The following is a 288,358-nucleotide window of genomic DNA, read 5'->3' as shown; positions in this document are numbered from 1 at the left end:
TCTTACTTGATTTAATAGTTTGTCTCTAAAAATAAACAGAATACCTAAGTGATTGCCTTTGAAAACAGATTATTAAGGTGCCTGATGTGCATTCGTTGGTACACAATCAGTTTATCATCATTTTACAGTCCACACATTTGCATCTAAGCCTGAGTCAGCCTTAGATCACTAGGGACACCTTTTACTGTCACAAAAGTCCTTTGTATTTGGTAGAATAATGGTGCTTGTATGTCAGTACGAGTGAGCTAGTGCTGGAGCTTGTAAGTGAGAAGGAACATTTTGGATGTGTATGGGAGACCTGCTGCAGATTCTCAGAGAAAAGAAGAACACATCTCGTTTGGAGAGACAACAGTGGAAAGGGCAGTTTATGGAAATGGGTCATGCTCTGCAACAAAATGTAGTGCCTGAGGGAGTATCCAAGAAGCCTCTAAGAGCTGGAAATGTAGTGACATGGTTATGGATGAAGCAGCTCTGCTCATCCATTGGAGCAGAAAGCAAATACATCACTTTTCCAGAGCGAGTGAAGGCAGGTGCGACGAGAACTGAAGGCAATTACAAGTTACGCACTGTCTAAGGCTCTCTCTTCTGTGCTAAGACTTCAGCGTTCAGTCCATTTCCCAAAATATATATTGAGTGGATTTTTTTGGTAAAATCTTATGGGTCTGAATTATATTTTCAGTTAATCTGATGCAAATTTAGCCTCATCCTGTTTAGTTTGGTAGAGTTACTTGGAATTTTTAATAAGGCAACTGAAGCAAAGTCTGGTCTCAGTGGATTTTATACATTTGAATTCAGGAGAGAGCAGTGATGTGAAATGATGCTCTTGTTAGAGCCTGAGAACAAGGATGTTAACAGGAAAGAAGATTGTCCTTCTAAGTTTATAAAATTTCTTTAGATTGTGTTTTCTAACATTTTGGCCTTTAAACCAAGCAAAGACTAGCACAGGACTGAATTTTACAAGCAACCCATCTGAAAATAGGCTGAGATGACTGTGTAGAGAATAATCTTACTGGATTTTGACATAAATTAGATCACATTGATGTTACTGTTTCTACAGGAGGCTAGAGATGGAAACATTAGAAAAGTCTGGGCAACAACTAAGTTGCCAAGCATTTAGGTGGTATGGATCTAGTAGCCAAAGAAAAACAAAAACAAAGAGGGAAGCAACACCTGAGGTAGAGCATTTTTAGACAAAATTAAATATTTTACTGCTCTATTTGCACATCTAGGCGAGAGAAGGAGGGAAAATATGAGTAGTTAATTTTATTTATTAATCCTACATGTATAAAAAGTAATTTTGGGCTTTTGTGATGCTTTGTCACTTGTCAAAATCTTTAGATGAGCCCTGCTTGTTCTCCTTGTCCTCATGGTTGATTTATTACAGCAACTGCAGCTGAAGGTGGGTGATACAAGAAATATTGGCTTTGAAAAATCACAGAATCACAGAATACAAAGGCAACACCATCTTTGGTGTTTTGGCTCCCCCAGCCTCCTTCTGTAGTCCAGCAAAAGACTGGAGATAGCATCAACTTTTACAGGCTCTCAGATTTCTCCATTCTCATAATGTCTGCTAAGTTATGACAGTCATATGCCTGGTGAAGCATCTGGTTAATCTTTAATTCTGCAGTGAATAAATTCTCCTGCCTTTAGCACTGATGTGAAATAATGGATCTGACCTTTAATTTCAGACCCTGGTCTTGTGGGATAAAGTGAAGCATAAAGCTTTTTTTCACAGCTCCAGGAGGTTCCTGGTTTAATATTGGCAATGTACAGTAGGATCTCATGTCTCCTTATCACTGGCCAGTTTTAGGGATTTTAGTAGAGGTATTTAAAACAATAACAAAAGATGCCCTTTGCAGAAATCTGTGTGTAAAATCCTGATGAAACTTTTCAACAGGGGCTTCTTATAAGGTGTCTGAAGGCCTGTTATTAGGGAGGTATCTGTCTGAAGTCTGGTAACTGCACCACCTTTTCCTCACTGTATCATGCGTAGAAGTCCAAAAGTCCAAAGAACCCCTCTTGTTGGCCATCTGTTTCTGGTTTTTTTTTTTTTTTTTTTTTTTTTTTTTTTTTTTTTTGTTGTTTTTGTTTTTTTTTTTTTTTTTTTTTTTGGTTTTTTGGTTTTGGGTTGGTTGGTTTGGTATTTTTGCTTTTTCTGTTTGTGTTTTTATTTTTTTTGTGTGTGTGTGTGTTGTTTTTGTTTGTTTGTTGGTTTGTTTTTTTTTGTTGATGTTGTTTTTTGGGGGCTTTTTTTGTGTTTGGTTTGGGTTTTTTGATTGTTTTTTTCACCATGGTCCAATGTTTTTCACCATAGTCAAATCATTAATAAGGTTTTTCAGATTCACCTTGAATCAGAAGTAAAAAAGAAGCTAAGATGAAATGTAAATTTACAGACATAATTCAGTGCTCCAAGTTCTCAGACCTCTTATTATGAAGATAAAATTCCCCCAGTGCAGAATGAGGGAGTATTATATTAGGAATAACTTCACTTGAAGAGTATGAAAAAAACGCTCAAAGGAAGTACCATTTTACTAGGATAGTAAGAGAGTAAGAAACATGGCCTATAAACTTGCTTTTGAACCTGTAATTATCCTTACAAGCTTCAAAAATGTGAGCCATTAAGAAATTTTTTCCAAAATTTCAAACTGCAGAGAATTTAAATATAAAGTTGCTGTATCTCCATTGTACTGTCAGGCAAGAAATCTTTGAGTTCTACTAATCTGTATAGATAGAATATTTTTTAAATTTTCTCTTCACAGTGATTCACGTTTTCACATTTCCAGTTTCACATTTTTACTGTTGTGTAGCTTATTACCTGTTAAAAATGCAGTTATTTTCAGTGATGCTGATACTGGTAATGTGAATCTCACGTGTAACCTAATGTACTGATAAAATATCTTCACCTCTACATGTCTGCTGCTGAGAATTGTCACACTGCAATTATGACTGTACCTGTAGTGTTTGTGGAGGTTTCTTTTGTTTTCTGAAATACACTATTAGGCATCAAATGAAAGAAGATCTGACAGTGCCCAGCCCTGATGGCTGTGTTCTCTTCACTCCAAACACAGTAGTTATGGGAAAAAGACCACTTCCTTTCATTTGTGTTTTTTAGAGATAGCTTATTTCATGTCACAAAAGATAGTCTTCAATTAATTTTACTTGGGTTTTTTATTTTAGTTTGTGAGCTATATAAAAAGAGAACTACTTTCTGTTTTAATTGGCTGTTAAATATAATTTTCAGTTTCAACTTTAAGAAAAGGTGGGAGAAGTGGAAATCAGCGAAGAAAATAAAACCAGTTTTAGTATGTGTAATCCATGAACACGGATAGGGGTGCATGGTCCTCTTTCATAATCCCCCAAATGTCCATTATGAATGGGAGTTTAAAGACCACAGCTATAATAATTTAGCAAAAAACATTGATATTTCTCGTTAATTTGAATGTAATTTCAAAAGAGTTTCATTCTTTGGCTTTGAGAATGGATTAATTTGTTTTCAATTACACTTCTCATTTATGGACGCTCTCATTCATTTCACTGCTGAAACTGTGGGAGATACAGTTTTTAAAATGCCTTGAAGTCTATAATATATCTGTCCTTTTTAGAAGCCTAAATGAGATTTCTTATTAGTTCCAATAGGAATCAGGTTGATGCAAAAGTTAGTTTGCTTTAAGGATAATTTCTACTTTCTTTTAAGTAGCACATATCACAAGCTGTACATTTTTTTCCTACTTCTCTCTCATTAAAAACCTCACCTTTTTTGGAGAGAGAAGCTCTAATGATTGTGTGGCTGGAAGACAGGAATTCTGCTTTTCAGCTCTTAGTAAGAAAAAAATTCTGTCTGAAGAGACTCATTTGTCACCTATGATGACACTTCAACTTTGTCGCATTCAACAGTTTCAGTTAATATTGTTCATTCTATTGAATTTGTACTTTTTTCAAGAAAGGAAGGATAACTATGGGATGCATAAAATTATGAGCTAGAAAGCAAAAATCAAGAAAAGAGCTGTAGAGTGTTAGAGGAGGACTGAGGTGGACATTTAGAATTTTGGATCCTTTTGAAAACATATAAACAGATTTCTGACTTTATAGTTTCTGAAAAACGATTGTTCTCTACAGGAGTCTGCTTGCTTTAATCTAATTTGCACATGGGTTTAGGGTCGCAACACTCAAGTTTCAAATGAATACATAAATTGAAGTAAAATCATATCTTGTCTTTCAAACAATGAAAATATAAATCACATTCACTCTGCCTTGGAGAGAAGGGAAAAGTCCATGAAATGTGGGTGGTCAAAAGTCTGTGTGACAGACAAGAGCTCTAATTTATACAGGGATCATGATTTTAAGGAATAAATGTTTATAGTCCCAGATGGGAAAAGGTTTTAGAAAATAATTTCACAGTCATGGGATTGCCACTCAGAGAAGAATTACTTTCTTATGGACATATCTTCAGTTATAATTCAGTTAAATATGTGTATGTACACTAGTAATAATTTAACAAGTTCCTTCTGGTGTGTCTCACTACGATGAAGAAAGGCTTTAATTCACCGGTGAACTCTCTGTCTGTTTTCCCACCTCCACTGGTTCTTCCAGATGTCTGCTATAGATGCCCTAAAATGATAAAAGGATTAAGGTTTTAAGCCATCTGTTGATGTAGGTCTTGCTAGAATTAGAAGTTCTAATTACACATGACAGTGTAGCACACATTTTCAAGCTTCCCTTTATGCCATTAACAATGTCTTCCTTGCAGAATCTTTTAAGAAATAGTTTTACTCTTTTAGCCATCTGAGAGATCAAGCAAAATTGGTTATTTGGCAGCCAAATACATAGTATTTTCACTGATATATCCTTACAAATAGTGGAATATTTCTCCTATCCTTTTAATTTTAGTTGTGAAGCATATTAATTTATTTCATATTTTAGATCCATTAACAGCATTTTAGGTTATCTGCCTTTTTACTAAAGCATCTAAGGTTCTGAATTTTTAACTGCACTCCTTTGAGGATCTCAGCATGATTCACTGCAAGGTCTGTAGAGCTTGTGCAATATGGTGTGATGGAAATGAAATGAGAGTTAAGCTTCTTACACTGCACTTTGTACAGTTGCTTTAATAAGCCAAATTCTCTCAGTGTAACTGAGTCATGCAGCTCACAAGTGGCTGAGAATTGTAATTGTAAAATTATCCAGTCCTTCAACGTGGGTCTTCATTGCAACAGCTTCTGAAAGAAAAAGTGCCTGTGGATGGACTCTGGAGAGTTTGTGAAGGTGTACCAGCTTCCTATGGCTCACTGTCGACACCCAGGCACAGCTCACACCTCATTTGCAGGATGGTAAAATATCTCCTGGGTTGTGGTGGTGCAGAAAGACATTGCAGGCACAGGAAATATCTAAACATGAAATGCTCTAAGTTATTCAAGGCCATGTTTTAGGTTTTTTTACTCCAGGTAATTAATTTAAATAAGTAGGAATAGAAAGGCAATATTGGCCAGAATCTGCTATTTTGGCAGAGGACTATTGCCCTAAAATACCTCTTCATAATAGAAATGGGATTGACCTGCATGAAATTCAACTGCAACTGGAATTTCTAGTTAAAAACGATGTTGTAGGTAAAAACCAGATACAGAGGAGTTTCTGGAGGACCTTTACAAAAGAAATAGCTGATAGGTTTTCCTTGCTTCACCACAGTGTATGTGCTTCACCACATTATATGCCAGTGTGCCATATAATGTCAGCGGCTATATTCTGTGACTTGGATCCATCTGACTTTATCTGGCTTTTTCTGAAAACTGATAAAGTCCTAACCTGAAGCACCTGAAGTCAATCAACAGTGAAGTTTCATCCCTTCTTTTAAAATTTAGATGACACCATTATCCTGTTAGACATATGAAATTCTTTGCACCTTTATTAAAGGACTTCAGCCAAGTTTTTGTTTTTGGAAGGCTGACTTTTTCTTACCTAAGTTGTTCTTGTCTGTTCAGTATCTTTTTTACCCTTAAAATTTTAAATGGGAGCCTCTATTGTTGTTTTTGGCTTTAAAATATCATTAATCACAAAAGACACAGGATATGCCATCGCTGTAATTAGAAAAACAGGGTTTGGTCTGGGATTTACATGCAGCCCTAGGTGACTCTCAAAAGAAATCCATAGCTTTTGGAATCTCTTTCCTTTGGGAAAGAAAAAAAGGTTTACAGCACTCCTGCTCAACTCTTCAAGAGCAAGTCACTTTAGGAGTTTCTCTATATTTAACACACAAAAAGGAGGGCATAGACCTGCATAGGATCTGTTCAATATAACTCTGAAATATCAGAGGACATGTTTTAGAGAACCATGTTGGAAATATGAATCACGTTTTAATCTTTGCAGTTTCTAGCTTAGCTGATTCCGTGTTTTATGCTGTTTGTTTCTTGTGCTCCCTTTTATGGGTAGAGAATTTGTGTGCATTCATTAGCAGTAAACTGGGATCAGGCTTGGTGTCTGTTTTCTTGGCCTCAAGTTTGCTTTTCATTTGAATAACTGCTTTTTATGCATTTGCATGATCTATCTCTGGATCTGATCCATTTCAGTAAATTGCAAGATCACTAGCAAGGGCAGTGGCCGCATCCTCTGTCTCCTAATAAATCTGGAGGTTAACAAACTCTAAGCAGCCTTTCTCTTCAAAATGTGTCTTCTTTTTTCTGTGCTCAGGCTGTCCTGATTTTGCCCAAGAATAACAGAAGAGCTGCTGCTGTGATCAGGGCAAGGGTCCTGCCAGCCCAGTTTCCTTTCTTCAGGAAAGATCAGTACCTTACGGAGAAACAGAAAAGATGTGACATTGAAAAGAATCTTTAGAATAGATTCTTTTTGAATTTATTCTAGCCACTGATCCAACCAATATAATTCTCCCTTAGCAAATAGTACTCATATATGAAATAGACTTTTTCATGGTTTTAGCAGCCTTACACAGTCAATAGCTGTTTCATGTTCAAGTGTAATAGGTACTTACTAATTTTCTCCTCAGACTTATTTGCATTTCTGTATGACATAGAAAATTTTGATAAAAATGCAAATATAGCACCTACACACTCCTCTGTTCTTAGTTTTTAATTTATTAGGCCTGTGTACAATAAATCTTAATCTACTCTGTGTGCTACATACAGAAAATATTCTCTAGCTGTTGAAAACAAGTGTAAATAATGTCAGAGAAAGCAGAAACTGACATGGATTAAATGACCTTTCTAATAAAAGGAGCAATAATTGTAAATTAAAGTTTCAATTACCCAACATACCTATGGATCAATATTTACAGATGTGTCTTATGTTGAGGCAATAAATACTGAGGGAAAGGACCTGTATAGCAAAAGAGTTTCTTTTTAAGTCTCTTCCTTCAGTCCTTCAGCCTCTGGGTTGTGGCTGGTTTTTTTGTTGTTGTTGTTCTTGTTTGTGGATTTATTTTTTGGGGGGTAGGGTGTTTGGTTTGTATGGTTTTTTTAAACTGTAGTTTCTTTTATAAAATTGTTTTTCTATCCCCCAAACTGGAACTTCTTTTCCTTATTTTCATTTCCATGGATGTGCCCTTGGAAAAAACCTTTCTGGTTTTTATCCCTCCTACTGCCTTTCCCACTGCTCACTTTCTTTTTCTCTAGCAAAACTAATGCCATCCATTTATATGCTGCTCTCTGATGCTGTTTGCATTTCTGATTATCTCACCTTCTATTTCCTTAGCAGGCTCTTCATATTCAATAATTTATTTTTGGTTTTGTTTTTTGGGTTTTTTTCAGTCTGAACTTTGATCTCTTATTTACACTTGGAAGATTTTCCCGATTCAGTGGGGAAAGCAGCTCTCTTCCTGCATACCCTTTTCTGAGAATTCATCTCCTATGTGTGATTGATACTGATAGGTCATACAAATGATTTTAGGTCTTCTTAAAATGATTTACAGCTTAAGATAAAGTTGTCTTCTGCTCTGCAAATGTCTTATGTGTCTGTCTTGTGTGTGATTATAGTTGCCTTGGGGCAGGATTCCTGTCTTCTTTCTTTTGCATGCAGCTCTGAGCATGTTCCTGTCACTAAACGAGTCATGTTAGTATTTACTAATAGATGGGGTGTTTCACTTCTCTGTTCTTTTAATCTGAACCTTTATGAAACATGATTCCCCTTTTTTAACCATTTAAAACCTACCTTACGGCTACTTTTATTCTCAGCCCAATGGAAACAAACAGGGTATTTTCTCAGCAGAAGCATCTTAGTAAAATGTACTGTTGGCACAACTCCTAAATCTTGATTTAGAGGATTTTAGAACAGACATTTTGAATGATTTATAAATGATTTGCAGGGACTGATGTGTTGTAGTTGCTTCAGAAATTGACTGACATGTAATTTAAAATTTCTTCACAGTTGTATAGTTACTACTTTTGACTTTAATGGGAAATTCAAGTCTCCACTACCAACTTGATTAATGGGGTAATACAACTTGTGATATTAAAAAAAGTTAAACGTTGATAAAGATAGGAGTTTCCTAGGAAGTTGAAAATATATTCCAGTTGTTGCTGGAGAGTTATGAAGTCTGGTCACTTGAAAATGTTAGCATGACTTTTAATGTTAGAACTTTAAATAATACTTGTCATCTGACTATTTGTGCCGTTCTCTATTCCTTAAGACTTTTTGCTGAAATCTTAACGTCTGCAAGGATGAAAAGCTTTGTTACATAAACTAACTGGTTTTGAAAAAAGGAAAAGAGCATCATAAACTGACAAATGAATAAGCAGAAATGCCATATTTTGAAATCCACTAAGTAGAAAAATTCTCAAAAAATTACAACTGCAATAAAACCACGCAAAAAAAGCGTGTTGGCCTTTTTAATATTTAATTTTTTATGTAATATTTCAATATGTAACATTCTGATTATTTTTGACAAGTGTAGTAATACAAAATATTGTTCATTTTTAATCAAGCACACCATTTTCTGTACAGGTGAAGTAATAAAATGCATTTATAGAAGGAGAGAGTAGTGCCTTATGTAATTAATTTCTCAGCACTATAATCTGAGAAAAAACAGGTTTTTTAGCTGTTAAAACAATGTTGATTCCCATGTGCCAAGTCAGTGGGAATATTTCTTGGTATACATTGACACGAAGTGCCTTGTGGAGACAGAGTCCTCTTTGCCAGAGTCTGTGCAGGTATGATGAGTGTGTGCGTCTGTGCAACTCTGATTTTGTATTCTCATTGGGTCAAGAGGAGTTTTGTTTGGGCAAAAAAGCAAAATTTGATCCCCATTTACAGCCGAAAAGCTGGAGAATGGAGAGATTAGAGACTACAGAACTATGGTCTAGGGACAGAACTAGGACCTGCTGAACCCAGAACTTTCCTCCATAACAGGAGTGTTGTTGCTGTCGTTCTTCCAGCTCTCCGCTTGCAGAAGAGTAATCTTGCCCATGAGACACACCACAGGGTTATTAAGATTCATATCACAAAATACTTCGGCTTTTAGGAAACACTGTTGTTCTGCCATCTTGCCTCCCATCTCTTCAAGAACTTGATTAATCTAAGCCTATCTTTAGGACCGGTATTCCTTACAGATTTTGTGGTTTTAATTACCGTTGGTTTAGGGAAGATTGGCTTGTTGTTTCAGTAATCATGTAAATTCTTAATGGAAAATAAGGTTCCTCAAATGGCATAGAGGGTGTTTTATCATCCATTTTCATCAAATAAATTGACAGATTCAGACACTTAAATACTTACAGCCCTACTCTCAGTTAAGACTGTAAACAGGCCCAGAGGAATTGATGACTATTTTTGAATAATAAGACATTGCACAGAATGAATGAAAACAGCAAATGTAAGCCCTGTACTGTTATTAAAATGTTGATGCACCAGAGACATACAAAATTGTGGCTAAAAAGGGGCTTTGAGAGAAAAGGAGAATAGGGACAACTGTGAATGAAGCTTTAAAAGAAGAAAAAACATGACCTGAGAAGAAAGTAGATTTAACATATATTTTGCAGAATGAAAATTTCATCCCTCCCCTTCTCCCCATTGGTATTTTGCTCACATGTGTTTGGAAATAAGCAGTGACAAGTTACCACTTTACACTAATTAACATTTTCTTTATAGAAGACTTTAAAGTTTCTGCATTCTTGAAGAAATCGAAATTGTATGGTAAAATATTAAAATGGTGTTTTTAAAATTCTGTCATCGTCTTCTGGTTGTGACAAATGAGAACTCATTTGCTTCTGTATTTTCACTCACTGGCTGTCAGTTCCCAGGCCTGGTAAACCTAGAGGGCTTTCATGTGATATTTTGAATTTGGACTAGTCATATTAGGCCCTAAATCCATAATATTTTCCAAGGCTGAACCAAAGATGTTGCATTAATTTAATTGATGTATTTTTCTTCTGTCTGTACAATCACAATTCACTGTCCCATGAGGCGGATTCCCATCTTCTTGGTCCTGTATAAGAATTTCTCTGAGACAACTGAGTCTGGTATCTGTCCCCAGACTAAATCCATTCTTCAGAGAGGCTGCCAGTGAACTGACTGATGTCCTGTGTATGTTCATTTCCACATGCTCCACGTACTTGCGCCCTTGAAATACAAAAGTTTTCTTCATTATATAGATAAAATCAGGAGCAGAGATATGTGGAAATATATTGCTTTCTTGGTATATATTATTCTAGTATAATGAATCTTTATTTTTTAGTTCACTGTACTAGCAGCTAGTGATAAAAAAGCAAAAAATAAAGTTGAGCACAAGTATGTTTTAACATATCAGCAAATCAGGTTTTGCCACTGTATCTTTGTATCTAAATGATTTCTTCTTCCTATTTCTATTCTTGATGTTCTGCATTTTAATATCCAGATGAACCAGTTTTATGGTTGAGAGGTTATTTTCTAAAGCCAATGATGAATGTAGCCTTACACAAGGATTTTAATGCAACAGATGCATTCACTTATGGAATAACATCAAAGCCTCTTTGACAACAAATGAAAATATATTAGTTTGTCATTAAAGGAATTTTGAATTTCTTACTAACTTAGATAAATGTAACAAAATACATTTTTGACATCTCATTAGTTAAGTTGATGCCAATGGAGTCATACATTGTTAAAGATGATAAAACAAAGCATTAAGACTGTTGACTGAAAATACCATATGGAACAAACTGGAATTGATTTAGGTTATGGGTTTTTTAGGTTTAGGTTATGGGTTTTTTCCTGCACCTTCATTTTACCTATGGTCCCCAAGACCCAGGGAATTTGAGTGTTGATTTTAAAGAGATGGTCTGTTAACAAGAATGGTAGTACCAAATCTTTGTCTATCAGAGAAGAAATAATAAGATGAGCAGATAGAGTACTTGTAGCAGGAAGAAAAGACCAGTGGGAATGACTCGCTTGTCCCAGAACCCCATTTATTCACATACTGTATTTTTGAACTTAGTAATTGACTGACTTTATTTTACTTTTACCTATTCCTGTGTTCTTGAAACAGTTTTACATCTCTGCAGATGATTTCGACTTGCACCCTTCCATAACTGTCTCCAGTCAGTCCCCTGTCTACCCAGTAGTTTCATCAGAAAGGTCAAAGAAGAGTTAGATCTTCTTGGGGTCTCCTTGCAAAAGATGTGCAGGGTTTAATCTGAGAGTGGTACATTCAAATATTTCATGCCAATTTCCCGTTTGTAAATATAGAGGGTGACAGTTTGAAATGTTTATATATATATGAACACATTGACAATATGTGGCTATTAATATTTTATATTTTAGCCTTTTGCCAGGCAAAGGTAAACTGAGAATAGGTCCAGCTCCAGAAAACACTGCGTGAACACTTTAAAATATTCTGTTGTTCATCTGATGATGAGATATTCCTAGGTTTTTTTTTTGTTTTAAATCACAAGACATCCAATACCTGTTCCTTAATAATTGCTGGTAATGTTGTCCCTCAAACATCTTTTCCTTTATTCATAAAAACTGGTTTGGGAAGAGGTTGGTACATTCTCTTTCCTAGTTTGCCCATCCCACTGCGGATGAACATACATATTGCTTGAATAAACATACATATTGCTTGAATATACAGTTTCCTGAAGAGCTGGCAGTCTGGTGGGTGATGGATGTTGTCTCCTGGGAGCTGTCTTTCTTCAGGGGCAGCTCAGGGCAATCTGAGTTTAGTACTTCAGGAACACATTGCACAAATGCACCAATACTTCTTGCTTTTGGAGAAGGGGGTCACTGCAGGACATGATGAGTGGACATGATAACTAATTTTGAACTGTTGGATCAAAGATGGATTAGAAACTCCACCTCAATCCTGATCATGCTGACTGGAAGAACCCCTTGTGTGTGCCCCAAATCCCTGACCTGGGGCCTTTGACAGGGCTGCTTCTTGCCTTTTATAAGCCCTCCCTTTGTGATGCATGAGCTATATGTCATGAAGCTGATACTTAACCCAGGTCCTTTGTGAGTGTTCCTGCATGCATTCCCATGCTCCCATTTCTAGGAGGATTTTCATTCACTCACTGTCATGATGCTGTGCCTATTGTAATGTAATGCAAACACCTGAGCCAAGCTGGCTTCCTACAGACAGGTGCATTTATTACAGGAGCAAGTCAAACCTCCCACAGTGTCTGATTATTTGGGGCCTTGCCCTTCTGGGGAGTGTCCAGTCCCCTGCTTTGCCTTTGATGATAACAGACTCATTGAACAGATCTACTATCATGATAGACTAGGACTCTTTCAGAGGTGGTAAAAGCAATTACTGATGCTGGCATTTTTTTTCCCATATTTTCAATTAAAACCTTGAGAGAGGTGGAACATGGCTAAGGAGGAATTTTGTGTGTGTATATACATTTTTCTTTCATCAAGAATATATGGAGGACAAATTACAAAAGGTGGTGTTGAAATGTTTGACAGGATTTAGTCTTTTCAATACACACACGAGTGAATGCTGCACCAAGTAAATTGTTCAGTCTTCCCAAGATGACATAATGTTCAACTAGTCTTACTCACTATGTATCAAATCAGAAAATGTGAGAATTACTGAAATGTCCATTGCTGAAACAAAGAGTGTAATTCCAGGGCATGAGTAAAATGCAGATCAGTCCAAACTTTGTAGAAGTACTAATTTTTTTTTTTTTTATTCCTATACAGTTTACACTCAGTATAGTTGACAGTGTGTGCAGGAGCATGGATGCAATTCCCTATAATCCAGTTCAATGATTGTATAGCTGATGTTATCCATATCTATATGTCTATATCTGTATATATCTATATCTATATATATATGACTGTTTCTAGAAGCAAGAAAAATGAAGAAATATAAAATGGCTCAGTCAACAAATTGGCCAAAAGAAAGAAATCAAGCAAAGTAGAGATACATAAGGATGCAGAAAGAGAGCCACTGTATGGAGACCACTATAGCATGACAAGTTTATGGCAAGAGAAATAATGATTAGGATGAAATGAGGCAGCTAAATGGTAAGGTGGGGAAAAGTAGATGTGAAAAGACTGATGCAAAAAAAAGTATGCTGTTTGGCAAGAGAGGAATTGCATGATGGTCTATGAAATTAGAGAGTAAAGAAAGATAAGATGGAGTGAAATTGGATTTAATGAGGTAGAAGAAAGGTGATTAGAGACAGAAAAAAAATAGAATTTAGTGATGAGAAAATCCTGTTAAATTATCCAATAAATCTTCTTTCCACTCAAACATTTCCCTTTCTCCTCCTTCTCTCCGAGATAATTTCCAGGATGGTTGTATCAGTGTCTCACCATAGAGTAAATGCCCTTTTAACCATCTCCCCATAGAACCAGGAAAATGATATACGTGTGCTCCTGGCATGTAATCATAGTCTCCGGGCTTGCAGTCTAAATAGTGTGTGAGCTCTTTTCCAACACCAAGGTTAAGAAACTGATGTCACTTTTTCAAGGGCTCCTTTGTTTAGGACGGTTTTTAATGGGCATTAAATCCATTCATTATATGAGATACTGTGTATGATATAACCTTCCCCTTTTTTTTTCATAATCTCTAGTGCACTAGTTAATTTGTGCCATTTGCTTCTCTTTAATATTGTTTAGTTTCCTATTGCAGTTTATTTCAATCCAAGTGTAGCAGATAGGAGCAGCAACACACGGTGCTCGTGTGTCATGGTTTAACCCAGGCAGCAGCCAAGTACTGCACTGCTGATTCCTTACAGCTTCCCCCTTCCCCTCCCATGAAAGGATGGGCAGGAGAATCAGGTAGAAAACCAAACAAGTCAAACCTGTGGTTTGAGATAAGAATAGCTTTACAGTTGAAATAAAATCTAATAATGATAATTATAATGAAAAGCGGGACAACAAAAAGAGAGAGCGAGAAGTAAATCCCACAGAGAACAAGTACTGCACACTGCAGTTGCTCACCATCTGCTGCCGACTGCCCAGCGAGTCCCTCGACAGCGCCTGGCACCTCCCAGCCAACTCCCTGTTTATTTCCTGACCATGTGTGGAATACCCCTTTGGGCCGCACCGGTTGGGTGTCTGACTGTGCTCCCTGCTGGCTCCTGGTGCAGCCCCTCACTGGCAGACCTGAAGAGTCCTTGATGTAGGGTGAGCCCTGCTGAGCAGCAGCCAAAACATCAGAGTGTTATCAACATTATTCTCATCCTAAATGCAAAACACAGTGCTGTGCCAGCTTCTAAGGAGAAAATTAACACCACCCCAGCCAAAACTAGGACATTACAGCAGATAGCTTTCAATTAATTTAACTGAATTATATTCAGAAGGTAAAGGTTACAGATTTTGTGCAGTTTCTTGTTTTCCTTTTTTTTTTTTTTTTTAATTGATAAAGAGGAAAATGAGGAAAATTCAACACTTTATGCCTCATATGTTCCTCATACTTCATACAACAGTCCATCAAAACAACAATTGCCACTATTGCATTCTTAATGCGTCACCTTTCTGCCTTGATGTCATGACACTGGGACCTTGTTTGGTTAGAATTTGCCTGTAGGTTAAAATTGGATCTGTTTGGACAGTAGGATGGAAATTACAGTAAAATTACTTATTTACCAGATAAAATGGTTTAACAAAACAACCCCAGACAACTCACAGTTTGCTGTTCTGAAAAAGGGCTCTTTTCAAGTCAGTGAACTAGTAGAGATGGAAGACTGTTCTGAAAAAGCAGAACAACTAAACTGCAAAGTTTAGTTGCAAAAAATACTTTAACTTGCATATAGAAATCTTTCCTGTGCAATTATGGTAGGTCTGATGCACCAATTAAGCTTCAATCTTTAAATGGTGTGTTACAGAGTGGAAGGCAGCTAAATTGAGCAGGAGTTTTGGAGATCTGATATTTTAGTGATGACTAGTCACTTGTTCTTAAGTTTTTTGCTTTTTCTTAAGTTTTTGCTTTTTTCTATTTTAGGAAAAGAAGGAGAAATTCACTAAACTAAAGTAAATGTAGTTGTCATTAAAAAAGCCCAAAATGGGTTTAGTCAAATCATAAAGCTACAGGAAGTGTACCGTTCTGCTTTTCCTGCAAACTGGGAATGCTGAGTGGAAGTAAGTGTGTACTAACCAAGTCTTCCACCTCTATGTCCTTCATGGGAAAACATTCTGAATGCTGCAGTTTCACAAGTCTATTTGTTCAGCTTGAGGTACATTTTAAAACTGTTCTGGTCAATTAGATAAGCCTGATGGTTGCTCAGCAAAGTTCTTAATTTTTAGTGCTGTAAAGTTGCAAGGAAGTTCCCTTAAGTGGTAGTCCCCTTGACATGGAAGGTGCTGAAATCCAATCTGAGCAAGCTGCTTTCCTTTCCTGTAGTCTCTGGCTGATCACCCTTGTCTCAATGAATTTGTGTTACTTACCCATTGTCAGCTGAAGCCACAACTGGCAATATTTTAGTGAAATAGAATTGTTAACCTCTTTTGAGAAGAGAAGTAATATCCAAACAAAGATTTGTTTGTACCAAGATTTTGAAAATCTCTGCGAATATGAAAGTAAGAGCATTCCTAATGACTATGAAAAAGAGAAAAATGCTGAAGTAGTCACAAAATTTAACGAGTTAAATAAGTGTGCTTTAGCTCTGTGCTTTATTTCTTTCTTAAATACTTGTTATTTACAGTAAGGAACTGTGCACATTAATCCTAAAATCTCTTTTCTGGGTGGATGATGCACACAGCTGTTTCCAGCCGTATGAGTACAGTCTGTGTTCTAGTGATGGACCAAAGTGCCATTCTTTTACTGGTGATTCTTGCATCAGGCTCTGAGCAGGTTCCTGCTGTGTGCACCAGAGTCAAATTGTTTGTGAAGTGAAATTTGAAAGGAAGACAGCATGAAAGAATTTCATAAGGAATATAAAATAAAACAAGATAGTTGTTGAAAGCTACAGGAAGCTTGAACTGGCAAGAAGAGAGGAAGTATTCTAAATTTATAATGAAAATTAATTATGCATTCATTGCATTTGAGGAGGTCAGACATGATGAATTTAAATAGTACATGAGAATGAAGGCCATCTTTTATATTAAAGGCAGTACAACAGGGTGATGTGAGGAGAGGCAAAGAAATATAGGAAGCAAATGGGGAAAATTGCAAGACTGAGGCAGTAAGGAACGAGAACATTTAATGAAACAGATCTCCTTTGGGACTAAATTGATTCATGATTTTCAGGCAATTCAAAACAATGATAATTTATTAGCCATAAAATTATACTGAAAAAAATGCTTAAAGCTGTTGAAAAAGGTAATAAAATAAGAAATTTCTTAAAGTGAATTCTCTCCAGCTTGCAACAACCTTTAAAATTTAAACAGAGTGGAGTAATTTTTTCTTAAAATTTTATTCCTTTCTTACATATAGTTGCTATGTATGCTTCTTGTTCTTATGGGGGGAATGCTAATTTTTTTTCTGCTTTTTGCTATCTGCTATCACATCTCTTGTGTTTCTGCTACTCCATTTGATTTGTGAATGTAGTATCCAAGCAAAGGGATTCTGCACAAGCCTGAGTAAATGCCGTATGGGAGGACTGGCTGTAGGCTAAAGCAGAGTATGTTGCTCCACTTTCTGGGTTACTGGAGCAGAGAGTTATTCTTAGCAGGGGTAGACTCTACTGAATAACAGAGGCAGAAATTCAGCAGAACCTTTCTGCTTAACGCTGTTTAATACATGTATTCTGGGATCTGTGAAGATACCATATCACTCGGCCACCTTTCTGTTGGAAAGTCTGGTACTTTGGAGCTGGGGCCCATATAATTTTCATACGAATTTGGACAATGTTTATACTGATAGCTGAACGCTGCTGCCAGACCCAATGGTTTTGTTTGAGCACGGTATTGCTATGGAGCTTGACCGTGCATAAATAATTTGTATTGTGGAGTGTGACTGGGAAGTCAGAAACCTGCTCTGGTTCTCCTGGACAAGGCATACCTTTAATCAAGAAAATTCCAGGTGAAATGAGTCCTTCAAGAGTTTAATTTCTATGGCCCTGAGCTAAGCATCATTAATGGTAAATGAAATCAGACAGGCTTGGTGGCTAAGAAGGGTGTAAAAAAGTTGGAACAGAAAATAGTAAATTGCCATCTGAGGCTTTTACGTAACAACACATTAGAGAAGTAAAGATTTTTTTTCCCAGAAGGTGGTTTCATGTACCTTGTTGTCCATGGGTGCCAGGTTACCAGAGCAGGAAAGTGTGCTGCATATTTGCATTATGGCAGTTGCTATGATTCACTGGTTTTAATAGTATCCCCAGCTTTACTTGAGGGAATTCTCCAGGCAAGCTCCTAAAGTACTGCATGGAACCTAAGAGCTTTATTGTTTTTATTTTTTTATCACAGACATATTCTTCATTTATTTATCATCTGCGCTGAAAATGGCACCTCTAGCCACAATTAGATAACCACAGTTAGGTTTAATCAATACTTATTCTTCTGAAGAATATTATACTGACATTGTGGAGTATATCTCTCTGTCCTGACAAATACAATTACCACTGAAACAACAGCCTAAAGTCCCCCTAATTAATGTAATTGGTTATTTCCAATTAAATATTTAACACATGTGTGCTGTCCTTATAATTTAGAATCCCAGAAGTTCAGTGTGATTATCTATTAATGACTAGTTATTGCACTGTGTTTAGTGATAATCCTAACAATGTTGGTGGTGGACTTTTAGTGCATAGGATTTTTGAAACTTTTTAAGGTGTATTGGGTTTTCATTTGTATTTCCTTTTCCCTGGTGTTTTCTTTATTCTTTCCCCTAGAAATGAGTGTAGTTCTATGATGGTTTTATGATATTTCTTCTTACCCTCACCAAAGCGCCTGGCGTTGCCCCATGAACAGAGTCTGGGGCTGTGAGTCACCAAATGGAGATGATTCTCTCTCTTTGCCATGAAGCTCACAAGTATTAGATAGTTCTGGGAAAAGCTTGTAGATGTCCATGAGAAAGACACACTAACAGGAGTATGTGGGCTGTCAGCACACCTGATCAAGCAGAAGTTTGTTTCTTAGAAGAGCAAGAGGAGAAATAGGACAATCATCCCCTGTTTTCAAATTACCGTTTTAATGATCTACAAGGGCTTAATTCAATTTCCGTCATGACTTAAATTTTGCTTTAAATTTGAAATTAAAATTTTATACTTTTAAAACCTCTTTGGAGTATCAAACAGTTTCAACACAATTTCTCTCATTTCAATACCTCTGTCCTGAACCAAAAGTAGATTTTTTTCTTTTAAAAAAGGCACAGCGGGGGAAAATCCTTCCCTGCTAGGATCCAGTCAAATTTTCCTCATCAGTTAGGTTGACAGCAGGTTTAGCACATTTAATAATTATGATTGCAATTTGTTAGAACAAACAAGATTCCATCCTTTAGGAGGCCTACCTAGATTATAAATAAATAAAAACCTTTGAAAAGTTCTTCAGGGTAAAAGCCAAGCAAAGAAAAAGAAGGGATTCTACTTTGACACAATTAAGTGGAGTTAAGTTAAGTGGAGAGTACCTTCTTTTGAAAAATTATTCCAGATAAGTTAGCAATATGTTAATGGTCTACAAGTGTGTGTATATAGATATATAAATTTATTTTTTTTTTCTGCTTGCTGGAGGTTCATCAAAACAAAATGTGTCATGAACTTGTATATGAAAGTGAAAATCTGGTGAAAATCTGTCTTCAGGACTGGCAGTTGTTCTGTCCTCTTTCTTGTATGTCTGGTTGTATTTCCGGCTTTGGGGCACCTTGTTTTTATCTACTACTCCGCAGATAAAATTCTGCAACAACAGTGATTACTGTGCATTGTGGGTTGGCACATGTTCCTCTTCTTTTTCAAGAGAATGGATGCTTGCCAGGTCCTTAAAGGGATCTCTGGAGGTCATCAATCTAGTCAAACTCTCTTCTCTCAAGAAATGCAACTACCTTCTTCAGAATCACCATCCAAGGAAATTAACCAAAAGAGAAGGTTAATTTTCAGACATCATTTTCCATGTGGCATTTGTTACCTAGCAGACTTCTTGAGCAGAACCCAAGCACTAATCCTGGGGGCACAGTTGTTGCAAATTACTACAAGAGCTGCTCTTTGTGTGCCAACAGATGCAGGAGATTTAGATGATTATCAGCTGTCATGGTCAACTACTGTACTTAGGAAGTCGAAACTGTTTTTGTGTTAGAGGTAGGCAGTGTGGCAATTTAGTTGGGTAGCACTAAGATTATTGATTTCAGATTTTGAGAGGCTTGTTAAATATATTGTGAAGGCCAGTATTCATTCATTTTTTTTATGAATGGCTATCAACACCAACACTGAAACCTTGAAAGTTGAGTGTACAGTAGTGACAATGAATAAACCTCATGTCAATGTCTTCAAGAGAAGTAAATAGTTGTTCACAACAAGCAAAGTCATATTTCCTGTGCTGACCTGGCTCGTGTCTCTCTATTTACCAACACTTATGATATTAATGATTTCCAGTTTTCTATACCTCATCCTGTGAACAGGGCTCTAGCCTCTCCATTTCTTGATACAAAGCCAGTTTGAGCAGTTGTGTCTTGTCTCAATGTCTTGGGATCAGTATTTCTGAATTTTCTTCTATGGCAGGGATTTGCATCCAATAGTCACCATGCCTCTATCCATTGTTGTACATTTGTCCAAGAGAAGCAGAAAAAAATACAATGCAAGCAAATAATCTGGTCATTGCTAGCACTAGAACTTTAGAAATTAAAATGTTTTCCGTAACTAACCTGGATGACACTTTTTCAAGGAAGTGTAAGGGCTCCTGTGCTGTGAACCTGGACTCACCTCTTTGTTACACTGATCATAAAAAGGGTTCTTTGGTTGCATTTCTGGGGCAGTTCCAGTGAAAATCAGGAATCTAGTCCAGCTAAACGTACTGTAAAACAGAGCTGAATTTGAGTCATTAATGTGTTTTTCTTCAGATGTAGGATTTGGTTTCACCAATGTGCTGCTGTAGTGGGTTGCTTTTGTAACTACATTCGTCTTTTGAAGTTGCAAATATGACAAAGGCATGCTGTCAAGGTAGGTCAGACCCACAGAACTGTATGAGATAGTCAGGAGAAGGACACTGTGGGCTGTGAGAGTGTCTGTGACCCAGAAAGTAGCACAGAAGTACATTTACTCTGTGTGCTGATGACATACTCACTTTGTTTTTTCAAGAATTCAGTTGCTCATTTTCCCACTCTATTATGTTTATTGGACAAGTGCCACATAGTTCATGATCAGTGAAAACTGAGGTCACACCATTAACATTTTTTGGAATTCATAGCTAGACATTTTTCCCCTTTTAGCAGAACACAACTTTGAAATAAATAAATTTAAAAGCCTGAAAGCTAATTGTAGTACCTTGTAGGTCAACCAGTTGGTTTTCAAAAAAATGGCGCTGCCTGACAACACCTGTTGGCAGCTTTTCAGTCATTCTGAAAATCAAGGCATTTGCTGAGGAGCATCAGTGTAAATGCCACTGCCTGACTTAAGTGTTCTGTGTTACTTGGCTGGATTTTTTTTCCCACAATTTTTAAGTGGCTTATAGTGTATTTTCCTTGACAAAGTAGTTAAGAGCCAAAGAAAGCAGAATTGAAAGAGGCTCAGATTGTGGACAGTTAATATTTGAGCTGTACATCTTTGTACATCTGGGAAGTTGCTGCTTTGATCCGCAGGTCTGTGGGATCAGTCGAAAGGCTGATACTTAGGTCACTGTTTTAAAGCCCTAAATGCTTTGTGCAGCCACTCCTGATTTTTCAGGAAGATGTATTCTCTTTATGAATGCTTCTATCAGAATTCCAGAAGGACCAGATGGTACTGGATTCGCTTCATTATTGACTTTCAGGTTGAGCCTGGTCTTTATAATTTGGTATTTCAATTCTGGTTTAGCTGTGAGCATGTATGGCTTTATCCCACTCCCAGTTTCTCCCTCTCTGGCCTCTTCTTGCTGTCCCAGTGACTTGTACTGACTTGACACGGGAAAGAGACTGTTCCACAGTTGGGTGATTGCAGCTTTTATTTTGGGTGTGCAGGCCAGGTGTGACCCTTTCCAGCTCTAAATGATTGCTCCCTTCTGTCACCGACCCCACACATGGGCTGTGCTTCAGGATGTGCCGCAGTCTGTACAGGAGCTGCTCGCTTTCATTACCTTTTCTCTCGTTATGCCTCACAGCAGAAAAGCATAATTTCAGCTGCTGTCTGCTGCTGGGCTTCAGACAGTACAGCACCTAGGAAGGGTTCACCAGAGTCGTCTGTGGACAGCCGTATTTAATGAAGATCTCCTGAGAATTTTTGAACAACATTGCATTAAAAATTACCAAACCTCAGTCTTTACAATTGCTTTTGTGAACATTTTGTAGCCATACCCAAACTGTTTTCCATGTTTTGTGCAGACAAGGAGAAATTATTTCAAAGGAAATATTGTATGCCATTCTGGATGACATCCTGCTGCTTCCAACCGTTTTTTTGTTTGCCTTTTTTTTTTTTCCTCTCTGCCCCATCATATATTAATTCCGTCTCTTACTCCTTCAGAGACAGATGGTGAGCTGGTGGTACTAATGAGCTCCCTGCTGCCCAGGGAAGGCGGATTGAAATGCTTTGTGTTCTGAGAACTAACAGGCTGAGCACCCTCACTGAGGATGTAACACATGTGATGAAAGGTTTGATGCACAAATACTGTAGCAGACTTTTTTTTGCCAGCACCTATGAACCGTGTTTCCCCAAGAGAGCAACTTCCCAAAACAGCCATCCTAGTAGTCCAGTCCTCACTGTGTTTATTGGAGTATTGCTCTGAATGGTACAATAATCTCTCTCTTTATGGAGATGGAGAGAGCATTAGGTTGTGGACACATGGCAATTGAATGCCCTGCTTCTCTGGCATGAGCACACTGAGAAATAAAAACAAAGAGCACCTGCTGTTCCTTGGAATGAGTCTTTGAACATTTTAAAAACTTTCTTGGCAGAAAGCCATTCTCTTCTAGGCTGACTTTAAAAGGAATGCAATTAATTATAGGAGCCACAGACCTCTAAGGTAACAAAATGTAATTATCCAGGGAGTCATGATGGATTCTGTTATGTCTTGTTTAAAATGTAACAGGATTGTCAAAAGTGACTTGTACTAAGGATGCAATTAAAGAGAGATTCAGTTGGCTGGGAAGTCTAATGGCTGTAGTCCTGTGACCAATTCAAGGCTGCCTACAAATTTTGGAATGGTAGTTATGTGGATTCAGCATGATCATGAAGAATCTTTTGAAACCTAATGAATTAAGATTCTGTGAATTTTTGTAATAGATTCATTAATTGTACTCCCTCCAGCAGAGACCAAAAAGATGGATCCCTTTCCCCATACTCAGCAGAAAAACTTCAGTGAGACAGGATTTCTAATTCAGTAAATGTGAAACATTTGGGTTTCTGTGTTTAAAACCAAATAGATACTAATATCAGAGTATCTGTCTTTTTATATGAGATGTTTCCTTAAGGGATACCATTTTGTAACTAAAATGGAGAACATTAAAAAATCAAGGCTTTCTTTAAATTACTACATAGAGATTGATCACATATGTTTAGGGAATGGATAGTAAATCTAGCTCTAACCTGAGCAACTATTATAGCTGATAAAGAAGTGTGTGACTCTTATCAAAGCAGGTGCTTTGATATCTGTTGATTCAGGATAGTACTCAGTCCACATTTAAGTTAATTACTGTATACTAGCAAGTAACAGATGTGTTACAGATGGCTAGGGTGATTAAAATAAAAAAGCTCATAAATAAAGATTTTACAGGTTTGGAAGCTAACAATATATACACAAGGTAAAAAGGACTATATTAAACCTCAAGCATTTTAGTAATTGAACTAAAACTGTATTTATTTATTTCTTATCTGTCAGTTGCTGTGGATAGGATTTAAACAGAATATTGAGTTACACACGAATTCCCATTTGTCTTAACTTCTAGTCTGCCAACAGCCACTCTAGGATGAAGTGTGTGTTCTGTCTTCCTGGTTCTGTGCTTTCACCAGCTTTCAGTAAGAGCATGAGGTCAGTCTGAAGGTGGCTGGTGATCTTTACACTTATGGAAATAAAGCTTTTTACAGACCTGTACTGGTTTCACCAAGAATCCTTTAACCAGCATTTCTGGTTTATGGCTGGAAATTCTATGGCAAAGGGAGAGGAAGCCACACACAGACAAACAAACACCCATCTCAGAAAAAGCAACGTGGTCCTGTCAGCAGTGCAGGGTCAAGAAGTTGAACCAAGGGTTCCCCCAGAACCAGTGGATATATTGACAAAAGACTTCCGTTTTGTTGTTCTTTTACCCTTAATTTCATCCTAAGTCAAACCAATTGCATTATGGAATCTCAAAAATTTTATATGACAAGAAAATGGTTTCCTGCCCAGCTGTGAAGGGCATCACTGTAAGGTGAGAAAGATTGTGAGATGTTAGTAGAGGAAATTATACAATCTCAGTAATATAAGTGTGTATGAATAGGCATACCCAAATTCCAAATTAATAATAGAAATGTATACCACCACATACATATTTATGTGTGTGTAGATACATGTATATGATATATTATTTTCCAAAAGATGTTGATCTGAGCATTGTTGTGTCATGTGAGAAGATTAGCACAAGACGCACTGCAGTAATATTTCCTTCTCTCATGTAATAAATTTGCTTCATATTAATGCTTTCTATTAGTTTGTATTTTTGGATATGGTAGAATATTGTCAAATATAATGCAATAGTGTTCAGAATGTTTTAAGTTTGCTTTGTCACAGACACACCCTTTAAAAATCAGACAGTAAGAAATAATGTTGTCTTTACCTGGATTTGCATTATGAGGCACCTTCTTAAAAATCACTTTTAAATTTCTGTCCTGTCATATGAAAAAGTCTTTTCTTTCTATTTAATTGTGAGACAAATACCCCACCCCTCACTCAGATGTACAGGAGATGTGAGCTGAAGAAGTATTTAGAATTGATTAAACTTTCTCATTTCAGCATATGCTGCTGGCTCTGGGGAAACCTGGGAAATTCTCTCCCAGTAAAGATAAATTGAGAGGAAATGCCTTTTCAGTGCTGAATAAACCACCTGTGCATTAAGTAGGGAGAAGCTTGGTTGTTTTGCATCCAATGAACATGTTGATTTTGGAGGCTGTTTACTTTTGCTAAACAGTTGTCACGCTATACTGGCTGTCATTGTTAAATTTGCTGTGTGCAAATCTTCTGCAACTGATTGTTTCCCAAGCTGTATGGATTCAGCTCTTCAGGTCTGTCTTCATATCGGGATTATTCTGTTGAGTTTTAGGTTAAACTATACCTGGTCTCTTTTTTTTTTCCAAATGTTTTGGTATTTCGTCTTTTGCCCATCCTACATATATTAATATAGACAAATTATTGTGGGTAATTCTTTTGAATATAGTCAGCACAAAAAAGTGATGTATTTGGATTGTGAGCAGTGAGCAGTGGACAAAGCACAAGTAGATACTCTACTGCACTCAGATCATGTTCAAAAATGACTTCTGAATGTCCAACAGTACAATTGTTTTGGTCAGGGACACAAGGCTGTCATGCACATGGATCTGGATTTCTCTGCAGTCCCAAGTCTGAAATCTTTTGACTTTGCACTGTAAGGGATTATACTTGTTACAAAAGACAACTCCATAATCCACTACCAGATTTCGCCACCAAACATAGTTCTAGTCACAAGGCCTACTCAAGTTAGTGTCTAAAATCAATATGTTTTCCTCTGTTCCTTGTAGTTTTTAATTTTTCTTTTTGTGCGTAGCATACAAAGGACTACAATAAATTATTTCCTTTGCTGTTGTATACCACATCTCACTTTTAAGTACAGTGCCAGAGTTATGATGTGAATTGTTAGTATTCCAATGCTGAGCACTGAAGCTGGTGGAAATCTGACATGTAGGATGATGGGATTATCAGTGTGAGTTCAGTAAAAGGCATGTACATTTTATTGCTTTAATTGGTCGGTTTCCATAAAGCAATTTATGAGTATCCAGTTCTTTATTTTTGGGCCAAAGATTTTGATGGTGTCATGAAAAACAAACCACTATCTAGGGGTGAATAATGGAATGAAGCTGTTACAGAGAATGTGGAGAGCTAATGTAAAGACTTCCTCACAGTCAGCTTCACTGCAAAAACAGAAGAGTGAGATGAAGGGGATTCTCCAGACAACTCTGTGTTTGGAGTCAATCAATTTTTATTACTGATCTGGTTGATGGACTAGACAGTGTATATATTAAATTTGTACATCTTGGAATCCGAAAGGTTTCTAATTGTTGTTGGAAGACAAAGCTGCAGTTCAATGTGATGTTGGCAAACTGAGGAAATGATGGGAAAACCAGAGGAGATTAAAATTAATAGGTCTAAGGGCAAACTTTTGCACTTTAGCAGGAATTGACCTGTGACAAAGACCAAAAGAACGTGGGGGGTTTATTTTAGAGAATAATAGTCAGTGGGCAATGTGTTAATCAAATATAATAGAAAATACCAGCAAAGAAGATGCAGACTAAAAGGATAATGCTAGAGGGTAAATAGCAGGCTTACATGTCAGCAAAGAAAACACAAGTTAGAAAATAGGGAAAACTTTATAGTGATATACTATTTAGATTATTTGCCTGAGAAAGTGTTAAAATCTTCATTACTGGTGGTTAATAAATATACAAACAAACATCTGTTAGGGATAAAGTATAATTTACCTGCCTTGGCAGCGATGGAAATGAAGTAGACATCTTTTGAAGAAACTTGCAGCCCTCATGTCTGGATTTCTCTGTGGGTTTGTTTGTTTGTTTGCTTTGATTCTAATGGAAAATGGATATTATCAGAAAAGAAATTCTGTGCTTTAGGACCACTTACTGCTTTGTGTACTTAATGCCTGAAAAATTTCACACCTACAGGTAATATTACTTAAATTTACATGGTAAGAGTTTCTTAAGTTAGGCAGATCAATACTGTAATGTTGATCGATAACTACTTAATGTACCTATGGTAGGGTAAAATCAGATGTTCTTATCCTTTCAGTATGTGGTAAATTGTGTCTTCCTTCTGAAAATCTTCTATTATGACCATGCCTAAAATAAGCACTTTTATCTGCTCAGATGTCTTGGTGGTAAATGAAACATATTGTTAGCATTTTGGCTTTTTAAAAAAGTGTCAGAGTTATTCTGATAACTCTTGTGACCTTCTGACAGTGCTGATGTGGAAAGCACATTAAGAAAGCTGATAGACTCCACTGGTACATTGCCCTCTGCGGGTTTGTCACCAACTTCCATAGCAGTGGTGCAATAGAGCAAAATTTGCCTCCCTGCCTTTGGTCTTATTGTTGCTCCGTGCTGTTCTACATGGCATGACTCTGTTGTGTAAAGTGGCATAAACACAGGTTGAAAGGCGTGTGACATCTTTATGACAGAGAGGAACAGCCTACAGCAGGAGCTGATGGGATTTGAGAGGGGCAAAGGATTCAGTCTCTTGTATCCCTGTCACTGCCTTTGCCAGGGTGCGGATGGGCGTGGCAGAGCAGGCGGGGTGCCCTGGGCTGTTTGAGGTGGACTGGACACCTGAAGGAGTCATATCTTAGAGGTGAATGGTTCACCCGTAATCCAACAGTCAGCAGCTGTTCTGTCTGCCCCCGGGATGTTTTGTTTTTCATAGAGAAAACTTGTTTTTAATCCTGAGACGTGCTTCTGTCAGCGGGGATTACAGGTATGCTGGAAATGCGTGTTTAGGCCCACTGTTCAGTAATGGAGGGATTGAGGACTGAAACACTTTTGCTGAGTAGAAAGGTATTTTTACAGTACTTGTATACAAAGAATTAATATTGTATACAAATTTTTAATATTTTTAGGCACTGTGACAAGAAATTGGAATTTGACTGCTAATTATGAATTATACTGGAATCAAGAATGTTCCTTTAGCTTTTTTATGCTTCGCATACATTTTTGCCCTAATGCGTTTTCAATTCTCTTTGTTATCTGAAATGTCTTCCAGATCTGGAAGAAGGAACAATTTCTACCAGGCTTGTTTTTTCTGAGTTGCAGCATTACCTCATGGGTTTATGCTGTCAAATACAGAAAACAGTTAGCTCTGTCAGCTCTCCTGGATTCTCATGAAAAGTTCACAGAATCAGAATGGCTTGGCTTGGAAGGGACCTTAAAAATCATCTTGTTCCCAACCCTGTGCCATGGGCCAAGTTGTAAATGAATTTGATATTGTACACAGATGTCATCTCCATAATAAAGGCAGAATGCTGGAATCAGATCCTGTTATTGCTGGATTCAACAACCATTTTTTAAAAAGAAAATCCATTGATGTTTTGCTGTTAGGAGTAGCCCACTGTCATTGCTGGAGGATGTGAGCACTGTCCATAGCAGTGCCTGCAGGGCCTTAGCTGGAGGTTGGTTTATATGTTACATGGAATAGCCTTTTCCATACATTTTCAGACAAATATGAACACCCACCAAATGTAGGTGAAGAAGAGGATCTAAGAACTGTTTGTGGTACTGACTGATGGCATTTCTAATTTTCCATAGCAAAATCAAATCTTTATGAAAGCTGAAGTATTCCAAAACATATTAACCAAGTAATTCCAATGTTAATATTGAAAATGGGATGTTTTCTAGTGGCAAAACGCTGCCAAAAAGGCAGAAGTGCAGACCAGCTAAAGAAGCACTTGTTCTGTGAATAGGTTTCTTGGGACAGGTATGGTGATGGATATGGCATTTCCAGAACAGAAATCACTTTTGTTTTACAGTTTTATTCAGTCAAATTTCCTTTTATACTTTTGTCCAGCCACTGTTAGTTCCAAAGAGAGGAGTGCTTAGGCAAGAAAGCATTATTGAAGGCATATGCAGTACACAAAGAATAATTGAGAGACTTGTTCAAGGGTACAAAGTTCTGTTACAAGTGCTTCATGAAGTGAGCTAAAAAACTCCTTGAACTGCTCCCCTTGCACAGTCTGTTGAGATGGACTGAAGTTGGGGAGGAGAAACAGGGATTTTTGATTATGGAAATAACTTTTGCTTTGGATGGGAACATGTCCTCAATTGAAATTATTTTTAACCACTTGGAATAAGCAGATTTCAAGATGAAAGTGTGTATTTATGAATGTTTTTCTGTAGTGAATGGCAGCAGGAAATTAACAATTACATTATGAAGGACTCTTTAGAGAATGAATTGTTAAGTTAGAAAGTGTTGTTGTTTTTCATCGGTAGGGATAGTGGTAGAGAAATGAAAGGATAATGCTGGAATATTTACTTGTCTCTGGATGAACAACTGGGTTTCCTCTTGAGCACAAGGTGACCAGGAGCTCTGGCTCCTGTGAAAAACCTCTATGACTGAGAAGGGCAGCTCTCATTAGATCTTATCTTCTGGAAGTTCTGCCAGGCTCCTGGGTGTGTTTGGGAGTCTCAGTGTAGGATATAAACAGAATCAGCCCTGGTAGGAATTGTTACCATGTACTTCATGGCATCTAGACCCAATTCCATTTTTCATATCACTCTTTCTCTAAACTGACTGTTGTTCTCTAGGAGCAGACTGGACCCAGTGTAGGTCTTCTGCTTCTGTCGGCAGGTGTTCATTCAGAGGTTAGGAGCTGGCATTGTTTTTGTTCTGTGGATGCAATTCGATGGACAGTATGGTAACATTACTCCCACAGTGAGGGTTAAATGACAAGCCAATACCACCATGGAATCAGTGAAGATGCAACTCAGAGGATGATTATGGCAGAAGTCTTCTCTGTGTTTGAGATGGCAGTTGAGTTTGGTTTCAAACAGGAAGCATGTGGCAGCAGGCTGGGGAGCCAAGTCTTCTGCTGGGACACAGGACATCAAAGAAGCCACGTGCCTACCTGAATCTCTTGTTCTGCTTGAGTCAAGCAACAGAATATTGTTTTCTGTGAATATTAGCTCATTTTTGAGAATTAATTTATTTCAGTCCTGTCTAGACATGTCTTTTGTTCATCTTCTACAAATAGACTTCAGCAAATGGCAAAAGGATTTTACAAATCAATATATTTTACCTATGCATCGCAGAACTCTTGAGGATGGCAGTCAGAATTTATAATCACAAATGCTAAGGGCAGAACTCTGATTCTCCAAGTCACAAGTTGATCAGGCAAAACTAAACTGACCTGAGCTCTGACAGAGCATAACGAAACAATTCATTTTATACTGAACAAGATACAGGTCAAGAATTGCTTTAAAAATATTCTGAAGTAACTATCATTGGTACTTTGCAAACAGTAATTTGTCTAAATAGCATAATACAGTGTTCTGTGATATACTGGTGTATTGAGATGATTTTAGTGTTCATATACATAGAAATCACAGAGCTTGATTCCAAGTGATTTACTTTGGTAGGCGCCTTTTTAAAGAGGGTCTTAAAGGATGAACTGTTTTCTGTCTCTTAGCATCTCTTCCCCTCCTGTATATGTCTTTGCAGAGCATTTGCCCTTTTCAGGACGTACAAATTGTCTCACCATTCTCAGTTTCCCCTTTTCTCAATTATAAGGGAAATTAGGATGGTGGGAGTGGCAAGTGAGGCCTGCAATATCTTGGGCCAGTGCTTCGCAGCTGAGCTGTGGAACTGCATTGCAGGTGTGTTGTTTTCAATTGCCAGAGTGTCGTGATATTTGAAATATTCTGACAGAGATCCCCTTATTTAACATTTTTGGAACCAGTTGCCTGCAGACAGCATACCTGATATTTAAGGAATTTGTCTTCTCCTTTCTGAGACAGGTCAGTAAATTGACACCGAGTGTTCTTATGCTACAAGAGAAGATAATAGAAAATTCAAAAGCAAATGCAAATAGGCCTTCTCGACTGTGTCCATGCCTAACATTACTTTCAGTACTGTTCGTGAGGCTGTACTGGCAGTTTAGATTAAATCTGTGCCTAGCACGTCCAGTTTTCAAAGTAAGGACTGATGCATTTCTCTCTCCTTGCTCTGCTGCACACTGGGTGTTGTGTAATCACTACCGAAAGATAAGAATGAAATGGGAAGAAAAAGTAGCAAAAAACAATGCTGTTGTCATGGGGAAGGCAAAGAGAAGACAGGTAAAAAAGATTGTATGTGTAATTAGTGCTGTGATAATAATTGGAAATGCAGTTACTAAAGCCATCTCCAAAGGCAAATTTTGCTTTCCTGCTCGTAGACTTTGAAGTGGGGGAGAAGTTTGAGGGATAGGGTGGGCAGCAGAACACAATAGGTCATGGTTACTTCTGCAGGACCTTAGGACTTCTAATGATGAAGCCACATACATCTCTAGTAATTGTATGCCTTGCAGTATTGCTTGTTCACTACAAGGCATGGGAGATGCCTCTCTTTTCCTACCTTTTTTATAATCTGCCTTTGTGTATCTGCTGCTCAAGGGATTGAGGAACAGCAGAACTTATTCCCTCCCACATTCTTCTCTGCCTTTTGACACATTTACTAAAAAAGACAAGGTATTCCCCCCACCCCAAATCTGCACCTAAAGATTTGAAGAGACAACTGCAAAGCATAAAGCTAAACCTACTATATGCATAACCCAAGGTGTATTTTCTTTAAGAAATTTCATTGAAAATATAACATAAATGTTCTTTTTTTCTTTCCTTTTGTACTTGACAGAGTGAGTGTGAAGATGTGAGAGCCTGAATGTGGTGTTACTTATTGTTGTTATTTAGTAAAGCTCCAGAGCTGAAATGATAAGTAATCCAAACCTCATAATAATAAGTAGGCATGACTCATGGATTACTCCTAACGTATTTGTTCCATTAATCCAACTCTACTGTGTGGTTTGAAAGTAATTACATTTTAAATATCAGTGTGAATAACTTAAAGGTTTGGAATCACTTGATGTTTCTTATCAATCATCAGCTAATAGCCCTTACTTAAAATTTGCATTCTTAACAGAACTAGTGACTCAAAGCTACTTCTTATTTTAGTTCTATTTATAATTATTTGCAACTTCCTTTGCTTGTATGGTAATATCCTTTACGTTGACATCCTTTAGTGTCTTAGGGGTAACAAGTATCAAGTTTATTCAATTTTAATGCTTTATTGAGACAAATCCAGAAGTTTCTCTCACCTTTTGTAATATTTGAGGCAATATGAAGCATCTGATTCACCATTGTGTTGAATTCATGTTTATTTATGTATGCAAAATATGAGGACAATCTGAGACAGATCCAAAAACTATAACAAAAAAATTTATCAACTTTAAGTGCTAATCAAAATGCTATCCACACATAGCTGCTGAATAGTCCATATGTGGCCAATGCAAATAGGGATGTGATGTGACTGTTCCTTGTTATGGTAGATTAGTCAGTTCCTGAAGACACAGTACTGATACAGAGGACAATATCTGTGGGATTTGATGGGTCATCTGATTATCATATTTCATATTGCTCTCACTAATCTCAGAAGAGATGGATTTCTGAGCAGGTAAATAAAGAAAGTACGACTGTACTCACACCCAGAATAATCTGACTTGGAAGGGAGCCAAAAGGATCATCGAGTTCAACTCTTAAGTGAGTGGCCCATACAGGGGTCAAAGCCACAACCTTGGCATCATTAGCACTCTGCTCTAAATAGGAACAAAAGATCACTTTTCTTTCTGAGACAGTTATACAGCAATGCTAATATTTAGGAAACACAAAAGAAAATTACTGCCATATGTAATTTTTTAATGTAATAATGCTAATGAAGGAAGGAAAGTATTACCACTGGAAAATATTTCCATCCTGCATCATACTCCTTAAGTCTGGCTGTCTCAGTTTTGTGACTCCGAAGTGCAGGAATGCTGGCTCCATGTTAGTGACAGAGGAAAAATTCAGTTCTATACACTGTATATCATGATGAAAGAGCAAACCATCTTTGAGGCTTCTTCTCAAACTTGTCAAGAGCTTCCTCAGTAAGAGACAAGAAAGAGTTTTTTAGATTCTGTAACTGTATCTGGAAAGTGTTTTGCATCTGTCTTCGTCTCATATAATGTGGCTGATCTTGGTCTCAAAAAATAATGTTCTTCCTCAGTCCAAAAAACCCGAAACAAACAAAAAACAAAACAATGTGCCAAAAAAACCCCCACCCCAAAACTGCCAACGAACAATAAAGAAACACAGAAACACAGCATAGTTTAATAATGGTTTTACTTGTCTCTAACTATAAAGTGGAAGAACGAAATTTGTCTCTCTTTCTTAAAGTACATTACAGATGACCTACTGTCCAAACTCATTTACTATTATTAGATCTTTCCAAACTTGAGATGTGCTGACATCCTGTCTTTAATGCTCTTGTAAATTCTGAAGTAAACAGATTTCAAAGACACTTGACTGTTAGTGTGAAGACAAGGTCAAAGAGTTGAATGGCACATCCTCCTCGTACAATAAGACTACCTATCAATCAGTTTTACTATCAAATTCTTAATAAAGAAAAGAGATCAGAACGTGACAAAAGTGTATCTTGGAAAATATATGTGCAAGATGTTCATCTTGGTATCCTTGGAAGAGTAGCTGATGATGAACAACCACTACATATGACCTGGAAATATGCTTGTTTCCTGTAGGAGAACATCTTCTGCAGTTTATTACTTCTGAAAATTAGAAACAGGAAGAAATCTATTATGTTAAACTGGTCTGAATTTTTAAACTAAACTTAAATTTGTACTGGACACATTAAAGTAACTAAAATAAGCAAGATGGTTAAATTTAATGTAAGAATTATCATGTTTTAGTGTTCTTAATTCAAGGATGGGAATTTACAGACATTAGAAAAAATTAATTATAGCATTCACTGACAGTGCATTTAGCAACTACACACTCAGAAGTTAGGTCATTTTTTTTTCAATATGCTGAAATATTTTGGCATTTTTTAGCATGCCCTGTGGTGCAACTATCTTTCATTTCCCTAAATTTTCTGCAGCACTTTTTCTACAGGGTTAGAGATGGGTTAATAAATGGTAATGTTAAATACAGCCAGTCTCCCACTTTAATAGTAGGACACAGTCTAAAGTTAGATAGCTCTGGAAGGAATTCCCTTTACCTACTCAGTAAATATATGGAAACAAGAAAGTTGTGACTTGAGTATCTTATTGTTATTAGCAAGGATACTAAAAAACAGAGAAAATATAAAATACCTGTGTGATAAAGCACTTCAGGTGCATTCAACATCAAGGAATTACATGTCTTTAAGATATTTAGTGAAGGTTTTTCATTGAGTCATTGTCTCATGATTATAATGAGAGTTTGTCTCAGTAAAAACAGTTCATACCTGGAGATCCAATCTGATTCAGTCTACACACAAGATACATTTACATGTAAATTTATACATATTTATATTGCATTTAAATTTATACCTATTTATATATGTAAATGCATCTCGTGTGGTGAATTTGGCAGTGCTGGGTTAATGGTTCATTGGTTGGTCATCTTAGAGCTCTTTTCCAACCTAGGTGGTTTTATGAGAAGGAGAGCAGATGGCACTCTGTGGTTTTCCATGGGATTTTCCACAAATGTAGGGCAGTAGGCATTGAATGACTCCTTTTGACCACCTAACTGTAGTTTTCCCCAGTGATAGCTGGAATCTGGATTTCTTTGAAAAAACTGCCCTGGAGTGGATATAATTTGGAAATAAAAACAGCAAATGTATCTTGGTCTTTCCCCAAATGCTGGCATGTTGGGTTTTAATGTACTGGTGTAAGATCAAGCTGATTTCCAAGTCATGTGTAAAAGGTATTTAATAGAACATGTCTGATAGGACTAGTGGCTAGAATTTGGCACTTGTGCATTTATTTGTAGAGTAGTTATATCATGCTGAACTTTTCCTGTGAACTAGAGGCTTGACCACATAAAGGTTTGCCAAAGCTTTCATAGGTTAAATTCCCCAAAGTGGGGGTTTAGAGTGGAATTGACAGCAGCAGAAAAAGAAAAAAGAAAGCTTTCCTTGGGCAAATCCTTTTTTTTTTTTCTTTTCATTTAAGCTTGGCTACTTTGGGCAGTTGAATAAGACTGAGCTATATGACTGCAAAATGACATTTAGATAAAATGCTTTTGAGCCACTTTTCAGACTTCAAATGTAGAGTTTGGGATGCAACTGTAATTTCAGAGTTCACATCCAAAGATTGTGCAGGCTCTGTGTTGTAAGCACTTTTCTTATCAGTAAATGTGAAGGTTTCTTTTGTTGGCTTAACCAACAGTGCTGCCAGTTAGGAACTTCTTTGGAACAAGCGCACTCCAAGCAGAGTTCAGTTCTGCTGATCTTAAAGCAAAATAACACAGCTTTTGGTTTTAATTTTTGAAGTTGTGGATTCCCTAGCAAATATGCAGTGAAGTTCTTTCTATGTGATCCTTTAACTGTGTTAGTTGTCTACAGAAAATTACTTTTGAGCACAGTATGTTCAACAAAGTAAAATTATGTAACTTTCAGTAGCTGTTGAATCACAAGTTGAGTGATGTTGGAAAGGACCTCTTTGACATGATTGAATCCAGCCCATTTGACCAAAGCATGGTGATCTAGATATTGTCCAGTTGAATTTCGAGTATCTTGAAAGATGGACATGCCACAGGTTCCTTGGGCAGCCTGTTCCACTGCTCAGCCACCCTCATGGAAAATAATAATAATAAAAAAATTTTAATGTTTAAATGGAGTTTAATGTATTTCAGTTTGTGTCCATTGTCTCTTGGCTGTCACTGAGCACTGCCAAGAAGAGTCTGGCTCCACCTTTACACACATCAATTATTTATGTACATTGATAAAGTTCTCCCCTGAGCCTTCTCCAGACTGACCAGCCCCAGCTCTCTCAGCCTTGCCCTTTGACAGGTGCTCCAGTCTCTAATCGTCCTTGTGGCTCTTTGCTGGGTGTACTCAGTATGTCCATGCCTCTCATTCTGAAGGGCCACATTACTGCAGCTGTATCTCAGCAGTGCTGAGTGGGAAGGGTTCACCTCCCTCAGCCTGCTGGAAATGCTCGTCCTGATTCAGCTTGAGACACTGTCAGCTGCCACTGCCTTTGCTGCAATGGCCCTTTGTTGGCTTAGGTTTGATTTGATGCCCACCAGGACCTCCAGGGCTTTTTCTGCCAAGCTGTCTTCCAGCCTGTTGTATGTACTGGTGCATGGGGTCATTTCTTCCTGGGTGTAGTACTTTCTACCTCACTTTGCTGAGCTTTGTGAGATTCCCGTTTGCCTGTTATCTCCACAATATAAGTAACTGATAGATCAGCCACTCCTCACAGTTTTGTGTCATCTATAAACTTGCTGCCATCATCCCATGGATCTCTTTCCCACCTTTTTGGACACTGTGAAATTTGCTCGCCTCTGTCTGCAGCTGTTCTCTTGGTGGCCTTCAGGCACCATAAGTCTCATGCAAGGAAGGAGCCCATGTCCTGCTGTCCCAGCCTCAGAGAGAGAGCTCAGACACCCCAAGGGCCTCAGAGCTGTATCCACTGCTGGCACCTCCATCTGAGCTTGAGTAGTACATGATAGGCGAAGAAGAACAGGTAATAACCTTCCTTCCTACAAAAGTATTCCTTTTTAGACACTGGGTCACTTTTTTAGACACTTTTTTCTCTTCCTAGTCTCCTTTAATGTCAGACAAGAACGTGATTGAAGTTTTCAGTTCCTTCAGTGCTCTGGATTATTTTGAATGCTGAGAACTATTCTTATTCTGTAGGCTTGTTTTAGCTTGCATTTGAAATTACATGCCAATAATGTATAGTGGTCCAGGCTTCTATTAGGGGCAGTTAGTCATCACCAAATGAATGGATGTATTAACATGTCACCCTGGTATATATCAACCTCCTCTCCCATAAAACACAGTGGCAGCTGTGAATACACTCTTTAGTGCAGCTTTTTTAAAAGAAAATAGATTCAGCAAGGCATGTATTCAGAAGATCCCTTCTACTAAGGATCGTTGCTTTGCTGCTTTATTTTTGGAATGTTCATTAACGTGGTGTGGAAACACCATAGATCCATGTGGAGGTGTTAACGGCCATAAAATTGGCTGCTTCCTGTACTTGTTGCTATGAAGTGTGATCCTAGTTTGGAAACTCCTGTGTAAATGCGTGTATTTGTGTTAGGATTCTGTTTCCTAGCAAACTGTGACACAGTGCAGAATTTGCTGCATTTGCTGTGGCTGGCCCTCTTAACCTGTCAGCATAATTTATGGGAACACTTCCCAACACCTTCTGCTGCTAATGGTCTCTCAAAGTCCTGCAGAAAAGACTAGCTCTGCCTCCTCATTTTGAGCCATGATGGTGGCACTATTTGTCTCTTTTCTGGATCTATTTTGGATTTATGTCTGGCCAAGGGTTTAAAAGAGCTGCTATTAAAGCAGAAACATCTGCTGGGGCTTTATGTGCTGCTGGCTTGCCAAGTTCAGCAGCGGCCAGACTATGGCTGATGGGCTCAGCCCTCCACAGGTGTCACTGCAGTTACAGGAGGATGACTGTGAGGGAAATTGGGCTGCTGAAAGCTCTAAGCAAAATAAATAAATATTTCAGTAAAACCCCTTCAGCAGCGGTAGAAGGCTGCTAGGAGATTATGGCAGGGGTCATTAGCAAATAACAGAAACAAATCCTGCTGAAGTGGCTGTGAGGATCTGAATTCCCTGGAGTCCCTGGTTGCTGCAGTACCCTGAGATGTGCCTCCTCCCATTCCTACCTTCAGGCTTCCCATCATGTTCTCCACACTGCCAGCTCAGGCAGCTCAGACACACAGTGATTGTAGGAAAACCTGATTTTGTTTATCATCTGAATATTTTCATGATTCAGACACATCATGGCAATCTCGTTTGTGGGCAGACATGAAACAGATGATAGTTTTGACATGGACTGTTTTTGAAGGAGAGAAATTCAAAACAATGCTTTAAAATTCCTTATAAAGCTTTGTTTTTGTTTTTGGTTTGTGGTGGGTTTTTTTTTGTTTTTTGTTTTTTTTCTGATGCAATTGTAATAACTTGAAAAAATCACTCTTTTGACACTGGAGACATGGGAACTGGCACTTTGGATGAACTTGAGCTGCATCTGAGCACTGCCCAGTCTCCATCCCGGATGTGTACTTGCAGTTTCAGAGAAGTGTGCCAGAAAACTCACAACACGCAGCAGTGGGTCTCTGATACATTTCCAGAGTCTATTTGTCTGTATTTACTTATTGTTTGGGATTTTTATTCTCTCTTTAAATGTCCGGTTACTCCCTTAGTTTTGCCAAGCATTTGTCTTCAGGTGCAGAATACCACAGTCAAATTACTGACAAAACATTGACTTCATTTACCTTTTTATAAAGGGCTACATTTGGCCATATAATTAATTTTCCCTCTCACCTCCCCCACAGCAATCATAAAATGGAGGTCAATACTTCAGCAGCAAAAGCTGAAACTGCTGCAACTGGAGTTAAAGAAGAGTTCTGCTTACTGAAGAGTGAGCAGAAGACTTAGAGTTGGCAGAGCCCATTGCTACAGGAATAGATAATTGCATGTGAATGTGCATATGCAATTTATTAAATTATTATCAGGTTGGGGTTTTTTTTTTAAATTTTGAAAATGTTCCTATTCCAAGCAGTTCTATTCAGTGATTACAAGAAAATTTGCTGTTCTGGTCAGAAAGCACAAGGCCAAATTCTCTCATATATCCCAACATGTTTCTTGCCTTCCAAGAAGCTGCCTGACTGAGAATAAAGTTGTTTTAGAAATATTTCAGCTGTGTTTAGTGGTTTAAATAAAAAGCCTGGGCTATGGGAAATGCCTAGCATTTTTCCATGGTGGAAAATTTTAATGTTCTTTGCAAACCTCAAAAAAATATTCTTGAACCGTCTCCTTTCCCCAAAGAACACAAGTATGTGAGATAAGAAATAATTCCTTTGTAATTACTCATTTCCCCTCACAACACTCATGAACGACAAATCATACTGGCAGTGACATATAGATGTTTCCATTCCTGGCAATATAGTTAGTAAGCATAACTTTGGAAAATTGCATTTTAGCAACAAAGACTTCTTTTTCCTAAACAAAACAAAACAAAACCCCAAAAACAAACAAAAAAACCCCCAAACCAACCAACCAACCAACCAACCAAAAAAACCCAAAAACCCCAAAACAAACCACTAACCCTGCCCCCAAAAAACCTCTGAAAAAACCCAAAGAAAGAAAGAAACAAAAAGTATCCCACCAAAACTAAACTTTTTTTTTCACCCAACTTTTTTTCCAAAGATGATTGTCTAAATAGGTGAAAGGAAGTTTGTATTACATAGGAAGTATTAATTTGTTTTGTAGGTAGTAATTGAATAGTTTATTGAATAGTTAATTAAATAGTTAAGTCTCTCAATAGCAAACCTCCCAAATTCTCCATGATACACTCTATTCCTTTCTAAGGCCTACTAATGCAGTCCTGGACTTGCAGTTGCTGAAACTGAATCTACACAGGGCTGTTTCTTGGGGCAAATTCTTGTGTATGAACTGTTAGTTACACAATATTGAATTCAGTGAAGAAAGTGTGGTAAGAAATTAATCCTTCCCTATTTCCCTCAATTCGTTCTTGTTTTCTCCTCCCTCACGTAGGTCACTGGAACTGTTTGTGGGAAGGGATTGTAAACAGCATTGCTGAAATGATCCAAAGGCAAGACTTCAAAACCGTTAATTTAATTGGGAATTATTTCAGTGAGTTTGTTTTTAACAGGAACAAATGACTGGGGTTGAATGATTGTGGGGGAATTTTTAATTTGCCCCCGAGCCTCTGAATGTACCACTGTGCCCCTTGAGGGCAGCATGGTCCAGCACATGCCCCAGCTCTTCCATGGCTGCAAAGCTAAGGAAGAAATAACCCAGGGCTTTTACTTTATGCAAAAGTAAGACATAACCGTGTCTTGCTGGTGGTGTCTTGTCTGCTTTGTCACTGTGACACTGCTTGTTTCATGGCTGAGTGGATTCATCACAAGTATCTGTGTACTGCAAGCGTGGCTGCAGGCTGTACCTTCCAAGACGTACTGTCAGCAAATGCTGTGTGTTGCTGGTGGAATTAATGCACCAAGGCAGTAGTTTCAGAATAGGTGTCTGACCTAAATTAACACTTTCTGAGAGGAAAGGAGATGGCTGCGCCTAATAGAAGCTAATGTGGTGTTTTGTCAGCTTGTGGAATATAAAAGCTAATTGTTGGAGCTGTGCAGCAAAGTAATGAGGAGCTTGAAAATGTAACTGATAAGCAGAGTGATTATAGACTAATGAGCAGGATGTTTGTGGTATATTGAAGGACTAATGAAGGGCTGCAAAAGATAACTGCAATGGTATACAGTGAGATATGCAGAGCAGGGATGTTTAAATACAGCACAGAAAGGTTATGAAGTAGATACTAAAGACACGGTGCTCCTAACTGTTGGATTTTGAGCTTGTGTGTGTATGCATTGTGCAGATGAAGCAATTAACCAAAACCAGTACCTGATAAATGCATGACAGAAGATACTAGTAAGGGAACAAATAATACAGCAGGTAAATACATATGGTATAATTCACGTATCTCCATCAAGTAACACCCCCATCTGTACAAAGGGCTCTGTCTATCACTGTCCATATTCTCTCATAAGAAAATGTGAATGGTTGCTGTACTTGTGCAAAGCATTGGGTCCAGACAGCTCTGAGACAGGATGGTTCCAAGAAAAAGTGGACTTGAAAACACCTTCATCAAGGGTAATTGCAAGATGAGGGTAGCAACTGTAGCCTGGCATGCCAGTCTGGGCCCAGTCAGGCTTGGTACTGTGTGGGGTCAGAGGACCTGGCCGTGTGTGTTGCAAAATAAGGTCATGTCTTGTTTGTTCCAGTGACATTAGCAGCCAGAGTTCCTGAGGAAAGATCTGACTCCCTGAAGTCACCTGTCATGGTAATCCTGGCTTTTATTGCTGGCTACAGAGGACTGGTTTTCCCTCCACTGTGGCCAGTTGAATTGGATATGTTTAATGCTTTGAGTAAAAGCCTAGTTCTAGAATATGTGATGTTTATGATCCTCCTTGAGTCTTCACTTGATGAAAATGCAGTCTTTTGGGTTCTTTTTTTCTTTTTTTTTTTTCCTTTGGAATTTTTTAGGTCAGCAATTTACAATCACATGTATATGGACATTAATACCTGTAATTATTGGAAGGAGTCTCCATAACTGTATAAACGCGAAGTTGCACCATGTCCTGTACACAGCAGAGAATTACAGAAAGGTCACTTCAACTAAAAAGGCAGTTGGGATTACCAGCTCTTAAAAATACCTGTTATCAGATATGTCATCAATATATGATATCAATAATTGATAAGTGAAAACGGGACATGTTCATCTCTAGTGTTTTCGGGAAAAGAAGGTAAACCCTCTACTGCCTAAATAAGAAGTTGCTAAAATATTTTTATGTTACCTCTTGCCTACACCATTGATTCTTTAGTGTAAAACTGGATTAAGGAAGAAGCATTTCTATATTTTTGGTTTTGGAAGGAAAAATGAGTGATTTCCAAAAGTCTCAATTTTCTGGAAAGTAGAGAGGTATTTCCAAAAAGTACTCTAGCAAAGCTGATAGCTGATTAATAATCTATTAATTGGATGGCTGGGTGTTAATTGGATTGCTAGGAGTCCTACTCTTCTACAGTCTTTGAAGAAACTTTCAGCTACATGAATTCCTCAGTATATGAGATGAGTGTTGGAATCCAGTGTTCAATGTGTTCGTACTCTGAAGAAAGGCTTTGGGGTTTTGGAGGTTTTTGGTTCTGTCTGAAAGGATTTTATGAGGCTAACCAAAGTCTCTGCAATTCCCACACTGGATGTGTAAAAGCCCTTGAAGGCTTCTGTGCTGTTTAAGTGAAGATGATGTGTTAGTTTTCCACTTGGTTAATGATCCTCTGGTTCCTTCCCTTTCAGTAGGTTTGTCCTGGTATTTGTTTTTGGAACCTCTTGTGTATCTGTTTTAGATACTCCATCAGCCAGTTCCTGATTACTCTGCTGTAGTTACCTATTGTCCTTGCAGACATTTGAGGGATAGCTGACTGTGTTGTCTCTATTATTCAGGTGAGGGACCAGAGCACAAAGGAAATCCTACTCTTAGATGTAAGTCTGACAGAGCAAGAGCTCAAAAATAATTTCTCCTGCATTTTAAAGTTCAAGCTGTAAATCTTGGATTGTTCTGCTGGCTGAAAGGAGGGGAAGGTGGGAAGACAACATCTGCAATAGAGTCTGGAAATAATTAAGTGGGAAGCAGTTGAGCGAGTTTTATCTACAGATCCACTCTTCCTTGATTCTCTAATGTGCATCTTAATTGAATCTCTTTTTTTTTTTGACAATTTGCCAATTATCTAAACCTGCAGATCTTTTGTATTCTTTTCTTTCAAAGACTTTTTTTTTTGTTTCACCAGTTAAGTAATCCATGAGTCATTTGAAATCTCTTCATTGTTGTCTTCCAGGATTTAAGTAAACGAAACTTGAAAAATATGACTCATTTAACTTTCTAGTCAAATGGATCTTGAGTTAGTTTTCAAGAAGAAAAACTAGAGGAAATCTGATGAACATGTGTGGTTTATGTTCCAACCATTCTCTTTCTAGTGTGTCTCTTCAATTAATTAAAAAAAAAAGGAGGAAAGCATTTTTTTTGCAGTTGATGTGTTCTTTGAGTATTAAATTTGATTTGGGAATGCAATTTTCATCTCTATGAATCTTCATTTACATCTTACTATATTAATTTTATTTTTTCTTACATATTTGTAAATATCTACTTGTAAATATAACCTGGAAAGACAACTAACAATGAGCAGTGTTGAATCATAGGTGTGAGTCACCAGGGGAGAGGTGTATAATGATAGTGAAGTTCAGAAAACCAAACATTTGTTTCATGTCTCTTTTGGTATCTGCTAAATTTCTTCTTCTTTCTCAATATTTCTGTTGGAAAATATCCAGATCCAATGTTTAGGTACATTTCCAAATTATGTTAGACATTTATTTTAGCTCAAATCTAAAAAAGTTACATTTTTGAGGATGAGACCCAAATTTACACAGAGCTTAGGGGCTTTGGGAGTTTTATTTCATCAGGGTGCATTTCTCTACCACTTGGAAGTTTTCCTAACTATTTTTTTGTGATCACAATATTAAGCTAAAAAGACCTAATTATCTCTCTGCTATAATATCATTGTATGATTTTGAGCACTCTTGTCTGAACATACTGTTCTTACAATGAGAACTGATTTTTTTTTTTTTTTGGTTAAAAAAAAAAGAAAACTAGCACAGTTTTCAGCAGAAATATGTACATTTCTTCCAAAGAAGCTCCTACCCAGCCACAAGCTGTCAGGCTCAGGCTGTGTGATGTCTGCATCTGTGTGTGAGTAATCATGTTGTCCCACCATCCAATGGTTCCATCACCTGAGAACTGGAAGGTGTGTTTCCTGTGAATCCTCCACTGAGTTTTGCTCAATGAAGAAACATCCTTGTCTTCTGTAGCCTGGAGTGCACAGGTGGCTACACAGCAGCAGGAAGCAGCCTGTGTATAGATTTCTGTTTCCTCTCACATAAAGCCAGAATTCTCATTAACTGTGTCCAGATCACTCAGAACTGCAGCTCAGACCCTTCTTTACAAAGGCAGTCTGTACACTTCTTGCTCTGATCTATGGAGTTCTGCTGTTGTGCTGCCACTTCAGATAAACCTTGGTATGGGAAGAAGTTCTACTCATCAGGTACATGTGCATCCTCTTTCCACTATAACTTGAAATATCTTTTCATGATTTTTAGGGAGGAAAGAGATTATGTTTATCTTGATAAAAACAGATGACTCATGTGGGTTTTTTCCATCTCCTGAACACTCTTGACACTGCATGAGTTCGGTTTCTAACAGAAAAAAAAAATCTCACTAAGACTGAAAAACTGTAAAAAAAACCCCTCCTCTCCTTAATTTTGTACTATGTACATTTTGAAACATATATTGAAATAGGCCCTCACTAGGATCATAGAATTCATCTTTCCCAAACCTGTCTGTAGCTCAGTGGTGCAATTAAAGCATATTCTGTTCTAGCTGCATGCTACAAAGTGTTAGTTCTTTATTTATGCAGAGTCAGGAACTTGGATGTCATATCTTAAGTGAAAAAGTCGAGGTGACCTGTTTTCTCTGGACTGTAGTAGATTTGGAAAACCAATTATTTTGCACAGTACCTCCCTTGAATGATGTCCTTGAACTGTGTCCTCTTGTGCACGAATGTCTCAAAGAATAGCTGACACTCTTGGCCTCTCTCAAATCTGGGCTATAGTAAAAAGGATTTGGAAGTTACAATGTATTTCTCCATAGATCCACAGATCTTCTTCCAGTCATGGTTTTCCTGCTTAGACAAGATGTACTTCTTAGGATATACAGTTGCCTATTTTCTCAGGCTGGGACTGGATTTTTTTTCCCCCTTGAGATTGCTTATTTTACCTGAAAAAAAAAAATAAAAGAAAAAGATTTTTGACTGTGTAGTTTTATTTTCAGATATTTGTCTGAAAGTACTGCAGTTATCTTAGTGCCGTCTTCTTGTTAAAACCTCGTTCTTTTTTTGCAGTACTTTCTATAAGTCATGAGAATTAGAAGGAAAAGTTTTGAAGTGGAACTTTTTATCTTGGAACTTACTTATCTTTTTGGGCTTCCTGCCTGTACTCTTTTCACACATTGACACGGTTGCTGTGGTGTCCATTGCTCAGTGTCACTCTCCAGTGGTCCCGTTGTAATAATCCTAGAACTGCCTCTGCAAAGTAAATTGAATCATCTTTAAGGTTCAGAGAATTATTTCAGGATGTTATTACTGGGCTAGCCACCGACCTGATGTTCTTCCCTCAAAGAGAATAGTCTAGGTTATATTTCCATACATACTTGTTCTGTGTGGTTTCATTACATCTGTCTGAAGTTGGTATTTTAAGTCTTTGCTTTAATTTCTTTCTGTCAAATGCCACTGGCAAATTAGGTTTAGCACTGTCCATCCTATTCCCCTTAGAATTTTAATTAGTTCTGTGCTGAACACCCAATTGTACACTGCAGTTTATGTGTTTGATATCTACCTATTTATTTGTCAAAACGGAATTGCTATGATTCAGTTAATTCTCTAATGCATTGCTGTATATCTGCAAAGAAAGCAACACTGTGAGGGGAAAACCCCCAGATCAATTCTATTCAGATAACGCTATAAGATGGTTAAACTGACAGCTTTAGGCTGTGAAGATGGTCTATCAGAGTTTTATGACCAGTTGGGTTTTTTAGCTGGTGGAGAGGGGAGAAAAACAAGGCAAACATAACCTTTCTTGGTATTCCTTAGGAGCCACTCCAGGCATATCACTGTCTGCCCACTATGCTGGGGGATGCCAAAGACATAGAAAGCTGCTCCATGACAGCAGCTGTATCTGGAGGAAAGCTCCTGTATCTGGAGGAAAGCTGGATTGGTGAAAGCACAGGAGGTGCCTCTGGCTTCATACAACATACTACCTCAGTGGCATTCTGGGTGACACTGGGACATAGGGGCATGCTCAGGGCAGCCTCCTGTGGGCACTAGCCCTTCAGGGAATAACCCACCTCACATGGCCTGGAGGAGACCTCAGGCAGTGGGCTACTTCTCAATGTGTACACACTCAGCCAGGGATTTGGGTTTTCTCTCTTGTACTCAGTCATGCGCCTGCAAACTTGAGCAGTGACTGCCCTGGGTGAAAGCACGAGGCAGCAGAGCCTGCTGGGGAGCAATGAACGTGGCAGAAAGGGGCTGTGGGGCAGGAAGCACTGCACAAGCAGTGCAGTGTCACACTGGGAGGGACAGTCTTGGCTTGGTTCTCTTGGACATGAGAGCTTTTGAATGTTGCCAGTTGTTTGAATGATGAAGAGTTCCTGGGCAGGATACCTTCAGCCCTGTCTGTTGTTCCAGGGAGAGAAAAGGGTGTATAGAATTGAAGTCCTCACACCAACTGTCTGTCCTAGGGAGTGCTTTTGGTGAAGAAGGGACAAGTGCCCTAAATGTGTCCAAATGCAAAATGAATAAGTGTAAATATGGAGAGGACGTATAGTGCAATTTGATCAAACAGAACAAACAAGGTTTCATCCAAAGTGATTTAAATTTGGATGTGACTTGCTTTGAATTTCACTAGTTTTTCCTTTTACCAACATTTTACTTGTCTGATCTTTTTGACATTGGCAAATACATGACATTTGACATAATTGACATTGGCAATACAATTGCAGAGTATGGATACCATTTTTCACTGCCAGCTTTTCAGGAACATGGAACAAATTCTGCAGAGTGCCCACAATTGAAATGCTCATGGAGATGTATCTGTGACATATTGATGGTCAAATACTGAATTTCATTTTTGTAATTCAAAATTTAGTGATCCTCTGAAAAAGAGCTGGAGGAGTGGATGGAATGCCTTTATCCAGTACTAATTCTGCTAGAGGTCTAATGTGAGTCTTCCAGGTCTTGGGCCAAATTCTTCTCTTATGCAACAGCAAGCTCTGAAGTCAACTCTTCTTTTTCTGCATAGCTGAGGAGGTGCTGTGCCAATGAGCCTGTGCTCTTCAAAACTCTTTTTTTCCACCTTGTGGGTGGTGATGGAAGGTGTGCATGTCAGGCTGCTGTCACTGCTCAGAAAAAAATAAAGTAGCACTGCAGAGAACTTCAAAGCATGGACAAAACTAGCCAGTTTTTTTTTTTTTCAAACCTACAATCTAGTTTTCTTAATAGTAGCAGGTTTCTTTTGGTAGCTAATGAGCACTGAAAAGAGCAAAAGGATGGCAGAGAAGCATTAAAAATGGACAGTTGGTGCACAGAGGGGTTTTCTTTGCAGTTTCAGTGCTGAAGCCTTTAGAAGAGAGCACTTACAGATGTTTGATTTCTTTCAGGTCTTCAGATTTTGGGACATTGTACACAAAGCTGAATCTACAGCCTGGGATTGCCACTGTTATTGACAATTTCTACATTTGCTCCACCAACAAAAAGAAGGTATGTGGCAAAAAACCATTTTTGTAGCGCAGGTGAGATTCTGCAACTATGTGAAGTGTCTTTTACAGGTTTTTAAAATATAGGAAACTGATTTTCATGGTGGTGCAGATCACCTTTGCATTTGGAATGTACAGAAGTGGGATATTTATTGTTCTTGAATAGTACAGACAGAAAAAAAGTAATTCGATGGACACGGAAATGACCTTATGAAGTCATATGACTCCTGGAAATCAAGCTTTCTTAGTGTTTTCCATGCAAATGAAAAAGGAAATTCTGTAGGTTTTCATACATCCCAATGGATTCTGGGACTGACATTCAAATTCTTCATCCTTTTTGCACAAGGTTCTTTGCATGTTCCGTACTATAAAGTATAGGAATTGAGCAGGCTGTCGTTTATTATGATATTTATCCTGTGTCAAACCTTAATTAAATAAATTTTAAAAACTCCTCTCCTTGAAGCTTTCTTAAGAAATGACCCTGCATCATTACTAAAAACCAAAATGCTTTTCTTGGAACCTAGGAAGGTTAAATGGACTTTACAATTGACAGTGAAATTGACCCAGTGTATTTGCAGTGCATGTTATATTAGAAGCAACAGGAAGAATGATTATGAGAGAAAAAAACCACATTAACAGCCCTTCTATGTCTTCAAAGTGCCCATGATTTAAATGGCAAGAATTTTGAAGTACAATGTGAAACACAAGCACGGTAGGTCTTTCATGAAATAAGAATTTTCTCTTTATAAGAGACCTTTAAATCCAGTGTAATACAGAAATACCTATTTCAGGTGGAGGCCACTGATTGGAAGAACAAGGTTTTTTGTGTTTGTCTGTTTTGCTTAGTCAAAAGTAAGTGGAACTCAGCGATGATGCCTCGATGATTAACTACATGTTATATTTCTCTTAAAATTGTCACTGGAATTTTGTGCCCAAGTTGTGCTATGTCTGAGCTTGGTACTATATTTTTAATCTACTGCAAAGCCAGAAATTATTTTTTTGTTTCTTGAAGTGGAACCGCCAACAAGCATGAAGTTTCTTTGGATTGTGTATCTCAGATATATGATCTACTGAGGGTTTCAAGTCCAAAAGAGTAAAACCAAAAATCTTTCGCCATTTCAGTTTCTGGAATAAAAGCTAGAAGGATGAGATGGATGAAACCCCTGTGGAAGATCTTTCCCAGCTCAGTCAGCTGCAGTATCAAAGCCTGCCCAAGCAGAAGGGTTCAGTGACAAAAAGGTTGTGCCACTTGTGTGAAAAAATAAACAGCAGTAAGATCACTGCTAAATTTCAAGCCTGAATGATGCATCAGTGTTCACAAGAACCCTCATGTCTAAGAAAAATCTATATTCTACTAAATTTCACAAGTTGAAGTTCTTAGAGATACAAACCCTACTTAATAAACTGTTATGATATGGAAATCTACCTGATAGAGAAAGTCCCTTTGAGTCAATATAAATATGCTATTTTTATGTGGATATTTGCTTCTACGAGAATGTTGTTTATTAGTATACAAACAAGAAAAACAGCAGAGCAGAAAGGATTTCTAGCACCTTTAAATGATACCAGAGGGAGATATAGTAATACATGCAAATATAAATACATGCCTATGTGGTACAAAATTGATGCAAGCAGTGGGGTTGCATGCTTTAGCTTTGGACTGTTCTTGGGGTTTGGCAGTCACATGTGGAAGGTAAGAGGGAAGTCATCACGTAAAAAGTCATCAGCTTTGTCTGTTGTGATGGAAAATTTTAGGTTCTGGGCCTTTGATTAGGGCACTAAGACTAAGTTGATCTCACACAAGTTATTTGGGATGATGGAGGAACGTGTCTCCCTGTCTATTTGAGCACATTTGCACTGTGGTGGAATAGAATATTTAGAACTCCGACTCCCTTTACTAAGCCGAGCAGAAGTCTCAGGGTTTCGCTTGTTCTTGATGTTACTTCAGATCATTACATTGTGGGTTTTCTTCAGCCAGTTCACATTTATTAAAATGTGCTGAAAATAGAAACTGGAGTGCTGACTCTGTATACTGGAACTGAACATGCACTTTAAATTTAAAGCATAAGTAGTCCCATGCTACTACTTAGCATTTAGTGACTGGGAAAATACATGAAAGCAAAGATAAAAGACATTTATAGGGATTTTTAATACTTAGCATATTAAAAAGTGTTCTATGATTTCATTTAATTTAGCCGTTTTTGTCCTCATCTGTGGAAGAACAGATACTGCACATTTAAATCTCATCATTCCCACCTCAGTGTCATCAGAGCATTAACCACACCTGCTTTAAGTTCTGTAGAATTAGGTATCTGGTCAAGCTCTCTCCCTCTACAATTAAAAAAAAAACCAATCAAGGGAGAAATATGGGTATCTCCAGGCAGTTCATACTGTTAAAATCATAGTTCTTCATGATAATTCTATGACAATAAAGTTGAATTATCTTGTGGAGGTCTCTGTAACTGACTTGGTGACTATTGTGGGTCTGAACAGAATCAAACTGTGGCTTCCTACAAAGACATCCAAAGAGATGGGTCATGGTTTAACCCCAGCTGGCCCTGAAGTACCAGACTGCTGTTGGCTCACTTCATCTGCCAGTTCCCCCAGGGCCTGTGGATTCCTCTCATCAAGTCCCATGGCCTTGTGCACCTTCAGGTTCCTTAGATGGTCTCCCACCTGTTCTCCTCCTACCATGGCAAGTTCTTCAATCTTCCAGTCCCAGCCTTTGCCTTCTATAATTTGGGCGGTGTGACTAGAGCTCTTGTGGGTCAAAAAACAAACATGAAGTAGGAGATTATTTGTTTGTTTGTTGTGAGATGCAATTCAATGAAATATCTGCTAGAAGGCTCCAGTTCTTGGGCTGATATCGTTTTTAGAGTTCATAGCTTCCAGTATACCAGCTCCTGGAGTGGCTTAGACTTTCACTCAACTTGCCTCCACTGTGTGAGCTGCAATTATACCAGACACACCAATGGACTTCTAAGTGGGCTTTATACAGTAAATGTGAAATTATACTGGAAATTTTCTGTGAATTACTCTAATTCTAATTTTCTTAAGATGTATTGAAAATAGTTCAGCTGATGAAGAACTATTAGCAGACAGTAGAACAGCATCTATTTCACACAGTACTTTATTGAAAAGGGATTGTATAAAACCCCCCACAAGGTTATAAGGTAAAATATAAGGTAAAGTATAGGAATATCGGGGAGTGGTTAAGCTGGAGGAACTATGGAAATCATCTATAAACCCCACTACACTCATTCAAGAAGTGGCACATTCCATTTCTCTCGTAGTGTTACGTGAAAAAGTTGTGATGAGTACTGTTATAGGCCTGAGCTAGGAATCAGGAAGAAGTTGTATCAAGGTCATGTCTACACAGTCTTTTGACAATTGAGGTAAATTCATTCACTTTTTCTGGCTGAAGGCAGCAGAACTCAAATGCAGAAATTGCGTTGCTGTAGTTACCAGCGGAGTCAAGCTATGAAACCCAGTTTTGACAAGAAATTACGGCAAATCTCTGAGGGTAGAGCTTTAGAGGGCTTTGTTTGCTGCTCTGAGTGGACCTTTCTGATGAAATAATGGTATGGAGGTGTGAACTGTGACTGGACTGTTTGTGAGTCAGAGTTGAATTGTGGCCAGCTACCCGCACAAGTAGAAAACATTTTCACCTACCTGCAAATGACCAAGTAGGATCATAGATCATTACCCTAAGTGCTATGAAACAGCAGAGTAGTAGGCAAGGTCACACTCTAATTAAGAGTTCACATTTCCTAAGGATACATTAATATTTGCTTTGCATTCTCTCTGGTTTTAGTGTAGTAGAAACCAACGGCTAAAGACACTGTTACGGTTTTGCAAAGCTGTAGAGTAGTGGAGTCTTGCTATGTAAGCTCTCTGATGCTAACTTTTTGATTTGAAGCACTTCTTCACTGATCTATGTCATAAAATAGCCTTTCCCTATGCAGCCTTAAAGTGTTCTGCAGTGATAAAGAGATGTCCCTGCACTTTAAACAACAGAATTTATGTAATTATCTCCTTTTCAGTAATTACCACATGCTAATAATGTCAAATGGTGCAGGAAACTCATCATGTACTATGGACAGGAAATAATTTGCTTTGTGTTCTCTGTTTTCCAAACCAATATTTTAAGTTTGACTTGGAAGAGTAATGTACCTGGTTTATAGAGTATGAGATTGAGGCTTCCATAGTGTCAATCTGGAATCAGGTGAACAAAGTAAAGTCTTTCTAAAGAAGAAAAAAGTTAGCAGAATTTAGTTTCACTGAGCTAAATTATCAATAAAATATTTAACATTTTGGGGGGCATATATGCTGTTGGATGTAGAAATTATGTGTTTGATTTTATGGAGTGTTTCTGGGGAGGAATTGAATGAACACACTGTGATTTTTTTCCCTCACATTCAGTGCATATTTTAATTTTAATTCATGCTAATGCAATTGGTGCATCCATCCTTCCGTCTATACGCTTTTGGAAAACAGGCAGCTGAGCAGTTTATATTCAGGCTTTTGATATTAAGAGAAAATAAATGTTGATTGTACATACACTAACTTATTAGTTAAATGGGTTGGACACTTATATTTCCCAGCTGTCACAATAACCAATAGCTGCATGTTTTTCCAAACTGAAAGGCAAGATGACAAACATGTATTCTTGCTTGCCAAACAAGGCAGAATACTTAAGATAGTAATAAGGATGTAGGCTATATGCACTATTTAAATTCCTGATAATTTAAATAGTATGAATTACACTATGCAAAAGAGTATTTGCCAGAGCTATGAAAGCATTTTCCAAGATGCAGTTGTCTTGAGCAGTGTTTGTAAGTGCTTATAGGTAAATGCAGTCCTACATCATTTTGACATTTGTCTTTCAGAGCAGAACAATTGATTGTGGAATTTGTCAAAATGCAGTAGGACTACATTTACTTGTAAGGAATTATTCTGCTCAAGTATCAGTTTCCTTAGAGACCATGCCAGAACATCTGCAAATATAGAGAGCAGAATTATCTTACACTTTTACTAGTAGTCAGCTAAGGAATATTCCTTTCAATAAGGTGAATAGTTACTTCAGGAACATTTCCCTGTGAAATTACGGAATATGAGTCTGTATGTTGAGATCTCTATTATGATGTGTTCTTGCCTTATAAGCAGTGTCACCATTCAGTTTTATTCCAGTGATGCACCATCAGAGCACTAATGTGACCTGACTGCATCATTTTGCTTAAGGCTTAAGCCCATAACTGTTCAGTTTGTCTTCAGATATTCCAGATACTACCAGAAATATGCCCAATAATTGACTCTTTTTTTTTTTTTTTCCCTCACTCACACTTTGCTGGTTGGTAAAGTGCTGTGAGAAGCAGTCCTGGGCAGAAATCCCAGATTTTATTCACACACAATTGATGAGCAGTTGCTTCATTGACAGCCAGGAAGCTGCTAAATTCAAGTGGAACTCAGTCAGAGTTTCATTGAGCTGTTAGCTGGAGTCACCGTCCACAGCAGAGGTTCATCCAGCACCACCAAACCCATGACAAACATGGGGAGGATGTGATGGATGCTGTTTGATGGGGTGTGACTATGTATATGTGGAAAAAAACAGGATAAAGCTTTGAGAAACAGAGTGGAACTGTTGAAAATTAAAGCTGTGGATGAAACAATGGCTTGGGATCTGGCTATTAAAGAAGTATTCACGTTATTTACTGGCTAAATGGAGGGTAGAAGGCATGGCTTTCCAGCTGGACTGATTTCTGCTATGGTGAGAAAACAGAGCTTTTTCACACTTTGTATGTAAACAGGGCTGCATAAAAAATGTGGAAATCTTATGTCATTGTCGTATTCTAACTCCTGGTAACCCTTTCAATAAGTGGAAGGCAGGAGCAGCATTACTGTTCTATTTGAGAGTATCCTCTCTCCTAACCAGTAGATTATGAATGCCTTTTCCTACATAGTGTGACAGAGAAGGCTTTAATTTAGTTTTGTTTCCATCAAAACTCTTCCAGTGCATTTCTCCATCCTGTTCTTGTATGTGCAGAGCTAGAAGGGATCCCCAGCTCCTGTTGATCATGACAGGTTTCTCTTGGAAGACCTTTTTGAATGCATGTCTACTAAAACATTGAACCATGCGAGGCGAAGCTGCCTCTGAAATTTTTGTGTCAATTCTACTCTCTTGGAACCAATAAATATTCTACAGTCCAGCACCAGAAGTACACTGTAATTAAAAGCTGCACTTGATATTAAAAAAAAAAAAAAAAAGAAAAGAAGCCACAAAAACCAGCCAAGCCAACAAACCTGACTAACAATACAAATGAACAGTAGAATGCCATGACCAGCATGTAGGTTTCCCACAGTATGTAGGATAATTGTTCACCACGGTAGAAGGTGTGTGAGCTAAATGGCTGCATGCTTGAACAGACATTCTGTGTTATTATTCTATCCTAGAATTCATTTGATGCTTAGAGATCTCAATTGAAGTTTTTGAGACTGACCTTCCACTGTGATTTTGTAGCCTAATGTGCAACTTTTGCATTCTTTTCTGCTCAGGCATACAATTATTCTGAGGAAAAATAGGCCTGTCTTTATGGTATGCTCACTATAGATGCTTTTGTTCTGTTTTTATGAATGCCCTGTCTTAAACTCATTAGTCTTCAAAGCAGACCAACAACTACCAAAAAGACGTAATGTTAAATTAAGTTTACTGTAGTGAAGCCAAAAATAAAATGACTAGTTGGTGGGAGTACAACATAAAAAAGATTTATGTGAAAATGCAAAAGACCTCCAAGCAACTGTTAAGAGACCATTGTGCATATGATTCTGCACTTGAGAGACATCTATTTCCCTCCCAGTAATTCTGGAAAGAGAAGGATTCCAAGCATCGTATTTTCAGCAAGGTTTTATTTGCTATTATGATGAGCAGGGGTCATTGCTCAGAGAAATAGGAACAGTCAATCAAGATCATGCAGCAGAAAGCAGGTCTGAAGCTGCCCTGAGCACCTGGGGGAGGGTGTGCTGCTGAGGGGGTGGCTGGTCAGAGGGAATGGGAATGCACAGTATTCCATGCCAGCGGTGTTTAAGATCTGGGATTTTGATTTGCTATGTTTAAAAATAAGGATGATTTTGTGAAATTTAGACCAGGTTGTTATTTCAAAGCTCATTATCTTAAAATGTAGATTCTTAGGTCCGATTCCAAATTTGAGCCGTATGTCAGTGAAAAATATAGAGGGGGTGGGCGTGTGTGGATTTGTTGTGCAGGACACCAGATGAGTTGTGTGCTTCCATTGTCCAGCCTTCCCATGTGCTCATTGACCTGAAAGTACTTCTGAAATCCTTCTCTGCTTAAGATAATAACTAAGGGAAAAAGGAAACTCAAATAATCAACCATAAATGTCTGCAGTAGATCTCTAGACCTGAGCGAGACCTGAATGAGGCTTTTCTCCAGCATGGCAGAGATTTCTTGTGTCCTGGCAAAAGCTACAACAGTCTTCTATTCAATGTTATGAGGATCATGCACATCTTTTTTCCAAGGCTATACATTTCCAGGTGAATATCACCCTGAAGATCTTCTGATGCAATATGGAACTTGGAGAATTAAATATAACAAGGAGGCAAATCATAATATATGGGATAGTGTCCAAAGGAGAAGGTGTCCATATGAAGAGTGAATAGAGAGTTACTCAATCTGCATGAATTCTGTCACAGGTAAAACAAGAAAGAAAGATGTGCTGCATTAGTGGTGCTGAATCTTAGCAAGAGGAGACAGGAGAAAAGAGAGAAAAAATAACTGAAAAGAGGAAACGGTAAAGCATTGGTAACAAACTTCTTACTGTACTCAGTAAGAATTTAGTTGGTCACCAAATCTACTTGGATGAAATGGATACAGGTAAGTCTATAGAACAGAGTCAGGTTTCTGTTGAATAGGTGAGATGAGGGTTTTCTGTGACTAATTTAGATTATTTGTATCAAATGCAATTATCCTGTATGTTGAGATTACTTTTGGCTAATTATTTACTGAACTTCACAGCATGCCAAGAGGCTCTATTGTGTTGCAGAAGGGAAGAAATTTGTAACTCTGATCTTAACTCAGTCTCACAGCAGGAACCAGTAGGTCCATGTTAAGGAGATTTTATGAACATTGCTAAACTGTATTTGACAAGAGATGAGTCCCATTCAGGACACTGTCTGCAAGGGCAGTGCACAGTAGGTGTATTCCCCAGACAGCCCCAAGAAAAGAATGGTGTATTGTGTTTGAAACATATTCATCATGCTTGCTGATGGATCAGCTGCTTCTCCTGGAGACTTGTGTGTTTCCTTCTCATTTCCCCCGTGATGGAGCAGCAGTGAGTCCCAGCTTCCATGCTTCACGCCATGCTAGCCTTGCCCAGTCTCCTGGTGTGTCAAATCCTGCTTCTCTTCACTGCTGTTCAGCCTCCCGTATGCTGACCACACAGGCTTCTCTGGTTCTCTCAGCAGCAGAGATGCAGCAGGAGTTTTTTCCCTAGAGCTGGGATGGAAGCACTGTGGAAATGAGCAGGGTTTAAATGGTGGCCATGGCCATTTTGCAGGGCTAGCAGTGTGCTCACCCCCCTGAGAATCCCTGAGGCTGCTGCCCCCTGATCTGCCAGGAGTAAAACTGATGTTAAACCAGTCAACTTCTGCAATCTGCCTGTCATGGCACAAGCAGGACTAAACTATTGTGGAAATTAATTATTCCAGTGACTTTGTTTATTCTACGCTTTGTGGCATTTACTAGAAGGGATGAATGTAACTGTTTGCTTACCTGTTTCTGATTCTGAAATGAGCCCTGACTCCCAGTAGCCCAACCAGCAGCAAATGTCTACTGAAAAAGCAGGACCTGTGTGGCAAATGTGTTCTAAAGCAGCCTATACCCATGTGTTAGAGCACAGTCAACAAAATTTCATGCAAAGATAAAATGAGATTTTCATTTTGGGTTTGTTTTTTTTTTTTTCACATAATGTGTTTCTGTCAGAGAAAAATTCTTCCTCCTGGAAACTGGAATATCACATTCAGCTAAGCCACCTCTAAAGCCTTCTTGATGTGGTCTCTTTGAGGTTTGTGCTAGAGACAGATATTTTCCATCTAATGCACGAGTAATGCACGAGGTTGCTGCCATTCCTTCATAGCAGAAGATTGCTATGAAATGAATGGTGGATTTCCCTTAATATTGCCTGTGTGGGGAGGAGGGATCCTCTGCAAGCTTGTTTAAGTGTGTGACTAGCAGGTGTCTCTCTCTTCACCAATTTTTGGTGGGGTTTTTTTTTTGTAATCTTTCATTTGTAATCTTTCTGCTTTTCTATTTCTTAATCTCTTTCCAAAACTCTTTCTATTTTACTTTCTCCCATTTCTGAGCATTACTTCTTCCTACACCTCACACATAGATTGTAGACCAAAGCTTTGCTTTTTTTTTCATGGTTACAATTACTAAAGAAAAATATTGTTTAGAAGAATGTAGCTAATGGTCTATATTTCTATTCAAAAATCACAATACTCTTGGGATAATAATAATAATAATAAGTCATCTGCTGACACATCCATAACTATCATTCATAAAATTAATCTCTCCAACAATGGTGGTGGGATGATTGAGTCAGAGAGCTGTTGGCCAGGAGACCTGAGATCAGTTTCTATGACCTTGAGCAAGCCTGAGCCTCCCTGAAGCCTGACTTCCTATTGCCTCATACCAATGGCATTTGCCTGGTGCAAAACCACTGTGACGTGACACGATTTGACAGCCTACCTTGAGATCAGGTTGCAAGGCAAGGTTTTGCAAAAAAGTACAGAATTAGTCTGGCTTAGTTTCCTTGTTTATAAACTTAAGACCATAATACTGAAGTCTCTAGATCGCCTATGATCCCTAAATAAGTGCCAAGTATTTTTATGAACCCATTTCAAGACAAATGCACATTTATCAGGTATTTTTTGTGTCAGACTCCTGCAGTATTCAACAGCATTTTAAGATTTGCAGCATGCTGAAAATATTTGTTATAAATATGTTCCTATATTTTTAATGTTGTTTAGCATTTATCAGTTATGGCTGGTTCAGTACATAGATAATAATTTGAATATGATGGTAGTAATTTGAATATGATGGTAATACTTTTATTCTCACTGAAATGAGGAATGTCAGCATTTTGCCCCAAATAGAACAGGATTAATTTTTGTTGCAATTTCTGGATCTACAATTTACAGATATATTATTTTAATTGCAGTCCTCTAAACAAAATTGGCAGTCTGAAATGGCTTTCAGGTTGGACTAAGATGCTCTCATTCTTTTCTAGGATGCACAGGTCTGTGCAGGGAGGGTCTGGGATGGAAGTGTGTCAGGTAGCACTGAGGGATTGCGGGTGTTTATCTTGTAAAACTCAGTGCCAAAAATGGACAACTGCAAGTTGCATAAAAGCTGTGCTTTCAGTGTAACTATGACTACAGGAATCGGCCCGGGATCCATGGGAATAATCTAGCATAGCAATTGAAGATATTAAATGCACTGGAGTAGTTTTTAGTGCTAATGTATGTCCTTTTTTTCCATTCAGCCATACCCATGAACTAATTTTTTTACAGATTGCATCCCTCTATGTTTAAATACTTTTGCAGTTTGCTTGGGATGCAGTTCTGGCAGGCATGAATTAGTGGGGTTTGGCTAAAGGTTCCAGCCTATCCATAGGAATAATAGTGTCTCGCACTCTGTTCTTTCTGTGGGCTCCAGCAAAGGCAATGGTTCTCTTACCTGCTGCTGTGAGGATTTCAGAAATGCTTCTCTGCTCTGCAAAGTGCTGTAGCACAGGAACAGGAGGTCTGGGTCTGGGTCTGTATTATTGTTTTTACATATTTGCTAAGTAACTCTCAGGGATGCAGGGTTTGGGATTGCAAAGCAAAGGCTCCTCGGAAACTCTCACATGCCGTATATTATTGTGAGGTCCAACTGTAACTTTTCCCTTGACTTAGGCTGACAAGGTCTATAAAAGTGTCCGTTCTGGACTAAAATTCCATTCAGGAAGTACTAATGTATTGCTTGGTATATTGCAAGACCATATTAAAACCACTCATGTGCTGTATTCTGCCATAAGATCTCAGGATTTTATGTGCATGTGGATGACTTGGCATCTCCTGTTAATCACTTTGGGAATTCTGGGGAGGCTATAAGATTTCCCTTTTACAGATGTGGAAATGGAAAGATGTAAATTACTTGCATGGGAAAGAAATTAGAGAAACTTAATAATATGCCACGCATCTAAGTCAGCTTGAAGACTAGTCTTGAAAACTAGTCTTTGCCATCACAACAGAATATTAGATTAATCAAATAATATGCATTATTACCAGTTTACAGAGAAGTTTGGGCTTGTGGTCTATCAATACCATAAATATCAGTAGTCAAGTATATGAAAGTATATTTTGATGACCCAAAAAAAAATTCAGAGGAGTTATTATTTCTAAAATCAAAGACTGAAATTTAGGAGTTGTTTTCAATGGTAAGATCATAATTGGCTTTAAAAGGGATCAATTAGATTTTTACACTTTGTGATTTTTTTTTTTTTAAGATTAAATAGGTGAATACACATAATTTGATAAAATATTAATCTATCTATTATCTAAGATAAAATATCTCCAATACTAAAGATCTGACTTCTGAGCCAAATTTCCTAACTTTGTACGATGCTATTTTTGAAAATAATGAAAGTTTTAAAGTTTTTCTAAAGTGATTGAACCAATTCGAATAATATCTTAAAAAAGTTATACTCAGAAGTGGAGCAGAGAGTTGAATTCACACCTAGGACCTTAATCCTAGATACTTGGTTGGAAAACATTGCCCCTGTGTTTCTGCACAGTTCACAGCATTCAATTTTTATTAACAATTATCTTCTATAAACCATTTACCATGTAAAGTACCATTAGCACATGGCTGTATTAGGATAAGATCAGAAATTTTTACCAATACTCTGAAAATTTCTGAAAAAAAATTATATATCTTGACTTCCACATTAAAGTAAACTGCTTGGAAAAGTGTTGATGGAGCTAAGATAAGGAAAACCAGTGAGATAGGTGGAATATTTTGTTTAAGTTGTTACCCTTTTAAATGTAGTGCTTTAAAATTATGTCAAGGTTTACTTATAAAAATAATAAATTCTCCCAATTAAAATTAGCATTTGGCTTGGGAGACTAGTCGGAATTAAAGCATGCATTGTAAACATTGCCTTTGCCACTTCAGCATTTTCTGGCCAAAATTTATTTTTCTAAAAGTGCCCTGACATTTTAATAGCCTGATAAGTGCCAGAACCTTACACATTTTTTACTCTGATAGCTGGTAAATTTTTGACTTACATAATATTTATAACTCTGAGGTTACCTCCAAGCCGTAAGGGATACTGCTTTACTTATGTATTTTTCAATTTTTTTTTTTTTTTAAAATTCATCAGTAAGAGCATTATCCTCTTCCCCCCCATTTTTAAACTAAGATCTCAAGAGGCAAATTTGTTAGGCTGATGCTTGCATTCTACAGGTGATACTGCTCTGGTTTTCCAGCTTGTGTTTGGTAGTCCGTGATTTAGGCAATTGCCAGTTATTTATCTCTTTTGAACATTTTGATAGCACACTGTGTTTTGTTTGTGGTGGTTTTTTAGCATCTCTCTTGTCTGATCTCTTGACTAAAGAACCTACTTGTCAGTATTTGAGGTTGGACACTTTGCTGTTCCTTAACACTACTCTGTCACCTGCCACGGCATTTAAGCCATGTTCAGAAGTGTAAGGTAAAAAAAGAGGCAAACACTTGAAGTGTTCATGATAGCAAAAAAGTTTATTTAAAAATCAGCAAATGATGTAGTAACAGAGTGCCAGAGTCCCCCTTTCTGCCTTCCTGCAGCTACAGCTAACAAAATTACCCCAGAGAACATTATAGCTGTAAACTGGCAGTAACATCTACTGTGGCTTTTACCAGAAATCTCCAAAAAAAGTCTGTTCTCAAGGCTGTAGGCATTTTTAGTAGATCTTAGGAAAATTAAGAATAATGTAAGAATGCACAGTAAATTTTCAGGTTACTTTTTAATCCAGTAAATATATGTTGATTGTTGCACAGTAAGATGCTATTGTATTTCCCCCTTGAAGCTTCCAGCTTATTTTCATTTCTTAAGGAATTGTAAACACCAGGAGGAAACCTTCAATTTAGGTTTGCCCAGCTCTGTTGTAGTACCTTATATGGTAATCAGAGGTACTCCAGATTGATGACCTTTCATCTAGGGTTGTTGTTTAGCAGTGCACAGTGCTTCAATCTGGCCTTTCATGTGTTTTGAGTATTGATTTTTCACATAGCAAGAACTGGAAGAGTAACCCAGGAAGGCCTGGCATCACCGTGACCTGATTTTCTTTCACTCCTTGTAACTTTAGCCAGCTTCTGGGAGCAGTGGGCTGATGGAAATGGCATGTCTCTCCCCACTTTGCTCTTGCAAAAGCTCCAAAAATGTGTTCCCCTAGTGTCTGTCCCTCTCTCTTTCCATTCCAGTTTATTTCCATTCCAATTCTCTTTTGGTCCTCCCACCCTTCTGCTTGCAGATCGACCTGGAGGGGGCTTTTCCTGGCACCTTCACCCCGGGAGGAGCAGCAGCATTGAGCTCAGCCTGTATGGCTGGGCAGCCTTGCACGGACACTGCTAATGAATGCACTGAAAGCTGAGGGAGTTGTACCTCAGATGAAAAATTCCACATCAGTTTTGGTCAGTTTTGGTGCAGTTTTGGTCAAGAATCACCTCCAACTGGTGCTCTGCTTTCAGAGCATCTTACCTCTTTCCTTTGGACAAAGAAATGTCCTGGCATTATTTTGTTCAAATCTCCATTTAAACTTCTTCACTTTCTAAAGCTCCAGGGTACGAATCCCCAGTTCACACTGGGGTACCATGAAATCACAGAATTATTTATACTGGAAAGGACCTTTGATATTATCAAGACCAACTGGAAGCCTAATGCTGCCAGTGCCACCACTAACCCGTGTCCCTGAGTGCCAGGGACATGACTCCCATGAAGGGATCATGAGGGCAGGACCTGGCACTTTGTCCTTGTTGAACCTCATAGAGCTGACCTTGGCCCATCAATCCAGACTGTCCAGATCCCGCTGCAGAGGCTTCCTGCCCTCCAGCAGATCAACATTCCTGCCCAACTTGGTGTTAGCTGTGAATTTACTGCAAGTGCACTCTTCTGCCAGGACTGATGGGACCAGATGAGTCTAGAGGTCCCTTCCAACCTGGTGTTCTGTGATCCCCCCATCCAGCTCGCTGATAAAGATGTTAATGATCTGGATGAGGGGATTGAGTGCACCATGGTGATGGGTGGCTTCCAAATAAATAACTGTGAGGATGGTTGCTGTGAGACTGGTTCTGTGTGAAGAGCCCGTAATCTGGATGAAAGGCTCTTCTTTCCTAGGGAATGAGAGTGTGAGCAGTAGTGCCACAAGGGGTTGAGCTGGTGACTGATGTCAGTACTCCAGGCTTCTAAAACGATGTCAGCAGACGTCTTTGTAATCTTGGATATATTTCCTTAATCTAAAAATCTCTTCCTAAACGGAGTTCTCTCGTGGGAATGAGGTTACTTACTGACCATTTCAGAATACAGTAGATTGTCAATGTTTGTTCATCACATTTAATGGTGGGTATGAAATATTTATAGTCTTTCCATAAGGATTGCTGTTGGGAATAGCAGAGTCACAACTGATTACCTCAGCTGCTGCTTACAGAAGCCAGCTGAATTATCATACCTTGGTTGGAATAATCTAGCCCCCTGTTAGAAGTACATTACCCAGTAAACACAATGGAGTTGATGCCTGTTTGCAGAGACCTCACTCATTTCAAAAGTCTCTGGAGACAAAATAATTTATTTCTGTGGCTGAATCACTGAACAAAAGAGAAGCTGTTTGTTATCTGAAGTAACAGGACAGCATATGTTTCACTGCAGTGCGGCTGGCAGCCTAGAGCCTTGAAAAATATGTTCTTGTCTTCAAGGGATCATAGACATCAACTTTGTGCGTCTCAAGAGGTGTTAAAACAACATCTGATGAGTCAAGTTGCAATCAAATGAGCCTTTCCAGTGTAGAGCAAGCAACGTAGTCAAGGTTTTGGCAACTTCCATTTTACCTTTGCCTTTCATAATCAGACAAAATCTACTGTGACTTCTTAAAAATTTTTTGAGCTTTACAATGAAGAAGGATGTCCTGATATACTGTCTCTGTCACACAACTGAAATTGAAATTTTAAGCTCAGAAGTGAAAACAAAAGGAAAAAGTACAGTTTGTATTTTAGCTTCTATTCCCTTACTTATTAAAAATTACTGCATTTGTCATCTAAGACTTCCTGAGTTAGTCACCTGTGGAAACTGTCTTTATTCTGGAAAAATAAATTGCAAATTTTCACTTTTTGTAATTATTGAAAACACTTTGGCTGCCAAATAATTTTCTTGAAATGTCAGTTCTGCAGCTTTGTGTATTCCTACATTTGTTATGTTTGTGTTCAGCTATGCCGTTCCATCTGTCTTCATGATTACAAGATAGGCAGCCATTTGGGTACTTCAAAGTTTGTATTTTCTGGTAGAAGACATCAATGATGCCCACATTTTTAGCACCCTCACACTAGTAAACAAGGAAAAGGTGGTAATCATTAAAGGCTTTTTTGCTCCCAACAGCTTGCAAAGCCTTTGAAAAATAGTCCTTGTACAAGATAAAGATGGAAGGTTTTCAAAGTCATTGTGTTTCTAGGAGGTCAGGCAGTTTCATCACCTGTCCTAGGCAAAGAGGAGGGACTTCATTTGCTGCTGATGAAAACAGCCCCATCAAAAGGGCTAACAGTCATGTCTGTGGAGGAGTTACATGCTTTGGTTGGATCTGTAATTCCGTTATTCCTGAGTAAAAGGAGTTTCACAGAAGAGCCTGAAGCACTGATTCTTCTCTGAAAGAACAGGGAAAGAGTAACCACGTTCTGCCCAGATTTGTCTGGCTGAAGTTGGAAGCACAGGGTGGTTCCATAACCTCGAACTGTGGATGATTCACTCAAAGAGTCTCAGCAAGGACCTTGATACATAAATTAACAGAAAAGTCCATGGTCACATCAAAGGCTCAGACTGTTGGTCTTCTGGAGTAATTAGCAGCTTCATCACTTCACCTTGTCCACCTTGTACAATTGCACACTGACCAAGCCTTACCAGGGTGCCATGCAGTACTCTTGCACATCCACTTAGGAGCAAGTGCAGGAAAAGGGTGGATAACTTGGAGACCTGATCTCTACGTTTTGCTTGTTCTCAGTCAAAACTGTTGTGCTGGTTTCCTACCTTATCCATTGCATTAATTTAGAATTACTGGTTCTGTTTGCTGAAGAGGCTGTAGGCAAATAGGGAGATGTGCCTTGGGTGTAAGGTCTCTCATTTCTGTTCATTTTATGCCTCAGAATTTTTGTTTTCTCACAGAAGTCGTATTTATAATGGAAATTAGAAAGGATCTAAGGAAATCCTTTCATCTTCTCTCTGCTTGCCATGTTGAGGAATTATCACCAAAAGTAGAAACACTGACCTTCTCCTTATTCAGAAATAATAGACAAAATGAATTCAGCCAGATTATTTCAGTATATGTAGGACAAAACTACTTGGTTGTGCTATATCTATTACATCCTAGGGAAATTGTCACATCGGGATGGCTAATAATTGCCTTGCCTGAATGATCATCTATTTTTTGGCAAACCTCATGCTGTTGCATGTTTATAGCATGTTTATTGTGAATGAGCAGAGAGGTTAATTCACATGACATTGAATTCTTTTGCCATCTTTATAGTAATACCTGATCATGTTCTCAGGAGCAGTAGTTTGGCTGCTTCGTGGGTGACAGTGATTAGTAGGTAAAACAGCATAAACAAATCTTTTGAATATTTTTTACTTCTTTATTTTTTTTGATTTCTCCATGGCTGTGAGCAACATGGAAGAACATCACAGGCAGTGTACTGCTCCCAGTACTGCTACAGAATCCAACCTAAGTTTAATAAGATGTAAATCAGCTGAGTTTAGTCTTGAGGATGTAAGTGAAGGGGCATTTATCAAAATATTGTACAAAACTTCTGCTATGCTTGCTTGTGCCACTTCATTTGTCAACAACCTTCTTGAAGCATCAACCTTTAGTCTGGCATTAGAACTGGAGTGTTGAAAATAGTTTCTTAATTGTTCTATGCACTACGAGTTTCTTTATTACCAGATTATATTCTTACAACAGATTATAGTTGGAGGTACATGATATACAATATAAATATGATAAGAAGTGTCACTACAGCTCATCCTTGATTAAGATTTTATTTTACTCTCCTCTTAACTAGGATTGACTGGATCACAGGCCATTTCATTTAAGTGGCTGTATGTGAGAGCTTTGTTGATTTTTAATTTTCTTCCATTGATTTTCAGCATCCAGAGAGCACTTGTTCTCTAATGGCTCTCTGTGTTGGTGTTTGCTTGCAAATTGAAATAAAAGATAAATGGCTTTCAGGGTAATACCTCTCCAAGGGCTTCCACTTGAGGGCTGGTGGCTGTTAGCAGAGCTGCATTATGTTTAGAAAAGTTCTGTGCTCACACAAAAGCATTCTTGAGCCTTTTAAGTGTGGCAAAATTGTTTTTAGGTCTGGTGTGACAACAGTCTCTACCTGATCTATAAATCTTTGCATGGAATAGCCCATTTGTCCACTTTTTTATAAAAATAAAATTCTCTGCACTTTTATTTTCCTTAGGAATTTAAATGTGTTCCTTGCTTGTATTTTTTCCACAGCAAACGATTGATTTTTCAGTTAAAAAAAGGACTAAGAGTTGCTGGTATTCAGTTAGTTTTGACAAGTACTTGTCCTAAAATGCAATGCTAAGTTGAAAGTTTTGGTCTGCGTACTGGAAAACAATATTTTTGAAATTGCTATAAATTAAATTTTCAAAATCTTTGCTTCCTTAGGAGTATTAACCTCATCCATAGCATAAGTTATTTTATATTTGTATATTTCAAGCCTCCTTGTACACTGTTGCTGTGATATATCATTGCACTGAGTAATAATGTTCTGTCTTACAACCACTGCTAGTGAAAGGGTCCTACTTCACCCCTTGCCCATTGCCTCCTAGGACCAGGCTTTATCCTTCAGAAAAGACAAATCTTTATTCTAGACTTGAGTTAGAAAGCCATGGAGAAAGAAGCATGAGGCTCTAGGAGCTCCAGGCAGATGATCCAATGGGAGCATTTCTTCCCATCATCTTCACTAGAAACGATTGCTGTTCATTGCCTCAGAAAGCCCAGTTTGGTGTCGGGTAGCTTTGTACAGTTTGTACACAGAGACTGCAGTATGTGTTGTCATGCAAACCTTAATTCAAGCAGCTTCAGCCAAGATCTAAAGTGACATTGGTATTCAAATGTCTTGATCAGGACTGGAACAGCTTAACAAATTACCCCATTAGTACAGGGGGCTGAGAAATTAAGGACTCTGTCTGAAACAAAGAGGAGCTACAAATCCTGGGCGCCTTTCCCTGCTCTGCTGCTGTGTTATTTCATATCTCCAAAATGAGCACTGGAACAACCTCAACAGTCCCCTTGCCCTGCAGAGCACTGGTCACAGTTTCATCAAATCTGAAGAATTAAACCCTGGATTTTAGATTGGTTTCCATGTTCTGCTGCAGCTGGAATTTAAACTGGTCATGTTAGGCACTAAGCAAGTGGGTGATGCTGTGGGCTTCAGTGCAGTGCTTAAGGTTAAGCATTTGCACAATTGCATTTGGGAACTGGGGAATAAGATGGAATGTGCGATAATTAGTCTTTAACAGAGGAGTGAGACAGGAATCTCTCTATATCTTAATTTATAAATAAAAAGAGTAGCTTCCCCCCCCCCCCCCCCCCCCGCAAATCAAGTCTCTGTTTTGCAGAAAAAGGCAATTTTTCTGAAGCCTTCTCTTAGCTCTTTTAAAAAGTTATAGATTCCTGATGGCTGTGTGTGTCACAGAGCACACAGAAATCTTTTGCAGGAGGCTTTGTTTCAAGCTTGTGGGGCTTTTCCTTCTCAGTCGTCAGGCACATTACATCAGATGTGCTTTTGTTTTGTTTCTTCAATGCAGCTTTTCAGGGTGACCTCTGCTGAGATAAGAGGACTAAAAACACCATGGTTTTTCTTGAAGAAACATCTTTAGCAGAAATGGGCAGTTCATTGCCCTGACAGCAATTGCACATTTCAAAAAAAGAAGCCAAACAAGACCAAGAGCAGGTCTGGCAGAGCCACTGCCTTTTTATTCCCTTCTTTATTGCTTGTGAATCAGAGCAATGTTAAGTCTTGAAATACCATAGTATATGTAATGACCATAGTAATGATAGAGGAAAAGCACTGTCTTTTCTTTTTTTTTTTTCTTGAGGGGTTAAAGGAGTATCATAATGTTGCTACATTCCTGGTTGGCTCTTCGTTGGAGGATCTTCTGGAAGAGCTTGAAATTTGGGTTATATCCTCACTGCATGGTTCAGTGCTGTTTGTACTCAGGCAAATGTAGTGTGAAGGGGTTTGAAATTCTGCCAATAGTGAGAGTTGGATTTAAGCTACTGTTATGGAAAGCAGCGCCAGAACAGGGAAGATGTCCAGGTTTAGACCACACAGAGGTGACACAGCAGCTGGTCTGTATTGGAGGGATATGTATGTGCTGGGGATCTGTCCCAGAGCCTCGTTTCCCAGTGAGAGAGTTTTAACATGATTTTAGGCCAGCATGGATCTCCAGAGAAGGATCTTCTTCCTCTCCCTCCCTCCTAAAAAGGGAGTGCAGCAGGTTGGCCTTGAAGGAGCTCTTACAAAGACAAAGATATAAGCCTCAAATGATTGAAAGGGAAGGACAACCACGGGATTTAAGCGAAATGAATCCTGATGCTTTTTCTGTTTGTCTTTGAAATAGAGTCTGATGCAGCAGCCTTCCTGCAGGAGAGGCTTGTCACCCAGGGGTCTGCGGAGGAGGCTGGCTGCTCTGCACACACTCCAGGAGCTGCTGCACTGTAGGGATGCAGCAGTTTGTGGGGAGAGTGTAGGGTTGGGTGTGTTTACCTTTGTGGAGCTGTGAATGGCTAATTTGAAAGGGAGTAGAGAAATGAAACCTCCATCTCTTGTGGAAGTGGCAAATAATAATCTCTGTTGTGACTCGGTTTACTCTCATTGCAGTAGAAAGCAGGAGATTTTGTAAATGATATTAGAGCATATCGCAATCCATAAATCAATCCATGTTCTCGGAAATGGAGTGTGGGATGTGGGGTGTGTGTATGTGTGTGTTTATCAGCAATGGACCCCTAGAGCATTTCATGGGAAACAGCTAAGAGTGATATCAGAGAGCAGTCCTGGAATAAGACTCAAATGAATAAAATTGTGAATATTTTTCATGATACTTGTTTTTAATCAGATGCCTAGCAAGGGAGCTGAAGGAGGGCACTGGAGTGGTTTGAAGCTGAAAATCAAGCATTTTTATGGAAATAGACTCATTAAAACTGCCTGTTATAGAAGGGCAACTGTTTTTGTCTGAACATGGTATTTGTTCAATAATTGAAATATGTTTCTAAAAAAGAACTATACTTTTTTTTTTTTTTTTTTTTTTTTTTTTAATGTGATTCATGTATCTCATTTATAAGTAGACTAGATACCTTGCCTCAGATTACCTTGAAGGTATCTACCTGCTTTTTACTGATCTGGTAATGTAACCAACCCAACCTGCAAAATAAAGGTTTATTTCACTACCTGTAGATAAATTACTAATTTGGATCAGGAGGTAGAGATGTGGTTCTACATCACAGCATCCATTGTCTTGATGGAGTTGACTGAGTAAACTCAAATAGCTTGAAATTATTTCCATTATATAAATACTTTATATGATCTAGTATGTTTTTTTTACAATATCTTAAAAAATATTTTTAAAGCAGTTCTTTCACTTTGAACCTTGTCTTAGACCTGAAACATTTTTACTGTATTTGCATACACGTTTGGGGAGCTATTTGATTATTTATTATGGATATACTGTCATCTTTTTAACCTCCAATTAATTCTTAAATTCTAGAGTGCTATTTAGTTTTTATTTTCACCACACAGAGTGACAGCCTTGGCTTAAAGAAGTCTATTCAATTTATTCCAGCTTCAATATTTGATGTCAGAGGGTGCAAGGTGGGGCAGCTGCTCCCTGTGGGATGGGGAGCTGAGAGCCAAGGGGAATCCTGTGGCCAGTCAGGCAGAGATTGCCAGGCACATGATGGTGATGAGGCTGCAGCTGGGGAGAGGGGGATCGGCCTTGACTGTGGCTTCCCCACAGGGTATCTGTGAGCCTCTTCTTCCTTCCCACCCTAAAATTTTTCACAAGTATTTGCAGTCCAAGTTAGCTGTTGTACTAACCTCATAATTCAGCCCCCAGGCTGGTTAGCTTGGGGGTCTGCTGGGTTTCTGGGGTGACTGAGTGCCCCACACATTCAGAATTCAGTTTCATGGGTCTCCCAGTCAGAGAGCATCATTTACTTAATGTGCTTTTATTTTTAAGTTGTTTAACTTAAATTCAGAACTACATACGACTCTTCTTCATATAAGATAAGCGATGTGAGTCAACCCATTTATGTTTATAATCTGGTTTTTTATTGCAGCGTCAAAGACACCATGAGAAAGGAAAATGCTCTGTGGCCTGCAGTACAAATCCTTAAAATAGATCCTCTGAGTCTTGAAGTCACCAGCTTCACATGGCCCATTGTACAAAAATGTGTTGGTTCAGTCCTCTAGTTGGCCAGAATACCCATTTTAAACATGTATTTATAATTTCCTTGACATCCTTTCCCTTTTGTAAGTATCTGAACTAGACCTTTCAAGGTTGTAGCATTTCTTCCCCCCTGCTTCTCTCATGGGACAAAAAGATTGCTCCTGTCATGACCCTGGAGCCCAAGTGAGACAGGAATTAGTGCCTTGTTGGGCTGAGAGCATCCCAATTTCTCCAGGGATGGAAAGCCATGCTGTTGTAAGCAAGATGACCCAAGTTCACTTGGTTTGGTTGCATTATGTATATTGATATTGGTTCTTTTTGTCACTTGGCTGACTTTGTACTTACCAACCCTTCTATTTTGTAGTGTAGCAGCATGCTGGAGACCAGCTGAACCTGAGAGGCACTGGTGATCTAGTGTGTGGGAGTTCTAAGGCTGTCTGAAGTTGTGGTTTGCAGTTCATTAAATGCTCATCAGTTCTTGTGGCAGATGCCATTAGTTATGGTTTTCCTTTAGGCAAGAGGTTTTCCAGCCTCTCTTGTAGCAAGTTCACTGGTAAAAGAGAAGGATACAGTGTGCACATGGAGTATTCACCCCACTCTTCTGCAGATTTTTTTTCTTTTTCGCTTTCGTTCTCCCCATTGCATTATTTTCTGTTTATTGATGGGGTTTTTCTTTTCACCTTTTCAATCTAATTTTGTTTACAGTATGCCTGTGTATGTAAACTGGTTTATACCTTTCACTTTAGGTGAAGTTAGACAAAATTTGTGTGACTCACGGCAGAATTGCAGGTGAGGTGCTGGAATGCCATTTTTTGTGGAAAAAGATACAGAGAAAGACACCATTGAGGTGGGTCACACTTGATGTGTGACAGCATCAGGGATTGCTTGCAGAGTGCTGCTTGCAAGCCAATTAACTGACAGTGTTCTCAGTGCCTGGCTTCCTGGGCGTGTATCCTTGCTTGTTAGTGCATGAGCTGCTGGCTGTGCAGGGTATCAATATTAGAATTTTACAGAACTTTTTTTTGCAAAGTCTTTTTAAAGCAGACAAGCTGTGAGAATCTGCACCATACCTATAGACAAAGAATGTTCTGTACAGAACACCTGGTGACCCCTTTCAGCTCTCTCATGAACTGTAGAGCACCTACTGGTGGCCTTTGTGTTGGCATTTTCATCAGGTTTTTGAAGAGGCATCATTGCTGGCTTGATCAGTACGACTCAGTGAGATCTATTGATTACATAATTCTCTTTTCCCAAGACAAACAGCAAGTTTGTAATTGCTCAGAGTACTTTATTTTCTAGCAGCTATATCCAACCCCACCTGTCAGTTTGCATGTGTCACAGGAAAGGATTCAGATCCCTTCAGATCTCTTTTGTTTCCCCCAGTGTTGTGAGCTGGTGGACTTTCTCCCGCAGAAAAGGAGAAACATGGTTTTTAGGATCTGAGCCTGTCACTGCAGGCTTCAGAGCAGTGACCATAATGTAAAACAAATGTTTTGAGATTTTCAGAGGGCACATTCTTAAAGCTGAGTGTACTACTTTAAAAAAGACAAAGACTGTCTCAACGTAGCATACTAAACCTACAAATCAATAACAAACAAAATTATTACAGTGTGTCTAACTGACCTACTAACACTGATTTTAGGGTTTTTTCTGAATACAAACGTATTTTTTGTTGTTTCCAAGACTATGCTTGGAACTGGGAATTCCATTATGTGTTACTACCTCTATAACTGCGTACCTGCTCTTTTCTTGTACATTGACAGATGCGTCAGTCTGAAGTTTTGAGAGTCTTAAGTCTCTAGTGCACGTTAAAACTCCAGGCTCAGTGTGAGTGTTGGGCCTCTTGAGCAAACTATATGCCAGTCAAGAAAAAGCAGTAGTTAATCAAGTCTGTCTGGATACCTGCAAACCTCTGTGCTCCATGTTAATGGGCACGTCTCTCAAAATGCCTTTTTCTCCCTGGGTTTGGTAAAACAGTTATTTTCTCTGAAAATGCAGGTCTTCTACTACTTGGAAAATACGTGCTAAATAACACAAAATAGTTAGATGAGACCTACCATTTGTATAATCACATTTTCCCCAGGATTGCCCTTGCTTTTTAGTAATCTATTTACTGCTGTAAGAATGCTGCAATTACTGGACCCAGGCATACTTACTGAAGGACTTTCTAAGTAGCTCTGTTAGAGATATGTTATTCTTCAATTTGGCTTCCTGCTAAGGAATTAAAGCCATTCCCTCTATGCATTTTTTCTTCTGGTACACAGATTCTCTACTGACATGAACAGACAAAGTTTAATTGATAACAACACTTGATTTTGAGCCCTTTTTTTCTCTCCCGTACTTTAAGTGATATTTCTTCAAGAAACTCTTCTCATCAGCTTACATTATTTGTTTTGGTAAATGAAGTGGTTTGACCATCCCTCTTGCTGGGGGGGGCAAGCCTGATATTCATAGAAATCTATGAAAAAAGAGGGGAAGGATTCAGTGAGGCTGAACACATGGAATTGACTTCTCTTGTATATATATTTTTTTTCCTAAAGAATTTTCATACTCAGGGTCTTGAGTGTCTATTGTCCTGAAACCCAGTTACTGACTTCTAAAACTGTGGGGAGCAGCTGCAAGCACCCTACTGTGGCAATGCAGTATGGAGGAAAAACAGGGCTGGTTTTACACAGCAAGCAGAAAGGATTTGAGGAACCCAATACAAGGGTTAATAAATGCTTCTGAGGGTAGGAGCAGCCTGAGTTTCCTAATGAGTATGTTATTGTATTTCAGGCAACAGTTTCGCCAAAATTATCATCTTTGTTGTTTTTGAAACCAGACTGACCTGCAGCTGAACTGTGCTGAGAGTTTTAACAGAATTATACCAGCTGTTAATTGTTCGAAAAACCCTGTGCTAGACTCACAGCTGGTATAAACTGGTGCAATTACATTGTGTTCAGGGGACCTCTGCTCGTCACATCAACCTGAGGGTCTGGTGTTCGGGGGTTTTCTGAGGCTGATGGGCAGCATGTGACTGCTGCCTTCCCTACATGCTGTGCTTACTGCATGTGCTTACTGCATGTGCTTACTGCTTTCCCTACATGTTTTGTTTACTGTGAGGTGGGGACAATATCTAGGTTTAGTCTTAGAGATTCCTTGCTCAGGCTTTGAAGAGACCTTTTACCACCTCTAATGCTTCCCAGCTCTCGAAGAGTGCAGCATGCCGAGGTTTTCCTAGCTGGGATCAGCCATCACTGTTATGGAACCTCTCTAATGTAGGCAGAAATACATGTGAGACTGCATTTCACAGCATAGTGCAAAAGTGGTTAAAGGAGGTCCAATTTTCAAGGAGAAACTGTGTTGTTGGAGGTATTCCCATGTGAGCAGTATCTGCATTGCAGTCTGAGCCACTGGTTTGCAAAGAGGTGGAAGAAAGGGGATGAAAATGGTGGGCTCATCTTTTCCTGCTTGTCTGCTCCTTAGGAAAATTCTAACTAAGGACAACTATAACTAAAGCTTTGTCCTTTATGCAGATTCATCTCTTCTGGAAGTTGGTTGGTTGGTTTTCAATATCAGATAAAAGTTTTAATTAATAGCTTAATCTCTTAATCTCTTTCAGTAGTTCTCTTTTACTGCTCTTAAATTACAAAATTCCTAGGAGATGAGTGCTATTTAAGTCCACAGGAACTTGAAAGAATGCTAAGCTGGTTTTGTCCAGAGATGCATAATCTGGTAATTGTCTACAGTAATGCAATGTCTGTGATAAGATGAGGTTTTTCCCCTGTAATTTTGACACCATGACATAATAGCTGTATGATATAGGTGCTGTTTATTAGCTCTTGCTTGCTCCTAAGTCTTCAAAACAAGTAAAGGTAAATAAATATATGGTGAAGACATTTTGAATATTTGCTTTTTTTGATATTTAAACTAAGACTTTTTTCCAGATGATTACTGCTTGCCATTTTCCAAAGCAAGGGATTGTCTCCAAGTGAATGTGCTGGAGTGAGATATCAAATCCGCTGTGTCTTTGCTCCCTAGGTAGCCTGTTACAGCTAGAGGGAAGGGCAGCCAAATGTTAAATTATATGTCTCAGGCCATAGATACTAATTTCAGAGACAGCATTAAAATAGTGAAAACAATTAGCACCCTTCCTTGGGCTGATAGCTTTTAATGGGGCAAACTAACCACCCCTCAAGAATCCCCCACGATCCTCTCCCACTGTAATGCTTCTATTTTTTTTTTCTTGTACCTCCTTTAAATTCACAGTGGCCTATGTTAATTCTCTCTCCTTCTATAAAGTATTCCTTATGACCAAAGGGCGATATTCCTTATGTGTGAGATGTGGCTATGAATTTCTAGTCTATTTTAATATGGTTTAGCAGGTGGAAGAGGGAGCAGAATTTCTTTCAGGTGGCCAGGTAGTCCTTGGTGTAGCGGCAGCAGGTGAACTGCTGGCCCCTAGTGGTAAATGGGAAGTAATTGGAACAGTCTCAGTATCCCTTGCGCAAAGATGATGTTTTCTGATGTCATGTCATGTAAATTACACCAAGATTTCATATATAACTGAGATCGTGTCTGTGGTTTAGTTTCAGCTACATGAATTATTTAGTATGATTCAGATAATCTTGAAATTAAATACTCTTCATTTTAACTAAATGAAAGAAAGCTCAAGCTGTGTGTGAGTGCTGGAACAATAAGGTTTGTGTATTAAAGGCCAAGGGTAGTGTCATTTTAAGGGAACAAGCAGTCAGTATTTTATAATTTCTTTAAGGAGGAAAAGCTTCTGTCAGGCTGGTTGTTACAGACAAATAGATGTCATTGTAAAACATAATCATCTGAAGGTACTTATTTTATTTCTTTTCCAAGTGAATCCATAGAGGTACAGCTCTCCCTGGGATATATGGGCAGTTAATGAGGAAAATTATAGAAAGGTCAGTTGGCGGCCTACAGGTAAGTGCTGTAAGGGCTGATCTCTGCTCACCTGGGACAGCAGGAGCCGCAGAGAAAAGATGCAACATTCTCATTTTTAGTACATCACTGAACTGTGCTCCAGTCCAGCAAGTGTTGCAGCGGTGCTCATGTGATGAAATTTAGTAGTTGTCACATGAAAAGTGTAGCCAAAACATGCTGAATCTATCCAGAAGTCTCCAGGAGAAATGTTCATTATAGCAATACCTTAGAAGGATTCAAAGAAGGGAGGAAAATGCAAAGCTTTCAGGACAGTTGAGAGGAGAAAAGCCTCCTTTATCAACCCAAGAAACAATTACTGTGAGAAGTGAGACATTTACTCTTACTAATTTGTGTGTTGCCAGATGCTTTTTTACATTGCTTTATTTTCTTTGATTAATGTGTCTGAATTAAAACTTACCCATTGCTCAACTTGTATTTATACTAGACATAGTTACTCTCAGCTTAGAGCAGTCTTTTTTAAAAAGACCATAAATAATGGTCCTGAGTCCTAATGACAGAAACTGGTGTAATTCAGAGGTTGAAGCAAAAGATCTTTGCCAAGATAAAACGAGAATGGAATTTGATTTCCTTGCTTTGAATGGGGAGAGGCTTTGGCATCGAGATTGAGCTACTGTTTTCTGGTTAGCCCAGACTAATGCCATTCCTGCACAGATATTCCCTTCTGTAAGACCTCCTTCATCCTCACCCCTTTTTCCTCTGAAGTGACAGAAAGGATCTGCTTACGCTTATGTGCACCTCAATAACAGTATTTCCCAAACGTTCCCTGGCAGGACATTTTGTAGTGACTAATAGTTTCCCTTTGTGTATCTTATTTGCTCCCTTTCCCCCTGGCCTGGCCCCCCTTCCCTCCCCAAGACCAAGGCTATAGAGCCCAGCTTCTTGCCTGCCTGCCTGCAGGCTGCCTGGTGGTCTTGGGGTTCTTAGGGCCTCAATAATAAAAGTGGCAAAAGGAAATTTAAAAATCCGTAAGTTGTAAGAAGCAGAACAGCCAGGTGTTGTTTGCTCAGCACAGCCTCCATGAAGTTTTTGGTACTGTAGAGATTTTCATGTTTAAGATTTGTCTCTGAAAGTGGCAATATTTCAGTGGTCCAGAGTCTTTTGGAGGTTTTCTCTGGGTGTCTCCACCTTGGAAGAATATACTGCTTTACTGTAACTGCTGGAAGTCAGGCTTTGTGTTTGGTTCTTAGAGCTGTTCCCCTCATTCACAGGGAGCAGTGGCTTGGAAGAAAAGACTGATGCCCCTTCTGGCATTCATAATAGGATTTCCTTCCATTTACAGGGCCTTAACATTACTTACTCAGCTGTGCAGGGGTTGATGTCAGTGAATAGCTGCCTGAGTAATTTTTGAGTTATTTAACATGTTGAAAATAAGCCTGAAGCTGTCAGACAAGTAACATCTACATAGGCTTTTTTCCTAGCTGCAGCCCTTCTCAATTTCTGTTCTATATTAGAGCTAAGCTAATAATAGTACTTTGGGTGATACTTTGATGGGAAGCTTTGTTAATGCTCTTGTGAGGGCTAAAGAGACCAGTTAATTCAGTGCTAGAAGTGTGAGAGAGCCAATGAAGCTAAACTGGAGATTGAGGGAATAGATGGAGCAGCTAGTTGTTTTGCTAAAGCAGACCAAATATGTGTGTAGGTCTTCACAGCACATTAACTAGAGAGTAGGTACAATAGCTACATTGTCATAGAGCTTCTTTTCTTCTTTAAGAAGAAATTGTTTGTTAAAATGGAGGCTGATTTTATAAATATGAGTGCAGGTATTCAGTTCCTTGTTACATGTTAGTTGTCATTCCCACACTGACTCTTTTTTTCTGCACTAGCCTATAATTTAGCCCAAGTTAATTAAGAAGAAGGTGAGTGGTGCATCTTTTTTGAGCTGTCAGCAGATGATGTACAGAAGGAACCCAGCAGCAAAGTGGGGCCATCTGCAAGATGATTTGGTGACTTGAAGGCCCAGAGAAGAGTGGTGGCAGTGAGAGCTGCATCTGAGGAGAGCAGGGGATGCTGGTGAGGATGCTGCTGTGGCACAGTGACAGATGTGTCTGTGCCTGGTGGGCCACACCCCTGTTCGGTAGCATTGATGGAGGCAGAGGAATTTGCTGACTTGCTGCCTTTGAGATTTTTGTCTCAAGTGACACTTCTGTGGGCTTAGAGGTGTGGATTAGCTGACATCTGCCACTGTCTAATCTAAGTAAGATATCCTTGTTAGGAAAATAATAATAATAATAATAATAATAATAATAATAATAATATAAAAATAATAATAATAATGAAAATAAACACAGTAGTCACTGCAAGACTGAAACCCTGTAGAAATCATAGATTTTTTTTTCTATTTAAATTAAGTTCAGAAAAAAACTTACGCTTTCTTAAAATTAATGGTTTTATAATTGTATCAATAAGGTGGTAAAAAATGATTGTATAATATATGTTTACTTCAGTGACTGTGTGTTTCCTTCTGTGTGGGAGGAGTTGTAGGATGAGATCTAAGCATATCCTGCCAGAGTTATTTTGTTTACTTTCTTGGTTGCCTTACCCTTTTTTCTCTCCCTGTGGAGTAACTGTAATGTATTAGATAAATTCTTTTCATTCTATGAAATTGTATAAATAAGCTTGAAAGCTATACTAAAAAAGACTAAATTCTGTGGGTTAGGTTTTATTTCCTTTGTTCACATTGAATAAGGCTCTAGAGGAAGAATTACATGGTATATGGTATTGTTTGGTGTTAGTAATAGTTGCAGAAGACAGCTTTATAATTTGAGTAAAATTTCCTTACCTAAGTCTGTGAAAGCATCAAGGGCAGCACAAAGGAACAGGACAGGGTAAGGGTAGGAAACATGCTGAAAAAGGTGGTGAAACATGAAAATACATTAAATAATGTACATAAATAGATTAAGTGAAAATACAGAAAGGCTGTCCTTTAAGGGCTAAGCCAGCGCGTGAAGTCCTGTGGCAGGAAAACCACTGCACACGTACTTGTGGCTGATTGCCACTGTCAGCTTGTCTTTGTTACTCCCCAGCAGAGAATCTGGGTACCATTTTCAAACATTATGTAGAGAAGCTGCCAGGCAGCCAGGTTAGCAGGCTTGTCTGGGGCTGTCCAGGGATGAGGGTGGTTGCAGCAGCCTGTGGGAGGCTTTCTCCTGTCTTCCCCTGCACAGCTCAGTGTGGCAGCTTTGTGGTGGGAGCCACAGCACATTTGACTTTCGGTCGCATGTGTTCTTTTGATTGCGGAAAACTGGTCAGTGCAGGGTCACAAAAATTCCTGTAAATTACCTCCATGGAGAGTTGTGGAGGCCATCAGTGCATGTTACACTGTGGGAGATGTTTTCTGTAATCTATATACAATATACAAATGGAGCAGAGCCAGATCTTCCCACCTAGGAGTGGCAGTTTTCTGTCCAGATTGAATCCTGCTTTGGATGTGAGGAAGATGATGGGGTCAATGCTTCATATTCCATGTATCCCCCTTTACTTCAAGTGCTCAGTTTGCTCACGGCATATGTAAGCAGACATGCTCCTCTCTGGTATTCCCTTTGTGATTTCCTGGCATGCTTTGCTTTTTGCCCTCCTCTTCAATACATGGACCAAACGGTAAAGCTTGAAAGAAAACGTGCAAGAATAAACAGATTGTCCACGCTCTGTATCCCTTACAGACAATGCAGACTTTGAAATGCTTTTTGTTTCACTAGAAATGTCAAAATAATCAGATGCTGGAAAGCTACTGCTTTGCATAAAGGAAAAATGTTGACACCATTTTCACTTGCATCAAGGCCCTTAATGAGCGACTGGTGAGGAAGAGAGGACTAACACAAGTAATTGTATTTCTCTTTGGGATTACCCTGTCAGCTACAGTTCTCTTTTTCAGAAGAGCAGAATAGTATTTTATGCTAATTAGAAATGTAGTATATATTGAGGACCGAGACTCTCTTTTTGCTCCTGGAATATGAAGCTTCCAATCATCCTGCCAAATTGAATAACCATTTCTACCACAGTGTGTTGAGAGCACCCTTGCAGATGTGATGTGTGGCTGTTAAAGAGTCAATGGTAGATCATTGTCCTAACCTCGTCCTGGCTTTGAGTCATTTATAAAGCGTGAATATCTTTGGATAGTGTAATTGAATAGGATGCCTCTTCTTGGGATTTTTAAAACTCACTTGAACTCTTGCCTGGTACAGATATGCTTGCAGGGGCGATGGAACAGGGACATTTTTAGCAGATAAAGCGTGGAGAAATGGAAACTAGGGGAAGTAGTCCTGCTTTGTGGGATTTAAGCATGCAAAGACTATTAATACCAATGGTGCTAATGCTTTTAAATTCTGCTAGTATTCAAATGTAAAAAAAGATGCAATTTCATGTAAAATATGCATCTTTTTTAGCCAGGATTGTCTGAAAACTGACATATTGCTGTTCTAGATTTTCCTGAAATTGCTTTTGCTTTTATGAAGAAATAGAGCAATCACAGCCTTTATTAAATGGATGTCATCACTCGCTGGTTTCTGTACTGTGTAGCTGTGATGCTTTGTGCTTTCTCTGGTGATTCCACTGTCACCATTTCAGGTACAAAGGCTGTTCATGTGGGATCTGTACAAAAAGTGAAGTATTTTTTTAATACACAGACCTTTATAAGATAGTTCTGTGAAAGAATTGGTTTAATACTGGGCCAAAGTCAAAAGAGAATGCTGAAGTCCAAATTCAGGTTCCTAAAGACTGCAAAATTTGTTGGAACTAGATCAAAGATCTCTTTCTTTCCCTGATAACAAAAAAACCCCACCAAAAAAACCAACAAAACAAAACAAAACAAAACAAAACAGGTATCTTAGGTATTTAGAAGCAATATTGTTGTTATGATGTGTTTTTTTTGTTATTGTTAGTATAGAAGCAGATTTTTGTGTTCAACCAGTGCTGATATAAATACACAAATAAACACAACAAAGTTTCAAGGGGCTGGATTAAAAAAATCAAATATTGCTTTGTCTGTATTCTCTCATTACTCATCATCTGCTTCCTAAGTGATACTTCCTAATTACATAATGATTTTAAAGAACTTTCAACTTGTCAAAATGTGAAAAATTTATTTGCTTATTTGTATCTGGAATATTTACTTATTTTTTGTTAAAGATTTTGAATTTATTTTGCTTTGTGATTATATTATTGATGAGGGCCCAATTTTAACAGCTATCATTTAGACTGGGTTTATATTTTCATTGGAGCCTCACCTCTAAAAATGAGATTTAAACCTCATATTAGATTTAAACCTCGTATCAATAATAAGGACTGGCTTGTTTGCTCCTGGACGCTTTGATTTCATGTCCTCATCTCTAGAAGGTCACAAGTCTGGCTGTCCCTCCATTTTCAAACAAAATGAGATCCTTTAGATGCATTTTGTGTTGCAGCCTAACAAATAATATTTAGTTATGTACTGAATGAAAAAGATTGCTGGTGGATGCTCTTGTGCTACTTTTAGTTGTTATCTGTGCTCATTGATCCATGACAGCAGTTTAATTACATGAAAAATGAATGTCGATGGATGTAGAAAGAAATAAATCTTTTAAATCTGTGCAGCATAGTTCACTGAAATTACTGGGTGTACTGCACTTCCTCAGACTACCCTTAGAAAGGTTGGATTGGAGCTATAATGTGCTCTGTGTGCGCATCCTTCAGCAGTGTGTTTAACCTGTCTCTCACTGCTTTTAAAATGAGGGCCTGGAACAATAAGCTGATTTATGGAGGAGAGCTTGTAGACTTCAGGTGATCTGTATTTATGTGATGTTTCATGTTTATATTGGGTTGATTTGCTGTGGATTTATTTTAGCCACACTTGGGATGACAAGAATTAACTATGAAAGAGTAGGAAGCAGGCTTAACTCTTACCTAGATAACATATCAAAAAGAGTTATTGACTGAGCTTAGCTTTGTCTCTTGGCTGGCAAAGTGGCAACATTTTGGTTGAGTGGAAAATACAGACTTCATTCTGTTTTGCAGCAAGGAGATTTTTTTTGAATATAACATATTTTTGAGCCATCACGAGCTGTGTTTTCCATATTGTGGGATTCAAGACATTCATATGTCTGTGAGGCAGAAGAGTAATTGGTCTTTAGGTCAGTATCTTTTAATGCTCTTTGAAAATAACAGAAGTTGTGTGAAATGGTTGTTGCTGATCTCTGTTCCCAGTCTAAAAATTGTTAAAGATTTTTGGCTGCATTTTCTGGCAGTCTGCTGAATTGCTGGGTGAAAAATACAGTAATTTGGAACAATTCACATTTCTTTAACTCTGTTTCGTAAGTGAATTTCCCAAACAGTTTGATAAAGCCTTTAATTACAGAGTAGCTATGGAATAAATACCCATAGGACAATGCAGGTAGCATTTAAAGCCCAGCTACACCACCTCTATGGCAATCATGCTTAAAGTCAACTAGCAAGCGTGGAGCTCACGAGAGAGTAGATATTGGCAGGATAACACACACCTTGCTGCAACTACAAAAGGTCATTGGATTTTTAAGCGTTCAGTTAGCAAACAGCTACTTAAGAGGGCAGGAACCCAGACTGATATTTCAGCCGTGGTCACAATAAAGTCACTTAAATACATAAGTAGAAGCAGGGAAAATCTGACAGCTTCCACCTCCAGGGCAGTAGGGAGAAAGCAGACCTGACCTTGGTGGCTCTTACCTGCCTTCCCTGCATTGAGGGCAAGGCAAGCACTGCTCCAAGTGGTTCATGTTTGTCCCCCACCTGTGCACTCATCGACTTCAGTCATTAAATCACAGATTCACCCATCCCTTCATTTCAAACAAAACCCCAAACCTTTCTGTTAAGCAGTCATCAAACCATTTTAGAGACCTTTTTTTTTTTTTTTTTTTTTTTTTTTTTTTTGCCTGGCTCTCTCTTAATATTATGGTGCACACTTTTGAAACTGAGACTGGCTGAAATGATTTCCCTGAAATCAGACAGAGGCTAGGATGTGGAAAAAGAAATTGTAATTTGGGTCTCCTGGCACTGGTTTGATCTTTTGTCCCTTGGGATATGCATTTTATATGACTGGTGTGTGGCCAGTGTTTCCAGCTTGCTCCTGTGTTTGATTTTCTAGTCACAGTAATGATTGTGGCTCATCTTGGTTCCTGCTAGACCATTTATTGTATTAAAATCTGTGTGCTGAGTTATCCTCAAGTTGAACTCAAGGGTTGGTTTATAACAATCCACTGTTTATGACTTATTTAATATTGCAGATTTAAACAGTTTTTCATACTTCTTTTCCTTTATTCAGAATTGCTGCTAGGACTGAGTGGTCCTAACTGAGCACGTGTATTGCACAGAGAAGTAGCTTGCAAAATATAAAAAGAAAAAAAGAAAAAGGAAAAGCTGTTTGTTAAACTGTACCTCTAGTTCCTCATGATTTAGGAAAAGGAGAAATTCTTCAACTGTATACAATTTCTTTTTTAAAGAATGGCATTTTCCCCCTCGTAATTCTTCAGTCCTGTGACTCGTAAAAAGAAAATATTAAAGTACTGCTGCTGTAGTTCTTGGTGTAGTCTTGTACAGTGTTGGTCAGATCCAGAAATGATGCAAATGTTGGTAATAATTACTAGTAATCTATTAGGGAGGAGGGTCTTGCTTCCTTTCACTATGGCAATCTAAAATTTTAGGCATTTAATATATTTTTGTTTTCAAATTTATAAAAAGCCAATGACATCTCACCATGAGAAGTCACAGAATTGGAGTGAGAGGTGAATTGTATCATTGATATGGCTATGACCAGATTTGTTTAGAGACTGAGGAAATCTACACTGAAAGGCAGATTTTTAGAGACAGCCAGTGAAGATTATTTTGAATTTGGCTTTTCATTGTCATTATTTACTTGCTCTTTATGTTTGTTTGCTGTTAAAACCTTCAGCATCTAATCCTGTGTTAAGTTTGAATTTTTAAATCAATACTAGAAAAGGAAACTTTTGTTTGCAGGGTTTTCCATCTCTGACACCACAAATGAAAACTGTTAATGAGGAATTTCTATTTTCTAATTTCTGTCTGCATTTCTACAATGCATTATAAAGTGACTTGAAACTGTAGATAGATTTTATTGGTTGCTCAGTTGTTCATGTCTTCTGGTATGAATTGCTGTTATTATTACTTTTAAGAAGATGTTAGATGGGTGACTGGGGTCCATTGCTGTTCATACCTCTCTTTGCACCAAGGGGATTGTTGAGCACCTCCCAAAGCAATAAAATGTGACTTCTGAAGCTGTGGAATTGTGATGCAGAGTGTGAGTTGGTGTAATGACAGTGCAGCAGTGCATAAATATAGGTGAACTAGAGGGGTCCTTTCTGCAAAATCACGGGATGGCTGGAGATGAACATAGTGAGTCTTTTCTAACTTTGAGTTTGTTAATAGCTGACCTCTGTACAATCCAGGTCTTTTATGTTCTTTCTCAATTGTGTGTGCACTGTTAACCTTCAGGAAGAAATTAAATTCAGAATAATACACACACATGACAGATTTGAGCTCCATGTCTGCTGAAGTGTCTTTTCACTCCTACTAATAGTAACTTGGTTGAGGTTATTTTGGAAAATGTAATAGAAAATACACAACTAGGTATGTGATACTGTTTTGAATAGTCTTCAATGTCTGTGGCCACTTCCTATTGGTTACTTGGACATAAATTGTTTGCTGTGTGTTGCCTCAGATGAGCTCTACTGAAGTACAGTAGGTGTCTTTTTCAAGACAACTGCTGTATTAATATTAGGCAGGTTTTCCTGCAGACATGAGAAATAGAGGACAATACTGAGATATTAATTTTAAAGAATTAAGGACTTTAGTTAAACTAGACATTGCTGACGTAGACTTCCCTTTTACTAACTAGACATTGTTGAGGTAAACTTCCCTTTTTTTTAACATAAGCCGGATTTAAGGAACCGATAAATCAGGAGACCTGTCAACTTAATCAATAGACACCAAGAACACAATGTGATCATAAATCAGATAGTCTTGAGAAAACAGGATCCAGGTGTCACCAACACTAAAAGGTTAAAAAGGCAAAGCGAGGAAGACGCATCTTACTTCATCATTTTGAGACCCCACCTCATAAAAAGGACCACCGACCCATTTCAAAGAACAAACTACGCATGCTTAATTGCTTTTTGGCTAATTACCATACGAAGCAGGGAATGGGATGGACCAGAGTCATCAATATGCATTTGTGTTTTGGGTATTCAACACTTTTGTACATAAAGAGACCCTGTGATCATCTGTAAATTGCGCGTGTGTATTTGGGAGCTATCCCACACGCTGCCCGGCGTCGTAATAAACATACACTTTCTAACTTCAAACTGTTAGAGTCTTTGTCCGTCATAGTTGGATATTGGTATTAGATCAATATCCATATTTTTTTAACAAATCAGTACAGTTTTGTGTTTAATGTTACTCAAATGGAGATGCTAAAAATGAATAGCAGGGTGTCTCCAGTAAAGGTACCTGTATCTGTAGATCAAAATCACCTGCAGGTCATATTGAGCTACGTAACAATCTGTGATGGGCATTGTTTTAGTAGGGTATAATGAGAAAGGTGGTAGCTCTGACAGGAAACTAGGATCAATAAGGTATGACTGAAGTAACTAAAGTCCTTTAGAATTAGCCCTGGATAAGTCTGAGTGTGATTTGTAAAGAAAGGAGGTCTTTATAAAGTTATGTGTTAATACTATTAATGCATAGGATGTACTGAAAATTACAGATGTATTTGTAGAACTTAAGCATCTTTCTCAGTTGCATGCCAATACATGCTTTCTGAAATGTATAATTAGTGAACTATTTCAGTGTGGTACCAGTCAGATTTGGCTGCAGGTGTGGATATCATTGCCCTTCTTGAGCAAGTTGTCATTTGTTTAATTTAACACAGGTATTTTCTGCTGAAGGGGAAATATCAGTGTGCTTCCTGCTTGATGAGGATATTTAGATTCCACGGCTGTTTTAGTCAAGGTGGATTTTTTTTTTTAATTCATTGAGAATGTGACCTGATGAAATCTGTAATTGTTAAGCATGTTCTTAACTGTCAGCTGTCACTCTGTTGAAGAAGCTTCATTGGCCCTTTATGTGACATAGAAGCCTTCTGGGGTGAGCAGAACTGCTGTGTTAAAGTATTGCTAATAAGAATGTAAATAGCAAAAGACACATTTTCCAGGGAAATTCACATCTGCAGAATGTGCAGATCTACATGGTGAACCTTTGTGAGGAGCAGCAGCAATAGAAATTTGGGTATCAAGACAAGCAACGTTGGCTTTTGACTCTTCAAAGTGTCACAGATGGCAGGGAAGCAAATTAACAATTCTTTGAGAAAACATTTGTGTGTGTTACCAGGCTTCTGACAGATGTGTTTCTGCAGTAAGGCCTGCAAGCTGTAGTTTCCACTGCTGCTGTTGACTTAGGAATTCAGGGGAGTTAGCATTGGATCAATAGGGATTTTTGGAACCTTCAAGGCTTGTACTGGGGGGTGAATGATTTCCTTGGATGTTCAAGGGGTTACTTGGTGAAGTCAAGGCAAAGATATGAATTTCTGCAACAGTGATATGAAAGAATGAACTTTTTAACATGAATGATATTAATTTTTCTCACTTCAAGAAATATGCACATGGCTGAAATTCAAGTTGGTGAAGTTTGGTAACTGGATCAGCAGTTTCTGTGGTAGAACCTGACCACTGGACATGCTGATTGTGAAAGTATGGTTCTGTTACTCCTCCTGAGAGCCTCAAACAAAATCCCTGTGTTGCAGTTTGGTGGCTGAGCCTATCAGTGATGGCCCTCTGGATCTGTGGGAGCAGCATCTCATGGATCCGCCCTGTATCCATTCTGTGACACAAATTTTGAACCACCTGAGCTCCTCGAGTGGGGAAGGAGTAAAGGCCTTAAGAAGACACAAATTGCCATTGACTAGTTACAAAAGAAATCAGAAGGGATCTAAATTTAAATATTTGATAAAAACTAGAGAGTCAGACCAAGGCAGGGTTGTTGCTGTATGCATGGATGCAAACCTTCTCATCTTACAGGGAGAGAAGTGTATCCTGATATTGTAATGTCTTAAGCTTCTTTTCTCAGTTGTTTTCAAGTATATTCTAAAGGAAAATAAAGGGCTGGATTAAACTGACTTCAGATCTGCTACACAAAGTCATATTTAACACAGGAAAGGTAGGTCTTTAAGAGAATTAAGAGTGTTTATCTGGATGATTGTAGAAATTGTCATTTTCGATAGGAGCCAACGTACAGAAATGAAGAATTAGGAAGCAAGGAAAAGGTCTAGTGTAAATAGAGGGTGGCTGGGCACTGGAACCAGCTTCTCAGAGCAGTGGTCACAGCACCAAGGCTGACAGAGTTCAAGAAGTGTTTGGACAATACTTTTGGGCATACTGAGTGACTCTTGGGAATGGTGCTCTGCAGGGGCAGGAGCTGGGCTCAATGATCTTTGTGGGTCTCTTCCAACTCAGGATATTCTATAAGAAAAAAGCACTAGGATTTATTGGCGTCAGAGAGTTCAGTAGAAGGCATGTGTCGCTTCAGGAGGCATGGAGAGGATTCTATGGTGGGGTATTTGGTGGGAATTTCCTCTAGGATTAAAGGTAGTAGAGCAAATACAAGCCACCTGATAGGAGTTTCAGTGTGAAGAAAAAAAATTCTAAAATTCCTTTTAGAGACAAGGGCAAATGGAGGGCACAGCAAAGTGGTCAGTGTGCCACCCTAGCTGTTGATGGTCTGTGTCAGGTAGCACTAGATCCATTTTCTAGATCACCTCTAAGTAGCCAGAACCTCTCACTTCTCAAATATGTAACCCAGCTTTACCCTTTGGGAAATGTTCCTCAAAGTCTCAGTAGCACAAGATGGGAAGGCAGATCTATTGGAAAGCAGTGATTTTGCACATTAGTGCAGGACTGTGTTGGATTTGGGAGTCCCCAGTGTCAAATTTTAACTGAACCCTAATTGCCTCTGGTCCACTATATAAATCTGGTCCAAAATATAAATGCATTACTTCTAATCTTAATAAAAGCAGAAGCTGCAGATGGCATTAAGATATTTAGGAAAAAAGCTTAAAGAATGTAGTATGTGAATTTTCATATTTTAAAATAATTGAATTTTAAAGTAAGTTTCCAAAGATTTGTAATTCTTCTTATCGTGCTGGATCATTCAGCAGAATGCTTAATGCCAGGGAAGGAATGCTTCACATTGGCAGGCTAAAGAAGAGAGAAGAAATTTAAAATTTATTCAGACCAGGAAGAAAGACAATTCATTGCTGACAGGACTTTAAGAAATGTTAGGAAGAGCCTGTCAGGTGCATGGGTGAGGGCATCTTCTGGGCATACTGATGGACAAAGCTAATAAAGCCAGGGGTCAAGAACATGAAAGAAAGAGTGTTTGGCAGGAAGCCATAAGCAAAAAATTCATCTCTGTATTTAAAAAATGAGTAGAACTGCAATTGAAAGGAGGTGGAAAAAAAGCAAGGCTAGATGTGTAAAGAGTGGAACCAGAGTGCTGATGCTCTTAGCACAGGAAACCTCACAGGAGGCTGGTGAGTTGGGGTAAGATTCTGTCCCAGTTCCTAAATCTTATGTGAACATGGACGAGACAAAAACTTGAACTTAAAAATTGGTTTATTTCACTGCCACAACATCAGGTCTTGTTTCAGTTTTCAGCTGTCCTAACATACATACAGCATTGAAATTGAGCATTTCTCTTTCACTGCATCTTTTCCTTTTTACGTAGCTCTTGCTGAACAGATTGAGCCTGGAGACCTTACATGGTAAAACTGGCTTTTCAGCTCTTAGAGCATTTTGATAGCTTTTTTTTTTTCCTTACAGATTTGTGGCGTTATAAAATTTTACATTTGAGAAATTTTTTTTGCTAACTGTTTGCTAACCTAATATTCTGTATTGGATTTTTGTCCCCTAAAACCTTTAAGATCATTGATGGTGACAAATTTCTGGGAGATAAGGAGCCCCAAATGCTGCTTCACTTATAAAAGCTCTAATTGGAGCAGCTGGGTATTTCTTGAGTTGCTTACAAAATAGGTAATTGTAATTTTGGGTGAGATTGGCTATTTGAAGGCTGTTTTTCTGGCTTCCTGCTGGACATCATAGCCTACTTCACTTCCTAGCCTGTGAGAGTAAAGCTAGGCAATGAGAGCTTTAGAAAATCCCACCCTACAATTACAACCAAAAATAATTTTCTACCAAGTGGTTGTCACTGCTTCCTTTATTTTAAAGCTGAGACACCCACTGGGAGTTTGATTCTCTACAACTCCGAAGATGATTTGAAGGCAGGGGAATTCAACCTAAAAATTATTTAGAGGTGTTCTTCAATGCCTCAACAAAGACACAACTGTAGGCCTGTAATTCCTGGACCTCTAGGACTAAGAAATAAATGTTAGATGCTTTGGAAAGGGAATATTTGTGTCTAGACATGTACCTGTGTGCTCTGCACATATTCCTAGGAACTTTGTCTATTTTTGCCCTCCTTGGATTAATTCAGAAATGTGTATTGAAGAATCTGGATTACTGTCTTTTCAGCATCCTTATTACCTTATTTTTAAAGATGTAGTGCCCTAAGGACTACAATTCTTCAAGACTATTGTTAGCTAAGTTGTTGAAAATCTCTCAGTTACATTTGATAAAATACTGAAACTGTTGGTATTAGCAAATGAATTGCTTTCAGCAGAACTGCAGAAAAGCTGGATTTTCAGAAGGAGTCTGAGGTGCTGCCTTGTAAATAGAGCAGTAGATGTGGGACTGTGTTGTGCTCAGCCCTTACACCGGAGTCAGTCCCGATCAACTCCTCTCAAGTTACCAAATCCATGCTAAGCTCATGGTGAGAGCAGAATATAAACTGTGCTGTCCCCTGGTTTGCTTTACTCCTGGGTGGATTTCCAAGGTTCAGCACTCAGGTTGTGGCTGACCTGTGGCTCCCAGCAGTGCATCTCCCCCTTGCTGCACCCCGGCTGCAGCATTGCAAGAGGCTGAGGAAAATGTCACTTGGGAATAAAGTACCCAAGTTCCTGTGTGTAAGAGACAACTGATTTTTTTCCTCCTAGGAGATTGTGTCATTTGCTAGTTGCTTTGACTTTTCAGAGTCTGTCTGAAAGTGCAGGAAAAGGCTTTTTTTTCTGTATTTGGTATAAACGATTTGGGAATACAGTCTTTTGGCTTTGCAGGGTGGGTATTGTTGGTCCTGCAGTGCAAATGGATGGGGATGTCTGCAGTGCTCTGCTGGAAAAGTAAATTGAAAACCAGAAACATTGCTGATCCTTTCTAAGTTCTTCCACAATGTCTTAGTATTCTCTTATTTGTTCTGAAGTGTGATTTTTGCATTATTTTACTTTGAGCTGTCAGTGACACCCATCAAGCCTGATTATACAGAGGGTTTGCAGTCAGACACTACTCAAGAAGAAGGAAGGATATAAACATTACTGCTTGCTTCATAAAGAAACGTATTAATCTCTCTCTGCCAGGCCTTTGTGAACTTTTGCAGTGGATAAATGATACTGTAATTCTTCAAGCATGTAGGGAAGGGAAAGCTGGTTACTTGACTTGTGCTGTCAGCTATCATTGGAAACATAAAGTCTGTGTTTCTACAACTGCTGACAGTTTGTAGAAGTAGTGAATAAAAAATATGCATTCTTAATCAAATTGTGCTGCCTAACTAGAATATACTGTTAGCCTGATATCCTATTTTTGGGTGAAATGTAATATATTTGATTGAATAATTCTATTGTGAGTGTACTATTTCATCTTTCTGTTTGTATTTTCAAGGCTATAAATAAATTCATGAGATAATTTTTACGTTATCTTACAATAAATATCTGTGGTAATTCCTGGATAAGAGATAAGAATTAATTTGTTATTTTGATCAATCTGTACTTACATATATTCAGTGTTGTATTATTTTAGTCACCTTATAAAAAATGTTAAAATTGTACTCCTAAGACAATAATTTCAAGAAATGTCCTTTCTGGTAGTCAGTGTTAACTGGTGCTTTCAAATGTAGATTTTAAAAAGGATTCTATTGTTGTTATCTTGAGATCATAAATATAATAATAAATAAACCACATTAATACAAACTGTAATTCATATTTCTGTGTAATTATAGAAAACACAAGTAGTTATTTGTCCTCTGTAATTTTCTGGCTATATTTCCTGTAAATGCCAGCTCCGCCATTTTTCTGTATATTTTCATTTTGGTAGCTGAAGGAAAATGTCATTTCCCAGTAGACAGAATCAGAATCCTCTGTAAATACAGTAAAATCAGAAATGTAAAATGTCAGCAACTGTTTTCATTTAAAGAAGGCCATTTTCTTTGTGTGTTTGCATCCAGTGAGTAGGGAAAAGAAGTTGCTTTTTTTTTTTTGGCAGTGTTGCCAATAAAGATGCATTTCAAGCAGCATTTTTAATTTGTTCTTCTCCAGGGGCTGTCAATGAATTATTAACAGTTTTTAACAGCAATGCTGCCAGTTCACAGTGTGTCTGTAATCCGAGGTTGAGTGCTATCCTCCTTGAAGGAACAATACTTTGTTCTGCGTATTCGGTGCAATTTCAGCTGGGGTCAGATGACCTCTAAGAAATACCTGTAGTGGGCTGAGATGGTATCATCCCTGAATTGTTCCACCCTTGCGCTGGAGGTTCGACAGCTGAGGGAGCAGAACAAATCATCCAAGTGCTTTTCAGCATCTTTGGTGCAAATTAACTATCTTTGTTTAATCAAGACTCACTAGCTGTCCAAGTCAAGCCATCCAAGTCTGTGCTGAAGAAGAGAGATCTTTATACAGTCAGTTTCTCAATCAACAGTAGGAGAGGTGGACTTCAGCCAGAGAGTTAGCCAACAGCTTATATGAGGAAAAGGCTTATGCCTTGTAGAAACATGGAGCCATTGGAGCTGCCAGCTTTCAGATTTTTCTTGGTTTATTTTAATCATGGAGAAAAAGGTTGGGGAGAATGAGATTAGTACATAGGGCTCCAGCGTAATTCCAAAATTTGCACAGCTATCTTTGATTTACCTTCCTGTCCCCCATCTTAGTCTTGCCTTGTGGAGAAGGCTGGGCCTGTGGAGGGTGTGTTTCCTTCCGTCTGGGATGTGATTAGCCCAGTCTTCTCTCCCACTGCAGAAGGACCACAGGCCACGTCATACACATAGGTCCAGTATTACCCTTGGATGTCCACAGCTCGAACGTACAATCACCTATTGCATCTGAAAAAGTCATGTAAGTTATCTTGAACAGCCCCTCACTGTGAATTAAGCTGTAGTGCATTTATTTGTCTTTATTGTGGTCTAAGGCTGATGGTTGCCATGGGCCAGGTAATATTTGCTAGCTGAATAGACTATAATAACTGGATTTGGAATCTAATCCCTGGCTGAATGTGTGTGTGGACTATTGTTGTTATTGAAATTCTTTATTAAAGTTATTTGTGTGCTAAGAAACCAACATTAATAGATGGGAGTCTAAGGTAGATAGATGTGATCTGCTTAGTTTAATATCCTGTCTCAGAGAGAAATTTGTTTAGGATAACATGTCTCATAGCAAAGACTGAAGAGGAGAGAGTTAATGTTTCCTTTTTTTAAAGTATTCTACTAGTCACTTTTGTGGAATGACTCTTCCGTCATGAGACAGAGAGCTAAAGTTCCCTCTCAATATAACTCATTATTTTTGATACATTAATTATGAATGTTCTTGTTTATTTCCCTTCTGGGATAAACACTATCAATGTTTTCAAATCCAGCTTCAAAGGAAGAAGCTCTGTTTACAAAGAATTCCTAAAAATATGGCTAATCTTAAGAGTGTATTCCAAATACAATCTCTTTGTTATCATAGTAATGTTATATTTATTAAAGCAGCATAGAAAAGGATGGAGTCAGAAAATGCCCTCTCTGTCCATTGACCTGACGCTATTACCTTTACACTGAAGGTGGCTGGAACTAGTTAGTATGAGAAAATCTGTCTTGTTATGTTTTGGAGGATAGGGACAGGAAAACCATATTTGTTACAAAATCTGCAAGTTGTGTATTTGAGATTTTGAATGAAAGTGCTGCCCAATAACACAACAGTGCCTTAGAAATGGGTAACAAAGGGAAGCACAAACCAGGCAGTGCAGTCACTGGAGGAACAAAGATAATCTACATATTTATGTGAATATATATGAACAACAACTTCTTTTTGCTGTCTCAGATGCTTCTTCCAATTATAGCATCCCTTTTTCTCTCTTAATGTTTTCCTTAATTAATATTGGTGAAGTTGTACTCATCTGTGTTGTCTAGACATTTTTTATATGTAAACATATCAATTATTAAAAGATTATGTTCCCTATGACCCCAGGGTAGTCTGATACGGCCTGAATACCCCTAGAGTTGTTTTCCTGAGGCTGTATTTTGTGTACTGAAGACCTGTAAGGTAGATATGGGTTTAGGCATTGGAATGAGCTGCCCAGGGAGATGGTGGTGTTTAGGAAACTTCCCTATCCAGCCATCCAGGAGCCACTCTGGCAGTCACACCTGCCCCACCTGCGTGGGACCGAGGCCACCCCACAGCAACAGCCCCCACACTCACCCATCCTGACCAGGATTCCCACAGCACAGCCTCAGATGTCTCAGTTGTTAAAATAATTTAATCTTGGTGCGATTACAAAATGATAGCTCGAGCTGGTGCCTCCAAGGAGGGACCTGGAACAAAGACTTCTCACAGGCTAAGCATCAAATGTCTGTGAGTCCTTGGCTCCTGTCCTGTGTCCAGCCGGTGGCCACAGCTCCCTGGGCCCTTTGTTTTGCAAAGGCATTTCATGGCCTCTTGCCTGGGGCTCAGCCTGCAGCTCACACTGCAGCTGCTCACCCACCTGCCTGCACTGAATGTGTTCCTCAACAGTGGAATCACCATCCCTGGAGATGTTTAAGAAAGGACAGGAGGTGACAGTGCCATGGTCTAGTTGATGAGGTGCTGATCAGTCTAAGGTTTACACACTGATCTTGGAGGTCTTTTCCCACCTTAATGGTTCTGTGATAATATGAATTGGAGGACTGGAGCTAGAACCCAAGTTTTCTATGTAATGAGCAGTGAGAGTTACGTGACCTTAACTGTAGATGAAATGGTGTATGTATATACACATATATATACATAAAGAACTAGAACACAAAAGTGTTTCCCCTGTAAAAAAAATCAGACTTTTTCACATCTCAAAGCTTTAACATTTCAATTAAAAGTCTCTTATGCCAGTGGCAGCCTTTCAGATTAGTTTTTTCATTTTCTTGAGCACTGGCTCTCAATTTATTATTGCAGATGACAAATAATATTCAGGAGCATTAAGATGCATGTCAGGATGTTCTTCAAACCAAAAGGTTTGTTTGGTTTGCTGTTGCACAGGCACAATGATATTCTGAAAGAACCATGACATTAGAGTAATTTTAAAATAGGCATTAGAGCTTCATATATTTCTTGCATAGCAATAGATGACTTGTTTTACAATACAAATAAGGTATTTTTAATTAGTTGAGGAGTATGAAGTTAAATATAAACTTGCAGAATTGTAGTCTAACAATTATTACATCCTGGAAAATTATTAGATGTAAGTACATCTCAAAACTTGTTTTTCAGTTTGGGAGATAGATCTGAGCTGTCTGAGTACTTGATGAAGCATATTGTATATGAAAATTGAAAAAGCGGGTTTGATGAAATCAAGGTGTTTTTTTTTTTCATGTATCAGCATTCATTAAAAAAAAAAAAAAAAAAAAAAAAAAAAAAGCCGCCTTACTGTCAATTTCTGTGTAATGAAGTCTTAGTCAAAATGTGGTAGCTATTACAAAAAGACAGATCAGAAAGAGGCAACTCATGCCTACCCCAGGGGCAAGTCAGAAGCTGTTAGTACCTCTGCCTATATATTGCTTAATTGTTGTTTTTCAAGGAGTCAGAAGGTGCTGTGAGAGAGATGTTAATAGCTGACGTTTCTGCTCCAATACCATAACTGCATGCAGCAGAGACTGCACATAACTTTTCTGAGGAGTTTTTACATAGTAAAGAGAGCAAAGGACTCTGTTTTTACTGTGTCTTTGAGTATAAACTCCCACCTTAATGAGCAGTGGGTTGCTTTTGCTACTGTAGAATAACAATAGAGGTTGCTTGAATTTTTTATTAGGTCAGGGAAATTCAGGTTAAATGGGTACAAATTAGACCGTGTTCAAACTTATGTTCTGTAAATACAATTCAACTTTTAATATGCCTTTTGTAGACTTTTCATCATGGTTATATTTATTAATATTATCTTGCTGTGAGAAAATAATTCTTGAAGGATTACTAGAGGGCTTTCTCTTCTGTCAGGAAAAATAAAAACATATTCAAAATAAGTTTGATGTGAAAGTACAAAATATGTGTCCTTCATTTTCTATATAAAGGATGAGTAAGTGCCAGTTTTGCATGTTCCCTAATTAATTTCAATTTAACTAATATTCATTTAGCACTTCCTTGCTTACTGATACTGTGAATGTGTGTGTGAAATATATATTTTATTCACTACACACAACTGTACATATAATTTAATCCATAGTCATTATGCTATTGTCCATTATTTGGGAAAGAAGCCATGGCAGTCTGCATCCGTATTATTTAACCTGTTGGGGCCCAGGATTTGAGATTATGTAGGTGATGTCTGGCTGCCATTTAAATTGAAGGATTGGTGTTCCATTTTGCCATTTAAATATGAGTAATAATTGCTACAAAGATCCCAAGGACAACAAAAGAGCTTTTCAAGGGTACTATCTTCTGTTAGTGTTGGAGACATCATTTCAGCTCCAAATGTTTCCCTTGATTGTCTGAGATATTGTAACAGTTCTCTCAACTGCTCATTCACTTAGTGTTTTTTAAGATACTCAAGATGTGTGGAAATGCTTATTAATAAGTAACACTCATAGTAGGAGAATTCAGTTTTAAGTTTTTTAATGAAGAAGAATGTGTTTGACATGAGTATGATAGTAGTTAAGATATCTAAGGATATATATTTCTTTTTCTCCTAAGATTCCTCCACTGTTAACCAGCAGCTATAAAAATTGAAATCTTGGTAATAATTTTTGTAATTTTCATACAGGGAAAAAGCAGAGGGAGTTTGTTCGTTTGTTTGTTTTTAAGAAAAAGAAGAAAGCCAACAGCAATTAGTTCAGCTTAGGAACTTCCCTCCACAGCTAGACAATTTCAAAGTAGCTGAATCAGTTTCTTTTATAAAAGCCAGATGAGGAGAGACCAGATCAACAGTGCATTATGAATATGAAAAACCTAAACCTGACTTGGTAACCCCACAACAAGTTGCTGTTTTCTGTTACTCTACTCACATATCTCCTGTGTATATGAAGCGCTGATTCCTTCCTTCAAAATTCTCTTTAAGAAGAGCAAATACCCTTAAATCTTGGTAATATTTGACTACTTTTATTTCCCCTTTCTGATTTTTTTTTTTTTTACATTTTCATTTTGGTTGCATTAGCCTGTACTAATAGATGTACTAGTAGATGATGCACTGGAAGGTCTTCTTTCTGCTGAACTTGGTCAAGAAGATATATGAGATTTCGATAGATGTATGTTGTATTTGAGTGCATTTGGCTGCACATGTTTTGCTATTTCTTCTACTATAGTAAGTTAAGGCAGGCGTGGTTCCCTGAAATCCTATTTGGCAGCAAGGGCTAATGACAAGACCAACCTCCCAACCAAGTCTTCTGAGCATCTCCTTGCTGATGGCTGATGCAGACGTGTGAGTCAGAAAAGAGCCGTGTCTGTTGTGAGAAGTGTTTGGCTGAAGGTTGGCTTTTAGAGCTGGGAGCTCAAATGGGCAGAGTGCTGCCTGCTGCTTTCACATCTCCAAAGGTGTTATATCACAGCCTGTAAATGTGACCACTGACTGTACATCATGATTATGTCATATAAGTGCAGCTGGAAGAACATTTGTCTGGCATTAAACCCAACAGCTCAACTCTTTCAGACAGCAGCACACACATAACAGTTTCAGATCGTTCATCTGTCCAGTTTTTGATATACTATGAAAAGAAATGCCGGAATTTATGCACATGGCCACGCTGCTGGCAGATTCTGCAGGATACTTTGAAGACATCTGACAGCTCCAATTTAAGTTTACTAATGTGATAAAGTGTTTTTTAAAGGGTATAAACATTTTATATGGGAAGCTGCAGTCTTGCCAGTGAAAGCGTTTGGCTTTACAAAAGCATGGAGAAAACAAATGCCCCTCCCTAAAATAACACGGCTCTACAGTAATATCACTTGAGAAATTTATATAGTTAAATCTGCAGAAGGAAGTAAAGGATCCATAGGCCATTGGATTTCTGGGGCAAAATCTTTAAAGATCATAAATGTTACAACAGAAGTAAGGTTAAATTGTGAGATTAAAAATCCAAAACAAAATAAATTCTGGTTTTCTTTGTTTTCTTTTTTTTTAAACTTGGTCCTCCAAATTAGACTTCATTCTTTATGGAAATACCTTTACAAAAGTCAAATCCAGTTGTTTAATATTTTTAAATAATACTCCTTGGTTGATATGAAAGTTTGGATCAATTTCCTTAATGCTTTTAACCTAGCATGGATGAAATAGATTTTCAACTTGAGCTTGGGAAAAACTGAATTGTTTAATTGTTTTCTGCTATACTGTACTGCATTCTTTTTGCAGTAGAATCACATCTTAGAGCAAGAACACTTAAATAACAATTACTCTGAATTTATAACCATCAAAGGAAGGTAAGCACCTTGTTGTTCCTCACTTCAGAGTTGCACAGTGAAGATAATCTATTGGTTCAAATATGTCAGGTGTAAATTTGAAACAGTAAAGACAGTGGAATAAACTTCTACTGTCTGCCTTGAGTCAAGGGGTGCTCCTACCATCACTCTTGTTCACAGGGAACATCTGAAGTGACAGTAGAGGAGATATTTAAATACATTGCCAGAGACTGATGGTAATTACCCAGGAGGGGAAAGAAATTCAAGGATGAAATAGCTCTGCCTTGAACAACTTGCTGAAATCTGATGTGCCACCAGAGCATCAGAAGTGTGCACTATACCTCAAAATTGGAGGGGAAGGAGAAGGAGGATGTGTGATCTGTGACAGTAAGCCCAGATTCATAACTAATCATTAGGAACAATTTTAAACAATAAAAAAAATAAATAACATGTATATTGAGGGGATTCTGATTTTTGGAAATATGTCAGAGGTGTTTTTGAGGAACCAATTAATGTTTGAAAGTGAAGAATTTGTTTGATAGTCTATCTGGGTTTTCTGGTGGTCCTACTTTCCCTTCTTCTACAGCTGCTTTGTGTGTTTCAGTGTTGGTACAGGAGTCTGTGGATGCCAAACACTTCCAATGGTTTAGAAATGGATTAAGAAATCCATGGAAGAAAAGTACACTTTTGCTCTTAAACATAAAGCTGCAACTCTTTTTTGAAACCCACTGAACTGTGAACTGGTGGAAGATAGCAGCGTGGAATAACTGTAGGGCAAAAAGTGTGGAGCAGAGATTTACCTTTCTATTGTAGTTTCTCTCAGAATCTATTCCTCTCCTGTCACGGAGAAAGGACATTCACGTGAACCCTCTCTCATCACTAGTGTGGTTAATCATATAAATATCTGAAGAGCATGTTCCTCTGGGCAGTGCTTCCTGTGACTATTTTATTTTTAAAAATTATGAAATGATAAATTCACCCAGTATTTTTTAAAGTTCAATATTGCTCTCTGAGTAGATTACTGTTGGACATTTGCTCTTCTGTAACCAAATGTTCTTAATTAAAAACTGCTTCAGTAGTAAGATACATGTATCGCACAGTAAAGATCCTGTTCAGGAGATGTACAAGAATACATCTGGATGCTCCTGGAATGATTCAACATACTCTCTCTCAACCTTCAAATGGAATTCCCTTAGAGCTTTTTCACGTGTTGTTTGCTGTATATTGTCTTTGCTAAGTGATGGATTCAATGGATGAACATGATATTGGCTGCTAAACTTTCTTATCACTTTCTAAATCTTCTCATTTCTTCCAGCAGATAGGTGTGGATACACTCTTCTCTCTGAATGTGACAGCCGTTTCTCCCCAGTTATTCATTCCTTTGTTGCCTCTCACAGCATACTCATCATTTTCGCTTAAGCCTAGCTCAGGGTTTAGCATCTAAATACAATTTTGATGGAATCAAAGTGCAGGAGAATAATCCTGAGAAGGTCACTGAGTGAGCTGCAAACCCTGGAAGTGCAGCTCTTGTCACTAGTGGAGTTCAGGTGCCTAGTGTTTACTGCCATGAGAGCCCAGAGGTGGCTCAGGCTCAGCTGAGCTCAGTGTCCCAGCTGGTGCCTGGTGCCAGAGGCTGTGTGGGTCGCACAGAGGCACACACTGCTCAGCCTCCCCAGGAAATTCTGTAGCAGGTGTATTTAGCACATGTCTGGTGTGTACTGACACTGCTGCGAGGCTGTGGCTGCTATAGCAGCTACAAGTGGGGGTTATTCCTGTGTTACCTGTGGGTAAGAGCGTCTGTCCAGGCAGAGTAAATCCAGGATCATAAGACGGCTTTTACTAGAGGGAATCCAACCCAAAGCTTGTGATTTTTAGAGAAATCTCCATTCCACTAGGAGGGTTTCTCCTTTCTACTCAGTGATCAGTAGATATAAAGGTACTTGTGAAAGGCAGGAGCAAACTCAGGACATTGCCTTCCCGGATGATTTAAGGAAGAAAGGACCTAGAGACAGGTCCTGCCACTGCCCCTTCTTGGCTCTCAAAATCTCTTCTTGCTGACCCAATGAACCAGTATTAGTGTATGTCCTTGTCCAGTTTGGCTTTAAGCTGGTAGGTGTCATGCTCTTTAACCTAGCGTTAGCTGGTCATATGGTGCAGTAAGTAACAATTCCTACCCTCCTTCCTCCAGCTTAAAAAAACCTTGACACTACCTATGTCACTTATGCCCATACAAAGTGGAACACTTAATTTGGGGGGAAGCTGACAATTCCACTCTTCTTTCAGTATCAAACTGGAGGCTTTTGCTCAGTGTACAGTCTCTAGGAGGAGACGGTGCTTTTCACCATTTTATGTCATTTACATTAGGTGCACTCTTGTTCCTCTGCCCTTTGCAGTGTACCAACAGGAGCTGAATTACACTCTGTGTGCCTCAGTCTTTACGTTTAGAATAGGGAGTGGATTAAAAAAAGAAATAATAGTAGCAGTAATTAAAAAGCACCAGAAATTTTAACACAGACCCAGGGAACCCAAATATATGCAAGGTTACCTTTTTTACCTTTGCAATCAATATGTCTATGCTGGCATGATAGGTAAGAGTGTCTTTTCATCATGCTTCTGCTTACAGGCGTGGCTCAGGGAGCCCTGTCAGGGCAGTTGGTTAGACAAACTTTTATGCATATAAAAAAGCAGGGTTGTTTACTCTGCTTTGGCAAGTAGGTGTCCTGACTTCCCTTGTGGACGTGACTAGAGGAGCATGTTGATAATTATGCTGAAATTCAATACAGGTTTTCATCCCCTCCTGCATTTCTAGCCTTTTCCCTTCTGCATTTTCAATAAGGAAACTAAATTCAGCTGTGGAAGTTTTAGAAGTAATTATGTTGAAAATGCCATATAGTGGGAAGAAGATTTGAAAACATGGTTCAATATTTTGTTTTAAATGGATTTATAATTACATATGGGAATTCTTTGCTTCCACAGTCCTCAATGGGACAGGAGGAAAAGAATGACAGCATGCGTGGGAGTATTGATTTTAAATAACTAGACTATTAAATGATAGCAAAAAATGTATCACTCAGTAGGTACCTCTAAGGATGAAATCACTTTCATCTGTCACTGTGGAATGGAAATAAGTTTTAGACTTTAGCTTTTGATATAGATTTTATGGACTTTTTTTGCCTGTGTAATTGGATTAGAATTGCTGCACTTGTAACCTTTTAGTGACTACTCATTCAAGTATTGACACATGTATGTATTTTATCAGTATCCCCCTTGTGGCTCAAAGGCTTGGTCTACAAACAAATGAGTATCTGTCTCTCAAGATATGCCTCTCAATTACTGCAAACTTCTAGAAAACATGTAATTTATAATAATATTGATTTTCATTTTTTTCCCCTCACCTGAATTCAGAAACATCTCTTCAGGCTGACAGTGCTGGCCATAAAACCCCTTTGTTTGACTTCAGATGGAACCATAGTTCAAAGAGTCTCCCTGGATGATATTTAAATTATATTAGTCTCTCTGTAAAGTCTTTTATGACTGTTAGAAGAGTTGAGAGGCATTAAGTTGCTTGTAATAGCTGTATCCAGTAAAAAAGGCAGAAATTTGCTTAACAAAACTACTTTCAAATTTGCGTTGAATTAATATCATTAATACACAAGAGGTTGAAGAAAGTGGTTATGATATTGTAAGGTATTGGCTTTTTAAATTTAATTTTATTTTTAATGAGAAAGTGGGGAAATGCATTGGAGAAGTGATTTTATTAAGGATGGTTTCTAATCCTTTTTTTTCTTTAAGTATTTGAAAATATATGAAACATGTCTTAGAACATTCTTGTTCATCAACTTCTAAATCTCTCTAATTTAGAGATTCAGTAATTCATGATTAGGAACAGCATCACAGATACAAAGCCCATTGGAACTGGAGAGTGGACACATATTTCATTTGGAAATATGACAGATAGTCTGAATTTTCATGTGGATACAGTATGTATTTGAGTCGGTGAACAGGCAGCTTCCAAAACCAAATGCAAACCTTTTACCCAAAATGCTTAACTGATATGAGAGTAATATTGATCTAAAAGTGGCCTTTTTGAGCTCAGAGTAATTTCTTAATTTCTTTAATCTCTATGCACGACATGTAATCTGATTGGTTTTTCTTTTGTTTTGGTTGAGGTTTTTTTTTTGTTTGTTGTTTTGTTTTTTTGGGTTTTTTTTTGGTGTGCAGAAAACCATAACTGTCCTGTATTATGAGCGCCAGGACTTAGATTATGTACAATGCCAACAATATGAAAGTGTTAACGTAAAACCCCAATTTTTATTCTATTTTTTAATTTTAATTTTATTATAATTTTATTTTCATTTTAAATAAACCCTGCTTCCTACACCATAGTAGCGTTTTTATGTTTTACTGAAAATACCTGAGCTCAGCTGGGGAGAACATCTCCAAATGAACAGTCCTGTTAACATCAGTGTTTGAGGCTAATTGTGCTGCAGAATAATTGAACAGTGGCACAGACTCATTCTCAGGGGTTTTTTTATGGGTGGGAAGCACTCTTTGATTTCCCCCTCTTCGCTCCATCCTCTGCTGTTTCCAGTGGCTTTTGATGGTTGGTTGGTTTGGTTTGGGGTGGGGGAGACGGTTTTCAGCCTTCCTTTGAGCTCTACATATGTTTCCTTTTTGTATAAATGGAACTTTACACACATGAATAATCATTTAATTCAGTGGGGACTATCTGTGATTTTAAACTGGAAGATCATCCTCATTCTCTGGGGCAGGGATTACTTCTCCTGAAGTACAGACTATATTGTCAGCACACAAAACAGGTAAACTACAGATAAAATACGAAGGTTAGATTGATGAGTTTGCAGAAAAGTAAAGAACTTTTTTTAAAATGAAAGACACCACTGCTTTCTCCCTGATGCTTGAATACTCAAAACAGGCTAAATAAACTTGTCTTAAACTTTCCAAAGCATTTTCTTTTGGAAGGAAGACAAGGGAGGATAAAGATGTTACCAGATGTATGCTTTGAGGAGGTATACATGATGGAAAAGACCCAGTTAGAAATAAGAGATGCTATTCCAACTTGACTTTTAACATCCATCCCCAGATGATGCCCTGTGAACAACTCTAGCGGTTTTCACTTTAAAAATCTTGGTTTCCCCTAGTGCCTGGCATGCTGAGGCTCTCTGCAGTCCACGTTCTGCTGGCTGATATGTTTCTGATTGAGCAGGCTTTGGATAGAAATACACTGGCAGAAATTCTGGCAGTGGAGCTTGTGGTCTGTGTTCGCGATGGGGAGAGTCAGGTTGTGCTTTCTTAGAGGAGAGCAGAGGTTGTTCACCTGGGAAATCTGGATGAAGTGTGACTGCATTTGTCCTTTCTGTCTGTTTATCAGCATTTCTGAGGTGTGCATCTCTCTCACACCAGAAATGACCTCTCACTGAATCAGAGGCAGCCTATCTCTAGTATAATCACAATCTTAACACCCTAAAATTTTTTTTTTTTTTTTTGAAACAAGTCAGGTAGGCAACAAACAGATGTTTTCTGGATCCTGATGTGGTGTTGTTCAGGTGGAGCTTTAGTACTGTGAACTTTCAGCTGTTGCTTTGGGACCCTGGCATACAAACTTGGATTTCTTACAGCGCGTGTTGGTGGTGGGAACAAGCACCACTGATCTCTCTTTTCCCTTCCTTCCTGGTAGCATTCCTAGATTATATACAACTGCAAACTTGGCAGTATTGGCCAAAGAAACTCAGGCTAATCATTTAGGACATGCATGGTATTTTTTTTTTAATCTTTCTCCTAAATTTATTTCCAGGTTACAGAAGTTTGCAATAAGAGGCAGATTGGGAGTTCAGCAGCAGATGATGCCTGCTGTAAAGGGGGCTGAGGACATTAAAAGGGGGTAAAGAAAAAAAATAAGATGAAAGTCCCTTTTGAAATCTTTTGAAGCCATAATCCATCTGTACTGTAGGTTTTTGTGGTTAGAAACCCATGTCAAGGCAGCACTTTCAGCTTCGAATACTGGTGATGGCAGAAGGCTAAATTTTAAAAAAAAGTGTGAAGTAGTAGGAACTCTAGTAGCAGAAAAAGTTGAAGCCACAGGGATGAACAACAGCTAACATATCAAAGTGTAAAGTATGTTTTATCTCAGTTCTCAGTCCTTTTGTAAGATATTAATGGTTTATTTGAAATGCAAATGAGAAAGGATGAAATTTTATTGCAAAACCATATTCCACATCAAACTTTGATGTCTCGTTATACAGAAAGAGCTTCTAAATTTTTTCATAGTTTTTAAAATCAGCTCAACATATTCTTAAAGGGCCTGCATTTAAGATAAAAGGTTTGGTAAGCAAACAGCAGTTGCTATTTCAAGTGCACGTTCCTATTCTCCAAAGCATCAAGCAGGGGAATCATTAAGTCTCCTTTGTTTAACTCGAGTTGAAGGAGAGGGCGGAAGGTGAGTAAAGACATTGTGGTAATTTTCTCAGAGACTATCTTATACAGCCCTTTTGTACCACCTGACTGGGAATCAATAGTACTTTATTGGAAAACAAGCAAGCAAAATGAAAACCCAGGACAGCTCTTGAGCACAGCTGCTGTCATTGCCATTAGGAAACAAAATCTTCCTCTGGTTTTCAACATTTGCAAGAAAAGGACAATAATGCTGTTGGAGTTCCGCTTTAAATCTGACTTTTTTTCAGGACCTTTCTAAGAAGTTGTTGTGGTTGGCTTTGGTTCTTTGGGTTTCTTTTACAGAAAGCATTGCCTGATATTTTTGTTGAATATAAATCCCATATTTTTGTATGTGCTGTACCTACATAGTAACTTCTACTGGGAAAGATTTAACTTGTTTTTTTTCTTTTCTTTTCTTTTTTAAAGTTAGTTCCTTGTTCTTGCTTTCTTCTCTCTTTGCTTCCTCCACTTCCATCCCCAACTTCACCTCTCTACAATGGCATAAATAGGAATGAGATTTCAAAGAAGGAGAGAAGGGAATTCTTAACTGACATTGTCTCAGAGAAACTCTTGAGTGATTTGGCTCGCACATTGAGTGCCTTGGGTGCCCTCCTGAAATCTGACCATGGAACCAACTCAACAAAGTAGCAGAGAATCCAACTCTATAATTCAAGCTGAAAGTTGTCAGATGAAATGGAAGCTTTTTTCCTAAGAAAAGAGAGAAAAACTTGTTTGATGATTCTTTGGAAAAATGAAGTGACAAAGCTGTGAGATTTATGAATGGAACAACATTGATTTTGAAATATTGTCATCAAGACAAACATTGTTGACACATTCTGGTAGTCCTCTGTTTCTTTGGCTTGGTAATGATCACTTTACAAAACTGTCTTCAGGCCTGGGAGGAAAATCTCTTAAATTTTTTTTTTCTTTGTTAGGCTTTTTTGTTAGTTTTGTTTGTTTGTTTGTTTTTGGTTTTTTTTTGTTGTTTTTTTTTTTTTTTTTACGTTTTTTTGGGGGAGGGGTGGGTGCTTTTTTTTACATATTCAAAAAATGGATGGGATTCTAAAAATTAAAGATGCTTAAGTGGGTTGGATTCCTCAGGCCTAAGGTGTAGATGTCAATATCTCAGTTAATTTTAACTGGTGTGAGAAACTACGTTTTTAGGATGCAGTTCAATTCATAGAATGCATGTCTGAATTTATGTCTTAAAGTGCCTATTTCTCTTCATTACATAGACCAGCTTGGGTAACTATTTCAGGTCTAGATATTCATGCAGATGTTTAAATTTAGAAATTAATTTTATGCTCTAACTTGACAGCATCCAGTCAAAAATAGATCTTGGCATCAGTGTAGACAGCTACATTCAGACATTTATGTGCAACAGCTGACAAGGAATAAAAAAAAGTTCAAAAGTTGTGACAATGAGGGAGGGGAAAATGCTGAGAACACTATGAGTAGGATTTTATTAAAAAAAAACCAAGAAAAACCAGTGCTTTGCCCTCACCTGAGATTTTGTGTTTGATTCCAATTGCTGCATCAGAAAGACACTGTAGAGAGAGAGGGGTTTAGAGGTAAAATGAGGATGAGGTGTTTATGGAGAAAATATATCATATGATGAGCCTGAAATGCCTTGCACTATTTAAGGAGAGATGAATAAGAGGGAAAGAGTAAACTTAGCCAAAGTACTGATTACAGTAAAGAAAAGCAGGATGTGGATTTGTATTTTATTTTTAAAGCTTCAATAGAAGAACAAGGAAACACTGATTGGAACTGGAAAGGGGAAATAAAAAACTGATGGAAGAAAATACTTTATTCCCACATTGTATAATTAACCCATGCAGTCGTTTCCCTAAGATGATATTAAGGCTAGTGTTTTACCAGCCTTGGAAAAAAGGACTGGAAATATAAATATGGGAACAAGTGACCCATCTCCTGCTGTGATAATGTGCGATATCCCCCCTCAAAAATAAGAGTAGCTTTGAGTGTACTCGAAGTAATTTCAGAACTCCTGGACCAGCATGGCTTTGGGATGATTTAAGATTTCAACATTTTTGAACCAAGTATGAAGTAAATGGTTTTGAGGATTTTTTTTTTCAAAGTTAATTTGTTTATGCAAAATAGATATACCGTTTGAAACCATGAGATTGGATCTTGCTTGGTTATCATCTGCTTTCATTTATTCAACTTTATGCAAAATCCATTGTGGCCCTCTGTCAGAATGCAGGCATATTTTTGTTTGTGATATATTAAGAGCAAAATAGCAGTGATATTTCAAAAAGAGTGGGCTAAATCAGTTTCAGTATATTGTCTGGCTGGGAGATGAGCTCAAAGGAATCTCAAAGCAATTCAGGCAGGTTGCAGCCTTTAAATGCTAATTGGGTTTGTCTGCTATGTTATTGATAGAGCCTCTAAGGAAGAGAATGAGAATTCATTATTCTTATACGAATAACCAAATGAAGAGGAAGTGAATTAAAGGGAGATGTACTTTTTCTTCCTAAATTCTAGATCTATCAAACCTATTTCACTCACTTCAATCTTGTGTCTAGTGGCCAGTGTAATGTTTTAGATTTAGTTCTGTTCATAGATCATGAAATATCTGTTGCAAATATCAGTGAGGTTTTATTACTTAAGCAGCTAGCAAATATGTGAGCTCCAGTTATTGCTCCAGCTGTGGGACGAAATGCAGCAATGCAGTCAGTCTGTGTCAGCTTTGGTCGGTTACACAGGGTTCAGAACAGATATTAGGGGGAAAACATCATGGAAAGTGTTATAAAACATTGGAACAGACAGCCCAGGGGAAATGCTGGAGTCACTATTCCTGAAAATGCTAATGAAGCATGTGGATATGCCACTTGATAATCTGTTTAATGGTGAATGGTGGTGCTATGTTGATGCCTGGACTCGATGATCTGAAAGGTCTTTTCTAACCTCAACAATTCTGTGATTCTGTGATTGTATGAAGTCCTGCTTCTCTGAGTTAAAAGCGAAATTTTCTGAAAGCCCAAGGGTCATTTTAACTAGGACATGCAATTGAGGGGCTCCTTGTACCCTTTCAATTGCCTACATGCTTTTTATTTTGACCAAGGAGATCTGGAATTCCTGTGTTTGCCTCATTGTCCCCTCCTCTTGGTGCCATTGCGTTCTGCTGTGTGATTCCCTGATTCTCACTTTAGCTGGGATGGGGTTTGGGCTGGAGAGGATTGGTGTGAGGAGGGAACAGGGCAGTTTTCTGCATTCATTTTGTGGTTCGTGGGGGAAAAGAATGCCAAAGGAGACCATTTCCAGATGGGTATGACAAATATGTACGAGGTAGAACTCTGATTAGAGGTGGTGGGAAGCAGAAAGAAAGGAACTGCCTGGAACTAACCCATGGGGGCTTTTTGCTTCCTAATCAGGAATGACATTCTGGCTGTGTGCATTTCTCTCTCCTTTCTCAGTACAGTTTACTGTGGTCCAACCCTTAACGTTGTTACCAACCAAAAATTTCCAAGAAGCTGCTGCTGCTGTGAGTGTCAAATTGGGTTAGAATGGAACTTAGAATGAGCAAGAGGGAGTTTAAAGCTGGGAGCCATGGGCTGTATTCATTAGTGCATACCAGCTGCTCTGTTTTGATGTGAGTGGTATAAAAGCATCATCAAATCAGGAGATTAAACTGTTTATGGCTGCTTTCTCTTACTTTCAAAGGGACTGCCATACTGGTGAATCCCTGGAATTTTGAGACTGGTTTGAAAAAGGGTCATTCATCTTTTAGATTTATTTTGTTAAACTCTGAGAAAATGGATGTCCTTGAGAGGACTATTATTTTTCTCAGACTTGCAGTAAAATCTGGAGAGCACCTGTAAAGTCTGTGTTGGATACTGTGTATGTGTACCATGGGTAACTGTGCCCTGAAGCATCTTAGGAACCATTTGTTGAAATTATTTTGCCCCCCTCCCCCTAATTTCAGTAATGATCTTTCTATTCACTCATTTTTTTCATAACACAGATTTAAAACAGAGACTGAAAATGATCAGATAGTCGCGGATGAAATGTGTTAACTTTTTTTTTTTTTTTTTTTTTTTTTAGCATTCTTTTTTTTATTGTGCCATTGGAATAAGCAATATAATTATGTTCTCCAAACCAACCCAATTAAGATTTTCTTGTGGCTGGGCAAGATTTAATGACCTTCTCCAGGGCACTGTGGACCAGAGCCCATATGTATTTTTTGATACAGTCTCTTAATCCTAAATTTAAAACAGGAGAAGTAGAACAGAAGTTGTAGTAGTACAGATCTTTTTTGCCTGAGTGATTTTGGTTTCCTCTTTGTCACAGCCCCTCCCAGCTGCTTTTCTGGGATCTCTCCAGCAATTCTGGCCATATTTCTTTCTTGTATGTTTTCATACTGTTGATAAAAGGTATAATGGTGCCTTCATTGAAAATCCATCCAGCACAATAGCTCTTTATCTCTGTGCATTACAGACCTGTCATTTGGGGCCTTGCATTAAATTCCTTGAATTCTTTTGTGGGGTGGATGCACAGCTAATAAAGCCTGGATTTGCAAAGGTCCTGTTTCTTAGGACTTCCATGGGATGTAAGGCTGGTTATCTCCCCTGAAAATCAGTCCTTGTCTTTCCAGGCCATAATGCGTATGTGTTAAACTTAGTAGGAATTTCTGCTTGAATTTTTCTTTTTACCTTCTTACCATGAGATGCATATTTCCTAAGGTAATAATAATAATAATAATAGTAATAATAATAATAATAATATTCTCTTATCCGTTCTCACAGCATTATGTATTCAATGCACTTTTGTCTATTATGCTCCATTGTTAAGTATGAAACCTATGTCATTACTACATGAGGAATGATAATTTAAGTTAACAAAATGCAAAAAAAAAAATAAATTTCTGCATTCACACCTTAAGTGATGGACATTTAAATGTAATTGCTATGTAAGATGTATTTATTTTGTAGCTGAGAAATGAAAGGAGAGTGGATACATATTTAAACTGAACTTGGTTTGTGCAAGCATTGAGCACAAACAGCCAGGTTCATTCCAGCTCTTTGTGTTACAGTTTCTGAGGAGAAACTGTGCTTAGATGAAGGAGGAGAGAAAGAGGCTTATAGGGTAGGGTTTCAACTCTGTTTGAAGCTAAACTCTCTGACTAATGAAGATACTTGACCAGGTTTTTCCTCTGCTAAAGTATAGGCACATATTAATAGTGGATCAATTCTGTCTACAAGGCAATCAGAAGTCATCTGTAATCAGTGTGTGAGTGTGTCTGTATGTATACAAGTCTATAAAAGATTTTAAATTTACATCTGTAGCAGAAGAAATGTTCCAGAGTGAAGATTTAGGACACGTATATTTATAAATGAAAGTTGAGGTGAAGTGAAATAAAAGAATGACCCCATGTAATAACCTGTGCTTTGCTGAAGGTGTGCTGGGAGGAAAATGTGCTGTGGCAAATGTTAAGAATTAGATTATGAGTAGCCAGGTTATCTTAAATTATTAGTGTGCCTCTTTGTATCATAGTGAGTGGCAGGCCCCAGGGTATGGCGCTCAGCCTGTACAGCCAGCAGAGCATCTGCCTCTCTTTTTTCAAATGGCTGTTACTAACTGCTGTTGAACTGAACCCAGCACAGAGTTTTTCAGATGGTTTTTTGGAGCTTTTGGATACTATCTATGTGCCTGCTTTTTGGATATGTGTTAGTGTTCCTTTGGTCCAGTTCACCAACAACTGGACTTACAGAGCACACAAAATACATTTCTTTTTTTTTTTTTTCTTCTTTGACACTATTTTAAAAGGTAAATGATTTTAATGAAAATTCAAAGCAGAATATTATTCTATCTTCTTAATGCCCAGTTTGCCAAGAGGTGCAAACTGAATGCAAGTCTCTTTTAAAGTGAACTCAAGGTAAAATGAAACATATTTCTGCTGTCACCAGTGGAGTACCAGTGATTGTAGCTCTAAACTTGTATTAATTTCATTTAAAAAATAACATCAACAATAATATTTTAAAGAAATAATTCATCCTAGGAGTGAGAATATCATAAAAACCCTTCCCTTTCTTTAATAGATAAGTCTCAAGAATCAGCACAAATAATTATAAATATATTCATGGTGGTATTAATGAAAAATTCAAAATTATTGTTTACTCTCTTTGAAGTGGATGACTAAAGCTTCCCTTTACCACCTTTGGATTTATCTGCAAGGGAGATAATTTTTTTTTCATTGCTTTCCAAGGGGAGACATCACAACCTGGCAACATTAGGAGAGAGGTTCATTAAATGAGCATACGATGGTGTTTCAAGGCATTCAAAATTAGCTGTGCACGCATAAAGTGACTATCTGCTCTGTGTTATGAACCATATACTGCAATTAATTGTGTGGCCTTTGAGAATATTTTGAGCCATCTGGATGGCTACAAAATGGTGGAAGAGCGTTATATCTTCAGATTAAAAAAAAAAAGGTAAACTTGATCTTTATATCAATTAGGGCTTTAACATCTGTTTCTAGAACTAATAGTCCATAAACATTGGAATTCTCAATATCAGATGTTAAAGGTTGAAACATTTTTGGGTTGTTGTTGGCAGTATAAATATTATGCATCCTGTCCCAAAATAAATGTCTGAGCTGACTGGTAAAAGTTGCCCTTTCAAGGTGTGTGCCTCTGTACCAAAACATTAGAGAGAAACAAGGTTTTTTTTTTTTCTTTCTAGGTTGCTGTTGCTGGGGTGAAATCAGATTAGTTCCAATACAACTACCAAATTACAGTTTATTAAAAAAAAAAAAAAAAAAAAGGCAAAGAAAAGAAATAAAAGATAGTGTGAAGTGGCAGTGCTTATCTCGTAACAGGTATAAGTCAAGTGGAAATCTTTTAAATAACTCTGGCTTTGGAATTAGTGCTGCACAGGGAAGGGACAGAGGAAAAGGTGTTTGGAAGTAGTTAAATTAGATGAACAGTTTTAACTGGCATGCTACATTCTTAGTTTGTTTGGTTTTTTTCACTTGCTCCATTTGGGTCTGGACCCCAGTGAGCCATGCAGTAGGGACTGTCTTGGCTGTTTAAGTTGAACCAGTTTTTAGACTGACTTTTTACAGCTCCTCAAGCATAGATGCTGAGGATTCTGTGCTGCAGGGGTAATTGCTATTTTCTCACCTTAAGAGAACTTTCTCTAAATAAATTAGAACACTTCCATATCCATGCTTCTTTCTCCATGATTTACCATATCCCCAGTGTATTTGAATGGTTTATTAACCAGATGCTACCTAGATTATAAAGGAAAAGGTAATCTACCATACCACATGACCCAATATTGGCTTAAAAATGAACTAAATTCGTTCCAAAACATGGCAAACAACATAGGCTTGTCCCTTGGGCTTTGCATGGAAAATTTCACTCAGAGCTTATAAATGTCTTCTCTGCGTCCCTATGCAGTTTGTTCTCATGCTGGCTTGTGTAATGAGGTGTCTTGTCAATCCTGGACAAAGCTGAGATAATGTTGTAGGGGCAAACTGCAGCAATTTCCTTCCCCCCGGCCTTTTTTTTTTCCTTATCATGGCTTTCATGGGGAATCAAATAAACAGTTCAATAGAAATTCTGGACTAAGATTTGGCTGCCTTCTGCATAGCTCTCTTACGTGTTTAAGATTTCATGAAGCTTTAAGGTCATGTGAATAAAACTGCAGACCCTGATTAAGGTTTATAAAGAAATTAACGGACCAGTGGAAGCTGGCAGACTTCTTGTAGAATTTGCATAAATGTTTAAACAACTTGGTGATTAAAACCAAAGTGTAGCTAAACCATTGTGGGTACTCCTGGAGCTCATTTTAAGCACATATTTGTGTTAGAGTGCTTTCAGTATCTTCATAGATTTGACTACAAGAGCTAAAATCTGCAATAAATGTAAAATTTTGGGGAATTTTATATTAAATTATTTTCATTCACAGTCCATAGGTGCATGGAAACCACTGGAAATGCTTAGGAAAGAATGAGCACTAGATCAGGAGCCAAGACTCGCGTGTTCACTTGTGTTAGAATTTTAGATTCCTATGGTACCATACAAAGTATTCCAACTTTATGCCACAGAAGCTACAGGAAAATACCCAGTCCCCACCTGAGTAATGTGCTACATATTAAAAAAAATCCAAATGAAATATAACTGCTACAGGTTTTGTGTGATGACAGTACTAATACTAGCATAGTAGTAAGATAATACAGACCCTCAGGTCTTGGCATTGTGTGCCATTTAAAAAAATGTTTGTAGCCTCTGTGCCTATGTTGTTGTTATACCTAGCTACAAGCACTGAACTTAATTTTTGTTCCTATTACTCGGTGTTACTTTCAATGTTTCAGATATTTCCTTTGATCTTTCCTCCTCTCCCTTACAAAGCAGGTTAAGTGTTATGTTCGGGATCAAACCAACGCAATGGAGACGGTTCAGATTTGGTGAAAAGCATGCACTTGTTTTCAGCAAAGATAGAAAATCTGAGGGTAGTTATTACTTTGGAAACTGCTCTATGTGTATATCAGAAAGGCTGAACTATTCTGTGATTTTATGAATATTAAATATTACAAAGCAGTGCTTTTCTTCCTGATGAAGTTCCTGTCAACATGCTTTTGTGATGTTATAAGCTCATGTTTTTTCTGTGGAAAACCTAACAGATGGGTATATTTTCAATTTTTTTATTCACGAAGGTGTTCAATTATTTATATGCTACTTCGCTTCCCATTGTAAAGCTGCTCAATGAACATACTATGAAGGCTTTTGAGTTTGTGGAACAGAATTCTGTTCAGTTTTTCTGTTCTTTCATCTCAAGTCTCTCTCCTCTCATCTGTCCCTACTACTGCTGCTTCTGCTGTGTGGTTCTCATACCTTTCTCACCACCAAATTCTATCCTCTGCTTTTTTTCCTCCCTTCTGTTTACAAAATTTATTTTAACCTTTCACAGCCTAATCATAGTTATCAAATTTTTTTTTTTGATTCATGAATTTACAGAAAAATGGCAATTTTTCACCCACAAAAATGGAGAGAGGTAGAATTAAAATTCTTGTTCTCCATAATTCCAGATATTCATTCCCTTTTGACCCCTCTGCTCAATAGCTGTACAGTCAGTTAAATTCTCTCTTTAGAAGTGGTGTTTCTTTGCTGCTGGTAGTTTTAAGCAAAGTTTCTTTATCCTGTTGGCAGAAATGTGCAGCATGAAATACTTCATTTATTTCTGTATTATTTATTTCCTTTCCTCATTTTGACTCTCAAGAATTTCCATTGAAGTAACTAAGTGTCTTGGAGGGCTCTGCTGATCTCAGAATTAATGGAGTAAACCCATTGATTTTACTGGGGATAGTGCCATGCCAATTAACAAACAAATTACTTTGTTATATAGAGAATCTGAGGCTGGTGAGATGATCTGAAAGAAAACCACAAGCTGTAAATTTCTGTCTCAAATCAGGGTGTATAGCAGTTCCCGCTAATCAGCACATGAATTTTTTCTCCCACTGCAGTACATTGATGAAGACACTGTGTTGAAATATTTATAAATGTGACTTATTTTTTGTTAAAATATGAACATCAGGAAGGTTCTATTTGCAGCTATCTAGAATCTATGCGATATTGGTATTCACAATCTCTTTAATTCTAAAATGTATACACTCATTAATGAGAATTCCCTTTCAAATATGTTAAACACGCATGAGAACCTCTACTATATCTGAGAGTGAGAGAGATAATTTCAATAAGGTGCCACTGATATTCTGTTGATTTTTATTAGTAATCCATAGAAAAGGTTTGCAGTAACATCACATATTAGCATATGGGTTTGCTTTGGTTTTCCTTGTATTGAGAAAACCAGTAGTTCACAGTTTGGTCTAAAGCACATAAATTGTTGACAAGTTTTCACTGCTCTTATGAGAGTAAATTAATCAAGACTAATCTTGTCAGATCAGTGTTACTGGTTAGAATGTTTTCTGAGTGTGATGGTTTGCTGGGTTTTTTTCCCCAAAGACATTTGCAAAGCAAGATTGGCTAGTTGGAACTGGGAGCAGATTTCTCAGCAATCATAGCCTGGTGAAAGCTGAGCTAAAGGTACGAAAAAATCTACAATAATGGTTTGACAATGTAATATATTGAATAGAATTGAAAAATAGGAGAGGAGAGTCATGACACAAAGTGCCTACAAAATACAGGTGCAGGATAGAAAGGTGCCTTAGAGGGAAGCCGAATGTGAACCAGGATAAACCAGTGCCATCTCCTAATCCAGAAACTCTAAAATTGCTGACTTGGAATTTTATTTAATAAAGTACCTATTTTAATAAATAAGCCAGTTACTTAAGTGAGAGTTTAGTTAGGTTAAGCATGTATACAGTTGAGATTTATAACAAATTAATGAAATCAATTTGAAATTGATTCAAGTTAAACCAGTTCAATTTCTCATGAAGACTGAATTTCAGATGGGTTAACTACTGGAACAAGGGATTAGGACGAAGTTTTCACACAAAGAGAATTTCCAGATACTTGGCAGTTAGGAAAATCAAGCTTCATTTTGGTGGTTAAATCAAAGGTAAAAACTTTGTACTCTTTTTCTCTCTTAATCTTAGTGACTTGCCCAGGGTCATTCTGTGAGTCAGGGTCTGAGCTGGAAATAAAACTGAAGAATTATTACTCCCAGTCACAGGCACTAACCACAAGACAATCTTTCTCCTCATTTCCCTTTTAATGGACTACACTTGCATTGAGCATTCCACACCAGTCAACAGGGGAAAATTATTGGCTCTAGTTAGACAAGCGTACTAAAGAGTACCTTGGAGTTTATGGATGAAAACAGCTATAAAAATGCTCAGATTTATTATTATTATTTATTGTTTGCAAACATGGAGATTCAATAAAAGTTTACAGATAAAGGAGGCCCAGTGCAGGGCTTTTAAGTTTCCCATTATTTCTCTTTTGTTCTGAAAGTAATATGCACTAAATATTAAGTTGAAAGAGGTTGTTGCCAATATTTTTTTTTACAATTTGTTTTTAGAAAAAGATATATCAAAATATGGAAAAAATCATTATGAAAAATGACCTTAAACTATCCTGTTTCCATTCTTAACTTTTCTTCTTCACCTAGTAATTGTTACATGCTTCTCTGCTGAGAATATAAAACAGGATCTATTAGTGAAATTAGGAGTACCTGTAGTCCTGAATGATCTGTGAAGGATTTTCTTTCATTGCCAGATCATTTTATTTTTTCTGAATGCCAGCTCAGTTCTCCACACTGAGGTTAGCTCCCCAGATTTTTAGTTGATTTGCCTTCCTGTTGTTGCCAATAAATAGGAGTGAGTGGTGGAAATGAGCTGTATTATCAAGTACCACTCAACATGGGCAACTCATAAAAAGTAATGACCATGTTTTTCTTTTGGGCATTCCATTAATTTAAATGTGAATCATATTTGACAGCAAACATTTACACCGTGAGGTGAAATTACCGAGAATGGAGATGAAAAGCTAAGGTTACTAGATTATGGAACTTCAGAGTCTTACTGCAGAGGTTCAGCAAGGATAACAGAGCATGGCCAGTGCGCAGTGGGTAAGACAAAGAACTCTCTACTTAAAGACATAGTCACAAAATAAAAGAAATGGGTCTGCATACCTGGCAGAACCTGAGAGCTGCAGGGGTGGGCCACGTGAAGAGAGGAGAGGAGAGGAGAATAACCTTCAGGAGATGTGTGACAATGGGGCTTGAGGACAGCCCTTCATCATGCTCAGGAATTGCAAACAAATTCCATGAGGAGAGGACCCACCCCCATGCATTCAGGGTGCTAGAAGAGCACAGACATTTCTAGGGAAGTGACAGAGAACATCTGTTAAGTTGCAAAACAAGGTGGCAGAGGTAGAAAATACTGATGCTTCCAAGGGCCACATGTCCCTGCAGAAGCCCGTGTGTATCTTTTAATTCGGGATTTCAGTACTTTGTGGAAGCATCTATGAGTAAGCCCAGGGTGGTGAAAAGTAAGTTTTAGCGCTGATAATAGAAACGATGCTGGTGCTGCTACTGTTGAATGGTGCAGGTACTGTTGAATGCTCCACTGTGCTATTCCTGTAAAATGGGGCCAAAATTGCAGTTTTGTGAAGAACTGTACAAGTGTGTTTCTTGCCTGGAACTACGTGGAACTTTTTGTCATCCATCATGTCCACCCTCAGTTTTCTCAACTTAAAGGACTGTCTTCTCTTTCTGTTTATTTCTTTATTACAAAAGGATTAAGAGCATAATTGACCTCAGTTGGCTAAGAAACAGCAATTTTAAAGCCTTCTACTCCTGGGTCAATAGTGTGACACATGTACTTAAGTTTTGTTCATTCTTATGTGCTAAATTCCAGTAAAATGAGGAAAAAACCAAGCAAGCCTCAGAACCTAACACAAACTACAGACAACAAGTAGCAGAATCCAATAGCAAATTTCAGGCTTCACTTGACTTGACTACAAATTAATTCTGCATTCTAACTGTGCTCTCTGGTTCATTAACATTCCAGTTTCCTTTGTGTTTTCTGAGCATTGTATTTAACTCTAACACATCCCTGTTTCTTTCTGCATAACCTCATTCCACCACAACATTCCAGTAGCAGGCACCAGGCTTGGAGAAATGCAGCTTTTTTCTCCCTTCTATTGCCTCCCTTCCAATATATTTCTCATCAAAGGAGCAGGGGAGTGTTGCCATCAGCTTCCATAAGGTGGTATTTCACCAATCATGCATTAAAAATGAGGATAAAGAATAAGTACATCAGTAAAAATTAGCTTTTCCCCTCCTCCACTCCACTTTTTAAAAATTATTTAATTTGCAAGCCATTTGATTCTTTCTCTTAAGAGTCATTAATACTGTTATGGTACTCTCTAGTCTCTGTAAAGAGACTTAACCTATTGAACAGATACAAGGGGTAGTGGGAATCCTTCAGGATAGCGGAAAAACCAAGCCTGTTTTGCAAGATTCACCCCTTTCCACCCCTTAGAAAGGCTTAATTCATAACAGGTGATCTGAAAATAACATGAAGAATATTTTTAATGTGAAAATGAGTACAGTAAAATTTATTGAATGTGAAACCATCATGCACACTTTAAATATAAAATACAAATTATGTAAAATGTTAAGCTTTGGTTTTGCAAGCTGATCAGCTGGAGTTATTGAAATCTCCTAATCTCCAGGTGCATGAGGTTTTATGCATCCCTCTAAAGCATTAGATCACAGCTGGAAACAGATGAGGATGATCTGTGGCACTTTGTGTAACAATTTCCAGACAAAAATGCATTTAACATTTGCAGCTATGAGTACATTTATTTATTAGATTTCTGTTTTTTCCTTGGACACATGGTGTTCCACAAATGAAATGTTTGTCAGATTGCAATACAAAGTGTGATCCAGGTTTTGTGTGTGGAGAGGGTGTTTGGGTAATCCTTTAATAAAAGTTAAGGGCTGTAGTGTAATTCTTCCACTCTGTTCTCCTTCATGCACCTGAGTCACAAATGTGTAATAGGAATGTGGTGTCACTTGTGTCTCCTTTGCAAGCTGCTCTGCAGCCAAATGTCAGGGACTCAGAGCTGACTTCAGAGCCCTGCTCTGGGCATTTTCTGTTTCCATTGGCTGTGCAATGTGCAGTGCATAAACCAAGCAGGGGGCATAACCCAGTTTCTCCCACTTCCCACTGAGTACTCTGAGTATGAAGCCGTAGAAGCAGCTCACTCTACCTGCAAATACTCTGCCCTCTAATGTGCAGCCATGAAATACATTTCACCAGCCCCTCCTGTAGGTTGTGTTCAGGCACTCTGACTTGTACTCCTCCCAGTCAATTCTAGATGCTTAATTGAAATGCCCTGAGGTGTTCAGGATCTTACCTCAATAATGAATGGAAGGAGAGAAGCAGTTGTTCATCAAACATATTTGCAGATAATTTGCCCACAGGATGTAAGCACACATCTATTCTCTCTCAGCCTGGAGGGATATGCAGCAAATTCTCTTCAAGTTTAGGAAAACATTTGGAATTAGATGGAAGAAGACCTTCCTCTCTGAAGTGCCTGACAGTTTGAGTTTTCCTCTACCCAAGGAAAGATTCTGACCTCACCTCTTCCATTTCTGGCTATATATGATAACATACAGGGCATAGTGTAAGTGGTTCTTGTTCATCCATCACAATTGGATGTGGCTTTTAGGTACAAGTCCTGCCTCTGGGACCTGGATCTCAAGTGGAGGGAGCCACAAAGCCCTTACTCAGATGCCTTAGCTTTGGAATATGGCAGGAATTTATAGACAACCCTTGGAGCTTCCTAGGTATTTCTTTGGTTCATTTTTTAATGCTGGTATTTTTAATTATTTATTTGTATGTGGGAATAGAGAGATCTTGGTCATCAGAAAAACAAGTGTATGTCACTGCCTCTCTCTCTGAACTGCCTTATGTCACAGCCTTTGCTGGATTAGGCAGGTTTCTGACACATCTCTGACTCCTCCAGGTCTCCGGCTCCATTAAAGCTGTTCTCTCTCTGCAGGATAATGGGTAATACTCTTTTCACTCCTCCTTTCTGTTTTGGATGAAGGGAGTGTGAGCAGGGCTGATTGCACCCACAGGAGATTACTAAGCACTTCTGGCAGCTTGGTATTAATATCCCCATCACAGCATCAAATCCTCATGCTGTGAAAAGGAAATGCATCTTCTTAAAGCGCTTAGCCTGGGAAACACAATTTAGTTGCGAATAGGGATATTTCTGCTAACAATATAATCTTCTTTGCCTGGTTTTACACTGAAGACAGTCACCTATCAGCTTTTATTTGCAGTTGTAAGTCTGTAGGAAATTGTGTGACTTAAACATGTTTCGTATCAATTCAATACCTAAGTCATGGTCAACAGAAAATCTGTGAGATCGTTGCATGCATAAAAATATTACTCAAGTGAATCTTGATCCTGATCTTTTTTTCTCACAGTGTAGACATTGAAGACTAAGGGAAATGCCAGCTGTGGATAAGCAGTTATGCCATTTGATAGTGTTAAAATTTTCAGGGTCAGTCTAATTGAGCAAGTTCTCCAGAATTATTTTTTTCTCCACCTGAAGATGTGATGGGGTTGTAAAAAGGAAAAGAAGTTGCAGCAGGATTTTGGTCAATGTAGTATGATGTGCCTTGCAGTAAACTGCAGTAAATCGTGTTAAATGTTCTTTGTCAAGGAGGCAGGCAGGTCTTGGGGAGCAAAGAGATCCTAAGGCAGGAAATTGAAAACTGTCTCTTCCTTCTCGGGATATCCCTAGTTTTGTTTCTTAAACTTGTAAAGAATTCGTGGTTTGGGTGTCTTGCTTTGTTTTTAGGTAATATGGAAGAAGTCACCTGCCTCACCATGTCTCATAGTAACAAAATTCTGCTGACATCTGTTTTGTACAGCCCATTTGGAGATCTTTTAAATAAAGCAAGGTGAGCATTGTCTCTCTTAAAAGATTACAGCTGATGGAAACATCACCTGAGCTGTTCAAAGCCGTGGTGTGATAACAGCTGTTGGTTCTGCTGTAGGGTGGAAAATACATGTGATCTCCGTTTGTACTACAGCTTGAAAGACTGTCCTGAGTTCTGTAAAAACTACAGTAATATAAAACTCAGTAAAATCAGTCCATTAATGAATTAAAAAATGATTTGCTACAGCATGCTGAAACCTGTCTCACTGAACATTGGGTAGGTTTTTGGGCGTTATGTTTTTATTATGCTAAAATAAGTGAAATATTTGAATAAGGTCATTTTCTCTCAACTCTTGAAATGTCACAACTGTATTTCTAAGAAGGAAATATTCTGGTATTAAGAATCCTAGCTATTTTAGGTTGCATGAAATTTGAATCAACTAAGCTTTTAAAAGTGTTATTTATTTTAAATTAGTAGCTGATACATCCGTTCTACTCATAACTTCAGCTATTCGGTGAGGTTTTTTACATACTTTGCTTCAATTACTGGAAAAATACTGGAAGAAGTCACTCAAGGTACCTGTAAGCACCTAAAAAATAAAGGAGATAAAGGATGGTAAATATACACTTGCCAAGAACAAAATGTGTCAAACCAATTTAATGTTCATCTCATCTAGAATAACAGTCATTGTGGGTAAAGGACAGGCAGTAGGTGTCATATTTTGACTTCAACAGAAGAAATTATTGTAGTTGGATAAAAAACTGTTGAAAAAGCTATAATAGGGGAATGTTATTAATATTTCGCTGTCAAAAAAAAATCCTTTGTGTCAAGAATGTGATTATTAAATCTGTAGATGACACCAACCTGAGGATTACTGTAAGCACTTGGAAAATAGTGAAGCAGAAGATCAGGAAAAAAACTGATGATGTGATTAAACAGGGAGAGGTACCTGGAAAAGGTAATGGTGTTGCAATGAGTGGGGAATGCCTTAGTTTTGCTAAAGTTTAAAATAAATTGTGGCTGAGTACAAAGCATGGCATTTGCTATTTTTCTTGATGATTGCAATTGAAAAATATTTTATTTTCCGTATCCCTGAGGTATGATATTTCCATCTAATATACCGCGTGAAAGAGTCCACGCAAATGAAAAGGGACATAATATTTGTTTCAGAAAATTGCAGATTTTTACCTGAAACTTTAAAGCTATTTCGTATCACAGCCGCCTAAAACTTGTGTTTCAGCATTGTAACTGCTCTACCCAACCATAAGCTCTTTCTTTTACTAACTCATGTTTGATCATTTAAGTGGGAATACTAGAATTTATTTGATCATTTGAAAATGTCAGAATAAAAATTCTATGAGGCACTTTTTACCTCTGTGTAACAATGAGAAAACAAATATCCTTGATAATATTATTTTAGCATCATATTTGAATATTGTTGTTAAAAGGATGTTGTTCTTTTGGTTATTTTGGTTTTATACCCTATATTGCTTCTGATAGAAGTATTTTAACATCTATATCTATGTCCTAATACACTACCTTGACATACATCCCTATTTGCATGTTGATTTTACTTGAGAGCCTTACATTTTACAAAATCTTTTCCTTAAACTCTCTTTTAGGAAGCTACTGTTAGTTTAAAAAATTCATTTTACTTACATTCACAAAAGAAATAAAGGACTGGAACTCAAATCCCCGTTCCCTTAAAAACATTGTGTTAACTTCATTAAAGAAATTGTGTTTACTGTGGGAGCACTGTGGGGTTAAGCAAAGGCTTGCCACACAATTTATTTATATCATATCAAAGTTATTGGTCCTAAGTGATCAAGTGTCAGAAAAATAAATGCTTTCAAAATTTGTTTAACTTAAAAATAGCCGTGGAGAATATTTTTTTAATAGTTTAGTTATCCTGTTAGCATTTCATTTGCGGTGTTTCTAGACAATATGTTTTTAAGATTAATCCCATTAATATGTTTTAACATCTATTTCTTATTTTATCTTCACTGAAATCATTATATTTTCTTTAATAAGATGAACATTTAATGTGCTCTTGGCATGAATTAATTTTTAATAAACCATTAATAAGTCAGATCTGTCAGGATTTCTTTCTCCTGAAAATCAAGCCTCTTCTAGAAAGACATTTTTAATAGATTCTGACATTTGAATTTACTGTAGTGTTTTCAACATTATTCATAATAAGAAGAAAGGAAAAATTCTGGTTAATCAGGCTGTAGTTGATACATTTTTTTTTCCTTTTGATGCACTCATGAGACAGTGTAAAAATTCTGTTGCTAGAGAAGCTGGGATATTATACCATGTGTTCCAATTTCCTGGCAGAAATTTGTAAAATTGGACATTCATCTATTTATCTACCTGTCGAAATGTTTGAGTCCTACTCAATTCACTCTTTAACTGGTTGATGAGTTCTGGTGATAGTTTTTGCCTTGATGCTTCAAAGATCTGAGTTGCAGAACTGACATGGTCCAAGTGTGGAAACAGGAATTCTAATTAGAACTTGAAAACCTACCTTGGTAAGCTACAGCCTTAGGCTTCTCTGTGCTTTCCAAGACTTACAAAGAAGGCAAATATATTGGCAGTTGATCAATGTTTTCTTGAACTGGCCATAAAGCTGCAAAAAGTTGGGCAAGCTTTTGGACTGTTCTCTTCCCAACGCAACTGGTAAACTCGAAAGACAGTGGTTTGCCAATATTGAGTTATACTGATACCAGTTATACCATTTGAGAGAAGATAGTCTGGTACTTGTGGATGGAATGGAAAAGGCTCAGATACTCTCTCCAAAGAGAAGGAGGTTAAGACTGTAGGAATGTAAACTATCCTTTCAAAAAAAAGGTATTTCTGTGCTAAAGTCAAGAAATCTGTCAGTCAGTTTTATCTGCTCTCGAGTACTTCACACTTGTACCAGAGGCATTTACTTGTTCTCCAGTGGGTTACTGCCCCTAACTGAAGTCAGTGACTTCCTCCATTCAGTGGAAGTTGGAGTTGTAGCTCTGTAACCTCTTGCATGTAGGCAGTTGTCTCTCCTCTTTTTTGAGAGGAGAACATGAACTCCCTGAGTGGAAGGCTTCTCTTGGATCTTTTTGTGCAGCTGGAATTCTGTTTTGATATGAAGCTGATACAAGTCTTGTCTATGTTTGCTTAAAACTTACAGAAAAATCAGTTTGCTTTGAATTTCAGACTCTGATGAATTAGGAGACAAGTGGGTATAAAACCAGTTGTTCGATATCTACCCTAGGAGAAGAGCTACCATTGGTTCTGCTTGCACACAATTAATTTGAATGTTATTTGTGGGGCACTGAGGCTTCTCTGGCCCAGCATCATCATCAGCTTGACTCCAGCGGTGCTCCCAGTTCCCATGAGTTGGCTGGGGCTGCTGCCAGCCTTCCACTGGAGCCTGGGTGTGCCCTACAGCATCAGGTTAGCCATAAACAAGGATTTTTCTACTTTTTTATTGCCAACATCTCTTATTTTCCCCACAAATAACTGTGTGTAATTAATGAAAGGTGGTGAACCTGATGTAACTTCAGCATTTTAAACAAACTTCAGCATTTCAGGGGGACTGCAGTGTAGGCATTTCTGTTTTCTGCAAAACAGATGTGGTCAGTTCTTCTTCCATGGAGTTGTGGAGACAATGTTTTTCTTAGCTTTAGGCCCTTTTCTGTGATCAGAGGTGTTGCTCTGTGCCTGAGTTTCAGAACATGTTCCTATGCTGCTGATCATTTTGGTTGTGTTTGGAGGTGTGCTCAGCCTAATCCAGTGATTTAAGAGGGAACTTAATTTTTGTTGAATCGAAGCTAAGCGTTTTTAAAATAGACTTCCACAAGGAATGGATGAAGCCTGAAGACCATATCATTGTCCTGGATTTATAAACTGTGTAGCTATTTAGATGTTGTGGTTACTTCCAGTAAACTTGTTAGCTTTTTTGCTTCAAGGGTTTACAGTTTAAATAAGCCTGCAAAGATGCAAATGTTAGCAAGATGTAAGCTCTTGCTAACACTAAAAACCAATTGATCAGCTGGAATGACAAAAGAGGCCATGCAGGGCTAAACCAAAGTCTGGAGAGAATTCTTATTGCCTTATTTGTATTCATTTTCTTTGCTGCTAGATCCCACATGTATAACAGGAGCACCCACAGGCATTCCCATGTTAATATGGTTCTGTAATAACAGTGATCATGTCTTTTGCAAGCAGCTTTTCTAAGCAATTGCTGATGCTTTGTGTCTTATAACAAAGTAGTTTCTATTATTTGCTAACTTAGCTACAGTAGATTTCTGTGTTTATGTTGCCTACCTTCCTTCCTCTACCTATTTCTGTCCATCCTAAAGTAAGGAATAATGAATCGATCCCATATACTTTTGTTTTGATAAGAGTAATCTAGTTTTGGTTGTGCTGTTTTTTGGTTGGTTGGTTGGGATTTTTTGTTTGGTTGGCCTGCTTTTTGTTTCTTTGTTTTTTTCCTTTTAACATTTAAAGCAATTCAGCATAGAGGATGATTATGGTGATCAGAAATTTGTGATATGCTAAATGTAATGGGTTTTTTTGTCACTGTTAGGAAGCAAATTAGAAGTAGGTTTGAAAGATACCATTAAAAGATATTTTTGTTGGGGGAGGGATTAAGTGCTTTTTTGTCATATAACTGCTTCTCAGGCTATGCTTTCTGAATGCAATCACTGCTTCGTATGTATGGGTGCATTGAGATAGGTATTTTTATGTGTTAGGAAATTAATATAATATTTTTCTCATAGTTAATATAAGGAGTGACTAAGCATTCTTGAAGTGGTATTTTCAGGTACACAGACTGTGTCAGTAATTCTAAGTGCATGGCCTCAAATCAGTGTTTATCTAGCAAGGTGATTTCAGTTTTGCTGATGTAAATGAATTCAGTACACTGGGGTGAAACAGAAAATACCGTTCTAAAGAGATTTGCTAAATATTAGGATTGACTTTTAGAATATCTATGAATAATGATTGATACTTTTAAATATTGTCAATTTGGACAGACACACAATATGTAGAACTTAACTAGATAGTCACATCTAGGAAGATGGCAGCAGCCTATCTGCTGTAGTTTGGAGGGGATATCTGAAGATATTAATGTCCTGTGTTGGTGGAATATTTGGTTAGAAGATGAAAGAGACTGGTTCAGTGCTGTCATCAGCATGATGGGCTCTGACTCTCCTCTCCTGTCCTTTCCCTTGTGTCCTGTAAGGCACAAGAAGCGAGAGAGGAAGGGTACAGAGGGTTGATTTGGATCCTTGTCACTCAGCTTCTGTACTAAGCAAAGACTGTTTGCTATAAAATACAGGAGTGGTGTTGGAAGTAGGGCTGCAAGGCTTCATAATCCCTCTTCCTCCCTGCTCTGCTCTCCTGAGAGATAATTTCATATCTAGAGCTGCTTTGACAGGAAGGTAGATATGGATTTGAATTCTTCCAGGCAGAGGAAAACGTTGGACTTCCAATTTCTATTCTGCCACTGCTGCATTTCATGCAAGTCTTCATGCTGGTGGTAAATGTTACTCATACTTTGAGAACCTCTACCAGACTGAGGCTCCACAGGCATATAGGCAAGAAATACTCCAGGTTTTTTTGAAACTGGCTGGTTGTCAGTTTAACTAATTTTTTAGAAAAGCATTGGAAGAAATAAATAATTTTATTGTAAGCAACTGGAAGATTATAATTATGCATAATAACTGTAATCAAGAAACCAAGGTTAATCAAGAAAAGGAAAAAGTGTCATAAATTCACCTCTCTCTTCTGACAGCTTAATAGTTCTGATGGATCGGAGAGAAGCTGTAGATATCTATATACTTATGCATTAGAAAATCTGTCAGAACAGACAGATATATCAAATAGGACTTTTCAGGAGCCCAGTTGATATTCTATATTTTCATTAAATACTTTGAATGAAGGACAGAGACTGCTTTTTCAATCTTCAGGTCGTAACAAAAACATTATAAAACACACAAGGATGTTTAGAAGACAAAGTCTGAATCCTGTGAATATAAAATCATTTTAGCCATTCTGTTGCTGAAACATTATAGGAAAAATAACATAAGCTTAGCTATGTAGAAAGGACAGATTTAAGCTTCTATATTTAGATCAGAATAATTAACTGTAGAAGCAGAGGGTGGGTAATGATTCCTTAGGCATCAGCCGTACAAGAAAAAGTGTGCACTAATAGTCAATTTAACTTCAACTTAGGCAAACAATCTCTTGTCAGTGGTGTCAAACACCATCTGGAGTGTGTGACAGGAACACAGGAATATTGTGTTAAACTTCAGAAGGAATTCTTTACTCCTCCTTGATTCTCCTAAGGTCAAAAAGGATATGGACCAATTTAGGAGAGCTCAGCAAAAAACGAGAGCCATCAGAAGTCTGTTAAGAAAAACAAAACCCTAATAAAAAAAGATTGAAGGAATTGGATTTTTTTAATGTGCATTTTTTAATACAGAGAAGGTAAGACTCAGGTGTCATGATACAGCTTTCAAAAATATAAAAGGCTGTTGCAAAGAGGTAGAGACTGAATTCATGGTCTTTTACAAGGACATCAGTGAGAAGCAGGCTCGAATTGCGGCAGGGAGGATTAAGGTTATACATCAGAAAAAAACTTCTAACAATGAGGAGGGTGAAGCCTTGAAACAGGTATCCTAGAGACAGTGTGAGGCTTCCACTGTTTGAGGTTTCAAGAACAAGCATCTGTACTTGGTATTGGGGAAATACAGAAGGAGCAGGGAGAGCTCTTTGACCTAAGGTAATAGATGCATATGATGCATTTAGTAACATCTATTATCTTTATGTTGGATTCTTGGAAATAGCGTGTTTGTATTTGAACAGTTGTTGTATGTTATTGGTACATGAAAGTGCTAAGATGTAATGTACTTAAATATGTGTTGAACTTGGAAGAGAAGCAGACTTAGTCTCTGGGTCTCATTCTTATGTGAAAAGCATTTCTTCGTTCTAGTCTTTAAAAGTGAATTAGAGAACACAATTTCTTTGTGATTATTATTCTCCTAAAATGATGTTTCAGCACTCAGCAGCTCAGAGCACAACACTTCCACTGGAGAGTTGTAGTTCAGTCCTAACCCAGTCCTAATGGCCCCACTGGGCTCCTGTTTCTCAGCCAAGGCTTGTTACTGACTTTGATTTTGCAGAACCTGACAGCAAAGGTCCTGCAAATTTCACCCTTGTTATTGTCTTGTTTCTATGTCTCATAATTTCTTCAGGCATTTTTCTTGAGCTACCTTTCGTGGGTTTTTTTATTTTCTTTCACCTTCTCTTGCTAATGTAACCCTGGCTGGGATGGTATCAGATGCTGGTCTTAAATATCAGGTCCAAAGCCATCTCTGCTTTGTCCTGCTTTTGTTGGGAAAACAGATCTCTTCTGGTTTTGTTTTTAAACAGCAAAGGGCTTTACTTCAGGTCAGACTGTTTATCTGAAGGGCACTTCACAGATAAAAAGAAGAATTGCTGTATTTATCTTGAAGTAACAGCAACATCCAGCAAATAATGCTGCCATCTCCCTCGGCTCTGGTGCCTGGGACACAAACAAACCCTCTATAGAAAGCAGCCCATGCTGCTATAGACTCTCAGTTTAAGCACTGTCTATTAAAGAACATCTACATGGCCAAATTTTTCTGGTTTTCCTCCCTTAGGAGGAAAAAAGGCCTAGCTGTTTTTCAGTGACAAAGCTTCTCAGTCCCAACAGATGGAAGAGCTGTCATCTCTCTTCTCCTGAAGTGGAAAAAAGGACATTCATCAGCTCTTGAAACTGGGTGCAAAAATCAATAGCTCCTATGTTGTTAAAGCCATTCAAAGCTGTAGTTTCAGTATATTTGTAAAACAGCTTAAAGCAGTGAATAAAAAAAGAAAAAGGCATCGCAGTAGGAAAACCTCACTAATTTCAGTATTAGCCAGAATATTTGCTATTAGCCTGCTTAAATATTAGTATAGAACCAAACTCTCAGGTTTTTTTCTTCTAATCCAAAACAGACTTAATTTTAAAACCCAGAAAGAACTTCTCACATTTCTTATCTTCTAAATACATACTTACTTCAAAATTCAATTTGTCACTAGCTTAGCTAGTGCTGTGCGTATCGTAAGCTGTGAAGGAATTGCTGGTACAACCCGGGTTGTTCAGAAGTGACTCAAAGGCAAGAAAGAGCTGAATGGGTGCTGCTTCACTGACTTCCTGATTTTGAATGGATCTGCAGCATGTAGTTGAGCCTCTCCTGCAGTATCCTCCAGTGGTGACATTTCGAAGTACTGGTATTATTCTAGGATAAATACAATGAGACTTTGGTAAATACAAACTTCTGTTGCTCAGGCAAGGTGAGAGCACTTGGTCACGCTCAGCAAGGAGGTTTTTCCTGATGTTCAGAGGAAACCTCCCATGTCTCAGTGTATGCTCACTGCCTCTGGTTATGGCACCGCTGTAAATATCCTGGCTCAATCTTCTTTGCACCCTCCACTGATAAGATCTCCCTGAGCCTTCTCTCCTTCAGGCTAGACCGTCCCATTTATAGCATCACTCTAGCACAGTGTCACACTAAATTTTACTACGTTCATGAAAACTCATTAGTATTTCTGTTTATATGTCATTCAGATTATTTACTGACCTGAAAGAAGTCGCACTTCTAAAAATCCATTGAAATCAGGTGTCTTGGCATCTTAGTAAAGTCAGGGTTGAGTACTATGTGTTTAAATAAATGTATAATTATTTAATACATGATGCTGTATTTCTGGTTATGACAAACATCCGAGCAATGCAGCTTGACTTTGATCTCCCATATGGAGTTTGGAGTGAAAGACCAGTCAATAGCTGTGAAAAATCTCTGAAGGAGAATGTCATCTACTATGATATTTTGCAGTCATATTTATAATGCAAATTTCACTAAATTTGTGTACTTCAGGATAAGCAGGGATGATCTTTCTTTGTTCAGACACATTTATCCTATGCTACAGGGAAATCCCTTTATCTTATCACAGGCTTTCTTCTGTGGTAACAAGGTATTATCGGTCTCATTACAGTGACATCAGATTTTGTTTTCTCCTGGAGAACAAATGCAGTTGCAGTAGCAGATCTCATTCAGTTCATTGTTTCAAGGCAAAGCCTTGAGATATCCTCCTTTTAATGAAAAACCTGGAAACCCTAGATCTAATTTATTAATTTTGTTGCTTCAGTTTTGGGGAAGTTGTATTATAATTCAATTGTGTTAATGAAAATGGTCAGTTGGTTAAGAAATTAATTCTTGTGGCTATAACATCTCTAGAATTGCACCTTTTTCTTATGACTTTAAAGATTAAAGATGACTTGTTAGAAGTCAATCTCACAGAAAGCTTTGAAGAAAATCCTGGCACACTATTCAAAGAAAAGACAAAGCTGTAATTCTTTCTTTGATGAAGTCTGCCACTGTGGGATTTGACACTCAGATCTCACTGTATTTCGTACATGTATGATGGATTTCTGATAGCATGTGTGGCTTTCTCATCTGGCTCTGTGTGTGTTTACATGTATTTTAGAGGATATTATGACATCTCTATCCATTCTTCTTGTCAGTGTTCTCAGGATAAGAAGGTCTTCTAAAAATTTCATTGTATAAATTAAATTCTAGAGAAAAAATTACTTTGATGGCTTTTTACTTGAGAAAAAAAAATTAATTGGCAGTAGTATTTAGAAATATGCATCCAGAGTCTTCTCAGAATTTTATAAAATTTTCCTCAATGGAGATTTTCCTCTCTGCTTTAATACTTTTTATTAAACATGCAGAATTCAGTTTTGAGTACTTGATGTGTAGCAGTTAAACAAAAAAAAATAACTAAATGTAGCTTAGTTAAATTCCTCATAAGATCATTAAGAATGTTATTCTCAGAGTGGACAAAATCTGATAATCCTTATCATGACTTTGCCTTACATGAGCAATGTTACTGGTGGGAATCAGTCTCTTCAACTGGAGAATTTTTTTACTGTGACTTCTGCATTTTGTTCTTTTAAAAAATGAAAAAGATAGTTTTAAAAGGCAGTTCTCTGAGATCATGTTAAATGATCCTTTTTGGCATGTAGTTAAAAATGCCAGAGTGCGTTCTTGTGCTTATGGCTTATATTATGTTTTCTTCTTTCAGACATATTGACAGGTATTTTATTTCCTCTCCTCTCTTAACAACTCTTTCCTACTGGCAGAAGGTACAGGTTCAATTAAAAGGACTGTGCTGGAGAGAAGTCAAAGGAGTTACAATTCCTTATGGGCATGAGAATAACACAGCTTGTATGACATCACATCTGCGAAAGATAAGCAGGAATTTGCATGCGATGTGATTTGATTTCTTGGAGTCTGGATCCATGATGATAGTTAATATATCAGGTCAATATCCTGATATTAACCCTTATATAGTCATCTGGGTTCAAGACATGACATACTGAACACTGACCATTTTTACAGATGGATTAGAAGAATGGAAAAATGTATCACTATGCTGGAGGGATATTTTTACACTTGGCTGTTGATAGATTTTATATTGGGCATTTGATAAGAGAAGAGGGCTGAGAGAAGACAGATGGGAACAGCAGGAAGAATCAGAACCGAATCATTTATCAGGAAAATAAGAACTGATTAGGCAACTGGGTGGTGGATGTGTGACAGCTGCAGCTCTGAGGCTGTGGGAGCTGCAGAGAGGAGGAAAGGTGCTAGAGACATGCCATGTGTGTGCTTGGAATGTCCAGCACCAGTTAAGGAGGTGGTTTAGGATGAAGTGCTTCAGTCCTGTCAGGTTAACACTCTCCTGTGTATTTTCAAGTGGATTCTGTGAGTTATTGGGATTTCTAAGCATACACCCTCATTCATGGATGCAATTATCCATCCTGGTGATGGTTTCTCAGCAAATAGCAGTGCTCTAAAACCTTATCAGCATTTAATGCAATTAAAGGTTGTACCCGATACTCCTTTCTCCTAAAACCAAATCAGTTCCTTTTTTCTTTTTTTTTTTTTTTTTCTTTTTTTGTTTTTTTTGTTTTTTTGTTTTTTTGTTTTTTTGTTTTTTTGTTTTTTTGTTTTTTTATTTTTTTCTTTTTTTCTTTTTTTTTCTTTTTTTTTTCTTTACATCCAGGAGAGATTTTCATATCCTTATTTCCTTTGTCTAAGACGAACAGATAAGAGAGGTACTTAGACTGAATGCCAGCATTTTTTTCTTTAATTGTAGAGGTAGTCCTCTCAAATGAGTAGAAATCACTAATAGTCTCCAGTAGTTTTTAATGGATTTGTCATTCAGATGACAGTTTTCAGTTACCTGTGGTTCACCTTGCAGCTCATGAGTTCATGCAGGACAGGATCCTTTTGCAGCATAGTTAAGAAATCCAAATTTTGACAAATTAGGTGACTCTTACTGAAAGCTGCATATTTGGGGGAAAATAGATATATTTTCAAGAATTTTAAGTAGTGCAATCTCATTGTCTTTTAAAAGAAATACTAAGATATCATGTGACTGTGGTGTGACTACAATTTATGAATATGGTAAGAGGAGGTATTTTTCCAGAAATGCTCAGTCAGGCAATTTAAACTTCATATTGCATGCAAATTCCAATGGGCTGTGACTTTCACCTCTTGAGGTACCTGGTTTGAAACTACTGATTTATTCTATAATGTAAAAAATACTGTAGACAAATACTAACTGAACTTGTGAATAGTAAGTGGTGTCACCTAGTCCTTACTGCTCACTGTGCTGATTCCAGGCTAGGAGTTGTGATGATCTTTGCCACTAGAAATCTGTGAATCAGTGATTCCCCAAGTAATGAAAAAAGCTCTGGGAAAATGAAGTTCATATTGATGTCTCAAATTCTTATTAAAATTAAATTGGCAAAGTTAGATCAAAAAATGACATAAACTTTGTCAGCAGAATGAAAACCTTCTTCAGTAGATGTGAAAAAATAGAGAACTTGAAAATCAGAAATTTTTCTTGATATCTTGGCAGTTACATCTGGCTTGTCCTATGTTTTGCATCTACAACTGAATAAGGATTTGGAACATGATCTTTCTTACAGTTATTTGAAGCCATCTGTGTCACCATTACTGGACATTTTCCCAAACTTTGTGTCCAGTTCTCTAGAACTGACTGAACGTTGTGTTTTCAGTTTCAGTTTTCTAGTTCTAATGATGTGTTCTCTCTTACTCTTCATTTGTTTTCTCTCAGATTTTACCAACTCTGGCTTAAATAGATGGCTGAAAATTTGTCTGAATTACCACTTATAGGAAGTATCTTCTTCTGGACCTTTTCTGAATGAACAATAACGTTAAGATTCGATCATGTAATAGCATGTCACTCTCACTCCTATATGTTGGACCTAATCTCTTCCTCTGCTTAACTTTCCTTTTTATTTCTTTATTCTAGACTAGGCCTGTAAATCTATCAAGTTTTGGACATTTTCTGCTATTCATTTGTATTTCTTCATATTGATCACCCAAAGCAGGGATAGTTCTCCTGCATACTATTGTAATGCTGTTGTGATTTATTAGTTGCCTGCTAATTTCTGAATGGTATTGAGCGCTATTCTTTACTGTCATCCCAATCTACTGCTTTTCACACTATTGGGAGGATTTTTTTCATTTGTAAAGGTTAAGAAGAGTGATATTAAGGGAATTGTAAGAGCAGAATATCCCAGGAGATAACAGACATAAAGGAAATTTCATGCTTATGTCTAACAGAAAAGGCTATTCAAGGAATGAAACTAAGTGAGATCCATTCAATAAAGACATCAAGAGAAGGGGAGGGGGGTTCCCTACCATGCTATGTATTTAAAAAATGGACTAGCCTTATGAAGTATGACAGAGCTGTTTCCTGTTGTTTTGGAGGAAGACATTTTTTGACCACTAGAATTCATCAAGTCAAACCATTTTGGGGTAGTGGGATTTACTTACTGTTGGTGAAGAGTGTGAGACCCAGAAGCATAGAATTATAGAATTGTTACGGTTGGAAAAGATCTCTAAAACCATCCATAAGCCTACCTTTATCCAGCTATAAGCCTACCATTGCCAGGTTTACCACTACACCATGTCCCTGAGCACCACGTCTACACGTTCAAACAACTGCAGGGACAGTGACTCCCCCACTTCCCTGGGCCACCTGTTCCAATGCTTGATAACCCTTTCACTGAAGAAACTTTTCCCAATATCCAGTCTAAACCTTGGTGCATTTTGAGGCCATGTCCTTTTGTCCTGTTCCTGGTTACCTGGGGGAAGAGACCGGTGATCACTGCCCTCATCCTGCTGGTCACACTGGTCCTGATGCAGAGTAGGTGCCACTGGCCTTCTCGGCCACCTGGGCACACCTGCCTCATGCTCAGCTGCTGTCAACCAGCAGCACCCCCAGGTGCTTTTTTGCCGTTTCCTCTCCAGCCACTCTGACCCAGCCTGTAGTGCTGCCTGGGATCGCTGTGATCCAAGGGCAGGAGCCAACTCTTGGCCTTGTTGAACCTGCTAAAATTGGCCTTGGCCCATCAGTCCACAGCCCTCAGACTTGAAACAGTAAGCTGCGATTGCAGTTGTGCTGCTTTGTAAGGGAAGTGCTTAAATTAATAAATCTTGGGCCTGAAGGGCCACTGGACCTCTTTGTAGAATACAGATCACAGACTGTCATCAGTGTGATGGGCTGAAGAAAGCTTGTCTGGAGTCTGTAGGCAAAAACAGACTGCTTGCAAGATGCTTTGAGTATTATTAAAATATTGAATTACTAAATCAGAAAAGTTGTACTAAAATGTTCTGATTTATGAGGCATATAATATCTAAAACGTAGAGGTACTTTGGAGAGTACATATAAGGATTATAAGACATCTGCTATAGCATGAAACAATAGTAGCTGTTTTTCTTTAGTAAGGGACATTTCCTGCTCATTGCAGGCATTTTGATTAGGTTTTAAAATAACTTATTTTAATGTTTAAATATAATTTTATTATAGAGATTTCTATAACTTCGCTTATCTATAATTTTAATAGAAATAAATAAGTCAATGATAACCAAGCAAAAAAGTACCTATTAAAGTGATTTGCTGGTACTGCTAGATTGTTTTCTGGGATAAAATCGAGTGCTAAGCTATACACCTGTACCAAGATATTTTGTGTTTTGTTTGTTTGCTTTTTGAGTTCATATTGAATCAGTGCTGCTCCCTCTCCGTGCCTGACAACTTCTCATTTTTTCTTTTTCCCCTTCATCATTGTAGTGCACAGCATTGACACTCCTTTAGAGAAAAAGGATGCAGCTGGTAACTTTATCCAAAAGCTTTCTTTTCAGCTGCTTGTTGCTCTTGACAAGGCTGAGGAGTCCATTTCTACCTAATTGTGGTTGGTTTTAGAAATAGTCTCCATCATTTTTACACAACAGTAGAATCCAAAATACCTTCATGTTGTGGATTATTTTAGTAAATTAAGACAAACAGGTGAACTGTGAAGTGTGTTGCTGTGTATTTGTCACTGAGGTATTCTAAAATACGACTCAGAAACAGTCCCTTTGCAAGTCTGTTGTGCTTCAAGAGGAAATGTTTCTATGGGAAACACTGTCAATATGTTTGCTGAAGTATATAATTCCTGATTCCTAAGTTCCTGTTTTCAGCTGGGCTCAGGGTTTTATTCATCATGACTCACTTGGGAGGTTTAAATAATCATGGGCTCATCTCCCTTTCCTCCCCACCTGTCCTGTCTGGCCCTTTCCTCCAACTAATCAGTGACTGAGATGTTTTTATTTCCTTGAATTTTGTCATCATGGTGACTCCTCTGGAGACAGTGCTGAGTTCAGATAATCCATTCCAATTCTGAGCTCCAGACAAGTGCAGAGAAAGACAGCAGGGAGTGATAGAAAATGGCATTTGGAGAAATAGAAAACAAGCAATAAATTTTTAAAACCCAAGTGATGAAGAAGTGGGGAACATGCAGGAAAAGAAATAGCAGCAAAAATATTTCCAGAAGTAGGACACTTTTTCGAGGCCTGGACTGAGAATTGTGGGTCATATTATGATGTCCTAAATCTTCGCTGCACCTTTTAAAGAGACACTCCACACATGGCTCCAAAAAAGGCACTGCAGTGTTAGGTGGGTAAATTCTTAATTAGGTTGATTTCTTTTTGATAAGCAAACATTCATTGCTACCACAGTAGTGATGTTTCACTGGCAAGCTCATGAATTCTGTACAGTCAAAGCTGAAAACTAGGATATTTTCCTGTACTCAGCTTATTAGTACACCATAGTTTGCACTAATCGAAACTTCACGGTGATTTCTAAGTTCAGAATGTAAGTTTAAAGAAATATAGTGATTTAGCCAGTTGATACTTCTGACTTCTCAGGATTGCACTTCTATCTTGTAGCAGAGTACAGTATACATAATTTAAAAAATCCAAATTTCAGGAGTATGCTCAGCCCTGTAGTAGGATGGTGTTGCAAGGTGAGCTCAGATAACATGTCATCTCCAATTTTCTTCAAGATAAAAGAGATAGCTTTACACAGTTGTGGGCGAGTTTTTTGGGAGTTGTTTGTTGGTTTTTTGTTGTTGTTGTTTGGTTTTTTGTTAGTCTTTGTTGGTGGTTTTGTTTTTTGTTTGGTTCTGGGTTTTGCGAGTTTTTTTGCAAGGGGGAATAAGGTTTGGCAGTTTTGTTGGTTTGGTTTTGTTTTTTTTTTTTTTTTCTTCTCCAGATTAATTGGATGAATCACAACACAAAGTTGTTTAAGGTCACCCAGAAAATTTCATAGTTCAGTGTCTAATTTTCCCTAGGCCTTTTAGTGTCTGCTTTAAGTTGCATGGTGGCAAGAACATACAGAAATCCCATAAGAAAAAACTGCTGCGATTTGGAAAGCTACAGTGGCCAAATGGTAACTTTTAACACTAAACAGAGCTGCAGGGGCTTTCCAATACTTTTATTTCAGGAGGATGTAACCAATAATCGGGAAAAGATTGCTCCGTGGTAAAAGCAGTTTTAAGACTTAGCTAAGTGCCTTTCAAGCAGTTACATAGTGGAAGATCTCTGAAATACAGTCTGCCTCCCCTTTTGGATTACCATTACAGCAGTGCCTTGAAGAAAGCAAAAATTGATTATGATGTCTTGATTTTAATCTGAGGAAGTTAGTGGTAGAGTGCATTAACAGTGCATAATACATAAACACAGTGGACATATACAAATGCTTCCGACTGTGAAAAATCAGCTATGACAGGCTTTGTACTCAAGCCTTCAGAGGCATGAAAACAATTAAAAGTTAAGGACATCTTTTGGTAATCAAGGTGATGGGACCCATCGTGGTTTTGAGTGTTTCATGTATTTGTGAAAACAGAAATAGCATATACTTTCTTCCAGTTTCATTTTTGCAAAGAGACCCAACTCTTTGTTGTAGCTGTTTTTTTCTGTACTGAGAGGGGCAAAAATTTATGTGTGTTTGAGAGAGGCCTGATCCTTCACTGTTGAGGACAATATCAAATAGTCTGCTTAAATAAACTGTTGTCATCACAGTTCTTCCTATTGAGTGTAATAAATTTTGGACCAGCTCAGTGAAAATGGGAGCAGGTCCCTAGCAGAAGAAAAGCAAAAAGAGTAGAAAAGCAGTTTTCATTTAAACTTAAACAAGTCCTGAATGCCTTTAAGCGGCAGTGAGGCATCCTCACCTTCATTCCCTCTAAGCCTTTTGTGTCATCACCCAGCAGGTCTGGAGGTGACCTGGGAGAGGATTTGCAACACTACTGAACATCATCATAGTTGTTCTTTGAATATCCAGCTCCAGGAATGGAGCCCACAGTCCCACCTTCCAGCACCTGCTCTTTATGAAACAGATGAGAACTGTCAGGTTGCAGCACATGTGAACTGTGCTGGATTGTCTGGCCAGCCCAAAGCAGGAGCCCATTGCCTGGGGCTGCAGGAGGTAATGCAAAGGTGTAGCAGCAGCTGCAGACTGTCAGCAATGTCATGAGGAAGTAAGGGGAGAGAGAGGGATCCCTGAAGGAGCATGGTTTGGGGGAAGAGAAAGGAAGAGATCTTCAACTAAGTGCAGCTTGAATAGCTGTGATCCCTGGTGTGACAGAGCCAGCTCCTCCAAATCAGCCAGATCCCAGTTACTCCATCCTGCTGTTAACCTTTCACACACAGCCCCTCCAGCTGCTGCTGCCCTTGAAATGCTGATAGCCTGCTCCTGCCCCTTCTGCAGTTCCCAGCCATTGGTGTTGCCACTACATAACTGAATTGTGCTTAATGTATTGGAGCCTGGAATTGCCTGAGAGCCATTTGTCAGGAAAAACTGTGGCCTGACTGGAGTGTTCCTGGGATAGGCACCTGTCTGTCAGGAGAGAGCACAGCTCAGAAATCATTCTGCAGCTTCTATCTGACTCTGCTTTATGCTTTTTATATCCCTATTCTTCTACAATAATAAATAAGTAGTTTTCAGGGGAAGATGTAGTATCGGATCTTGCACTTCCCAGGCAGAATGCTCAGCCATCGCATACTCTTAGGAAAATGAGAGCAGTGCTGCTGTCTTCTGCTCTTAGCTTTCTGCCTTTTTGAGCTTTGGCTGTCTGCGCTTGTGGGCATGGGCTAAGTGCATCTCCCAGATTGGTAGACACAGATTTTAGACCCATAGGTGCCTGACTTTGTGAGTCTTAGCTGGAGCTGAGGAAATTCAACACATGTACAACAGCAAACTCAAACGTCCCAGGATTTTTTTTCCAGGAGAAAACAGAAGTTCTTAGGGACCATTAGATATGGGAGGTGTTACAGTCAAAATTATTTTGTAGCTCTCATGTTTGGAATCTGTTTAAATTTTGCCTGATTTGAATTTTGGATGCCTGAGTGCTTTTTTACCCCCCTAAATATAGACAGATGAAATACATCTGTGGAAAATTGAGGAACATATCACTAGTACTTTTACATTGCAATAGAATGTTTTATGTTAGAAATTCCTTCTCATATCTAAAAATGTGTTGGGTTTTTACTTTTGATTTCATTAATAATGTATTAGATCCAAAAGAGTTAATGATCTAAAGATGTAATGGGCACTGAATTTTAAAAGTCAGTGAATATAAAAAATCATTTTTATAAGAAAGAAAAGATATTGCAACTCAAAATGTATTTTAGTTCTTTATTTGACAAATGCAGATTGATATTGAGTTAAAGGCTTCCTAGACTACTAATAAATATTATTTGATAAATTTAAATAATGCTGGAGATTCATACAGTAATGTACAATTACAAATACAATAAATTGTAAATCTCATTATGTTGGTCTTTAGAAATCGTTCTGAGAAGAAAGTAGGTGATGATTGTAATGCAAATTGTGGTGTGCAAACTAAATATTATCTAGTAAGGTGCTATTCTGTTTCGATTTTATGATTCCTGTTTTTGCAGATAGATAAGTCTACTGCATTAATTTTAAAAATAAATAGTGCTATTGAATTTCTGTGCCTATTGTAGATTAGGTTAAAGTGCTAATTCTTTTGTTTGTTTGTTTTAAATTTGTTGTTTAGTGTGATATCATTCTTTATGTGGCAATGCAGGAGAGTCCTCTCCTGCACTCTTTCCTCCTGCTTTGAAATTTTTATTTTCTGCAGTGATTGCTTACCCTGGAGAAGTGTGAGGAGGGGTGATTTGAACTGGTGTGACGTGGCTTTCTGGGTTCCCTGGCACCTCTTGTGGCCTTAATTTCATCCAGTTCAGTCATGACTTTCCTCTTGAGCTGTTGTCCCATCTCTTGCCCAGATGCTGCTGCTCACAGGTGCTCTGACACCCCTTTGTGACAGCGCAGTTGTCAGAAGGGTGACTCCTCCTGGGCATTTGCAGCACCAAATGGAACTGTCTCATGTCCAGGGTGGAGTCCCATGGCAACAGCAGTGTGTCTGTGGGAAGGGCAATTACAGGAAATGAAGAGCTCCAGGAGCTGTGTGCTAATTAATGCCATCTACCTGTGCCACTCAGTGAGGAGATGCTTGGCTTGGGAGAGAACACAATTCCCTAAGGCTTTGAATTATGCAGCCCATGAAGCAACACTCTTTGCAATACTCAGGGCAGAGGAAATTTTATCAGTGTTATTTCAATCAGATTCAGACTAAGGCCAAAGGAAAGGATGCTGCCCCATTGACCTGTGGTCCTACAGGTCCGGGGGTAGTGGTGCCCTTGGAGCACCTCATGGGATATTTACTTTGGACAGCTTGGGAACTTGACAGCAAAGATTTTTCAATTCTCACTCGATATTTATTGTGAAGGTTTCCTCTGATTTCATTAGTGTGATAATGTAATGTCAAAGTTTATAACTGTCCTTGAAAATAGATAAACAGGGAGGTAACAGCCTGAGGTTTATGAACAGCCAATCCTCCCTGGCTGACCCCATCACAAGGAACTGGGACAGAGAGAGAAAAGTTTCAGACCAAATCCTGACAGACTTACTACAGTCTATGTTATTGGTATCTGACAACAGGTATGAGAAAATGTAATCTTCATATCAGCCCTGCAAAGGTATCAGTGCGTGATGAATATATTGAGAGAATACTCTGAAAACCCTTGGAAAGAAGTCTACAGCTGTCATCTTCGAGCCGTAACTAAACTTTTCAAGGACAAAAGGGATTGATCTGTCAGATGAAGCCATCTTTCAGTTAGTTACTTTTTCTTTTTTCACTTGTTGAGTCTCAGAGAATGTCTTGAGTTGAAATGGACCCATAAGGATTGTCAAGTCCAACTCCTTGCTCCTTGCAGGACTACCTGTATTCAGTGACTTTGTGACAGTGTTCACCATAGTGAATGTCTACAATTCTTTTTTTGGAAGCAAAAGCTAATTCACTGATTTTTTTTTTAGTTTTATAGTGTAAAGTGTAGGTAAAATCCTTAGTCATGTAAGAAATATAACAGATGGGTTTTTGAGGCAGGAGACAACCTGAAAATGTATTCAGATAAGACGTTGGGATACTGTTCCTCCATTTAGTCTCAGCATGGATGATCCCAGATAGGAGTGTATATTGCAGGGTTTGTACACATTGCTGCCCACCTTTTATCAGGCTATGAATTTATTTACAAAGAAATGTGGAAGGAAAAGCAAATATAGTTGAGACAACAAAATGTGTGCTCAGCTTAGGAATGCTTTTATCTATTCTCTTTTTATTTCTTTACCTACTTCGATTTTATGCCTTTCAGAATAGCATCCATCTGTCCGTAGGAAGTGCATTACTGTTTTTTCTGACACTGTGCAAATGATAAATACTAACAATATTTCCCCTGACCTGCAGTGAGAGTCAGGAACATTTAGAGAAATGTACTTAGTGAAGCAGAAAAGGCCTCATATGATGATTGGAATTTTAGCCTTTGGAAGACTGTAATCACAATTTGCAAATGCATTTGCAGATTTCTTTTTGAAATAATTGAGAAGATGCAGAATGTTAAATTAGATGTACAGAAATGTTAGATTTTCTTTTTTTGGTTCCTGTGTTTTGTTTTTTACAAGAAAATCTGTTTTATAAAGATCATCTTTTAAATATATCTACTATTAAATGAGATGTCATGGTGGTTATTTCTCAGTCCAAGCTTAGATCATTCCAGTGATGGATGCAGAATAATTAGATATCCTATTTCTTGTGTGATGGAGCCTTGTGAGATGTGATAGCTGTTCATCAGCAGGGATAGCCTGCAAAATGTTTGAAGGACATGACAGAGGTCACTTTCTAAAAAATCTCTCTACATTCTGTCAATATTTAACCATATTTAACCAATAACCATCTATTTTATATGGCAGCATTTGAATTTGATTGGTCTAAAAAATTTAAAATAAAGAAAAAAGGAAAAATAAAAGGTCATATAATTAACAAGAAGTAGTTAAGGTAGTTATAGGGATTTTTCCCTAATTTTATTTTATTTTATTTTCCCAATATCGTCTTCTCTTGCACAGCAAAGAACAAGTTCAGACAGAAAAGATCCAGATAGAAGACCACAGAAATATCCAGGAGCTGGGTGGGCAGTCACTATTATCACTAATGATTACTGCAATATTCTACATTACTCTCATTGCAGATTAGCATCTTGGCAGGGTTCTTTCATCCCTTGTGAGCGGAGTCAGTCTGATCTTGAGGGAACAAGGAGGTGAACAGTAATAGATACAGCATCTGCATGTGAATAAAATGTGTGAATGAAATAACACCGTTCTCCAGCTTCAGTTTGGAGAACAAATGTAAACGCTGTGTTGAAACAACCTGGGTAGGGCACACCAGGGGTTACTGCTTTGTGTGGATAATGTGGATGCAGTGGTGAAGTAATGCTTTTGGACAGCCAAACCAGTATGTAAAAAAATGCTGTATGGTCTGTCTAACAGTAATTTTATTTCCAAAAGCCTTGAAAGTTTCCTTGGGGGGACAGGAGATGTCCAGTGGGGAAAAAAGCACTATAGCTGTATGCTGTTATGATAATAGGGAGCGACTTCAAAGGCAGGGACCCTCATCAGTGGGTGTTGACCCAAAGCTCCACTTGCCCTTAGTGCAGTTTCGTCTCTAGACTTATATATAAAGGCTAGAAAAGCACATATGTTTATGCAAAAGACATGAACATTGGCTGCTAAGTAAGTGTCTGGCCTGCTGCCATCTTTGGGAAATCTACTACAATAGCGTATGTTGGCGAGAAAACATGTTTATGTAAATGACCAATTTGTCGACAAGGAATGCTGAGTGGGATTTGTCTCTCTGAGCATGCCTGAGGTTAGAAAACTGGAAGATTAGCCTCGTCAATAGTAATTACCCTGTCTTTTTCCAGCCCTTGCAGGGAAAGAATGATACCCCAAGCTCTTCGCTGCTCACTACCTGCTGCCATGTGATAATTGCTTTGGCTCAATCAAACCTTAATTAAAATGTTATTGATAATTTGTCTGGAAGAGCAACACTTGCACACATTTCTTAATGGGAGGTCAAGTCATGTCATCGTTTACCTTAATCAGCTAAAACTTGAAGAGAAATGAATTAAAATTTACGGTGATCTTTTTGCTTTCCTGTGGAGGTGTTGGTCTGTAACAAAGGGTTCAGGATGATCTGCAAGGACGTGCAGGGATGCCATGGAGGAAAGATGTGTATGTATACAGGTAACACTTTACAAGTAGGATAACATAACAATTGCTTAGCAACAATAGCTGAGCTGAGCTAGCTCAGTGATTTTAGTTCTTCTACATCACTTTCATGAATTACTCTTGGTTTTTCTTCTCAAGTGTAACAATAAACAACTTTCACATAGTGTTCCAGTAGGAAAAGAGACCCCATAGATCCATAGAGTAAAACTCAAAGCTGCTCAACTTACCTGAGTTTGCACAAAATACATATTACAATGCATTTTAAAGAAAAATCACTGAGTTAATTAAATCACGTGTTTCAGGTTCATTTGATTTGCTGAAAATTGTGGATATATTTTGTGTTGGGAAAGTAGGTAAATTTCATATGATTTCAAATTTGTTTGTCATGTTAGACCCTAACAACCATTTGCAGGTTTTTAAATCAGTAGTAGATGCATGTAGATGTTACAGATGCAAGTAGCAGTAGAAGCCCTGCTGCTTTTCTCCCTGGCAGCTCTGAGTCCCACGCCGGAGAACATCACCATTTGGATCAGGTCTGCATCTGAAGGGAACATACCTTGATCAGTGTGTGCAATGGTGCCAGTGTAAAACAAGGTTTTTGTAGCAGCTGTTATTATTATATATAGTTGTTTTGATTTCTTGTTGAAAAAAGCCTTTGGAGAAAATCTGTCATTGGCAATGCTCAGTCTATCTTTTGTACAATCTTTCAACAAATGTGTCATCACCTGTCTTTGCTGGATATATTTTGGTAAACTGTGCCTAGCTTTTGTCCAGCATGTACAGGTCTTTGAATGAGCATCCTGCAAGTGTCTAGGACATTGTCTGCACCTGCGTTTTCTGTGGGATTTCACATTACATGGTAGATAATTTGTGGATTTCTGTATTGTGGTCTTTTTGTTCGGAGGTAAAAAAAATAAATTATTTTTTTTAAACAGCCAAGAAAGAGCAGTAGCTTTGTTATGAGCTTGATGGAACTGGTGGGTTTGATTCTGTAAAAAATGCTGAAGTAGTATCTGACTAGCAAAGATATCAATGCTACATGAAAATATTATAAGCACATTCGTGAATTTCTTCTAATACTTGCACATGAAGGACTGATTCAGTTAACCATGGTTGTCCACAAGTACATCCTTATGTGTGTAATTTTTTTTTTTTTTTTTAAAAAAAGGGCAAACTAGCACATTAACTTCAAATTAAGTTCATTCAGAGCATATAAGGACTTTCAAAAGCTTAATGATTGTGCCCAGGAAAAGCATTGGCTATATTCTGGTCTGAGGCACCATTATCAATCATTTATTCTGTATTGATTTTAGAAATTTTTCTAGCTGTTACTTTAGAAGGCGCAGTTTTTAATTTGTAGAGTGATTTTCATCTTAAGCCTCCACCTTCACATCAAAGTCTTAACATTCTGCTTGCTTTCATGATTGAGGCAAATCTCTCTGGAAAATTTATCCCAGTATATATCTATCAGATAGGGTGGGGATTTTCTTTGCTCTCATAAGTAGATTATGTAAAAGGCCTAAATTGAGTCTCGTTAGTGATGGGTATTGGAAGGCCAGTTTCCTCGTGTTCTCTCCGCCAATAATTAGCAAAAAATGTTACTGCAAGCTCCAATATGCTTTTGTGATCTATTTTTTGTAGCTGACATAACTGAAGTGCACTTTACACTTAAATGTTGCTCCCCATTATATCAATGTCTTTTATAAATCATTAACAGCCCTTGTCCTTCCCCCCTTTTTTTTTTTTTTTTGTGATTAGAAAGGTATTATCACCACCATCATCATCTCCACAGAGAAGTGTAATAGACAGGGAAGTGAAGAGGCCTCTTCATTGTGATTCTCTGGCAGAGAGTCAGCCCCAGACAATGACAGCTCCCGGAGCAGGATGGGTGGTCACTGGGGTACAGTTTGAACTGCTGAAATGTGCTGCCTTGCTGGGAAAGGAGGGAAGAAAGGGTTTAATAAGAATTGCTCAGTGGCCAGAGGCAGCTGCTTTAGGAAATGGGGCAGTATTTATTGGGAGGTGCATGTAGCTGTTGTATTTTCTTGCCAAGGAAGTGAAAGCATAAACATTCAGCCAGATTTCTATTTATTTGTATGCAGTTGAGGGAACTGTGCAATCTGTTGGGGCTAAATCTCTGTCAACAGAATGGCCATTTTTAGTTGCAAGTCTACTTCCTTCTCCATCACATTTCTGTAATTCCTCATTGTACTAGGTGTACTTTGCTGCTTTGAATCCACCTAGTAGGTGACTCGTTTTCAGACAGATTTTTTCGGAATTGGTTTTGTTTCAGCTTTAGTGATGCCTGCTTTTTAAGTAAGAAATCTGCTTGCATATTAAACATATTTTGTCACCCCAGTGAAATCCTGCTTCAGCATTTCTTCCAATATTCACTTCAGTACTGTCACTGATATTTGAAGAAATAAAGAAGTGAACACTAATGATATATCAAAGTCAGGCACTGGAAGTTGGTTTAAAAATTCAACATTTGTTTTTATCCCTTCCTGTAATCTTCATTTTGGATACAGTGTGTTTTGGTTTTTAGTGAGTAGATTTAATAGTCTCACTAATATAAAACAATTACTTGTCTTTGAAAGCAGCTATAGAAGACTATTCTGTCTTCTCCTTAACTCTTCTGAGGACTGTAGCCTTAGCAGCCCATGTTCATTTGCTCTCATCTGTTGTCTTGTCTGTTTTCAGGCTTAAGCCCACTTAAGCCCGTGAAACCAGTTTGCAAAAGTTTTTTTCTCATTAGTTGTATGATCAAAATTATTTAACATTTGAAATGTGAAGCACATGTAGTGTGCCTTGGGCTCATCTGGTGTAATCTGTATTTCTCTGTGATTTATTTTTCCAGCTAAAACCAGATGAGGAAAAAACCTCAATGTTTTGTGTGTCATTGAACAGGAAACTGAAAATGGAATCCAGAACTGATGTCCTCTTTGTAGCTTAAGCACAAATCAAGCCCATGCTAAGAAAAAAATGACCAACCCTAAATGGTGGGGGTTTACCATTAATATAGTATCCTATTTTGCATCGACTACACTAGTTATAAAGAAAAAAATATATTATGTAAATGATAGCTTAGCATAAATGCTTTCCATTTAGCCTGTTACTTTGAGATTCTGCATTATTAGTCTGATGCTTTTGTGTCTCATCATAGTTTGACCAATGTGACATAAAAGTATTAGCAAATTTCTTGAAGCGCATAATGTGTTTTTCTGTAAAAGATAAGCCTCTCAAGTGTGTACCATATTAATAGAGATCTGAAGGAGAATATAAGTCTGTGCATGGTGTTTGAGATTCTGTAGATGAAAAGTCCTAAGTACTTTGTACAGTGAAATTTTATCATCAAAAAATTATCCAGCTGAAATTCTTCACAGTGTCCGTATACCATGTAGCTGTAGTTGTCAGATAATATAGCAGCCGTCTAGTTCACTCCTTGACAAGCTTGGATGCATGAGAAAAGTCAAAATAAAGTAGATGAAATCAAGTGGAACCTCCTGCCCTGGAAGGTTCTATAATTCTGTTGTTTAAAGTCAAAACTTGCCTAAAATTGCAGTCCTGTGTTTGTGCCAGGACAGCATCTCACACTGTGAGTCAAGGTCATTCAATACGCCAAAGTTCTGTTATAATCAAATGAATAATTTGCTTCATGTCTGTTTATGAGAATAAAATCTTAAACCAGGACTTGCAGAGGGATATCAATCTATTTATTCAAGTGCTAATCATATTTGTTTTTACCAGCTGCTCAGGGTTGGAAGTTGCCTTTATTGATATTTGTGATACATTCTTTGGCTTGCAGATGATGTATGTAAGTTTTTCAATAAGTCTTATTGTACTTTATAGTCAGCTTTTTGTGCTCCTTCCAACAGGCACATTCTTTCCTATGAGTAAGAAATATGGAACTTCCAATAGAAGAATTTTTACAGCAGTGCTCTCCTGCCTAAGCCCCTTACCTGTTGTGCAACTGTGTACTGAAGAAATTTCAAAATTTCCCAAAACAGTCATCACTGAAGGAGAAGTGAATGAAAAATTGCTGAAATAAAGGAGAGTAGTAGAGATAATGTGCAGAAAACAGACAAGCTTTTCTTTTGCTCTTCTTGCAAAGGTGTTTTGTATTCCTCCAAATGTTTGTTTCTTTTTCAAACCTGGCCTCTAGTTGAAAGTCTGTTTTACATAATTTATTTTTTTGGTGGGGAAACCCCAGATAACATGGCTAATGTTTACTGGAGGACTCAGTTTGATAGTAAGTTCTGCTAGAACATTTTAAAGCATTTCAGCTATCAGGTGGCTGGAAGAGTTTTCATGAGAACCTTTTTTTTTTTGAACCTAGACTCAGGTTCTCTCAGGCCTTTTATTATGGTTCATGAATTCCGAAAAAAAGCTTTGGGGAAGTACACAAGGACAAGACTACTTAGTTTAATGCATATACTAATTGAGATTTTCCTTTTTATATATATTAACATTTAAAGGAAAGTGTCACAGTGATCCGTTTCAGGATGGGTTGGGTCCTTCATAATTTTTGAAGTTTGTGGAAGTTGCTTGGTCATTTGGGAAATAAATGCTGAATCTTCAAACTGGACCAGAAGAATTTAACAATGTTTGGCATGAAGTGATATGCCTTAGGAAGCAGAATCAATGTTATGTCTTTGTGCCCTTTAAGAAAAGGCTGTGGTTTAACTGGGTTTTTAATTTAAGGGTATCCTTCTTGTGTTAAGGATTTCTGCCATTGGTTATTTGCAAAAAAAACGCAAATGCAAACCCAAAATCTCAACAATGTAAGTTTTCTGAAAGCTTGATTGTAGAATTATAGAACTGATGGGGTTAGAAGAGACCTTTCAGATCATCTGATTTCAGCCCCTCTGCCATAGGCAGGATCACCTTCCAGTAGACTGGGTGGCTCAAAGACCCATTCAAACTTGCCTTGAACACTTCCACTTATGTTATTCCTTTTATAAGTAATTAACTTACGATAACTTTAAAGAAAAGAGCCTTTATATTAGCACCTAATTAATTTAAATATTAGCTTCATGTTGAATTTTGAAACTTCATTAAGTAATCACAGCAGAAATAGCAGAGTCACACTGTTTGGTTTTTCTATTGCTCATCCTAATTAACCACAATTAAGATAATTTTTAATGTGGCTAAATGACCTCCAAGAATATGTATCAATGGAAAAGATATGCTTAGATACCTTAGAAAAAATATTATATCCTGTGCTTACTGTACTCTGCGACAGTAATAAACCTTAGGAATGCCTAGGCTAAAACATGCTGCGCTCAAACCAAGCCCCCTGGTCCATTCAGCAAGGATTTAGATAAGTCTTCATTTCTCAGAGCATAAGCATTGCTTTAAAAATACTAAAAAATGGTTAGATGAAACCACCAGGAGCCTTGAACATTTTGTCCTCTCTGTGAGGTTTGTTGTAACACTCTGGCTGGTGTAAGCAGAACCAGAAGTAACAGGAATGTTTTAAACAGCCAGAGGAGTTGGAACATCCGTAAATAATCAAGAGGATGGAACTGACCTTGACTGAAGTTTGGGTTGTTATGTAGTCTTAAGTTAAACAGAATCTTATGTTTTGCTCTACTTATATGCTAGCCTGATTCAAAGCTGAATCTTCCCGTACCCTCCACTGGGATTTGAATAGGTTTCAGATGAATCTCCCATGGCTATTATGAAGGTTAATGTTTATGCAGTGCATAGAAAACGTGAGGTAATCCCTACCCAGTGAAGATGTTGAATTTGGACGCAGCTGTAGTCCAAGTATGGATGGACAGAAGGGAGGGTGAAAGGCTGAGGCAAGTTACATCTCCACACAGTGACGACTGTGTCATATGAAACACAAATATATACTGCTGTGTCTAGTGGTAATTGAGAAGCAATAGCCTCTTCAATCTTCCTTATCCAATAAATCTCTCTTGTCTGAAATAAGCTTTCAAAAAAATTTAATGAGCAGTTCTTTAATAAGTTCTTTTGTTCTTTAGTAAGAATGAACTGCACCTTTGGAAAAGAAGTAACTCTCTTCAAAAAAAAATTTTGTTGTAAGATTTGTAAGATATTGTTGTATTATGCTAAATATTAGAGGTTCAAGGTGAATGCTTCCATTTTGGGGCTTTTTTTTTTTTTTTAACCTGAATCTAGGCTCATGATGCTAGCATGTGGATTTTGTCTTACCTAAGCTATTCTAGACTTGCAAATATTTGATTATTTGTCAAAAGACTGGCTGTACAAGTAAGGTCACATTATGGAGTGAGATACTTTTGGGTAAGTTCTTTGAAAAGGCAGTTTGTTTCTTAAGTCAAATAAATGGAACCCCATTGCATTTCTGTTCCCAGTCACAATATGCCACCTTTGAATCTGAAGGATTCCCTCTAGGGGAGGAAGCCAAGAAAGAAGGATGATGAAGATGGGAGGGGGCTGGGCTTAGGGAATATTCAAAGGAAACTTGTTCTTTCACATGGTGATTCTGTGTTTAGAACAGCAAAACCTGTTAGTATTCTTGGCTGATAGAACAGTCCCTATGGGTATGTTAAAAGAGGAAAAAAGCATCACATTAATTTTCACGTAGTGAGTAGCTTTAAAGATGTTTGGCTTCTTGCTTTCTCTGACCCTTCCATGTAGAGAGTACTTTAGAATCTGGAGCATCAGAAAAATTAATTGTTTAAGCAAATTACTAATACGCTTTTGCCTGGAAGCAGACATACTGTTAAATTTTGCACTAAGCTGTGAAGTCTTTCCTTCAGGTTGTGGATTTTTTAAAAAGAGAATTTCGTTTCCAAAAGGTTGTTGCCTTGTTTTATTACCTGACATTTCCGTGCCTCAGTTTTTCAGCAAAGTTACAATTGAGATCAAGAGGGTAGTGAACTTTAGAAGTAAAAATCAGAGACAGCTGCAAGGTATGCTTTACAGCCAAAGAGGATCACTCATCATCTCTGCTTCTAAAAGCCATGGGGTAGCTTCTGTCCTGTACATGTCTTTGAAGAAAAATTTAAAGATAGCCAAAGATGCTGAGAAGCATTCTTTTAATCCTGCCTCTTCCACCAGCTGTTGAACAGAAGAGCTTATGGAGTGTACTGAAGTGCTGTAATAAATAAACACATTTGGCAGTGGATAGAGTTGACTGGACACATCTCCCTCCAAAGATGAATAATACAGCCCTGTGTGGCAGCCAAGGGGGCCAGTTAAGGATGATCTGAGCTCTTTGGAGCCCCCGGAAGATATTAACAATTGCATTTAATGCTTATGTAGCACTTTCCCAATATTTAACTGGATTACTGGAGGCTTGTAACTTAAAGGCTTCTGGTGACATAAAACACAGGAGTAGCTGAAATCCATTAAAATAAAAAATAGCCCCAAAGTAGCAGAGTGTTCCCTGCCTAAGCCTCAGCTCTGCATCATGAACATGATAAAGAACAAATATAACCAGAGGGCAGAAAACTCCTTCTCCCTTTGGACACATCTTAGGGCAAGAACACTCAAACAGGAGCAAAAGAAAAAAATAGATATTTTTAAACTTCAGCTTCACCAAATGTGAAGCTTGTTATGTACAGACTGTCCAACAGGTCATATACTAAGCAGTCAAAAAAAACCCAGAGATGACATCGTGTTGATAAAAATGATAACTTTTTTAACATGATAATAAATTAAACTCAAGTTCTTTTTATTGAAAATGCGATCTGACCCTTACATGTTTGTAAAAAGGGCCAATAGGGAAGACATGAAGTAAGGCTGAAATAAAGCCAGTCAATGTGAAAGGAGAAATTTGTCATAGTCTGTAAAGCTGGGAAGAGCAGCCAAATTTTACTTTTCTGTTAGGTGGAAGTGAAGAAGTTGGCAAAGGATTTTGGTGGTAACAAAGTAAGAATCCTCTCCCTTGGTTCCCTGCATGCTGATGGGGCTAAGGATTGTGTAGCACAAAACAATAAACCTCCTGCTAAAATGAGGTGCAGACAAGATAGCAGGGCTTTGAAGCAAATCATATCAGACATCTTTCGTAACACATTAATAGCAATGCACTATTGCCAGCAGACACCATGGCAATAGAAAATAAAATGCACAGAAAGCAAAACTATGGGATCATGCTGCATGTGTTGTCAAAGGGATGATCCAAGTATTTGTGGCTGTCATTAAAGTTCCCTAGTATTTTCTAATGTGGGACTTTTCAGTTGCTTATAGTTCTGGCTGGTTTTAGGTGAAATTTAGACTGAATTTTTATTTTCCATATCTTCTACTTGATTGTTTGAATATTAGGTAGTAAGTGGTCTTTGAAGGTTAGGTATCCCTTTTGCCAGGGAATGAAGAAGGTATGTGGGACTATATACAAGAAGGAAGGGAGCACAGGCTCAAAGACTAACCTGTGATGAATACTTGAGATGCTGAGCCAGGACTGCCAAGCAACTTCATTGTAAGTTTTGGCAATTACAGCTCCAGCATTTCTGGTCCATATCTCTGAGACAGGAGGGCTGGAATATTAGAAGCTGAATAAACACATCAGTGAAAATGAGTGGGGTTTTACTGTAAGCAATCAGCATATTGGAACCCGGTTTCAGTGACTTTACTTGTCTTGTATGTTAGCGTCTAGCTGCAGGAGTAAACCTACTGGATTAATTGGATCTGCCCATAAGGCAAGGGGTCTCTCTCTCTGTGAGTGAATGCAGAGGAGGGATTCTCCAGCACTGGGCCAGACAGAAGATCTCGCAATAAGAAAAATTAATGTTTTCATGATTTCTTTCTGATTTTGAGTTCCAGAAAGTTCTGTTAAAGGAAGTAGGAAATCATAAAAATGTGGAGGGAATAAATACTGAGGTAGCCCATTGAGGTTTGGTTTCTTTTGGTAATATAAAAAGGATGTATTGTGATGCTAAGGGCACACTGCAAATACAGCCACACACAAACCATGTGAGCAGGTATGTGCAGGACTGACTGAATGAACAGAATTGTGCTCTACCGACCTGGTTAAATGGTGACACATTATGTGTTTCCTTGCAGCGAGACATGATGTATGGTTTCATCATACCCCAGTACATGGACTGGTAATCAACACAATAGTGCTTTTGGTAGGGGAAATCAAGAGGTTCTGTTGTAAACACTAAGGAAAATATATTGTATCTGTATTTCTTCTTTATATTTGTGCATCTGTTTTTCTTTCAGATGAAATACATTATGTTTTATAAACATCAAATCAGTATCCAATCAAATGTGCATTGAAACTTTATCTTAGTCTTAGCCTTTTCTATTCCGTGTAACTTATTTCTTAGCTCTTCTTCCAAACACAAAACAGGAAGATTCTACTTTGTTTCCAGCAATAGTCTAGAGTGGCTTTTTCATATGTTTGGAACATGTATGTATAAAAGTGTATAGATCTCTGTAAGCACAAAACTCTAACCTGTGTCCATAGTGATGATGAAAATTCAGTTGTTCATGTTCATCTCATGTTCAGTAAACATGTACATGAGATGCAGTCCCCTCTCTGCATCTTACTTGCATGTGTAATTATGCGTGCAGCTTTTTAACAATTAAGTCATTCATTATGGTTACTCTGTTTTGGACATAATGGTCATTCAGCTTAATATTTAAAGACCCTGCTTGACAGTATGTCCATTATTATAACAGAGTTACCAAGTTTATAATTACAAAAGTTCTTCAGTCACCAGGCTTTTGGGAGAGCTGATAACTTGTGGATAGTGCAGGCAACACTGGAAGCATGAGTACCTGAGTCTTTTTGGGCTGAATTCAACTGCTGGAAGCTTCTCTGTCCTTTGAAGAACTGTCATTTGCTTTGTTTTCGGGTTTGGATTTTTTTTTTACATGAAAGAAGTGCAGAAAAAATAACATTTCCATGCCATAGTCCACAATCAAACTGAAAAAAAGCTAGAATGCTCTTGGGTTTTCTTTACAAATACAGGAATTTTATTAAAAGGCTTAAGATAACCAACATCTTGGAGAAATCTTTTTTTGCTGAAAAAGTTTCCTGTACTATAAATCATCAATCTCCAAGACTTGTATTTGCTTAATTTTCTAAGCAAAGTAATTTGGCTCAAACATCACACAGAGATATTTTCACACTGCTAAGAGAAACTTGTAACTTTTGGGATTTGAATCATAATATACATTCAAGATGCAAATACTCTTCTTTTTTAATATATAGGGTACTGAATTCCATGTCGAAGTTCCTCATATTGAAAATATTCTTAGTAGTGTTATGATTGAGTCTTTACAATCAGGTATCTTAGTTGCTTCTCTGTATTGCTGCTGTGTATCAGGTTAATAGACTCCAGATTTATGTTTTTTAATGATTTTTCAATCTGTTTATGAATATGCCGAAGCATTTTGCAGGCTATGCAGTCCAATTGCTTTCTTCTGAACTAGTTATTATACAAATCCAATGTGAAGTTTACTATCTGCAAGATTTTTGCATTGATGTTATTTCTCATCTTTTTTGGTGCTAGATACTTTCCTGAATGTGGTCTTTTCAGAAAACTATTTTACAACATAATTAGAAATAAAAAGGAGAAACAAAAAGTGTACAAATGCCCAGTGACTTGGTGGAGGGTGTGCCAAAGTTATACTTCTCATGACTTTTTCCAGTAAAGGGTTCTAATCAATGATGGAACTTCATAGCATATCTCACTGGGAAAAGGTTGGTGTCTTAATTTTCATTATCCACACAAGTCCTTCGTATTGTACCATGAGCCCGAGGGAATATCTTGCCCACTGCTGATTCCTTTTCCCCTTTGCTGCTATAAAATGGTGTTAAATTAGGATAACTTAATCTCAGTGGACTGCAGGTTGATCTCACAAACCCTATGTGGAGCTTATCAAATTATGAATTTTTCTCTGGAATTTTGGTGGGAAAAAATTGGCTTAAAAGTTTTAAATCTATTTCAGAAATAGGCTTCAGGCAAAATCCGTGTTTCTCTTCCATCCTCTTAATATCTGCTGTGATGAAACCTTATTTTTATTTCTTCAGTGTTTTTTTTTTTTTTTTCTGCTACCTTGATTAAAATTGTGAAATAGCAATGAAATCTCACAGAATGTATCTGTACAATGTTTGGTAGTAATCATATAGTCTATCTGATTCCACAGGCTGATTACAAAAGCAGGTGTTCAGACTGATTACATGAAACAGCTTCCCTTCTGCAAATAACTGTCATTAAGGAGCAAATTTTGTAAATTGTGCTCCATGCTAGTTTAATTCCAAAGTCATTCCATTAAAATTAATGGAATGTTTCTGGATTTCAACCAAGATAAGTTGTTTAGTGAATGGTTCAGATGGAAAACTGACAGCCATACATATTCGTGATCTTACTTTTTTTTTTTTTTTCCCCAGCTGTTGTCCTAAAGCCAGAGAGAATGAATTGGTTGTGCAGAGTTCTTTTTCTGGGACACAGACTAAAGAAGGGAGCTATGTAAAGTGGAATTTTTGTTTGCTTATTTTGAAAAGTGGATATTTCAAGTCTTGTACAAAGAAAGTATTTCACTTTGTTGATATAATAGATGCCGCTGAAAAATTCCTTGAAAATAGGCTTCAGGCAAAAAATGAAGCCATACTTCATGAGCCCAATTTATTTGCCACTGCCTCCTCTGCAATTCCTAATGTGCTTTGATGCTCCTCCAAGATAGCTGATGACTTTTCTTCAGCTGAAAGAAGACATTACGTTCCATTACTGTAGAGGTAAATAGAAGCTACTTGGATACTAATGGTGTCCCGATATCTTCTGATAAAACCTGAGGTATTCATACACCTCACCATAGTGGATTTGTTTGATATGATGTTGAGTAGGATGGTATTAGTAAGACTCTCACCAGCCCCTCTTGATCTTTGCATTGCTCTGCTTCTTGAGATGAAATACAATTTACAGCAAAAGGGGACATGTGCAGTGAACCCTCTCTAGGAAATAAAGTTGCCCCATTTTGAAGGTTTTGATCATAGTGGTTTTTATATGACAGGTATAGGCACTATAATACTAAAGAGGTAATTAGAGATCTGGGGAAAATCCAGCAACCCAGCAAATTATGCCAGTGTGAAAATGAGGCTAGAAATTTACAGTACAATCACATGCAGTTTCAGCAGCGTTGCTCCCATGAGAGACTGCTGTAGTGGCCTTTATAAGACTTAAAAGATATGAAACTGTGAGGCTTTTATAGTTAGGAAAAATACAGCAACTGCTCTGCCTTTTTATGGTGAATGAGTGCTTAAAATTGTTTGGTGTCAATAGTTTAATGCATAACTGATTCAGCTGTTTACATATGTGCTGCAGGCTGCCTTTTAGATCAATTGCTCCAACAAATGCAAGCCACATAATAGATGTATTTGAGCACTATCAGGTGCTCAAAGTTAATATTAAGACATGCAGCAAAACTGTTCATAATTTTTTAGGGTTTTATTGTCTTTTTTTATGTCCCAGAGAGATAAAAGGTTTTTCAGTTACTTGGCCTTCTGAAGCATGTCCTGCATTTGAACAGGAGCACAGCTCAATGGTATCACATTGCAGCCCCAGCTCAGTGCACTGAGACCAGCACTGTCATGCTCTGAGCACGGCTGAGCGCGTTCCGTTGTCTAATCTGTAAGTTCACAACCTGCTCTACGAGTGATGGCTTATCAAAACTTGATTAAGAGGTAGAAGATGGGGAGGCACGATGGGAATCTCAAATGTTACAGCTTTTGAACTCTCTTGAAACCCCTGGTGGTAAATATCTGATAGCAAAGGGTTGCTATCACAAGGGCTTGGACAGGTCTCGTAAAGGGCAGTGGTGCGCATCTTTGTCAGCTGTGTATCAGTAGTGATACCTGCCTCTCAATTAAACTTATCTCTGAAGTTTCATAGGTACACACCACCCTCGTAGAGCTCACTAAGCTAGAATATGCCATGCATAGAGCTCAGTAAAAAAGTTGACTGTTGCATGATGGTGTGTTGGAAGGTTACTGATGGAGGATCCGTAAAGTTGGGGGAGTGAAGAAGGGAAGAGAAAAACACTTTAATAAATCCGCTTGACTCTAATGAATGTTGATTGACTGTGTAACTTTTAGGTAGCTTTGAGTTGGAGTAAATGTCAAATATAATTCAGTTCACACAGCAGTGTGAAAAGAGCTGTTACTTTCCTTGGAGAAAACCTGACAGCCCAACTTTCTTAAAGGGCTTCTCTGTCTTGCTCATTTGTTCTCTCTTTTTAATGAAGCCTTTCACAGTTGACACTTCCCTAACAAAAGGTAACACAGGTCGTTCTGTTAGACAGAATACTTTTCCATCAGCAACATCACAGCTGTAATCTGAGATGAGAAATGGTTACATCTTTTTTATCTGATGGAAAGGATGAGTTGTTACGCATAAGAACAGTGTGGTGTTCCGAAGCAAGGTCTTTGTACTATGGGTGCTTGGTGTTAATGACACATGTTGACAACAGGTATTTAGCTGCCATAAAATATATATGTATATGAAACTAAGAAATGTGTGGTATTAAGTTCTTGAGTGAAACAGAAAATGCACTGCATTAATACCCAGCTCTGCAACAGACTTCACAGTTATAGAATCCTTTTGGGAACAGATTTGGGGGATGGTAGGCAAGGACAGAAAAGATCAAAATTGCTTAGTGCCTAAGATTAAGACCAGATTTTCAAGGGCTTAGAGTAACAAGTTTTGACATAATTGGAAAATTCACAGTGTCACAAAAGGAATTTCTTTTTTTTTCCCAGTGTCTTTGTTTATATGGTGTAGTAGAAGGTAATTTTTTTTTTTTAAAGCTGATCTTTGTTTTTCTCCATCAGTTCACAAAATGGAGAGCAACGGTGATATTTTTCCTTTGTCCTTCAGTCTATTTGCTTTTTTACATTAGAAGTGATAGAATCTCTTTCCTTCTTTGTGTTCACATTTCTGAGCTGCAGTGGTTTGTAAAGAGTTATAGAAGTATTCAGAAGCCCTTCAGATACATCTGGGACTGGATCACTAAATCACAGTAGGGGTGAGGTTGGAAGGGACCACAGTGGTCATCTGGTCCAACCTCTCTGCTCAGGCAGGGCCATCCCAGAGCACAGGGCACAGGATCGTGTCCAGACAGTTCTTAAATATCTCCAGTGAGGGAGAGTCCACATGCTCTGTGGACAGCCTGTTCCAGTGTTGGGTCACCCACACAGTAAAGATCTTCCCGTTATTCAGGTGGAATTTCTGGTGCATCAGTTTCTCCCCGCTGTCTCTTGACCTAGTGGTTGGCACCACTGAGCACAGCCCGCTTCATCCTCTGGATACCTGCCCTTCAAATACTGATATACAGGATCACACTGCTTTTAATTATGGGGATTTCTGAGCAGACAGCCGATACGTTTGACAATCAAAATTTGAAAGAGCAGGAGTGTCAGGTTTGTACCTAACAGGGAAGGAACAAGCCAAGTGGGATTGAAAAAAGATGAGTGTCCCTCCAGGGGAAATCAAGAATGGTACAAGGGCAGGGAGAGAAAGGAAGAATAGCAGCAGAAAGTTGTAGGAGCCTGAGATTGCTTTTGACAAGGAAGGCTTTTTGATTCAGGAAGCAATGTCATGTCAATAATTTGGTCGTGTTCGATCAAGGTACCTAAAGTGCTGCTCCTTGTTGGATGTTGGGATATGTGTTAATTCAGCACTGCAATAAAGAAATAAATGTGTCTGGATAGCAGGGACCTGGGTTGAATTACTAAGAGCCACTACTGAAATGTAAAATGGTTTGTCCCTGAAAAATGTAGCAAGTTCTGCTGCAGATGTAATTTAATAAGCAAGACTGAGAGTAAAGAGATGATGAAGAAGGAAAGATGTACCTGTATTATTCTCATGTCAGACTGAATGTATCTATAATTAGTACTGAAAGCAAGGCAAACAGAGGACCACTTTGGTGAGAATGAGAGTTGTTTATGTATAGAATATGAGTTGGGAAGAAAAATTTTGGTTGTTACTGATGTGATTTTGTTTTTATGCATCTCTTGAAGTGATAAAAAATATTTTTGGTAGCCCAGTATAAAGATGCAATTTCACATTTTCCAGTCATTCCTTAATTACAGCTGTTTGTGACTGAGGAGTAGCTAGTGATGTGGAGTGAGTAATGCTGGTATTGCCAGTGATTATTCAGAAGGCAGCATGACTTTTAAGATTTCCTGCAGTTCTTGTCCACATGAATTGTACAAATGCCACATTTTAATGGCTGTTTAATATTTTTCAAGCAGGCAAATACTGTTCTGCAGAGGTTCTTAAAATTACTCTAGTAAATAAATTTGCTCTGTAAATAGAAAGAAAATAATTTAAATCTTAGGATTATCTGACATTTCTCTGCAATGGTATATATTCACTCTTGCATTGGAACACACTAGAACTGCTTTGATTTAAGACTCACACTTCATTTTTGTTCATTTTATCCATTGGTCTTTTTACAAGATTAAAATTTCAGGTGGAAATCTATGTTGCTTATTTATTGTTTTCCAAACTGCTATTCAGAATTTAAAGGCTATTGGAAAAAAGACTATTCTGATAATTCAGCAATAGTTGTAAATTCTGTATTTATTTATTTCCAGTGGGGCTCCATGAGTATTGTAGTTTTGCTTTCCTTTTACTCCATAACACAATGAGGAAGGCTGTCCTTGCAGAGTACAAATCTTTCCTGGGGTTGGGTCTAAGGGAATGGTAACAACTGCCAGCAACCTCCAATTCTTCTCTTCCATCTGCAAGGGACACTCATGGTTTTGTATTTTGCAGACTACAGAACTGTATATTTTAATAAAACATCAGATCAAGACTGATATTATATATTTTCTTGCACAAATATTTCCTTGAAAAATATTTTTAAGAAGCTTTCTGTGATCAGACTGTATCCAGTCTGTATTCCATTAATTCCAATAAACTGACACGGAATTCAGCATCCAGAAGCACAGGTTCAGTGCTGATGGAGTCACCTTTTTTCCTGAGTCAAAGAAAGGTTTATATCAGCTTATAGTCAGCATGATTTGACATAACTTTTGATTCTTTTTTTATTGAGTAATCCAAATATAGTCCATTCAAGTTTTTTAATATAATGGTGAGAACTGTGATTCAGGTATTTCTTCAGAGTGCTGAGAATCTGAAGAGTTTACTGGAACTAAAAATAGATATATTGGCTAACTTTCAGGTCAGAACAGGTAGAGTGGGGGAAATGGACTGATAGTACAAGTGTTAACTTCTCATGCTGAATTAAGTACTTCTTGATAATATGAAAGTCAGAGAGTGCTGGTGTGCCATGGAGGATAAGCAAGCTCAAAGGCTGGAATTCTTACACCTCTGAAAAACAAGACACTCGTCACAAAGGGTTTTAGTTCAACAGATGGTCATGGCAGACCTGACTCTGCAGCCTCGCCTTACGTAAGGATAGATTAGTTATTTCCCTAAAACACCTCCTACATTAAAGTGAAGAAGGACTATATAGACTTCCAACTCTGTTTTTTTGAAAGGTCAAAATACATCTGGACTTCATTGTTTTAGCCAAAGGTTTTACACCAGCAAATGTGATTAAAACAGATATTATAGCGAGAGATTTTATTTGGGTAAAGATTTGCATCTGCTAAACTGAGCTTCAGCAGATTTATTTGTCTTCATAAACTCTGTCATTTCTACAGGGAGCTATAAAGTTGAATGAGTAGAAGATACACTTACTTTATGGAAAATCTGCTTTTGAGACTCCTTTGAACAGTACAGATGTTTATTTTTCTTCACAATAGTTTTTGTTTTCTTGTTTATTGGTTACTATTTGGATCTGCACTATGCCCATTGCAACAAAATTTTTACATTAAATGGTCAAAATGCCAGCAGAGAAAATGAGAAGAAACACACAGAGGATGAAACCTGTGTAGGTTTTTTTTAAATTATTATTATTTTGAGAAGTGTAAGTAGGGATATTCTGGAGTATTTACAGCAAAGGACAGTTTAATATTAAGGCATATTTTTATTCCATCACATTATTCCTGCAATGCACATAAGCATTTACCTACATTATGTTGATGGGTATTACAAAGCAAAGGCGTGAGGTAAACAGTCCCCCAAGTCTTACACTGAATTGCTGAGAGAATATCAAATACACCCTGGGATCTCTAATGCCTTGTTTTGCTGCCTCTCCATCACAGCACATCTTTGTTGGGCTCCAGGAATCATATCCTGATGAATCTGGTTTAAACTACCACTAAAGCAGTTTCTCATAATATTCTGGTCCATGACCAGGGAAGGCCTTTTTACTGCTCCTTTTCTAGACTGCAGCCTTCAGCAGAGAGGTTGCTGAGCCTCATCTCAACATACAGTAGAGTTGGCATAGCTTTAGGGTCTTGTGTTGAGAGAGAAGGCTTTGTGAACATGTAATTTTATTACAAATCTTCTGTTGAGGAAAAGCTGTGTGGTTTTTGCTGCTGTGATCTGTGTTTGCAGAGTGCAGCGTGCTTTGGGAAACAGTTATTGTACCTTGTCAGCTTCCATTATGTCACACCATCCACAACAAATTGTTTTTTACCATAACTACATTGCAAAAAGCACCCTGAAACTTTTGAAGGTGGTTTTTTCCCCATGTATTTAGCATCGTGTGTGTGGATTAGCAAAGGTCACAGTTGACTGTTTTGATTAAAAATAGCAGAGGATTTAGAAATTGATTTAAAAAAATCTTAAGTCATTCCTACATTCTGAGGACAAGCATAGACAGAATATTGACATAAAGCCAGACCATTTTTTCGTGGGAAGTTATAGATTCACAGGATCACCTGTTGCTATCGAGCTACATAATGGGAACTACAGGCAATCAAATGCTTCCCTGGGAGGCCCAGATATGCTAAAGATACAAAGCAGCAAGAAATCACTTTTAACTGCAACTTTTGACGGAGATCCATATTTAAATTACCTATAACCAACACTGCTCCTTCTCCTTCAGTAATAGTCAACTTGCAGTTTCACTTAGACTTGAATAATGGAGGGAAATCAAAAGATGTACCTGGGGGTTGCAGGAACAAAATATATAATTTCCCAGCCTGAGCATGGTAAATCTTGGATGTAGTGACAATAAAAACTTGAAATGCATATTGTAACATGTTCTGTGTCTCATGAATGTTTCCAAAGCTCTGCAGACGTGTAAAGACTGTTCATGTTCATTTTACGAGTAGAAACCAGACATAACCAGCCTCTGGTTAATCAGATATAGTGTGAAGATGGGGGCAGAATCTTTGAATTCAAAATTCAGCCTTTACCTGTTTCTGAAAAGTGTCTTAATAAAAGACTTTTTCTTCAGTGGGAAATTGCTTTATTCCAGGATGTAGTGGCATCTGTGGACAGCAGGGAGAAGGAACTCTGCAGACCTGAGCTATTCTAGAAACACGTGGTTTTATTGCAAGGGTGGTGAGTAAAGAGGGCTGCTTTCAGCCACCAGCCTCGGCTGAAGGGAAGCCCCAAAGAGAGAGGGGGGGTATGAGGGAAGGGAGGTGAGAAGAGGAAGTCAGGGTGGTAGGAGATGAAGAGGTAGAAAAAGAAGAGTGAGGACCTTGTTCCAACACATTATATCTCCTTTTGTGTTGAATATTCTAATTTACAGTGACCAACTGGCTCAAGATACAAAACCTACAAAGTTTACATGCAACCTATGAGAACTATTAAATTACCATATCATCCTATATTCTAAACTCTAAAGACTATTCTTCTTATCTACTTTTTCCCTGATGCCTTGGCAGGGTGGAGAGGGGCTGCATTCTTGGGTCCTTTTGTTTTCTGTCCTTTAACCTGTCTCCAGTTAATCACCGTCTTCCTGCCTGCCATGCCTACATCTCAAAGCTGGCCTTCATTTCTATTTCACTCACAGATTTTATATCTCCAGTATTTCTTACCAGACAATCATATCCATAAGCCCTTCCTGCCCCATCTTTACCAACACTAGAACAAGTTTTAGTTGGAAACCAAAGTGTCTATTTGCAGTAGATGTAGGTTCCATGCTCTGTAAGAATCTATGGCCTAAATCTGAATTCACAAATTGAATTCTCAAAACTGAGAGACTAAATATACTCACTCACTGTAAATTTGAATACGTGTAAGAAAAAAAATAAATAAAATAATAATTAATTTGTTTATTATTATTTTGTACTAGAAAAATAAATAAATTGTTTTGTACTCGAAAAATATTGGCATCATGCTGTAGGTGCCCCACCTGGTCGCCTTTCACAGGTAGAATCCTGTGCCCTGTTCAGCAGAGGGACCTGACAGTCCCTCAGTGTCACTGAGAGAAAGATGGGAATCAGATGAACACATCTTACCTGAGGTTTATAGATTGATTATGTGGTTTTTGAGATTTTTCAAGAATTTAACATTCCTCAGAAATTATATAGCCCACTCCAAAAACATCAACTTGTTTCGTCCTGTTTCAACTAGCTGTTGGCAATCTGACATTTCTCAGTCACAGTGTATTTTCCAGGGGAAGAGTTCAGCTTCTCAATTACTTGCAGTGATTATTGTCTGTTAGCATGGTGCCACTTCATGTTCTTGGGGCATGAACCTGTGTTGTTCTCTTTTAGTCTCTTTCTCCTTGTCTGCAGCTACTCTAACAGCCCCAGTCACAGCGAGCCTTTCATTAACACTCGTGGCCATGGTTGTTTGTAAAGTCACAATCATAGCTCTGGGATACTGAAAACCCTTCCTAGTGATAAACCTTGGAAAAGCTGCTCAGAATAGGAGGCTAAGCTGTCCCAGGCTTCTCTGTAGGCATAGATTTAAATTCTCTAAAAATTGTGGAAAGCAGAAAAGATGCTGCAGTTGGGAATTTCTGATGCTGAGCAGTTTGCAAATGACAACAGTGGTGTATCAGCAGCAGTACAGTGAACGAAATTAGTGGAGCTGCTCTCTGAATATGACAGCATGAATGAGGACAGTGTGTAGCTCATTTGAATTAATTTGCCATAAATAATTACTGTTTCTTTAAAAGTCACCAAGTCCTCATTTGGGGTTAAAAAATTACTTAAAAAAAAAAACAAAACCTCAGCTGCTCTTAGCACTGGGTGTGACCAGTCTGGTTTTTGCAGCTGTATTTATCTACTTTTGTCATTATTGCACCTACATGCAAAGGTATGATGAGCTCGGCACTGTCCAGATGGGGAGCAGGGAAGAGAGTCTTGCCTTGGGCAACTTGTAATCAGGCTGACAGAGAAATGGATGTACTGAAGTCCTTTGAAAACCTAGCTAGCACTACAGGCATGCTGAGCACATTTTAGATGATGGGGTCCTCTTGCAGCTTTGTTTATGAATTCTAACGCTGGTATTATTTCTGTGTGCCAAATCATCACCTGGATTTATACAGTTAAAACTCAGAGAAACTTTGGTTATTCTTCCTGAACCATTTTTAATAGGATCCTTTGTATAAACATACAATATATTGTTTAGTTATCAAAGGCAAAACATTTCACAGACCACAAAGGTCCATTTGGAGGCCATTTGGGAAAACTAGCCATCTACCTGGGCAATCTTCATGAATCTGGCTTATCTTTTCTCTTGGTTTTCGGGGGAGATTGGTTGGGTGCGATTTTTTTATTTCATTTTTTTTTTTGAGGGGTGCAGGAGGTTTTTGTAAATATGTCATTTTGATACCTTTTGAGTTCTATAAGCCCTTTTGTTTTCAGTAACAATAAATAATTTATAGTCTATTTCTCTACAAACTTTTTCTTGTCCACCTATTAATGCTCTCAAAGAAATGCCTAGGAGCAAGCTGATGAAGCGAGGTAGATTTGAGTGCGAGACACTGTCATGCAAGAGAATAAATAAGGTTTTTTCCCCCATTTTTTCCCCTGCCTGTCACTGAACTGTTTAACTTGCAATAAATTATCAAGAACTGTTAGTAAATTAGTATGCCACCTGGGACGGGCTGTTGATTATTTTGTGATTTCTATTTACTTTTCTGGAATGGGCTGCCGTCTCAGATGAGTGCTTCTTACAGGAAATTCACTTGAAGAAATGACAAAAGGTCACTTTTTTCTGGATATAGATTATACTGGGAGATTTAAATTAACTTTTAATTATATGAAAGAGGCTCTTTATATATCCCTGTATTTCATTTTTTATGTCTCATCTTTTATGGTTTGCTCACACTGGCCTCCACCCAGTTAGTTGTGTTGTATTATGGTGATTTGGTGGTGCTTACAAGTTTTTAGGAGCATTATCTCAAATACAATCAGTAAAAAGTCTACAAGTATTCTTACATTTTTTAGCAGTGTCTAGCTGCTAGACACTGGCCCCAGCCTGCAGTGGCTTAAATCATAAGAGATGAGGAACAAGATGTGCTGGACAGTTATACTGGAAAAGATTTTATAAACATAAGAAAGTACAGTGTCATTTCCAGGGCTAATGCCAACAGGAAAAAATCCCAACAACCACAACAAAAAAAGCCCCAAACAAAACAACAAAAAAGCGCAACCTAAAACACACAAGAAAAAACACCAAACCTTTTTTTTTTTCTCTCTGTGTGTGTCTTTTATGACACTAGGCAGATTAAGTTATAGCTTAGCTTTGGCCCTTCTAGTTTTCCCCCTGCATAACCTCATGACGTCTTTGTTGTCCTCCCAAGTTGTGTGCCCCATCTTCCAAGAGACAGCCTTCTTCCGAATGTCATAAATCCTTCTCCAAGAACAGCAAACTTACAATTTTGGGATGACAGCAGTGTCTCTGTTCCTAAACAGGAGGTCCAGCAGGGCATGTTCCCTAGTTGCTCCCTCATCACCTGTGTTGGGAAGTTATATCCCACACACTCCCATCTTTTAACACCACTCGAAGGACACGTATTTTTGTTCCCATCATGTTGGCATTGATGGGAACTGTAGAGAAACTGTGATAAATGTGAAGTCTCATAAGACATGCATGTTACAGCCTCAAGAACTACTGCAAAATCTTGTAGGTGTCAAAGCAGTGATAAGGCTGATGTTTTGTTTGGGTTCTGGTTTAGATGGCATCAGTCAGAGTCTGCAGAATGGTCAGTTTGCAGAGTTCCATCTGACTGCAATCAGAATTGGAACTCCAAGACTAACCTTGGTCTCATGTTTTTAGAGCTCTGTGTAGCTGCTTGTCTTAGAAACGAAAATAACAATATTGCCTGAATTTTCTTTTTCCATATTGGCTGTAATTTGTAGCTGAATCTCTAGCAATGTTCTTGGCAAGAGTGAAAGCTCCTGAAATCTTCCTAGCTGCTTTCTCTCTAAACACACAGCTAGGAGCCAAGCTCCTCAACTTTCCAGTGAAATATGTTAAAACCAAACAAAACAACAAACAAAAAAATGCCTGGCTTAATTACAAGCTTTTAAGGGGGGTTAAATGTTAGTAAAAGGAAGAGAAAGATATTAGTAGAAATGTTTCTGCATTCATTTATCAATGTTTGTATTCACTTTCAAACTACTCATTGAAATGTACTGGAAAAAAGTCAAAATAACATTCTCAGGAACAAAGATAGAAACAATAACACTTTCCCCTAAATTTTTCCAATGTAGCAAATGAGCAAGAGCATGTTATTTCTGTTTCTGAGCTGGTTTGGGTGATGTGCAGCCTTTTCTCTCTCATGTGTGAGAATATATACAGAACTGCCTAAGGTTTAGTAATAACAGCATTCATCTGGGATGAGGCCAGGACTTGTTCCTGCAGTGACACATATGAGTGCTCTAACAACTAATGAACAAAGACAGTTTCTCTTCCCCAGCAAATATATTCTAACGATGTGCATAGTGGGTGGAGCATCCCCAGAGGGAGCCATTCTCTCCCCCACAGTCCCTCATGGGCCCTTGGAATCATGCTTCTAAATCTGATGTAAGTTTTCAGCAATACGTTTCAGTTATGGAAAAAAAAAACCTATGCTTTTGAAAAGAAAAGATATTTTAAACATACTCTTCCAAAAGCACCGATCAACACCACTCCCAAATACACCCAGAGAAAACTAGGACAATGGCCACCAGGTATGTGTATTTACTGAAACCCTACCTCAATATCAAATGGGTATTTTAAAACTGCAAAAATCTAAGCCCCAGTGGAGAAAGGTTTATTGTCTGCAGTGCTGTTAAAATCAGGCACAGCAGTACTGTATGCTTCTGAATATAAAAGCTCTATTCTTCAGTGAAGTCCTTTTCTATTAATGAGATTCACCCTAATGGGACCAAAAATTACTTTAAAAGACATTTTCTTTCTGCTTTTCAAGGGGTTTTTTCCAGTCCATTTGGGCTGGATATCAAAGATAAGGGGAAATATTTCAATAGCAAGAGCTTTTATAATTAAGCTTTGTAGCCTACATAATGGAGATATGGCCAAATTCAAGTGAAAAATAATTACTGTTTTTCCAGCACTTGCCTCTGCTGCTCTCTCTTTTTTCTCTGTCTCTCATTTTCTCCTTCAAACCCACATAATCTGTTGTGACTAAAGTATGAAAGACTTGCTCAGAGCAGCTCTTTCCCCCAGGTTTGTGTTTTCCCTCATGGTCTAGGGGAGAAGACATGTTCAATCTTTAACTATGCCCAGACCTCCCTTTGGGTGAGTGCCTACACTTTTCAAAAAGAATCAGCTGCTTTCTGAAGGAAAAGGACTTTACCAGCTCATTTCCTAGTGCCAGCTACACCTTTAGATATGGAAATGGGCAAAAGCAAAATAAATATGAGATGTGTGAGACACATCTGAAGCACTTTGTAGATAGATGATGCTAAGACAGGTGTGATGTTCATCGTTTTCCAGTCTTCAGGAACTTCTCCCAGTCACTGAGCCTTTCAAAGCTCTCAGTGATTAGCAGCTTCAGCAGCTTTGGAGGTGGCCCATCTCGTTGCTTGACCTTGTTGGTGTTTGCAGATGTGTATATTCACATATACACACACACATTTTTCACCTACAAGTTTGGAAAATGCAACCTATTCTTTTTATAACTCGTGACAGAGTTATTAAATACAATGATCTCCATAGAAGTGCTCTATAAAACTGGGAGAGAGAGGAATAGATGTGCTTGAAGTTGAGGCCTCAGCTGGTGTTAGGGATGTCTTGGGTGCCTTATGGGAACACCTTTGTTTGTGAAAACATCCGATGTGTATTTGGTATTGAAGGGGAAGAATTGTGCAAAGTGAGATTGCCTGGAGTAAAGTTTTGAGAGAACCTTTTTGTAGTCTTCCCAGAAAATTCTTATGCAGCCTTATAACAGAGCTGAGATTCATAGTAAAGGACCAAAAGGCATACCTTTAGTATTTTTAACACAGTACAGTGTTTATCTATTACAGAGGATGATGAGGTCCTGATCGATCCTATATGAGTGATAATTTTAGCCACCACAACTGCCTTGCTTTCCCTCATGTTTTCTCCCTGTCACTAATTACCATCCATGCAATTTCTCTTTTGAGTTTGGTGCCGATTTTGCTGTTGACAAATTAATGGCTGGTGGCTAGGAACTGTTTGAGCTGTTTCTTCATTAATTTAGATCAAATCACATATGCAGTCATTTGTTGTGCATCTATTATCATGTTTGGAAGGCATTGTTTTATATTTTTGCTCTGTGATGTGTTCAGGCAGAAAATATTTGAAGTTTAGTTGGAGGTCTACAAAATAACTTGAATTAGATTAATCTTTGAATGCCTAATTTAAAAAGATCAGTCTGTGCCTGTTTTGTCCAGTAAATACTGACATTTGCGGAAATATTGGTGGGAAGGAGTGAAACTTACCCATTTCTGCTTTTAATACAACTCCTTTTTTTTTTTTATTTTTTTTATTTTTTTTTTTTTTTTTTTTTTATTTTCCTCTGAGACACAGAAAATTTTCTTATTTCATGGGCAATATAAAACCAGGTTAGGGAACATTCCCCCTGCTGTGACAGGAACTGGCACTATGCCTTCCTGAGTGCTATTCCCCACTCAAACCGCTGATTTAGAGCATACTGGAAAATATTTAGTTCTTGGTATACTGAAGTGTATTGATTTAAACTAAAACTTTTGAATGTGTGAGCAAACCGATATGGGGACCACTCCTCAAAGCATCTCAACATTAAATTTTGGTCACTTTGGATGTAGAAGTGTACAAGGGGTACATCAAATGATCACTTTTGCTGAAGAGTTAACGATAGCCAGGCTAACATTGGACTTCGCAGGAAGATCAAAGGACTCTTCTGTTTTTACCATGACCTTTGGCATAGTCATGCTTTTCTCAGTTTATGTGTACCAGGATTTTTTTGAATTCTCAGGCTGGCAGCATGAGGTACTGCTCTGAAATGTTTTTGGAGAGACCTCATGAAAATTGACACTGTCGTGGTAGTCAAGAGACAATGACATTTTGGTTCTGGCAGGTTATAGATGCATGAGGTTTGTTCCTGTGGAGGAATTGGTTGATGATCAGCTTGTGTATCCTACCCTTCTCTAAGTAAGGAAACTGATTGGTGTACCCTAAAGACTTGGCATCCTCAGCCCATTTGAGGTGTTCAGTTGAAAAGATCTGACTGATTTAGGTAAATACAGGTTGCCAACAGGGCAGAATTTTCAGTCTGTTCATCTACACCAGTCAGAACATCCGTAGCTGTTTCTCTGTGGGCATTCATTATTATGATACGTAAGCGCCCTTAAACTTCATTTCACTATGGGGAATGCCCTAAAGGAAAGCCAACTATTTCAAAACTATTTTCTTTTATCATCTGGTTATATTATTTCAGGCTTGCCTAGATGCAGTGTAAGCCAACTGTGCTCTGTCCAGTTACTCTGAACACATTTTTCTGTTAAGGTGCTACCTCTGATGTTCACTCCCTCTTCAGTGTGTCTCATGTGTTACCAACTGCTCCAGTTGCTAACCAGCTTATTTTGAGATTCTGACTCGTAAATATTCATTCCACATCCTAAAGTGCCTAATATGTTGCTGATACTAGATAAAAAATATTGCACCTTCTGTTGTGATATTCCAAATGATTAATGAGCTGACCACAACCCAGGGGAGAAGAAACTGTGATACATGTTTTCCATTAGCTCCACCAGGATTGCTTCAGATGGCCTTTGATTGTGTCCTGAGATTATGTGATCTGTGTAGCAAATATTTCTCAGGAATCATCCTTAAAATTCCCATTTTAACTTCTCTTATGGTAGTTCTCCTGGAGATTAGTTGCTGTTTTCAAATGCTTCTGTGTGACAGCTTAAAAGGGACTCTTCAAGAGAAAGTAAGAATTCTAGAGGAAGCTGTGAATGCTTGACATAAAAAGTAAAATACTGTTCTGGGGTGTATGTAAATTCCTTTCTATATGCATTCCGCCCAATTCGCTTGGACACAGAAGCAGCCTTATTAGATCCACTTAGAACTTCACATTTGTGAGGAGTGATTTTGTAATGCAACTTCCAGGTAAAATCTACATGATTGAGCTGCTATCTGGGAGACATTTTATTTTACTCTCTGCTTGGAATTACCTTGGGTTGATTTTTTTAGGTATTGTTTTTCACCACTCTGAGAGTACAGGGACTATAATTCACTCTCACTTAGCCACTCTTGAGTTATCAGGTCTCTGATATCATCCAAAATAAAAATCATAACCCTGTGCAGTCCACTTTGTGTGTTTTATGAGTGCTGCCTGAGAAGCAACATCTCATTTACAAGTGGTACCAGGAGCTTCAGTAATTTCTTTCTCACCAAGCGTATCTAATAGAATAGGAATAACATAAATTGTAAACCCAAGAAAAATAGATGAGTTACTTAGTCTTAAAAATGTTGAGGGCATGACTGCAGTGCTGTGAAGCTCTGTGAATACTGCCCTGAGGTTGGCAGCACTGGCACAAAGACCATTTCCCTTCAGAGCTGTGCAGGCACAGAGCCTCTGGGATGGTGTCACCAGGAGATGCCCCAAGCTCAGCAGCCTTGTCTCCAGTTTGCCAAGCACCTTCATCTAGGCATTAGCACTGCATGTTCTTAATGGCTTGAAGCTGAAGAGGAGTGGATTTAGGTGGGATATTAGGAAAAAAGTTCTTTACTGTGGGAGTGATGAGATGCTGGAAAGGTTGTTGTTTGGAGTAGTTGTTGATGAGCCCTCCCTGGAAGTGTTCTATGAAATTCTTTAGCCTCAGAGGGGATGGCTTATAAATTCACATCATCAAGGGCTTTTTTCCTAGAGTGGGTTCAGTATTCTTTAAGATTGTATCTCCAGGGATGAATCCTCTCTGTCCAGTGGGAGTTCAGCCTGCTGGGGGTGTCTGAGGAGGCGTAGGTTCTTCCTGGCCGTGGTTGGCTTCTCAGTGCATCTCTGCTGTGTGCAAAAATGAAGGGTCTCTATATTTTTTTCATTTCTCACTCTGCCCAAACGAGGTTTCTTCCTTCAGGGTAAATATAGAGTGCTGAGGAGTGTCTTGATTTCTGACCTTATGGAGGATTAAAGAATTAAAAAACTGTGTCTTGCCTCTCTCACCACTTACTGCAGAAATCTCCTTTAGCAAGTCAGATGCTGTGAGTGTAAAAATTTATTCATTATGGACATTATTACTTTTTATTTTTTTCCTTTGTAATACTGGGGAAATAGAAAGGAGAATAAAAGCTACAATTAAAATTAAGATCAGTTGCTGAAGCTGAAAGAGACAGCACAATTGTAATATGTTAGAAAATTGCCTTTTTTTCGAGAAACTGCTGATTAAGATCAAATTTGTCTTGAGTTTAAATTTCGATTGGACCTCAACTGAGGGGAGGGGGGTTATATTTCAGACATGGCGCAAATGATGCATGTTAATATCCTCTGTTTATTGCCACTTGAAATTGCAGCATAACTTTGAATTGCTGCCAAATCTACAGTTAAGACTCCTGAGTAATCACTATGATTGTTCCAAATCTTCATGGTAACAGTGAAAGAAAAAGTCTGATATGCAAAGAACTGTAGCCTAAGCCATCAGAATCTTTTCATCCTTTGGGGCTCAGATTGTGATTCCACTCATAGCAGGAATGGTTAGACATGCATATTGGCCAATCAGTCCTGAAAGAGAGATTAAACAAATGGATTTAATTATGTTATTTTCAGATTTATTTGATACTTCTGTTAACTCCTGCCTCACTGACTTTTTCTGAAATGAGAAAAACATGCCTTGTTTTAGTTTTGGAATGGTTTAATTCCTATATTGGCATGGCGTATGTAGTGTTTTTCTTTTTTATTAGATTTTTTTTTTCTTTTCCCTTTGTTCATCTATAACAGATACTGTTTTTACTCTTTTTTGTTGCAATCCTTAGCACTGTTTATCTCCTTGAAATATTTTTTTTTTATTTCTGTGTAGTTACTAGAAGTTGTAGACTTACATCTGACCTGAATGTATACATGTGTTATTATGGTTTATTTAGCTAGATGGAGATTAGGTACTGAGGTCTGCGATAAACAGCATAATATAAAGTTACAATTTACAAAAAAAAAAAAAAATTAGATGAATCTCACAGGAGTGAGAAATGATATGTAAAATATTTAAAAGGAGCTCAAATTCATCTGTGCCTAAAGTCTGTTCTGATTTTTAAATACACAGTTATTCAAGGAAGTAGTTGGAGTTAAACCCGCAGCCATCACTGCTAGTTGGCTCTCCAGATAGTATGTCCCAGCTGCATCCCTTCTTCAGTTGCTTGCAGGAGGGTTTTGCTACTTGTTCCACTTACAAAGTAAATAAAACTTGTTATGGAAAGCATCTAATGTGGATACAACGTTTAGTCAGGAGCATTTTCCTAAAAAGCTAGTGTTAGCCAGCAGGCAAGTCTGAGCACCCGGTGTGTTAGCTGTGGGAAGAAAATCTGTACGTCTGGCACATAATGATCAGTTTAAACTATTGAAATATAAATCACAACACTGAGTGAAATTCAAAAATATTTATTTAAATGAATTATAATGTGTGTGTGAATAAAAAACCAGCGACACTGACATATATGCTTATAAGTCTACAATCTTTAGGCTATTTTATAAAATAGATGTAACTGAAAAAGATATATAATATTTTTGAAAGACAGCATTAGCAAATATAAGTGTGTTTGCATTGCATTATAACAAACATTTTTCTTATGATTTCAGTGCTGTTGAGTCTACATTATGAAACTTAAATATTCCTATATTTAAGCCTCATTAACAGTGAAAACCACTCCCTGTTTTATAAATCACATTCCTTTAGTATTTTGAAGCCATACTTTTTATATTTTTGGAAGTGTAAGATTTATAGAGTCAGAAAAAAAAGAAAAAAAAAAGGCAAGACAGTATTGCAGTGATGCAGAAATTACTGTTCTGTACAAGTGCAGTTCGTGCCTTTTCTGGGGACCAGGTCCTCCTCTCTATGTTCTGGTCATGAAGCAACAGGGATGAGCACTGTATACCTCTCTCAGCAGGAAAATAGTTTGAATTTATTTATTTCCAAGAGAAAATAGATATTTTAAACCTAAGTCACAGATGGGAGTCTGGCAAAAAAATACAAATGTCTGTGCTGGGCATAAACACTTTTTCACTCCCCCTTGAGATGCAGGGACAGGGCAGCACATGGCAGCCACATTCAATTTTAGGCTCATGCCATGCCTGCTGCAGAAACCCTAATAAATGAGAGTGCTACAAGAATCTTTGAATGCTGTATCTAGGCTACCAGCAGCTACTGATGGAGTGTAGATAGTAATGAATTAAACAGATACTGTTTGAAGCGCTTCCCAAGAGACAGAAAGCCATTGGATACAGTAAAAATAAGAGAAGACATTTGTGAAGGTGTCATTTACAGAGGCTTTCCAATAAAAATGTCAGTTTCCCACTCTTGGGCAAATTATATCATTAAAGAATACAAGATTATAACAACATAATGGGTTATTATTTTGCTCTTCTTACTGACCTAGTCACACAGCTAATGGAGTAGATTTCCCTTAATATATGCTTTAGTGTGGGATTTCAGCACAGGACCATGAACCCTGCAGTGTCTGCAGTTGTCTCTCTTGTTCAACAATGTCATTCAATAAGTGCCCCATTTGAGGTATATGAAAGCCCTTGCCACTGCGTATGTGCTTCAAGGACAAGTGCACATGCTTAAGTTACTTGTCAAATTGGAGCATCTATAAATGTTGAATTTATAGTTTTCCTCCCAAGTCCGATTGCAGTAAAAGCTCAGCCCAGCTGTTGTATCTGTATAATTCATTAGAAGTTTCAAAATTTTAACGTCAGCTTTGCTCTAAAAATGTGACTACATAAAAATTATACTCTTTTTGTTAATCTCTTTCCTTCTCTGTGTTCACATTATTGTAATTCTGTTTGCATACCTCATTGCCATTTATCTCTGTAAGCAATTTACAGTCACTGTATCACAGTGATCAGTATTCTGTGGTGTTTTCTGCACCATTTGCTGAATATTCTGAATACATTTTGAATGAAGGAATTTTTTTAATTGTTTTTGAAGTGTGAGTGAGAGAGAGCCCAGCTGGACTTTGAAAATCCAGTTTGTTTGCAGGCTATCAGTTGATAAAGGCATATTTTTGAATGCCAACTGGACCCTTTTGATCTGGAAAAACAATCAAAATGGATCCCCACATTGGCAGTTTTAGAACCATGATGTCATAGCAAAAGGTGAAGGAGTTGAAATGAGTGAAATTCTGACTAAACTATGTGGGGAGAATTTCTTTGTTGCTTAAAGCTTGGCATAAAGGTCACATAAGAAGACTGCTCAAGATGTTATCTTGAGTCAAGGCATTGTTTGGACCTGAGAAGGAAATGCAAATAATTTATTGGCATATCCTTCTGCATCAAAGTGAATTGCCTTTTTATTCAAAATATGTCAGGAAGAGGAAAATGGTGAAATAATGGAGAGATATAAGAAGTTCTTTCTCTTCAGTCATTCTTCTGCTATGGCAATGATTATTTTTACAATTAGTAGCCTCACTAGATAAAGAGATGGGTTTATATGGATGTGCTTAATTAAGTCATTACTAGTATTTTGTTTGGTTTTGGGGGGTTTTTTTTGCTAGTCTGGAGATTTTATCATGTGGCCTCATGAACCTTGATGACAAACCCAAGGCAGTCATTCTGAGCACACATGAGGAGCATAATCAGTTTGGTGTGGATTGCAAGACAAGTTTTAGAATGTAACATTCGCTGATTTGGTCAGGGAAGATTAACAAAATCTTGCAGTCCATATCTCTTAGGTGATTTGAGTTTCTTGTCTGCAGAACTTTGATATATAAGGTAAGGTGTGTACAAAAACTGACATTTACAGGAAAAAATAAGGCTGTGTTTTCTGTTACAGAGAAATCAGGCTTCTCAAGGTTTGTTGTTTTTTGTCTTTTAGATCATTCTTGTAAGTTCTTCCCATAACGACCGTGACCAAAGCCTTTTCATAAGCACAGATGAAGGAGCCACTTTCCAGAAACAACCCATCACTTTCTTTGTGGAAACTCTCCTTTTTCACCCAAAAGAAGAAGATAAAGTGCTTGCCTATACTAAGGAAGGCAAGGTAAGGCTTGAAGATACTGCATTTCTTTGAAATTTAGTAATTACTCTATTAAGATTATACAAAGCAATTCTGACATGCTGATTAGGGTTTGGTTTTATGAAATAGCAATTGCCCTGAAGGAAATCATATAGTGGTGTTAAGATTTATTTAAATATTTATATTATTAATATCCAAATCTTTGTGGTTATGGTAGTTTCAATCCTGACATTTTCAGTTGGTATGGATACTGGGAATATTTATCCTTCTGTATAATACAGTTAAACAATAATGAAATATGCTCCTCCCTAGAAAGTGACCATGAGCAATTTATAGTACAGTAGAAAGTTAATTTAGTTGAAATATTGCCTCCAAAGGCCATTCACAGGATACAAAACAAACTGCACCCTCATTTAGCAGAATAGGATTTGTGGAATCAGTGACTCTGTAGAAATGTAGAGTAATTATCTCCCTTATGACGAGTTTAAACCTCTTTCAGATTCAGGAGCTGGTCATGTTTGTAAATTTTTAGCCTCTTTCAGATTTCTTCTGGGTAAACTGTGAAGTCAGTTTTCTGGGTGGGTTGGGCTAAGTACTGACGAGTGTGCGCACCATCTGTAAGTGTGTGGCTCATCTCTTTTTAACAGTGCCGAAACTGCAGCTGCAAACTCACTACCATTCTGGTCCTGGTAGCAGCCTTGGCTCAGCTCTACCATTACTCCTGTTTTAAACTGAAATTGGTAAACTCTAGTCCATTTTACCCTCATTATATCTTACAGAAAGTGTATGTTTAGGTGGTGAGATAGGTAGAGAAGTTGCACATACTGCAGCCAAATACTGCACTGATTCCAGTGATGTTATATCAATTCATCCTTCTGGACATGTTTTTGAATATACAAGTTAACAGCTGATCCCAAACCAATTCATGTTTACAGGCTTTTGCAGATAAGGATAGAACTAGAATAAAAAGCATAGCAAACTAGACAAAGCCAAAAATTACACTAAATATTTTACTTAGCTTTGATTTAAAATCCTTCAGGGAAGCCTGAAGTAATGAAAAGACTTTGTTATGAAAATATCTTTTTTCAGTTTGACTTTTGTTCCTGACAGTGGATATAATTACTGAATTTTTTATAGTTATAGAGTGGCAGAATCATGATGTGTAAGAGTCCAAAGTGTATTGAACAAGTTGTTCAGCCCACAACACATGGGTACAAGTATTTGTCAAAAGAGAGCAGGAGGCAGAAGTACAAAGTGAAGCAGTTAGTGTGTGTTTTGATGAATTAAGCATGTAAGGAATATTGTCAGGAATTTAATACTTGGATAATCTCCCAAAAGGAGTGATGCTACATTTACCATGCTTAAAATGTGAATGGACCACCGCCCCCCTCCCCCCCCAAAAAAAAAAACCAAAAAAAGGGTTAGGAATAGTCAGGCTTTCAATGACACTAAAAAGAGTCAACCATAAAGACTTCCTTGACAAGTCCTACATCTTTTCCTTACATGTGTAGGATTGAAGGACACCTTTGACTATAACTGGGCCAGTAACCTGCTTATGCTCTGTATGGAATCTGATATATTTGGCCTAGAAGGGAGAGGAAGATAAAGTGATGTTGGCAGAGAAGGAGCTGAAAATCAAAATTGCATCTTGACACAAGAAAAGGTCACTATACTAAAATCAATGATCTTGAGAGATTATGTTGATCTGAAATTGCCCTGAGATGTCAGTACATTCTAGGATTTTGAGTTTAGTAACTTTACCTTCCCCAAAAGAAAGTAGTATCAGAATGTAACACAATCTAAAACTAAGGAGAAACCATTAGCTCCTGTTACTCGGATGATTTCTTACAAAGGCACTTGGGAGACTGCAAGGAATACAAGGAATCAGGTCCTTCATAAATAGCAGTCAGGAGAGTTTCTTTGTCTACTGGAACATTGTGGCCTTTTTCACAGCTTTTGATTCGATTTAGGGCTTTTTTCATATTGCAAAATATGCATTGTTCTTTCATTCAGAACCCTAGATTCTGTTTAAATAAATCTCTAGTCTCTAGCTGACATCATAAATTAATGCAAATCCAGTCAATGTGGTTGGATTAATCCATTTACTGCCTCAAATCTATATGCTGTTTTTCTGGCTACCCCTCAGTTATAATGAATAACAATCATCTATTTGCTGAGCCTACATAAATGCTTCTATATTTTTTAAAAAAATTGTCAAGGATGCAATGGATTTTAATTGTTCATTTGGAAGCAGAAGGGAGGAAATAATGTCAAAACAGAATAATATTTTCAATATTTTTTAAAAAGCTTTTCAGCACATTTATTGCACAAGTGAGAATAAGCAGAATTATAAGACCTATTAGATCTTCACTTCAGCCAAAGATTTTAGCTGTCCACTAAAATGACTGTTTTAACATCTCATCTAATCTCATTTAATAGTTTTCTGTTGAAAAACAGAATACATATGAGTCACTTGGAGATTTTTATTGCAGAAAGTTCAATGTGTATGTAAGTTAGTTACGTGCTACTTTTTATCTATTTCAAATACTGTGTCAGTTAAAATTTCATTTCAGTTTGAATATGCCTTATTAGTCCTACTTCACTCTCCCTTACAGTAAGATTGCAAGGCTTCTTCTCCCTGCAGAAAGCCGAATTGTTCACTAATAGGCTCCTAGACTTCAGTCTTAAATGTGTGTGTGAGCAGGTCGTTTGGGTGTGGGGGAGAGGGGTGGATTGGGTTTGGCCTTTGGCTTCTCTTGTACAGGCATCACTGTTCAAAGGGCAAGAATCTTTCATTTTTTTCTGAAATTCCTTGATGACAAAAATATATCCCTTTGTTCATGTGCCAGTGTTGTCCCTGGTCCTAAATAATTCTCTTCCCTCTTGCCAGGAACTTCTGCATTCTTGGCTTTCTTTGCAGCTTAGACAGCAGGGCTAGGATAGTGCATTAAATGATCATCTGTCACAGATCAAGCAGTCCACTGAGGGAGGTGACCCAGTGAGCAGGGACTTTTTAGAAAAATGGTGAACCCAATAGTTATCTTTTCTGCAATGCCCGTGGTGACAAGTGTTTGAAGAGGTAAGCAGCTTAGGTTCTTCACCCTGCACAGTCCAGTCCATTCACAGCCACATCCATCCTCCCAAGGAGATTGCTCGGAGCAGGATGTTATAAAATTCCCTGGTTGCAGCAAATCCTAAGCCACATTAAATTAATACCAGAAATTTAGCAGGCAAATCAGGAGCCTGGCTCTGCAGCCCTATCATTTAGCTCCAAGGATGAAGAATTTTTGATCCCTGATCATTTCTGTCTGTGCACTGACTGACTACAGTAAGCAGTCTGAGTCCTCATTGTAGCTTCCTACCCTGTGGTCTGTCGACTTTAATCGAGTGTGCAATGGAAGAAAGCCCAGTCATTGTGGTGTGCTGGGAAATTCTCTTCTATCTCTAATTCAAACCTTAGCAGATTTACCCATATAGTTTATGCTACATTACCTCAGCCTTTATCTTTACATATTACTATTGCTGTTTTTCTATAGTAGAACATAGTACATAAGTGCAGGGCTTTTTTATCTTTTGTCATTGAACCTGTCATTTTAAAACATAAACATTCCTTACTACTCCTTATAAGATACTTTCCCCCAGAAGACTCAGTTACTGAATTGGTGACTTCTGCATCAGAGGAGAAGAGTTTTCCTTGCCTTTTTATCGCTCTTATTAGAGATATCAAGAGAAAACTCATTTTATGTAAATTGGATCAAATAAGAAATGCATGCAGACAGCGGGGGGCTTTAAATCTGTCTTTCAGAAGTCTGGTAGAAACTTCCTATTTTAATGAGAGGAAACACATTTTGAAGGCAAATGCTAAAGGAAGGAGATTTGTTAAGAGCTATTTTAGATCCCATGTTATTCTGGGAGAAAACATCTTTCATCTCCACTCTTGATATCCATCCATATCATTAGCATTTGTTTTTTTTTACCAGAGGGGAACTGTTCATAGAGAAGGTGGAGCAGGAATCCTTCTCCTCCAGGCCATCTTCTGCCTCTGTGCTGAAGGACCACTTCTTGTGGGTTACAAGTTAGTGTCTGTGGAGCAAGCCCCTAAGTGCATCTCTCATCAAATCTCTTAAGCATTTCTGTAATGTATTTTGGTCCTCTTCTAGCAGAGTTTTAAATCCGTTGACTTCCTGGCTTAAGTACTTTTGATGGCATTAAGGCTTGAGGTATAAAGGAAACGTTTGTGATTCTTTGGTCAATGAATGGGAAGAAGGAGAAGTGCCCTTTACCATCCCTCTTGTGTAACCATGCTGAGGTAAAAAAATTTGCTGACCCCAAATGAATTGCATTTTCACAGTAAACAAAAAGTCATTTTTTTAGAATTTTCTTTATTATAGGTGATATTTTAAAATAATTTGTCTATGAAACGTTGTTACTGTCAAAAATAAGGTACTGAGCTCCTGGTTATGTGTTTCTGGGTTCGTTTGGGTTTTTTTCTTTTAATTTGTGTACAATCTTTTTTTTCTAATAGTGATATAGGGCCTGTCTTTGAAGATGGACAGTATTATCAGTTTCCTATCATCTAATTTTCCACCTTTTCTCTGTTTTTCTAGATTTATGTATCTATTGACTTGGGGAAAAAATGGAATCTTCTGCAGGAAAGAGTTTCTAAAGATCATTTTTTTTGGTAAGAATCTGCTATTTTTGAAATAATAAAATGAGCAGCAAAAGTATATCATTCTAGTCCAAGAAGATGTTTACAGAGGTGTGGATGGGGACTGTGTGAGCCTTGGCATCCTTTCTAGATGATGGCAGTGTTTCTGTGTCCTCTATGGAAAAATCATACTCATGCCAGGGATCATACTGAGTATCAGCACATGGAAGGGTTTTAAGTCTGGATCTGTGGAGCCCAAGATTAAAGAAAGGTGCAATGTTGAATGAAATTGCTCTCCATTTTACTGGTGAAATTGATCTTTTGAAAGGGGAGGAGTTTTTTGCAGAGAAATAGCTATATTTTTTTTAAGAGAGGTTGGATCATACCTGCTGACTGGAGTCATACCTGCAGACTTGTTCAGTTAAGGAAACGGGTGAAAAATATGACTTTATTGAGGACATATATATCTAATTATTTTATTTTCAGCTCAACTATTGTGCAGGTATCTCACATTGTGTATGTGTCTCACAAAGTATTTAAGAAGTGATTTAAACAGGTTGACAAAATGTTTGAAAAGTAAGTTAGTGTCTTTATTTTACAAATAAAATTGTTTTGAAAATGATATAGCTTCTTTAAAACCAAAATTAAGTTTTTGATAGTATTTTAATTAATTTTATTTTTGAAATTGGTCGGTTTCATGCTCACTTCCACCTTTGACATTTAATTTCAATGTTTAAGTATGTATTTTTTTATTACAAGTTTAAGTCATACTACATTAGACACTTGTGTTCCCTAAATGGCTTTTAACTTCTAAATGGATTCTGATCCTTGTCAGTTGTGCAAAGTATAATTTTCCATATGTCTATGGAAGCACATCTGGCTTTCAGTGGTGTTTTGTGGTTTGCTGGGGGTGATGCCAGTATGGCAATAGATACCTGATCTTCCTCTCATCTGTGACCCTCCCCGATTTTCATGCAGTTGTTTCACTCTTGTGTTGAAATAAATAATCATCCTGGCCATACTCAGGGTAAATCAAAGCAACAAAACAAAACCTGCTTAAACTTCTGGTTACGAAGCACACGGAGGTGTTATGGTATCTGCAGATACATTGGCACTGCCCAAAGCATAACTGGGTGAGTCCAAGGTTGTGCTGGCACATGTGCTGCTGCTGAAGCTGGGCAGGGAGAAGGCTGGGACTGGGGCAGAGACACATGGACAGTTCAAACCCTGTCTGAAAGAGCTGGGACCACAAGACCTAACCTGCCCTGCTGGTCTCATTAGCCCTGGGCACAATACACAAGCTTTTTCACACTTCCAAGTGCCTCATTTGCAATCTGCAACCCACTTACTGCCCATAATTTTAGAAAAATAGTCTATGGTTGGCTACTTCACCTGAACATTCATCTGATTTATTCCAGTTTGCCCCAACTTTATCTGCTGAAACAGTTGAGCAGACACCCGAGCAGACACTTCCTGCTTACTTGCTCCTGCAAAATACAGCTCTGAACAGCTATTGAACAGTTTATTTCTGCACAGCAGGTGGAGTTTCATAGGCCATGCATTTTGCAGGTCTTTTAAGTACCTTGTGGAAAGGTTTCGTTGTTTTTAAGTAGCATTGTGTATCAGAAATGTCATCTCTGCCTTATAACCGATTCTCCCCTAGAAAGATTATATGGGATGTAAATCATGAGGGCATGTGGTTATCTGTCTTTAATAAAAAGGTTTTAAAATGCATGAAGTCTAAAATCCATCCAAGTCACTAACAGGTAAGAAATAAATATGGCAGGCTCTCTCTCACAAGACTTTTTTATTGGAGTTTTTTCTCATCTGACACTTAGCACACTTAAATTATGAAAAATACAGAAAACCACTGAAATGTGTGTCAGTTTTTCTCCAACCCAAATAATCTGTCACTGTTTTCTATACAGGAGGATTAAAGCCAACAAAGGCATGTTTAATATTAAGGCTGTATTTTGCTGTGTTTCAGACTCCTTATGTTTCCTTATATCATTTGATCAGAATAACTCCAATGTAGTACTTCAAAGTCATGGTTGTTCATAAATGTCACATTCCTCACAAATAAGAATTATAAATCTGAGGAGTGTACATTTATAACTGGTAGAAACATGTTCTAGGGGGTTATTTTCCTCTTTCCTACATAGACACTGGAGTGATTTCTCTGAAAAACTGTATCAGCCAGCAATAGCAAGGGTTTGGAAGCAGATGATAGTGCATCACTACCAAATTATCCCTCTCATAAACTTACATAGAATAAAGATATGCATTTTACTTCTATCTCATACGGAAATTTCCAATATATAGAGTCAGCTGTGAGTGGAGAGTTGGACATTTTGGCTTTCCAAGGAGTGTTTGTCTGTCATGTGAGACTTTCCAGTATTTATGGCCTTTGTCACCCAAATTACCTGAGCACTAGACAGAAACAAGTGTTTGTGTCATTTTCAACAGGTGTAAGGATTGGGCTTTGTAATAGTGTGACTGTAAGGACACCAAGTCTAGTGCTGTTTTCCTGTCAGCATACATCTGATGTGTTAAAAATATTGTGTCAAACTAATTGTACATCTGATGATAAACGAGGGCATGTCTCCTGCTGATCGTGGCTGGTTGTGCCAAGAACATTTCACTAGGCAGATCCTTAGCAGATGTTTCCTCTTTGATTTCAGTTTGAGCTTTGCCACTGAGGTTAATAATATAGCCCAAGATATTGATTTCAGTCTGGTAACTAGAAATATTATCAGTCATAATATTTTCCTGTGCTTTGTAAAAAACCATTTTTTTCTGCCTCCAGAAGCAGCCAGATCTTCCAGCATTTCCTGAAAAAGGTTTTTTTTTTTTTTGTTTTGTTTTGTTTTGTTTTGCTCAATGAAAATCTAAATACAGTTAATTTAATAGAATGTTTTATGTGTTTATATTAAGGGAAGGTCAGTGGAGACTGAGTATTTTAAGTATTTATGTTCAAATACATATTATAGATTTATAAGCAATATATTAATATCATCTTTTAGGGTTTATTTTCTTTCCAAGTGTTCTTGATATTTCCTCAAATATCTTTTTAGATTTAATATGTGGAATTCAATCTTTCATGGTAGTGGAACTAATGAAAATATTATTGGCATCGGTGGAAAGCGTATACAACCATCTCTAATTTAGGAGCACAGAATATTTTCTTTCTTCTGTGATATAGTGTGATCTTTTCTTACACCATCCTAGCTGATATTCCTATTTGCTTATTTATTCTTTTGGAAAAGAAAGCTGACTAAGCCTTCATAAGAGTTTGTCTTCTCCTAGCATTTTAGGAGACAAAGGAGGCTTCCCAGAGAGCTGATTGATGCCCTGGGCCTGTCAGTGTTTATGAGACATTTGGGCAATGCCATCAACCACTTTCTTTAAATTTTGGTCAGTGATAAATAGGTCAGGGAGGAGGACTGGAGGGTTATTGGTGCCTTCCAACTGAAATAGTTTATTCTATTCATAAAATATTCTAAAACTAGAAGAGTATAAAGCAAAAGCATGAAAGGCAGATTTGAAACTAAGAACAAAATAAAATTCTAAGTCACACTGTAATTTAAAAAAATTGTATCAGCATATATAAAATTAATATTTTATTTCTGTACAAATACTAATTAGCCTTTTTTTAAAATTTTGAGCAACTTCTTTTTCTGTAAAATTAAGAAACTTCTCTTGCTGTGATCAGTTTTACTTCTGCCTACAAGCTGTATCTGCCCTGGTGGGATGATTTCTGTTGAAGAGATGTTATAGCACCCATCCTTTATAAGTGCTTTTTTCAGTTCTTAGTCCATTTGTAGTGCATTTATACGAGTTATCCCAGCCAAACATCAAACACCCACCCATTACATGGTATATAACTGATTCTGTGTATGAAGCCCATTTTCAAAAGTGCATTATGTGGTAATCCTTGAGAATAAGAAAGAGTAGTGGAGTCTGGGATTCCTCTAGGTCTGCTGCTATTCTTCTCAGTCCCCAAGGCTTATGCAGCATTGAGAAATCCTTTTGATTTCTCAAAATAGGTCTTAGCAATACATTAGCAAGGAATAGATTGTGAATCAGCTGTCTACACCAGCAAAAATATACCCTGGGACAGTAAGAAATGAATTGGTAATTACCAGAGAATTAGGCCCAACACATTTCTTTTATGATTATCTAGAGCCTTAGGAATTCTTTATCCTTGACTCACTCGGATATTTGGATCCTAAGCTATGGGTATCTTGCTGTTATTTTTAGCTAGAGGTTTTCCATTTTCTTGAGAGGTAAGAACATAAAAATAAAGAATGATGAGTTTATTTTGATGAAGCATTTATTCTCAAGGGATTAAGTTCTATTCTCATCATGAAGTTCCGTACAGATACTCAGTCAGAGCTGTACCCATTTTTGTCAAATGCAGTGCGTGCCTGGCTATTCGAGTGTCAGGTGGAAGGGAGGATCTCAGCCATGCTATGTCCTGAGAGAAAGCCAAAGGGGATTTCATTGAGCCTCTGTCACTGAATTTTTTACTTGTGTATAAAGCTAATAATCTGTATGGGCAGTTATTCTTATGTTTGACTTAATCAGATGGACAAGGTTTTGTTTCTGTTCCTGTGTGATGGTGCTGTGACTGGTTTATGTGGCAAGTTTGGTAGCAGGAGCATTCAGGGCTTCTGTGGGATGAAACCAGGAGCTGCCCTCGTGTCAGAGCCAGTCCCAGCCAGCTCCAAGGAAAACCCTCTACTGGCCAAGCTGAGCCTGTGAGTGAGGCTGGTGCTGCCTCTGTGGCAACAGATTAAAGAAAGGGTAAATAGTGCCCGAGAGGTGTGAGAGACAGGGGTGAGAATATGTGAGAGGAGCAGCCCTGCAGACACCAAGTTCAGCACAGGAGAGGGAAGAGATGCTCCAGGTGCCAGAGCAGAGACTCCTGCAGCCTGTGGTGAAGGCCATGGAGAGGCATTATCCTACTCTGTTATTCATTAGCAATAAATTAAATTACTCTTCTTCAAATCAAGGCTGTTTCACGTATTACTGTAACAGTAATACTTGAGTGACCTCCCTCTCTTTATCTCCACTCGTGAGCTTTTCATTACATTTTCTCCCCATCCTGCTAAGGTGGGGCAGTGAGGGAGTAGCTTGTGGCCAGCCAAGGTGAGCCCAGGGCACGGACAAACCACTGCAACACTTCTGTTTGGACAAACACCGCAGGGAAAACGTTTTTGTTAAAAAGCACTCAGGCATAGGGAGTGAACAAGTGACAGCACAGTTGGCTGTGTCAGGCATTGACTGAATCATTAAAGGTGCGTCTTTTGAAATGGATGTGAAGGCAGCAAGGGCTGAAACACAAACCAGTCATAAGCAGATGTATTTGGGGGTCGTATGAATCAAATAATAGTTTTGGCTTCCTGAGTAACCAAGAGTCAATGCCATTTAAAACTACTCAGTGAAAACGTTTGTATGCTTTTGACCTGCTTTCTAAGCATGGCAGTGCCCTTAGCCAGTGGCTAGAAATCAGTCAGTATAGATGGGGAACATGTTACTTTTTGGATTAAGTTTGTATTCCAAGATTATGGGAGGGGCAAATTGAGGAACCCAGCAGGTTTTCAGATGGCCTTTGACTGGGGGCTCTTGCACATCAGCAGGCATGTTCGTCTTGATTTGGTTTTGTTTTCAGATGTTCTGGTTGAAGTTGCTTCTTCATTAATATTCACCCACATGAACTGCATCAAATGTTTAACGATGAAGGGATCCACTGGAGGTAGGGAAGGCATATGACCAGAGCAGACTGCACTTAATTAGTGTTTGCAGACAATTGCTCCCCTACAAAATGAGCCTGGACTACTGGAAAGAAAGAGGTTCCTGCTTGGAGTAAAATTGAATCATTATCTCTTCATAGAAGGGACTGATGCTTATGGGTCACATTTTGAGATGTGTACTGTTACATGCCAGTTGTAATTAACTGAATCATGGTATTCATGATAATAATAATGAATCGTGCATAGCTGTGAAATTTCAGGTGAGTATTGGTGTTTTCCTAATGCTGTGCTGAACTAGAGGAAGACAATATTGGGGCATTTAGGGAAAAAGAGAGGTAGCTGTGTAAAGGAAATTTTTTAAATAAAAATAATAGAAAAGGTCTCCCATAAAACTTTTAACAGAAAATTCTTAATTCTTAGAATTTCAGTATGGTTATTTAAAACTAAGAAAAATCTAATGGTTGTACCATGAAATATACATTTTTACACCTACTAAGACAAATGCAAAGGGCTTTGCTGTTGCTTCCATTGCACCATTTTCAAGTTAATATGATGCTGTTAAGGCCAGTGAAATTATCTGGTGAAGCACTAGTGCAAAAATTATGAAGGATTAGGTCGTACAAAAGCTAATCTTTCAGGAGAACTTCTGTAAAGTGTAAAAATTCATATGCATAAGAAAACTAATCCCTCCAAAAAAATTCTAAGATTACATTCTGCGGTGCTATTTTCTCCTAGAGACTCAACATGGTGTCAGACAAGCACAAGGGAGATAATGGCTGCTTTTGTTCACAGGAAAGGGAGCAAGCATCTTGAGGCTGCTTGTATTTACACCACCCTGCAGTCAAGTTGGGCTATTTTAATTCTGAAGTGTTGTGACCACCCTGTTACGTGGTCTGAGGTGTTGGTGGGTTGCACTTGCTTTATCCCACCTGGTATACTTGGTCAAGAAGTATTTCTTTCCCTAGAGGAAGACATGTCTGATCTGAAGGTTAATCTGAATTTCATTGGAAAACTCAGTGGTTGAATGTAAAACATTAAAAAGTCAACCAGAAATCCCTGAATTTACCTAAGTAAAACTACTAAACAAAGAAATGGTCCCAGGCTGCTGAGGCGTGAACATTTTAATTGCAAAGTACTCCGAGAAGAGTGGAGGAATTTTAATTAAACCAAAAAACGACGATTACTGAAATTGAGAAAAATAGATAGTTCCTAAGAAAGTCCTTGTTCTGTTTGGAGGGGGAAAAAAAATATTCTGAAATGTCAACCAAAAAGGAAGAAGCTGTCACACTATCAGGGTCCGCTGCATCTGTGCTTTGTAAGACAGAAAAGGTCATATCCTAAAGCCAACTGGGGAACAGTAAACTGTCCGTGTGCATGGGTGTGAGGACACAATACTCACACTGGTACAATGCACTTGTGTTGTGGTAGTAGTAAGTTTGAAAATGAAAATTAAAAAAAACCCAACTTTGTTTTATATTTCTCCCTCAATATGAGAAAGTATGCAGCTGAACTTTGCTTTTTAGAGGAGCACACAGGGTTTGTGTTCCTGTGTGCACCTCGTTTGCCTGGTATTTTCAGAAGCTGGGCAGTGGGCTCTGGTCTGTGTTTTGCCTGTGGAATATCACACAACTTTTCTTCTGATTCAAGATTTAAGCACAAGTGATATAACAGTATTATCTTTTAAGTACTGTTGGCAGAGGAGTCCACTGAAATGAGATTAGTTTATTCTTCAGGGATATAGCTTCAAATTCTCTATATTAGCTATACTCTCTTCTGGAGATATTCTTAGCAGCTGTAAGAGATTTGGTCTTTTTTCAATAAAAGAAGAAAGAAAAAAAATTCCTAAGTGTTTGTAAAGCTGGGTAAAGGAACTTTGGAGTTGAGAAACTGCTCTGTAGCTGACATTCAAAAATAGACTTTGAAGGTGTAACATCTTCATTGAGTAAGTGGTGTCTGCTGCTAGAGTTCATCAGTACAATTGCAGTAATGAAAACCACAATATTTTAAAATATTCTGCTTAATTTATAATTTATTAAATAATTATAATTAATAAAACTCTAAAGGAGAGAAGTAGTCTGTGTAGGAAATTTTCGTTCTGCAGTTTTCATTAAAACAGATCAGTTACATCTTCTTTCACTGAAAAATTACATTGGAAACAGTCTACCTGTGTCAGCTACCACTGTTAGGAGGAGCATGATAGAAGTGAGATCATTGTAATTTTGAGCTCTTGAAAGAAAGATGAGAAGGTAAAGATATTGACAAATACCTCAAACTGTGCTTATGAAATCATTTGTGATAAATTATAGATACAAGAATTTCAGAGGTACCCAAAAACTTTCTTTGCATTATTGATGGTTATTAGCATGCCAGGCTCAGGCTCAGAAAATTCAACCCAAAGGTTTCTTTGGTTCAGCTGCCTGAGGTCCAACACTAAAAGTAAAATATTCAGCAAACATTTTCTTCCCTCAAATTGCTGACTACAGAGTTATAACTGGTTTGATTTTGTATTGTGGCTATCTGGAAACACAGATAACAGCACACACAGCACGAAAGTTCACAGATCCCTTCCCTCTGCTCATATATATATTCTCATCAGACCTCAGTGGATCTAAAATCTTCTCTAACTTAATGTACTGCGTCTAAAATGCTAAAATAATTTGTGTTTGAGAGATCAAATTCTTAATAAAACCAAGATTTTTCCATGCATTTGCTAAAAAAAAAATCCCACTATAAGTTTCTCTGACATCCTATGGCTTGGAGAGGGCTCATCCCTCCTCCTCGCTTTCCTTCTTTGGACTCATCATTTATCTTATTAGGGAAAAACAGCATATGTGATTATTTCTGGTTGTTATGCAGCAGTGAAAATCATCCAGTTTCTTCCCCCTGGCCTGTGTTCCCAAGGAGCCACCAATTACTGAGTCTGAGTTTTAACCACTCCTCATAAATCACTGCTACTAAAGTCATTAAACAATGATGTAATTTCAGTCCAAAGTATAGCTTTATTGCATTTGATTGTTAATGATTTTATCAAAATGATCATTTTCTCTTAAGTAGCTTAATGGACCATTTTAATATCTGCATCCAGCTGCCCTTTATCACTCAATGTATCTCCTCCGTGTGTCTTCAGCCTGCATTTTCTGACTCGATGGACTCTTGCCCTGCCAGTGAGGGGCCTTGAGAAAAGTGATGTGTCTGTGGGAGTGGGGCTGGATTCTGCTCCACGTTGTGACAGCACAACTGCCAGCTCAAAGCTTGCTCTGCAGAATCTGCCTGACTAATCACAATAGAAGGGCCAGGAAAAAAAGCACAGCTGGGGCTGGGATGGGAGCCCTGAGGGTAGAAAACTCATCTTTTGGCTCAGCATATTTGACATGAGAGATATTGGGAGAAAATCATCCTGTATTCCCATTACACCTTTAGAAAGTTAAACTGTACCTTGATCAACTCTGATTGAGTTTCCTTCTCAGGATATTTTTCTCAAAATTATTCTTCACTTTCTTTGTCGAAGCAGAATGTGCTCTTCTCTTGAATATGCTAACCAGAGATAGACCAATTTGTTATGGAAATTTTGTGTCAAGTTAAGATATTTCTAATAAGAAAGGAATCTAACTCTTTTTTAGCAATAAATCTGTCTTGTAGTCTCAAATGTGAAACATAATTGTAAAAAGATGCTATAGCACTTGCAAGTGCATTTGAGTGTCTCCATATCTGTGTGTGTGTATATATATCAATTTATTATTATGAAGGTTTTTTCCTAATTTCTCGCATATTTCTATTCTTTTTTTTTTCCAATTGATTCTATTTGTATGCCCTTTTTAGTAGAAGAGATTCTAAAGGAATTTAGGAAAAACATAATGTAAAGAAGAGAAAAAAATAAGTTTCTTATTGATGTTAGTCATGGGACATTATAAATGAGGATTATTTTATTCCCAGCTAGAATTCTAGAGCTGGTTAGTATGAAATCCTCTCTTTTCTTCCATCCCCATAATTACTATTCTGTAGCTGGCTCTACATAACTTGATTATATTATGTTCTCAGGGCTGTTGCTGGAGTTGACGGGGACCTTGATTTAGTTCATATGGAAATCCAGGACCCCACTGGAGGTATGCAAATGAAAATGTTATCAATTGATATTCCAGTATATAATCATTTCTCTTTGCTTTAGAGGTACTTTTTTGGATTGTTTTTCAAACTACTCAGAAGAGAAAGTGTACAAGTCAGATTCTTTCTCTGTTAATTTGCAGTCAGCAAAACTGTCCACTTATATAAAAATATAGTGTGATTTAAAATCTCCTTGTTTTTCACTTTAAGAGGAGTTGACGTCAAGATGCTATGCTCTGTGGATAATGTCCCTTAATAGTGCAATTTATCCTGGCATTTAAACGTTCAACAGTTTCTCCTTATTTGCAAATAAAACTGGCAGTGCAGTGTTAGTGCTGGGTAAGTGTCTGTTAATGTGAATCATGGCGTGTGTCAGGTCTAGTGCCCCAACCACCGTCTCTCAGAATTTCCTCATCCTATAGTATCCAGTATACTTTGAAACTTCAAAAGGAAAATGAATGGAAAAGCAGATCAGTAGCCAGAATGTGCTTAAAGAGTCACCATGATTCCAAAATCTGGTGGAGTTTCTTGTTACGAATCATACTCTTGAAAGATAATTTAATTCCTTCAATCAGATTATCTAAGTTCCTGTGCAGTCTTAAAAGTGAGTCATAAAGAATGCACAGTGTGACTTGCCCTGTTCCCATAGCTTTTCTTCATTTTCAGCCCTATTAAAAAATCAAAGTTACCATGTTAAAAGCTGGATGAAAAAAAGTCTAAGTCTTTTAGCAGCGAGATTTATGAGACACGATGACAGCTCCATCAGCTGCTTTCTTTAGAGACAATGTAAGATGATTCTTCAGGATCTGAATGCAAAAGCATTTTTTGTTGGTGGCGGATTTTGGGTAGGTTTTGGTTTTGGTTGATTGGTTTTGGTTTAGGGTGGCCTTTTTAGAGGGGAGTGTGGTTGGTTATTTTTGGCTTTTGGGGTTTTTTTTTTGGTTTTTGGGTGGGTTTTTTGGGGGGAGGGTTGGATGGTGTGGGATTATTTTATTTTATTTTATTTTTACTATTTAACAGAAACAGCAAAGAAAGAAAAACTCATTAAATACCTCCTGGCTAGATTCTCAACAAACTGACTTTATGCAATTATGGCCAATGCAAGCATAACCATTAATTTTAGTGGAAACAGCATCTTTGCAGTACCCATATGACAAAAATCTGTAATTATTTTTGCTGTGAGCTGTGAACAGTGAACATCTGCAAGACTTTAGATGGTCCATTGCTGTACCAAATATCCTTGTGGTGACAATTTGGGCATAAGCAGGAGAACTTGGATTGACTCTAACTGCCTCTTAAACAGATCCAGATTTTAAAACAAATAACTGCATCCAGTATATTGGTTTGTCCTTTTCTTATAAAACGTCATTAAATATGGGATGCATCTCTCCTCACACTGCAAAAGTAGAGAAGGACATGGGGATACTTTATTTGCTCTCTCACACTGTACCTGGAGCATGGGTAGCATTACTGATCTGGGCACTAGATTGTGTAAATAACATTTTCCTCACTGTGCTTGGGCAAATCACTCAACTGCTTTGTGCTCAGAAGCTTGTGACAAAGGGTGAGCTGCACAAGAGCTTAGGGAAGGTCTTTAAGAGTCCCAGGGAAGGTCTTTAAATCACAGCTGGTGTAAGATAGTGATTGTTGGCTCTGCTCTCTCTGATAAGAGCAGATTGTATCAAAGATGCAGTGGTGCTGTTCTAAGAGCCCAGGGAGAGAAGATAGTCCTTGCTAACTGGAGAGGAAGAGAAAGGCCATAGCCTCCTCTGATTATAAATCAGTCTAGGCTTTTTCAGCAAGGTATTAACTCTGAATATAGAAATCCTGCCCCAACAGACCAGTTCCAATAGTGTGCTAATACTGTGTCTGAACATTCTTACAGAGCTTTGAAAGTAGGCTTTAAAATTCTGCACGCTGTCTATTAAATGGAGTCTGATTCTTTTCTCATTCATCACAATTTTATACTGGGGTTGATCTATTGATTTCAGTTATGTTGTGTCAGGCTGCCATTTCTCCAAGTGAATAATTCAGCTCTGTGCATAGGTAAAGTGAGAAAAGAGGCTCCTTCTATTATCCCCACCCATGAATGGCTCATTCATCTAACCCCTAATCTCTCTGGACCAGCAAAATTTGGATAATAACAGGCTGCCTCCAGGGAACTGTGTGAACTGTAAGCAGTTAATATATTCTCAGTACATTGGAGATTGAAAAAGTCTTATATGAGAGTTTGATATAATAATTCTACAACTAACTCACCTGGCAAAGGCAGCCTTTTTCCTACATGAATAGCATTTAATACTGCTTGCTTCTTTTTCCCTTGATAGCCCTGTCATATGTTTCTGTCTTTCTTCCCTCAGGTTATCGCTACATCACATGCCAGATTCAAAATTGCTCTGATAAGACAATGACAGTCCCATTTGCTGGCAGCACTGATCGGGATTCCCTGACTGTGCAGGATGACTACATATTTCTTCAGGTACTGCCATTTTTGGGAGAGGCAGCTCATTTTATAATTACAAAATAAAGTTCTAAACAGTGCAGAAACACTGCAAGGAGCAAGGAAGAATTAATGAATGGTGATTTATGATTTTTTACAAGGAAGAATTAATGAATGATGATTTATGATGTTTTACATGGGAAAAAAGCATTCCTGTATCAGTCTAACCAAAAAGGATTTTCTTTTTTAAAAAGGCATCTTTAGTTTTGCAACCAGTTGCCCTTTAACTACATCAAGATTTTTAAGTGGGTTGTGTTACTTTTTATAAATACTTTTGTGTATTAGGGGAAGTGCAAACCTTGTGCTCCTGTGGTTATGAACTCTTCTGGGTCCTTTCCAGGATGTAATACAAAAATGTTCCCTGAGAAAAGCATCCAAGGACAACCACTGACAGAGTAGTTGCACAGCTTCTTCATAAGGATTCTCCTCTGAAGAGGTTTTGCCAGGAAAGAACTGCTAACATGGCTGTGCTTAGGAAGCAAAAGGGTCAAATGGCTGTAGCTGGGGGACTTGGAGCAAATTAGCATGGAATCACAGAATGATTTGGTTTGGAAAAGACCCTTAAAATCATGTCCAGACATAAACCCAGCACTGCCAAGTCCATCACTAAACCGTGTCCCTGAACACCACATCTACAACTCATGGTGGTCCAAATTACATTGGGGTTATTTCATTCCCAAAGTACAAGACCCGCCTGCAGAAATATGGGCTGGAACTTTGTCAGCCATATGGCACCAGTACAGCTCAGGCACACTTGTAAGTATTGTTTTATGTGCTTGGCACTGGTTGTGGTTTGAATCTATCAGAGCTGCAAACTTCTCTAGGAGCAGTTATATCCTTTTTGTTTTCTTAGATTTTACTGGGGAAGTTGCTTGTGCTTTCCGTAGTGCTCAGCTATCATTTTTCCCTTACTTTGATGAGATTTGTTTGCTGCAAAGCTTATCTATTTATTGACTTTTGCAGGAAAGCTATTTTGTGGCAATGGATATGCCTCCCCAGCAGTGCCTGAGTGTGTGTCAGATTGGCTCCTTTCCAACATTCCCCCGTGAGCTTGTTTCTTCCACAAGGACCTGTAAATTAGTAGGGTCACAAAGGATCTGTTCTCCTCCTGTTTGGCATAGGGGGTTCAAGGACCCGCATGACTTAGACGAATTAACACTAAAAAACAAACACAAAACCTAACCAAACAAACAAACAAAAAAGAAAACCCACCTGAAAACCTACACACCAAGAAAAAGAAAAGAAAACAACAACAACAACAACAACAACAACAACAACAACAACAACAACAAAAACCCAACCAAAGCACCAAAGCGCACCCCCCCACCCCCCCCCCCCACCCCGAAACTAAACCCCAAACAATGGCATTGGGAAAGAACTTTTGGAGTAAAGTAGTCGTTTTTCAAATCAGAGCACTCATGGCACTCATTTTGCTCAAAGCTGTTATTCCCTGTGGCTCCCCCTAGGCACAGTCTAAAATCCATTTTGTGGTGTGTAGATGCTGAGAGCTGCTTCTCACCATGCAAACTTTCAGACTGCTGTGCTCAGCAAAACACTGGCTGCTTCCTCATTGAGCATTTTTCTTTGCTGGATGTCACGTACAGCTGCACCCTGAGCTGTTATTTCCTTTCATGGCAGACATGAGCAGACACAAAATGGAAGTGCAAGGTGGAAATGTACACATCAGTAATAGACAGTTGCTACTCAATGATGCCTTTGGTAATTTGGTCTCTGTAGATCTGAGACATGTCAGAGCCAGTACATGAGATGTTCATGTGTTCTACATAAAGGGGAAACATCTCTAGTCTTTTTCTTTTGGACTTTAGTGCCACAGTATGTAATGTTTATCTTACAGCTAAATTGGTTTACAGTTTGTCTTATCTGTATTACTGGAGGACAGAAGGTGACTCTGGGATCCTACAGTCACATCTGAAGCACAGCCACTCCAGAGGTGTGAAGGCAGGACAGCATTTATGTGTTCCAGTGAAACCTTTGCAGTGAAACCAAACAGCAGCTGCACATGTGAGAAACAGCAAACTTTTGAAACCATGTGGAAATGCTTCTATCACTGCACTAAAGTATAGTTATAATCAGACCAGGAACTCCTCATGATATCACAGCAATGCCTGGCAGAAAGAGGATGGGACAGAATCCTCTGTGCAAAAAGAGAGAAGAGTTTGAGACTGTCTCCCTGCCTCCAGCCTTGTTCATATTCCCTGGAGATGTGAATCAGAGTGTTGCAGGTCTGCACTGGTGCTCCTGGCCCAAATCTATTTTGGAGATTTTTACCATCTTAGAGGAAGATCTCAGACACATTTCTTTAGTATGTCTATATCCACGAAGACCAGAAACTTTCTAATACTCATTTTTTTTCCAGTTTGCACTGATAGTCAGGGAGTTTCAGAGGTGGTTTTAGTAGGAGGATTAAAGTATAAATGCTGTTCTTAAACACAGACCAGCTTTTAATACCAGTGAGGCTTGACATGCCTAGGTGCTTCAACTCCAATTTTCTTCTGCTTTGCATCATCTCCAGTCATTTAAAATGAATGATGTTAAAACATACATTTAAAAAAACCCTGTTAACAGATGGGTAAGACTGCCATTTAGCACTAGTTAAACAAATTATGAGGTTTTTGGGTTGATCCATCATCATTTAACAAATCACATTCCTAAAGGCATCACATTCTATATACTACAAAAAATGTGTACAATAATAAATACTTTGTTACCTTTAAGACAGGCAAGTGGACCTGCTGTCACACATCAACTTTATTTTTACCAAGCCAAATTAGGTTTTCATGTTTCAGCATAGGCTGTCTTTCAAATCGGGTTCCCTTTTTAAACACAAAAATTTAGGAGAAAAATAGCTGGATTAGGGTAGGTTTTTAAATGGATTTCCTTAGTCAAAGAAAGAAGATGAGTCTGAATGTGAAAAAAGGTGAAATATTACCAAGTGCTAACTTTTATTTACTGGTATTATCTGGTGGCGCTCACAGGCTTAGTTGGAATTATGCCAATTTATATACCAGCATGTTGGTGTTACATTTCTGACTAGAAAATCCAGGAGGGGTTGCAAGTTGACTATTTTCACTGATGTTTATTTGGAATATTCCTTTTGGTACTTTGGAGCATTGCATTAAAAGTCATGACTACATATTTCAGTTACAGGTAAAAGCAAAGGAGTTTCCATCTCAGGTTCTTTAGATTTTAACATAAGCTGTCACAGAGTTCTGTTTCTCCTTTGTACAGACAACATCAGCAAATCGGACCAAGTATTACGTGTCTTACCGTCGAAATGGCTTTATACAGATGAAGTTGCCAAAATACGCATTGCCAAAAGTAAGTGTGCATACTTTCCTTTCTCTTTTTGCGTTTGTCATCTTCTCTTTCTACCTAAACTGGTTCTGTTCTTCTCTTTTTTCAAACCTCATAATTCTGAGGTCACAATTTCTCCTTTTAAGGATTTTTGAATCCTTATTTTTATTTTGAATACTACTGTTATTTTTATTCCATTACTATAGTACTCATAAACCATAGAGGGGAATAATGTACAACAGCATATTTGTCATCAGTTACTGCAACAGGTTTTGAGCTTTGCTTCCATGAGGCAGTGCTGTGCACCTAATGGCAGTGGAATGATACAGAGCAAGTGTTCTTTCAAGAATCAATTACATTCTAATTCCACATGGTGTTTTCTGGTATAAGCATGAACACTAATATAAGAGAATTTTGCTACTTAGTGGTGCTCTATTTCATTAAAGAATCCCAGTATGGACTTTGATTGCTCAATGAAATTGTAAGACTTGTTGAGAGGTTTCTTCAGTCATCCATGCAGGGGGGAAATGGGCCACCGAATAACCAAATCAATATGATTCCAACAGAAGCTGTTTGTTGCTTACATTACATGCCAGAGATAGATTGGAGGTCTGCTGTCCACGTGGGCACACATCTCTGGGTTGGCTGAGCTGCTTCTTCATGAGTCAGGCGCATCCTTCAGGACACCCAATTGGTCAAGTGTCCATCCTTACGTTGTGGTTCACCTATCCAAGGTTTACATTTTTTGCAGTCATTTTCTCAGGTTCTCTTTTTATTTCTGATCTTGTTGTTTTCTCAGTAACCTTGATGAATTCCTGAGAGCTCTAACAACAAAACTGCAGGTGGTTTGATAATATTACTCACAACCAGTTTGGCTGGTGCATCAGAATGGCCTGTTATACAGATACATTGCTACGTGTCCATATGATAGGGTTTCTTTATTTCCACAGTAAAGCAGCAGTTAAGCACAGAAATTTAAATGTGGTCTAACTGATGCAGTTGATTATTTTTGTGCTGCACACAGTGTATTTCCTAACTTTACAGTTAAAAGAAAAAATAACTTGGAAGTTTACTGATGGATAAAACGCTCAGTAACCAGCTCTGGCCTTACAGTTCACCCTGCTCCCAGCAGGAGGCTGATCTGGAGGTTTCATGAGGTTCCTGCTTTTTCATGTGATTCTCTGTGATTCTGTCACTTAGCAGAGAACTTGTTTTCTTTACATGCCTTGAATTGCACTGGCTTAATTCATTATTAATCTAATGGAGGACATTAAAGTACTATTTATTTCCTTCTACTGTTATTGCTATAAAGCAAACATACTAATCTCAGGTTTTTTTCATCTTAGATTTTTTTTTTTAATGTCAGTGTAAATAGTGGTCTGAAGTCTCCTTTTTTTAAAAGTACAATATTCAAATGTGCATTAAATGTACAATGTACAATTAAATGTACAATACTACCAGAATCTCAGATCAAATCCTCAGGCATTAGTTGAACAAGAATCTGAAACTTGGATATGCTTTTAGTAGCGCTGCAGAAATATCTGTCTCTCTATCTCTCTGTCTTGCCAAGAAATGTATAGACAAAGGTGGGTATATAGACCAACCCTTCCGCAAAATTATTTCCATGGTTTTCAGGCCTTCAAGGCAGCCTTTATTCTTTCTTGAGGGAAATTGTAGTCAGGAAGACAGCAGGAGAATATCCAGCTTTTAGATGTCGAAATATGCCAAACATGGACACCTCGAGGGAATGCAGCCCGTTGAACCCTGCCCTGGGACACAAATACACAATTAAGGAGCAAGGCAGGGAAGCAGAGTGTAAACAAGGAGCTTCTAACACATTCATAAAGTGTCAGTCACAATTCCGGGTATTTCTGTGTCATATGAAGTCTGGATTGTTTGAAATAGCGCTGCATGCACAATTCTTTGCTTTGGAAAACGTGGGGATTTTGGAGTTTTTTTGTTTTGTTTTCTTTTTTTTGTTGTTGTTGTTTTTTTTTTGTTTTTGTTTTTGTTTTGTTTGGTTTTGTTTTGTTTTTTTTTGTTTTTGGGGGGGTTTTGTATTTTTTTGGTTTTTGGTTTGGGGTTTGGTTTTTGGTTTGGTTTTGTTTTTTTGGTTGGTTGGTTTGTTGGTTTGGGTTTTTTTTTTTTGTTGTTTTTCTTACTAAGTGGATTACCTCAGGCCTGACTGAATAAATAAACTAGAAGTTAATTGTTTCATTTTGGGTAGAGTCTATAGATACCTAGGAACAGGTTGACTATGCCATTTTGAAAGGGATGTTTTTATGCTCTTCCTACTTCAGGCAATACGCAACAAGAGGAATGAAGTAAATATTGACTCTTCAGCATTTTGACAATGCTTCCAGGAGAAGTTTCTTTGGTATCTGCACAAAACAGAGTTGAAAATTGCAGTAAGAGGGCCTGGAAGTCAGACATAGCTTTAGAAGATTAGAATAGTGGTGAATATGAAAGATTTTAACCTTCTCTGAGAAAGATACTTTTTTTTTTTTTTAAAGGGATTTGGTGCCTTCACATAACAACAGAAATTTTACATACTGAACTAAATAAGAACATAGCTCTGAAATTTTTCACAGTGCTAGATTTCAGTGAGAATCATCCAAGTGCAGTAGAATTGAATCATGGAACTTTGCAAAGACAATGGATATCAGCAAAGACACCGGCACATTAAAAGTGCGTCTTGGACATGTGACTGTGGAGTTGCTTCTTCTATGGTAGTAGGAGATAAACAGAATGGCTGAATTTACAAAGGAATTTTTAAAGATTGATTTAACAAATGGCTTTTGAAAGATCTGAGTTTCAGAGAGTTTTAAGTATTAGATTTTGCCTAACCAGGAGGTGAAGCATGACTATAATGGGCTATATTTAATTTTTCTCAAAAGCATGAAATGAGGTGTTAAAAAAATCTCTTTCCAAGTGGTGTCTGGACAGAATTTTTGAGCAGCGATTGTATACAGGGAAGGAAAACTGTAGCCAAGCCAGAAGGTGCTGTAGACTGGTAAAGGATGTGTCTCCTGTCAACAATGTCAGGAGAGCTGTGCCAAAATGCAGCCTCTAGCCTAAGGCAACAGGGCTGGGTTCTTCAGATGTTAGTTATTCTTTTGCTGCATAAATTCCTTTGTTGTGGTTTGAAAACAAACCAAGTAAGAGGCTCTAAGTCAGGAATAAAATTTAATGAGAAGAAAAGGAAAATAGAATAAAATAAAATAAAATAAATACAAAAAGAAAAACCAGTGACAGAGTCAGAATACAACCTGATCAGGGTGATGGAAGCAGTCCAGGTGGTCTTCCTGAAACAGAAATCTTGTAGAAAGGTCTGGTAGCTCCAGTCCTCTGGGAATCCAGTGGGTGAGGGCTGCTTCTACTGTCCCAAATCCCAGCTTATATCCAGGTGAGAATGCTTGGCTCTTCCCCATGGGCGGAGCATCTCACAATGGGATGATGAGTCATGGAAGAGGGCCTTGATGGCCCATTAAAGAGAGATAACTCCCGGAGGGAGTTATCTCTGAGTCATGCAAAAGGCATTGATGGGCCATTAACTGAAGATGGTGATAGAATACATTCTAAACTACAACCCAGGACATCCTTTCATGATGATTTTGCATATAGAGACAGAACAAGCTATTTCAGACTAAATAGTCAGAAAATGTTTTCAGTGTTTCATTTTCCTTTCAGTATGAAAAGGTTGGAAATCTGCAGAGAACTTGTTCTCATTTTTTTATGTTGTTTGCATTTGCATTTGTGTTTGTATTTGCTCAAATGCATCCCCAAAGAGAAACCTTGAAAATAATAGTGTGTCTTTGGATATATCTACAGGATATATCCTCCTTACATGCGAATGAAAGGCTGCTAAAAGCAGCTTCCAGCCAAGCTCTACCTCTGTTTAAGTTTCTGGGCTCCAGCTCCGCAGTGCCGCTGAGATCACCTTTTTGTAACACATCATAGCTCTGTGTCTACAGACAGCAGAGCCTTTGGGGGCCATCACGATTCAGATAATTTTTTTAACCTTTTTTCTGTGCTGTTGAGAGATTTTTTTTTTCTTTTCTTTTTTAAACGCTGTGTTTGATACTGACATTGCATGGAATCCCACAGCTGTCTCCTGCATTTGACAAGTGCCGGCTGCTGCCAGGAAGGGAAGTAGCAAAGGCTGGTGGGATGATATCAAAGGCTGCTTGTATGCTCCCCGAAAGAGAAGAGGAATTTTCAAACTGGTTTTTTTCAAAATTGAACTGTTTTTTTTATACTATATTCTATTTTACCAAGATTTCTTGTTCTGTGCTGCTTAAACTAGATCAGAAGTTAGAAACTCCTAGGAAGCAAATACCAAAATCAAGCCAAGAGCAGCAGCCAAGAGCTGCATTTATGTGTCAGCTTGGGTGGTTAGGCATCCAGGAGAGTCCCAGGGGATCCAGAAATCCCCTTTGGACTGTTCTCAGCCTGGAGCAGAGGTTCAGCTGTCACTGCTGGGAGGGCCAGTCTGCCCAGGGCACAGGCTGAAGTCCCATCCAGACTGTCAGCACACTCGTACTGCACAAATGTTCCTGCTGCTCTGATTGCCCTTGCCTTGACAATTGCCATTTGGGGAGGGAGAGAGGGAAGACTACACTGGGTCTGGTCCTTTTTCAGGTATTTGAGTCATGCTCTGATGTGGGTAACAATAAGACTGGGAACTAGTTCATTCTGAGAGTTCAAGCAAAAGAATATTGTTAACAAAATTTTTGACCATGCCAAGGAAACTGCTACAAATTGTGGCAATTTTACTATTGCAATTTGAAATAATTTATTTATTCTGAATCCTCTTCCCATCTTTCTTAAATAAATTCCATAGATAATTATCTCCTTTTAAAAACTGATACAAGGCCTTGATTGATTCATGCCTCCTACAAAATCTAAATGATGCGAGAGCTCCATTGTCTGTTGTATCCTGCTGCAATTCAGAAAGTTTAGTTCTGAAAAGATATGGTGGGAAAAAAGCTTCTTTCATCTTTTTCAGCCTCTGTATGTATTTTCAATCTTGTGAAATAGGCAATAATGTAAACTTTTTCAAGTAACCAAGATAAATAGAAGTATAGGGAAAGAGCAAACAAAAACAAAAGAAGAAAAACATCCTATTGCCTTAGAAATAGGTTGAAGTCTGTACTTTATTTATGTTAATATGAATCTCCTATAGATGCCTTTTATCAGATCCATGTATTCTTTTTGTTTGATTACCACCCAGTCACCTCAAAGCATGCCCACCTCTGCCTTGCCTTAGTCTGAATACATGTCACTGTTTTACCCATAGACTTCTGAAACTGTCTGTATCATTCAATAAGAGATATAAAGTGATCCTTAGATGGGCCTATCCATTAACAGCAGAAATATTAAGATTCCTGCAACCCTTTTGTGTGATGTTCTCTAAGGATTTGGCTGCCTGATGCTTGGCTTGCAAACTGCTGAGTCTATGTCAGCTCATTTAGCAAAGATCTTAGTCTCCCAGTAATTTTTGTTCCACGTGGGAAGCCCCTTCACCTCCTCTGCCACTCACCAGTCTGGGAGGCTTGGGCTGAGGTTATTCCCCTCAGAACAGGCAGAAGAGCAGTTTTCAGCTGCAGCTCCATTCTTCTGAAAGTCCACTGGAATGGCTGTCGAGCAAAGAAAAAAGGGAACAGAGTAGAAATACAGGTGGCAGTGGCATTTGATGCAGGGGAAATACTCCTCTTCCAGGCAGTGTCACCAGGGCAGGCAGTGAACCTGAGCTATAGCAGCTGTCTGACTTGCTGGTTGTACAAATCTGTCTGAGGAGGATTCAAGGAACTGTTCTTTTCTTCACTGTGCAATTTATTGATTTCTCTCCATGAACTTTTTTTACTCGGCCAGGCAAGGAAGATTAGGAGGATTATCTTTGGGGTATGTGCCATCCAGTTACCTTGATTGTGCTTGAGAGATTACAAGGGTATAAATGTGGTACATCTGGAGGTCAAGACTGAGGCTACAGAGCCTTGAGTGCTTACATCTGTTCCACTGCTGATACGTTTACTCCTCACCACTCTCTGTTTAATACACTGCTTATTTCCTGTTAACATTTTACTCAACCACAGCATTAAAAGATTGCAAAGGGGCAGAATGCTGACATCTGACCAAAAATTGAATGATTTAAAACCCAAGAATTTTGAGGTTCTCTTTTATTTGCCTTGTTGACTGAAGCACCACAGTCCTGCCTGTATATCATTATACTGGCCTACAGTATTTTCACTGAATGATATTTTCTGTGTCATCAGCATTGTAGACAAAGGAGCACTGGTGGGCAGTACTGTCTTTGTCATCTTTTAGAGCCTTCTGTCTTCAGGCTGTAACTGTACTTATTTGTGTCACAGAGTTTCTTATCACAGTTATCAATATGGTAAACCATACTGAGCATTTCTTGAATATAAAATTCTGTAAAGTATTTGCAGACTTACAGACTGGTCAGTTACTGGATGCAGATGGTATGTGACTGTTTACAATGAAAACAGCTCATTTCTCTTCCCTTCCTCCTTTAAACCCCGTTCCTTCTTTCCTGCTATCCACAACTCCCCCATATCCCAACTCTGTTTAATAGCTTTGGGCTTTTTGGACCAACTTTTGACTGGGTGTTCATTCAGTTTTGTGTGATAACAGACTTGATTACTTTGAAAGCAGGTAATTATGGAAAAACTGATCATGTTGGTATCTCTGTGTTAGAAGTAAAGAAATAATTCTTAAGCAGTGTTTTCAAGAATAAATATTTGATTATGTCTGTATACTTGCTGGAACAGGTCTTGGATATCTGTGCTCCAGGTCGTGGCTGAACATGCACAGTTCTTTCAATGCCTTGTGTACACCCTCAGAATCATTTATTTAACAGACCATGTCTGTCCATGTGATATGGAGTTTCTTTGAAGTGGTGCTCATCTTTTGGCACAAGTTGGCCTTCTGTAAATGCCTAATTATTTTGGGTATCACTTTGAAACTCTTGTTGTTATTTGTTTGTTAATTAAGTTTTCTGCTATTGATGTAGCACAAACATAGCAGCTTACAAGTCCCTGAGAGAGCAGGAGTGACATGACCTCTCACTGGATGCTTAACTTAATCATGCCAAATTTTATTATGCAGTCTTTGATCAGGATTCGTTTAGCATTTTTTGTAGAAAAGTAATTCTGATTCAACAGATCTCCAATTGTCCTTAATTCTAATTCCATGGGTTGGCTCATTGCCTTGGACCTACGAGTAGTTCCACAGATTTTTAGTGATAAAAATACAGATTTCTGTGCTTTGTGTGGTGTAACATGTCCCAGTGATGATGGAAGGATGAAGGAGAAATTGTGACAAAGGAATTTACAAAATACAGTGCACAAGAAGCACCTTACTAAACAAAACAGAGAAATCTCATAGAGGCTCGAAGGTTTAAAAACAAACAAACAAAAAAACCAACACCAAAAAAAAAAAAAAAAACTCAAAAAAAAACCCAAAACCAAAAAAAAAAAAAAAAAAACAACAAAACCCAAAACTCAAAAAAAAAAAAAAAAAAAAAAAAAAAGGAAAAAAAAAAGACAAAAGGGAGACTACTGGTATTTGGGAGTCAGAGTCTGTGGCTGATAGCAGCTGACATTAGTGAGCTTTGCAAAAACAAAGAGAAAGACAAAAGAGAAAATGGCAAGAGCATGGATGCTTGGGTGAGTGAGAGATAGAGCAGAGCAGGCATGGGAGACTTGAGAGGGCAAAAGTAAAGTAATAGATAAGAGAAGGGATGCCCATGGAGAAATGAACATACCACAGAGGAAACAGCGTGGTTGCTATGGCAAATCTGGGAGAAGGTTCTGCCTTGGGATATCTGGAAGGGCATGGACTCTCATTTAAACATGGAAGTGAAAAGATCTTAAATACTGAATGTGAATGAAAAGGTAGCCTGGAGATACCAAAAATCTGAATAGAGACAATATGAAATGTTCCAAACCCTGGAGATCTCTAGCAACAGTTAAAGAAGGTCTTTATGAATGAATTTAAATAAATTGTGTGTGAATAGCATAATTACAGAAAAATGAGATTACCAGTGGCACTTTGAGTAGTTTGCAGAATGTAGAGAGAGGAAACAGGAGGTCCAGCAAGAAGGCAATTGCTGTAGTCCAAGCGTGAAATCATAAAAGAATAAATGCTTTCCTTGAAGAATCTGCTGAGGCTACAGCCTAAGGTTGTATCTGTGTCCATGAATTAAATAAAGCAGTAAAAACATGCATTCCCTCCACCAAGATTTTTCTTCCCTCAGACATCCTTTCTAGTTAACTCTTAGGTGACAGACAGTAGGTTCTGTCCAGCAATATTTGCTGATGTCCCCTCTCATGTGCTTCTTACCTCTTGAGCAGTGGGGAGCTGGATGAAGGAATGGACTTGGCACTCTGAAAACCCATCCCCTCTATTTGCCAATCAATGTCTTCTTTTTAAATTCACCTTTCAGTACAGCAATAGTTCAAGAGTGACATGAAAATTTACCCTTGTTTTGACTAAATTTTCAGCTGTTCGTGTCATCCAGGATTTTGAAGGGTAAGTTGAAGAATCTGCCATGAAATTTGCAGTTTTTCTCACGTTGTCAATTACTTTTCCCAGAGGATTGTATCAGAAAGCAGTGGGCAGGAAATGCTGCACAGGACTGTTGGAAGGTAGTATAACTGAAGGACTGCTTTGTTTCTTGAGGGAAAAGAAATCACTGTGAAAGGAAAATAGCTGTAAGGCTGAACTGGAAATCTGAAAGCGTAAATTCTGAAAGGAAGGACCAAAGTTCAAGGCAGTGCAAGGGTAATTTCACTTGCTAAGACCAGGATCTGTTAAGCTCTTGCCTCAGCAAAGCTGCCAACCAGCAGCCTGAGTAGACAAACATCTTTATTAGTAACAGCCGCTGCCAAGAGAAAAGTGAACTTGTGTTTGCTGAGCAAACTTTTGCATCCAACCCCTCTTTCCCTCACCTGACCCCACAGTCTGCCCAAAATTAATCTCCCTGTCCTTGTGCACTGCACGTTTTGGCTCTTTGCATGTTGTTTCTGATGGCTCAGCTGCTCCTACCCCACCCTGGCATAGGAGAGCCAGAGCTGAGCCTGTCCCCAGCTGTTACCTCTGCCACCAAGGGCCACCACTGCCACCTCACCAGGGAACGCATCGAGAGGGAAAGCATTGGGGCATGGACAGTGCCTTGCCTACATTCCCTGGAGTCTTGCACTTTTCTGTGACACTGTAAAAATGTCTTATTGTAATAATGTCGATGATAATTTTGCAGAAAGCTCGTGGCTTCATGGAAGATTAAGGGTTTTCTAGAGGTTTTCACATTAAAAAAAATTGGGTTTTATTCCTTTTGACTCTGCTTTGCTTCCATCCTTATTATCAAATAGTCATAGGAACCTTCCATGTGGTGTAATGTGGGCTACCAAGCCTCACGTTGCCCTGGTTTAGGGCTGGAGATGAAAAATTCTGTACACTAAAGAGGCTTTCAAAAGAAGGTGTTGTGATCAGTTGCTGTTTTGCTGGCATTTCTGTGAGACTGTCTGCTTTGGAGTAAGTTTTCAGTACAAAAAAAAAATATTCCTGGGATGCTCAACAAAAATCTGCTTTACTACAAAGTTCAGATGGCAGTTTGGAAGTCTTTGGAAACAACATTGAGCTAGCATTGATAGGAAACTTCACTTAGATTCTTTTGTGTTGAGATGTGTCACATATGCAAAAATACTTGAAATTTAACTAAACTATTAGTATTTAATAACCCTCCTCTGTTCATATTAAAAATCTTTCCACTGAATTATTTTACTTCTATACATGCCTTTTTTCAGCCTGAGCGTCTCAGTCACTGTACATGTTGCTTACAGTGTGACTGCCATGCTTTGCTGAGTACTCAGTCTTGCTCTGTTACTCACACTTTCTTCAGCCTTAACTTGGATTCTTATGAATTTGGTTTATTCGTCTCCTTGAGTTTTACAAAGTTCTTTTCTTATTTTTTTTAAAAGCCAGTTCATCCTAGATTTATATTCTCTGGTAGCTTTATTTAATATTGCCTTAGTACTCCATTGCCTTAGTACTTTTCCAGTAATAGGGTGACCAGAACTGAATACAGTATCCCAGTTAAGTACCAAGGTCATGAAGAGTTTACCAGCTTTCAGTCTCTGTGACTTGATGTTATTTCTTACACAGCCCCAACATCTGCCTTTGTGCTGCCATATCGTGTTGCAAACTCATGTCCCTCTATTCTCTTTCCTAAGCTTAGTTCAGTGTTGCTACTTCCTGATTTATTTCTTCTGTTTAATATTAGTGTTAAATTATTTTCTCCTGTGGATTTTTTTTTTTTTTTGTCTGAGACATTTTGGACTGAAGAAGCTGGGAAAACTAAGAGCAAGCTGTAGCAATATCCATGCCTGAAATTCTTGGGAAATGAATGCAGAATGTTGACTCTCCTGCTATTACTGCTGAATATTTAAGTGGTTCTGTAGACATAGATAGACAAATTAATCTAATCTACTATAATACGTATGAGCTGTGTGCATGATAACTGCTAATTCCTGTGTGAACTGCTGTACATTATATCTGATCCTCTTTGTGTGATGCTATTTTCTTTTTTACCTGATTTTCATTTCTCCATTACTTGAAGATTATTTTTTAGATTAGCTTTTTTAATGTTACTTCAATCTTCCATTGGCTCTTATACAGATCTTGGAAAGTCAGTCTCTTGTTTTTTTCTTCCTTTCCCTATTTTTCCTTTCAAGAAGTCATTTCCTGCTAAAGTCAAAGCAGATTCCAGCTATTGCACATTCATGATTTCTTTTCTTCACTAACGTGGTTTGCACTGCAGTCAGAAGGCAGTGAGGAACCATCTTGGAGTAGTGGGATACAGCATGATGATTAGTATTATGTTGGGAGATTTTTGTTTTTAAACATTCAGATGTTTCCCCTCCCCCCTGTATTTAACTTTCCTGACCAACTTACGGTTTTAAAAACAGAAATTATGTAAAAAATTATTCATTATCCACCTTGTTTTCCTACAGGATTTACAGATAATCAGTACAGATGAAAACCAGGTGTTTGTGGCTGTACAGGAGTGGTACCAGACAGACACATACAACCTGTACCAGTCTGACCCTCAAGGTGTTTACTACTCCATCTTGCTGGAGAATGTCCGGAGCACGAAGCAGCCAGAAGAAAATGTCCTGATAGATATTCTGGAGGTAGATGGTTTTATTTTCCATTTTGTGCAGTCTTTGTGGAAGGGTTTTTTTTTGGTTTTGTTTTGTTGTTGTTGTTGTTGGGGTTTTTTTGATTATAATTAATGTTAAATTAATGTCTTTTCACAGTTATATTTAAATAAAGTAAAAGGTCTAGGATTTCTGTCTTATTTGTAGCATGTTGTTACTACTCACGTGTTTCTCTATTGCCTTATGTGTTGGGATGGGGTTCTATAGATGTACAAATCCAAAACTTGCAATTTTTATTTTTTTTTTAAGATATTGAAAAGTGAATCTGGCTGCAGAATTTATTATTGAAGTAAGAAGCTATGGAGCTGTCTGTGCACAGCTTTTTTCTTCTTGGTGACTCAGTGGTGCATTTCCTGACTTAAAAGCAGGACATCTTTTAGCCAGTAGGGTTTTAGGCAGTAATCCTGCAAGCCTTGTGCTAGGTTGTGTCAGCTCTGAAAGGCTAAGAGCCAACAAAATTAGATATTGGACAGCAAATCCACTTGCTTTCAGTATATGTCTTGTGCCAACAGCATTTTCTGTGAGACAAACTCAGCTATAAACAAACTGATCTTGTATTTTAACATCAGTGCACTTGGCAAAATAAAAGGCTATATCGTTTTGGAAGAGTATCACAGACTCTTATCAATTCCATTCCTGTTTAGGGAATGGAATTTCAAGGTAATGAATTTCAGTGTAATAAGGTGTACGTTTGCTCTGGTTCTGTTCTTTCTGGCCATTATCAGAACATTAAAATGGTGGAGCTTTGGTCTGACTCAGTTTGTCCCATTACACTCTAATTTGCCTGGTGTTAATTTAAAAAAAAAAAAAAAAAAACGCCCAAAACTTTAAAGATGCACCAGACTTCTTTGGCAAAGGTTTATAGTAATTCTGGATACAAGGCACTCACTGACAGAATTGTTAAATTACTGTAATTAGACTCTTCTTGGTGGGGGAAAATGATAGTGTTTTCTTCCCCCTTATCTCCTGCATCTTTCTTTAGCTTTTTCTTTCTAAATGGCTCTAGTAAAACAAAAAGGTCTCTCATTACCAGTGATTATTTTCTAGACTCTACCTTTTTAGAAATGAGGCTTCCTAATGAGTGAAGCTACACATTGTGTGTAGCCACGTTCCCACAGGGTGATTTATTGACAGCATTAGTTTGCAGCATTTTACTGCTGGTCACCCCTGTGACCAAGCAGAGCTAAAAGACAGTCAGGTGCAATCTCTGCTCCTTGCATCACTTGTAGATAAGTTGTACAGAGATGTTACCCCTGGCTATCCTTTTGTCTACAAGAATTATTAACTTAATTGTATTACACTGATTGTTTCATAATTTCCCAATGTTACCAAGGGCATATTGATAATGCAATCATAGTTTATTTGTGTGCTGGATCAATTGTAGGGTTCCATTTAGAAGGAAATGTACACATGACAAGGACAATACACATGGAGCCATACAATTCAATTTTTACAGCCATTTTTGAAACTGAGTTGCTTTATAGGAGAGCACTGATGGCTTCTAGATAGCTTGCATGATAAATAATTAGTGCTCATCTTGTTTACTAGAATGGGATCAAGTGCTCATAATGTGTGGGTTGTTTACTCTGTATAAAATTGCTAATAAATAAAACACAGATTGCAGCCCTTGAGGATAGGATTATTTTTGTCAAATCTGGGTTTACTTTTTTGGGCATTTTATTGCAAGTATCCCACCTTGGGAAGGTGAAGCTACAGAACAGCACGGAGACAGTCCTCAGTGATTGAAAATTTCTCTTTCTGCCAGTGTATAATTTTCCCTTCAAAATTTGTACTGTTCATCTTTGTCAACTTATGCTGACTCCACTTCATCTTTTAGTTGTACATCTGCTATAAAAATTTTAATAGGTGTCTGCCTGTCTGTATTTGTTTTCTTTTATATGATTTATCTTTTTTTGCACCATATTTCTTGTCATGTTGCACACGTAGTTGCTTAAAGAAGTGAAGGAAAAAAAAAAAAAAAAGGTTAAGAACTAAATGACTGTCCAAAAGGAGCATACCCTTTAATTATGTGATTGTTTACAAGGAGCATGTCCTTGAAATTGTATTAAGTGCTGCCAGTGTGAAGGAGTCACAAATTTTACATAGGTATATTTGCAGAATGGGGATGCTAATGTAATACCTCTACATTGGTTCCTGCTGTGACTCCTTATGTAGATAAGAGCTACATAAACTGCAGTACTTTTTCATGCCTTTTTTCCTCAAACAACAAATTGTATATATTTAAATTTTAGTCACAAACATATATTATATATATAATGTGTTATATAGCAGTAATTTCTACATTTCAGTAACTGCTGCTAATAAACACTGTGGGACTATCTGAACTGTGCTTCTTGCTACCAACAAAACAGAATATTGTTGGGATGGCATATGAGAAATGTAACAAGGAGCAATTAATAAGTCACAGCAGAAGATCACAGAAAATAATTTTATGAGGTACAAAGTGCTTTTTAAAGAGTACTGGGGAACAACTATGCCCTGAACTGTTTGAGAACTAAGCTCGAATTGAAAAAAATCTGTGGAAAAGTGCTTTGAATTTCCTCATGTTCAGCTGTCTTGAGTGGCTCCTGGACAGTTCATCAGAGTAACTGAGCACTGCACAATGTTAAAATAGATGTTTTAAAATAAAATTAGCATTATTAAAATAATGTTAAATAGTTGTTTTCCATAGCAGCTTATTAGTAATGTTTATCTTTTCCTTTCTTGATAGAAAGATACTTAGCTCGCAATTTTAGATTAGGGAGCTAAGTCAAGGAGTAGAATGTATGGTAGAATTTGGGTGCCTTGGCATCACAGTCTCATCCAGGATGATTTGACATGCTTTATTTCCAGTATTTATAGAGTCAAGTGCATAGTTTTATAGGCCACAGGACAAACGAAATGGAAAATGCCACAGCGGGGGTGGGATGTTTTAAAGATGCCATTTTTTACACACCATAATTTTGTGTTAGTTATTAAGTTTTAGGCTAATGCACCACTCTGAACATGATATTTCTGAACTTGCTCTGAAGATAGATGCCTGAAACCTATTTATTATTTCAAGCAGGGTTTATGCCTTTTGTTCAAAATACAACTGCTATGAAGTGCTGGTTGGCTTTTATCTTTCCATGCAGCGGTGAGGGAAGTTAACTGAGATACTGGAAAAAATGTTTTCATAACCTTTCAATGTTTGATAGATTCAAACACTTATGTCCCATATTCTAGAGAGGAGAAGTTACCCTAGAGCTTGGTTAGATTAGAGGTGGGGGTGGGAATAGAGAAAAAATTTAGCCTGGCTCCCATTTGATGATTATATGGAATTATTAAATATTCATTAAGTGAGGGGGTAGGGAGGGAAAAGAGAGGAGAAACAAAAATAATCACGATGCAGCACTGGTTTCGCCATCCACAAATGAAGAGGGAAACCTCAGTTGCAATCCCTGATCTAATTATTGTTTAAATATTTAATACTGTGTTCACTGGAAGAAGGACATGCACAGAAATTTTACCCTAAGTCTGCCTTCCCATGTAAATATTTGAACTGCCAGGCTTTTTGTGGCTGAGCTGTGTCTCAGAGGTAGACTATGTAAAAAATCCCCAGCAAGATTAGAATGCTTTGAAAGTAAAGAAAGTAGGTTTATCACTTCTTCCCTCCTTTCCTTTTCTCACCTGCACTGCAAGGTAGTTGACTTTTATGGTATGTTTGACTTGGAGATGGTTCTGAGCTTTCAGCATCCTGGATAAGTAACCCAGCCACAAATACATTAAAGAAAGAATGAGCTTGTGAGAGAGTGGAGTATTTAAAAGTTTTTACAGATTTTTTTAACATGAACTTACATATATTTCCAAGTTCTAGGCTACTGCAGTAACCAACAGAACATTCATATTCTCTGTAGGTATGGATCAGTTCTTTCCCATATTTATAAACAGTGAGTATCAAATCTGTAGCCTGCTGGTAGGGGTGCCTTCTTTTCACCTTCAATCAGAATTCTGCTAAATGAATGTTAAATGGAGTTAATAATGGAGTTAATAACTGGAAAAAGAAGGGACAGTAAATATTTCAAATGATAAATAGAAGTTCAGAAGTGCATCATGTTATCGGGGGCAAATATTCCTGATCATTCAAAGAGCTGGCTGTCTTGTGCATTTATCTGTAATGAATAGTTCAGGCTTTTTTAAGAGTCAGCACCCAAGGAGATGAGCAAGCTGTACTGTGCTGGAAATGTATATCAGTTTATATATGTTGTCTAGAATTTTCCAAAAATTCAGGAAGCCTCATAAATAATGGCAAGGGGAACAAGAGCATTCTTAAGGAAACCTTCACTTTTAATAGAAGATCTTACCTCATGCCCTTGGGTGGAATACACATTAATATGTTAATAACATAAATGTTAGGGCTAGAACTAAACATATTAAGGTATAATTATTGTCAGGTTGCTAAAATTGCACCAATTAACTTTCACACTTTGAGTTGTAATAATTTTCTAATACAGGTTGTTTTGAAATAAAATAACACCCCAAGAGAAGAGGGTCATATTTTTTTTTTTTTGGTTATTATTTTTTCTCCAGAGGTTAAACAGGTGAAGGGTGGCTAACTGGAGTGTGGAAGCACTTCAGATGCTTGAGAGGGTGATTCAGCCCTCCATATTTCTTTCTCAGGTGATCTGCCTGTATTTATTTCCTGCAAAGGACAAGAGTGCTTCCCAATTCATTGTATTTTAAAGGATATGATATTCTGTTGTGTTGTTGTAATAACCTACTTGTTAGAATATGGACACAGAAATGTAGAATACTGACACAGAAATGCAGTGTAAAAGTTAAATAGTTGTTAAAAATTGCTTACTTCATTTGTAGAATAGCATTTTAAAGATCTCCGTTTTTAAAGAAAATGCAGAGGTGAAATTTTAATGGTGAGGCCATGGTATCATAATTTTTCTATTTTGCTGTATAAACTATTGTGTTCTGCTATATTACACATTTGATTAGCCTTCTGGCATAGAGGGAACTGCATATCCTTTTAAAATACATTTAGAAATAGAAGTCAGTTTGTAATTGCCCTTGCCTTCCCCCTTTCTCTCTTTCCTCTTATCTTTTTGCCTTCTTCATATTTTTTTTAAGGTATCATCCACTTTCCTTTCAGTTTCCAGGAGAAACTGCCTGAGAGACACAGTTCAGAGCCACAAAAGAGCAGCTAATCAGGGATAATCCTTGTTGAAAAAAATGTGTATGTGCTGGATATTAACTCTTCTTCTCTATGCTTCAGGTCAGAGGTGTAAAAGGAGTCTTTTTGGCCAACCAGAAAATTGATGGGAAAGTTACAACTCTGATAACCTACAACAAAGGCCGTGACTGGGATTTTCTAAACCCTCCAGACATCGATATGAACGGCAAACCAACCAACTGCAAACCTGTGAGTGTCTCTTCTTGGTGTATCCTCCCCCTAAAGTGTGCCAGAATTATCTGTGTGATAGGATGTGCAGTAGTTCCAGCAGCCCGAGAGCTGTGTGATGAGTTTACCAGCCAAACTAGCAGGCAAATTTACTCGTAATGCATGAGGCTCTTGGTCCAGCCATCGTGTAGAGTGAGTAGGCAAGGCTTTCTGTTGCACTGCATTTCATATTTGAGATCACTTTGACACAGAGGATGCCAGTGTGTGCCAAGTACACAACCCAATTCAGAATAATTGGGACAGTCATTTGTGTCTGGATATATGGGGCACATCATGAGTCAAACAGAGATTACCATGAATTTTTCTCTTTCCATCTTTTCATTTTTTTATTTTATAAGAAACCAAGGTAGCCCTTGGTTCCCTTTTGAAGAGAATTCCTGACCGTTGCTTGAAAATAAATACCACAGTAGCTTGCATTAAATATTCCATCCTTTTTTGCAGGAGGATATTATTTCTGTTTGTTTAGATGTCCCAAGTGCCCATAGTATTTTGTTATTTGCAAGGCTGTACTGAAAACCTTGTATTTTTCTCACTGACTTTCTGCTCCTGGGGGCTCAAAGCTCTGCACTGGTGGGCAAAATTAATGCTTGTAGTCCTGCCACTGCCAGAGCTTTACTGCCTCTCCACATGGCAGAAGTGGAGGGCTGGAGCTGCTGTTTCCCTTTTGAAGAGTTCAGGGCTGTGCTGCAAGGTTCCAGCCTGCAGGGTCTGGTGTAGACCAATCTGAGATGAGTGGGACGATGGCAGTGGCAGCAGCTCCAGGCAGCGCTGGCAGCTGGCTCCTGGTAAGGCTCCTGGTCACATTGCTGGCAACAGCATGACCTTTGAGTGCACTGCACAAAGGGCAAGAAGCAGTAAGTTGCTTAGCAAGGAGACATGAAGTGCCCTAAAGTGTCCTATGCTATTTTTTTCATACCACTGTTTTCACTAAAAAAAGGCATTTCAGCCCAAACAGTTGTTTTTACCGTTTACCTGGGACCAACAGACATGCAATACTTGTTGCTGTTAGTAACATTTTTAAGCAATAATTCTGTTAGAAAGGGGGTTATATAATAATGCTGACTCCTTTGAGTTTGGAAATCTTTTCATTGAGACAGTGGCACACTATACAGTCATCACCAGAGATTCTTCTTATAAAGTGAAGACTGATACTTCAGGCTGGAATTTGGCTCCATGGGAAGCAGCCATTCTTTGTCTTTATGAAGACATACATTCCTGAAGCTGCTCCCTGTCTGGGCTTTCATTTATCGTAGGAGCATGACTGGTAGCAGTGATTTTTAAAACCTGTTCTTTGCTTGTTCTCCCACAAGCCTGATTGTTACCTTCACCTCCATCTCCGGTGGGCAGACAACCCCTACGTGTCAGGCACAGTGCACACCAAGGACACTGCACCAGGGCTCATTATGGGGGCAGGTAAGTGCATGGCATTACTCTTTAAGACCTGAAATGTGGCAGGGGCCCTTTGTAGATCTAGTCTTTGGATTTGTAAGAATACCATGCTACAAACAATGCCAGAATAAGGCTTTTCCTGCAGGATATCGATTTATGGAATCTTTTGATCAAACAATAGGTTAATGGAAGGCCCAGAGTTGTGTCTTCTCAGACAGTGTCTTCTATATCAGTCACCTGGGTGCATCTTGCTCCTTCCCCGTTAGTGTGCTGTGGAGGTGTGATGGTGGCTGAAGGACATGTCCTGCACTCTTTTTCTCTAGAAGTGATGTGTAGGCCCTCCAGCATCATGAATAACCCAGAAAAAATGATCGAAACAGTGGTCAAACCTTTGTTCTTTAAGCCTGGATACAGATAACTTGTCTTGTAATCTTTACGAATTCCTTTCTGCCTAAAGAGAGATGAATTGAAGGAGCCAAATGTGTCGCTGTGTTGGGAAGGAATAATGCTGGTTGTGGCTTCTCCGTTATAACTTACAGATGGAGTCATGTCACTATGCAGGGAATTTAATAAAGGAAATTCCATTGCAGTGTTGAGCACTCATCAAGAAAAATATTCACATAACTCAGTTTTGCTTTGTATCTTTCTAATCCATCTATTAATGTCATTCAATCTTCTGTTTCTTTGTTTCAAAATTGTCTAAATGTTCAAGATTCTAACAGCTTTTTAAAATTCTGTTATTTTATTCTTATGTTATGGATAATGTTTAGGTGAAATGCACACATGTAGGCTTCTCTTTTCATAAAAGTGTATCTGTTTTTAATGAATAATGACTTCTACTTTATCTTACACTAGTCTCTGACAAATAGCTTATTAAGTTGAAAGTTTCCTGAGAATGTTGAAAGTTTCCTCAGAATGTCAAGGTGAGAATATTTGGTGTTTAGAGAGAATGACAACTACCAGTACTTGTAATCTTCAATATAACTGAAGACTTCAAGTTTTTCTGTAATGTAAAGGGACCTTAAGTATTTTACTGGAGACAGACCTACCTGGTGAAATGCTGCTATTTTTTTTATTGGTACAATTGAGACTAAGAGTTTATGCAGTGCCCTTGTGGATAAATTCCTAATACATGTTCAGGTCAAACTTTATGAATTCATATGTTTCAAAAAATATCTTCCATTTCAAATGTCTTCTTTTTCCATGAAAGCACTCAAAATGTAGGCTCTTCATTTTAGTGTCATCATATCATGTTTAAATGCCTTCCAGTAGCAAATTAAGCCATGAGATTTAATGAGTCCATTATTCCTATTTTATTTTTCTCTTTGCACTATTGTTGTTTTCTTTTGTTTGGGGTTTTAGATGTGCACTGTTCTCTGAGACAACATTAGGTAGGAGAAGAGTATTTTGCCCTTAATTCCTTTCTAGAATGGGGTGACATTTTATGACTGTGACATTGTCTTACTCTGCCAGGTAGAGAACTTGTCAACAGCTTTTGATTACATCCTGATATCATGAAGAGCTGAACTAATAAGTTAAATTTGACTTGCTTGTGGAGCAAGCAGTAATGTAATGGGAATGGTAGAAGGCAGCCTTGCTCAGTTGCAAGCCACCTTGCTTTTAGCTACCTAAAAAGCTGGGAGGGGTGCTCCCCCTCCCAGGGGAAAAATTTGTCCGAGTGCTGTATATCCTTCTTCTAGTAGAAGAAAAGCTTCTGTAGCTGAAAACAGACCAAAGGGATCTATTTTGGAGCCTTAAAAATACTGTAGAGCAACTGCATCCCCTTGCCAAAGATGACCTGAATCAACTCTGATTTTCACTTGCATTTACATTATTTGGATGCCCAGGTCATCTGGATTCAGGGCATGTGTTCAGTCTTATCTGGCAAACCCGATACCCTTGTAAACTTACACTTCTTATCAGAAATGCTTTACATAGAGTCAGCTTGAATTTTCTTTGGCCTGATCCTTGAAACCGATAATCCTATACAAATCAACATAAGTATTATGTTCTTAGTGCATCCAGGAATCAGATTATTTGGGCCATATCACACACTATTGGAATTTTACTGTTAGATTTAGGGAGAGCACATCTTCTGGAGGTGACTGAGGAGGATGGAGGTCCGTGAATGTCAGGTGATCACAGCATGTCTAGGAATCATCAGTGCTGTGTGCTGTAAAAAGCAAAATTATTCTCGGGGTGAAATAGGTAAATAATTGCCAACAGAGAGAGGGAAATATTAATACACTGGCAAAATACTGTACAGTGACATTACTAATACAACTGTGTACATTTCTGATAATCAATTTTCAGGACCAGTGAGCAGGTGCTAAGAAGGCCTCTTTGGCAGTTGATGGAAATAGAGAATATTTACAAGAAAACTCCCATTAGCTGAAAAATTAAAGGACAATAAAGAATATTTTTTTTTCCTGGAAGTGTAACCAAGGGGTAGAAACAAGTGATACAAGCAAGTGGAAAAGAACTGGAAATATGGTGTCTAAGCATAAGAACCCTATCGATCAAAAAGGAAAAAAAAATCCCTTTAAAAAGTGGATTTTGGCTTCTTTCTAGGAAGCTTAGACAACACTTGTGGTAATGGAAAAGCTATTCTGTGATTTAAGTACAGTTTTGATATGGAAAATGCTGGAAAATCAGAGATCAGAAAATACTGAATATTGTTTTAATTAATAAAAAGAAAGACCAATTAAATGGTGAACTGCATTAACACCTAGAAAATTGGGAAAATTTAACATCTTTAATAAGATGTTAAAAAGGCATCTTTTAAAACTCATGTTTCCAAATAAAGAAAATCCCATTCTGTTTAACTTGCATAAACAGTTCTCAGGAATGCATATTTTTAGCCTGTGACTATATATAAATTGTTCAGACAGAATATTAAATTTCGTAGCTGCATACAGAAGTGATATTTTAAATAAATGTTTTGCTCTCTTTAAGAAATGCAATAGGATTTTGCATTCTCATTTGATTTTTGTGCATTTTAATCTTGGCAACAACTTCTATTTCTCACAGCATCAGCTATGAAATGTGTGTCAATTGATGTGTAAATTTTTACTATAAACTTGCTAAGGACTTTTTTATGAAAAATGTTTAGAGAAGTGTAGCTTTTTCAGGTGCTAGTTTACAATAATTGCCTACATAACTTCCAATCCAGATGGCAAATCAAGCAAGCAGTAAATTCTGCACATGCACACAAATGGAGGAAGTGCTGGAAAAGTTGTTTACTTTTTGTCATATCAGGGCCAAATATAATTGCATACATTGTGATGAATTTCTATCATTTTTCACAGAAGTTGCATACTAGGATGTCTCTATAAAAAATGGATAAGGGAACAGGGAGATGATTGAGCATTTCCCAGTACATTTTGGAGTGAACATCCTGAAATTCCTTTAAATTTTTGTAAAATGCCTCAATTCTAATGTTCCACTCCCTCATCTGAACATATCTTCAGCTTGCCAGGCAAAACTGTGTCTGGGAGATTTAAATACAAATTGCCTTTATGTTTGTTCTATACTGTGACTACTAGATTGCAAACCATGAAATTTTAACTTACTGTGCATGGCCTGAAGGCATCTTACAACTGTATTAATTACCCGTAATCCAGGCAAGGCACATCTCTCTTTTTGGAGTAGGTGTCTGCCTCCATGCTAAATTAAAGTGACTGGAAGAGATTTTCCATATTAGAAGGATTATCTAAGAGTTGCATATGGGGATTATTTCTTCTTACTGTAAACATGTCCAAAGTCACATATAGAAAATGTGGGCAAACACAGCAATAACAAGAACTTAAAACACGTAAATTGATACTAAATTTTAAATAATCTTCCATATTTTTTGTGACCCAGTAAGAAGCTGCCAAAATACCTGACTCTCCTGAGGTCTGTGTTGAGAGCTGTGTTTCTCACAGCTGTACCACCTTTCTGGAGAGCTTTGCTGGGCAGACATCACTGAAAAACCTGGCTTTCTTTCACATCTCTGGGCTACCATCTGCTAAGCTGTCATGTTCAGAGCTACAGAAAGCTTGGAGAACTATGCTGAACAGTAGTTTGTGCCTCTGTATTCTAGATTTTGGTACTGCTGCCTCTGCAAGGATGGAACACGTGATTTTGTGCAGTTAATTAAAATCAGCCTGTACTCAGGACAAGTGAAAAAGCAAGAGAAGATTTCATGTATCCCAGAGGAGAGTTTGAAAAGATTTCTAAGAATGCAAGTAACGGAAATGAAAAATGACTGTTCTTAATCAAAGACTGAAAAATGCAGGCCAAAATATTTCTGTTTACTTCCTGAATAGAAGCAGTGTCAGAACATAACAGCAGAGCAGAACTGACCCAGGCCCAGTCCACCTAGCACAGTATCCTGGCTGTGCTGGTGACAAAAGCCTTTGGGAGAGTGTTTAAGGACAATTCAGATGTATGTCATTCCCCAGGCACTGGAGAAGACACACACATGAGAATCATTTAGTTGCAGAAAGAATACAAAATATTCTAAGACAAACTTTAGAAATTTCTGTATTACGCACAAAACTTGGTGAAACTGGATGGCAAACACTCTGTGTCATGTGACAGAAGAGTTTTTGGGGCACTCAGATCTGAATGTTAGAATGGTTCCATTTGTAGCTGTGGCTAATACAGCCTTGACATGGTTTTAAATCCAGCCAGCAACCAAGCATCACACAGCTGCTGTCTCACTCCTCCTCCATGAGGATGGGGGAAGAAAACTGTGAGGGTAAAAGTAAGGGGACTCATGAATAGAGATAAGAGCAGCTTAATAACTGAGCTAACATAATAGTAATACATTTTAATGAAATGAAAAAGGACAGAGGAAAATGAAACCCGAGAAAGAGAAGTGATGTAAATGAAAACAGTCGCTCACCTCCAACCACCTGCTGCCCAGCCTGTCCCTGAGCAATGTCCCTGCATCAACTCCCCCCAGTTTATAGCTGAACATGATGACATATGGTCTGGAATATCCCCAGGTCGATTGGGGTCATTGTCCTGGCTGTGCCCATTTCCAGTTCCTTGTGTACCCCTCACCTCCTCACTGCTGGAATGGGGTGAGGAGACGAAAAGCCCTTGACTCTGTGTAAGCACTGCCCAGCAGCACTGAAAACATCTTTGTATTGTCATCAACACCCTTTTCAGTACAAGTCCAAACCAGAGCCCTGTACCAGGTGCTGTGAAGAAAATTAACTCTACCACAGTCCAAAGCAGCCCATGGCTGCAGCTGATTACCCATTCTGGTTGCAGTCATTTTTCAGTATGGGCCTGAGTTGCCAGCAGTTTATTAGATTATATTTTTTTGTTCCCCCAGATGGATTTTGAGATCTAACACAGACCCACTAAAATTATAGAAAAGTTTCTGTGCTCTAATGGCACACCTGAGGAGTTACTGCAGATATTTACAGCTGTAATAAGAAACACAGATTTTGGTGTGGCCCACCAGGCAAAGCAGCACACTGATATTTGGGGGCTGTGGTACAGTCCAAACACTTCAGGATGTGGTGGGAATGGTACTTAAACATTGCTGACTTCCAGTCTTGGGCTGAGCATAATGACGCTTTCCCACCCTCTCATGTCACTTGATCACAGTGTCAGTTGTGCTCACGGTATCGGCTGCCACACTGACCAAATACATGTTTTACAATTCTCCTCAGATATGTCACGGAAAGGGGCAGAACTTCTTGGTTCTGCTTGGAGTGCTGCTATGGCTTTGCAGTTGTTTGTTTGCAGGGTTATTAATGTCAGGGGTTTTTACATTCCGTTTGTTGCGAATTGGAGCTGTTGTAAAGGGGTTTATGGGGTGCCATTACACACTGAGGTAAGTTAGCTGGCCTATCCAGTAACACAGCACTCTGCAAAGTAGCTAGAGCCTAAAATTATGCACTTTATTTTAAATCTAAAAGAGAACAAAATCCTCCAAATCTTTGAAGTTATTTTTTATTAGCATATTGAAAAATAAAGTTAAAACAATGTAAGTTTTTAGCTAGAGAAAACTCACAATTCTTGTGTTACACATGTTAAATAGAGATGTTTGCTAATAAGAGGAGGGGGGAGTTCACTTAGATCTTCGAAGGACTTGGGTTTATTCCAGTTCTACTTTTTCAGGCTAACAGCTTTCAGAGTGACTTTTCTGTGGTTTATAAAACTTATACACTTCTATCTGTTCCTGTGGAAATTTCCTTCTGTTTATCATGTCTCACATTTGGCTTCATGGGTACTTCCCACTGCACTTTGCAGGAGCCTGCCTGTCTCCCCTAGTGCTGCAGCTTTCCTTCTTTTGGCTTCACCTGCTTTTTCTTTCTGAATCCACTGAGGCTCTTTTTCAGCGAGCCATAGTCTGTGGCACCCACAGATCAAACTCCAACTGCACTGAGAAGTTTTATCCTTCCTTCCAGAATGGTGGTTTTTTGGGGTTTTGTAAGGGCTTTTTGTTAGGTTTGGTTTGGTTTTGTCTGCTTAAAGACTTCATGTTACAAAGTTTGGAAAATTATGTCATTTAATTGTGTGTCCCAAAAAATCTGGGAGTAAAGAAAATTACAGCCTTTATTAATGGCACAATTAAACACTGTGTCGGTGATCAGCAGATCCTGCATGCACCACTTCTGGGCTTCCACCCTTGGCCCATGGAGGGACTGTTTCCAAAGGTCAAGCATCACTGAAGTCCTTTTTCCCAAAGCAGTGTCCCAGATTCTGTTCCTGTTGGCATCAGTTGTTTAGGCAGAATGAAAAGTCTCTGGAATTATAACTGAGCCCACTAACTCCTTTTGCTCTTTTACCAAGAAAAGACAGTAAAGGTAAAATCAAAACTAGAAGTCGTGTTTGTCTTTTAACAGAGCTGCAATTACAGCACTGTTGCTAATATCATTACTAAATCAGCTGGATAGAAAAGGCTTTTTAATGAAGCACAAGTAGGTGGTGTTTAGTTTACAGACTAATTTTCCATTAGCAAGGCAATTTACCACTGAATTCTTTGAAGTGCAGATCCTAGCAATGCTCAAAATAAAGACCTGCTCATGCAAGTAGAATTCAGTAAGTGGTGAAAAGAGGTAGAATAAACAGCATTTATTCAGGAGCAGAACTAACACTGCATTCATTAAAGTTATCTGTGTAAAGAAGAGTGTAGACTGACAGCAGTTTGGTGGATTCTAGCAAGCAAATATTTCTGTTTTCAGCTGTCCTATAGAAAACATACTGTGATTAGCTGCAGAAGCACAAGAATATACCCATTCTCATAGAGCAGTGAAAAGTATAGCAGAGGAAAGGAGGAAAGTAAGAATAGCAAAAGAAACGTATTTTTTAAACGCAGTTAATCAAATCTTCCTTCCCTTCCTTCAGCGCTGAGAAGGTGATTTCTCATTCATATCTCCTTCTAGTGATCAGATTAATCTTAAAGTTGTATTTGGAGGGAAAATAAAACTGAATTAATGTGTGAATCTTTCCTTTTGGAACTATTTCATTTGGTTATATTCATGGGAGGTGTAGGTTAGATATCAAGAAAAGGTTTTTCACCCAGAGGATGGTTGAGCTTTGGAACTGGCTCCCCAGGGAAAGGGTCACAGCATCAAGCCTGAGTTCAAGAAGCATTTGGACAATGCTCTCAGGCCCATGGTGTGATTCTTGAGGTGTCCTGTGCAGGGCCAGGAGTTGGATTTAATGATGTTGATGGGTCTCTTCCAGCTCAATACATTCTGTGATTCTTTGACTAACTAAATCTGTGCTGAATTATCTAATAAATGAGTGTGCAGTGGGTTGGAGAGATGAAAACCCAAGAAAAACCCAAGAAAGGGAAGTGGCATCTTCTGAACTGTTGGATGCAATTTAAAGGAATTAACTGACTCCTATAAATTCCCTGATTCAATATAAATATTCCAGTCCTGTCCAGGATATATTTAGGGTTAAATGATGTAGAGCTATCCTATTAAAGACTGGAGCACATGCAATTTTGATGGTCTAACTAGAGTGTGTGTTTTGGGCAGTGAGTGCTGCTGTTCCTCTTGGGAACCTTTCAGCACCTGTAAGCACACTCTGCATAAACAGCTCTGGTTTAGTGCTTAAAAAACAGCTATATATGTAATACACAGGCGAAAATTCACAGTGCTATTCTAATCTCAAGTGTTTTCTTTCATTGTCTCTTCTGCTCAAGAGAATCTGGTAATTTTCATCTTATTTTTACTGTGAAAACATGCAAACCATATATTTCAGTCAAAATTCCCAGGAGGATATAATTTATAAGGAATATTGTGTCATAAATGATTCTCCCCTAAAATACTAAACTGCTTGGTGGTTTAATAACATGCTATTTGAAACACTGCATGTTAAAAGATGGAGATCTCTGTATTTGGGACGGCATCTGCTATCATCTTCCCCAGGTTTAACACTTCTGTTAACTTTGCAGGAACCTGAATTCTCCTCAGTGCTATTTTTAAAAAATAAAATATTCAATTACTTCCTGGTTAAAATTTAGCTAAATCAAATAATTCTGCTTTCAATTCTTTTGTATTTACTCTTTTTCAAAAGCCCTGTCCCCTCTTTTCATGTTTCATATTTCACCAAATTCTTGTCTAGCTACCAATTCATCAAGTCTTAAAGATAAAACATTTCACTTTAACAGTTTGAGTTCAATGTGAATAACTTTACAGAATATGCTTAAGGTTAAAGCTTCCGAGTTTATGGACGTTTCATAGTTATATCTTAAATATGTGTTGTTTCGTAATAATTTTTCAGCATGCAGCAACTGAACTAAAATGTTGGTCTGAGTTCTGCATTTCGGTATTACAATCAAGCCGCATTGCTTCTGCTATGGACAACCTAGCAATGGAAAGGAAGACTTTGAAATTGTACATATGTGTTTTTAAAGGGTTTTGCTGGTTCTACCAGAACTGAAGTAAGCCTGTTCAATGCCTTTAGTTCTTGCCTTGACCTGGAATCTTCTTACTCAGACTGGCATCAGGACTAGATCTAATCTCTCTTGCTCATGTGGATGTAACCCTATTATTCTCCTCTTTGGTGACAGGTAACCTGGGGTCCCAGCTGGTTGAGTATAAAGAAGAGATGTACATAACATCTGACTGTGGGAACACGTGGCGCCAGGTAGGAAGCATAAATCATCAAAGGAACCTGGAAATAATTTTAATGTACCAAATGTGATGAATTATATAATGCTTAACTAATCTTTCGATTGTCACCCTTTTGAAGGAAGTGGTATTATTATCTCCAGTTTGCTTGGAAACTAAGAGATTAAGAAGGTGATTTTCTAAGACATAAATTGATCAGGCTGTCAGGTTCTGCTGAAGTACAAATATTTTGGTCTCTTTAAAGATCTTATAAGTATCTTATGCAAAAAACAGTGTCTGTTTAGGTTTTTAATGCTTTAAGTAATCTTCCTATGTTAATAATGAAGTGGACTTGGACTAGATCTTGCAGTACAAGTATTCTGAGCTAAAAGACGTGGCTTAGGTACAAGGGCAAAAATTCTTCTCCTTCATAGTCTGGAAGCTGTTAGTTAAGCATAGAATTTTTAAGTCTTTTTGGCATGATTTAATAAATTCAGGGACTGCAAATACCAAAGCATCAAAAAGAAAGCTGTAGTATTGTGTTTCTATTTGAATTCTGGATTCCTTTTTCTTCCACTGACTGGTGTCCATTAAAGCATTTCACCTTTCTCGTGTATTGTTTCCTAAACTGCTCAGTCTCTGTGGCGGGTTTGCCCTAGCTTAAAGCCAGGTGCCCACCAATCTCTCTCTCACTGCTCTCCTCAGCTGGCCAGGGGAGGAGAGTGTAACAAAAAGCTCCTGGGTTGAGATAAGGACAGGGGGAAATTGGTCACCAATTACCATCATCGGTAAAACAGACACGACTCGGGGATATTTATTTGATTGCCAATTAATAACACAGTGAGAAATAAACCCGAATCTTACAACACCTTCACCCTACCTCTCCCTTCATCATGGGCTCAGTGTTACTCACTAATTCTCAGCCTCCTCACCTTGAGCCAAACAGGGGGATGTGGAAAGGGGGCTGTGATCAGTTCAGCACACATATCTCTGCTGCTCTTTCCTGCTCACAAGGAGGACTCCTCACACTCTTTCCCTGCTCCGGTGTGGGGTCCCTCCCACAGGAGACAGCTTTCAGTGAACTTCTCCAGCATGAGTCCTTTCCATGGGCTGTAGTTCCCCTTGAGTTCTCCAGAGTGGGTGCTTCCCGTGGGCTGCAGCCCGTCAGGAACAGGCTGCTCCAGTGTCAGCCCCCTGTGGGGCTACCAGCAAAGTCCTACCAGCAAACCTCCTCCAAAATCAGCTTACTGTGGAGTCACAGCCTCCTTCAGGCATCCGCCTGCTCCAGTGTGGGATCCTCCAGGGGCTGCAGGTGAATCTCTGCTCCACCCTGGACCTCCATGGGCTGCAGGGGCACGGCTGCCTCACCATGGGCTGCACTGGGGACACCTCTGCATTTCCACCTGGGGCACCTTCTGCCCCTCCTGCTGCACTGACCTGGTGTCTGCAGGGCTGTCCTCTCTCATATTCAAATCTTCACTCTCGCTGTAGTTCCTGTTGTACACTTAAATACATAATCCCAAAGGTGCTACTGCTGTCACTGATTGACTCGAGCTTGACCAGTAGTGTGTCCATCTTGAAGCTGGCTGGTATTGGCTGTAGGATGTGAGAAAGCTTCTCTAGAATTGTCTCAAAGAAGCCACCCTGGTAGACTAACCTGCTACCAAAACCTTGCTGTGCAAACTCAGTACATTCAAAATAAGACTGTTTTCTTTCTCTGTATATGTATATTGCAACAATATACAGTATCGTATAGATTCTACTTATAATATATATCCAGGATTAAAAAAAGCACCCTCAAAGGACCAAAATGTTTTCAAAAAATAGTTTCAGTTCAGTTCAAATAGTGTTGTATTGTTCAGCTGAAGTTAGAGTCTGTTATTTTCTTAAAACCATTAAGTGTGAAAATGTTTTCAGTAGTGTTACTGAGCTTGGGGAATTTGAGGTTAAAAAAGAAAAATACAGACAGTTTCTTATATTGTTATGGTAGAGTGCCATTAGTACTCCACAGAGTACTTTAAAAAAGAAATGGGTTATTTTTGTAATGATAATGTCCTTTGATGTTTAAAAGATAAAATTTTATACCAAATTCCTTCTTGAAATCTAGCATAAAATAAATAGGTGTTTAAATGCAAAAGCCTTCCAGGATTTGCAGTGAGTACTGTGTTGTTTAATATTTCTTAGAGGATTCTCATAATTTCTTGTCAGCATTTGCCAAAGTTTTCTATTGTTTCTGGAGTGAAGAATAAGAAAAAAAAGAATAATGAGATCAAATTTTTGTTTTCACTGATTTTTATTTGTAGAGACACACAGGTAAGTGATATATGTTGAAATTTTACCCTAAGGTGCCTAATTATGCTGTAAAATCATCCACAAACTGATCCCTCATTGTTGCAGTCAAAATGGCAAACAACATTCCTGGCTTTGATTAAAACTCCTATGAAGCCCTTGAAAGAGCTTACTCAATTCTAATATTTGTGATCAGAATGAAACTGTAGATTATTTTGTGGCCTCACTATTCATGATCAAATAATTCTTCCAGTGGACAGCAGCATATTTTCTTTCTCTGCTGGAGTTCATACAACAAAAGAGAAGGCTTCAGTCAGGTGATACAGGAATTTAGATAATTCAGTAAATTGCAGGTCTTGTGAGCTGGTGAAATCCTGTGTCTTGGCACAACACTTTGTCTGAGTTTTAGTCTCTGCCTTGGTTGTCATTAATGAGGGCCTGGCACCTTTCTCAGAAGCTCACATGGTGTTGCTGAGCTGTTTACAGAGAAGAGGAGCAGTCTGTGCTTGTGTATAGACACAGAGAATGAAGGAAAGCAAACATAAGAGACTTAGGGAAAATGTAGTGCAAGGAATTAATTAAAGCTTTCGTGAAATAATAGCAGTATTGGTTCATAGGACTGTGGATTATAAGACTGTGGAAAAGGTCAAAGATCCAGTAATTTGACAGTGTGCTGTAAGACAGCATCAAACCTTCTATAGTTTGCATCTGATGTGGTCATATAAGGTTTCACTTACCTATAAACACAGCCAGAATTCATGGATAGAAATGAATGCCTAAATAAGAGGTTTTGAAATTGAGTGAATTCTGGTGACAAAGGAAATGTTTGGGAAAAAATCAGAAGGTTGCTGAGGAGAACTGTAAGCACAGTCAAATGATGTACAGTTCAGGTGTCAAAACCCACGTATCATACTAGTAATTTTTTGGCTTTCTGTGTTGAACAAGTCAAACATCTCTGTTTACACAACATAGGCCTGTGATAGAGGCACAGTATCAGACATGCTTGAGATCCCTGCCCTGCTGCTGCAAAGACAGAAGCAGAGTGGTAAATTATGCCTGTGCCAACCCTTGCAATACAGTAGGCTGGGTGATCCTCTGGCATGGACTGAGCTCTGCAGTGTCTGAATCCCCAGCCGTGTCCCCTCCCCTGCCCAGGTGCTGCTTCAGGGCTCCCCCAGTTGGCCAGGTAATGAGAATAAATTTATTATTGCATTTCATCCGTGGTTTTGTGGTTGTTCCTGCATCCTGCCTGTGCCAGCTCACACAAAAAGCAAAACCAAGAATTATTATTATAAATAACCACAATGTTGCTTGTGCTGGTTCCAGTTGTTTTTTCTATCTTTCTGTTGCATGGCTGGGCTGTTTGTTGGTGTATCTTGAAACCATCACTCTTTCTTTGAGGAAAAATGAAAACTGTTGCTATGTACTGTACAACATTGCACTGTAAATAGCAGTGCTTTAGGAACTGAATGGCAAGCAGCTTAAATATCCATGCTGTGAACTGGGCTGTAAAAGAAAGGAATCTCACCTTGACACTATCATGAAATATGTGGGCTTAGAACCAGAAAATCATTACAGTTAGAAAAGACACTTAAGATCATTAAGTCCGACCATTAACTTAAGTGCCAGGTGGACAGTGAAGATGTACCCTAAGGTGAACTCATGTATTTTAGAAGATTTCTCTGTCTGTTATACCAGGAAAACAATATAATAAAATGTGTTAATGACGATGAAATATTGGGATACTCTATTAAGTGCTAAGGATTAGTTTATGTATCCATATGAGTGTTTTTATTTTTTAAATACTGATTTCTTTTCACGAATCTGGCTGTCACTGTTGTTTCAACAGCATCTGTTACAACACTGTACTTAAAATACAGCAAAGTATTTATATGGCTAAGAGCAAGAGAACAGTCTGACTTTCAGAAAAATGCCATAAATAAAAGGAAAAAGTCAGCAACAATAAAGCTTTCACATTTGATCTGCTACCAGAGTAGCTCTTGCAGCAGCAAAATGTTCAGTTTAGCTAATGAGGTTACACAGAGAGCCTTTTGGATGTCTAGGAACTAAATCTAGATCTCTGGAGCTTTAGTCTGGTGGTTTTTTTTGTTGGAATATTATTTATCTGTGTCAAATCCTTGTGCATCAAAGCAACTTGAAAAACCTTCAGTTAAGTGAGAATACATGTTTTTCTGCAGGCATCTTAGGAGATAGATGTAAAAACACTTCTAAGCACAACAAAAAAGGATGTAATTCCAGCCTCTCAACCCTGAGAAGGTCCAGCTGGCTCATTCTGTAAAGAAAAGCTTCTGGTTCCAGATGTGAATTTAGTAACGGATATCACTTGATGAAAGAAAAAAGTAATCTCAGGAATTTTTGTTTATTTTTGCAACTTCTGTATTGTGAAGCAAAATTGTATGGCGTATATTACTCTAGGACCACTTAAATATGTTCTCACTGATTTCGTGGAGCTGTACCTATTTCTTCCAACAGATATTCTGACCTGAAATAGCTGCTGAAGTTGTTGGGACAGACGTAGGAAGAGGATAGAATAGAAGCTGACATTTTGATTATAAAGCACAAAACATGCTCACAAAATTACAGAAATAGGTTATAAAAATCTAATTCTCTAGTGGCTGGCTACTAGTAAGGATCAGAATAGGTATATTGCTTGCTTTAGTTAGAGGAGAGATGTATATCAGAATTGGTGGCCTGCTGTGAACTTACATATCTCACCTTCCTACGTCTGAACTTCATCTCTCACACTGGAACCACCTTTGCCTTGATCCTTTGCAAACTGTTTGTCTTGATTTTGTTTCCAGAAAGTAGAGATAAATATTTCCTTTTGTGATAAACAGGCATGAAACTGTTCATTCTTTTCAATGTATTGAAGATGAATAATTGTTTTCATAAGGCTTTCATACATTTTGTTTATAAAAAGTTGGAAGTGCGTGCAAGAAGAGCATGCTGTAACAGCAGCATTAATATGCCTGATACGTGTCCTCTGTGCTTTATAGTGTACAAAAGCAGGATTATTAAAATGGTTTTTGAAGATCTACCATGGCGCTTTTCTGAGAAAGGCTGATTTGCATTAAGTGGTGGTGATATCAGCTTCCTTTATCTTCAGTGGTGAAGCTCTGGGAGACTTGGTGTCCCAGCACATACTGTTGCATTTTGGTTTGAGGGGAAGTTCAAACAAAGTTTAGAGGAGGATCAGAACTCTGCCTGCTTATCTGACTCCAGCTGATCTCATCCTTTTGAAGTGCATCTAAAATTAATGTCTGTCCTTTACTGAATTCTCTTCTGAAACACGCAGCTGGGTGAATGAGTAGATCGGACTATAAACGCCTCGTATCAGGGTTTTGCCTGTCAATTGGCAACACTGAAAAACTGATCAGACACTTGAAGCCCTAGGATTCCCATAAAATATGTTCTTACTAGATGAGAGGACGACTGAGATCTCAACCCAAATTAAATGCTTGCTATTTTTGAAGTAATTGTGAGTGTGCTGTAAGATACTTTTACCCCAGCTCAGGTTCAGTCTTGCTGAGAATTCCTCTAAATGTAGCATTTAGTTTCGCTGAAAAAAGAAAATTTAGTATTATCAGTGTGTTTTTCATTTACAAGGCAAAGTAAAGCTAACCTTTTAAGTTTTCACCTTTGCTTTGTCAAAGCATGCAGGAGACTGCATGTTAGTCTATAAATGCTAAGTGTCTATAATTCTCACTTATCACTTGGTCTTGTGTTAAATGAACTTTCACAGATTAATAACATAAGTAAATCCTGTGTTAAAACAGATTTTAGATGTAAATCAGGAAAGACATCTATCTGTGCTTTTATTTCAGCACTGCTGATAACCTCTAGAAAGGGGATAAAAATAATTTCTGAAGTTTTTAATGCTTTATACCATTAAATCAACATTACTTGTGTCTTGGTTCCAAACTCACAGTGGCCTCCATGGGACATCATATCATATTTGAATTTAAACTCACTGACACTGAAAAAGTGGAAAACATGCTTTCACCAATTATTTCATGTTCTATAGGTTCTGGGGAATATGTGAGAAAGTCACAGATAGCAGTACTTTTCATTGTTTTCTTAGAATGAGACTACAAAGCATTTTATTCTGCAGGATGCACAGAATATGGCAAACACCAAAGTAAGGTGATGGGTCACTTGGTGATATATAACAGGAAGGAAGGCAGAATATATACTATGAGAAAGATAAGCTTGGGCTAAAATCACTTCAGGCAGTTTAATCTGACTGTGATTTGAACCTGAACATTTTCTGATTCAGCTGCTTAACTTTCTTTTCTTTTAGAGCTGGGAGAAATATAAGAGTTAACCTGACTTTTATGTCCTTTTGAGTTTAAAGTGTGTACATTATAAAACATAAGTCTCTTAGTTCTTGCTTGCTTGTTCATTTTATTTCAGCTGTTTTGTACATTTGTTTAGCTGCCCTTTCTTTGTCTGACTTGTAGGTCTTTGAAGAAGAGCACCACATCTTGTACTTGGACCATGGTGGAGTTATTGTGGCTATCAAAGACACCTCTATCCCTCTGAAAATACTCAAGTAATTCTAAAGCAAATTAGAGTAGAGCTTTTGTGTATTCAAGGACTCAAAGTTCAGAGTTTAAGATAAGCATTTCAATGTGATCGTGTATGAAACACAGGTCGAGTCAGCTTAATTCAACACTCTTTGAGTCAACAAAATGCAGTTTGATGTTTACTTTAAGATTACTTCATGGTGCTGAAGGTACCATGGCATCATGAATTAATCATAATTACATTTTCTTGTATCAGTGTAGGCATTTTTTCCTTAAAAGACTGTTCTGGAACTCTACAGTAGAAGCCACTTTCAGTATCATTGTTTATCTGCTACTGGCTGACGCCAGCAGTACGTGTCAGTGCTCAGCCTGTGCTGCATATGTGGCTTAGATGTGTAGTCAGGAGAGTTCATTGATACTGGAAAGTCTCTGTCCTCTCCAAGGGCCATAGGAAGTTGGAGAATAGCCCTGAGTTTCTCTGGCAAGAGAAATTTAATGTAGAGTTCAGAAGCCAACAGACAAAGGACTTATTTGTGCTTTTGTGCCGTGTAATTTGGTGTGCCAGAATCACAGCTCATCTGAGATATTCATGCACAAATTAACTGCAGTGTGCATAGATCCTTTCATATGGTGACAATGCCGAAAAGTACCTTCTTGGCCTGTTTGGCAGGAAAGGTCTGTTGCAAAGCATTTTGTTATAAAATATCAAGTTTTAGACTGCATGGTAGTGCAGTAAGCATGGTAACCTTGTGTGATGGCACACAGAACTATAATCTTCAGCATAAAAAAACTATGAGTCATCTTTATCACTTGTGAATTGGCTCATTTTTGCAGAATCATGTTATATACATGAGTAGGAACCAGACTCTGAAAGCCATCATTGCCCTACTGTCCAAAAGACCTGGAGGAAATGTACAGAAAATAAGAGACATGGACTTATAAGTTTTGGATGCACATTTGAAATATGTTTTGCTGATTCATCAGTATCTTTTGTAGGTGTTTACCTGGATGGTGGCAGCCATGAAGGGCCATCCTCATACTGGTACCTGGAGTTAGTGCACCTCCCACATTTTGGCAGTTGGCCTCTCATGTTTCGCTGGCCTCTGCTTAACAGATCTGTAGCTCAGAGACTACTAGAAAGAATGAAATCTGAATTAACTTGCTTTTGAATCTTCAAGGTAGCGAGATAGTTTGTTGACAGAGCTCAGTTTTTAATCGGCCTGAGGAATTTCATTGTTGTGGAAAATTTATTACACCTTATCATAAGGATGTGAATCCCTGGATAAGTTGCTAAGAAAATCGCATCAATATCAGGCACTGCCTAGGCATGCTGTATTTTGTGCTCAAAAATCCTAAGCTTTATTAGTGAGGGGATTTTTTAAAGTGCATTCTGCTTTGTATACCAATTGTTGTAAATGAAATAGTTGTTTTCTGCTATTTTACAGGTTCAGCATAGATGAAGGCCAGACCTGGAGCACACATAATTTTACCAGCACTTCTGTCTTTGTAGATGGACTACTTAGTGAACCTGGAGATGAGACACTGGTCATGACGTAAGGTTTTGGTTTCACCTCTGTTTTCAGTGCTCTCTCTGTTTATGCATTTGCGTCGATTTTCAGCTGGGCGTGTTTGAGATGGTCCTTGAGTTAGTGGCATTTGCTTCTCACGGTCACACAGACTCTTACACTACTGTCTGAACCTCCCTGGTATGTAACCTGTCTTTGAAATCATCTGACTGCAGTATTTCAGATATTAAAGAAGTATTATGTTCAAATGAAAGCTTGTAGAGTTACCACAGGGGAGAGTGTAATAATAGGACTGCTTTACAAATCTGAAAGATGCAGGAAAAAAGATAACGATTTCCTCTTGGTTTGTTTTTTTTGTTGTTGTTGTTGTTTTCTACAGATTTTTAGTCCAACATCACAAATGTTAAACATCTATTGTCTTCACAATGTAAATAACTATAGTGTTGTCTTAGTAAATAACACTGCAGTACTCAGTGTAACCCAGCACTGTGCTATCAAGTATTTGTTTTTATTCTGTGCAGTGACAGAGGCAGATGCTGTGAATAGAGTTAAAAATAACCAAATTCTGCAACTCAGAATTGTTTATCCTGTTTGTCTGTCTTTTTCCAAAGGATCAGGGACATCTGTATCTGAGCTGCATATTTTGCTCCATCTCTAGGATAAATGCCAGTATTTTAGAAGTGTCTGAGAGGAAAAAACACCTGTCCAGTCAGGAAGAAAGGCATGTGCTACGTGCAGCCAGAAAGGGGAATGCACTCAGGGTAATGCACACAGGTTGCTGTGTGTGCTCTTATTGCGCCAGTTTGTGATTTTTGCACTGGAAGTCAGTGTGCTCGTGACAAGATTTTTCTCCCACGAGTTGCAAATAGACTGTTTGACATGTACCAGTAGCATTTTCCCCAGGGAAAAATAAATTAATAGCCCAATGTATAAAGGACCCTCAGCAAAACAGAAATCCTACCCAATGTACTTCAAAGCATTGTGTAAAGTCCATAGCACTGTGCTATGCAGAGGGGAATTTGGTTATTTCTCTCTTTCTCCAATTTATCCTCCATTATACTCCATCTGTGACCTGAGAAGAACAGTATTATCCCATCATCTTCCCCTTCTCTCAAATACAGGTTTATTTATGGTATAATATATGCCACATGGAGACACTTATGCCTCTGAATGAGGGATTTCCATTGATTTCTGTAAAAGTAGACGGATCAAAGCTTATCCCAAACTGTACTTACTGGCAGATAAAATGATGTGTGGTGACTGGATGTTCTGGGCTTTTTTTTTTTTTTTTTTCCTATTAAGCATCATTAAAAACAGTTATTCTGTGAAGATGTGCTTAATTACCTGGCTGAATGGGCTAAAGTGCTCTTGTAAAATATAATGCCTTTCTAAATCATCTATCTAAAATACTTAGAGCTGCAGCTAGGTTTGGTACATGAGCCCAAATTGCCATAAAAAGCATCATGTGACTTGTACATTTCTAAAGGCACAGCAAGAGTCTGACTAGTGTGTAATGCCAGACTTGTAGGATCTTACTTTTTAGCTAGTTTTACTGAGCATGGAGGGCCTCAAACATTTAATAGCACAGACTGGCTGTGAAGACAATGCAAATTTCCTGCCAGATTCTAAAGACAATGAGAAGAATAAACCTGCAATGTGTGTTTCATGGTTGCCATTGTATCAACTTCCTTGTCTCTCCCGCTGCTTTTGACTGTGTTTTACCTTCAGGGTGATGTTGTCAGCCCAGTGGTACTCTGTCTGACTTTATGTCAAGACCTTTTGTCATTCTGTCTGGCTTAGTTCATTTTTTCTGAAAACTTACTCTTGTAATAAGTTATTGTGCTTGACTTAATCTACAGTGATTTGTTGCTTTTGAGAAGTATACATTCCCTTTAAAAAAAAAAAACCAAACAAAAAAACAGCCACAAAACAGAAATCAACTATGTCATCTTTTAATTTTGTTAGATAGTATTTTCTTCCAAGTAGAACATGGTAAGGTGAACTTGTAAATGGTAATGAAAATAAATTAGTAGTGTCTTTCGCCTTGAGGAATCCCCAAATCCATTGCCAACGACCTAGTCTGACATTTTTTAATGGTACGGGAATTTGATTTTCTTCCTTCGGTGTGGAATGTGCTTGAATAAAGACTTTGAATAAAGAGTGCAATGTCAAAATCTGTATAAATTAGGAAAGATAGAATAATTCTGAAGTGGGAAGCTAATAACTGAAAAAATGTGCAGCAGAATTAAGGAACAGACAGTGTTTCATTTAAAGCTCCTAGAATAAACTCACAAAAGAGTCAAAGAATATTTTACATGTACTAAAAATAACTGCTATGATAAAATCCTGGTTCCACTGAAGTCAGTTTATGTGTAAGAGACTTCTTATTCTCCAGCATAGTGTCTGGAATGTTGACCAGACTTGTAATTGAATTTGAATTGGTTTGTATTTGACTTCCAGTTCTGTCCTAACTTATCCAAAATCAGGGAATCATAAAATCACACAATGGTTTGGGTTGGAAGAGACCTTCGAGACCATTTAGTTCCACCCCTCCTGTCATGGGCAGGGACACCTACTAGAACAAGTTGCTCAAAGCCCCATTCTCCCTGGCCTTGAACACTTCCAGGGACGGAGTATCTCTGAACATGGTCCAACACCTCTGCATCCTTCCTGTGCTGGGTGTAGCACTGTGGGTGGGGTGTCATGAGGGTGGACAGAGTGGCAGAATCCCCTCCCTTGCCCTGCTGCCCTCAGTGCTTTGGATGCAGCCCAGGAAAAAATTGGTTTTCTGGGCTGTGAGCACACGCTGCTGGCTCATGTTGAACTCCTTGTCAAGCAGCACCCTCCACTCCTTCTCATCTGGGCTGTTTTCAACTCATTCTTCCATCCAGCCTGTGTTTGTGCTTGGGATTGACCCAAACCAGGTGCAGGACCGTGCACTTGGCCTTGTTGAACTTCATGAAGTTCACACAGGCCCACTTTTCAAGCCTGTCCATGTCTCTCTGGATGGCATCCCTTCCCTCCAGCGTGCCAACAGCACCACACAGTTTGGTGTCGCTGACAGACTTGCTGAGGGAGCACTTGATCCCCTGTCCATCTTCTGGAAAAGGTGTTAAACAGCACTATACTGACCCCTAAGGAATGTCACTCATGACTGTTTTCCATTCCAAAATGAAGTGGTCTAGTAAGCTTTACTGACGAAACTGGAAAATGTGAAACTGGTGGCCTCAAGTCTTCATTTCAAAGTTTTGTGTTTTCTCCAAAACAGAGAAGGAAGCTGAATGTTGACTTGTCAAAAGTTTTCATAAAACTCAGTTGTCATCTGTCAGTCAACATTAATCTAAATCATTCATCAAAATCCCCTGCAGTATTCAAGATGTGTACATATAAATGCCAAGGAAAATATATTTTATTCCATTGTGCCCTGCAAAAGACCTAGTTAAGATTTTTAGGAGTTTTAGAGGTAAAGTATTCAAAAACATTAGGAATTTTCAATCTGTCTAGATTTCCATTTCTAAAGAGACCTAGTTAAGAGTTTAGGAAATATAAGCCATGAAGTATTCATAAATTTTAGGAAACTTGATCTGTATAAAAATCAATTCTAAATAAGGAGCTCAAATGCAGTATTTATTGCTAAATGAATAAGGAAGATTTGCTAAGAAATTTTCTTAACTAATATATTTTTATCAAAATAGTGCATGGACTAGTAGGCTTTATTTTGTTCTAAATTCATAACAACAAAAGTTACTGCAACCCAGTGTTATAGTGAACAATATTTTAAGTTGGGAAAAATTACTTGCCAGTACTGGATTGAGCAATTGCCTAACTCAGTGCAAAAGGAAGAAATTTTGTGTGTCTGAAATACTGATGTTCCTCTCCAGAGGGAATAGTTAATGTAATGAAAGTTTCAAACCTGTTGAAATTGCTTCTAAATCACATCTCATCTTCAGGGGGTGTTCCCCAAACCAGGTTATTTAGATTGCAGTGTAAATCCAGTAGGCACAATAACCATGATACCACAGACAATTGCCCCTTTAAAAAGGCCAATAAGAGGTTCATAAAAGAAATTCTTTTCCTTATGTCAGGTAGAAACAAAATCTTCCTTGTGGGTAATTGTATTTTTTCCAGAGGGTTATTTTTTGGTAATGTCTCATAGAATTGCAACTTTGGATGTTGCTGGGAACTTCATGACATCTCTGAACTGCAGAGTTCCTGCATACATGTTTTGCTGTCTTGAATGCCCATTGTTTTGTTGCTTTTGGGTTCCTGTGTGATCATGGAATCAGGAAAACAGTCTAATTTTAATTTATTCAAAATCAGGTGAATATTAGCAGGTGTTAGATATTAGAGTCATCTGGATTTTTGTAACTGTTGATTCTGCTAGGAATGTCAACCTCATCTTTAACAACATCAATAGCAGTCAATATTATATGTATTTTGTGGAGCTTATTGTCACACATGGCAGCACACTCCTTTTCCTGTTATCTTTGAGTATCTTGTTAGGTGGAGGTACTTCTCTGTGTTTGGAATTCTCTACTGGCTTCCTCATACTGCAACACTTACAAAAGGTATATAAAAGGTAGATAAAGCCTTATTATGTAGGAGAATAGCTGATTTCTGAGGACAAATTCTAAGTTTTCTTTTCAGCTAGTTAATGTCTTGTATGAGAATCATTGCTCAGTAATGAAATGGTTCTGCTCTCAGCCTGAGAAGAATGTATCTGAGAGAAGATACAGGAAACGTGGTGAAAAAAGCATTGGAAAAGCAAACTACTTCTTGTATTCCAATCTAATCTAGGTATCAGCTAATGCAGATGTGCAGATCTCAGTTTAGTAGCAGGTCTAATGCTTTTGCTGTCATCTCTGTGGACACAGATGTTAGCAGAGCAAGTTAGAGCATTGCAGTGCCACCACCAACTTGTGACCTGGGAGTCATGATCTGGTACTACCCCGGTCCTCCCTCTGCTCAAAAGTTTAGTGGGTAACATTGGGGTTTTTTTATTTCTTTCCTTGGAGTTTCATATTGTAGTCAGAAGCATGGAAATAGGATACTTTCAGTAGGAATAGGATACTTTCAGTGTCACTTTAAAGCCCTTATTTAATGCATTTTTAGGACAGATCTGTTAATACATGTGAATAAGAGGAACTAGAAGGTTAGGAATTCATGTTGTGTAAGAATCTGTTATCACCTTGTCCCTATTTACAGGAGGAGAGGACAGAAAAACGGTGATGTGACTTTTTCATTCAGAATAGACTGTGTAATTTTGAGCTCTTGTCACAGAGTGAGTGCCTGAAACTTTGGTCCTCTAACTATGCTTCCATTTTAGTTTCTATTTCAAATAAATAACCATTACAGACTAAGCCAACAACTAAGTTTTTTGAACACTTTATTTACTTTTGGTTGGGACCTTGAACTATATTTTGCTCACGGAATGAAGGAACCAAAATTTAGATGACTGTAGACTATTAACTCTAGCTCTGCTAGGTGAAGTCTGAATGAAGAATTTCTAATTGTGGCAAGACTTACTTTTTAAATATATTAGTAGGAAAGAGATTACTAACTAAAGAATCATAAAATTTTGCAAGTATCCCAGAATAATTTGATCTTGAAGTAAGATGAAGACAGAGAGTTGAATGATGTAAAAGCTGCCCTCTACAGTGTCATATGTTTCTCTTTAAACAATTTTGTTCTGTGTCCACCTTGTATTTACTTCTGCATAAGACATTAGGCTAGGCAGTAAATCTGCGATGTTTTCCAAACAGCATATGTGTTAAAAGGTTGTTCTTGGACAGGAATTTATCAAATACATGAGAAAAAATGTTGGATGTAATTCACAACTATAATGGAGCCACTGAACTCCTGGATGAAGTGGAAAAACCCTCAATCTACTCCTCCCTAGCACTTCTCAGAACCTAAGCATTCCTTTCTGTTCTTTTTCCCCAAAAGAGCTAAAACCAAGATGTTTTGGCATTAATGAATGAATGGCAATTATTAGCTTATGGGAGCAGGAAACAATGAAAAAACATATTTTGGTTCAATTTCAACTAAATTGTTTCCTCCCTTCATTTTTCACTTTGGCAGCCAAAAAAAAACCAACCAACCCAAAACCAAAAAGAAAAACCAGCCTAACCAAGAAACCATACTCTTCTCTTTAGTGCATTAAGTATATGCATGTGTTTGTAGTTTAAGGCATTTAAATCATAAATGTCTCAGCATATTTGCACATGATCTCCTGTGTACACAAGCATTTTTTATGTGAAGTTGCTTTATATAGGCAGGTGTCTACTTTTGCACATGGAAGCATTCATCATTTCTGTAGTTGCAATTTAGGAAGGCCACTGCAATGTGACCTCTGTTATGTTCTTTTGGAGAATTAGAAAAATATGCTGAATTATAATCTTGATGTGTAACAGACTGCAGCTTGAATCTCACATTACTTTCATCCATTTTACCCGAAGGAGCCTTCTGACTTATTTAGGTTTTTGTTGATTTTACAATGGTGTAATGGAAGCAAAGACAACCGTTAGAAGGAATATCATCTAATAAAGATTCACTTGTTGTTTTCTCTTCTGGAAATAGTACGCTTTAAATATTGCTGTAGTACATAGTCATGGCTGTGTCTCTGCCAACCCCTATCCCCTTGGAAATTCTTTCATTAATAATGCCGTTCCTGTGAGTTAAGGAGAGCACTACCCATTGGCAGTGACTACGCTAAAGTACATCCTTCCATGCCACCGTCTCATCACTTTACTCCTCAGCTAGGTAATTTCTGCACAGATTTTGGAGTGTCTTGCTGTATGTTCAAAGACACTGTATTAATATGAGCTACAACAGGCAGAACAAAAAGAAGATTGTCACATTTATTTGCTTTTTCAGGGATATTATCATCATTTGTAGTAAAGGTCTACATGAAGCAAAGGACTAAGCTCTTTGAACTCACCATAAAATGACAAGAAACTTTGAACTAATCCTTTTATGTAGAAGACAACTGAGAAAGATGCTGTTTTTTAATGTAAATGGCCTTTGATATCTAGTGAACTGTAAGGTAGTTTGAATATTTAATCTGAAATTGCAATTGTGTTATAAAAATTAGCAAAGAGGTCTGAGAGTTAAAAAATATTTTGACAGTAAAATAAGTTCACTGTTCATCCAATTTCCTTCTAATATGATTTACTACTGGAAAGGAGACCTCCTATGTGGAATAAGGTATAAATATAATTTTTTTACAAAGCTCTGTGACTGCTTGCATTTAAGAAGAGAGAGAAAGAATTGTTAAAATAATTAACTAGCAGCTCTGGTAGTGTGGTTTCCTTTAGCAGCTTGATCATATACTCACTGTTAGCTACTGAGGTTTAGATCTGTAAAGAATTTTGGGAGCATGCTTGGGCAGCTTTGCTTAGGTGCTGTCCAGAGGAATTTCAATATATTATGCAAGAGAGAGCCCTTGAGATTGCCCAAATCCCCTGTATGTGGGGCCCTCAACTGACCTGGATTCAAGTCCTAGGTTTTGCTGTTAGTAGGTCTACACTTTTGAAGTCTCTTTCAAAAAACCTAGAGGCCCTGCTCCAGCCCCAAGCTGCATATGAAGTAAGCAGAGTGTGCCAACAGGGCAGTTCATCACTGTGCAGACACTGTGCTGCAGTGTCCTCTTTTGAACACCACAGCTGATGGAAAGTCATAAAGGAGAGCAAAAGCCAGTGCAGCACTTGGAAGATTAAGGCAGTGAGTCTAGAATGAAAGAGGCTTCTGATTTCCAGCTAAAGTAACTGTGCATCACACAATTGTCATCACCAGTCCTCAGTACAACTGCAAAACTTGCACAGTTTTAGTTGCAACATTAAACACCTGAATAAATTCCCCATGTGACCTTTGTCATTTCCTTTGGTGGGAAAATGCTGCAGGAACACTCCCACCACTCTGAGGTCTTTGAGTGTTCTCAGATATTCGTGAGTAAAGCAACACACACGGACAGGAGATGGCAGCTACTACTGCTCATCTGAACAAGGAGTCTGCATTGAATAGGTCTTGTCTATTGGAGAGACTTTACTGGAAAAGATTATCATTGCATATAATTTCTGTTAAATTAACTCTGCCTGATTATGAGCTTTACTAGGAGCAGAAATAACCAGCAATCCCCCAGCAAATAGTTTAAATGAGTTAGCTTTAAAACTGCATTAAACTGTCTTATCTATCAAATGATGCAATCAAATTAAAAAATTGTGTGCCCATAAATGAACAAGGAACAAATGTACAAAGTTGTTATGGCAACTGAAACACTGAAGTTAAAATTATGGATCCTAAATTCTTGCAAATAAAAGTAAATTAATTTCCAAGGTAATTGGAATTTCTTCTAAAAATTATTTATCACAGCATCATCTTTTATAGTTTCAACAGAATTGATTTGATGGCTTTCTAATGAAATATAGTTAATCAAGAGGAAGGTTTTAGTAGCTTATGAATTGCTATCATCTTGATATATAACTTTCAACTTATATATCAAGTTACACTTGCGGCATCATCCCAGGTTTTTTTCATTCATATGATTTTATTAATCATATATATTATATATTTTGCACCTGAGCAATTATATTGTGATTGCTGTTATGTATTGCTTTATTGTAGCTCATATTTTTGTCTAATCCATTGAATCCTACTTAATGCATGCCTTTATTACTTTGAAAAAATACTTTTTTATGCTAGTGATCTTTAGCAGTACATTTAAATGTGCTCATGCCAGTTGTCTGCAAAACGTGCTACTGCAGAAACAGCATTCATAATCATTAAGGCTTTTTTTTTAAACAGTATGCTAAAGTGGATGCATGTAAAATGCTGCATTCCTTGGAAAATTTACCCTAGGAATTACAAGGCTGTATGTCTGCATTTTTAGTGGAGTTTGTGACTGTATTGGGACACTTTCTTAAAACTTTGGAATTTTCTTTAACCCAGAGAATGTTGGGAACGCTGGTGTCATTACTGTGCTCTGTCAGAACATGGACTTCAGTCTGTAGAATCAGAACAACCACAATGGAAATGAGTTTTAAGGGAGTTTTGTTGGTTTCTTTCCTTTTTTTGCCCAAGAGGCTGGACCAACATGCAGAAATGTTATTTCAGTCTTCTGCTAGAAATCTTCTGCTAACACAGAAGAGAGTGTTATAGTTCACCACCTGAAGCAGTGACTTTGCTGTTTGCACTTATGGTTTGTATATAGCTGCCATATTATCCTAGAAGATTTTGCATGATTTGCAGAGTAATTTCTACAGTTTTTCTATCATTATAAGGTGTGGAACTGGGCAATATTAATCTAATCTCTATCTATAATCCTGATATTTTCTAATTTCTTACTCTAGTGGGGCAGAATTAACAACTTCAACACCTTGAATCATTACTTCTGCAGAATTCTAGAATCATAAAATCATTGAGGTCAGAAGTGACGTCTGGACATGACCTGGTCAAACCCTTTTGCTCACACAGACCCACCCAGAGCCAACCACACAGAGCTATTCCCAGATGGCTTTTGAATATCTCCAAGGATGGAGACTCGCAGCTCCTCTGGCCACCTGTAACAGTGCACCCTCACAGCAGAAATATTGATTCCTGATGTTCAGAGAAAACTTCCTGCATTTCATTTGGAGTCTGTTGCCCCTGGTCCTGTCACTGGGCCCCACTGAAGACCACTCCAATCCTTGCAAAGAATCTTTTTTTGTACCTTCCCTCCAGGTATTTGTAGACTTTGAGAGTTTCCCCTGAGCCTTCTCTTCTCTGGCTGAACAGTCCCATTTCTCCAAGCCTCTCCTCTTACAAGAGCTGCTTCAGCCCCTTTATCACCTTCACAGCCTTTTGTTGGACTCTCTCCAGTCATTCCATCTCTCTCTTGTACTTGGGAGCCCAGAACTGGACCCAATACTTCACATGTGAACTCACCAGTACTGAGGAGAAGGAATTAACAAAATAATATGGCTGTATTTTTTAAGTTTATCCTTGTCCTTCATCTTTCTTGCCCTTCCTCCAGGTCTCTTTGAAGACAGCTCTTTACTCTATAACAAGACTTTGCAAGCATTTTGTTGTACTTTTCAGCTTTATCTATTCCAGTGAAAAACCCAATTCTTTCAATCATTCTTCATTGGTTACATTTTCTAAGAAGCTTATGAGTCATTTTGCCCCTCTTCAAATTCATTTTTAGTGGGTCTGTAAATATGCATATAAAATCCAAAATTAGACATAATATTCTTCCAGAGGCTTCACCAGTGCCAAGTTTATCAAAATAATTACCTCCATGTCTTCAGTTTTTGAGTTCTGAAAACAACAGAATTAGTCTTTCTTATTTGCAGCAACACTGGATTCTTGTTTTAATTCCACAGAATTACCCAAGTCTTTTATTTGATATTTGAAAGTTATTTTCCATTTTGGTTTCCACCTTTGATGTGGGTTTGGGTTTCTTTTTTCCCAAGGAGTACTTTCTGCACTTGCTTTTGGAGTATTTCATCATATTGATTTCTGACATCAGTCAATGTCCACTCCCTTCCTTATGTGTTACCTGCTAAACTTTTTGTCTTTTTTATTTGAGCACAAGTGTTAATGAATATATTGACTGTGGGCCCATCATATCTTTGTGATAGATATCTCAAAATATTGTTTATTTGATAACTACCTTTTGAAAATGGATTCTTCTAAATCAATATTTATTTCCATTCCTCTTCACAGTGATTTTATCTGCACTGATCTTTTCTTTTTTACATCGAGACAATGTCAGCTAGAAATGTGTAACAGTTTTGACAAAGGTCAAAATATACTCCTTTTTTTTCCTTTCCTTTATCCACTAAACCAGTTACCCTGTAAAAGGAGAAAATTACATTAGTTTGACATGATTTGGTTTTGATAAATCTGTAGTAGCTGTTTGTTATCATTTTAATTATCTCCAAGGTGCTTAGAAGTGGATAGCTCAATAATTTGTTTGGTATCTCTGTGGATATCAAAATTAATTCTCTAACTCTCTGAGCTCTGTTTTGCTGTTTTATATCTCTGGTTATATATACAGACATAAATGCGTATGTGTGCATATTTATATGTATAAGCAACATGTTTCCCTTGCCATAGTTATTTGGAATCACTCTCTTGAGGTTTCGAAGATCATTAATAATAGTTCAGAGATTATGTTTTCAGGGGAATGTCATTATTCTGTTCTGCCTTGAACTCATAACACCATCTCCTTTCTTCCTTTTTTCCTTGACTAATCTGCCTGAGATAGCTTACAAGAATGGAGAAAATTTCATTTGTTCTGTAGAAAATATTTCTCTTGAGGCAGGAGTAAAGCTTTAACAGGACTTGGCTACTTGCATTTGAATGTATTTTTTTATAAATAATTAATAAAAGAAATGTAGTAATTTTGTGATGTCTGGAGCAGCAATCACTGAGGTAGGTAGTTGCATAAGCACATGGTGAAGTCTGCCTTTTGTTAGTAAATTGTATGGAGAAACAGATATTTTAGAGAAGAGGTGCAGGTATTTTGCATGCAAAAGACACTTCATGTCTGTCAGCAAACCCAATCATATAGAAACAGGCATTGTGGGAAAAGCAGGAGACCACCTAAGTAGACACTTCATTTAATATGTAACTACCAGTGAATAAAATTATATGGTGACAGCAGCTCTCAGGATCCAGCTGAACCAGAAAAAGGAACCAAACCCTTAGGCTCAGGGAGAGAAATGGGACCACACACCTATGTGCACATACAGCCAGTGGACTGAACCACATTTTTTAGTTTGTGTGTGTTGCTCTGAGCCATGGGTACTTTTGGAAGGAAAGGAATTAGATGCTCCGAGTCCTTTAATTTCAGAGCTTTACAAGGAAAGAGTAAGTCATACAAACTACTTGCATATGTTTGTGTTTAGTTAACTGCACTGCTGGTGGTGTGGTTTCCTGTGAGCATGGGTCATCCAGTCACTATAACGTGAGCAGTGTGGGCAATAACCCATTGATACATCTCTCTGCTGTGGAGGAGAAGCAAAGATACCAGAAAGGAAAGGGGGAAATCACTGTACATATCTGGTCTCTGTGAACTATTTTTCAGCCTTTTTGGTAGATTTCAGAGCTGTAAGCCACTAACCAGGGAACATGCTTTGTGTATGGCTTCTGTGCTGTAGAGAATCAACCACTTCTGGTCTACCCCAGTTCCAGTCTGAACCTGGTATTCAGGACAAGAGAAATGACTGGCCACTGCAGAATGCTTTTAGTAAAACTGTACCATTCCCGCTGTGTCTGGATTTGGACAAAACTGAGGGGAAAACAAAAGGAATGAGTTACTTTGGAGAATGATACTAAAGCTTGGAATATGAAGTCTGTGCAGTATGAACTGCACAGAAATTGTTGGCTTCAGAATTAACCTTAAATTCTTTGACAAGTAAGTCACATAAGCCTGATACAAACCACAAATACATTTTACTTTTGCCCAAATAGTCTTTGTGCTTTCTAATTTGTTGCTGGATGTCATATTTACCCATTTTGTTTTGGAAATAAAGATTCTGACTTAGAAAATGCTGGCTGCTTTGAAAGTGTAGCTTGGTTTTTAAAGCAATGAGATTTCCTTTCTTTTCCCCCCACAAAAATTGTACATTTTGTAACTGTTTTTTTTTAATACGTTGAACTATCTGAAGCAAAGAAGAGACTCTGAGTTCTCCAGGACAATGTGAAAATGTAGTGTATTACTTAGAAATTAATACAGTACCATGATCATTCTGTGAGTTTAACAATATTACATTGCCATGTGAAGAAATTAGCATAAATTCCTACAACAACAACAACAACAACAACAACAACAACAACAACAACAAAAAAAAAAAAAAAAAAAAGAAGAAATTGCAAATCATAAGGAATGCATGACAGAGCTGGAAACTGACTCTTGTGATCCAGGATTCTGCTCCCTGATCTGAGCTTCCTGTCACAATCTGAGATCTCTGTATGTTTCACATAGCAAAATAATCGACAAATATTTTTGATTCCAAATTAGAGACTATTATTTCCTATTAAATTTCTGGATGGTTTGCTAGGGGAAAAAAAACCCTTCAATATACAAGTTATATCTCTTCATTGTAAAGTTTCATACAATTGTCAAATGTTTCTTAACTAGACTCATTGTACATACAAGAGGAATAAAAGTAGAAGAAAAATTAACTGGGGACCATTTAGCAGAGAATTATGACTGTGGATAGGGAAGGATAGGACTGAAATTTTGAATCTCAGCTGTATGGTATTTCTTTACAGTAAGAGTTTACTTTTGATCTTTTGCTCAGAGTCTTTGGACATATCAGCTACCGTTCAGACTGGGAATTGGTGAAGGTGGACTTCAGACCATCCTTCCCCAGGGAGTGCACTGATGAGGACTATGAGTCTTGGGAGCTCACAAATCTACAGGTATTCATGGTTTTATGTTAACTGACACAACTTTTCCATAGCTTTCACATTGGTGTAGAGTTGTGTGCTGAGAAAATGTTTCTTTCCAATTTGAATTTGAATGCTACATCCCCAGCTTAGATTCCTTATACTGATTTCACAAGAGTTTAAAGTGGGAGAGGATTTTGTGTTCCCGTTGGTTGTGTGATCTGTGTCCCAGAAGTGCATCTGGGGGGCTGCCATAGTAATAGGTGGTCCTGCTGGATTGGGAAGCATGTTCCATAAACGGAAGTGTGTAATATTGGTTGAAACTATTTCAACATGCAGTCGTGTTCTGCCAAATTCCTGACCACATACCATATTCGTATTTAAATTTCTATAAGTCCATTGCAGAAGTAATTTAGGATCTCAGTGGACCAATCAGATAATGGAGTTCAGTTGTTTTGGGCAATAACCTTTCTGCAGTAATGCACTGTGGCTGTGCTAATCCTGGTGCTTTGGCCAAATCCACTCTTCAGAAGCAATATTCTCTGTACAATATACTGATTAAAGAGACCAATATAAGGTGGGATTTTTTTTAATTAAATGGAATACATCATATTTATTAATAATCATTCTGATTATCATGTTCTGCTTTTTCCACCAGGGTTGGTTTATTTTTTTGCATACTATTCAGTGTTACTCCAGCTCTCATTTGCTAGTTCTCATGCGTAATTTTACACCTCTTGTTTGGGACTTCTGTGTGTATACAAAGAACGTTATGCAGATCTGAGCCTAAAGTGTAACAGTATCTTGGGATATTGGCATTGAAATGTCTTTCAGAAATTAGAAACTACTAAAGTGACTTCGACAGAGTACTTGCAGCTGCCCAGTTGCCAGTGGGGTGTGTACGGAGAGAGTTCATTCTGTGTCCTCATGGTTGGTGCTTCAGGTGGACAGCCAACATGAAATGTGATGATTTAGAGAGATTCAGCTACTTGGGGCCAGATTAAATTTTTAAATGGCCATTCAGAGCTTTGTACACAGGTTGGGCACTCATGAAACATAAATTGCACTTGCATTTTCATGTGCATCTTCAGATTTGTGTCCTGGAAATGCAGCTGTGTTGCAACTCTGTAAGGACCTGCTAGTGAACAGCAGTGGATAAGAGGGCTTTCTATGCCTGTATATCTGAGGATCAGAGGGTTGATAAAGTTTATAGTCTTGGCAGCAAGACCAGCCTTTCTCAGGACAGCACAAAGTCTATGTGCTGGAGGTTCTGTTGCAGTAAGTCCAGTGCTTTGATATTCAGGGTGATCGTTGCATCATGGGCCAGCAGAGAAGCTTTCGAAAGAGGAAGATTTCATCCTGGTGCATCAAAGGGAAAAGTTTCACATCGGCTCTCACATCCAAAGTTTGTGAATGTGTGAACACTGATTTCTTATGGTGAGTCTGTCTGTGGGCTTTGGGGACTTATTGCTAATAAATATTTACTTACAGTTTGAGATGAGTTTACTTTCCTCCTTTTGCCCCTGTTCCTATATAGCCATGTATAAGCAAATAGGGAACCTGTTATTAAATGACAAGTTTTGTTTACTTTTGCATTTGTTTAAAAATGTTGTCATGTTTAAGTATTTGTTTCACACAACAAAAAAATCCTGATGCTTTTCTCTATTGATCAAAATGACCATTGAATTAATTTTAAACAAGACAAACCCTTTCTACTTGAAAGAAAGAAAGAAAGAAAGAAAGAAAGAAAGAAAGAAAGAAAGAAAAAGAAAGAAAGAAAGAATAAATGGATAGTCTGAGTGTCAAAGGAAACCTTTAAAAAATCTTTTTTTTTTTGCCAAGGGAGGTAATTTTGCAGAGCTGACAAAGTAATTGCAACCAATTTTTCCCCCAAGTGTACACAACTTCCATTGAAATTAGAACAGAATTGGTTTCATCACCTCATATGTTCATCTAGTAGAATAACACTGAAAAAATATAGTGACTTTGAAAAAAGTAGTCTCATTCACCCCAAACTGGATTGCAGAGTGAAGAGGGGATAGTAACACATTTGGTATTGCTGTTTTCCAGTGATTATGGGTTTGAGCGCTCTGCACCTCTGAAGTCAGAGTCAAGCAAATGCTTTGCTGACTTTTGGTTTAACCCAGAAGCACCTCCTGAAGACTGTGTGTTGGGGCAGGCCTACACCAGCAGCACTGGGTAAGCTGATTTTGCGTTTCATAGGCTTGATGAGGCGTCCAGAGAGGGGCAGAATATTTCAACCAGCAGCCTCAAATGTGGTTTGAAAGAGATTCACACTGAAATACTTAAATGGAGTCTACAGGAGAGCTGGAGAGGGATATGTGGTGATAGGATGAGGGAGAATGGCCTTAAACTGAAAGAGGAAGTGTTTAGATTAGATATTAGGAAAAAAATTCTTTGCTGTGAGGATGGTGAGACACTGGCACAGGTTGCCCAGAGAAGCTGCAGATTCCTCATCCCTGGAAGTGTTGAGGGCCAGTCTGGATGGGGCTCTGAGAAACCCCACCCCATCAACCCACCTGAGTGGAAGGTGTCTCTGTCTGTGACAGGAGGGTTGGAATGAGATGATCTTTAAGGCCTCTTCCAACCCAAACCATTCTATGAAATGTAAATAAGTCAAACTGTAAAAACAGAGAAATGGAAAAGTTCTGATTCTGACTTAGACCATGAGCAAAAGCTTCCTACAGGACTAATAAAAGAAAAATATTGCTTTGCATGTTCACAGCGGTTCAAAAACAAATCCATTTGAGAAGAGGGAGAGCTGTCTTTTCAGAATTTTAATTTTATTGTAATATTTTATATCTATTATTACACTTCTGATAGGAATGTTCATTCAGAGCCTTTTCTTTTAGCTCATTTCTTGGGTTCAGAGTAATTTTCAGTTTCGATCCAATCTCACAGAATCTCAAAGTTTCTCACTTCTGTAATGGTAAGGAATTCTGTGGAGAATAGATTCTTTTCCTGACTATATGGGACACTCAGAATCAAAGGAAAGCTTTAGTAACTATAAACAATAGTGCATAGAAGATACACTACAATGTAGTCTGACGTCTGTGCTGAGAATAACTTGCAGCTGGCATCTATTCTGGCTTATCATAACACCATCACAGTCTGTTGTGGAGATGAGAACCAAATGCTGAAATGTCCAATCTGGCAATAGAATCACATCTCTGTGTATATTTACCTTACTGAGGAAAATGCTGCCTTTTGGGTTGTGGCTGACAGCTGTGATATACAGAATGAGAATTAAAAAGAGAGAAATATTACTCTGATTTTAAAGGATGTTTAAAAATTACATACCTATGTGAAAGTGATCTGTAAATAATTACTGTACACATCCAACTATTTCATTATTAGCACTTTTAAAGTGTGAATCCTTTCACTCTTTTATACAGTTATATTAAACAAATATAACTTTAAGTGTTTTAAGAAATGGGTAGATTTGAAAGCAGCAGTTAAGCAATTAGTTCTGGGTTAGTGCAAAAACTGTTTGGTCTAATTTCTTTGTGATCTTTGGGATTTGGACCAGGCCCTCTAGAGCATTGAAGACTTGGATGCTAGAAAAGGTGATGGCAGAGAGAGCAGCAGACTGTCCAGGTCTCTGAGGGCTAGTCTGGCATGTTTCTAAGTCGGAAAAGAGTCTTCCAATGCATGCAAGTGAAATTCTCATCATGTTCCACACCCTCTTTCTTCAGCACGTTTCCCCTAGTAAAGGCAGTGTCCTCAGTGGAAGTACTTGCATTGAGAGTTGGCTTTGATCATCTGGAATCTTGTCTGTTTGTGAACCCAAGGAAAATGCAGTAGCTACAATCACTCATGCATTTGGTGCCTTTGCTGGCATTCTTTTGCTTACCTCCAGTTCACTGTGTCCACTGTCCACTGTTCTTGCAGGTACAGGAAAGTTGTTTCTAATGTGTGTGAAGGTGGAGTAGACCTGCAGCAGAACTTGGCACACCATATGTGTCCACTGATTGCTCCCAAGGGACTTCACATCAGCATCAGAGAAGAAAGTCTGGCTGTTAGGCCTGGGGAAGACATCACCTTCATTGTCCAACAGGAGCAGGTAGTAATGAACATTGGCTACATGGAAGTTGAATCACTGATTTTAGGGTTAGTTTCATTCCTACCTGTTTTGCTGCTGAATGAAGATTAATTTGGGCTTGAGATGAAGAATAACAGCTCTCTAAATACTGAAACTTGATTTCAAGTAAATAAGACAAGCCAATAAAGTTAGTGACCCTCCAAATTCTACCCACAGAACAGGATTTGTCTCCTCAGTAGAAAAGGCACTGGTTTCTTGGAAAGTCAGAGTAACTGGATTACCAAAGTCTTCTTGGACTGAAAATTTCAACTGCTGTGTCAGAGAAGAACAGAAATGCTGAGAACATTTAATACTTGGGTTTAGGTGTTTTTGAGAATCAGCCTTTCAGAAAGGAATGAGGCAAAGCTATACAGAAATCAGCAAATAGCTCAGCATAAAAATTATTATATATTACTTGTGTTACCAAAGATACGGGGGTTTTTTTCTGTTTATGGAGAGACAATGCCCTAAGGCCCTGACCAATAGCAGCGAGTAACTTTTGGATGAATTGTTTGGCATGGGTTTGTTTTCTCATTCTTGTTTTTTAGCATTAGACTATAACTGCCCTGCTCAGGTTACTGAGTATTGTAATCCTGGCTAACCCCACTGGTTTGCAAGAACTTGAAGAGAGTTCACACATTTTGGCAAACCTGTGTTATATAAATCGAGCACTTGGGATTTATTTCTGTAACAGAATCAAGAAGGTTACGTGCAGAACACTGGGCTGCTTAATACTTCACAGGCTCTGTGTCCCAGTGCATGCAGTGCCCCAACAGTTTGTGTGGCAAGTTCTGCTGCCTTCTCTTTTTAGAGTTTGTTTGGAAATGTTTATTGTTAAGCCTAGAGCATTTGGTTACAATTTGGACTCTAATGATTTTGATTGGCAGTTTGACTTTTTTCCTACTGAAGGTTTCATGAATCTCTGTGGCAATACGAAAAACATTTTCAAATTATTCACAAATCTTCAGAAGTAAGGGATCTTGAAGAGAATCCCTTGCTGTGTTTTTTGGTGAAGTCTTTGCTCCATACATCAAAGAGGAAGACAGATTTAAAAGAAATGTAGCAGTTTGGTGCCCTCTATGGCTAAGAATAATATTTAAACTCAAATGTCCTGAGCACTGCTTAGGACTTAATCTGTATGACAAAGTCTAATGAGAATTCGTAACAAATGCTGAATTTAAGACAGCTCTACTACAACAAACCAGAACATACTACTTTCTCTGGTGAACAAAATCATTCTGCTAGTTTCTGTGAATGCATGTTTTTAGGTGTAGGAATACCAGACATCAGAGAGTAAAGGAAAAAGGTTTCTGGTACATTTGGGCAACTTAGAAATAATAGTAACAAACAGATACATCATCATGATCATAATTTTTCCTAAATTTTGTTGGCTGAATACATGGATAAAGAATGTCATGATAATCTCCTATTTTTTATAGAAGTGGAACCCCATTTTCTCATAGAGTTAGCTGCCTTTTCCCTTTGTCACTGTTTTGCCATCTCTCCATTCTCTCTGTCTTTACTGGTCAGGAAATAGAAATACCTTGGTGTTTTGAACACATCATCCTCATCTTTGCACTGGGGAAGCTATTAGAACAAAAAATTAAGAGAACCTTCCTCTACTGTCTTTCAATGCTAGTTTCTGTCTCACCTGAAAAAATATGCATTTATACTTGTTAGCATAAGAAAGAGTGAACAAGAACTGTATGCAAGCTAATGCCATCTAAAGAGATTCCACTTACTAACACACTGCTGGCAAGGAGATATATCTTTTGGTTTAAACTTTAATAACATATTATCTCCTCTGCAAAATTCTACTCTTCTGTTATCAAAAGAAAGATGTTATTTGGGAAAAAGCTGTTCACAGTGAAGAGGCTTTCACAGTCCTTTATATGTCTTGAAATAGGGTGCTTAGGTATTTGATAATCCTGCGGGTTCCTTATTATGGATGTTTTTTATATTATAAACAACGTTGTTTCATGTGATCAAACATGGAAGAAAATCATCCACACTGCAAAATAATAAAAGGAAGAAATAATAGTATGTTTTCCTTCTTTTTGTAATGACACAGTATCTCGGTTCTAGGCATGATACCTCCTTTGGTTTTCAAAGAATCATAGAAATATAGACTGACAGGTTGGAAGGGACCTCAAGGATCATCTGGTCCAGCCTTTCTAGGAAAAAGCACAGGGTTGGATAAGGTGCCCAGCACCTGTGCTGCTAAATCTTGGAAGTGTCCAACTCTGGGTAATTCACCTATTTCCTGAGGAGATTATTGCAATCACTGATCATTGTCATCATGTAAAGAATTACATTAGTCCTGCCTTTTAGGATTAAATTTTGAAATAAGGCAATTTCAGAGAGTGGCTTTTGGAGAAATTACGTGATTTTTGAATACTTTAATGTCAGTCCTTTTCTTCTTTGATGACCTTTCACGTCACTTGACCAGCATACAGATGTATGCATTTCTTTCCTAGAGGCAAGGAAGTTTTTGAAATCGATACTTGTGTTTTCACAGCAAAGAGGCTTTTCTACACAGCCTGGTCCTGCAGCCTGTCTGAATTGCATGGCTGTGATGCCTGTGCTCTCTGGCTAGCAAGCAGGAACATCCACTCTGCTGGAGATCAAGGAAGCAGGGCCTCTTGCTCAGGCAGTGCTACCAGTAGTATTGAGAAAGTGTTGCTGCTCACACCTAAGATGAATTTTCCTTTGACTGCATCCAAATCACCAGTCCACGTGGCACAAACCTGATTTCTCTCTTGAGCAGCTGTGACAACATGAGTTATGGGAATGTTTGTCCTCTGACAGTGGTATCAGTCTTGTGACTCTTTAAGCCTAAATTTAGGAACACAGTGTCACTTAAAGGGGCACTTAGCAGAAGTATGATGAATTATAAATTCCAGGAGATGTTTGACATGACAGAATTACTTGACTGGGCTTTTAAACCGTTTCCCAAACTCAGCTCAGTGATTTGCTTCATTAAGCATGCATCTAATTTTGCACTAGAGCATGTTAGTTCTTGGCATGCTAGGAGGACAGAGTAATGTTCTACAACTGTGTGTGAAGGTCCCAGCTTGGGTCTTGAAGGCTGCGTGGTTGACACTTAGAAGGTGTGGCTGGAAGGTGCTGTGAAGAACGTCTAAGCCAATTAATTTTACTTTATAATTTCAAAGGCTAGACACTTGTGGGATGAGTAGTGAATTGCTAGAATAACAATCTTCAGTTGCTTACAATCACATGAGCATCACTTTTGAGCCTGGGGCTCCCTGCACCATTACGTTACGTAATGTCCGGCTGCATTGAGAGAAGAATAATGGTTTCTGTGCCATACAACTGGGTTAGTGGTCTGGGGTATATAATTTAAAAGCAGCACCTTGCTCTGTAAACATGGTATTATCTCTATTAGTGTACACAGCATCTGTTGCACTAATGTAATTGGCGTGGCAGTCGTGGTTCTACTGCATCTGTTGCAATTGGGACAAGATGTCTAGCTGGGGCTGAAAATGCTGTTGCGATTCCTTGAAAGCTTATGAACATGTGTCCTGTCTATTTTGGTCGTGGCCATTTCAGATATTTTTGATGTGTTTTTCTTTCAGGGTGATGTATTGAGTACCAAATACCAGGTAGATCTTGGAGACGGCTTCAAGGCGATCTATGTGAACCTGACGATGACTGGAGAGCCCATCCGTCACCGCTACGAGAATCCTGGCATTTACCGAGTGTCCGTGAAGGCTGAGAACGTGGCTGGGCACGACGAGGCTGTGGTGTTCGTCCAAGTCAACTGTAAATCAGCTCTTTGGTCTTCTTACTTTTGCCACTGTGTAAAGCACCCCATGTCAGCTATGAAGTAGGGAAGAAAATTCCTAGTCACAATTTGGAGAAAGCATTTTTTTTCAATATCCTCATGCAGCCTTGCAGTATTGTGTGTTGTTGATGCAGAGGCTTGTAAACCTAATCCAGTAGGAAGTCAGAATTAGTTTTGTTTGGATTTGGCAGAAAGATGTTTTTTTAATCTTTTAAATAACAAGCACATCTCAGTATAAATTTCAGGTTTGATCCATCTTCCTGATTCAACACCCCTTGTCAGCCTTAGTAGCTAAAATTTCATACTCCAAGCTATGTCTTTGTAAAGCTTCCAGGTGCAGTGTAAAGCAAGTTAACAGATGTGTTGGGAAACATATGAGCTCTTGTATGATTTAAAAAAACAGTCAAAATCTCAGTGGTTCTAAATCTAAATTTTAGGTAGTTAATTCTCACAGAGTTTTAAATGGTGCTTGGATATAACTTCATGTTTGCAGGCAGTATTACTTGACTTATACTTCTCTTCCTCTCCTTAATTAACACTGAAAAAAACCAATCAAACAGATACAAAATAAAGAATGGCACGGCCCAGGGAATATCATGCACCATTGCAAGCTTAATGTACCTAAGTCATCTCATAACTGAAATGAAGAAGAAAACTCAAAAGTGGAACTGATTTTTCCTCTTCCTTTGAGATTCAAGACAGCTACTGCCTGTTTTCAGATGCGTCAAAAAATTCAGAAACAAGTACCATCAAAGGAAAAGATATTCATCTTGCATTCTCCAGGTGTCTGTTTCCCTCTGTTGTGAGTGGTGTGTCTTCCATCCTAATCCCAAGGCAATGGAAATCGCTGGAGCCATATACCGGGTTGTGCACACAGCCATCTGCTTTATGTCAGCTTGTCTAGTGACTGCTGATTTTTATGTATTTTGCTAGTCAGTGTCCTTCAGCTCACAGTTTCCAGTTCTTCTTTGGTTAGCAGATGAAGCCAACCATATTCATGCTAAAGGCCAACCTCCTGTTAATATCAAGCAGAAAGAATCAATCAATTTTTACACCTCAGTTTCATTGTCTGTTTCTTTGTCGTGCTTTTTTTTTTTTTTAATCATTTGAAAACTCCAGAGAGCTCAGATAAATTACTTAGGGCTTCACTTTACTTTTGAGAAGCTTCTAGGTGCTGAGATGGGGAGCAGGCAAAGAAATAGTAGATCTGTACAAGCAATGAACAGGAAAAAGCTCAGTGTGACATCTTTCTCTCCAAGAATAACTTCTAAGCCTTTAGAGAATGACAAGCAGTAGCAAGGCCTGACAGAAAGCAAAAGACTTTCTCAAAGTGTGCTTTTAATATGGCCTTATGTTAGGATAAACAGTAAAACTAAAAGTTGTTGATTTTCTTTTATGCAGCAGATTTTAGAATTGCAGAAAACAGACTTATTTTAGGCGAGTAAATGACTGGTGCGTTAGGGGGGCTTTGGTGCTGAAGTGCAGAGGCAGCAGAGCACTGAGATGTGATCCCCTCCTGAGCCTGCCCGTGGGTGCTGCACAGGGACTAGCAGACTCATGGAAGTGTGTTACACAGCCTGCTTCAGTAAATGCTTTCCATGTGATTTGCTCTGTTTCATTTTTTTAGGTAAATTGCAAAATTTGAGGAAATTAGTTGGGACTAATTAAACTGCAATTTCTAGTGAAACACTAATAGCCATTAAGGGATATTTTTCACTGTGGAATACCATGAAAACAGGAATCTCTGTAGAATCCTGCTTTCAGGAGTCAGCAGTCTCCAACTGATGTATTATTCCCAGGGAATTTTTTCAGAGGCAAATGGTAGAAGAAAAATTTTTCGCTTCTGCCAGGTTGCTATGGGATACTCTGTAATGCAGGACAATTATAAGAATTTTGGCCAGTCATCCAAATCATACTTTCTGATCCAGATTAAACAATCTTTCTAATGAACTTCAGGAGAAATTAGAAATTAGAATTAGCATAAATGTGAGTAGACAACTGTAGAGGACCAAGATCTCAGAATAAAAAATTAAGAGCTACATAGATACATTAGGACATATGCTGCATGCATTTTATTTTTCATGGAACCATCGCCTTTATAGTGTGGAACTTTGGAAACTATTGAAATTTTAACTTAGTTAAATAGAAATCATTCAGTCTTAATTGTGCACTCTTAAGGGTGCTATGAAGCTTGTTCAAATGCATTATAGAATTGTGTGACAGAGACAAGCAGAAGGATTTGCAGTAATTATTCTCAGCTCCTTAATATATAGAAACAGCAAACTTGAGATTACAGTCATCATTCAAGTACCAAAAACTTGACCTCCAAAAATTTTGGAAAAGAAAGTAATCTTCTTTAGGAATAAAACCATATCTCAAAGTGATCAGTTTTCTCTGTGAAAACACAAATTTATGGCAAAAGCAAAAAAGTTTCTCAGATCCTTCCAAAAGGAAAATCTGTTTCTAGGAAGAACAAATCTAATGAAATTCCTAACATTTCTGAATTTTCAAAACGCCATCACCGGAGGAGCATTTTTACTCCTCTGGAAGCTACTGAAGAAGTAAACTGTTAAAGCACCTGACATTTCTTGAATTCCTGTAGGTGGTTAAAGAGTTGTTGGAGAAAATGCAGAGTGAAAGCAAAGCCAGCATTCAGGCGAAGCACCATACAGACCAGGTGAAGTGAGATGGAAAAGGAGTTTGGACAACTCGCTCTCAGAATTTCAGTCAGTTTAGTCAAAGTGAATTAGAGGTGAACAAGCAATGACTCAGTTCCTGATACAAAATAAAAGAAATACTTTAGACCAGTGTTAATTACCTGTAAGCTTGCACTGAGATGAAAAACCGTTGAATGAGTTAAAAGATATTTAGAATGGAACAGAAATGGGTGGGTTAGTATTCCTTCTGTGTAATGAATGACTGCTGAGCTGTACAGTGCTTTTATATCCCAGGTCGTTGGTGAAGAAGTTTAGATATTCTAGTTATCACATTGTACCGTTAAAAAACTTCTACCTTCAGACATTCTGATGAAGATATACTGGGAAACCTCTGGGGGAGAGATTTTCTTTCAAGGCAGTTATTGTACTGTGAAACAGCACACTAATAAGTACAACACTTACAAGCAGATAAAACCATTGTAATGATAAATTTCTTTTAAACAAATAATGTTTATGGTTTTGGTAGTTCAGAAAAGAATGAACTTACTCTAAGGCACATTTTGGAGTCCAGAGGTTATCTACTTTGATTTGCAAATAAATGCTCCCCTGATGTACACATCTATTTTAAAGCATGCATTAATGAGATTTTTTTGTGTGGTGCGAGCCTAACAGCTGATATTTTATAATGAAAATGAGTAGTCAGCAGCATTCATTTTCAGTTTTCTGCTTTTCCCTTAGCAATTTGAGATTTGTTAGATTTCTATTCATTTGATCTTTTGTTACTAAGTTAAAAAAAAAAAAAAAAAGAAAAAGCTGAGATTGCCTTTTCCACTTTTTAACCGGATTATTTGCTTATGTGTTCTAGAATTGGACATGAATGAAAAGAATGGGGATGACAGAAGTGCATTTTGTTGATCTGTCTTACTGCTTTAAGATTTTGTTTGAGGAGTTTTGGGGGATGTTTTTTGGTTGAAATGAGGTCTTTCCAATAATGTTCATAGCTTTCAACTTGGATGCAAAAGAGGGAGGAAAGGAGGGAGGGAAAAATAAATTCAGGCCCTTATGGTGAACAGGTGGGAGGCTTTTGGGGAAGGAAACGTTAATAGATTGATGGATTCTTGTTTGGTGATATTTTTGGAACTTTGTTCAGCCCCACTCCAGGCTTTAAATTTAGAAGTGGTTCCAGTCATTGGGCGAAACCAGGAGGTGAACCTGACAGCCATCATACTGCCTAAGAACCCTAATTTGACAGTTTTCTACTGGTGGATAGGAAACAATCTTCAGGTACACAAATAGTTTTGACTGAGATTATTTCAATCTCTTTCCAATAAAAGTTGTCCCTTTCTTTCAATTTCTAAACTGTTTTCTTTGTGGGGAGGAAGCAACAATTCATTCTACTTCATTGCCTGTGAAAAAAACCCCACAACTTCTGCAGGGGGATGGATTTGGGATCATAACTGGTGAATGATGAAACTTGGATTTATGCACTTTGAAGCTAATAATGTGAGTGATGTAAATTAAAGTACTGAACAAATATATATATATATATATATATATATAGGTTGGGTTTTTTTTCATTGTATGGATAAATATTTTCTGGGAGTGTAAAATAACTGTTTTATCAAAAATAAATGTGTTATCTTAAAGGATATCAAACATTGAGAGCACTCAAACAATCTAGTGTTATTCATTTGGGGATCAAATCTATATAAACATGTCCTAGAGCATTAAATATCCAAGTATTTCTATGGAGAATATTTATTGTATAGCTGGGTGAATTTCTTTTAAGGTAATTTTTTTTCAATACCGGATAAGTAAAATATTTTTTTGTGAGGCAGACTTAAGTGTGACAGAGGAGTGCTTCAGATAAGTGCAGTGAACTTTCTTCCTGTGGATGTGCTGTCTGCCATAATCCCAGCCTCTCTCTGTTCATCATTATTGACTTTGCCATTGCAAGAACAGGGTCTTGTGAAGGGTTTTGTAATTCCTAAGGATGTGGTAAGGCAACAGAGTATCTCAGCTCCACCTTAGAGGTTACTCTGGGATCATGCTCTAAGTTGACAGCATTAACCCTTTTAACCCTGACATACCCTACATTTTTTGAGGCAAATGACTGGCTTCATATAATCTTGTAGAAATTGTTGAGTCTCCCTCAGACTCCATTAATTTTAGTGGGATCTGACTGAAAACCTAATACTCAAGCAATTACTCTAAAAGAAATGTTTTCCTCACCTGGCTTCTATTCTGATTATATAGGATCCTTGTAGGGAAAGAAAAATTCTATATTGAAAATTGTAATTGATCAATTTGATTAAATACTGAAAAATTTAAATTTGATGTTAAGTTTTTTGATGATATTTTTAGCAACAGTCTTCCAGCACTGTTCTCATGGTTCTTGCTGTGAAATTCTGTTTTCAACTGTTCTTTGGTTTTTTTTAAAGCCACTGCTTACACTGGAGAGTTTTCTGGTGACAAAGTTTGCTGAGACAGGTGATGTCAGAGTTACAGTGCAAGTTTCCTGCGGGAGCTCTATGCTTCAGGACTCAAAAGTTGTCCACGTTTTTGGTGAGACATCAGTCTTTTTCCTTTTTTTGTTTCATATGCATTTGTAGTGGACCTCTAAAACCAGCCTACCACAAGTGAACCTATTGTAAAATTATATCTAATGTCAGATTTAATTGTTAAAATTAGAGGCATGAATGGTCACTAAATAACTCCACAAATCTAAACAGTGGGATTGTATGGGAGGTTTAATCTTAAACATTTTGTTTCCTTTGCTTATTTTAAATGTTACTGTGGTTCCCAGATGCTATATGTGTTTAAGTAGTATTTTTGGCCTGTGTCTAGAAAGTTTCCCAGAATTTGTAAGTAAAGTAGTCTAAATACCTCTGAAAAAAAAAGAAAATGTAGTTGTGTGTATGCACTCAGCATTGAAAGCCATGTCAAATAATTGCTCTTTATCACAATATGTCACTGTTACCGTGATGTTTATCTGAGATTTTGGATCAAATATAGTTTTACTGTAATTATTGAATAACCCTTCAGCTCTTGTTCCACACTGTGCCCTGGTGTGGTTTTTTGTGTTTTATAATGTGGTGACAAGGCATAATAAACTGTGGAAAATGTAGTGCTGGGAAATTATTTACATTTTTATTTGTGCTGTCACATGTGGGAATTGTGATAAGTATAAAAGCCTTTATTTAAATGCAGAACTAAAAGCCTTCAGATACCATGCAATACAAGATGTAATACATCTCTATTGTCTGAAGAAGATTCTGTTATTTTTGCTTTTAGTATACTTACTAATTTGAAATAATGGCAAACCCTCACTTGCGCTAAATGGTGCTTTTATGAACCTTCTCCTTTTCTAAGATAAATGGATATAACATTTATGCTACCACTTATAAGTGTATCAGCTTTTTCAGAAATCTTTGGAAGTGTAACCCTCTTAGTGTGACTACATCAATGGCTTTATCATTCCAGTGCTCCTTTTGCCAATCCTGGTATCAAGAGCATGAAAGTACTGGCCATCAGGAAAATAAAGAGATTTTTGAAAAAGAAAGCCATGTTAAAATAAAATTCTGTTGGAAATGTTGGGGGGAAGCAGGTTTGACTTCTGCATTCCAGAGGTTCTCTATCCCTGCTTTGCATTGAGTTCCTTAGGTTTTCATCCAAGGATCCTGTAGAGAGAAAGGGAAGGTTTTAGAGACTGCTTTAGAGGACCGACTCAATTCTAGTATTTCAGATATTTTTGTCAATATTCAGAGAAATATTGTGGATGTACCTTTATTTTTTCTTGAAAAAGAGAAGTAGTTAGCTATTGTCATATCATTTCTGTTTCCATATCTGATTTATGGAGTAATGTATTCATTTTATATGGAAAAAGAAACATGTAGTGGAAATGCCCCCACATGCTTATGACTCAGTGAGAATAAAGGCCATTGGTACGTTATCATTTCAAATAAAAGAAACCAATGACTTCTTTTTAATACTCCCTTACTGACCTTGGGGAAAATTTTGGGGAACATTATGACCCCAGAGCATGTGTGTAAATCTGCTTTATTTCTTTTTCTTCCTCCTTTTTTAGTCTTTGGGCACGATTTTGATGATGTTGATGAAAATACAGAAAGAAATGGAACACCTGACAACAGAGAGCGGTGGGGGTCCTAGATACTGCAGTGCTGCACAGCAAAAAGTGCTAAATAGAGATTTTTACTGTCTAGTTCTATCAAACCCCTTTTGCAATCTCGTTTATTTCTTGCTGTTTCTTTTTGTTTGTCTAGATAATTTCCATGTTCTTCCTCTGAAGTTTACTAAGCACCTGGACATGTACAACCCCGACATACCGGAGTGGAGGGAAGACATTGGGCGGGTAGTGACACGGCTTCTTGCAAAGGTATTCTTTCAGAACGTTCCCTCTCCAGTCATAAAACTTGAAGGTTAAATAAAACCCTTCTCATTTAGAAGGTATTTTGTAATGGAGACAGAGCAAAATGATAATGAACCTCATGAGCCACATTTCAAGCAAGTTTGAGCCTAGTGTCGCTTTTAGGTGCAAGTTGTTGACAATGATGTTGTAACACAGACAGTTTATGTCTAACACAGCCTAATTGGCAATTAATACTAAATGTGGCTCTCTGAGGTTGGGGATAGACATATTAGCAAGCACTGCTGACTCCAAAGCAGGAAGAGCTAAGTAGCTTAAATGGGATAGATTTAGAAGCTAAGCAATGTGTAATATAAAAGACATCATCTTTGTGTAAAAACAAAGCAGAAAGAAAGAATTTACTGTGCTTGCTCTGTAACTTTGAAAATTATGTGTAATATATGGGCACACAATTTGTACAGCTGTTTTTTAGAGCATGTTCAGAAAAGAAATATGGATTGGGAACAGCTGAATCCTGTAGGTTAAACCAAATACAAACTGTGCAGTAGTGCTGTGGCATTAGAACCCCTCCTGGAAACTTTGAGCTCAAGAGCTCTTCAAGCACACACCCTGTGAGCATCTGAGGGTGCACACACTGGCTTTCATGAGGGCAGTAGCACTGAGGTACAGCTTGATATTGTTTACAAAATATTTGAATTTTGAATCAATTTACTTTTCCTGGATTTGTAATTGTGCAAATCAGGTTATGAACTTTTTGACTTTATAGTATTTCCTGCTAATTTTTTTTTTTTTGAGATTCTTATCAAATGTCAAAATGTCTAGTTAATTTCTTGCCTTTATCAACTTAAACTCATTCCATAATGAGTTCCACCAGTGTCAGTCAAAAAATATTTCAGTCCCCTATAAAATAGCTCTTGCATTTTAATAGTTACTAAAACCTTTGCCAAGGTATATGAACGATTTAGTGGAGTTTCAGAATCTGTTTGGAGAAGGCTAAGGAAAGTGCCCATGGTCATTAGAATTGTGTGGCTGCATTGTAAAAAACATGGAGAAATTTGGTACTAAAATCTGAATTTGTACAAACTATTTTACAAAGGGAAGAACTTGACTTTCAGAAGGGGAATGAAGGGAATCATTACAATTTCAGGAACTGAACCTGAGTGTTCTTAGTCTCACATTGGAAGACATCTCTCTGTTCATTAAGCACCTTCCTAAGTAACTTTCAAAAGCTAAAGTTAGCTGTAATGAATATGCACTTCTAAGTCTACACTGTGTCTGACTGGCCCACAAGGAATCCTAACTCACTTAGGATTTTTTTTTAATGTTACCTTAGAAGTGCTCAGCCCTTGCAGACTTTTTATAAAACCTGAAAACCTCTTCATTTTGCCTCTTTTCACAATGCCACTGAATTAATTTAATGTGATAACAACGCTTAGGTCTTCCAGTATTCCAAGATCGACTCACATTTCAGTAGTTATGTTTAGCTTTGTTCATGTTTCAGCTTCAAGTAGAATTCCTTTTAAATATTAAGAATCTGAACACTGAAGTCTAAAAGCCATATGTGGAGTTACTTATGTATTTTATATAAAACACAAAGTGTGCCTTTGTTGTCTTCACAGGAGACCAGTATACCTGAAGAAACACTCATGACAGTTGTGAAACCTGGTCTGCCCACAGCTGCTGACTTGCATGTGCTACTACCAGCAAATCAACCAAAAAAGAAGAGAAGCATAACTAGTGATAAGGTAACCAGAGCAGTGCACATCTGCCTAGGACAGTCTTCATCCTGTTTTGCAATAAGTGATGTACTCTCATTGTCTTTGTATGGAATTCAGAGGTGATTCCTGCCTGGGTAAAGATCTCACTCCCACCTGACAAGATACATGTGACTGCTATAGCAGCTATGTCTGCTGTGTTTGACAGTGTACAGACCAGCATAATCTACTTCTTTCTGGTATTGTTCTATTTCTCAAGAATATTTAATACTGGTCTGTCTTTTAAACAGAAACAGCTGTGATGCAGGTCATTCTGTGAAGATCCAGTAGAGCAAAGATTCTCTGCGCTCTCTTCAGAAGGAAATTAGATTTCAGGTCCAAACAAACCCAGAACGTTAGTTGTTGACCCTTAATGTAAAGAGCATCAAGCAAGTATTTTCTGCCCTTGTAAGAAAATGTCCTTTTCAATTGGTAAAAAACAAATTTAGTGAACACAGGGTTGAAAATCAGACATTAGCTTCTCCCCAGTTGTTTTCAAACCATGTTTCTTCCATAGTAAAAGAATTAATGCCAGTTGAAAACCAGAAGAGTGTTTGACAGTCTTATATTTGTCCTTCTGCTGTGATAGAGAAAAAACAGATCCCAGTTCTGTGCCTGTACCTTGCAGTTCATGTCCTGCCAGTTACAAAGAATCAGTGTAAGGTGTCCCTCATTTTAAAGGGCATTTTACAGCTTTTTAAGACAACATCACAGTCTCCAAAGATCTGGAGAAGTAGGTAAGACAAAGCTTTTAATATTAACGTAAACCTAATAGATTGTGTTTGGAGTTAATGAAATCTACTTTGGAAGGTCCAAAGGAGTATGTTAAAGTTCTCCAAGTACTTAAACAGGTGTCTATCATTAAAATGCAGACTATGGTGAGAATGCACTAAGTTTTCTGCTTTTTTGGCAGAAACCCTTACTGTTCTCCCATGTAATCACAGTGAGAATTCCTGTGAGTCTGAATTCCTAAATATGTTACAGGAAATAGTTAATTTTGGCAGGTGGTTTCTTTTGTAGAGACCCATTCATAAATTAAGGCTTTCAGCCTGGGGAATATTACCACTTCGAAATTATTTGAAAATTTCCATATCTTCAAGAGCCAAGGTGAAGCTTGAAGGTGAAGAATAAAGGAAATTCCTTATTCTGAGCCTATGGGGAATGAGTGAGTTCAATAATTTAAGGAAACTAATGGTGATAGATTCTTTTGGGTGTAGAAACATTTTACTCCAGTAAGTGTTATGCATTTTGCACTGAAGTGCAAAGTTCCCTTTAAATCCCAATTTCTCTATTAGTGCCGTGCTTCAAGGCAGCATAAATTAAAATCAATGCTGTCTCAAGGTTTTTCTCATGTTTGTGTATGGAACATCACGTAAGTTACTTTAAAGCATAAAGAGGAGCAATCACATGCTGCAAAGGATTTGGAAAAGCTTCCATTTAGTGGGGCTATGGGGATGTCACAGTAGTGTAGCAGGACATGGTTTTATAATTAATTCTCCAGGACCTTGCAAAGGTTTTCTGGAACTAGAGAAGCACAGGAAAGGGAAAGTAATTGTATAATCTGGAGAATAAGTGTACATTTCTGACACTGTTAGGATGAACCAGGTCAGGACACCCCCATGGTGTCTGGGGCTGGAGCAGGAACAAGGCAGACAGGAGCAATTACAGCAGCCTGTTTTATGCAGTGATAATTAGTCAGGTACACCTGTCTCACATCTCAACACCAATTGTTTTATACAGTACAACACTGTACACATGTACAGCCAGTCTGCTTATGACAGGTGCCTACATTTCTGGTTTTTACTATTGCTAATGTATGTTGTTTTAGCTATTGATATGTGCATATAAATTTGTTGATTTAGTCTTGAATGGAAAAATCTTTGATAAAATGTGTTACATCAGAATCAATTGGGACTCGAGAAATACCCTGAAAATATACCCTATATAAATAAACTTAGAAGCAATAGCTTCTGGTAAGTCAAGAAAACACTCATGTTGTCATATGTTTAAAGATTCCTTACATTCCCTTTTGCTACTAGAAAAGAATCTTGAAGGTTTGTATCATGAACCAGTGGATGTGCTTTGTCACACAAAGCTGGCTCGTGCCAGCTCTCAGTCAGTGTTGTGACACTTTTGTGAGGACTTAGCAATGCAGAATGTTTTCTGCACATTTGGAGGGGGTGTCCCTGATACCCTTAACTTAGACATAGTTACAAAATGTCTTTCCCTAAAGAGACCCTCTTTGTTCTTGGCTGAAAACCTTTTAGATTTGGGAATATTACATTAGTTCAGAAAGATTAAAGGCAATAATTTCTTGCTTAGGCAGAGAACACCTGCTTGCTGCAGTTTTTATTGGTGCTTTACATGGAGTTTTGGGATGTGATACTGTTTATTAGGTTAGTCATGTAGAATATGAATCATTACTGATAAAAATAGCCATCAATAACAAAGATGGTAAGTAAGCTGTCAGCGTAGCAGGAAGAGCCCTTTGGAAAATTCTGAAATTTTATTCCGCTCTGACAAGAGCCCTTTTTGTTTCAAATATATGCAGGGAGCAATAAAATCTGACGGTGATTTAACCTGCTTTCAAGAACAGAGAAAATTCAAAAGTATTCCATTCTAATTATTGACTCCAGAGAAGACTTGGTGTCTTAATTTATGCACATCTATTGCATGTCTAATGTCAGGTGGGATGAGTCCGGTCGAAAGAGTCAATTAAAGTGCAATTAAACTATAATCTGGAAGGCAGAAATCTTCTGAGGAAGATTTCTATCCAGACAAACTACTTCATGAAAATTCTCAGTGAGTTGCTTTGGCAAAAAGGGAAAGTCAGATGTATAAGTGGGTAAGAGTTTAAATAGTGCCATTATTTTTCATTCTTTTACATTCTTATAATGCAGGAGCCATTGTGTTCACATGTTCAAATATTGTCATTGTAGAAAAAGAAAATGGAAAATTGAAATGCTGGTGTATATGAACCTTAACTTTAGAAGCCTAGAGAGGAGCTCCAAAGATTGCATTTGTTTTTAAAAAGCTGGAGAGGTGGCAACACCATGCTCAATAAATATCTTGGAGGAGGAAAAAAACCCCATGATCACTAAAAAAAAAATCAGTCTATCAGTGAAATAAATAAGCCAGAACCTTTGTCTGGATTCATATGAGATTCCAATTTTCGACCTGAGGACATGTTGTTCCTATAGATTTGGGTATGAATCTGGCGGTGAGGAGTTAAATAACAGACAAGTCTTAATCACTTAAGCCAAAACCACACCAAATGTTGGGTTTGTTATGAATCTGCTAGGAAAATATGAGGAATCAGAAATACGGAACTCAGAAATTTCATTTCCTGGCTGTGAGTCAGATTAACCTAAAGTAGTTGTCTCTCTTGCACTGTACACCATGAGCACATGATGAACCTGGATTGATACAAAGAAACTTTATTTCACTGATAAGAGCATCACTTTAAAGCTTCCTAATCAGTGGAATTGTTAAATCCATTTTTTTTCAGGCTTTGGGCAACAAGATAAATACTTAGAAGTTGTCTGCTGTAATTGTCTTGCAAAATAACTGAAGCCATGCTCACTTCATCCTTACATTGAGTCATTCCCACATAAAAAAATTTAATAAATTCAGTGTAATGGCTTCAGAAGTTAGATATTTCTTAAAAAGAATGATGATATTTGAACTTTTGTATAGTGTCTGTCCATAATATGAGAGGGACTACAGGGATTTTTATCCATTATACTTCAAAACCTTGTCAAAGATGAGCACCATAATTGATAATATCATAAAAGGAGTTACTTGTGAAGGTTTCATGGATATAAAGCAAATTTCTAATTTGGCATCCTCTGGGAAGTCGTGTCCCAAATTATAAGGCATAGAGTATAAAACTAGCTCTAATCTTTTAGAAAATTGACCATGTTGAAGACACAAGCAAGTAGAAAGTATAATTCAGACCATTTGTCTTCTGGGGTTAGGATGTGAGGGTATATTTAATGGTTCTGCTCCTTAAAAATATGAGAGACCATATTTCACTGTGCTCTATCCACTGGAGGAAAATAGGAGGAATACTGATTCTTGTTCCACATGGATGAATGTATATATTTCTATGGAGTATTGTTAAAAAATTAGATATAAATGGAATTCATTCCATTACACGTAAGGAGGTAAATTATGACATGCAGTTCATTATTAAATAGTAGTCACTTTTCATGGCAAGAAATTCAAAATGACATCACAGGTTTTCTTGTGATGGGTTAAAAGAATGGGGGGTTTTAATATGGATTGTGCAATGTGTGAGTTATGACCCAGGTAAACCCAATAGAGCGTGCGAATTACTTGCTGTCTGTCACATACTGGGTAAATGTAAAGACTTGGGTAATCAAAAAGAAAGATTTGGCTATAAAATGGTGACATTTTCAGCTTTTATGTCTTCTGGAGTTTTGCTTGATTTTTAAATACTGAATTTCTTTTAGATTTCAGCTCATCATTGACAAGTGCTTTCGCCATTTAAGGAACCAGAGGTTTTCCCTTTTAAAACGTTGAGTGTCTCAAAGTGAAACAGAGCACAAGACATCTAACATTCTCTCTGTTGTATTTTCAGAGAATAGCAGCTATAAAGCAGGCCCTGAATGCACACAACATCAGTTTCTTTCTGAGGGGAGGATACTGGGTCTTAGTGACTTTAGCTGACTCCGATTCAGGTAAATATATCAAAAGAAGCTATCAATACACCAAATTTTGGATGTCTGTTCAAGTTCTAATAATTTAAGGAGAAGATTTTTATATCTATATATATACATGTGTACATATAACACATATGTATATACTTACTTGATACTTGTTACATATGAATAAACACATATGTATATATAATTTTATATATGTGTGTGTTTATATATAAACATACACGTATATATGTATACATTTTCATTTGGTTATTATTAACAGTAACAACCAAATAATTTTTTTGATGTTTCCATTTTGTTATTCCTCACAATTTGTATCACAAGGTTCTTGCTTTTTCTGTGTGATCACAACATAAAGTAAATACTTCATTGTACAAAATAGTGCTCTGTAGTGCCAACCAGGCTTCAAAAAACTCATCTGGTGATCTAAAGGCACTTTAGGCTGCACCAGCTGCTAAGAAAGCAGAAGTTCTTTGCCCTTATGTCAGCCATTAACTCTGCTGCTGTAACTGCCTGGGTTTAACACAAACCTTGCTGCGTCTCTGCCATGTATCTCTGATCTTCTGAACAACTGATGGGAAGGTTGCTGTAAGGTCTCCACATTGCTAATCCTGTCCTGAGATAAGTTATGGGTTTTGTCTGTTTAAAACAAATGGAAATGGGGCGAGGGCAGGGGGAGTTGTGTGCATGTCCTGCCTCCCTGGATTCACTGGTGATGGACACTGGTTGAAGAGAGTGTGTGTGCATACATGTGTGTATTTTGAACAGAGGCATTAAAATGATGTTTTAACCAGAAAGTCCAGCTTTGACTTCTTGAATCTTATATGAGAATGTCCTGTAATTTTTGTTTTTGTGTCATCTGCCATAACATAGCCTTCTTTATTAATTTCAGTGTGTTGTGGGAGAACAGCTTTAGCCAGCCACTATCAATTTATGTAAATGTTGGTGTGATGTTTTACTGTCGGCTCTCTGTAGAAGACAAATCTCTTTTATCTAGTTGCTAATGTAGAACTGTGCTGCAGTCTCACTGTGCTACCTTGTCTGGTGTGAAGGGCTGGCATTCATTTGCCAGCACAAAAGGGATTGAAAGAAGCCCATGTTAATTCCAGCCTTTACCAACGCATAGCCTTGATGAGTTAATTCGTTGTTCAGAGCCTTAATTTCTCCATCTGTGAAATTAACACAGCCCTGCTTCTGCAAAGCATGTACTTATGGTTCGTGGTCATTTCCTTTGATAACTTTAGATTTCCTGAAAAAAACCCAAACAACCTCTGAGTATGCAAATAATTAAATCTTTGGGATCTTGGGTTTTGCTGTTTGTTGCTTCCTTTTTTTAAATGAGTCCTCTCTCCTTCAGTAGCAAGTCACCAATTAATTCTGTGCTTCTGCCTTTCTGAAGAAGCCACAGACGGAGTGAAAAGAAGAGGTTGCAAAAATAACAACCAATGTTTTTGACCTGACAATTAAATAGAAAAGAACACTCAAGAATGAGAATGATGTGGAAGGGCACATGCAAAACTGTTCCTTTATTTTGTGTTTCAGACTCTCAGAGGATTGGAGGAGGCAGTGGCTACTGGGCTATTGTGGTTCTCTTTGTTATTTGTCTAGTTGCAGTTGGGGCTTTCATCCTCTACAAGTTCAAAAGGCAAGTAAACATTAATCAATATGTGCATTTTAATAATCAGATTTATCCAGAGTTTGTTATTTGTAAAGAAGATTTCTTGAAGAATTGCAAGAAGTACACCACTTTGGAAGTCATATTTTTCTGAACTTTTCAGGCATCAAGGCACTGCACTGATGCTCGTTTCACTTGATGCGTTCCAAGATAAATATCAACAATATGGGAACTATGGAGAGTTTGTTCAGTTTGTCTAAATAATACCATCAAGAATCAGAGCTGAACTAAAATATTATTCCTGATTAATTCCCTTCTCATTACTCCTAACAGTTATGAATAAGCTAAAGCTGTTGGGACAGGGACTGCATCTGCAATCCTGATTTGCTTAAAAAAGTAGTTTTATCAAAGCATGTAATGCTCTGGGGCTTCTCTTTGCACACATTACATTTTAATTGCTGAGGCAATGCCATGGAGAATGACTGACAGAGAGAGATTAGTGTTAATTTGGCACTAGAGTGTGTGGAGGGAAGAAATATTTCTATAAGTGGCCCTTATGGGAAGCATATTCTCAAAACTGAGCAATGCCAGCCTTGGACAGTCCGAGGAATCTTTAGTCTGCAATTGATTTTAATCCCAGCTGCTGTGCAATTTAAATAATTTGTTCTTGTTCTTGGGACAGTGTTATCATTGTCTATCCTACTGGCATTCCTGTATCTCTGGGGCATTCAGAAGGGTTTGAGCATTCGGGAAACAAGCCTTCATCTTCATCATCAACAACTCCTGTTGTCCTTTGGCAGTGAGGATTCATACTGATTTGCCTCATTTTTAAAGGGTGTTTTTTATTTAAAATGAGTATAAGTTTGTAGGACTAGGGGCAGCATTAAGTTTGCAACAGTAGTAAATGTGGAGTTTGTTTAGCTAAAGTATTTTTATGTCAATAGAGAAAATCCCTTTTTTCTTCAAGAACCTAAGCTTTTTGGAGTTCATAATGACTGATTGCTTTAAAGGACAAAGCACAGAATACTGTATCAGACTGTCTACAATGGAATAAAAATCCATTTTGCTCTGTTAGGTGCCTGAAGCAAGGAGAAACATAAAAATGGTTGATGTGTTGTAATTATATTATTTCAATAGCAATACAATGGGGAATTTTCTGTTTGTGGTTTCAATCATAAAACTTCCTTGTGATATCTTTTAAAAGCTATCTGATTTATATCTTTATTAGCTCTTAAATGAGAGCAATTAAGTAACAGTCACAATTAATGCATGATAGAGGAAGTATAAAATATTCAACAAAGAAATAAAAACTTGTTCTTTCTTGAGTTCTTTCTAAAATGCCCGATGAACCATCACTTTATAAGTAGAGCTTTTATACAGGAGAAAAATACAGTACAATTTCCAAATTGTGAGCTTTAATATCTCTCACATTTCTGTATGTAATTTGTGAAAACAATTTGCAAAAATAATTTGCATTTACATTTGGGAGCAGGGGGTAATTTAGATGCAAGTGAGGACTATTGTGAGATATATTCAAAAGTTTGTCAGTAGCCTAAAAACGGCTGTTGGCATTGATGAATGACTGTGCAGTAGTATTCAATTTTAGTCTGTATCTTATCTGTTTCTGAGATATTTGAAAGAATCCTTTTTAAATATTCCTGCTAAGCTTTTCAAAATTGACAGGTTTTTCTGTTGCATCCTTCATCTGCAATTTCTTCTTCAAAGGATATTGAGCACCTAATCCGTGCTATGTTTTGCTTTTTCCTCATGGGCTCCCTGTGAACTCCTGTCCCACCAAAATCTTTAATCCCTTTTAAAAAGTCTTTCCTGTGTTTATGGAGATGGTTGCTGCATTGCTGGATCCCCATGGAGTATTGCTGGGAGTACAGTCCCTTTAAAGTCAGTACAATGAGTACGTAAGTCTGCAAACTGGTCCACAGGGACTGAGGCTATGAATGATTGTCCTTTATGAAAATAAAAGTTGCAAGTCATAATGCATAAAGGTAACTTTTCAATATTATATGCCTGGGTATGAAAAATTAATTGCTGAAAGAATGCCATAGGCAATAAAAAATGTTCCATTTTAGGTGATAATTTCAGAATTACTGTGGCCTGTGACAACTTGGGAAAATAAAAATATGATTTAATTCCACAGATAAATTACAGATGTGTAAAGTGTTGAAATGATAATACTGTCCATAATTATGATGTATGATTTACAGACCTAAGGAGGAGATGGAAGACATTTGGTGGTGCTTTTCCTTCATTCATGTAGACTAATAGAAGGGTTAAAACTTTTTTCCCTACATTAGTGAAATTGTTTTGGGTCCTAGTTTTATCTACACTGATTGGGTCTACAGGACCTGCAGCTGGCCTTGGAGCACATGCAAAGCAGGTGGCTTGCAAGAGATTGTACAAATGTCTTGGGTTGCTCTCTCTCTCTCTTTGCTGGCTCAAAGTTAAGTTTGCTACCTGCAAAGACACAAGATGGAAAAACTGGCTTGCAAAATAAGGTGGTAACTGGATTGGCAGAGAGGTTACAGCTTCATACACAAGAGCATGTCATCTATTTGCAATGACAGAGTTCAGGACTTGTGATGAAAAAAGGAGAGAAAATAGCAGGATTTTGTGTAGACCAACAGCTTTGATAGAAAATGCTGAAACATGCCCAAACTGCCCCAGGGTTTCTGAGTGCTGAGGCTTCTTGCCCCCAAGCATGGTCACCTGCCCAAATTATTCCTGAAGTATGTGTCATAAGAACTTGGGTACTAATTTACACTAATTTTTGTCAGACTGAGCTGGGAAATGAAAGATGGTGTTGAAAAGACATCAGAGACTAATCCAATACCTCTTTTTTTAATGAATCTTTCGTAAGTATTGAAATTTGCTGCTCCTGTTTAATTTCTTATTTTTGAAAGCTGCAATATTCAGTACTAAAAACTGGTGTCCCTGACAAGAAGTAAATCTAACAAAATTAGTTTGGGAGAGAGCAGTGATCTAAAAATAACAATGCTGCATAACATTCTTTGTCCAATTCTTCATATGCAGAAAAAGAAAAGAATATTTTATCTAATTGGGGAGGCGGGGGGAGGTAGGGGAAAAACAGTGGCAGATTCATACATATAGAGGTCTGGGATTTTGGCTGATTAGTTACAAACATAGTACAAACCAATGCCATCTCATCACTCCTCGAGGAATGCCCATTAAATAGGAAAGATTTAAATGGTACAGTTACTCACTGCTCTAATAAAGTCTAAAATTTTATGATCTATTAGATAACCAGAGCTGTCATGGCTGTCTAGCTAATGATTAGGTGACTGTAGGTGACATCTGTTCTTATATGTTCCTATATACTTAAGCATTGACTAGGAGGACTGCTGCCCTCTGTTTTTAGATGCTGTAAAATTGCAAGCATTTGTTGTTTCATGTCCCCATTCCTGAACCTCATACACTCCACACTTTATCTGATGGTTTCATTGTGCATCCAGCCACTTCTTGAAAACCTGGTGCTAGAGTCCCCAGAGCTCATGAAGTGACTCCTGGCAATTCCAAACATGGTTCATTCCTTTCAAGGGGAAAAAAGTAAAAGAGGAAGAAGCCAAAATCTTTTGGGAAGCACAGAGGTTTGCTCCTTTGTGGCCAGAGTTGATAAGGACTTCAGATTAGGTCTATTTTTACTCTGTATATGGCAAGTAACTTTTAAATGACAAATGTGACAGGTTTTTGAAAACTAATTATAATGGTGTTCAACAAATGAGCTGTTTGATTTATCAGAGCTATTGGTTTAGATAGTTTAGGGAAGGAATTTTGAGCAAGGCAGCAAGAAGCAAGGGGTCATTCCTTGCAGGTGAACCAAGCGTGGCTGTGCAGGTGAAGATGTGGGTGGTGGGCAAGCCACAAGTGCCTTTGCTCTGCTCTGCTCTCCGTTCTGAGTATGGAAATCACTGAGCTGGTGCCTCAAGCAAACAACATGTTGCAATACTCACTAGTATGCTCTAGTTCTTTAAGCATCCAGGTAAAATGGGCTGCAGCTGCTTGTTTTGCCCACAACAATATGAAACAGCTGGAAAACATTTTTGAAAAATCCAGCGTTATTTCTGAATGTGGATCTGGGATCTGTGTGTATTTTTTCTATACCGTACCATCTTCACTAGATTTGGTTCAGCAAAAACACACTTCTTCCATTCCCTTTGAAACAATGTTTGTATTTTTTTTGTGGTTTTCAAGCTGCCGTCCAGAAAAGATTTCTTCATCCTCTCGGAGGAAGCTTTATGGTGTGGGATCCTGGGCAACAGTATAGAGAAGGGAAATAGCATTGTCTGCACCAGATGAAGTGGAGGAAAGGAAAATTGTATTTCAGCCACATCAAAGCTGCCATGTAATCATCGTGCTACTAGCAGAAGATCTGAAATCATCATTTTCTTATTTTTCATTTCTGTATAATAGCAGGATATTAGAGTAGCCAAACCAGAGCAAATGGCTGACTTTTGTGCTTATGTATTTTACCTGGTTAATTGCAGCAAATTTGATTCTCTGAAAGAGTATGAAAATCTTCATCTTTTAATTTCTATACAAACTACTGCCAGTGTACTTAAAGTTGAATACATTGTTTTCACAAATCACTGTGAATCCTCTTCACCCAGATTTATACCATCTTGTGTGTATTCCTTTTTTGCCTGCTACTATCAAGTACCAATTTTGGTAAATGAACCCCCTCCTGAGTCGTTTCTACAATCTGGAGCAGAACTGTTATCTTTCTGCCTCATTGACTTACTATCTCATTTTCAGTCTCTGAAGAAAAGCTATCTTTTTTCCCCACCTTGCTTCTACTACTTTTATGTTCCATGAGAGCAAGCTTAGTCCCAACCCATGCCTTTTAGTGATAAAAAAAAAAAAAAAAAAAAAAAAAAACCAGGCACTAATTTAATGTTCCATAATATTTTGTAAAAACATCCTCAGAAATCAAAGTAATAGCATGCAGAAAAGATTTCGGAAATGAAAGAGGCAAATATATCAGGAGTGCCTTAAAGCACAAAGAAGTCAGTCATCTGAACATTAATCCAGACATAATAAAGTCAACACCACAATAAAGTATTCTATTTAATGGATTATTTTTGCTGTTATTTTTATTTAAGTTCCAAGAGAATGCTACATTATTCCATATTCTTTGCCATGTGAATGTGTTCATATTTTTCATACTAAACAGAATTTTAATCAAGCCTCTGGAAAACAAATGAAGTTTCATAAAGGCAAGGGAATTTTTTTCCACAAAGAAAGAATTGAAAGCCAAATAAACTAGAGCTTAAATGAGTAGGAATCAATATCACATCCCCCTCCTGCTGTTCCTTCCTGCTGAACATTTTTAAGCACTAACAGTTTGGGGTACGAATTGGTTAGAATTTGTGATTTAAGGAAGGAAAACAAAGTACTTCCTGGAATGTCTTCTAAAAGGTGTGGGACCCAGAGAGCTTGGTGAAAATCATGTGCTGTGATGTTCTTTAGTAGGGCTGTGTAGAATTAGATTTCTAGCTCACATTTTTTTGGTCCTCAAAGCAGGCATAATGTTTCTTCTTTTTCATGATTGAAATAAAATGCTACATAAAAAGCAAAAGGAACTGAAAATGTAAACCATGGAGTACTGCTTAGCAGAGGTAATTGTCTCCAGTGATGGATGTGAAGCACATGCATTTTGCAGATGAGCAAAGCCCCCAAAGAAACTATTGCATAATCTTTTTGCCCGCTCTTCTAAATGTGCTTTCAATTTCCTTACTGCTGATACAAATCTCTTGGGTCAAATTTCATGTCTTGTCATGTTTTCACAGTAGTCTTCCATGTAGACCCAAGAATTTCAGCTCTCCCTGCTTCAAACAGTTACATTGGACTCAGTATTAACTGCTTCTTAAAGAAGAGGAAAGCACATCAGGGTGCACTAGTTTTACTCTGTGTAGGTAGGGGTAGCAGCCTCCTTCCTGCATGTTAGAGCAGTGAGAAGCAGAGTTGTCACAATCAGGCCCATCTTTAGTGAGGCTCCACATCCTATTTTGTCCCACAGTGTGGTTGTCCCTTGTGAACAGAATGTCGGGCCCCTGTGTTAAAATGCCTCTTTGAAAAGGCTTGGGCTATCATCTTCTTCAGGGTGGTTGAGGGTGTTCCTTGGAAAACTGAACCAATATGAAACACAGAGATCTCTGTAGTGTATAAAAGGTCTAATGCCTACAGTACATGTCTTCTCAAGGCCTGTGATGTCCTCCTTCCTCCAATCCATTCAATGTTACAGTCTCCTATGTAAGTGTGAGGACCAATGTCCTCAATGTTACAGTCCATTCAATCCATTCATCCATTCAATGTTACAGTCTCCTGTAACAGGTGTGTCAGCTTTACACCTTCCCAAAAGGATCTGTACTGAGCAGAATTGAGCAGGATAAGGCGAGTGAGAAATAACAGCTCACATATTTTTTTTTCTCCTTTTATTCTTAAACTATAAGGAAATGTTCTTAGCAACAATACATTTAATGGTTCTTTATGAATTTGAGAGGTTTCTTCACTCTTCCTGTTTACTAGAATGCGTTCTGCTCATGGTTATCTCTAACTAGTAAGTCATGCAGGAGCCGTGAGTTGAAGCCTCAGGATTTACACCAAAGGACACCCTTTGCTGGCCTGGTTTCATACATGTCCCAGCCAGCAATCACACTAGCAGCATTTCTCCCTTTACTCAACTGCAAAGGTCTGATGTGCCATATGGGTTTGAGATGTTTAACTTTTTTATTATGTCAAAATTGTTTTGATAATGCCATTGATGCTTCTTCAATCTGTCAGAAATAGTTCTGAGAAGGTTATTATAATTATTATAGAAACATATGTGCTAATTCTGCAGATGTGTTACAGAGACATTCTTCTGGATTTTGTCTCCCTCAGGCATTTGATGGTGGACAGAAAGTGAGCAGTTTGACAGGTTTGATGCAGGTCTGATTGAGAGAATAGTTTTCCACATGACCAGTTTCATTACCAGACACATTAAAAACAGTCTGGAGTTACTGGCCCTAGAGAAAAAAAATCAAAATTAATTACCTAATGTATTTGTTTTGTTAATGAGGAATGTCCTTCCCTCTTGCAAAATGGCTTTTTTAAAATCAATATAATGAAAGGAGAGTGATGCAGGGCTTGGCTTTATGTGTATGTTTTTGTTGGGAGGAGTCCTCAGACCTGTTGAAGTGATCATAATTGCACAGCATGGTGTCATCAGACCTTTTTTCCATCCTTGTCCTTTTCCTTTTGGTTTTGTACTGCTTATAAATAATGGGATAAAATACCTAATTTTTATTTAGAAATATGATTCTGTGTGTGTGTATAAACATACCTATACAGATACGTGTGTTTGTGTAAATATATAGTACTCAATTTATCTTTTGGATTGTTCAGGTTAAAGGGAGGAGATTATCTTCAGTCATCTTTATAGTAATTTCCATTTATTTTCATTACTTTGATGCAATGGAAGTTGTTTTTCAGAATAATTTTTTGCAGTAACATTTTTTTATCCCAAACTAAAGTGATGCGCCTTGCTAAAGACATGTTCTTATGAAATGGCATTTAAAACAGACCTTCTTCAAAAGCCTAGAGAAAACAGAGTAATCTGTGTGTTTATCCAGCTTTTGAACTGCTGTCGTAATATGGAGCAGGAGATGGTTGCTTTTTGAGCGCTGCCTCAACATTAGTGTCACATTTTCTATTTTCTCACTGTCTAAAGGACTGCAATGGAAACCACAGCTGTTCAACCCTGGTTTTTCTTTTCTTCTCGTTGTCTGCCCATTGTAATAATCTGGCTTTAAGCACAGACTTTGACAGCCATGATCTGCTGTCATGCTGCTCAAGCTGTCAAGCAGCTTCTGGCACTGTAGGAAATGGAGCTTAGAGGCTGCAGCTCCCTAATCTGAAGTGTCTGCTTGGTGCTTGGGAAAGGATGTCCTCACGTGCCCAGGCACACTGCAGGTGAACACAGCTACAGCACAAAGGGTATGGCTCTTGAGGAATGTTTAAACCATAAAATCTGTTGCAAAGCTGGCAGTCCCTGATTTTTCCCTTGGAGTTTACAAAGTGTAATTTAAATTAATCTATTTAAGAACTCTTTAGCAAGTTGTAAGCCTCCCAGTCTCAGCCACAGTGCTAATTGTCCATTAGGGGCATTTAATCAGATGCTTTTTGTTTCTCTAGATTCTAGTCAGAGTGAGTGAATTATTTTCTTTTGTAGAGTTTGTGTGATTCATTAGTTCTCAATTCAAACTTTATACTGTCTCGTTCAGTGCTGCCTGCTTGACCTAACCAACTCCCCTGTCTTGGGCTCTTATCAATGCCTGTTTACCTTCTTACTCCTTACCCCTTGGTCCTGGCCTCCTGGCTTTTCAGTCTCTACTCCTTTCCATTCCCTGTCTCCTGGTCTTCTCCTGACTTTTTCTCCCTGACCCTGACTGACTGTGAACGCCATCTGATGCTATCTAGCTTCAGTGTCAGCCCACAGGCTCAGGGAGATGTGATGATGATTGCAGCCCAGCCTAACATATGTGGAGAGACCTGGGACCAAGAGTTGGGCCTTTTTGTTGCTTGAAATCTTAGAACTGGTTTTCTGTGGCTTTAGTGTGTTTTTTTCAACATTGCTCATTGTCTGCCAATCTTAGAAATGGATGCTTAAATATTATGTTAGTATGAAGATCCCGATGAGGCGGTTACATAAAATTGTGAAAGAGAACAAAGAGTTGCTAACTTTAGGTTGTGATCACAAAATTAAGGAAGGATGGGACTGGTGATGATTTTTTGTTCTGGAACAACTTTGTCCTGCTGGAGCTCTGCACTGATGCCAGTGTGTGTGTGACACAAAAGAATTCCATACCCAAATTTTTTCTTCTTGTCCCATTTAGGAAACTGCCAGGAAGAAATGTCTATGCCCAGATGCACAATGAAAAAGAGCAGGAGATGACAAGCCCTGTTAATCACAGTGAGGACACCCAGAACATCATCCAGGGTGAGGAGTTTATTGATGATGATCTGGACTCTCAAACACTAGGTAACGCAAGAGGTAACTTAATTTTTAGCTTATAAATTCTCATAAGTAGTTGATTTTAAATTGATGTTTGTTTTCAGTTTAGTTCTTTTTCATTCTCTGTTCAGTCTCAAAAAGATGCAAATGGTAGCACCACTTGTTTGGATTATCTCAATCACCTTCTTTTGGCTTGCTTGAGATACAGGCTAATGTATGGATGATGTGCTATGTGAAGCATGAGTACAGAGATAGTAGTTTAATGCCAGGAGACTGACTTGGACAATTTTAGAGATAAATTATATTTAGTAGAATGGGATAACATCTGCAACAGTTGAATTCACTCAATAATCCCCTGAATTAGTGGAAAATTGAGTGCAGGCCAGAAGGATTTGTAGAGTCAATGCTTCTGTGACTTCAGATGGATTGTATGGAGATCCGTTGCTTTATTTGCCTTCATATTCCAATGGCATTTAAAGTTTTTGTGATCAGAAGCATGAAATTTATTCATATATTAAAAATATCATAGATCTTCCTTAATTTAGCAGTTGATTTTCTAGTATTCAGGAGGTGGTTATAAAGAACCCACGAGGGACACTTTCTATGAGTATCTCTCAGTGCAAATGATTTCAGGTGGAAGTGTATATCCTGGCACCCTGTGGTTAGTTTTAATGCAGCATGGAGTTCTGATCTATAATACATTGTCTTCAGACTGCTTTCAGGTCACAGTCTGAAAATGCTAGGACAATGAAAAGAAAAAAAAAAAAACAGTTCCATTTTTGAAAATTTGTGAAAATAAATCAGATGCTCCAAAGCTTTTGGGATTTGTGGCAGTAGATTGATGGTGTGAAAGGCAATTGTAATGTCATCATGAACCCCAAGGAAGAAGATGTTTTATCTGCACCCAAGGTAGCCTGGGCAAGACAGAACCTGATCTGAGGAGAGATTTCTTTACCTTGGGTTTCACCTGTTTTGTTTGTTGTCAATGTCTTTATTTTCATTTGCTGAACTGTGTGCTGCTTCCAGGTTCTTGGATGTGTTAGCTTTGAACACAAGGGAAGAATCCAGCCTCTTGCTTTGCTTTGTGTATTTCTATCTCTTCTTTGACAACTTTGTGTATGAGTATCACTGCTTTCATTCTGATTTTGCAAGATGACCTTTGTTGCTCTCCTGACTTTACCGAAGTTAGTTCCAAAAACAAACCTGGAAAAACAAAGTCTGTGTTAAATTTGTGTGGTCATCTCGTCTCCAGGGTCTTTAGAGGAGAAGCTAAATACTAACAAAGTCCTTGCAGACATGCCTATTAAAGTGGAGCATTGAAACACCTCTAGTAAGATAAAAGAGCATAGACTCTTTTAATGGTAGAAAAGCCCTCATGGACTGTTTAAAAGAAGGCAGCTTGGGATGCTCCAATAAAGAAATGCTACCTTGATTTGTAGCACATTTAGAATTAATCTCTGCTTGCCCTCCACTTGTTACTCAGAGAAAACAAAATTTTTTCCATCTGAGCAGAGCATTATTTTGGGGTTAGAGAGTACAAGATCATGATGTTTTGATCTTTGACATAAGAATGTAAATGTGATTTCGAGGTGATTTGTGCTTCAGCTGGGTTGTCTGCAGCAGCAGACTTTCCAGGAGAGTGTAAAAAGCTCATTTTTGTGGATCATAATCATCCATATTTGTCAGCTACTGTACAGCTTTTAGACAAAAGTTGCTATTTAATACATAAAACTACACTCCTGCTCGCTCTACTGTTTTGTTATTTGCAATACTTTCCACTAGCTCCAGTATTGCTCAGTACTGCCAAGAAAATATTCCTGTTAATGATACTCTATTTTATCTGGCTTAGAGCATGAAACATGTTATAATCCCTGCTTTATATTAAATTCTGGTTTACGACATTATTTGCAGGAGGTTCCTATGCTATGGAGATCTCTGCTAGTTCTGGTGAGCTTTCTCCCTCCCTCTTGGGAGATGTCAGTAGCTGCCTCCTCTCCATGCACAGCAGGGAGTTACAGGCCTGGGTTTCTGTTTGTTCTCTCTCTTCTCATAACTTTTGAATTTCCGCAGTACAGTATTTCCAGACTCACCCATCCACTTTTTTTGTTTTCTATATATTTTATGTTGCCTACTTTATCGCAACCCCCACCTTGGGACTCCTCAACACCATTACCTTGCAGTGACTCCTTCTGGGAGAAGTGGCAACTTGAACAGCTACAGAGTTCCCTTATTGCTGATGCCGGTCAGTGTCCAGTCCCAGGTCAGTGGCATGTCGAATGGACGCCTCAGGTTCCATTCTCCTCCCTCACCTGCACCCCTCGAGACAACTACACCTTTATAAGCCACAAAGAGAACCAACTTATGCTGTCACTGGGATAGAAACCCTAGGAATTCACCACAAATCCACCACCATGAGCAAAAGCTTTGTGCAAAAGTGTGCTGTAGGTACATGGAGCTGTTGCACCAACCTTCACCTGACCTGTTGTTTGATAAAGACACTCTCTTGTGCAATTTACTTGTCTCTGCAATAAAAGGGGGATTTATTGTGGAGTACCTGAAATGCACTAATGTTGGCCTTTTGTTTCTGTATTTTCCTAGGCAATCACTCAGGCGTGGTTTTGAGCATCAACTCCAGAGAGATGCACAGTTACCTGGTTAGCTGATATTTGCAGCTGAACACAAAAACCGAAAGACTCTTCTCTGTACCGTTTTATTTTTCCCTGGTGATGTCCCAAAATGGCAAATATGGCTGTAAATGCTGATGGAGAGGAGGTTTCTTATCAGTCCTGCGGAAAAAAGCATCCATCATCAGTTACCAAGGGCAAAGGATAACATGTCTTGTGTTCACCCTATGGCCTGGGAAGTCATTAGGATTGAAACTCAAACTATGGTAGCAAATTTGTAGCCCTAGGCACCTTCAATGCCACCTTGTTTCTTTTCTGTATATGCTCTATTTCTTTATGTTTACTTTTAGAATGATTGACTGTAACTTTTTAATTATATTTTTAATTGAGGTATTCAGTGGAAGGCTGGGAGTCTTCAGCCCAAAAAGGTGATTTTTACACAAGTGACTAGACCAGAACAGATGGTTGATCACAATGACAATTTTTTTAGGAGGGCAAGTATTTCTCTACTGGGAAAGGACTGAGTGAGAGACAAATGCACTCCTAGTTGAGACAAGCTCTTAACTTAAACATGTGTGAGACAATCTAACAAATTTAGGCTTAGGCCCTTCTGAGGATTAAAGGAAGTACCATATTAGGATATCTCATAATATACATAATATACAATAATGCTCTTGTAAGTGTAGCAAGTCCTGACAAGCTATCAGCACCAGTATCTGCCCCACCATATCCCACCACATGTGAAAGAAGAACACCAGCTCGATGCTATTTCCAGACCAGGTGCCTTCACTTGCAGACAGTCATTTTAGTTGCTCTTTTCTCCTGAGCGAGCCCCTCTAGGATGATGGAGCTGCCAGATGAGTTATCCTATTAAACCCTAGGATGGTGGCCTGTCTCTTTTTAAATTTCCAGAGTGTAAATACCTCTTTTACGCAGCTTTCTTTGTACGGTTATTTTTTTAAAACTTCCTATAAGGGCGGCTGTGCCGGGTGAGTTGTGCTCTGGGGAGGGCTGGGTGGCACTGCCAGCTCCTTCCCACAGCATCCTCGTTTGGGATTTCCTCTGGTGTTTGCCCTTGCTGGCAGGAGTGGGCAAACCCCAACCTGACCTTTTCCACTTGGGTTGGTTTGACAATCCAAAGTGTCACGGGGATGATGGGAAGGGATTTAGGGCTTCCTGTTTCCTTCCCATCACCACAGGGTGTCTCTCAGTCCCTACCACCACTGGCCCCTTTTTCTGCAGGGAGGGCAGGGGAAAGGCTGCTGGAGGAGCTGCCTGCAGAAAGGATTGTGAGTCAGGCCCTTGCCTCCTAATCCCAGTTTTGTCGGTTGGGTCAGAACTTCCTCGTCTCAACCTCTGCATCCTTAGGGAATGGCAATGCAGTGAATCCACACATCTCTTGTCTTTTCTCTGTGGTTTCTTTTAGCCATGTAGGAAAACAAGTGTGGTGTGGTGAGTTTAAATGTCTGGCATCCTGTGAGTCACAGCTGCCTGGGATTAGGATGCTTCTCTCAGAAACCTATATAATCTTTTCACTTTTTGCCTTTTATAGGGCTCTGTACTCACTGAATGTCATACTGAGGCTAGTGACAAGCTTGCACACCGTCTTGTTTAAGAAGGATACAGATAGCGCCTCGTCCAGAATATGCAAACAGAAAATAACGAATGCTAGTTAAAAAGAAAAGAACTGTCTTAAAATCAGTGTATGCATTGGAATCATTCTTCCATGTAGCTGTGAATATAAAGCGTATTATCATCAAATGCAGCAGATTGGGATGTAGTAATTCAGTTCAGTACTGTAGGCTCTCACAAACCCCATAGGATGTATGTGTAAAGCACAAGGAAATCTAGATTATAAACTTAGTGTAAAGAACTAGGTGGAAAAGTTAGGGTGAAGATTCTGAAAAGCACTTGCAAACCGCTCAGGAAAATAATTACAAAAATAGTTCTAAAATTTCTGCCGATTTAGTTGTATAGTGCCGTGTAAACTCATTAACAGAGAAGCAATGCCGTGGCTGACTATTGTATGCCAAACTGTGGAAATCCAAGGTCTTAAATGTATCTGAGTCTGGGTTTCTTGACAAGAAGTGCATATACAAAACATGCTGTGAATTGGAAACCTTGGGATCATTGCACCAAGGACTTTCCCTCCTCACCAGCTCTTCTTGCTTTTTCTAGTAGAAGTGAGCTGGAGCAGAGAATAAAATAACATTGCAAACAGCTTACTTGTTCCTATGAAATAAATCTGAAATAGACTGTTTGAATAGGGCAGGTGAGTGGCAAACCAGCTTCATGGACAGGGAATGGGATGGAAGCTCCAGCTTGGGGTTGTTCTCACATGGTTAGTCTGATTGGAAAAGGACTCTGTTGGAACTAGGTCACACATTAATTTATGCTTTAACAGCTACTTTTATACATTTAATTCAGGGTGATTTGTGTCTCTGATCACAGGAGTCTTTTGGAACATGGTAGAATATTTAACTGCTTGGTACTCTAATTAACACTTAGCACAATGTAGTGCCTGTAATGATTTTTTTTTCCGATGCTTATTAATTTGATTCATGCAGCGCTCCTGTGAGGTTGGTTTGTCATGTCCTAAAAACACTGTTTTCTAAAGACATGTTGGTATTATCATAACTGTATTAATACCCAGCAGATAATAAAGGAAGCCTTTGATTTCCTGACAAGAATAACTTTAAAATTAATTATTTTAAAACTGAGAAAGTACTATTACCATTTCCTCATTCATGGTGTCTTGGTTTATCCGTAAATGTAAAGGCTCACTAGTGCTGGTTCTCAAATCTCTTGAACTATATCCATGATATCTTAACTTTTTATCCTTTATATGTATCTAAAATCCTGATACATGTGTATTCAGAAACAGAGTTGCTTCTATGCACAAGTGCTAGTCACACATGAATGCATGCACACACACAGTATTTGTACATGTTTTAGTTAAAATTTTTAGTGGTGATGTGGTGGCTAAGAAACAGAAAATGACTGTCAGATACCTGAATTCTGTACCCAGACTGAGAAAGTTACTTCCATTGTATCGCTCCAGATTCCCCACCTCTAAAATGGGGCTGCTAGTAATTACCTACCACACAGGGGTATTGTGAGGCTAAATTAATGACTGTTTGTTCAGGATCATCAGTGCAAAAGAGTTTTGTGAGCATAAATTATTAATGGTTTAACTTTCTTTGTTTTACTTGTAATTATCACTGTTCTTAGAAGTTCTCTACTGAAACCAGCTGTAATTATGTATAAATGTAAAAAAATGCATAATCCAAAAAAGGTGCGTCACTGATAAAAAGGGGGAAGAAACCGTAATTTTATTTCAACACTGCTGTTGGAATATACTGATACGTGGTAGCACTGCAACATTGGCTGTGATTTTGCTGTTACACACTAGTATTGTCAGCTCCTCTGCATTGTTATTTGATCAAAAACCTTATAAAAAGGGGTACAGTGCTATTTATCAGCACTGATATTGAACCATACTGAATCAAAAAAAAATTGGCAGTGTACTGGTCTCATTGGCCTCTTATGGCCTTCTAAAAATCTGATGTGTTTGCAATTTCAAAAACACTCTGTACTTTTTGGAGAGCTCCAAGCAGTATGATCTGAAGCATTCTAACAGAGCCATCAAGATTTACAGCTGTTATCTTTGCTTTCGCTTTTGACATTGAATGTTTTATATGGCTTCAGAACAGCCTGTCCATATGAAGTATTCAGAAATGCTCAGAGGACATTTAGGGAAAATGCACACAGTGTTAATTAACTTTTCAACAATATAAGCAATATAAACCAGTGTATATTTTTATATGTCGTTGAAGAGGGTGGTGGAAATGGCTGTGAAGAAATAGAAGGTACCAACCTGAGGCGAGATGTTGTTGTTATTCACAATTCACATCCAATTTCGTAGAACTCTTTTATGATATTCTCATTGAATTATATCCTTCTTGATGAGTTTTCGTCTTTCAATGACCGGTGTAATGAAGAGTAAGCTGTTTATTCATATAAAGTAGGTGATTTGTTAACTAACTGTCCTGTAGACAAAGACAAATCAGTGCTTTGCCATTAATAGTTCCTAGTGCAAAGCAGTTTTCATCTGACATGATTATCACGGTTAGCTGTGTTTTCCATCCAATGAGACCTCCTTTCAATGGGATGGCTCTACTGCTGTATGCTGTATCTTCAGTAGAGGTCAATAGAATGGAACTGCAGTAATTTCCATCCTCCTTACACAAATACATCCTCAAAGAAATGTATGGGAAAAAGAAAATCTTTATAAGAAATTAAATGCATGCATTTGGTTGCAGTAGCTTTTTGATGATGAACCAGAGGTTCTGATAAGTTTTGAATTTCTAGTGTTATTTCATGTCAATGTTTCTAAGTAGATAGAATCAATGACAATTTCAGTCATAGATTTTTTTTTTCCTGTGTTGCCCATTAAAAAAGTTTTATAATTTTCAATTATGAGACTTCAGGGGAAAAGAGAGACTAAACATTTTATTTCATTGCACAGTCCCTGCCAGCTGGAGTTATTATAGTTGTTTTACTGTATATTGATTGATACCACTGTATTGTTTCCATATTCATTTTTACTTCAGCATTTTAGATGAAAGTAAGTGCCCATTACTCTCAAAATATTGGATTTCTACCAGGACAAAATTTATAAGCATTTACCTTTATAAATCTTGAATTTTGAGTTGCAAAATTTTGTTTTGTCTTTTAAGTCCATCCAAAAAGCTGCTTCCTGGCTCATTTTCTTTTAGTCCCAGTTGCACATTACTTCTACAATTTTCTTCAAGAGACTGGCACATAGCCAGTACTAGTCTGAGAAAACCTAAAACTTCCATTAGAATAGCATTTAATTGACTTCAAGGAAGGTCTGCTCAGATAATTTTCTCAATGTTAGGTTTGTATTTTCATGTTTTGTATTTCCTTTCAGTATCTTAGCATTTGCCCTCTCAGTGCCATTTAAATGCATTTTTATTCCTACAAGCATTTTACTTATGTTTGGACTATAACCATCAAATAGCTCACACCCCCAGTTAGCTTTTGCAATTAATAGCCTACCCCTGCAGTCTTTGGGAAATGTCAGGCTGTGCCCTCTCAAATTTTCAATCTTTTGTCCCAAGCCAGCCCTTCTTCCCAGCTGATCACCTCAGCAGCATTGCCTCCAGTTGTGTGTGTGTGCATGCTCAGACTGGAGTGGGTGCAGAAGAGTTGCTCCGTGTTGAGACAGCCTAAAACAGCCTATTTCCCAAATCTGGATGGGAATGTCATGCAGAAAAAGCTCTTATTTGTTCCTTCTTTTCAAGTGTGTCGCATAAATAGAGAGACTGCATGTTACTGGGGAAAGAAGAACCTGTAATGGTACTTCAGGCTGCTCTGGAGGCTAAAGAATGCATCCTCTTGGAGTATTTTTCCTTTGAAATTGATGCGTACAGGAAGTTAGTTTCATGATTTTTAATATGAGATCTCATTTCTGTAAGTCTTCAGTCGCAGCTTTTTTCCTCCTGTTAAATGGGGTAGCAAATTACTTAAACTATGAATTGTGGAGCCTTGTATGACTTCCATTCTTTTCATCCCTTTTTTTTTTTCCTTATGTGAAGCTTGTCAGCATTACTGTTTCCAGCTAGTTTATATGCTGGTAGCTGAGATGATCTTCTGTGAGACAGTATCTAACATAAATACTGGAAGGCTTAGAAATCTGTACTCTGAAATACAACAACATAGCTGCGTGAAAAAATCCTTATCAAAGCGCTGTTATGGTTTGCATTAAATACTTAATAGTATCTCTAAAAATACATACTCCTAATTGCAAACTCTTTGCCTCATTCTCCTTCCAGACTGATTTTCTTTAAGAAGCAGCATTTACTAGCCCTGAAAGGAAGTGCATTCTTTCCCTTACAGAAGTAATTTGGTTAATATTTTTTCCTCACAACACTCACATTTCACACAAACTTTATCTGTCTTGATCAGCTTTGATTTCTGAGTTTCAGTAGAATTTGCATCTTTACACTGATTACTTGCAATAGAGTGGATATAAAGCCCTGCTGAGCAGCAATAATACAAGCAGCAGTACCTGGCACTGCTTAAATAATATGCCTTTTTTGCACATATTTTTAATGGTATAATGAGTATTTTAATCACCAGGAAGGCCAGGCATTCCAAATAGCTTTCTTAGCATGTCTTATATTTCTATGTTTTTTGTTGCTAATTTTAGCCAGCTTTTGATACTTATATTTAGTTCTTACTGACAGTGTCTGCTCTTGCAGATCAAAGCAAATGAATTGATTTATTCACTTTTTAGAAAATGTATTAATTCACACTGCTTATTGATTAAAAGAGTTTTAAAAGGAAATCTTTCTGAAATGGTGAAAGAGATACTTTTTAATGAGGACAGCTCATACAGGAAAACAGCAGGCTTATATCCATGTGGCTTTTGAGATATTCTTGTTATGGATTTGAATAGAAAGGACTGTGCAGAAGTGGTGTAACTCTAAATATCATAACGTGCACACAGGCAGTTTGCAAATGGTAAAACTATTCCAAAGGAGAAAATTATAATACATCGCCCCTATGTTTCAGGTTCACATTAGGGCCTTTAAATAGTTACAATTACAGAATTTCTTCACAAAAAGATGCCCAGGGGATTGCCAAATTCACTGGCTCCGTTTACTTGTGAATACACTCCTCTTTTTGGGGTTGATGTTTTGAGATGCTGAAGTAGCAAAGTAACTCTTCCTGAAGTCACCTGCATTGTTTAATGCTTCTAAATCTTTGCCAAATAGTTTGTGAAACGATAGAAAAAAAGTGCCTGTATTTCCACTCTTTCTTGTTTCTCCCCCACCCCTTCTTTTGTAGTCCTTCTGTTCTCTTTCATTATCGCTGCTGTTTGTGGCTCTGCCTTGCCTGCCTTCTCCAGATGACAGCTCTCTACAGTCCACTTTTTCTTCCTTGCTTTTTGTTCTGCTTTATCTAACTGTGTTTTTATTTGGATATGCACCCTACTGTGTCCCAACTGATAGCAAGAAGAATCACACTCTCTTCCACATTCCTGCCTCTCCTCTAAGCTCTGCTGTATTATCTGAGTCAATGAGGCTCCCCATGCTTCATGTCACTGCAGTCTATCCTTCCTGTTTCTTTCTCACTTTAGTAACTTTTAATCCTTTCAGCTTTAATTTTGGCTCTCATTTTCTCTAAATATTTCTGGAACTCTTATCTTTTGCCTTTCAAGAACTTCTCTCTGATGTTCGTCCCAGAGAGCACATGCTTCTAGTTTGAGATGTGGATGAGTATTATACTCCCTGAAAGAATAAAAACCAGCATTTCCTCTCTCACCAGTGTATATATTGATTTTGCTATTGGTCTGTAGTGAAATTATGTATTTAATTGGCAAGGATCTGTTATCTCCCAGATATCTTCCTCTGCCTCTTTTTGGGTTCCAGGCCAAGCCATGGTGTTCCCATGAGTGTCCTGGAGCACAGCAAGGGCTGGCTTGCTTTGCCACTCTTGCAGTCTGGCAGGTTGGGTAGAGCCGCCTTGCCAGACCACTGGGCTGCATTTAGATTTCAGTATGGAAAAGGCTGAGACCCAAGGTCAGACACAGCCTTTTAGAGAAATTGTTACAACCCAAAGCTGAAGAATAGGTGAAGTAAAGAGAATTTTTTGTTGATAGAGGGTTGGGAGCGATTTGACTTGACAGGTTTATGGAATGTGTTTGTATGAACCTTTCCTAGAGGCTGGGGAAAATGGCTTGGTTCCATAAAGTGCAAATTTAAGCAAAGTCACCAGATAGATTTGGCAGAATCATAATGCTGGAGGAGCTTGGAGAATTTAATGGAAGTAAGATCATTGAAAAGCTCAGCAGTTTCTTGGAAGGGTACAGCCTGTCTTATGGAGTGTAAGTGAGAGAGATGTGGGAGGGAGGGGAGCACAGGACTAAGGAAGAGCAGAGAGAAAGTCAGTGTTACCAGTGTGTATGGCTTTACCACATGTTGTTGATTTTGTTTTGCTTAAGTCTTGAAGCTTACTTTAATTTGTAATGGCAACTATTTAATTTTGTTGGTTGCATGCAGAGACTTTAAACCATGAGTCTAAATTGATACAGCACGAGGAACATGCAAAATTATCACCATCTCTGCCTATAATTTAAGACAGATCTGACTTGCAGCAACATCCCACCTGAGGTGCATGGAAAAGATGTTACTTTCGGAGACAAGATGCCTGTATGTGTGCTCCAGATGGGGTGGAGCAAATGTGGGTCATTTGCTAATGGCTTTTCTCCCTAGCACAGCACTGAGCTAGGAGACAAGGGAAAAGAGATATTTTATAGAGTCTGTGTCTTGCATTTATACTGTTTAAACATAATTTGCTAGAATGTCTCTATGAGCTGTAATTTTATAATATTTAAAGAAGATGAATGGAGCTGGTGTAATATTCCTGAGGGTAAACACCAGTGACTGGAGTTTCCTGAACATGTGACTAGAAATTTAAATTTTAGGAACAGAGAGGTCCTCCATTTCATATACACACCAGGCCTTTGAGTACAGATCCTTTCTTTCATTTGTCACTGACAGGCTGTGATTTATTTCCTCATGGGGGTAAGTCATGGGTTGCGCTTGCTGCAGTGCAGAAGGCTCTGGAGGGAAAACATAATCAAATGGAGAAGTATACTTGAATTCTCCTCTCTTGATCCCAGCTTCTCTGAGTTACTTTTCTCTGATTGTCATTCTGCCAATAAACTGGGTTGATGTTAAAAGGTGATTAACCAATTTTCCTTGTCTTCTGTGTGGCTGAGGAAAAAAAATAAATACAAGAAGTTTGCAGAGGAATATCAGATTGGAAGAGGATGGGGAACTTGATCATCTGGCAGAGTGCTTTGGGAAGCTTCCACTTTTTGTGTTTTACTTAGAACTTACTTTTATGAATATGTACAGTGCCTGTGACTTACCTTTAAAGGTAATTAAGCTTTGATAGGTTTCTTTTCGGAGGTGGTTTTAAAGAATTTCAAACCCTACTGTATTGCAAGCATGGGTTTAGGAGGCGTGAGGTGTTTCCCTTCCTCACCTAAATAAAATTAACTTGTTGTAATTGCTCTGTATTTATGCAGCAGCACTAGGAATATTGCTTCATCCTAGATTGGAGGAATATTTAGAGAGATGAGAGTTGGAATGGGAGAATTTTCCTTTCCTTTCTAAGAGGAAAGGATGGAAGCTGGCTTATTTACAGTGCATCTGTGGCTGGTCCAGCACAGGTGGGTGCAAAATCTCTTAATCCAGATACAGACAGATAAATACAGATTTTGCTGGCATTACCCATGAAAAGGAGAAAAAAATAGTAATTAAACAAAGCCTAAATAGTATTTTGTGGCTAGTTAGAACTGCAGCTCTTGGTAAGTATATGAAAATCTATCAAATAAAAACTAGACTTGACATGTGTCTTGTAAAGATTCACAAAGCATGTCTCGCTACCCTATTAATGTGGAACATGGTTTATTTGGCATTGCAGGGCCAAATTCTACCCTAATTTGTGGCCGTGCTGTTCCACAGACATTGTCAGCTCAGCTTTGTGTTACAGAAGAGTTTTATCCACAGTGAATTTGAAAAGCAACTGCAGGTTAAAATCAGCCATCTCCTCAATGCACCTGTGCTTGCAGAGGTAACCGACTGATTTTCATCATAATTTTTATTCTCATTGCTCTCATTGCATGAGAGTTCTTTGGATAGATGCAAGCTGATTCCAACCAAGATAGAACTGAAATTTTTAGCTTCTTCTGACTGCTTGGTCAGCCAATGCCTAACACTGTATCCGAGTGGATTTTTGACCAAGGGGTTATCCCACTCCATGTGAAGGTACTTAGCAATCATCAGGATGCCACAACCCCTACCTTTAACATGCACGACTACACAGTCCTCTCCTTCTGCCTTTGCACATTCTAGTATTTGTGAAAACAGAACATGCCTTCTCCTAATTTTGTTTCAGGTGACCTTGACTTTAAGCAGGTTTCTTTGTATACAGTAACAGGGCTCAAGTGAAGAATGAAATAAATCCATAACTGGTGCATTGTCATAAATGGGGAAAAGTGTTATTTGTATATTTTTGTAAATATGTAACATTTAATGGCAGTTTTGTAGTGACGTGCTGTTTTTGAGAAAAAGAAACAAATAAATATATGTTTGAATATGCTTGACGTAACACTTAACTGTGATTCAATTGCACAAGGAATAGCTTAATGAAAAAGTCTTGTGCAATATGTAGTGCACACACATAACGTAGTATCTGTTAGCGATCCACAAGCAAATTTTTGGCAACTTTTAACAATGGTGATGAACTGTGCAGTACAGATTATCACGGTCTCTTTCAGCTTCCAAACATGTAGCAGGCAAACTACTGTATACGTACCTGTGTACTCCACTGCATCCAAAGGTATGCATTTGTCCTGAGAACCTGCACTCCAGGTTTTTCTTTAATAAAATTTGGTTCTAAACTATTGGCTGCTTTGTTTTTCCTTTAAAGCTTTTCGTGGGGTTTGTGGAGGGGAAACAGTTAAACCAGACTTTGTGTGTCTGTATTTAGCAGCAAACTACAGCAACACTGAGCTCAAAGGCTGCAGCAAACCTTCATCCTCCTCCTCTTTGCCTCTCCACTTCATCCTCCTGCACTGCAGCTCGACTCCATTCCTCGGGAGAAGGGGAAAAGTCCTTTTCCTTTTCGCTGGGAGCTGAGCTGCCGCAGTGTAACTGGTGGAGGGTGACATCCTGTGGTGAGACCGAAGCCGTGCAGATGCTGCTCTTGAAGTCACTGAATCAGAGGCTCAGAATTTCTCTAGCTAAAGAATTCCGCAGGTCTCAGCCTTCATCTCCTTAGGAGAGAGCGCCATCAACAGAACAAAGGTACGTGTCCTGAGAGGTGTTCTGCCCTTCCCGTGCCTTTATTCCAAACTCTTTTTTTCCTCTTTATTAATTGCCCTTCCTTTACCCCACTCGTTTCCTAAGGAGTTGCCTGTACTGTAAAAGCTGCATTTTCTTGGCAAAATTGAGGAGTCTGCGAGTCAAAATAAGCCCTTAAGCTGGATGTCGCTGTGTGCAAGGATCAGGCCCTGACTCAAAACTCAGCTACAAACTCTGTTCAATCATATACAAAGCCAGCAAAACCAAAACCCTCAGAATTATGCCAATTGGACATGCCCAGCTACTACTTATGATATTTATTTCACTCTGCCTACAGTATTTGGAAATGAAATGAAAAATTATATTGTGTATTTCTATAAAGCCTTGGCCTTAATATCCTAAAGATTTTCTCCTACTGGTCCTGGCAAGTGCTCTTTGTCTTTCTGAAGGTCACTGAATTGCGAAAGTCAGAATATGCCTTGCATCCCTACAGACGGGACATTCCTTCCTACTTCAAAGTTTAGAGATGAGCTGCTTTTGGTGTAGCTCATATTTCAGGCTGGAATAGTTTATGGTTTGCTGAGAGGTGTCTGCTGCTGTGTAGTTTGGTGCCTTCCCATGGAAAGTCTGACACTGGCAGAATAAAAGCTTGATGGTTCTTTTCACTGCCTGTGGCCCACAACAGGGAAGAACAGAGGTGTTGCTAATTGTTGTGGTTGTGGATGTGCAATGTGAAGTCTTATTAAACCTCATACTGGGATCAAGCAGCAAGGTGAATTATTATCCACCGATTTTTTAATTAGCTATACAGATTTTATAGACTGCAATGAAGTTTTAATAGGACCACAAATGGATTATTTATTCACGGTGACTGTATTTTGAGGCTCTAAAGATGGATAATTAAAAGGAAAAATAATTCAGACAAGATTAAACTGAATTTTCTCGGTCTGCTCTAGTTCAGCAGTTTCTCATGGTGCCTGCTGAAGGAGCTGGCAGCTGGAGGAATGCCGTGGTGTGGGCAGTCTGACCCTTCCCTGTGGCACACCACGCTAAATGTGAGGCTGGGTGCAGGAATGAAGCTTGAGGCTTCCCCTGCTTGTGTAGCTCAGCTAGGACACATTGCAGTTTGTCATTTTACATTCTCTAATCCTATATTGTGGCTAGCTGAGACTTTAAACTGCAGATCATCTCTCCAAAAGCAGACTGTTGGATCTCAAATGACATCTCATTTTCCAAATTTAGTGCTCTGATATAAATAAAAGGAAAACTCAAAGAAATTCTAAAGTCTCTTATTCTTAATGATGTTCCAATAGTCCTTTCCAAGGAAAGCTCTTGATTTGAGAGGTCAGGAGTGAGAACAGACACAGACAAGCTGTTCTCATAAATGAGACACCAAATAAACGTTCCTAATACTTAACCTGAAGGGCTACTTTACTTCAGAAACTGATTTCCGTGGAAAGAAAATATTTGCTTCACTTCCGTTCCATTTGCTGTCATCATCAAAGTCATATTAATTGCTGTACTATTTTAAAGCTTAACTGGTTTTCAACATCATCATAAGTCATGCCTCTGTAATAAAACTTCTGAGGCATAAACAACTGCCAATATTTTTTCCATTTTCCATTAAGATAAGATTTTTTTTTTTCTTCTTGTGATTTATGCCTTGAAATGTGTTTTGCTTTCTTATGGATCCAGCTGCCATGAAGAAAATGTTACGGTACTCTGATCCTCATGGTTTTCAAAAGCTGAAGCAAAGTACTACAAATGCTGCATAGTGTATTTTGAAAGTGATAAAAGGATCCATTCTTGCCATTACAGGTATGATGCTTTAAAAACCTGATCGCAAAAAAAAATTCAAAATCAGCAGTACATGCCAAGAACCAGGTTAAAACCCTGAAATTTCTAAGGAATAATTCAGTGAAAGCAATTAACAGTCTATTAAAAATTAATAATTAAACCAGGAATTAAGCTTATGTTCAGCTCAGGACCATGTAGCTTTAACTCTACTGGTTCTACAAAATCTAATAGGAAAATTATTTCCTTGTAACTAGACCACTGACGAGATACACCCTTGATGAGATTTAATTTTTTGTTATCTAATAAATTGTGAAGGAGTAATTTTGCATTGCCTTGATCGTAAAAGAGAGATGCTTGCTTTAGAAGTCAAATTGAAAAGAATATGATACACTGCTTTATAGAAAGGAATGCTTCTGTAACCGCTGGTGTGAAAAAACACAGTTTTTCTGTGGAAGAAAACAGCTTCATTTATCAGTAGCAATATGCCAGGGAGCAGGGGAAAGCACACAAGGACACTTCAACAGAACACACTTCCAGCCTACAGCCTCCCAGGAGCTGGACTTCTCTGCTTTGAACCAGGGAGCTTTGTGTTTCAGAGCTTTAAGTAATTACTTTCTGCCATGAATTTGGTTTATTGTTTATGGACCCATATAAGGTTTTAGCATCAATAAAATTCTGTGACAAGTTCTGTAGCTGAATTGGGCAGTTGTTTTGAACCTGATCATTAATTTTGATACCCTCAGTGCTTGTACTGTTAGTGGCAGGGACTGTTTTGTTTTCCCATTTTCGTAACCTGCTAACACAGTCCCCTTCTCAAGATTTTTTTTTTTTTTTTCACACTAGAATGACCTTAACTTTGTTTTTCCCTTGAACTTCATTGTAATATGAATAGGATTTTTCCTTGTATGGGGCGATTTCTGCGTCCCTTGTACCATCACCCATAAGTTTATTTATGGCAGTCAGTGCCCAGACTTTGGATAATGTTGTATAAGTCCAAAAGCAGATGATAGAGACAACAGCAATGCAGATGGTTTTCTTTTTTTTTTTTTTTTGCCATTTGCTTCTGCAAGATACTTGCTGCACTTTAGACCACAGGATTATGGCAGGTTTATTTTTTTTTCCTGTTGTGTTTTTAGATTAATTTTCATTTGTTTTTGTTTATTTTTTTTGTCTGTAATTGTTATTAGGCAGTCCATGGACCTACCTACTATAACTCCATTATGATCTTGGAGGCTGTAACTACAGAAAAGAAATCAATAAACTACGTTAGAATATTGCTTCCCTCAGTTTGGGAAAATGAAATGTATAGTCTACTTAAGCTTTCTACTTTATAAATTTGGTAATAATTGTGGTGTAATAGGAGCAAGATCAAAATCTAAGAAAAGCAGCTAGGAGCAATTACAGCTTAACACTTCTCAATCTCATCTGTCAGTCATCTACAAGAAATTGCTACATTCATCTTTAAGTAGCCTGATAATCAGCTCAGTTTAATTTTAATCCACTTTCATTCCTTAGCGGTAATTTTTAATGTTCCACATATTGCATAATTTATTAGTGGAGTTGACGTCTAAGCAAACTGGAGCAGATGCAACAGGCAAAATGCTGCTATGAGCTCTAAATACATCAAATTCCACATTCCCATTGCCAAGAGAGTCCTTTGGCTGCATTCAAGTTGCACGAGGTCATCACTCAGTTAAGTCGGGATACAACTGATACCAAGAAATACTCACAATAATGTCCGAACAC

At 38.1% G+C, this 288,358-nt stretch overlaps 2 protein-coding genes across 2 annotated transcripts; both read left to right on the top strand.

Moving 5' to 3' along the window:
- The first annotated feature begins 163,630 nt into the window (after positions 1 to 163,630).
- LOC136360546 (VPS10 domain-containing receptor SorCS2-like) lies at positions 163,631 to 241,454 on the top strand. The gene is made up of 15 exons (XM_066317872.1): positions 163,631 to 163,870; positions 169,906 to 170,070; positions 174,654 to 174,727; positions 184,489 to 184,553; positions 186,912 to 187,030; positions 190,301 to 190,390; positions 201,400 to 201,579; positions 206,870 to 207,016; positions 208,366 to 208,468; positions 217,476 to 217,552; positions 224,286 to 224,377; positions 225,797 to 225,904; positions 239,164 to 239,284; positions 240,555 to 240,688; positions 241,322 to 241,454. Exons 1-15 carry the CDS (start codon positions 163,631 to 163,633, stop codon positions 241,452 to 241,454), a joined length of 1,848 nt encoding a protein of 615 aa, XP_066173969.1.
- Positions 241,455 to 241,604: 150 nt separating this feature from the next.
- On the top strand, positions 241,605 to 272,607 carry LOC136360537 (VPS10 domain-containing receptor SorCS2-like). The gene is made up of 12 exons (XM_066317859.1): positions 241,605 to 241,825; positions 243,164 to 243,335; positions 246,950 to 247,136; positions 250,966 to 251,099; positions 252,257 to 252,380; positions 254,099 to 254,211; positions 255,822 to 255,947; positions 260,560 to 260,659; positions 262,187 to 262,289; positions 262,942 to 263,058; positions 271,169 to 271,326; positions 272,540 to 272,607. The coding sequence occupies exons 1-12, from the start codon at positions 241,605 to 241,607 to the stop codon at positions 272,605 to 272,607; spliced, it is 1,623 nt and encodes a 540-aa protein (XP_066173956.1).
- The last annotated feature ends 15,751 nt before the right edge of the window (positions 272,608 to 288,358 follow it).

The sequence above is a fragment of the Sylvia atricapilla genome, chromosome 4 (assembly GCF_009819655.1).
Source record: "Sylvia atricapilla isolate bSylAtr1 chromosome 4, bSylAtr1.pri, whole genome shotgun sequence".
Taxonomy (NCBI): domain Eukaryota; kingdom Metazoa; phylum Chordata; class Aves; order Passeriformes; family Sylviidae; genus Sylvia; species Sylvia atricapilla.
Note: the sequence above shows the minus strand (reverse complement) of the source record. Positions and strands in the feature narration are given on the sequence as shown.

What these genes read in the sequence shown, in the direction of transcription:
- LOC136360546 (XM_066317872.1), top strand. Translation starts at nt 163,631, where the DNA reads ATGGGGACCACTCCTCAAAGCATCTCAACATTAAATTTTGGTCACTTT. An exon ending in TCTCAGGCTGGCAGCATGAG is followed by an intron (nt 163,871 to 169,905) that starts GTACTGCTCTGA and finishes TTTGTCTTTTAG; the next exon opens with ATCATTCTTGTAAGTTCTTC. An exon ending in ATCCCTCTGAAAATACTCAA is followed by an intron (nt 224,378 to 225,796) that starts GTAATTCTAAAG and finishes GCTATTTTACAG; the next exon opens with GTTCAGCATAGATGAAGGCC.
- LOC136360537 (XM_066317859.1), top strand. Translation starts at nt 241,605, where the DNA reads ATGAGGGAGAATGGCCTTAAACTGAAAGAGGAAGTGTTTAGATTAGAT. An exon ending in GGTGTTCGTCCAAGTCAACT is followed by an intron (nt 247,137 to 250,965) that starts GTAAATCAGCTC and finishes AACTTTGTTCAG; the next exon opens with CCCCACTCCAGGCTTTAAAT. An exon ending in GGATAGGAAACAATCTTCAG is followed by an intron (nt 251,100 to 252,256) that starts GTACACAAATAG and finishes TTTTTTTTAAAG; the next exon opens with CCACTGCTTACACTGGAGAG.